This window comes from Girardinichthys multiradiatus, chromosome 20 (genome assembly GCF_021462225.1).
Source record: "Girardinichthys multiradiatus isolate DD_20200921_A chromosome 20, DD_fGirMul_XY1, whole genome shotgun sequence".
Taxonomy (NCBI): domain Eukaryota; kingdom Metazoa; phylum Chordata; class Actinopteri; order Cyprinodontiformes; family Goodeidae; genus Girardinichthys; species Girardinichthys multiradiatus.
Genome location: NC_061812.1, coordinates 53150845 through 53408680, shown reverse-complemented (window position 1 = coordinate 53408680; position 257836 = coordinate 53150845). Strand labels below are relative to the sequence as shown.

At 41.5% G+C, this 257836-nt stretch overlaps 11 protein-coding genes and 2 long non-coding RNA genes across 23 annotated transcripts; 3 read left to right on the top strand and 10 right to left on the bottom strand.

Annotated features, from left to right (window-relative positions):
* Nucleotides 1–6471: 6471 nt before the first annotated feature.
* On the bottom strand, nt 6472–9504 carry tp53rk (TP53 regulating kinase). The gene is made up of 2 exons (XM_047348063.1): nt 9252–9504; nt 6472–7445 (listed from the first exon to the last, which is right to left on the bottom strand). Exons 1-2 carry the CDS (start codon nt 9454–9456, stop codon nt 6958–6960), a joined length of 693 nt encoding a protein of 230 aa, XP_047204019.1. The 5' UTR covers nt 9457–9504; the 3' UTR covers nt 6472–6957.
* Nucleotides 9505–50456: 40952 nt separating this feature from the next.
* LOC124856540 (bactericidal permeability-increasing protein-like) lies at nt 50457–57715 on the top strand. 3 transcript variants are annotated; one of them, XM_047347076.1, is made up of 16 exons: nt 50457–50616; nt 52961–53071; nt 53160–53274; nt 53351–53482; nt 53558–53713; nt 53797–53860; nt 55166–55226; nt 55313–55404; nt 55506–55682; nt 55766–55825; nt 55909–56076; nt 56165–56232; nt 56320–56362; nt 56435–56498; nt 57399–57475; nt 57583–57715. In XM_047347076.1, the coding sequence occupies exons 2-16, from the start codon at nt 52966–52968 to the stop codon at nt 57622–57624; spliced, it is 1425 nt and encodes a 474-aa protein (XP_047203032.1). In that variant the 5' UTR covers nt 50457–50616; nt 52961–52965; the 3' UTR covers nt 57625–57715. The 3 variants fall into 3 exon arrangements, with proteins under 3 accessions (XP_047203032.1, XP_047203030.1, XP_047203031.1); XM_047347074.1 differs by lacking the exon at nt 50457–50616 and adding an exon at nt 51202–51355; XM_047347075.1 differs by lacking the exon at nt 50457–50616 and adding an exon at nt 51209–51355 and having other exon boundaries at nt 52964–53071.
* A 312-nt stretch (nt 57716–58027) lies between these two features.
* cdk5rap1 (CDK5 regulatory subunit associated protein 1) lies at nt 58028–80715 on the bottom strand. Of its 4 annotated transcripts, none has more exons than XM_047347071.1 (13): nt 79859–80715; nt 79669–79772; nt 78890–78924; nt 78679–78779; nt 78400–78610; nt 78182–78302; nt 75660–75890; nt 75467–75564; nt 75317–75372; nt 63706–63836; nt 63385–63621; nt 61599–61739; nt 58028–58292 (listed from the first exon to the last, which is right to left on the bottom strand). In XM_047347071.1, the coding sequence occupies exons 1-13, from the start codon at nt 80136–80138 to the stop codon at nt 58221–58223; spliced, it is 1818 nt and encodes a 605-aa protein (XP_047203027.1). In that variant the 5' UTR covers nt 80139–80715; the 3' UTR covers nt 58028–58220. The 4 variants fall into 4 exon arrangements, with proteins under 4 accessions (XP_047203027.1, XP_047203026.1, XP_047203029.1 ...); XM_047347070.1 differs by having other exon boundaries at nt 63385–63624; nt 79859–80712; XM_047347073.1 differs by having other exon boundaries at nt 63475–63621; nt 79859–80709.
* Nucleotides 80716–84980: 4265 nt separating this feature from the next.
* Nucleotides 84981–88860, bottom strand: ghrh (growth hormone releasing hormone). Of its 2 annotated transcripts, none has more exons than XM_047348437.1 (6): nt 88707–88860; nt 88369–88480; nt 85721–85825; nt 85425–85529; nt 85211–85336; nt 84981–85138 (listed from the first exon to the last, which is right to left on the bottom strand). In XM_047348437.1, the coding sequence occupies exons 2-6, from the start codon at nt 88452–88454 to the stop codon at nt 85126–85128; spliced, it is 435 nt and encodes a 144-aa protein (XP_047204393.1). In that variant the 5' UTR covers nt 88455–88480; nt 88707–88860; the 3' UTR covers nt 84981–85125. The 2 variants fall into 2 exon arrangements, with proteins under 2 accessions (XP_047204393.1, XP_047204394.1); XM_047348438.1 differs by having other exon boundaries at nt 88369–88475; nt 88707–88857.
* Nucleotides 88861–93030: 4170 nt separating this feature from the next.
* rpn2 (ribophorin II) lies at nt 93031–104293 on the bottom strand. Of its 2 annotated transcripts, XM_047348434.1 has the most exons (18): nt 104174–104293; nt 103631–103821; nt 103409–103504; nt 102047–102222; nt 101871–101946; nt 101662–101796; nt 101401–101577; nt 101188–101306; nt 100173–100278; nt 97987–98078; nt 97765–97879; nt 97451–97645; nt 97280–97366; nt 97074–97169; nt 96629–96704; nt 94669–94798; nt 94020–94117; nt 93031–93653 (listed from the first exon to the last, which is right to left on the bottom strand). In XM_047348434.1, exons 1-17 carry the CDS (start codon nt 104184–104186, stop codon nt 94066–94068), a joined length of 1932 nt encoding a protein of 643 aa, XP_047204390.1. In that variant the 5' UTR covers nt 104187–104293; the 3' UTR covers nt 93031–93653; nt 94020–94065. The 2 variants fall into 2 exon arrangements, with proteins under 2 accessions (XP_047204390.1, XP_047204391.1); XM_047348435.1 differs by lacking the exon at nt 94020–94117.
* A 3310-nt stretch (nt 104294–107603) lies between these two features.
* On the bottom strand, nt 107604–118013 carry mybl2b (v-myb avian myeloblastosis viral oncogene homolog-like 2b). Its single transcript, XM_047346546.1, has 15 exons — nt 117748–118013; nt 117287–117383; nt 117131–117202; nt 116945–117037; nt 114912–115132; nt 114685–114817; nt 114534–114593; nt 112531–112731; nt 112183–112455; nt 110829–110971; nt 110559–110658; nt 110366–110476; nt 108572–108688; nt 108354–108485; nt 107604–108276 (listed from the first exon to the last, which is right to left on the bottom strand). The coding sequence occupies exons 1-15, from the start codon at nt 117765–117767 to the stop codon at nt 108148–108150; spliced, it is 1902 nt and encodes a 633-aa protein (XP_047202502.1). The 5' UTR covers nt 117768–118013; the 3' UTR covers nt 107604–108147.
* A 4301-nt stretch (nt 118014–122314) lies between these two features.
* On the top strand, nt 122315–123320 carry si:ch73-303b9.1. The gene is made up of 2 exons (XM_047346378.1): nt 122315–122533; nt 122613–123320. The coding sequence occupies exons 1-2, from the start codon at nt 122509–122511 to the stop codon at nt 123089–123091; spliced, it is 504 nt and encodes a 167-aa protein (XP_047202334.1). The 5' UTR covers nt 122315–122508; the 3' UTR covers nt 123092–123320.
* Nucleotides 123321–123322: 2 nt separating this feature from the next.
* ift52 (intraflagellar transport 52 homolog (Chlamydomonas)) lies at nt 123323–134543 on the bottom strand. The gene is made up of 14 exons (XM_047346377.1): nt 134394–134543; nt 134059–134227; nt 131023–131110; nt 130795–130924; nt 130622–130697; nt 130466–130537; nt 130251–130377; nt 130065–130148; nt 128609–128677; nt 128366–128520; nt 128204–128291; nt 128000–128108; nt 123720–123865; nt 123323–123432 (listed from the first exon to the last, which is right to left on the bottom strand). Exons 2-14 carry the CDS (start codon nt 134178–134180, stop codon nt 123406–123408), a joined length of 1293 nt encoding a protein of 430 aa, XP_047202333.1. The 5' UTR covers nt 134181–134227; nt 134394–134543; the 3' UTR covers nt 123323–123405.
* A 2124-nt stretch (nt 134544–136667) lies between these two features.
* On the bottom strand, nt 136668–147849 carry acot8 (acyl-CoA thioesterase 8). Its single transcript, XM_047347314.1, has 6 exons — nt 147583–147849; nt 141197–141333; nt 140770–140995; nt 140435–140592; nt 140139–140330; nt 136668–137972 (listed from the first exon to the last, which is right to left on the bottom strand). The coding sequence occupies exons 1-6, from the start codon at nt 147759–147761 to the stop codon at nt 137854–137856; spliced, it is 1011 nt and encodes a 336-aa protein (XP_047203270.1). The 5' UTR covers nt 147762–147849; the 3' UTR covers nt 136668–137853.
* Nucleotides 143141–147560, bottom strand: LOC124856641. The gene is made up of 3 exons (XR_007035383.1): nt 146140–147560; nt 143919–144021; nt 143141–143819 (listed from the first exon to the last, which is right to left on the bottom strand). It is a non-coding gene; the product is annotated as an uncharacterized LOC124856641 (long non-coding RNA).
* A 6955-nt stretch (nt 147850–154804) lies between the features above and the next one.
* phactr3b (phosphatase and actin regulator 3b) lies at nt 154805–229328 on the top strand. Of its 4 annotated transcripts, XM_047347312.1 has the most exons (14): nt 184492–184540; nt 189382–189438; nt 189652–189810; nt 189917–189991; nt 190129–190269; nt 192339–192575; nt 192650–192857; nt 194176–194366; nt 199821–199974; nt 226319–226374; nt 227596–227657; nt 227771–227911; nt 228314–228390; nt 228783–229328. In XM_047347312.1, the coding sequence occupies exons 1-14, from the start codon at nt 184516–184518 to the stop codon at nt 228796–228798; spliced, it is 1599 nt and encodes a 532-aa protein (XP_047203268.1). In that variant the 5' UTR covers nt 184492–184515; the 3' UTR covers nt 228799–229328. The 4 variants fall into 4 exon arrangements, with proteins under 4 accessions (XP_047203266.1, XP_047203267.1, XP_047203269.1 ...); XM_047347310.1 differs by lacking the exons at nt 184492–184540; nt 189382–189438 and adding an exon at nt 154805–155351; XM_047347311.1 differs by lacking the exons at nt 184492–184540; nt 189382–189438 and adding an exon at nt 154807–155351 and having other exon boundaries at nt 189920–189991.
* A 2909-nt stretch (nt 229329–232237) lies between these two features.
* Nucleotides 232238–247875, bottom strand: LOC124857337. The gene is made up of 6 exons (XR_007035571.1): nt 247595–247875; nt 246723–246758; nt 233487–234513; nt 233112–233256; nt 232930–233022; nt 232238–232847 (listed from the first exon to the last, which is right to left on the bottom strand). It is a non-coding gene; the product is annotated as an uncharacterized LOC124857337 (long non-coding RNA).
* An 8009-nt stretch (nt 247876–255884) lies between these two features.
* On the bottom strand, nt 255885–256538 carry ppp1r3db (protein phosphatase 1, regulatory subunit 3Db). Its single transcript, XM_047347091.1, has one exon. The coding sequence runs from the start codon at nt 256536–256538 to the stop codon at nt 255885–255887; it is 654 nt and encodes a 217-aa protein (XP_047203047.1).
* Between the last annotated feature and the right edge of the window lie 1298 nt (nt 256539–257836).

Below are 257836 nucleotides of genomic sequence, written 5' to 3'. Positions count from 1 at the left end.
ATCAGGCATCTTGACAAGTAGAGAAATGCAAATAAACGTATCTGTGTTCCTTGCGGGAGTGAGATCCTAACTGTGTTTCCCTGTGTGCACAGATGTTAATGAGTGTGACAACAATCCCTGCAGCCAGGAGTGTGTCAACATATACGGCTCCTTTCAGTGCTACTGTCGTGAAGGCTATTACTTGAAAGAGGACCGACACACCTGTGAAGGTAACATTCCCTCAGGCATTGATGCATGGAGTCTAATAGAAATGAACAGAAAATTCTGCAGCTCCAGTGATGTAACCAAATGACTCAAAATCTTAAACTATATAAAATATATCAACACTGATGTCACCAAATGAAGAAAATAAATAGACAAAATGTATGTAACCCCACAAACCCCATTAATTGACTGGGATCTTAAGAATAATAGGCTTTATTGAACTGCTAAGACGACATCAAAGCATGGTTGAATTTTTTTTTTTTTATCAAATAAGAACAAAACTGAGACAATTTTGTTTGGGCAAGTTGTCTCCCACAATTACCTATATCCTTTTCTTGAGCCTCTTTCTCCCTATAAGAAATCTTTTGTGAGAAATCTTGGGATGACAGTTCTTTTTAATTTTGACAACCATATCAGTATAGCTTTTCCAGCCAGGACTTTTAGCCAAGACTTTAAGCCATACCACTCTCTTTTAGAGTTTTATTTACATTTTTCTTTCTGCTCACCTTATGTTAAAAACATTGCTCAAATTCTGATTAGGAAGGCCATTCATCCCAATCACAATTCTCCATGTAAAGCCATCATTGCCTGAATGGGGACTGAAGTCCCCCAGAGGCACAACAGAATCCTCAAATGGCACCCCTTCAGAAAACCATGACTCAAGGAAGTTTGGGTAATTTTCAGTCCATAAGCAGGGAAAACAGAGCTTTCATTTTTGCAAATTGAAGCTAAACAGATGCAACCCACGCAGTCAGCGAGGAGCCCAACCGGGAACCTTTGAGTATCCCCACAGCGGCTTGGCGTCTCTCCCTGGGCAACTCCAGGGCAGGAAGAAGTCCAGCTCTTCTTAGGGGTTGGGTTCCAGACCATGCTGTGTGTGTGGAAGTAGGACTATATCTAGTGCTCAAGCTCACACACCAGATCCAGCTGCATTCCTGCCAGTGAGGTGGGTGTTAAGAGTTAGAAAGCTGATAAATACAGACAAGTGTAAAATAAGACACAAGTGAACCAAGTAAGTTTGACTTGCCAGGGAGAGACAGTCCTCTGCAGCACAGTGACTTCCTTCTCACAAAGAGAAAATCCTTGCATCAGCCTTTTATTTACAACTCACATTCCAACAAGCAAAAAGCAGGAATTGGTTCAGCCAATTCTTACAGAGATTTCAACTTAGAAGAGTGGCCATTCCAATATATGGTTTAAGCTCATCATATCCAGGGAATGATCCACTCCAGACCGCATTTCTTAACTTTCCACAAACCCTTTTTCTACACTAAAACCACTCACAGGAATCATCTTCACGATAGTAGAACTTCAAACATAAACATGGTTTAAACTAAGCAATGATTACTTATACACATTTTTCCAACAGTGGGAATGTTTGTTTTAAAAGCCATATGACAACCTGTAACGACACTCGCCGTCAACGCAGCCCGCTTCTATGTCACCCAATGCCAATACTGCCCCCTACCAGTGGAGGCCCTACATAGAGGACACATCCTTAAGTCCAGAGAGGTAGTTAGGCTGAGACGGGCCCTGCTGCAGCTCAAGGGATGGGGAGTGGTTGGAAAACGGGCGGGGTAATACGTCCAAATCCACCCTCAAACTATTTTGATTGGATAGTCCTCATCCTTTCCTCCAAATGTCTGCTTTTACTCCTTAAGTGAATGCAATTTAAAGTTCGTTTTACCTTGGATATTCGCAGACAACCCCTGCATGTGTCAAGGGCCATAGCTTTTGTTCTTTTTCCTCTTGTTCCACTGGGTGCGGTGGCAGCCAGCCATTAGCACACCGCAGTTTCCTCATTTAAATAGGGCAGTCGGCACCTCTTTTGCACCTTTTATCTATTTCACGCACAATCTTTGAAAATCACACACAACATGCCCATTCAATGCAATTTTGTTTTATGTCCAAGCCATTTAGTGCCCTCTATTTGGGATCTTTGAAGATCAGGCCCCTGGTCTTTCAATGTAGCCTGAATTTATTTGAAACAAAGCCAACTCTTGTGTTTTCCACAGATATTGACGAGTGTTCTCAGAGTATCGGGGACCTTTGTGCCTTCCAGTGCATTAATGTTGTCGGCAGCTACCGATGTGCCTGTCCTCCTCATGGGTATGTTTCAGCAGCCAATGGACACACCTGTAGAGGTTAGATGTCACTGGAGTCTTACGTCTGTAAGACCTGCCTAATGATGCATGAAACTCTCAGATTTCTTAGCTGCATCAGTGTTTTTGTTTTTGGAAAGAGGAGGACTCAGGCAGTAATAGCACTGCCTCCATCGACAGAAACCACAGGCCTGTCACAAACACGTTTACTGCTCTACTTTGTAAAAGACATAACATGCATACATTTCCTGCAGTTTAACCAAATAACCCTGACTCTAAGCTTTCTTATCCTGCACAAGAGCCCTGACACACACACACACACACACACACACACACATATATATGGGATTTGAGTGCAACATCAGCGTTTTTGAGTCTGGACTTTAGAAACCTGCCCTTCCCATGGCTGCTCCACCAGAGACGCGTCTTCTTCACGGCCTGAAAGAGAGAGAGCCTGCCTGCCTGCCTGGTTGCTGCAAATCACAGTGTGAGTTTCCACCAGAACAAAACTCAGAAGAAGTCTAGCCCCAAACCCACTGAGATGGACAACAATCCATGCTGTTTGCCAGAACCAGAAGAGCGATACACTGGATTTATATTGAAAGCACATCTTATGCGGGCAGAAGAGAAACAGGCCGGAGCAAAGTTCTTTCTCCCTCCTGGAGAAGTTAAAGTGGACAAGGAAGGAGTGAATCTCCCACCAACACACCTGGGAAGGGCCTGGGTTTTTTTTTTTTTGGACTGATAGAGGACTGTGTGCCATGACAGTCTGACTCTGGAGCGATTTAGAAACTGATGGGGGTAACGTACAAACACACACACATTTGCATAAATCTTTTCCTATTTTCTGCAACGAAGAACGCTTATTAACCGCTGCTCATGTGACGCTTGCTTGACATTGAGAGATATAGCGGGTTAAAATATTATTTTAGGGTTAGAAAAGTATCTTCAAAAGGGTGATAACTTAACTCATTTGATACTTTCCAGTTAATTCTTTTAGAGAAACAAGTTCTCTTTCGTCGTGGAATATTCAGGGTCAATTATTATAGTTATTAAAAGTTATTAAAAGCAGAGGAAGTTACAACATCTTCAAAACTCAGCAGTAACCAAGTGTTTCTATGTTATTCTCAGGACAGATCTCATGAAGGAGTATTTTTAAAACCCACTGCATGCGTAAAAGCTGATGGGTTTCTCCTTCAGGTATTATTTTCTGTTGTCAGAGTTTGTATCCCATAAATCTAATGGGTAGAGACCTCATTAAAACAGGCTTAGTTCTACTGCAGATGGTCTTCATACAGTCTCTGACACAGTATTTACAGTTTGGTGCAGTTTTTGTCCACAAGTGCTAACTGACGCTTATGGAAAGTACAAATTCATTGTTTTTCACAGCAGCTGCTGAGAAGAGGTTATATTAGGTTTTCCTTCCCTCTTCTGATTCATGCAGCATGTTGATTTATACTGTACCTTATATCAGGTCCTGCTACTAAACTTTCAGGATTTCTTTCCCAACACCTACATTTTGTGCTCAGCAAATTTGGTGACCCCGCACCCTTCTGTTGTGAAGTTATGGGTTTCAACACATTCTGAGAGACGTTTCTGAAGACGCCCTTCAGACACCTGTAGCTGTTAGGTTTTATTTTCCATAACAGCTACAAAGCTGAACTCCAAATATAAAACAGACCCTTTCAGAGGCTTCCAAACGCCCTTTGTTTCATTTCTCTCACATCCTCCTATCTTGATATAAGCCCTCAAAATTTGGAAATTCCAACATTTGGTGCCCCCTTGTGTTGCACCGGAAGGTCACACAGCCACCATTCTTGGATGTCTGCACGCAGGTTACCAAGACCTTTCTAACGACACCTTGGTCAAGTCTCTACTACCACCTATAAGGAAGCCACTAATCTGCCCACACCCTGCTCCACTGTCCGTCTGGCTGAGAAGGCAAAATGACCCCTGAGGAGAAATAACATGAACATTTAATTTGAGTGTAATCCCACTTTGATCACAGCTCAGTCAGCAAATGCACCTTAAAGGACTGACACAGGTGGTTTTCACATCATCTTTCTGAAATCAATGTAAAACAGTGCAATATCAGTTGACCTAAAATTATGTTGGGCAAAAAGAATGAAAGGAATACACTTAAAACTGTTTAATATGTCATTTTAACTTATTTTAGTATTTTATAGTAATTTCATTATTTTCAAGTTGAAAAGTAAATTTGAGAAGATTTGGTCAAAACATACCAAATTTTAATGTGTTAAAATGTTTTTTTTGACCACTACCAAATGCCTGTATTTTATATTTTAGCACCACCTAGGTGCAGTACTGCATCTTCCATATTTTGCATTATTAAATTATCTGGAAGAAACTGAGTAGAATGAAATCTGAAAAACTTTTCTGGTTCTTTAGCGCTATCTACAGGTTTATTTCAATGAAGTGTGATATCGGTTGACCTAAAATTATGTTGGGCAAAAAGAATGACAGAAATACACTTAAAATAGTTAAATGTTTAATTTTAGCTTATTTTAGTATTTTATAGTAGTCTTGTAATTTTCAAGTTGGACTGTAAATTTGAGAAGATTTGGTCAAAAAATGCCAAATTGTTATGTTTTAAAATGTTTTTTTAATTCCCACCAAATGCCTGTATTTTATTTTGAAAGTACCACTAAATTGTTAATTTATTATGTTTTAGCACCACCTAGGTGTAGTACCACATCTTCCAAATTTTCCTTAATACTTATTTGGAAGAAACAATGAATGGTAGAATGTAAACTGGAATCCTTTTTTTGGTCCTATAGAGCTATCTACAGGTTTTATAAATGTTCCAAGTAACACTTGGAAGCTCGCCATCAAATCCCATGTAATCAACTGAATTCCGGTTTTGAAAAATGCATTGAAAATGGAATCGGGGTTTCGCCCATTCATCGTCTATGTGAATCCCATAATCCTCACCTTAACCCCCTAACCCTAACCCTGAAAAGGAAAAAAAGAAGCACGAAAGAGAAAGGGGGGCAAAAAAATGGGAGACAAGAATAGAATGGAGGAAAGAAAGAAGGATGAAGATAATACAAGATAACACTCTGCTTGCTTCTATACCTGCAGAAACATTCGTATTAACATCTTTTTTACCGAAAGGTGCACGGTACTTATGAATGCAAGATGTATTTAGTGGTAAATGCGGCTCGATATAACATTTGTGTATCACCTGAATCTAAACACCAGTGGGTCTGAGTGTGAGCGCTTGTGTATACAAAGTTTCTCCATAAAAATATGCAATAGTGAGTGTGAGCCACCAGGAGTGAGCTAGCACACACCAAAGCTCCCAGCCCCGGATACCGAGAACCACAAGTACACTGCCGGGCAGAGACACCAACCACCGGCAGGTAGTGTGGCAGGGAGGGAATAGGCCCCACATTTGATGGGGGGCCTAAACTGATCCAGGAGAGGGAAACATGCACCAGCCGGGTAACTGGGCAGGGCAGGCCAACTGCTCCAGGCCAAGCACATCCCACCAACCATCTTAAAATTAAAAGCTTCCGAAATGATCACCCTTTTTACATCATCACACCTCCCAGACAGATTGTTTACTGAGGCCTGCTAATACCCATGGTGCTAGAATCACATAGATGGTTTTTGAGTAAGAGCAAATTTAAACAGGTTTGACTTTTGCTTTGTATTTTGTTAATTCATTTTGTAAAGCACAAAATTCACAAAACCCCCCTTGGGGCTTAAGAGGTTAAGCTACTGTTTGAAATTTTGCCAAGATTTTCTGGTTTATTCATTGTGTGGATCAGCAGTGTTGTAGTGATTCATTTGAACCTTTTTCATGAGAACTCCAGTTCTTTGTTTTTAAATGGTCTTGGGCAGTCAGTTTTGGTCTAATACAATTTCAGTTTCCATTTAACCTTTTTTTTTTACCTTAGTATAAAGGTACAAAGCAATTTAAAGTCTGTGACTTATTTTTGTTTTGTTCGACTTGAAATTGTACTGTGCTTCCCTTGATCTTTTTCTGCATCTTCAAATCATTTAACTGTTGTCCAAAATTTTCACTTTCAGATTTCTTCCTCTCACGTGTTCTTGATTCAATTGTTGCAGATTTTTCTCTTTGCCGTTTCTTAAGCATAGTCTGGTGGGTTCATTCAGCAGGTAAGCATTCTCACAGTTGTTTCACAGGAACAGCAATTTATGTTTTATTTTTACTTTTGAATTTGAGACAACTTACAACTTGGTTATGCACCAGATTTTGGTCAAAACAGTTTGTCATTTAATACATTTCAGAATTAGGACCCCAATGTAGAAAGACCTCATTTCCTTCTGAAGAAAAGTAATCTCATAACATGATGCAGATACCACCATGCTTCACTGTAGATATCTTTTACCAATATTATTTTCTTCCAAACTGACCTAATGAGGTTTTGCTCCCCACTCCATCCCCAACCCTACTGGCCCCATCCATTTATTTTGAACAACTAATGGAGGGGACCAAACCTTTTGATAACATTTAAAACCCATGAGAAGATTCAATAAAAAAAACTGTTTATTTTAGTTTTGCTCAATATAGTTGTTGTGCTAAATACTAGCTTTATCCTTTCAACCCATTAACCAGTAATCTGAAACTCAAGATGAGTGTTTGTGCATACACTTTTCATGATCATCCCATCATGGACCTCTTCCTCCCTCTCAGCCGTACTTCATCAAGCTTTGTAATAACTGCTAGAGACATCTTAGATGTTGCAGTGTAACTCTTTAGCAGCTTCTCAAACAACACGTCTGTGTTGGGGTGAGTACCAAGAAAAGCCTTTTCCAGGACAAATAAATCAACTGCCTTATCCTCAGGCAAAGCTGAAATGTAACTCAGGCCAAAGTCGATGAAGACAAGCTCTTGTTCTATGTCCTCTGGACGATTCCTCAGCAGTATGTTGGACGTGGTCAGGTCACCGTGGATGACGTTCTCATCGTGCATTTTGGCTAAAATCTGGCCAATTTTCTCAGCTAGCTTATGCAGACCTTGGTCCACACTGGTGTTGACATGCTGAATAGAGTTGATGTGGTCACGCACAGTCATGGAACCAACAATTTCCTCCAAGAAGATGCAGTAGTACTTGTAATCCACAAAGTATACAACTGGTGCAGATATGCCTGTTGAGAAAAAAGGGTTAAGTGAACTTCAGTACATGACTGGAAAAAAATAAATAAATAAATAAAATCACCAAAAGTACATCAGTGCAAGGGTGACACATTAAAGGTGATGGTAATAGAAAATATTCTAAGAATTTGGACATACTATATTTGTGTTCCACTGCACCATAAAAGGAAAGCAATGCAGTTTAAAATACTTCAAAGTTATCCCACTGTGGAATTTCTCAAATGAAAATTTGATTTGGATAGTGTTGATGTTTTTTTTAAATAAAGCTATTTTAATATACAACAATACATTGTTTGGGCAACGCTGTATTACAAAAATATAGAATTTATACTAAACATTTTATTCTAAATGGAATTTAGAACGCTTTATTTAAAAATCTTTTTTGACCAGAACCACTTCTTATAAATTACTGATACTTGTTAGTTTAGGAGCATTTTTACCTTTACGTTCAATTAATGTCAGTGTCTCTTATTTCTTTTTTTGCTTCAGCAAGTTAGTTCAGTTAGTTAGTTGATAGCTTCTGTTATGCCCACAGTGTTTTGAATTTAGGTTTATTATGTTGTATAGTTACATATAGGTTTTCAAAAACATTTTAAAACATGTTGCAGTCAATGTTGTGCAACAGCCTCTTATTCTCATTAGCTGTTGGGAATAGAAGTTTGAAGAAGGGTAAGTAGTCGGAACACACTACAGACTTAAAAATTCAAGTATATTTGTTAGACTGAGACTGGGGGTCAGGTCAGTCGGTCGTGGCAGATGGCCGCTCACACTGATTCTGGTTCTGGTTCTACTGGAAGTTTCTTCCTGTTAAAAGGGAGTTTTTCCTCTCCACTGTCACTACATGCATGCTCAGTATGAGGGATTGCTGCAAAGTCAACACCAGTGACTGTCCACTGTCTCTACATGCTCATCCAGGAGGAGTGAATGCTGCAAGTCACTGACTGGATGCAATCTGCTGGGTTTCCTTAGATAGAAAAACTTTTTATCCAATTTGAATAAATAACTGAATCTAACTGAACTGTTCAATGATTACGATTAATTGGAATGTATGAACCTGACTTTGTGAAGAACCTTGAGACGACATGTGTTGTGAATTGGAGCTATAGAAATAAACTGAATTGAATTATGTAAAGGTTCTGAACAACTGTAATTGCTTACTTGGGTCATATATATCTTCATCAGCCTATAATAAAAAATATATACAGTTAATGTTTCTGTCTGTTTTCCTCCTCATACCATAATGCTTCTGATCACCATAAGCCAAGCTAAACATTTCTCAGCAAAGTAGTAATAGTTGGTACAAGTCTATAGAAAATGGGCTCATTTGTATAAAGTAATCTTTTCTATCACTTTATCTGCAGAAAAAGGGAAACAAGTTGAATACACCATAAATGAGTTAATCTTTTCCATCAATGCCTGCATTTCAAATATTGTTGGTGTGTGTGGTTTAGGTGGCCTAAATTGCCCTGTTTGCTAGTGAGACATGTATGCCACACCAAAAATGATGACAGATCCATTCTGGCCACCCGACTCAGAATACCCCAGCTCTCCCACTGCTTAAAGCATGCTGCGTTTCATTAGCCCAGTATAGTAACACAATTCAGAATTGATTGAATTAAATAGGTCACAAAACCTGAAAGCTACTGAAGTAAAATAAAATAAAAAATCAAACCGTCGTCTATGTTATCACACAGTATAAAAACCATCGCTGCATGTACATAACCACTGAGTGATAATCTGTTATCCAATATCTAACCTAAAACTAATTTCACCGCAGATATCGCAGACAGATGACCTACCTACTTTTCGGCAGCGCAGAATGGAGCGGACCTCATGAACTGTTCTGCGATAGTTCAACTTTTCGTGCAGCTCTGGATGTCTGTAGCATTTAGGAAACCTTTCTTTGATTACTGTTGGCTTTCCTAAAAACTTTGCACGATACAAACGGGCTTCTGCTCCTTGTTTCATTAACTCCGCTGTAGAGAGATACTGCAGGACCGCCATGCCTTCTTCTTTGTCCTTTTTTTCTTCTTTTGGAGTTTATTGGCGGTTTGCAAAAAACGTCAAGTTTGCATTACCGCCACCAACCGGTATGTATGTAGAGCCGTTTCAAAATTAAATACATAAATAAATACTGCTATTGATAAATTATTAATAAATATTCCAATAAATAAATAAATATACCCATGAAATAAAACAAAATAATTATGTTAAAATACATTTTTATCTTATTTTATTTAATTCATTTCAAGATTTATTTAATTTACTTAAAGATTTATTTATTTATTTCATAATGCAGTTTTATTTTGTGACACTCTTATTTTGTAGAGCTACTTTACGTATTTCAGTGAATTTTATTTTTTTTTAACCCTGTTTTTCATTTTAAGCTCTCTTTATTTCATGTTCTTATATTCAAATGAGGGGGCGGAGTTTTATCAGTGGGGCGGAGCTGGGACAGCAGGGCACAAGTGTGGCAGTGGCAGGCAGAATTAACTGCCATAGCATGCCGGAGCTGCGGGCCAGAAGGTGCCAGACCGCCAGTAATAGTTTTTACAGTGTCACAAAATAAAACTGCATTATGAAATGAATAAATAAATCTTTAAGTAAATTAAATAAATCTTGAAATTAATTAAATAAAATAAGATAAAAATGTCTTTTAACATAACTATTTTGTTTTATTTCATGGGGATATTTATTAATAATTTCTCAAAAGCAGTATCTATTTATTTATTTATTCAATTTTGAATGAAACGGCTCTCCATAGATATGAAGCGCAATTCATCATGGTTTAAATTCTCAAACGTCTGTATATAATCAAATTCTATTAATCAGTCTTGTTTTCTTAAAAATGAACAAAAATCTGTATATGTTTGCTCCCTAGGTTCCTTTGCAATACTTTATCAGAATTTTCTGAAATCCTTTCAAATTCTCTTCTCATAAATCTTCTTTCTTGCTCATACTTCTGGCATTCCTTTATCCACCCTACAGTGGGCACATTTTCTTCTGTTTTTAAAATGTGTCTAATTAAGTCCTTAAATACCAACTGAAATGCCCATGTCTCTATTCTAATCATGTCAGCTTGTATTTTCCTTACAGAAAAATGCAAAATTTCTACCCTCTTTCCATATGGCTCCATTTCTTTACCATTGTTTTTAAATATATCACTCGAGGCCGGCTTTACGCAGGGGCAAAAGGGGGTAATAAACAGTAAACAGCATTTTATTTAATATAGATAGACGTTTATGTAACTTTTCAAATGAAATAACCATGTTGTTTATTAATACAAAATAAACAACACTTTAAGACATTTGTGGGAAAGACACGCCTTTCCCACAAATGCAGAAATGGAAAGGAAATATCTTAATATCAAAGGAATTGGGCAGTAATTGACATGATATTAGGATTAAAGGTGCAATAAAAGCATATTTCAATGTTAAATTTTGCAAGTCCAAAGACACCCGGAAATGACGTAAAAGGGAAAGTATCCGGTCATTCATTGTGTGAGCGTCAATGATCAATGATTCAGGTAGAATCCAAGTTGCATTAAAAACAGCATTGTTAGAGTTGCCACATTAAAGATAGGAGAACTGACGGTACAGGCGGTCTTGACAGAGGAACATGACAACAATTCTTTGTCTCAGAACCGACAGCAGCACACTTGCTATGAAGCTACGTTATATAGTGATGTGACGCCATCCTTTTATTGAAACATGCTCAGATAATTACAGTTATAAGAGCACAGCCAATCAATAAAAAAACGTAACAAGCGTTAATATGGTGAAACAGTGCATTGTTGGTGGTGGCAGCAATACTGTGACAGCAGCCATTAGTCTGCACTACTTTCCTGTAGTTAAGAGGCTCAAAGCTGGCTGGATCAGAGCTGGAAAACTGAAGAGGGACAGATGCAAGTGGGTATCTCTGCAGATGAAGTGGCGGTATCTCAATCAGCGCATTTATCAACCCCCAATCCTGACTGGACGAGCGAAATCTAGCGCAGCACATGATTAGACAAGCATGTGACTATGGGCATAACTCAACCGCAGCATATGATTGGATGATAACAGGGAGCGATTTATAAATTGATGTTTGTCACCGGAGTTTATTTTGTCCTTATAATCTTTGATAGTACCCTTTTTTACATTGAGTCTGTTTGAATTAAAGGTCTCTCTAAGGACTTGTTCTATTTTTTCCTATTTTCAGTCATTTATTCCTTGCCATCTGACCTTTATTTATTTGTTTAGTTTTACAAAGTTGATCTTTTAATAATGAACAGTATTGATTTTTTAGAGATATTGTGAGGGCTAAAAGTACATATTGGGATACCCTGCTATTATTTTCTAAAAGAATATCCGTTTTGGGTATGAAAATAATGTGAAACTCACAAAATTAGTTTGAAACAAATAATAATGAAGACATAAAAATATATCATTTAAAAAATAATAATTGTAATGAAAGTAGCTTGGAGACAAAGGATGGTACCCATGATTTCATATTTTCTGGTTCAACCTTTTGAGAGGGAGCGGGGCTTCTGGTCGGGATCTGGGCTGGGGTTGAGGTTTGGGTCTCGGGGGTTGTCTGGTGCTGGGGCTGGCTTTTTGGCCCTTTCGGGATCGTTTGGATTGCCTTGGATCTCGGTCCTTGGCGTGCTGTGGTGGCCTTCCTCCAATGCTTCCTTCTGTGGCTCTTGCCCCTGGCCGGGTGCAGGGCTACGGTTGGCGGTCAGGTGGGTGGGGCAGTGGAGCATGTCTTGTGCCCGCACTGGGGCGGCTGACCTGTGCTTGGCCTGGAGTGGTTGGCCTGCCTGGCCCGATTACCCGGCTGCTGCATGTTTCCCTCTCACAGACTGATGGGCTGGGGCTGCTGACTGGTTGGGCGGGCTTGGCGGTGTGCTGCTTTGCTGGCTGTTGTGTCTGTGGGGGTATCAGGGCGGTGGGCTAGAGGGTGGCGTGGGGGACTGCAGCGTGTGGGGTGAGGGGGTTGTGTCCTCTTCTTGGATGTGGGGTCACCGGCATTTGGATCGGCTGCGCAGCAATGGTAGAGCTGAACTGGATAATGTTTCTACCTGGGCTAACGTTGCAGTGGCAGTGATGTGGTGTGTCTGTGTGGTTGCGGGGGCATGGTGGGGGATGCCCCCGCAACCACACAGACACACCACATCAGGGGGATGCGGCCCAGAGTGCTTGCCGCTGGCCAGGGACCTCCTGCTGGGTGAGTTTGTCCCGTCTTGGTGTGGAGTCGGGGGTTCCATTGTGAGCTCGGTGCTCGACGGTGTCTGCCCTGTTGAGCCTGTGGGCGGGGACTGGGGTGGCATTGCGCGGGGCCCTTGCCTTGCTGTTGAGGCGCACTGTGTGGAGGGGGCAGGATGCAGTGGGGGTGCTTGGAGCGGGGCTGTGTGTGGAGCTTACACTGTGTGGGTGTTGCTTCATCAGCTTTTTGGGGATGAAGCTCTCCTGTAGGAGTGTGCCCATGTGCTGTGGGGTGAGGGATTCATGGCATTTGGGTTCAGGGGCATGTGTTTGATATCTGTGTCCTGGTTGGGGGTGGCCCAGTGGTGAGATTAATGTCGGGGTTCATTGGGGGTGGGGGGTTCATGGGGTTTGGATCGGAATTCATTGAGGGTTGGGACTATTTTACTCTATGGTGGCTCTGGTTTGTGGCATTGTTTGGACCATGTAGACCCTTCTTTTGTACATGGACCCCTCTCCGGATGAAGATGAGGATGGTTGGGGACTGATTGGGGCAGGGGGTCGGGGTCCAGGCCGGGGTTGCTCAGGTTCAGGCATAAGCCCAGGAGCAGGTTCAGGTGCTGGGGTGTTCTGCCTGTCTCCACCCCTGGAGGGAAGGGGACCACCTCCTGGGTCCGGGGGCTGGTTGTCCCTGGGACATGCTGACCTGGGAGTATAAAGTATGTATGGGGAGTGTGAGTGAGTGTACGACGTCCATTGTTGTTTGTCTTTACGTTGGGTGCGTGGTTGTGAGTGTTTTTATGTGTACGCATGAAGGTGGGAATGTGTGATTGTGACTGTGTGTGCCTGTTTTTTGTTTCAAGTTGGGTTTTGGGCTGCTCCCTCTCCTGGATCAGTTTAGGCCCCCCATCAAATGTGGGGCCTATTCCCTCCCCGCCACACTACCTGCCGGTGGTTGGTGTTTCTGCCTGTCGGTGTACTTGTGGTTCTCGGTATCCGGGGCTGGGTGCTTTGGTGTGTGCTGGCTCACTCCTGGTGGCTGCTTGCCGGGGCCTGGACCCCTGGGCTCAGTCGGGCCTCTGCTCGGGGAGTGATATGTCCCGGGGTCTTGGGTCTCTGGGTCCATGGCTGGATCTGCTCGGGCATAGACGGCTGCCGGTGGGCCTGTGGGCTCGTCGCTGGAGCTCCCTGGGGCTTCTGCAATGTGGCTGCTGGGTGGTTCCCCTAGGGTTCTCCGCTGCTCCTCTCTGGGGGGTTTAGGGTAGTCCCGGCGGTGGTTCTCCTGGGGTTCCTGTGCTCTAGGGGTCCTTTGGATGTCTGTGGCTCGGATCTCCTCCGTATCTGTCCCGGGTCCAAGGGGTGGGTCTGTGGGTCCTCGAACTCACTATTGCATATTTTTATGGAGAAATCTTGTATACACAAGCGCGCTCACACTCAGACCCATAAGTGTTTAGATTCAGGTGTTAACAGATACACAAATGCTCTCTATTGAGCTGTATTTACCACTAAATACATCTTACTTTCATAAGTACCGTGCACCTTTCGGTAAAAAATATGTGAACGTTTCTGCAGGTGTAGATGCAAGCAAGGTGTTATCTTGTATTCTCTTCATCCTTCTTTCTTTCCTCCACTCTATTCTCCTTCTCTCCCCTTTTTCTTTTTGCCCCCCTTTCTCTGTTTCGTGCTTCTTTTTTTTCCCGTTTTATTTCCGACCGTAACAATTGAAATAATCCCAAAGCAGTTTCTAATAAAGTTTATTTTTATGAATATCAAGCAGAGCTTTAAAGCGTTAGCTGTAATGCTCCACTTGTGAAAGTAAATCTGTTGGGCTTTTTCTTGGCACTCAGACAACGATTTTGAGCGCTACTCTGCTGGACAGGACACGGTAAAAAAACATGTTTTTCACACGCATGCATTTACTTCATACTGTACTTAGCTTTATGTCAAGGTAAAGGAAGATTATCTTTCAGATACTTCTTCTAACAGTGATAATGACCATGCGGAACTGCCTTTTAAAATGCCAAAAATTAACATAGTGCTGTTTGCTCTACACTTTTTAATATATTATACTCAAAGTCTAGAAATGATCACATTTTGACTCACTGACAACCCACATCAAAGGCAGCAATAAGAGACAACATGAGGTTATAGATGTTCTTTATTTTACAACATCAAAAATCAACCTTTTGAAGACATTCTTGGCCCGGACATTTTTAAAAATCTTCATAGCATCTGTCATAAAAAAAAAACATCATAGTATCATTAGGATGTTACTTCATGTGATGCAGGAAATTACTGTGGGAACCCTGCATCCATAGCACAGAAGTGGCTGCAGAACCCTGGAGAAATGGTTTTGAATAAAAGCTTCTCAGATGTCCTCACTTTCCATTGCCCCAGAAACCTGCACCACAATCTTTGAACATTGTTCCACAACTCAAGTAGTTGGAAATGATGTACGGCTTCCGGTACTCAACCTGAAATTCTTAGGAGAATTTCTTCCAATCAATGACAATTTCAATTGAAAAAAGAAATTATTAAATCGCCATTAACTGTCAGATTACAGTGAGGACACTGCACAGAAATTTGCTTTGTAGTGTCAACCCTTGGATTTGAACAGTTCTTTACATTTTGTTCAGAATGTTGGCTTTGTGGTTGAGTGTGTGCTTCCAGTATGTGAGATGGGACTTCTGAGGAAGTAGATGTTGATGCGGCTGAGGGGCCTGATGTAGCTGGAGCAGACGTTGATGTAGCTGCTGATGGCAGGGATGAGGCATCTTGGCAATGGATATCCAAATGTTTCAAGATACCATTTTTATTTATGTATGTCTTTGTATATTATGTAGACTATATAGAACCAAAGACATAACAGTGATGTAAAAATCAAATCCAGTTGTTCTTACCTGCAGTTCAGTTCTATTAACAATAAAACACAAACTTCAGTTGTTGTGCAGTTGATCAATGTCTCAGTCAGAATTAAGTCACATATCATCCTGATTTGTCTTGTACAAAGATGAGTATTAGATTAATGGAAATCTAATGTAATTTTGATGCATAAACCCTACAAATTGAATCTAATAATTAATTCCCACCAAGTATGAAGTCACGATTAAGGTTCTTTATCAAAAATACATGCCTTACTTTGGGCATATTGTGAACTGTCAGCTAGCTTAATGGCACCAGGGTGTCATGATGTTAGTAATTTGTTTGACCCACATACAAACACACTCAGGAAACCAGAAAAGGTTAAAGGGTTTATTTTACAGGTTGAAATAATTGTGCATTGAAGATCCAGTGGAAGGTGATCAGGTTCCGCAGGTTCTCTGGAGAGAAATGCTGAGGTCAATTCAGAGTTTTCCTTTAGTTTAATGTCCTAGAAGATCCAACCGACTTGCTTACTTGAGATGTGGATTGTAAATACTTCGGAGGGGTTTACCATTGAGAAGGAAATGCCAAAATGCCAGAAGTCCAGTGTCAAGTACCCACAGTCAGTGATGGTCTGGGGTGCCGTGTCAGCTGCTGGTGTTGGTCCACTGTGTTTTATCAAGGGCAGGGTCAATGCAGCTAGCTATCAGGAGATTTTGGAGCACTTCATGCTTCCATCTGCTGAAAAGCTTTATGGAGATGAAGATTTCATTTTTCAGCACGACCTGGCACCTGCTCACAGTGCCAAAACCACTGGTAAATGGTTTACTGACCATGGTATCACTGTGCTCAATTGGCCTGCCAACTCTCCTGACCTGAACCCCATAGAGAATCTGTGGGATATTGTGAAGAGAACGTTGAGAGACTCAAGACCCAACACTCTGGATGAGCTAAAGGCCGCTATCGAAGCATCCTGGGCCTCCATAAGACCTCAGCAGTGCCACAGGCTGATTGCCTCCATGCCACGCCGCATTGAAGCAGTCATTTCTGCAAAAGGATTCCCGACCAAGTATTGAGTGCATAACTGTACATGATTATTTGAAGGTTGACGTTTTTTGTATTAAAAACACTTTTCGTTTATTGGTCGGATGAAATATGCTAATTTTGTGAGATAGGAATTTTGGGTTTTCATGAGCTGTATGCCAAAATCATCCGTATTAAGACAATAAAAGACCTGAAATATTTCAGTTAGTGTGCAATGAATCTAAAATATATGAATGTTAAATTTTCATCATGACATTATGGAAAATAATGAACTTTATCACAATATGCTAATATTTTGAGAAGGACCTGTACTCCTCAGCTGGCACACAGCATCAGCCGTGGTGAGAATCTGCAGTGGCTCCAGGACGACCTCTAGTGGCGAAACACAGCAATACTCCCAAGTCATAACACAGGAAAAACCTTCAATCTAATAAATCACCAATGATTATGCATGCAAAACTAATTCTTTAAAGAAGTTTAAACAATTTCATTAACCTTTTAGTAGTAAAACACAGACATCTAAATCTCATGCTTTATCCTTACTCAATTATTATACAAAAACATGTTTTTAGCGCAGTGTTGGGACCACAGCCATGGTTACATCGTGAAAGGCCAGTACAGACTTTGTTGAAACTTTTAAAATAAATCGCATTAACCTACGTCCGGCACAACCAGGAAACGGGGTAACTGTGGACTTCCTGTCACATCTTGCTACATCCTGTGTCTTCCACGCCGGTGACCATCGGGACAGGAGGGACACAGCATGCTAATGTCTCTTTGCAGGCAAACAGACATAACTCTTCAACTGGATCCAAGGGTGTCATACAATCATCGATCATATGCACAGAGTTAAGTACGAATGAATTACTGTCTGTGTATCCAATAGATTCATTCATGAACGGGGTGATTAAGTTACAAGCATTGCTTGACTTTCTCTCTGAGATCTACAGAAAGCAAACTGTTTCCAGAGAATTCCCTGCAGAGACCTTGTCTCTACGACGCCGAGTGGAGCAGTTTCCCGAAAGGAGGACAACGACACCGCATCACCATGGTTACGGCAGTTAACTTGCAGTGTGGTCAGCGGACAGAGCGAGCCGCCCAGCCACAGCTCCGGAGGTTAGCTGTAGCTAACCTTTTGTTCACAGAGTTTCTTCAAACTTCGTCGTTGCACGGACAACTTTCCCTCATCACGGTTCATGAGAGGTTAGGTTTGGGCAGAGAGATAGAAGTATTTAGAATGAAATAATCTAAATGTTTTTCATTTTATGAAGTTTGGTTTTGTTTGTGAAACTGCTATCTTAGTGCTAGCAGGCTATCTGCAGCACACGTGCTCAGATTTGTGTTCTGTGTTTGTGTGCTTTTTTTAATGTTAAGACAAACTTTATTTAAAGGGGTGGTTTTAACACTGAAGACTCATCATAACGCGCCGTCCACGCTCATGCATTTAAACCCTTTTATTAACCGTATTTTAAAGGTGTGTGTTTGATTCTGGTGCTAAGCTATCAGATTTTTTTGTTAGCTTTAACTGCTAACAGCTAAAAACACGTGCTTGCCTTCTAAAGAATATTTACCCAGAAAGGTTGTTAGTTTTCAATCCAGTAAATAATATTTCCCTAAAAACATTATTTTACTAAACTTGATAACTAAGTAAACACCATTAAGCCCCATTTCTCCAGAAAGATTTGGCTCTTTTCCAAAATATTTCCTTAAATATTTTACTATTTCCTTAATAATATTTCTTTAAATATTATTTCAATAAATAAAGGCAGCTAATGAGACACCATTGAGAATTGGTCATCCAGAAGGTTGGTTTTATTCAGCAGATCATTCTTTAAAACATTATTTTATTAAAATAATATTTTATCTGATCTTGCATTGTGAAGGGTTGTCTAAACGTTTGCTGATTATTTCTTAAGTTGGTTCCAAGACTAACTTCACTTCATTTCCAGATTCTTCAAGATAATCCTTGGTTCTCATACATAAACATTGCATGGTAATGTTGCATCACTCTTTTGGTCATAATTATCAATCATCTTTTAATCAACTTGTTTATATTGTACATAGTCCATTAGTCTTCATTATTCTTTAATTCTGCTTGGTAGTTTAGTTGAATTGTTTTAGCAAAGTAAAGAGTTTGTTGACTAAAATATGTTTGACTTTGAATTGACTTATTTTTGTTAATAAATTCTTGTATTTTAAGAAATTGTGTGAATTCATTCCATGTTTGTACAGAGTTTTGGTGTTCAATAATGTCAGAGCTTGGTCACCCTTTTCGATTTTGTCCTAATACCACCGCCTTACTGGTCTGGTATTTACAGGACAACCCTTAACAGACTGAAATATTATTTGATCAAATATTTAGGTATTAATATTAAATAATATATTCAGATTCATAGTCACAACAGCAGTAATCACTCCAAGCCTTTTGATTCTATTGTCTCTTAAACAATGTTAAAACTCAGGAAGGGAGGTGCTGAGTGTTTCCATGAAAGCAAAGGCGTGTACAAACCTGGGAGGTGGGCGGAGTCAGGCAGAACTAACCTCTGATTGACAGCCTATGGGCGGACCCACAGTTTCTTCATTCCAACCCATCTTAATGAACCTTAAACTACAAAACTGTTAACATGCACCTACCTCAGAAACAAGCTGCTTCTTAACTCTCCTGAAAACTCAAAGTTTTAATCAATCTAGGATTATTGTGTCATGTAACACATAAAAAAAAGTTAATTCCAACAAAGACAAAACATCAAAGACAGACAAATGGCCAAATATGAAGCTTCAAGAATTCAAAGAAATTTTTAACAATCTCTTTTCAAAATAAGTTTTCTCAGCCATATTTCTTAATGCTATAATTGCTCAACCTTTTGTTTTGTCATCAATGTTCCTCCTGTGGCCACGTCCAGGGAGGTTGGCTACAGTCCCATGGATCTTAAAATTCGGAATAATATGTGCAACTGTAGTCACAGGAACATGAAGCTGCTTGGAGATGGTCTTATAACCTTGACCTTTAACATGCTTGTATATAATTTTCGTTCTAATCTCCTGAGACAACTCTTTCCTTCGCTTCCTCTGATCCATGTTGAGTCTGGTACACACCATGTCACCAAACAGCACAGTGACTACCTGTAGCTCTATATATAATAGGCCCACTGACTGATTACAAGAATGTAGACACCTGTGATGCTAATTAATGGACACGCCTTGATTTAACATGTCCCTTTGGTCACATTATTTTTAAGGGTACCATCATTTTTGTCCAGGCCTGTTTCATGAGTTTATTTTTTAAAATAACTCTGTTGAAGCATGTTCCAAAACTAATGTCTGACTTTCATTTGTTCATTTTCATAGAATTTTTATTCATTATTACCTTTGTCAGATTCAAGTTGTTTCTGTGACCATTGTGGGTTTTTCTTTCATTAACCAAGGGGTACTAACAATTTTGTCCATGTGTATATAATGTAACAATCCAGATGTGTTAGGTTATGGATTTCATTTGTGTTTCCGGTTTTCAGAATTTTTCTTATGGTTTATAATGTTCTTTCCACTCTTGCTATATTTTGTTGTTATTTTTGCACCTGTTTCTGTCTGCTTGCATGCCTGTTTCCATCCATCTCATTTTGCTCTTTTCTAACGTGTAAGTTCTTGACTTTTACTTCATAAATCTTTTGCAACTCCCCAAGCTACTCCTTCCTGTGTACAGTTTGAGTCCAACCTTAGGTGCCTCAAGTACGAACCATGCGTAAGCACAAAAAACGTTGCGGCGCAATGTTTCATGCACAGCTTAGGATATACAGAAATGAGCAAAGGTTCCCTTAATTGTGGAGCAATTGTAGCCTTTGCACTGTTTCGTTGTCGGATGAGCTAACCCTTCCCTCCTACTTCCCTATGTCTAAAGGGATTGCTCAATCCAGCTCTCCATCCAACGGATCTGGACTTCCCTAAACCTGAAAGATCTTACTGAGCAGGTTTACTGAAAGTTCTGTTTAAGCTGGTGTCGGGAAATGACTCGCCTAGCCTCTGACAGCCTTCATCTAAAAGTCACGCCCTTCTTCAACTGGAGGTCCGAGCGACTGAGTAGCCTCTCGCAGTCATCCACACCTTCGACAGTCACTTTTGTTCACGGCTGCTCATTCCCTAATTTACAGCTGACTCTTGGTATATGGGCTAGGTTAATTTTAGTAGCTCAGCACGAGCCCCAATGGCGCTGTTTTAACAAACTTGACTAAGGCAACCTATAAAACCTCCTAAAATATCTTAGAACCAGGCAACAAGACTTTTTACCACCATTGAAAAACCAACAATACGGTGACTCAAATAATTGAATGTTCACGATTTAACTAGAATTTTATATGCTTTCTTTAATTAGTAACGCTTATGCAGGGGTCAGTAACAGCTTCAATTCGGCAACACAAAATAATTTCAATAATAGAGATGAATCAATCAACTCAACCTGTCTTTCCCTGATGCTGAAACTAGTGAGTTTGGAGAGGCTTTGAAGACGGAGACTCATCCATGAACCTGATGGAGATGTTTCTTCTGGTAACAACGAGTGATTTCTTGAAGGGAATACGACTTAATCTTCAGTTTTCTTCCTTTAAGTGGCAGGCACTGATGCTCCAGGCTTTGATGGTTAAACATGATCTTTGTTGTTATGTCTCAGAAGACAGTAGTTTCCAGAGGCTGAAGAGTTGAAGGAAACCCGGAGACATAAATGAAGTTGATTCAGGACTTCCAGAAGCCTGGAACTTGGAGCAATCAGCTGTTCACTGATCAAGTTCACTTCTGTTGTCTGGATAAAAAGACTTTAGATGAAATCAGATTCTTAATTTTGAGGCACAGTTCTTTCTGGGCCCACGGGTTGATCCTCTTTTTTAATGCAGTCGGTCAGCTGGGCTGTGTCTCTGTTCCTTTTCCATCCAAGCTTATTTTCTCCGTCTGATCTTGTTCGCTGGTCTTCTGCGAGGAAACAACCCCGTTTCTGCTCTCAGCATTGATAATAAACTGTGAGCAGTTACTAAATGTTGCATGGATTACATGGAAAGATCTCACCTTATTTTGACAACTGCTGGAAGACATCGCCAATAGAAGGATGCGGAGGGAGCGTGGTTTTAGAGATAGTACTGACCTACTGGCACATGATGATGCATGACTAATTATCCATTCCATGTTGCCTAGGGCAATCATCTTGGAGCTCTGCACGGCACTGGCACCAACTTTGCAGAGGGACACTGTTGGAGGAACAGTGCGTGGCTTGTGCCGTCTATCTGCGCTGCAGCTCCGCACTGCCCAGGTGGCACAAAACACACATGCTTGTTCTGGGTTCGTAACCAGCAAACAGTGCTCTTATACTGATGATTTTTGACCCTTTTGGCTTGCCATTAAAAAGAACTGCGGCCACCGTGAAAGCTCAAACATGGTTTTCTAGCTACTGTTCTCTCATCTGATAAACTTTTGTGTGTTAGTTTATAGATATATAAGAGACTAAAATACACCCTTCTATCAAACTTTTTGACAGGTGACCTTTGACCTTAAGGGGGGTCATGGCACCATGGGGGTGGGGAGGTCATGGGGTCAACAGGGGTGTGTCCGAGGGGCGTAACCGTGGATGCTGATTGGTTGTCGTCATTAGGGGCGATACCTTAAATGAACCAATAATAATACAGGGGTGTGTTTAAGGGTGTTATTAATAATCTGTATGTTTTTCAGGCGTTAATACATCTATAAAAAAAGACATGCATCCTTTTATATTTAAAAGGTATAATCAACTTAATATTAACCTGTCACATGAAATCCTAATAAATGAACTGTGTAACCTGACAGAATTGTAAGTTCATTTTGTTTTACAGCAGGACCTATTTGTTGAATATATGAGCCAGTCTAAATCAGTTCAAAATAGAAAAGACCTAAAAGTAAATAAAGATTGTGCTTCACTACATCGATGGAACGAGCAAACCTTCCACTTCTGCGTCAACAGACTGGAAAGCAGGAGAAAGAGGTAAGACAAATATGAGATTAACAGAAAAACTTTACGAACCCTCAGTATACTGTTTCCAAGTTATAAATTGACTCTAGCAATGATGTGTTTGTTTTGAATCATGAGAGACTCCATTTTAGGAAAAGAAATGATCATTTTAGTTACCTGTAGCTTTTCTAAAACATTTTCTTTTCATCTTAGAGTAAAATGTTATTCAGGGACTTACTGAAACAGTTATTCTGTAACTGAAGTCCCAGTCAACATCAGCCCTCGGCCTTCTGATTCATTTTCCTGACCAAGTGTGCGACACAGGGCAATAAAGTAATTAGAACTCTTTCAGTCCCCCTCCAAAAAGAGGACATACATAGGTTCATGAACAGGTGAGACCCCCCCAGGGCCTGATGTATATCAACGTTTGCTGGTTTCTCATTGCTAATACATGCTTCTAAAAGGAAATTCTAGTTTTTGATTTTGGTAAAGTCTACAGACACAGCGTCCCCATGTCAGACATCACTGACTTATGTCCACAAGAAACAGTGCAATGAATAGCTAATATGGTAATTGGACCTCTTTTTTGCATTTCAGGGTGCTGGCAATAAAAAACAGGTTTAGTTTCACAGTAGTCAGAGCAGAGACATCAGGGCTGTGTACATCATCAAGCATCAAGTCTGGTACAGCTAAGAAAGGTTTAAACTTGTTACATTGAAAATACCAGTACTGACAAGAAAAATATGTCGGTGCATATTTCAGGAAACGAAGAAATTGCTCCATCTGCTTCTAATGATTCACAGAACTACAATGACGCACGGAACCATCGAAATAAGGCCTCATCTTTAACGCTTCTGGCTGCATGTCAGATTCTGTTACAGAAACAGTTTGGTGACATCAAGGTGATTTTAAACTGAACTGATCACTTGTGTTTTTTTTTTTTTTGTAGGTTTGTTTGATTTTTCTTATGCTCATATAAATGGATAACCAAATCAGACTTGCCCTGGATGAAATAAGGAATGTTGTTGCTCAACTTAGTGAAATTCCCGTTAATGCAGATGTAGCAGAAAACATCGGGTTAAATGCATCTCCTGCTAACAGTGAAAATGTAAAAAATCAAAATCTGTACGGTGACTTTTTAAGCTCATTAGAACAGGTTGTTGAAGATTTAAATAGAGCACCGTCTCCACCCAGCATTCAGCAAAATGAATCAGCTGACTTACAAATTCCTTCAACGTCACACGCTGCTGATCATACTGGGCAGCATGGTGGTCATTTCAATCAGGAGATAGCGGTCAGTTCTGATCAAATAGGGCGAGATCCTCCAGCGGTTGTTGAACGTGAACATTTTAATAACCATGAAATAAGGAGACCTTTTACCATCCCGCCGCTCTGTCCAGGAAATGTTCCAGATTTAGCTGCATTCTATACAGACATCATGCGTATTCTCATTGAATTAGCCGACGCTGCGAGATCTTTAACCAGACGTAACGACGTTGTGCAGCTGGAATTAGTGGGTGAAAATCTCAATCGTCACATCACATTTACTGTTACAGATGATGGAAATATGATCCTGCCTGCTTTTGAGAACTTTCTAGATGATTTAGTACAATCGAATGCAGATGTACCTGTAGATAATAACATGGAATTTGTTCTTCAAGTTGTTAATGATCCTGCAGGAGGGGTGAAACGTAAGGCTACAGGAACGTTAGACTGTGAACTGATTAATAAGAAAATGCGTCACATGTATGTTGTAGATAATACCGGTAATCAGTTATGTTTTGCAATCAGCCTCGCACACGTCTCTGATCCTGAGCTCACGGATCACCGTGCTGTAGAACTGGGGAGGAGATGGCAGCATCAGGCAGGCCTCGACGAGCAAACAGCAGTTACTTTTAGTGATATTGGTAAATTTGAAACCATTCTGAAGAGAAAAATTGTAGTGTTTCACAGAACCACGGGCTCTACTGCTCTGTGTAAATTTGGGACCAGTTTCCCTGATCGTTCAAACCCTCTGTTTTTGCTGTTATTTCAAGGTCATTACTATGGGATAAAAAATCTCAAATTCTTTCCTTTTAGAAGCATGTATTAGCAATGAGAAACCAGCAAACGTTGATATACATCAGGCCCTGGGGGGGTCTCACCTGTTCATGAACCTATGTATGTCCTCTTTTTGGAGGGGGACTGAAAGAGTTCTAATTACTTTATTGCCCTGTGTCGCACACTTGGTCAGGAAAATGAATCAGAAGGCCGAGGGCTGATGTTGACTGGGACTTCAGTTACAGAATAACTGTTTCAGTAAGTCCCTGAATAACATTTTACTCTAAGATGAAAAGAAAATGTTTTAGAAAAGCTACAGGTAACTAAAATGATCATTTCTTTTCCTAAAATGGAGTCTCTCATGATTCAAAACAAACACATCATTGCTAGAGTCAATTTATAACTTGGAAACAGTATACTGAGGGTTCGTAAAGTTTTTCTGTTAATCTCATATTTGTCTTACCTCTTTCTCCTGCTTTCCAGTCTGTTGACGCAGAAGTGGAAGGTTTGCTCGTTCCATCGATGTAGTGAAGCACAATCTTTATTTACTTTTAGGTCTTTTCTATTTTGAACTGATTTAGACTGGCTCATATATTCAACAAATAGGTCCTGCTGTAAAACAAAATGAACTTACAATTCTGTCAGGTTACACAGTTCATTTATTAGGATTTCATGTGACAGGTTAATATTAAGTTGATTATATCTTTTAAATATAAAAGGATGCATGTCTTTTTTTATAGATGTATTAACGCCTGAAAAACATACAGATTATTAATAACACCCTTAAACACACCCCTGTATTATTATTGGTTCATTTAAGGTATCGCCCCTAATGACGACAACCAATCAGCATCCACGGTTACGCCCCTCGGACACACCCCTGTTGACCCCATGACCCCCATTAAGGTCAAAGGCCACCTGTCAAAACGTTTGATTTAAGGGTGTATTGTAGTCTCTTATGTATGCCCAAACAGAACACACACACACCTATAAAGTCTCACACATGGACATTTTTGGCATTGTATAGGCACATTCATCCATTATTAACAGGGAAAGCACTCCATGATCTATACTGTTTCTCATGCCGTCAAACAGGTGAATAGGACACTGAGGTCATTTCATATTCAGTGAATTTCTCCTTTTCTCTTATACTTACTGAGTTATCACGGTTATTTGGACACATGGTGGGTGTCTTCTGGGTATCTATATTACTTTACATATTCATATAGGCAGGGACTGGGTGGTCTATGCGGCAAGTGCGCCCAATTCCAGACAAATTATGATGTATGAAGGAAAGGTGTGCGGTAACATGTAAGCATAGTTTTGTTAATCTTAATTTTTTTGTGCACCGCAAGTTACAACATTTTTCCCGACTGCCAACTTTTATTATGAAAGCATGCGCACTCTTTTGTACATGAGACCCTTATCTGTCCTGGTTCCCATTAATGTGTTATTGTAAAGGGTTACTAAATTTATACTGTTACACAAGCTGCACACTGACTACTTTTCATTGTATCAAACTTTCATATATACAGTGTTTTCCCATAAAAAGATATAGTTATGAAAGTGTGAGGGTGGTATTCACTTTTATGAGATACTGTGCATGGATGTTTTTGTATATTTGTATAGAAAGTCTGTGCATATGTAAGAGATCATTATTATTTCTTCCGAAAATAAACGTATCTGTTCCGGTGACAGTGTATCCTCTTTGTGTGTAGATGCTTGCAAAATATGATTGTTGTCCCATAAGTGATCAGCTTGGAAGATCTTGGTGGCACTAGAATAGGACACGAGCTCATCCTAGAAAATTTGGAAATCCTCTGCGCCCTGGTTAGTCTCTGTAGTAGGTTGTTTTAATCTGACAAGTTCAGCTGATATAGCTGCAGTGAAGTTTTTGCCCTGTGTATAGAATTTGATTGATATTGGGGTATGTTTTTATCATGAGGGAAAGTGAATTATTTTACATATTAAAGGTTTGTATTAATAGAATTGACCGGAGGAAAGATGAGAAAATAGAATGTTTTTTTTTGTTTGTTTGTTTTTGTTTTTTTGCATTGTCTGAATCAGGCAAGTGAAATCAACTAATCAAAAAACATTTAAGAATATGAAAATAAAACTAGACCTGACTGACATATTTCAGAGAAAGTCAAGAGATAAAAGCTATCAGGTCATGTTCTACTTTTGAGACAGAGGAATTTGTTTGATAGGCTTATTTTCTAATCGACATTCGATCTACAGTCTTTATAGTTGGTTATGTTAATGTACCATTAAGTTGTTTGCCAACCGCTAGTAAGATAAACAATAGGCAGAGCTGGAATTTCCAACTGGCCCTCAACATCTCATGTCCTGCTGAACATGCACAGTGCACTTGTGATTGCGTCGTTAATGTCTGTTCGCTGAGGTGAGGACACAGCAGAAAGATTCACTGTGTTCCAAATGAGAAATTTCAGGTTTTGTTGAAGACATTTTGTTTCAAAACACATATGTTCCAATTAGGTTAAAGTTAAAAATGACTGTTTTTGACATATAGTAGCATTAGGCTTACTAAAATTAGCGCTTGCATTACAGTGCTGCTATTGTGATATAATGTAAATTTTTTGGGGGATGGCAAGTTGAGAAACAATAGTCTCTATGTTATATAAAGTCTTGTGTGGTCCAGCATTGATAGGTCGAGTTTGGCTCAACAGTTCACCAGGAAGGTGTTCAGGTGTTGTTGTTAGCTACACTAGCTATACCATGTTGTTCGAGATAGCTATATTATCACTATTGCTACTGTTAAGATTATGAGTTAAAACTGGTAAGTCAAGTCTGTGGTCAGGCTTCCACAGAAGCCGGACTTGAGGTTGACTCAAGCAGACATCCGCGCAAAGCAGAATGTTTTTGACCGCACGCGGTGTCACACAAGACACAGCGTGCCTCTTGTGAAGACATGTTTTGTCCTGCTCGGCAGGAATGTATTCACATTTAACTGTTCTAAATGTAACATATTGCAATATTTGTGGCACAGCTGATGTGTCCAGGCAATACCTTGCAGCGAGACACTGCTTCGAGCAACCATTCTCGAGTACGCAAAGTGTCACTGCCACTCTGCGCCGCACAGACCGGCGGTGGGTGCCCTGTTGTGGTTTCATAGCCTTTGATTTACCATCTTCTTTTGTTTTTCCAAAGTCAGTCAATCAGTCATTTTCTACCGCTTAATCCATAGTGGGTCGTGGGGGAGCTGGGGGTGTTTTTCCAAAGCTACAAGGCAAATCATCTATTCCTCCTCCTAATTCAAAGACGTCATAGCAGAAGGGAAATATAGAAAATTGTTAAGCTTGACTATGAGATGTCAAATGTACGAAGACAAACGTGAAAATGGGAAAATTTCTCACTTTTTGACAAGAAATGGCAGTATGTTTAAGTCAGTTTTGTTTGGTAGCAAAACATCTCATGAACTACTGAACAGATTTCTGTGACTCACATAAAGTAATTATTGGCTGTACATTTACAATTGTTATATATTGGGAGTCAACCTATGGCTGCTTAGCCAACACAAGCATGGCTCTACCTCAATAAATGTTAGAGATACTGACCTTACGTTTGATGTTATAGTAGAGGGAAAGAATGATTTCTTATAAGATGTCTCATCCAGCTGAAGTGGGATATTGATAGCCATCTGCCTTGACCACCTCTAATATTAGCCGTTTTTAAACACTGTGTATGTTAAGACAGAGAAATGGTGACAAAAAATAAATTCAGGGAATTGAAAAGATGTCAAACCTGTGAAGGACTGGCCAAAAAACACTAAACTATAAGCATCAGAGAGAAAATCCTTTCAGTTCAAGTTGTAAGTGCAGAGACTGATTCATGTGTGGACTTTAAGCTGACACCATGTTTATGGTGCCACTGGCCAGGTGATGTAATTGATTCACAGGATTTTCGAATCGATATTAAATTGAAAAAATATTTTGCAATGCAGCAAGAAGGTCCTGGGTTTGATTCCCAGTCGGGGGTCTTTCTGCATGGAGTTTGCATGTTCTCCCTGTGCATGCGTGGGTTCTCACCGGGTACTCCGGCTTCCTCCCACAGTCCAAAGACATGCCTGTTAGGTTAATTGGTAACTCTAAATTGCCCTTAGGTGTATGAATGAGTGTGTGCATGGTTGTATGTGTGTTGCCCTGCGATGGACTGGCGACCTGTCCAGGGTGTACCCCGCCTCTCGCCCATAGACTGCTGGAGAAAGGCACCAGCTCCCCCGTGACCCACTACGGAATAAGCGGTAGAAAATGACTGACTGACTGACTGACTATTTTGTAATGCATTGATAAATCAATATTTATCCCTCCTGTAACTGCAATACAAATATAGCAGAACGTGCAAAGTCAGTGTTCCTGTCCTTATGTTTTTATATTTTTAGAACAAAAAAATTGACAAAAAATTTGACAAATAACGTACTTTTTTTGCCCTTTCTCAGATTACACGACAACTTGCCAACCTCTGTGCTTTTGCTGATGAGTACATGAACAAATACAAACTGTAGAATATCTTACAAAACGTCTTGATAGTTATTTTTCTGTTTTTGTGATGTTTCTCAGTGCTGGAGCCTTCACTACTTCTTGGCTGCACACAGTAAGTTTTCTCTTAAACAGAAATTCATTTCAAGCACACTAGTAATACCATAGTGGTTTAATTTCCAAACTTTTAACAACACAGCTTATTGCAAAGTTTTAAAAACTATTTTGCTAAGGTTAATGTTGGAAGATTAGTTTTGTGAACTTTGTGGTTTGAATACTTTTTACATTTATCTTTGAAGTACTTTTATGAACTATTAACAGAATTGTCATCTTGTCTTAGAGTTGTATTTGGGGGGTTGCTATGCAGACTGAGCAGGAACATGTGTGTGCGGAGGAGTTCTGGGAAGCAGTCTGTTCGCACCCCAGCCAATCTCCGTGTCCTTGAATGCCAGATGTGGATGTGTGTGCTGTATCAGTATCTGGCCAGAACCAGTTTTATTCAGTAGGACTTGTATTTGTGAAAGTGTTTGTAGCCAGACCCACGATCCTGTAACATGAGTGTTTTTTTTTTCTTTCTTTAATAAAAGGCTGTGACACAGAGCAGCTCCTCTGAGAGAATGAACTGTCTTTCCCTGGCAGCCAAAAATAAGTTTGACTCACTTGTATCTTCATTGCATACCTTCTCTGAGTTTATCAGTGTGTCTAACTCTGACAATTAATTAAGTGGTTCATTAGATATTTTGCTAATGGACAGAGTTGACACAAACAGGTATTGCTGCCAAAAAAATTAATAAAGATCTCTGTCAGTTAGCTCTCGAAGTATGTTATTAATGACTCTCAGCAATTTGCAGATTTACAGCCATTGTTATTTTCCAAGGCTTCCCGTTGGCTGTGATGGCAACCATAAATTACACTTAATGCATGACTTAATCAGTTGTTACTGTACATCAGTTGTTACTGTACATCCAATGATTAGGTGTCACGGTCTGGGAGTTTCTGTGTGTTGCTGTTCTTTTACCCTGCTGCTTACTGTGTTTGGCCCCTAGATGGTGCTGGTGTCCACGGGTGAGAGGCGACAGGTGTATCTCATCTGCTAATGAACATCTGGGGATATTTAAGCAGGGAGCTGCTAGTACTCGAGTGTTAGCCCTCTGTGGTACACCTCAAGCCCACGTACTACGTTTATGCAACAGTGTTCTACAGATAAAGCCTTTGATTAATTTCTGGTATTCTCCATTCCAGGTCAACGGATCCCTCTGGATCTAATCGAGATACGCAGCTTCCAGACCACAGAGCTCATAACCTCCGGCTACAGAACGAGACCCAGTCAACATATCAAGAGTCTGAGGAAAGACAGAGATGCTGGCAGGCTAGGCAGTGTTTTTATTGTGGCTCCTCACAGCACCTTATTGCTGACTGCCCAAGTTGCCCATCTCGGCCAAAAGATAAAGTCCATCAGTAGAGGAGGGGGAACTGATGGACTCAAGGAATAACTCCCTGACCCCCAGATTTTGTCTTCCGGCGTCCCTGCTGTTAAACAATCAGACTCATAATTTGTCCACCCTGATTGACTCGGGAAGCGAACAAAATCTCATCGATCAAAGATTTGTGCATTTAGCTGAGATTGAAACAGTGCCTTCGCACTGCTTAGTCTCAGGTTTAGAAGGCCAGAAATTACATCGGATCACCCATCGCACCAAGTCCCTGGTTTTAGTGCTCTCGGGTAATCATAGGGAGGAGATTGAATTTTTTGTATTTCCCATTTCCTCCAATTCCTTGGTTCTAGGTTTCCCCTGGCTACAAAGACATAACCCACATTTAGACTGGTCGGAGTGTCGAATAGAGTCATGGTCAACTAACTGTTTATCGTCCTGTCTGAAGTCAGCCATAACCCAGGCCCCCTCTGAAGCAGAATCAGTGAATGATGATTTCCCAGATCTTTCACAGATACCAGCCGAGTAGCATGAGATACAACTCTTTGCCGCCCCATCGCCTTTACGATTGCGCCATAGATTTACTTCCTGGGGCACCCTTACCTTCTAGTAGACTTCATAACATCTCTAGACCAGAGCAGAAGTCCATGAAAAAGTACATCAATGAGTCACTGGCTGCAGGTATTATTCGCCTTCATCATCTCCATCAGGGGCAGGTTTTTTTTTGTGGAGGATGGGTCTCTTCGTCCTTGTATTGACTATAGAGGACTAAATCAAATAACCACAAAGAACAAGTATCCTCTCCCGCTCATCACCTCAGCATTCGAACCCGTTCACGGGGCAACCATTTTCCCCAAACTAGACCTTCGAAATGCTTATCACTTAGTTCGTATCCGCCAGGGGGATGAGTGGAAGACGGCTTTCAAGACACTTTGAGTACCTCGTGATGCCTTTTGGTCTCTGCAATGCTCCGGCAGTCTTCCAGTCATTAGTGAATGACGTCCTCAGAGATTTTCTGAATGTTTTTGTTTATTTGGATGACATTCTGGTTTATTCTAGTGACATTAAGGTACATCGACGACATGTTTGCATGGTTCTTCAAAGGCTTTTGGAGAACCGGCTGTTTGTTAAGGCGGAGAAATGTGAGTTTTGCAAGTCCTCAGTCACATTTTTGGGTTTTATTCTTGAGGGTGACCCAGAGAAGATCAGACCAGTCCTGGAGTGGCCGGTTCCTGACACCCGCAAACAGCTGCAGCGTTTCTTGGGATTCGCGAACTTTTATCGATGATTCATCAGGAATAACAGCCAGACCGCAGCTCCACTTATAGCTCTAATCTCCATCAAGATCCCTTTCGTCTGAACACCTGAGGCCAACCGGGCTTTCCTCGCCTTAAAGAATAAGTTCTTTCAAGCCCCCATTCTAGTTCACCCAGACTCCTCTAGACTGTTCATGTTGGAAGTTGATGCTTCCGATTCAGGAGTCGAAGCAGTACTCTCTCAAGAATCCCACACAGATGGGAAACTCCATCCCTGTGCATTCTATTATAGATGATTTAGCAGTACAGAACAAGACTATGATGTAGGGGACAGAGAACTGGTAGCAATTAAATTAGCGCTGGAGGAATGGTGACACTGGTTGGAGGGGGCTAAACACCCGATTCTTGTATGAACAGACCATAAGAACTTAGCCCACTTGCAATCAGCCAAGAGAGTAAACCCTCGTCAGGCTCGTTGGTCACTTTTTTTCTCATGCTTTGATCTTTCTATCTCCTATTCAGTTCAAAGAATACCAAGCCGGACGCCTTGTCTTGACAATTCTCCAATGACAACTCTGATAAGGAACCAGTACCCATAGCGCCCCCCAACTGGACAATTGGCTCTCTTACTTGGGAGGTTGAGGACCATGTAGTCCAGGCGCAACGAGACCAGCCTGATCCAGGAACTGGGCCCCCAAATAGAACCTATGTTCCCTCGGCTATCAGGTCACAACTTATCCGATGGTTTCATACCGCCAAGTTTTCAGCTCACCCAGGTGTGATTCGAACTATTGCACTGGTTTCCAGAAGGTTTTGGTGGCCGTCGTTACACGAAGACATTAGAGAGTTTGTTCTCTCATGCGCTGATTGCGCTAAAAACAAGACTAGTAACCAGCCGCCTTCCGGCCTTCTTCAACCTTTGAGCACTGGTTTACCAGTTTCTAACTGTATGTCCATTATACCAACCATTGTTGACCGATTTTCAAAAGCCTGTCACTTGATTCCCCTAAGGAAACTGTTGTTTGCTTTTCAGACAGCGCAGCTGTTAATCAAACATCTTTTTCACCTTCATGGCATTTCCCAGGACATTTTGTCCAATCAGGGTCCTCAGTTTGTCTCTCAAGTTTGGAAACAGTTTTGTGTAGCTCTCAGTGCCAAGGCCTCTTTGACTTCCGGATATCATCCTCAGACCAATGGACAAGCTGAGAGGATGAACCAACAGTTGGAATCCTCGCTTTGGTGTTTAACATCTACGAATCCATAGACTGGTGTAAACATCTCGGGTGGATAGCTAAATTATCGCAAAGCTGAAAGAGCGAGGATTTGCTCCTGCAAACAAAGAATGAGCATTGTTAGCATCGGTATCGAAAAAGCTGTATCGCAAGACTGATGGAGCGAGGACATGCTCCCGCGAACACAAAACAAGCAATGTTAGCATAAGTATTGAAAATGTTGTATCGCAAGAATGCAAAAGCGAGGACATGCTCCCACGAACATAGAACGAGCAATGTAAGCATCAGTATTGAAAAAGCTGTATTGCAAGACTAAAGAGCAATGATTTGCTCCCATGAACACAGAACCGGCACTGTTAGCATCAATTTTATTAAAATGCTGTATTGCAAGACTGAGGAAGCGAGGACATGCTCCCGCGAACACAGAACAAGCAATGTTAGCATAAGTATTGAAAATGTTGTATGGCAAGAATGCAAAAGTGAGGACATGCTCCCACAAACATAGAACGAGCAACGATAGCATCGGTATCGAAAAAGCTGTATTGCAAGACTGTTGGAGCGAGGACATGCTCCCGCGAACACAGAACAAGCAATGTTAGCATAAGTATTGAAAATGTTATATCGCAAGAATGCAAAAGCGAGGACATGCTCCCACGAACATAGAACGAGCAATGTAAGCATCAGTATTGAAAAAGCTGTATTGCAAGACTAAAGAGCAAGGATTTGCTCCCACGAACACAGAACCAGCACTGTTAGCATCAATTTTATTAAAATGCTGTATTGCAAGACTGATGAAGCGAGGACATGCTCCCGCGAACACAGAACAAGCAATGTTAGCATAAGTATTGAAAATGTTGTATCGCAAGAATGCAAAAGCGAGGACATGCTCCCACGAACATAGAACGAGCAATGTAAGCATCAGTATTGAAAAAGCTGTATTGCAAGACTAAAGAGCAATGATTTGCTCCCACGAACACAGAACCAGCACTGTTAGCATCAATTTTATTAAAATGCTGTATTGCAAGACTGATGAAGCGAGGACATGCTCCCGCGAACACAGAACAAGCAATGTTAGCATAAGTATTGAAAATGTTGTATCGCAAGAATGCAAAAGTGAGGACATGTTCCCACGAACACAGAACGAGCAACGTTAGCATCGGTATCGAAAAAGCTGTATTGCAAGACTGATGGAGCGAGGACATGCTCCCGCGAACACAGAACAAGCAATGTTAGCATAAGTATTGAAAATGTTGTATCGCAAGAATGCAAAAGCGAGGACATGCTCCCACGAACATAGAACGAGCAATGTAAGCATCAGTATTGAAAAAGCTGTATTGCAAGACTAAAGAGTAATGATTTGCTCCCACGAACACAGAACCAGCACTGTTAGCATCAATTTTATTAAAATGCTGTATTGCAAGACTGAGGAAGCGAGGACATGCTCCCACGAACACAGAACAAGCAATGTTAGCATAAGTATTGAAAATGTTGTATGGCAAGAATGCAAAAGTGAGGACATGCTCCCACGAACATAGAACGAGCAACGTTAGCATCGGTATCGAAAAAGCTGTATTGCAAGACTGATGGAGCGAGGACATGCTCCCGCGAACACAGAACAAGCAATGTTAGCATAAGTATTGAAAATGTTGTATCGCAAGAATGCAAAAGCGAGGACATGCTCCCACGAACATAGAACGAGCAATGTAAGCATCAGTATTGAAAAAGCTGTATTGCAAGACTAAAGAGCAATGATTTGCTCCCACGAACACAGAACCAGCACTGTTAGCATCAATTTTATTAAAATGCTGTATTGCAAGACTGATGAAGCGAGGACATGCTCCCGCGAACACAGAACAAGCAATGTTAGCATAAGTATTGAAAATGTTGTATCGCAAGAATGCAAAAGTGAGGACATGTTCCCACGAACACAGAACGAGCAACGTTAGCATCGGTATCGAAAAAGCTGTATTGCAAGACTGATGGAGCGAGGACATGCTCCCGCGAACACAGAACAAGCAATGTTAGCATAAGTATTGAAAATGTTGTATGGCAAGAATGCAAAAGTGAGGACATGCTCCCACAAACATAGAACGAGCAACGATAGCATCGGTATCGAAAAAGCTGTATTGCAAGACTGTTGGAGCGAGGACATGCTCCCGCGAACACAGAACAAGCAATGTTAGCATAAGTATTGAAAATGTTATATCGCAAGAATGCAAAAGCGAGGACATGCTCCCACGAACATAGAACGAGCAATGTAAGCATCAGTATTGAAAAAGCTGTATTGCAAGACTAAAGAGCAAGGATTTGCTCCCACGAACACAGAACCAGCACTGTTAGCATCAATTTTATTAAAATGCTGTATTGCAAGACTGATGAAGCGAGGACATGCTCCCGCGAACACAGAACAAGCAATGTTAGCATAAGTATTGAAAATGTTGTATCGCAAGAATGCAAAAGCGAGGACATGCTCCCACGAACATAGAACGAGCAATGTAAGCATCAGTATTGAAAAAGCTGTATTGCAAGACTAAAGAGCAATGATTTGCTCCCACGAACACAGAACCAGCACTGTTAGCATCAATTTTATTAAAATGCTGTATTGCAAGACTGATGAAGCGAGGACATGCTCCCGCGAACACAGAACAAGCAATGTTAGCATAAGTATTGAAAATGTTGTATCGCAAGAATGCAAAAGTGAGGACATGTTCCCACGAACACAGAACGAGCAACGTTAGCATCGGTATCGAAAAAGCTGTATTGCAAGACTGATGGAGCGAGGACATGCTCCCGCGAACACAGAACAAGCAATGTTAGCATAAGTATTGAAAATGTTGTATCGCAAGAATGCAAAAGCGAGGACATGCTCCCACGAACATAGAACGAGCAATGTAAGCATCAGTATTGAAAAAGCTGTATTGCAAGACTAAAGAGTAATGATTTGCTCCCACGAACACAGAACCAGCACTGTTAGCATCAATTTTATTAAAATGCTGTATTGCAAGACTGAGGAAGCGAGGACATGCTCCCACGAACACAGAACAAGCAATGTTAGCATAAGTATTGAAAATGTTGTATGGCAAGAATGCAAAAGTGAGGACATGCTCCCACGAACATAGAACGAGCAACGTTAGCATCGGTATCGAAAAAGCTGTATTGCAAGACTGATGGAGCGAGGACATGCTCCCGCGAACACAGAACAAGCAATGTTAGCATAAGTATTGAAAATGTTGTATCGCAAGAATGCAAAAGCGAGGACATGCTCCCACGAACATAGAACGAGCAATGTAAGCATCAGTATTGAAAAAGCTGTATTGCAAGACTAAAGAGCAATGATTTGCTCCCACGAACACAGAACCAGCACTGTTAGCATCAATTTTATTAAAATGCTGTATTGCAAGACTGATGAAGCGAGGACATGCTCCCGCGAACACAGAACAAGCAATGTTAGCATAAGTATTGAAAATGTTGTATCGCAAGAATGCAAAAGTGAGGACATGTTCCCACGAACACAGAACGAGCAACGTTAGCATCGGTATCGAAAAAGCTGTATTGCAAGACTGATGGAGCGAGGACATGCTCCCGCGAACACAGAACAAGCAATGTTAGCATAAGTATTGAAAATGTTGTATCGCAAGAATGCAAAAGTGAGGACATGTTCCCACGAACACAGAACAAGCAACATTAGCATCGGTATCGAAAAAGCTGTATTGCAAGACTGATGGAGCGAGGACATGCTCCCGCGAACACAGAACAAGCAATGTTAGCATAAGTATTGAAAATGTTGTATCGCAAGAATGCAAAAGCGAGGACATGCTCCCACAAACATAGAACGAGCAATGTAAGCATCAGTATTGAAAAAGCTGTATTGCAAGACTAAAGAGCAATGATTTGCTCCCAAGAACACAGAACCAGCACTGTTAGCATCGAGTTTGAAGAACCTATATCGCAAGACTGAAAGAGCGAGAATTTCTTCCTGCGAACACTGAACGAGCACTGTAAGCATCGGTATTGAAAAAGCTTTAACACAATGACTGAAAGAGCGAGGATTTGCTCCCGCGAACACAGAATGAGTACTGTTAGCATCAATATTTAAAAAGCTAAATTATTGCAAAGCTGAAAGAGCGAGGATTTGCTCCTGCAAACAAAGAATGAGCATTGTTAGCATCGATATCGAAAAACCTGTATCACGAGACTGAAAGTGCAAAGATTTGTCCCACGAACACAGAACGAGAAACGTTAGCATCGGTATCGAAAAAGCTGTATTGCAAGACTGATGGAGCGAGGACATGCTCCCGCGAACACAGAACAAGCAATGTTAGCATAAGTATTGAAAATGTTGTATAGCACAAATGCAAAAGCGAGGACATGCTCCCACGAACATAGAACGAGCAATGTTAGCATAAGTATTGAAAATGTTGTATCGCAAGAATGCAAAAGCGAGGACATGCTCCCACGAACATAGAACGAGCAATGTAAGCATCAATTTTATTAAAATGCTGTATTGCAAGACTGATGAAGCGAGGACATGCTCCCGCGAACACAGAACAAGCAATGTTAGCATAATTATTGAAAATGTTGTATCGCAAGAATGCAAAAGCGAGGACATGCTCCCACGAACATAGAACGAGCAATATAAGCATCAGTATTGAAAAAGCTGTATTGCAAGACTAAAGAGCAAGGATTTGCTCCCACGAACACAGAACGAGTACTGTTCAATTCATTTCAATTCAAAAATACTTTATTAATCCCAAAGGGAAATTGAATGTTGTTGTTGCTCATTGTGAAGGTTTCTTCAAAGAGTCGTTGTAGATACTGATGGCTGTGGGCAGGAAGGATCTCCAGTATCGCTCCGTCTTACAGCAGATCTGAAGAAGCCTCTGACTGAAGACACTGTTGTTGTAGGACAGTCTCATGAAGAGGATGCTCAGGGTTCTCCATAATGTTCTTCATTTTATGAAGAATCCGTCTTTCCACAATGATCTCCAGAGGTTCCAGAGGAGTCCCCAGAACAGAGCCAGCTTTCTTTATCAGCTTGTTGAGCTTTTTTAAGTCCCTGGCTCTGATGCTGCTACCCCAGCAGATGATGGCAGAAGAGATCACACTTTCCACAACAGACTTATAGAAGATATGCAGCATCTTGCTGCAAACACCAAAGGACCTAAGCTTCCTCAAGAAGTACAGTCTGCTCTGTCCCTTCTTGTAGATGGCTTCACAGTTGCATCTCCACTCTAGTCTGTTGTCCAGGTGAACACCGAGGTATTTATACTCCTCCACCACCTCCACTTCTTCTCTCATGATAGAAATAGTTTTTGACTTATTCCTGTTTATCTTAAAATCTACAATCATCTCCTTTGTTTTAGTCACGTTCAAAATGAGATGATTGTTTCCACACCATGCCACAAAGCGGTCCACCACCTTCCTGTACTCAGCTTCTTGTCCATCTCTGATCCACCCCACAACTGCAAAATCATCCGAGTATTTCTGCAGATGACAGGAGTCTGTCTTGTACTGGAAGTCTGAGGTGTACAGAGTGAAAAGGAATGGTGAGAGTACAGTCCCCTGTGGTGCTCCTGTGCTGCTGACTACCTGGTTAGACTCACAACCCTTCAGTCTTACAAACTGTGGTCTGTTTGTCAGGTAGTCTTTGATCCAGGAGATTGTTGAGGCCTCCACCTGAGTCTTCTGGAGTTTCTGACAAAGCAAATCAGGTTGGATTGTATTAAATGCACTGGAGAAATCAAAGAACATGATCCTCACAGTGCTGCTGTCTTTGTCCAGATTACAGTGGGTTTGTTGAAGCAGGTGTATGATGGCATCTTCAACTCCAACTCCACAGCGATAAGCAAACTGAAGGGGGTCCTGATGGTTTACTGTTTGCTTACTCAGGTGGGCCAACAGGAGTCTCTCTAGGACCTTCATGATGTGAGATGTCAGGGCAACAGGTCTATAGTCATTGAGGACTGATGGGTGAGTTTTCTTTGGTACCGGAACAAGACAGGAGGTCTTCCACAACACTGGAACCTTCTTCTGGGCCAGGCTAAGGTTGAAGAGGAGCTGCAGAGTCCCACAGAGCTGCTCTGCACAGCCCTTCAGGATTCTAGGGCTGACATGATCTGGACCTGCAGCCTTATTCCTATTCAGTCTCTCCAGTTGTCTCTTCACCTGACATCTTGAGACCCACAGGTGGAAGGGGGAAGCAAAGGAAGCATCAGCATCTTCTGACATGGTTGAAGGCAAACATGTAGAAGCAGAAGGGTCTAGGGCTGAGGTGGAAGATAAAACATTTGAGGTGTTACTGGACAGCTGTGGTTCCTGTGGGTCAAAGGAGGGTGAAATGTCTGTTTGGCTGTGAGCAGGAGAGGAGGATGTGAAGCTTGTTTCTGGACTGAACCTATTGAAGAATGTGTTCAGTTCATTGGCTCTGTCCAGACCTCCATCGGTCTGATCATCCTTCTGCTTGAAGCCTGTGATCTTCTTCATCCCTGACCATACATCTCTGATATTGTTTTGCTGGAGCTAGCTCTCCAGCTTCTTCTTGTACACCTCCTTGCTGTCTCTTATCTTGACTTTAAGTTGCTTCTGTAAACTCCTCAATAATTCCCTGCTCCCCCCTCTGAAAGCTCTTTTTTTCTTGTTAAGCAGGTCCTTCAGGTCACTGGTGATCCAAGGTTTGTTATTGGGGAAGCATTTCACGGTTCTGGTGGGGATGATGTTTGTTGGATGGGTGCGAGGACTTGTTATCACTCATGTAAAAACTTTGTGCCGCAAGGCACCTGCACTCTGCTTTGTATCATGCTCTGGTATGCAGCCCTCCTGTGTGTGGGATCCCCGTGAGAACCAGCCTCCTTTCAGCCTCACACACAAACACATACACCCTGTCTGAACTGTCTGTTGAACTGTGCATATAAATAAAGAGATAGGGTGTCAAAACTTTGTAGTCTGCACTACAAAGTGAGCTACCCTTGCAACTAAAACTGACTGTATCGTTCTTACCTCTGAGTTGACTGAATATTACCTAACATTTACTTGGTCCTTCGAGCCGGATTAATTATTATTAATTATTTCTCTTTGCTTTAACAGTGACTCTGGGATCCGTGGGGGAAGCCTGATGTCGAGTGAACTCTGCCGCACGGCCTCCCTTAGCCTGGATGGCTGAAAGTCCCAGTGTATAGATTTGCATCAGGCCGGTGGATTATCGTCTTGCTCGACGCCGGGTGACTCTCAGAGGATCCAGAGAGTCACCAAGAAGTCAACTCCAAGGTGAGACAGTTTTAAAATACAGTTCATAAGAAAAGTACTTAAAAGTCGTTGGTAGTGCGTCGCCGGTAAGGACGCTGCATTGGGAAGGTTTTATTCCACCGTGAAAGGAATAGCGATAAATTAAGGTAAGGCCCCACCAAGAAGGGCCCCAATAAAACGACTAAGGGTTATTCCCCTGCGAGGGAATAGAATAAGAGCAATAAAAGTAAAAAGAATGGAATAAATTGAGCTCATAAAATAACACCAAGTTAACTTAGAAAAAATTACAAGGTACCTGAAACTAACTGTGTGACTGTGTTGTGTGTGTATGGAGGACTAAGCATTTTAATAGAATCATAGTAGGATTCTGCTAGTCCTGTGTTTTATTTTGCCCAGATTAAAACTACGTACTGGTGACTTTGGAGATTAAGGTCGGATTTCATTCCGGAAAATTTACACCGCTGCGGATTAGTCGCAGTAGAAGGGCGTGTTAATGTCCTCTCCTTAAAGTCTCATGCCAGTGACCTTTTATCTGGGACATTCATAGTTTGAAGAAAAATAACAAAGAACGATGGGGAAGGGACAGAGCAAAAGCTCTGATTTAACAGAAATATGTACACGATGGCATAAAAAATACGGATTTTCAGGTAACTTAATTATCACTGAAATCCTAAAACTACACGGGGATCTTAAACTGGAGATTATGCATTCAAAAGTTACAAGAGACAATAAAAAACCTTGCCAGATTATAATTTCAAAGGGGACCTTTCAGTCCCTGTGTGCACACAGTTGATAAATAGATTAAAACAAAAAGATGAAATAAAAAAACAACAACCCCTCCTTGAACCGCCACCTTAATGTGGGGTTTGAGTGCTCAAATTATCCTAGAGGCTATGTTGTCTGGGGCCTAAATGCCCCTGGTAGGGTCTCCCAGGCTCTAGGTGATGGGTCAGACAAAGAGTGGTTCAAGAATCCCTCATGAGGACCAAAATATCGAGGCACGTGACGTCGCCCGGTACGGCGGAGCCGGGGTCCCACCCTGGAGCCAGGCCTGGGGTCGGGACTCGTCGGAGAGCGCCTGGTGGCCGGGTTGCTCCTCGTGGGACCCGGCCGGGCCAAGCCCGAACGAGAGACGCAAGGCCATCCCCCAATGGGCCCACCACCTGCAGGGGAAACCGTGAGGGACCGGTGCAAAGAGGATTGGGTGGCGGACGAAGTTGGAGACCTCAGCGGCCTGATCCCCGGATGCTTAGGCTGGCTCTAGGGACGTGGAATGTCACCTCGCTGGGGGGGGAAGGAGCCTGAGCTTGTGCGGGAGTTCGAGAGATATCGACTAGAAATAGTCAGGCTCGCCTCCACACACAGCGTGGGCCCTGGAACCCATCTCCTTGAGAGGGGTTGGACTCTCTTCTACTCTGGAGTGGCCCACGGGGAGAGGCGGCGGGCTGGTGTGGGTTTGCTTGTTGCCCCCCAGCTCAGCCGTCTCGTGTTGGGGTTTACCCCAGTGGATGAGAGGGTCGTATCCCTGCGCCTTCGGGTTGGGGAGAGGTCTCTGACTATCATTTCAGCCTACGGGCCGAGTGGTAGTGCAGAGTACCCGGCCTTCTTGGCGTCCCTGTCGGGGGTGCTGGATAGTGCCCCTCCCGGGGACTCCATTATTCTGGTGGGGGACTTCAACGCCCACGTGGGAAACGACAGTGACACCTGGAGAGGCGTGATCGGGAGTAATGGCCTCCCCAATCTGAATCTGAGTGGTGTTTTATTATTGAACTTCTGTGCTAGTCAAGGATTGTCCATAATGAACATCATGTTTAAACATAAGGGTATCCATCAGTGCTCTTGGCACCAGGAGACCCTAGGCAAGAGCTCGATGATTGACTTTGTTGTCGTATCATCAGACCTTCGGCCGCATGTTTTGGACACTCAGGTGAAGAGAGGGGCTGAGCTGTCCACTGAGCACCACCTGGTGGTGAGTTGGATCCGCTGGAGGAGGAGAAAGCCGGACAGACTTGGTAGGCCCAAGCGCATAGTGAGGGTCTGCTGGGAACGCCTGGCGGAGCCCTCGGCCAGGGATGTATTCAACTCCCACCTCCGGGAGAGCTTCGACCAGATCCCGGGGGATGTTGGAGACAGAGTCCGAGTGGACCATGTTCTCCGCATCTATTGTCGATGCTGCTGCCCGTAGCTGCGGCCGTAAGGTCTGCGGTGCCTGTCGCGGTGGCAATCCCAGAACCCGGTGGTGGACACCGGCAGTAAGGGATGCTGTTAAGCTGAAGATGGAGTCCTATCGGCTGTGGTTGGCTTGTGGGACTCCTGAGGCGGCTGACGGGTACCGTGAGGCCAAGCGTGCTGCGGCCCAGGCTGTGGCAGAGGCAAAAACTCGGGCCTGGGAGGAGTTCGGTGAGGCCATGGAGAAGGACTACCGGTTGGCCTCGAAGCGATTCTGTCAAACCGTCCGGTGCCTCAGGAGGGGGAAGCAGTGCTTCGCCAACACTTTTATAGTGGGGGCAGGAGACTGCTGACCTCGACTGAGGACATTATCGGGCGGTGGAAGGAGTACTTCGAGGATCTCCTCAATCCTGCCATCACGCATTCCGTGGTGGAAACAGAGGCTAGGGACTCGGGGTTGGACTCTTTCATCACCCAGGCTGAAGTCACCGAGGTGGTTAAAAAGCTCTGCGGTGGCAAGGCTTCGGGGGTGGATGAGATCCACCCCAAGTACCTCAAGTGTCTGGACGTTGTAGGGCTGTCATGGTTGACACGCCTCTTCAACATTGCGTGGCGGTTGGGGACAGTGCCTCTGGACTGGCAGACTGGGGTGGTGGTCCCCCTTTCATAAGAAGGGGGACCGGAGGGTGTGTTCCAACTACAGGGGGATCACACTCCTCAGCCCCCCTGGTAAGGCCTACGTCAGGGTATTGGAGAGGAGAGTCCGGCCGATAGTCGAACCTCGGCTTCAGGAGGAGCAGTGTGGTTTTCGTCCCGGCCGTGGAACACTGGACCAGCTCTATACCCTCTACAGGGTGCTCGAGGGTTCATGGGAGTTTGCCCAACCGGTTCACATGTGTTTTGTGGACCTGGAGAAAGCATTTGACTGTGTCCCTCATGATGCCCTGTGGGGGGTGCTCCAGGAGTATGGAATCAGGGGCCCTTTATTAGGGGCCATCCGGTCCCTGTACGAGCGGAGCAGGTGTTTGGTCCACATTGCCGGCACTATGTCGGACCTGTTCCCGGTGCATGTTGGACTCCGGCAGGGCTGCCCTTTGTCACCGGTCCTGTTCATAAATTTTATGGACAGGATTTCTAGACGCAGCCAAGAGCCGGAGGGGGTCTGGTTTGGGGACCAGTGGATTTCGTCTCTTCTTTTTGCAGATGACGTGGTCCTGCTGGCCCCCTCTAGCCAAGACCAACAGCATGCGTTGTGGTGGTTCGCAGCTTAGTGTGAAGCGGCTGGGATGAGGATCACCTCCTCCAAGTCCAAGGCCATGGTACTCGACCGGAAAAGGGTAGCTTGTCCTCTTCGGGTTGGAGGGGAGTTCTTGCCTCAAGTGGAGGAGTTTAAGTATCTCGGGGTCTTGTTCACGAGTGAGGGAAGAATGGAGCGGGAGATCGACAGACGGATCGGTGCGGCTGCCACAGTAATGGGGGCACTGTGCCGGTCCATTGTGGTGAAGGGAGAGCTGAGCCGAAAAGCGAAGCTCTCGATTTACTGGTTGGTCTACGTTCCTACCCTCACCTATGGCCATGAACTTTGGGTCATGACCGAAAGAACGAGATCCCGGATACGAGCAGCTGAAATGAGCTTCCTCCGTAGGGTGGCTGGGCACTCCCTTAGAGATAGTGTGAGGAGCTCAGCCATCCGGGAGGGGCTCGGAGTAGAGCCGCTGCTCCTCCACATCGAGAGGAGCCAGTTGAGGTGGCTCGGGCATCTATACCGGATGCCTCCTGGACGCCTTCCTCGGGAGGTGTTCCAGGCACGTCCCACCTGGAGGAGGCCCAGGGGACGGCCCAGGACACGCTGGAGGGACTATGTCTCTCGGCTGGCCTGGGAACGCCTTGGGCTCCCCCTGGAGGAGCTGGAGGAGGTGTCTGGGGAGAGGGACGTCTGGGCGTCTCTGTTGAGTAGAGGCTGGCATTTTCTTGGGAGTCCCACGGGTCACGGGATTCCCACAGGATTCCCGCGGGACGGGAGACAGCATCAGTAAAGATCACATGATTGGGACGGTACAGGATAAAAAATGAACTGGAGCAGACGGGAGCGGGAGCTAACCAATAGGAGGGAAATAAACTAGGATCAATTGTCTTTGGAAATGTAAAACTGAGACTTTGTTATAAACTTTAAGAAAAGAAAACTTGGATCGACGCCGCCATTGTGTAGTTTTTTTCCAAGAAGCCTAAACTATAATGCGAGTCAAACAAACTACACGACCCACAAGCCAACAGTGCTTCTGCTCGGTGTTTCCCACCTGCGTTCAGGATGGAGGGAGAAAACCCAGGTGGAGAACTGGATGTGGTAAAATTGGATTTGCAACGTAAAGTCAGAAATAAAGACTTATCTATTAAACTCATAGAGTTGACAGGAAAGTCGCAAATATGACCGAACTTCAGGAGAGTTGAATGTAGCGGTGTTAACACGCAGTCTGCTGCTTGTAAAACGTGTTTAGTCGTAATCAAGTTCACCAGAGATTAAAGGACACTTGTTAGACAGATTCTGGATTAAATCAGTCCTGCTTCTCTTCATTCATCAAACCAAAAGTACCATCATGTGTCAAGTCTCATCTGACCAACAAAATTGCTCCATGTGCTCTAAAGATTTAAGAGGTAAGGTACGGAAGCCCGTGAGGGGACATGGGGAAATTTATTACTTTTGCGTCTCCACGCAATACTTTTGCGTTCGGCATTTTGGAGCAACAGCACAGATGATAAACTGCTCATAAAACAAACACTGATATGTGATTGATATGGATTATTTTTCATATGCAGGTTAACACGTAGTAAACAATGTGATTAAATGCTTAGGATAAGAAGAACCGTTCAAATTACGATAAAAACAAAAACACTAATGGCGTACAAAATAAGTACACATCATGCAGCAGTAATAAGGAAATAAAGTGTCACAGATGTGGTTTCGTGCAGTTTTATTGTTCAGTAGTTTGTTTGACAGCTTGTGGATAAAAACTGTCTTTTAGTCTGATTTGAAGAGAATTTTATTTAAGGCTGATTTCAAAATAAAACTCAATAAATCTCAAAACGGGTGTAGTGTTTGTTTCATTTTTGCAGTTATCTGGTTTGGAAACTATCCCACAAAGTATTGCGAAATAACGCAAAGACTATTGCGTGGGAACGCAAAAGAGAAAACAATCCCCCCATGTCCCCTCGTGGACCTCGTAGAAAGGCTTCATCAAGGGAAGATATTAAATAAATATGTTGTGAAATAGAAAAAATTGAATGTACCATTAAATGTACAATTTATTTAACACATCATTAAATATTAAGTTTACCACTAATTACGTCATGTCGTCTTTAAAATTATACTTAATTATTCAGTGGCACATTTAATTGCATAATAGTCCATTTCATGATATAATGGTACATTTATTGTTTCTAATGATGTATTAAATAAATAAATGGTACCTTTAATTTAATGGCACATTTAATGTTACATTTCTTTCATGTTACATTTACTTCACTTATGGGACATTCACAACATTTATTTATTTAATGATGATTTTATTGTATTAAATTTGTCCAGTTTGACCCTCCATTCTTGATGCCTGTATAGGAGGTCATGTCAGAATTTGAATCAGGTGTTCTGGAGCAGACAAACATCTAAAACTTGCAGAGAAGGTGTCCCTGAGGACCAGGGCTGTGAACCATTGAGGTACAGTTTCTAAATTATGAAGGTAATACCTTTTTGGCCTTTTGTTCACCAAGTACAGTTCTCTTACTAGGTGCATTTTTCTTTCGTTTCAGCAACTTGAAACATAAAAGTAATGTCATTGTTCAAAGGAAACAGTCACTTAATAAATAAGTAAAATACAACTAGGTACATTTTGTTTATTCAACTAAGATAGACATGGTCTGTTTCCTTGTTGAATATTTTATTATTTCTTCATTATTATTCTTTTTACTTTAACTGGCCTTTACTACAGCTAAAAACAGGGACCTAACTGGTCCTTCAAAGAAAGAAATTACCAAAAGACTAAATGAAGAAAACTAAAATGGGAGTGGGAGTCAATTTACCACGAGTGGGACGGGACAGGATTTTTTTCGTTATGCTGGCCTGGGATTGGGATGGGACAAGACATTTTTCTGTGGGAGCGGAATGGGGCAGGAGAGAAAATCCACTCCCGTGTCACCCTCTAGTCTGCAGCCCCCGCGACCCGGTCCCGGATAAGCGGAAGACGACGACGACGACGATAAAAAAACAACAAGAGCAGCCTTTAACTGACAAAACCATAATACTGAGGCCTTAAGAAAAGCACAGAAAAACAAAAACAAAAACGTTCAGCTTAACTGATAACAAATAAAGGGGGGCGGACCGCCACCCATCCCAGTTTAGAATACCAAGGTAGCCCCAAATTATAAAGACTAAGAGATGGTTTTAGAGGACGTGGTAAAATAAGTTAAAATAGGAGGTGACAATGTGGACAACATGGAAACTGTCCAACTGGACAACCCAGTGAACAATGACTAGAGTTGTTAAAGAAGTAATCTGAGAGTAAAAGATTTTGTAGGCAAACATTAGTGAGAAACAGTTGCTTTAAAAATCATTCTATGGTGTTATACTACCAACAATATCATGATAAAATGCAAAAGATTCATTTTACAGGGAAATAATTCCATATTTGGCTCAGATTGTGTGCATTCTTGATTTTTCCTCTTTGAGAGAAGTTAAATTTCAGCTCTGTGAAACGACCTTGACAAAGAGATGCAGCTGCCTGAAAACAAAGATAAAACTTCTGCACAAAAGGCAGAAGTCTGTCTCTGCTGAAAGATAAAAATTGTAACTCTACCCTGCATGTGTCAAACTCAAGGTCCGCGGGCCAAAACCGGACCTCAGGAGTTTAGTGATTCTCTAGAAGTAGAGCCTTTTAATATGGTGATTGTGTGCTTGAATGTTATTTTGTCAATCAATAAGCAGTTTTGTTTACATTCTGCCACAATCTGCCTTTTGAAAATGTTTTGAATCTTGCTCTTTATGTAAAAAAAAAAAGAAGAATTGGCTAAAGTCTGCAGACACAAAATGAACCTGGATTGAAGCTCTAACTAAGTTTATTTAATCTGAGATCCTCTCCAAATGCAACAGTATATGTCAGTCTACATGAGATACTAACAACTTCACCTACTGGTATAATATAAAGATCTGATTGAATATGTGAAACAAACAATGATGAAAGTTTTTCAACAGGTGATGCTCATCCAGGAGGAAGACAGTGTTCCTAGGAAATGCAGCTCATTCATTAACAATCATTTTTTCTCCTATAGGTGGAAGTTTTGCTGACTAATCATAGGCTGGATCTATGAAACATTATGAGCACAGACCAAATGACCAAGGTTCTGACTGACTTATGAACCTCACTGACCTGACAATGATAACATGACACCCAACAGATCCTTTAAGGTGGACCCACTAAGACCACCTTATTGATTCTTGGTGAATAAAAAAGAATTGAAGCGTTTAAAACAGACCTAGTGGAAACAAAAGGGGTTATGAGGAAACAATGTGCATTTTAAGAATAATAGAAGTCAAATTATGTTCAAATTTTTGACAGAGAAATAAGTAAGTAGTGTGTGAATGTGAATGACTGATTTCATTGTAATGCAAAAAGAATAAATCAGAATCAAAAGTAACAGAGCTACTCCAACCTGCTGCCACCTTGAGCGGTGCAATTCTAGAATGAACGATTTCATTGTGGAAAGAAGGATTTTTCATAAAATGAAGAACATTATGGAGAACCCTGAGCATCCTCTTCATGAGACTGTCCTACAACAACAGTGTCTTCAGTCAGAGGCTTCTTCAGATCTGCTGTAAGACAGAGCGCTACAGGAGATCCTTCCTGCCCACAGCCATCAGCATCTACAACGGCTCTTTGAAGAAACCTTCATGATATGAGCTATAACAACATTTAATTTCCCTTTGGGATTAATAAAGTATTTTTGCCACACTTGTACCTTAATTATCCCGTTCATGAATGAATACCAGATACACAGACAGTGATTCATTCGTACTTAATGCATATGATCGATGATCGTATGACACTCTCGGATCCAGTTGAAGAGTTATGACTGTTTGCCAGCAAAGAGACATTAGCGCGCTGTCTCTCCTGCCAGCCTTGCAACGGAGTCCGGATGGAAGAGACAGGATGTAGCAAGAGCGGTGCTTTTATTTGGACAATGACGTCACAGGAAGTCTGCAGTTACCCCATTTCCTGGCTGTGCCAGAAGTAGGTTAATACAATTTATTTTGAAAGTTCCAGGAAAGTCTGTACTGGCCTTTCATGTTGTAACCATGGCTGTGGTCCCAACAGGGCCACAAGCAAAAGAGGGGTCTACTTGGTCTAAATGAGCCCGCCAACCAGAGCCGTCCCAGGATGAAACAATCCAAACCCCTAAATGAATTCCAATCTCAACACCATAAGCCCCCCACCTCCCATCAATCACAACATGAATTTCCCCACTGGGCCACTCCCACCAGGACACAGATATCGAACACATGCCTCTGAACCCAAACGCCAAGAATCCCCTCCCTACAGGGGCACACCCCTAACAGATGAGCTCCACCCCGGGCAAGCTGATGAAGACACATCCACACAGTGCAAGATCCACACACGGCCCTGATCCAAGCATCCCCGCTGCATCCTGCCCTCCAAAACACATTGACCCACAATGGCAAGGATAAGGGCCCGGCGCAACCCCAGCCCAGAAGCACAACAGACAGGCATTCAGGGCCGGCAGCACCCACCATACCCCTGCAACCACACGAACACCCCACCACAGCCCCAGCCCTGCCAGCCCATGAGAGAGAAACTTGCGCCATCCAGGTAATCAGGCCAGGCCGACCAAATGTCCCGGCCTGAGCTCAACCCACCAGCTGGTACAAGGCGTGCTCCACCGCTCCATCCACCCGGCGGGAGGCCAGAGCCACAGAAGGAAGCATCGGAAGAAGGCCACCACAGCCAAAGACCAGCCACCCCGCAAACCACACACCCCTACCCTGGAGGCACCCCTGCATGCTGGCCGCACAGACTCCTGCATGGCATACCCTGCCGCACCAAGCAGGCCAGCCAGCCCCTCCACCAATGCGAAGTCACATCCAAATCACTGCCGCACACTGTCAGGCCAAGACCCCCCCACCAGAACCCGGCACCCCCCCCAGCCGGCAGACTGGGCACCGAAGACAGAAACTGGGACCCAAAAAAATCCAAATGATCCCAAGAGAGCGAAAAAGACAGCCCCGGCACCGATCGACCCCCATACCTGACTCCCAACTCCAACCCAGACCCCACCCAGAAGGCCCGCCCCTTCTCCTGGCTTTCAGCACCAGACACCAAACGAGGGTATGGAAACACCCCAAGCCTACCTCCGCCTGCTCAAATGTGGTGTTGATGCGTGTTGTTGTAGAGTGCATTTAAAAAATAACTGGTGGGGAAGAGGGTTTGCCACATGTTTAATAACAATGTGTAGATTTGAATGTGGAAGGGCCAACTTTACTCACGTTCAAAACCAAAGCACAGTTTCATAATACATTAGTCTGAAGTCTCTAGTTCCTCCACTGTGATCCAGTTCAACATATCAAACTGATTCAGAACTACAGTGGGGAGAACAAGCATTTGATACACTGCCGATTTAGCAATTTTTCCACTTGCAAAACATGTAGAAGTCTTTAATTTTTATCATAGGTACCCTTCAACTGAGTGACGGAATCAACAACAAAAATCCAGAAAGTCACATTGTGTAATTTTTAAGTAATTAATTAGCATTTTATTGCATGATATAAATATTTGATCACCTAGCAACCATTAACAATTCCAGCTCTCACAGGCCTGTTAGTTCTTCTTTAAGATGCCCTCCTGTTCTCTCATTACCTGTATTAACTGCACCTGTTTCAACTCATTATCTGTATAAAGGAGGATGGATGGGGCCATGTATCGGGAGATCTTAGCCACCAACCTCCTTCCCTTAGTAAGGGCATTGACGATGGGTCTGGGTTAGGGTTAGGGTCTTCCAGCATGACAATGACTTGAAGCACACAGCCAGGGCTACTAAGGAGAAGCTCTGTAAGAAGTATCTCAAGGTCCTGGAGTGGCCTAGCCAGTGTCCTGGCCTGAACCCAATCGAACGTCTTTGGAGGGAACTGAAAGTCCGTATTGACCAGCGACAGTCCAGGAACCTTAAGGATCTGGAGAAGGTATGTATGGAGAAGTGGTCCAAAATATCCCTGCTGCAGCCTGTGCAAACCTCATTAAAAACTATAGGAAATGTCTGATATCTGTAATTGCAAACAAATGTTTCTGTACCATATATTAAGTTTTGTTTTCTGATGTATCAAATACTTATGTCATGCAATGAAATGCTAAGCAATTACTTAAAAACATCACACAATGTGATTTTCTGGATTTTGTTTTAGATTCAGTCACTCAGAGATGAAAAGTTCCTATGATAAAAATTAAAGACTTCTACATGCTTTGCAAGTGGGAAAACTTGCAAAATCAGCAGTGTATCAAAAACGGGTTTTCCCCACTGTAAATCGCTGGAAAAAGGAGGAACTTTGTATGGTTGTTAACGTTCTAGTTTACAGGAACTGCAACTGCAGATGGGGAACAGAAAACACAGTACTAAAAACAAGAGAGTGAAAGATATGCAAACATCTAAACGTTGCTCAATATTTAACCTTTGATGTCTAGATTTTAGACTTGCCCAAACATCGTTCAGATAAGGCCTTGAGCCAAAAATTGAGGAAAGAAAACCCGTGATTCTTCAAGCCTGTGGGTGAGTCCCTTCGGCAGGTTTAACTTCCTGGTTCAGGGAGTATATTAGAAGCCGTGTGCCTCTCATCCTCACTCACTGACTCGGTCTTGTAAACAGTCAGACTCACCGTGTCGGGGGGAAAGGAAGAATTGTTTGCGCCTGTTGATCCACAGCTTCAGGTAAGTCTCATTGTATATACAGTGTGCAAAGATTTTAATAATTAGTCTAAAAAATGGTGTTGTGTTCTTCTTATGCATTCTTGTAATATATGTACAGATTATAACGTAGCTCAACTTTAAGTTTAGGTTATCACTTTTTTTGTTTGTATATTAAAAAAGGAACTATTTGGTCAATTTTCATGCGGTTTAAAGAATCAGAACATTTTATTTATCCCGTTAGCGATCAAGCAGTAAGAAACACAATGGATTAAAAGGTTTTTAATTTTTAAGCTAGCAAATCACAACCACAGAACAATATTTAAACTGACAAATATAACTAAACAAAAACATGTTTTCAGTTAATTAAAATGTTATATTTTTGGTAGCTTTTCTAAAGTCAAGTCCCATTCCTTCAGCCAACTGATGGATTCCTATACTTACTGGTGTTGCCTCATAAAAGGTTTCATCATAAAAAGGTTCTTTACATCCCAAGAACAGAGACAGATATTGTAAGTGATTTACCATTTACTAAATTTGTGCACCCATAACAAATTTCTTTAGCAAATGTTCAAATTTTATTCAAATATTCTGTTGTAAAAGCAAATATAACAAAATAAATACTAACACTGAGTAATGGCTGGAGAAACCACATCTCTTTAGGGGCAAATTAGTCCCAGATTGAGAGAAAAATATTCACAATAAAACACACATTTAATATATCAGCAATGACACTCAGAGTAAAAGATTATTAGCCAGTATACATAAACTCAAACTTGTTTTATTGTGTTTGTGCCCCATCCATGTCAGTGACAAGTGTTTGCATTCATATCATGAAGATATATAACATATTTAATGTAAAAAGAAACAGGAAGTGTGTGAGTGTAAACCAGCGGTGTCCCAGATCTGTCCATGTTCCAACACATGTTAATGACCTCCTCAGCATACCACGTAATGACCCATTCATTTCTTCCTGGTAACCCTAACCCAGGGGTACTCTATAACAGGATGCCCAGTCTTTAGGTCTGATATTGGATCTCTCTGGTACATGAAGAGAACTGGGTCATTCGGTGTAGTTTTTGCATCTATCACATTATGCTGTGTTCTAATGCTGTCGGTTTGTAAAGTTTTTGTGCACTGATTTAAACATTCTTTTTTTGAAGTGAGCAAAGAATGAGGAGAAGATCTTAATTTTCAGCCTAATTTAATAAAGCTAACTTTTGGGCTGACTTTATGATGGTCATGTGGTTTTGTCCTGGGGAAAACAGGCAGCTCTGTCAGATATAAGAAAGCCAAACTTACTCAGAATACTGCATTGAAGCAGCTTGTCTATAAAACGTAGGAACTTTTCTAAAGAAGGCTGGCTTGATTTCTTTCATTTCTTTTCCTCACAAGGTATTACACTGACTGGCAAAATAATTTAACATTTTCCGATAATCTGAAAAGTGTGGCATTCACCCTCCTCACTCTGACTTACCACTAAGTACAATTCAATGCAACTGCTGTAAACTGCCTTCAAAAGTCCCTTAATTACTAAAAATTCTAACTAATAAAACTCATTGAAATTTGTGCAAGGCTCTGTAGATTTTCTATTTTTACAAAAACAGAAGTTTTCTTGCTTTTTGCCAGAAGTTATGATGGCTCTGTCCTGGTTGCTGGTTCTGCTGGCGATTACTTCCACTACCTTAAGCATCAACCCAGGAGTGACGGTCAGGCTGACCAATAAAGGCCTTCAATATGGTAACCTTTACAGCTGAAGCTTCATTATGTAATGAGATTTCTCCCTTGTTTCCTCATCATTACCATCAAATCTGCATATATTTGCCAGGAAAACAACTAGGCATCGCTGCCCTGCAGAAAGAACTTCAATCTGTCCATATTCCGGATTATTCTGGCTCAGAACATGTGTCTCCCATTGGCAAAGTCACATACAGTTTAACAAAGTAAGGCAATGCATTATTCAAAAAACACTCCAAACTCAGTTAAAAACTGAGGCCAACTGTTCTGAAACTGTTCCAGCATGCGGTTAGTGAACACAGGGCTGCCAAGCTCTGCAGTGAATCTGGTGCCAGGGACTGGGGTCAGGCTGACTATCGGAAACGCCTTCATGAATCTGCATGGAGACTGGAGGGTCAAGTACCTCAGAATAATGTGAGTGAGGATCTTCTCAAACTGAAATTAGGTCCTTCTTACAGCACTGATCCCTTTGTGCATCGCTCTTAACAGAAAGGACAGCGGCTCTTTTGATGTAAATGTCAATGGACTCACAATCAGCACAACCATCGCAGTGAAAAGTGACGAGATGGGGCGGCCTGTGGTCAGCAATACTAACTGTGTAGCCACTGTCGGCAGTGCCAAAGTCAAGTTCCACGGTGGAGCTAGGTAAAAGAAAAAAACCCATGAGGGTACGCGATTGGAATCACATGCTGCAGAATCCTAACATCTGTCATGGTTGTCTGTTTCAGCTGGCTCTACAATCTCTTCAGCAAGTTCATAAACAAGGCTCTATGTAACGCTCTGCAGGAACAGGTGAGGGCTAACCAGCCAAAAAGCTCACCATCCCTTTCTGAATTCCTTACCCTACTGCAGAAATATTCACACCTTTTGAACTCTTTCTGATTTAGTTTCATTGCAACCCCACATTTTGAAGTTTTCTTATTGGGATTTTATGTTACAGACCAGCACAAAGGATTGCAAATTTTGAAGTGGAATGAAAATGAACAATGGTGTTTAATGTAATCCCCATATGATCCAGCTTTTCTGTGAAGGCCTCACAAGTTTGTTCACATAGGTGAACAAACAGCATCGTGAAGACCAAGCAACAGCACAGAAAGGCCAGAAGGTTGAGAGGAAGTTTAAAACAGGGTTCATTTACAAAATAATATCCCAAGCATCGAAGATCACAGAGAGCACTGTTCAATCCATCATCCTAACTTGGAAGATACCAAGATGCTCATGTAAATGTGCAGGAGCTGCAGACACCCACAGCTGAGGCAAATTAATCTGTAGACTGGATCACTATTAATTAACTTTTAGTTGTGTGCACCATGAATGTTGCTTGGAGGAGTGACAGGAATAAAGCCATTGTCAACAGAAGGCCATACGTTTTCACAAGCCATGGAGAGGACATAGAACAAAACCTGTGGGAAGCTGAAAAAGATTGGAGACTGGGACAGAGGTTCACCTTCCAGCAGGACAGCAACCCTAAACATACCACAGAATTGTTTAGATAAAAGCATGTTTATGTTAGAATGCTCCAAAGTTCAGAGCTTAATGATATTGACGATGTGCAAAAACTAATGTGAACTCTCTCCATCCAATCAGCTTGTTCTCTTTTTTTATTTTTTACAAAAAAGAATGTGCAAAAATATCCACACTCCTTGCTGTAAATCAGTCTCAGTATGTGCAAAGCTGCAGGGTTAATGATTTTCCTTCCACTTCACAGTTATCCACTAATTTGTTTTAGTCTATCACATAAATCCCATTAAAATACACTGTATTTTGTGGTCGTAGTCAATGTTAAATGAACATTTAACAGACGATTTTTATCAGGCTACATATACAGAGTGAGGACCACCATAGTTTGACTCACTATGTTAGCAGTAAATCTTTATTTTCATCCTAAACTGATTTTCGAAGCAGATGTCCATCAATGCACTCACATTTCCATACTATTCACAAAAGGAGCGGCACATAATTCAGATGTGGCTTTCTGTAGTAATTGGCCATCATCTTGAAGATTTCTTAGAATAAAAAGTAATCAGTTTAGTTAGGACAGTTGTTTGGTTAAAAAAAAATAGAGTTCAGAATTACAGTTTTTCTTTATTATTGCAGATTTGTCCTCTGGTAGATAAAACAGTCGCCGGTTTAAACCCCAAGCTGAAAACACTCAACGGTAAAGCATCTCTTTTTGCACATTATGTAGATGTTTTTCTATTAAGCCAACAGAATGTCAGTGAACATCTGTTTCTCTTATTGCAGTGCTGGCCAAGGTGGACAAATATGCAGAGATTGAATATTCCATGGTGTCATCTCCAGCTGTTTCACAATCTTCCATTGATCTGAATTTAAAAGTAAAGAATTCTAAACCACTGGGCATTTTTCAAGCATTGATATATATATATAAAACATTATTAAAAAATTGAGATCACTTATGCCCCCTTTTCTGTTAAAGGGGGAGTTCTACAACATTGGCAAGCACCAGGAGCCTCCGTTCACCCCCGCTGCCTTTTCCCTGCCATCCGAGAACAACAACATGTTGTACACGGCCCTGTCCGCCTTTACTGCCAACTCTGCAGCTTTTGTCTACAACCAAGCTGGAGTTCTCAGCCTGTACATCATGGATGACATGGTGAATTGCTGCTAAGTCTTCATGACCCCCAAGTCGATTAGATCACACCTGTGTAACAACATTCCTTGTTCTGCTACAAACAGGTCCCCAAAAGCTCTCCCTTCCGACTCGACACGAAAACGTTCGGAGTCTTCATCCCACAGGTGAGAAGCATTCCATGAATTTATTGAGGAATGTAAACATCGCTGGCGGTTTGTGCATCATTGATCCTCTTCTGTGTTCTCAGATTGCAAAGCAGTACCCAGGTCTAATGATGAAGCTGCTGGTGAGGGCTGAGAAGAATCCCTCAATCACTTTTCAGCCTAAAAATGCAACCCTTCAGGCCACTGGCACAGTGACGGCTTATGCCATTCAACACAACGGCACGCTTTCCCCTCTCTTTGTCCTGAACTTGGTCTGTCACAGTGCTGCTAAAATGGAAAGTCACTGTCTTAGCCAGTAAGAAAAAAAGATCTTGAACATTTCTGACAATTTTTTGGTAGGAGAGCAGTGTGAGCGCCGACGTGTTTGTCAGAGGACTGAGCGTTGCTGGGCATCTCACTCTCAACGAGTAAGTTACTCAAAAATGCACTGAAATTCTCCTTCAGGCTCTCTGTAAGGATGTTCAATGAGTTCAAACTTTGTTCTACTTGTACAGAATGAAATTGTCCCTAGGAACCAGTTATGTGGGACCTTTTCAGGTAAGAACTCTATTCTCTTATGATTTACTGTAATGTCCCTTAACTCCACCTCACCATACTGCTGAATCACAGGTCGGCTCCGTTGACAGTGTGCTCCGAACAGTTCTCAAAATCGTAGTGATACCCATAGTTAATGGTAAGTTTATATAGTTTTCTTTTTGAATTTTCTCTCAGATCTTCTAAGTTTGATATCCCAAAAAAACTCTAAAACTTTAACTTACATTGTCATCAAATACAAAATATGGACCCCAGTGTAATTATTCAAGCTGTGTCAGTGTGATTGGACCGAACAGTTTTAGCAATGTCTAACAGGCATCCACATGTACATATGGCTGGACCAGCTCCCATAACACAGAACAGACAAGGTTACAAAGTGAAACGGTAATGCTAATCTGTATCAGCATGTGAAGGCTGCTGTGTTAGGAAAGGCTCGGACATTTATGTTTAGAAATCTTTAAAAGTAATCTTGATCAGTATGGCTTAGTATTAACTATGTAAGTTAAACAGCTAAAGCACACCAACTGAAATAACTTCCAAATAACTTTTAAAATGTGTATACTCAACTAAATCAATTACATTCTTACTAATTATTAGCATCATTTTGCTCTGGTTTATCCTGCATGTTAGAAAGAAAAAATAATTAAGAGCTGGTTTGTGATTAAGGTATAAAATGTTACTTAAAGTGTTCAGTCTATTCTTTTCCCTTCTTTCCATTGATGGCCTCAGGGTTAAAAGCTCAGCTTGCCAGGAAGTTTGATTTTACAGTTAGCGCTGTCGCTAAGCTAGTTATCTCTGGTCTCGATCAATAGGAAACCTTTCTTTCAACAAATCAACTGCTCATCGGAAAATTTCCATACATCACATAAACAGTACAAATCAGCCTGTAGGTTTTAAACTTGCAGGCTGTGGTTGTATTCGTATTCATGTTGATTTAAAGTGCTTAGATCTGTATTCAGTCTGACTAACCCTCATAATATTACCTCCGTCTCCTGCATGAAATATCTGTGACCAATTAACCCTACATTTTCCTTCACAGTTCAACTTGATAAAGGTTACCCACTTCCTGCGCTCGGAAAAATGAACCTTGTGAAACCCCAGATTCAAATCATGAAGGTTAGAGACAATATATTCAACAGTAGCAGAAATCAAAATTTTCATGACCACATTAAAAGACCTCTGATTTCTGATAAGCAACATTTGTCTGATGTGTTTATCTGCAGGACTACATGCTGATCGGGACAGATGTTGATTTCACAGGTTGAAGTGCGAAGACCCAAACGGAGCAAGGAAACATTAGTTTTTTTAAGCTTCAATACAGCATAATTCCTACAATAAATTGTCAATATCACCTCAGATATTGATCATTTTTGGGTTTTTCCTACATTTGGTTGATTTTTAAATATCAGCTGTTTTGATTTTTGTGTTTTGAGGCCCTTGTGTTACTGCTGTCCTCTAATAACAGAAGACTTTCAGCAGAGCAGAGATGAGTTCAGGAATAGCTTACTGCTTCCAAAGCAGATGGCAGCACTTTCAGCTGCTGACTTTGGCTACGTTCTATTTCAAAGTTTCTGGCTTAGTGAAGTGATTCTGTAAATGTGCTGATCTGAACAGTTCTCAGCAGCCGCCAAAATCGCATTACAACGCCACAAGAATCAATCAAATGCATCCAGGGAAAAAAATTTAATAAATCAGTGACAGTCAAGTGTTATAAACAAACTGGATTTTAGTAACATACATACATCTGGTCTGGACATTAAACACTTATGAAGCTGAACTTTTAAGAGTGATTTACAGCCGACAGTTTATCCAGGTTGTGTTTTCAAAACCACATAACAGAATGCAGCATCACATGTATCCATCACGGCTGTCTTCTCAAGGAGCTGTGAGTGAGGGCCCGGCCCCTCAGGCTCTGAGAGCTGGCTGACAGGATCTACACAGAAGACATCAGGGACTGAATGCGGCAGAAACCAAACTACTGGCCTGTTGATCATTAGGGTGTACAGATGTGATATGTACCAAAGATGTTGAAGGTGTTGCAAATTACTATGCATTTCAATAGGAAAAGGTAATTCAAGCATTGAAAGCAGGTGTTCCATTTATGGAGTTTTTACTGTGAAAACTAGTTAAATGAAGTCAAACTGTCTGACAGGAAACATTTAATTGGTGAGAATCATTCTATCTGATGTGATGGTCAAACTGGTTCTAATTAAGGTTTTCTATCATCTTAGCGTGTGAAATGGAAATGTTTTATGGGAGCACATTATTATTATATAGACGGATCAGGCATAACATTATGACTACTGATCTAATGTAATAGACTGCAAATTAACATTTTTGTTGTCAAAGTTTATGTTAAGATCAGGAAGCAAGGGGCAAACTTAAAAATTTGAGCATGTTTGACAAGTCCCCAAATGTGATGCCTACTCTTAGAGTATCTCTAATCTTGCAATTATTGGTATTGAAGTGGTCACCATCCCCCAAAAGTGGTCCAATGGAGGGAAAGGTGGTGAACAGGGACAGGGTCATGGGCAACTAAGGCTTATAGATGCAGGTTGGGAGAAAAGGCAAGCCAGTTTGGTCTGATCCAACAAACTGACATAGCTCATATTTCTGAAAAGGTTAAAGCTAGGTATAATAGAGGAATTTCAGAATACATGGTGCACATTGCTTCTAGAGCTGTATAGCTGCAAATCAATCAGGGTGAAAACTGAATTCCCTGAGGGCCGTGTCCTCCTTCAGCAGAGTACAAAATGCTCAAGGAATGGTTGATGAAGACCGAAATGGGTTTGACATGTTGGCTTGGCCTCTACATTCTGACAGCAGTCCAATCAAACGTCTGCGGATGTGATGGGTAAACAAGTCCAATCCATGGAGGCCCCACCTCATAACTTACAGGACATAAAGGATCTGCTGCTGACATCTTAGGGCCAGATACTACAGCTAACCTTCAGAGGTCTAGAGGAGTCTATGCCCCCGACAGGCCACAGTTATCTTGGTAGCAAAAGGACACCAAAACACTATTAAGTAGTTTATCAGAATTGTAGAGGCTGTTCGTGGATAGTGCCCTGCACAATGCTGGGGCTCAAACTTACTTCTCTTAGTTTCCCCTCTGTTTGAGATGTAAAGGCAAACTATTCAATCATGCTGTGTGTTCCTATGCTGATGCTCTATCACGTGTACAGTACATATATGTACTGTACTGGCGGATGGAAGCAGCACGTCTTTGTAGTGTCGTTGTAATTGTACAGGCTGTGGACTGACAGGTCACTTTTTGAATATCAGCAGAGACAATGCTCAGTCTGATTTTAGAAAGGAAAAATGAAGATTGTTTAGCATGAGTCGTAATTTCCATACATAAATATACATGCTATACAGCGGCAGACCCTCTGTGATCGAGTTGGCCATCACACCAAAATGACGTGGCGATGACAAAATGTCTCAGAGGCAGATGAGATTATTTAATATAATTTATAAGTTGCAAAACAAAAGTTAATTATCCAGCAACAACGTTAAATTCTCGACCAGTGCACAGGAAAAGTCTTGATTTTATTATTTTTCTTGCATTTTATTGTTTTCATCACCTAAAACCTTGTTCGCTTTGTGATTTGTTTCTACAAATATACTTGACTCAACACAAACAGCTGCAGTAAACTCACATATGGCTCCAGCTGACAATATTTTTATTGTGGAGCAGCTTGCTTTCGTGCTAGGCTAATTTGCATGTTTTCTCTCTGTTTCTCCTGCTTCAGAAACTTAACACTTTGCTTTGAACCTTGTAAAAGTTAATAGTGTTTCAGCTGCTCTCTGCGCAGCTCTGCCACGCAGCTGTGGATATCTGAGCACAGCACAGCGGAGCAGGTCACATGATACAAAGCCAATACGGTCTCGCTTTAATTGTGAATGTCATTTTAAAATGTGTAAAACACTGGAATTCTTTTAAAAAAAAGTTAGATTCATTGGACTAAATTAAATTATTGGTGCGGCCTCTTACAAATTCAAGCTGTGCACACAAAAAGCAGCTGTAATTTTTAAAAACTGACCAGGCAAAAATGGATTATATGCCTCACTAGTGGTCTGGCAGACATAAAATCCCACGATATCAACAACAGGTTGAGCTTACTCAAGGACCCCAATACCGATCATTTAAAAATGCCTTGAGCCCGATCCGATGCTCTGGAGCGGATTGAGATACTCCTGACAAAAAATTTAGGAATTTCTACATTTTGTAAAAGATTTTAATTTAGTGTCTGACATATTTACTTTGTTTACATCTGCATGGTTAGATTTATTTTCACACTTATGAGCAGATGGACAAACACAAAGAAAAATGTATCTTTGTCCCAAAAATTATGGAGGCATGGAATCTTACTAATAAAGCTGCAGTAGCGAGTTCTAAGAAAACCTAGACTTAGCCTGAAACTTTGAACAAGCACTCCTTACAGGTCCCTCCCCTTGCTCTCTGCTGTACTACAGCACCTCCCTCCACAGCAGAGCCTGCCGTGAACACGCAGCTTGCTTTTCGTCATCGGTTACCTGTCTTTGTTTTCTGAGCAGGTGCCACTTGAAAAATTGGCAATTTTCCTGTAGCGTTTGGTAGGTTCTCCACCATTAGCACAGCTGCAGCACATCAGCAATACTAAGCTTGAACGACGGTTCGCGCTGTGGGAGGTAGGGGTGTGAGCAGAGAGCATACGGGTATGATTGACACCGCTAAGATATTCCTCCTGGCTGTGATTGGTTGTTTCTGACTGGGAGTAGTGTATTTCTGCAAATGGTAGTGAGACCACTCGGAGGGCCCAGAGGAGCTTTATTTTTTTTCCCAAATCATCTGTCTAATATTTTATTGTCAGGACATCGTGACACTCTTAACAAATATATAAATAATAAATTTTTACAAAAGTGTCCTACTGCAGCTTTATGGTCATTTACAAACTACCATAAAAATGAGACAAGTTCAGTATTTATAACAGATTCTGCTTACAAGCGGAATATGTGGCACATTTGCAATATTATTGAACATCTAGTTGGATCCTGTTAGAGATCTAACCTGTTCATTTCATGGAGGCAGTAATCCACTGACCAGAGCCAAGAGCAGAACAAAGACATTTTTGTAAACTTATATTTGCTGAAATCATGTACAGAATAAGTTTGGCTATACTTTAAATCTAATTTATACTGTGTTGAGGTTCTGAACATGTTTCTTTCATGTATGAGGATGAAACCCAACCCATCCTACCTTCACCAGCACATAGTCTCCAGCACAGACCGGTACAGTGTTGGATGCAGAGGCCTGAACGGCAACATCTTCTTTGGGGAAAATCACTTTCATGTTCCCATCAGTTCTCCCACACAGATCATCTGCAGACCTTTTACTTTCCTTAATAACAATGGAGAGCAGAGTTAAGCGGCGTTGCCTGGTAACAGGTTAACCTAACCCGGTACGGATACACGACTTTTGCTGCTGCACACAATGAGGCATACTAGAAATTTAAATTTCCTCACGTCTAAAAGAAATAATCAAGTTCATATTTTTCTATCCCTGAATTCAGTACGACTAAAGAAGTATCCCACTACCATCTGTAGTCATAACTGGATGATGGCTTCAGGGGAGGACATAGGAAATAGAAACCACCCCCTCTTTTCATGTCAATCTTAATGTGATATGAACCCTGTGATATGACAGAGTGGTGTCCTGGACATATGGCATACACAGATTTACACACATACCTTTTTCAACCTTATATTGATTCTGTGATGCATGCAAATGTTTTTCTACAACCGCCATCCAAAGACCCTGTATATATGCAGCTCATAGTATGTATTATTATGAGAGCAAGATGGCCTTTTTAAGTTTTATACCACATGTAATGTTTCAGATTTTTGGCATGCTTCCACCACAAACTGAATATGTATTTTATTAGGATTTTATGTGATAGACCAACACAATGCAATACATAACTGTAGAATGAAAAGAAGAGGGCTGTCAACATTTGTACACAAATAAAAATATGAAAAGCGTGGCATAAATTTGTATTGAGTCTTCTTTATTCTGATATACCGAAATAAAATCCAGTGCAACCAATTACCTTCATAGTTTACCTAACTGGTAAACACATGTGTGTTATTTACTCAGTATAAACACAGCAGTTCAAGTGGTTTGTTAGAGAACAGATAGCATCATAACAACCAAGGAACACCGCAGAGCATTAATCAGTGAAGCGGCCATGGGTCTCATGGTAAGTCTGGAGGAGATGCAGAGATACACCGCTCAGGTCAGATAATCTGTTGACAATCATGCACTCCACAAATCCGACATTTATATAAGAGTGGTACGAAGAAAGCCACTGCTGAGAGAACATCAGAAGGAGTCCTATTTAAAGTTTGCCACAAACCATGAAGGATATGCAGCAAATATGTGGAATGAGGGGCTCTGGACAGAGGAGACAATTATTTAATTAGTGGCTAGCATGTAAAAAGTTATGTGTGGTGGAATACTATCATCCTGAACACACTATTCCCACAGCGAGACATGGTGCAGCAGCATCATGCTGGGGGGATGCTTTTCTTCAGCAAAAGCTGTTCAGAGTTGATGGGAAGATGGAGGGAGCTGAATAAAGGGCAATCCTGGAAGAAAATTCAACAGTTAAAAATCCCTGTTCACAGTTGCTCCACATCCAACCTGATTTAGCTTGAGTTGTTTTCTGAAGAAGAATCAGTCAGAATTCAGTCTCTGGGCAAGCGAATCTGTCAGGAATTATAATTAAAAATACCTGCAGCCATAATTCCAGTGATTGTAGAGAAAGCGGGTGGGTTTTACAAAGTAGAACATTTTGAAAACCAAGGTTTAATAGCAATCATTTTTTTTCACTTACCTATTATGCCCAACTTTGTGTTGGTCTATCACATAAACTCCATATAAAATACAATGGATAAAACAAGTTCAAACGGTATGAATACTTTTTACAAGGCTCTGTAAAAGGGTTGAGAATCAAAAAGAGATGATTAAAGAAGACTTCAACTACCGAACCCCGCCCTCCCTCAGGTATTTGAGAGGTCCCGGCTCCTTTTGACGCCGTCGAGCCCCGTGTGCCGATGATGTGTGCTGTACTCACTCCCTCCACCAGCACAAGCTGCATGCTGCCAATTGCAGCAGCGTTGACCCTCTCAGCTTCAGCTCTGAAAACACTGATGCACTCTTCCAGCCGCCGCTGCTTCACCTGTGGCGCCACGTCATCCTGTAGCCGATGGAAGGCGTGTGTCTTCTGAAAGCGATCAGGACAAAAAAGTAATTACTGAAGAGCAAATCAGCAATATACAACCCTCTAGTGGTGTAAAAAGCTCACCTTTCGCATGCTGTAGGCAAACAGGAAGCCCGCATTGTAACCCACCTCTCTGATTAGGGAAAGAGTTTGCTGGTGGTCGTCCTCCGTTTCACCACAGAAGCCTGAGATGAAGTCGCTGCTGAGACTCACGTCTGACACACAAGCATGATTTTTTACACAATAGCAAATCAGGTTACTGGCCTCAAAAACAGCTTGATGTTGCATTAACTTTTGAGAAGAGTACTTTAATGTGACCAGGGCTGTCACCAGGGCAGCTTTGGAACTTTCTGACCACTCTCTGGCCCATCTCATCCGAACCTACAGGCAGAAATTAAAAGCTTCCAAACTTGTGGTTCCGACTGTTAAAAAGTGGACTGATGAGTCAAAGCAGATGTTACATTGCACAGATTGGATTGTTTTTGAAACTTCAGCCACTGATTTAAACCAACTCACTGAAGTGGTGACATCAGACCAAGACCTTCTGCACATACAATAACAATAAACTTTGGTTCAATTCTCATCTGAGGCAGCTGCACAGGGAAAAGGAAGAGGCTCACAGCAGTGGGAACCGAGCCTTGTATAAGCAGGCCAGGAACAAACTGGCCAAGGAGATCAAAGCAGCAAAGAGAAGCTAAAGAAAAGCTTCTGATATGGAGATGTTTCTGCTGTTTCTAATGGTTTGAAAAACCTGACTGCCTATAGGAGACCTTCCCCCAACCCTGAACAGAATCTTCACCTGGCAAATCAGTTGAATGGTTCCGACTGCAGAATCATAATCAGCTCTATTGCCACGTTTGTACAGACAAACAAGAAATTTGACTCTGGTAGACTTTGCATTCGATAATAAAGAATATCTTTTTTTTTATGTATACACAGTACAGACCAAAGGTTCGGACACACCTTCTCATTCAAAGAGTTTTCTTTATTTTCATGACTATGAATATTGTAGCTTCACACTGAAGGCATCAAAACTATGAATTAACACATGTGGAATTATATACTGAACAAAAAAGTGTGAAACAACTGAAAATATGTCTTATATTCTAGGTTCTTCAAAGTAGCCACCTTTGATTACTGCTCCGCACACTCTTGGTATTCTGTTGATGAGCTTCAAGAGGTCGTCACCTGAAATGGTTTTCCAACAGTCCTGAAGGATTTCCCAGAGATGCTTAGCACTTGTTGGCCCTTTTGCCTTCACTCTGCGGTCCAGCTCACCCCAAACCATCTCCATTGGGTTCAGGTCCGGTGACTGTGGAATAGCATGCTGCTGCAAGATGCTGTGGTAGCCATGCTGGTTCAGTATGCCTTCAGTTTTGAATAAATCCACAACATTGTCACCAGCAAAGCACCCCCACACCATCACACCTCCTCCTCCATGCTTCACGGTGGGAACCAGGCATGTAGAGTCCATCCGTTCACCTCTTCTGCGCCGCACAAAGACACGGTGGTTGGAACCAAAGATCTCAAACTTGGACTCATCAGACCAAAGCACAGATTTCCACTGGTCTAATGTCCATTCCTTGTGTTCTTTAGCCCAAACAAGTCTCTTCTACTTGTTGCCTGTCCTCAGCAGTGGTTTCCTAGCAGCTATTTTACCATGAAGGCCTGATTCACACAGGCTCCTCTTAACAGTTGTTCAAGAGATGTGTCTGCTGCTAGAACTCTGTGTGGCATTGACCTGTTCTCTAATCTGAGCTGCTGTTAACCTGCGATTTCTGAGGCTGGTGACTCGGATGAACTTATCGTCCACAGCAGAGGTGACTCTTGGTCCTCCTTTCCTGGGGCGGTCCTCATGTGAGCCAGTTTCTTTGTAGCGCTTGATGGTTTTTGCGACTGCACTTGGGGACACTTTCAAAGTTTTCCCAATTGTTCGGACTGACTGACCTTCATTTCTTAAAGTAATGATGGCCACTCATTTTTCTTTACTTAGCTGCTTTTTTCTTGCCATAATACAAATTCTAACAGTCTATTCAGTAGGACTATCAGCTGTGTACTCTATCCACCTCCTGCACAACACAACTGATGGTCCGATCCCCATTTATAAGGCTTGAAATCCCACTTATTAAACCTGACAGGGCACACCTGTGAAGTGAAAACCATTTCAGGTGACTACCTCTTGAAGCTCATCAACAGAATGCCAAGAGTGTGCGGAGCAGTAATCAAAGCAAAAGGTGGCTACTTTGAAGAACCTAGAATATAAGACATATTTTCAGTTGTTTCACACTTTTTTGTTCAGTATATAATTCCACATGTGTTAATTCATAGTTTTGATGCCTTCAGTGTGAAGCTACAATATTCATAGTCATGAAAATAAAGAAAACTCTTTGAATGAGAAGGTGTGTCCAAACGTTTGGTCTGTACTATATATACACAATTGACTTTACAATGGAATATAATGTGTGATCAGCCCAAGTATGCATAGAGTTGTTCTGGAACTCTGACTGTCAAGTGTTCATCAGAGAAACAGCCTGGGAGAAGAAGAAAGGAAGGATGGCCTCAGGACCGGATATTGTCTCCCTATCATGTCTGAAAGCTTGCGCCGACCAACTGGCCCCCATCTTCACTAAGTTCTTCAATAAGTCACCGGAGCCAGTTCCCTCCTGCTTCAAACGATCCACCATCATTCCAACATCATCCCAGTACCCAAGAAATCCACCATCACAAGATTAAATGACTACAGGGCTGTCGCCCTGACGTCTGTAGTCATGAAATCCTTTGAGTGGCTGGTGTTGAAGCTCGGCCTTCAACACAGTCAACCCAGACATCCTCCACCAGAAGTTCACCCAGCTCAAAGTCTGGGTCTCCACCTGTCAGTGGATCACCAGCTTCTTGAAGCATTGGCAGCAGCAGGTGAGGCTGAGGAGGATCTTCTCCAGCACAAGAACTATCAGACCCCTGATCTCACACTATATTCTATTGTAAAGTCAATTGTGTATATTTTATATTTCCATTATTATATATCTATTTAAAAAAAATCCTTACTGAGAGCAAAGTGAACTGGAGTCAAATTCCTTGTTTGTACAAACAAGGCAATAAAGCTGATTCTGATTCTTATGTTACAGATGTCAGATTACGTTAGATATAGTTTGAACATGTAGTAAGAATATTCAGAATGTGAACGTCTGCAGGCTAACAGGAATGAGAGCTGATAACATTAACCAGATTTAACAGTGAAGTATGCTGGACAGAAGTGAAGCATATGGAGATGGAAGCTCTTTAGATGATGTTAGTAGTTTGTCCTGAACAACTTAAGACTCCTTTCAAATGGCATTTTGTGTCCAGTTGAGAGCTGGATGCCATCGTTTTAAGTTTGTAGAAGAGGGGGCGTTATTATCACTGTCTTGATTTCACTGCAGTATTGCTATGGTTCATCTTCTTTTATTCTCTATAAGTGCATAAACCCTGAAGTCTCTGCCTTCTCATTGGCTGAGCCAGCAGTAAACAGGCGCACTGATGTGTGCAGGATCGACATCCCGCAGCGAGCCGACTAACCAGAAGGTGTCAAAATAGATTATAAGACAACTTTAACTGCAATGCCAACACTTTCTGTTGCTACACCACAGAGATGCAGTTATCTAAAGCAAGGTACAGGTCAGGTCAAATGTTTCCATGCCATCATCATCCCAATATAACTCATCTTAATTTGGAACTTTTAATGATTTTGTTGAATCGTGCTTTCAAGTTTAAAGAGACAAGTTTTAAAAACACAAATGTTTCATTTGTTTTGAGTTTTCTCTTCAGGTGAAATTTTAGGATGAACCTAAAATGCTCTATAACTTTTACAGATGAACTTAATGTGACGTTCTCTAAACTTTGAATGCACACGTTCAACTGTTCAATGTTTAAGTTCATTTTGTACAACTAGCTGTTCTCTAACAAGGAGTTTAACAGCAAAATTCACAATAGGTGATTGATCCATGAATCGACCAATACATTTCCTGCTTCATTCAGAGTTGGTATTTAAACAGTCCTCATCATGTTGTTCACATTTTGACATCATGAGATCAAGACGACACCTAACAACTGATCAACAGAACCACACCATTGCGAGACTTCAAATAGGCTGTTCTCAGACAGAAATGGCTACTGAGCTTAGAGTGTCACACAGTGTTATCAGCAGGTTGCGACAGAGATACAGTGAGCCTGGAAGAGTCACAGAAATGCATAGAAGTAGACATCCTTTCGCCACATCAATCACTGATGACCGCTTTAGTTTGAACGTGTCACATCAGACCATTCAAAACTGTTTATATCAGCCTGGTCTAGACAACCTGCAAGGGCAACTGACCACACCACCAGGCAGAGGCATCATCATCTTGCATGGGCCAGGGATCATTTACTCTGGACAAAGGACCAATGGACCTCAGTGCTGTTCTCTGATAAGTCGATTCATGTTGAGCATAAATGATGGCTGCTCAAGAGGTTGAGGTTGGAATTCATTGGGCATTGGGACGGTTTTGTTCTGGTTGGCAGGCTCATTTGGACCAGGTGCAGCCCTCTTTTGTGCGTGGCACCCTCTCTGGATGGGGACGGGGGTCATTAGGGGTTGGAGAGGGGGGTCAGGGTCTAGGCCAGGTCGTTCGGGTTCGGGCGGTGCCGGCCTAGCCTGGGCTGGTGCTGGGGTGGTTTGCCTGTCTTCACCCCGAAATGAAGGTGACCACCTCCTGGGTACGGGGGCTGGTTGTCCCTATGGGGTATCAGTACCTGGACCTGGGATAATAGAGTATGTGTGGGTAGTGTGAGTGAGTGTACGACAGCCATTGTTGTGTGTCTTTGCGTTAGGTGTGGGGGTGTGACTATTTTTATGTGTACCCAAGAGGGTGGGAACGTGTGATTATGACTGTGTGCGCCTGTTTTTGTATCGGATTGGGTCTTGGGCTGCTCCCTCTTCTGAATCTCTTTAGGCTCCCCATCAAATTAGGGCCTATTTCCTCCCCGCCACACTACCTGCCGGTGGCTTGTGTCTCAGCCCTCTTATGTATTGGTGGTTTTAGGTGTGCGGGGCTGGGTGCTTTGGTGTGTGTCGGCTCACTCCCGGTGGCTCCTTTCCAGGGCCTGGGCCCCCTAGCTCTGTTGGGCCTCTTCTTGGGGGGTGATGTGATCCGAAGTCTCGGGTCTCTGGGTCCATGGCTGGATCTGCTATGGTGTGGACGGCTGCCGGCGGGGCCTGTGGGCTTGTTGTTGCAGCTCCCTGGGGCTTCTACGCTGTGGCTGCTGGGTGGTTCCCCCAAGGGATTTCCTCTGCTCTTCTCTGGGGGGCTTGCGGTAATCCCAGTGGTGGTCCTCCTGGGGCTCCCGTGCTCTGGGGGTCATTTGGATGTCTGGGGCTCGGATATCCTCCGTGTCTGTCTCGGATCCAGGGGGGCAGGTCTGTGCCTCCTCACACTCCCTATTGCATCTTTTTATGGAGAAACCTTGTATACACAAGCACACTCCCACTTAAACCCACGTGTTTAGATTTAGGTGTTAACAGATACACAAATGTTCTATATTGAGCCGTAGTTACAACTAAATACATCTTGCATTCATTAGTACCGTGCATTTTCGGTAACATTGCTGTTGTTATATATATTTCTGCAGGTGTAGAAGCAGTCTTTTCAGGTGTTATCTTGTATTCTCTTCGTCCTTCCATCTCTCCTCTATTCGTTCCTCTTTTTCTCCCTTTTTCCCCCACCTCTCTGTCTTTCTCGCATCGTTTTTTTCATTTCCGTTTCCATCTTCGTGTCCATTGCAACTGAAATAATCCCATTAAGTGTTTCTATAATATATATATATATATATATATATATATACAGTACAGACCAAAGGTTTGGACACACCTTCTCATTCAAAGAGTTTTCTTTATTTTCATGACTATGAATATTGTAGCTTCACACTGAAGGCATCAAAACTATGAATTAACACATGTGGAATTATATACTGAACAAAAAAGTGTGAAACAACTGAAAATATATCTTATATTCTAGGTTCTTCAAAGTAGCCACCTTTTGCTTTGATTACTGCTCACCCCAAACCATCTCGATTGGGTTCAGGTCCGATGACTGTGGAGGCCAGGTCATCTGGCGCAACACTCCATCACTCTCATCAGACCAAAGCACAGATTTCCACTGGTCTAATGTCCATTCCTTGTGTTCTTTAGCCCAAACAAGTCTCTTCTGCTTGTTGCCTGTCCTCAGCAGTGGTTTCCTAGCAGCTATTTTACCATGAAGGCCTGATTCACACAGGCTCCTCTTAACAGTTGTTCTAGAGATGTGTCTGCTACTAGAACTCTGTGTGGCATTGACCTGTTCTCTAATCTGAGCTGCTGTTAACCTGCGATTTCTGAGGCTGGTGACTCGGATGAACTTATCGTCTGCAGCAGAGGTGACTCTTGGTCTTTCTTTCCTGGGGCGGTCCTCATGTGATCCAGTTTCTTTGTAGCGCTTGATGGTTTTTGCGACTGCACTTGGGGACACTTTCAAAGTTTTCCCAATTGTTCGGACTGACTGACCTTCATTTCTTAAAGTAATGATGGCTACTCGTTTTTCTTTACTTAGCTGCTTTTTTCTTGCCATAATACAAATTCTAACAGTCTATTCAGTAGGACTATCAGCTGTGTACTCTATCCACCTCCTGCACAACACAACTGATGGTCCGATCCCCATTTATAAGGCTTGAAATCCCACTTATTAAACCTGACAGGGCACACCTGTGAAGTGAAAACCATTTCAGGTGACTACCTCTTGAAGCTCATCAACAGAATGCCAAGAGAGCAGTAATCAAAGCAAAAGGTGGCTACTTTGAAGAACCTAGAATATAAGACATATTTTCAGTTGTTTCACACTTTTTTGTTCAGTATATAATTCCACATGTGTTAATTCATAGTTTTGATGCCTTCAGTGTGAAGCTACAATATTCATAGTCATGAAAATAAAGAAAACTCTTTGAATGAGAAGGTGTGTCCAAACTTTTGGTCTGTACTATATATATATATATATATATATATATATATATATATATATATATATATATATATATATACACACAGTACCTTGCGAAAGTATTTGGCCCCCTTGACTTTTCTACCTCTTGCCACATTTCAGGCTTCAAACATAAAGATATAAAATTCAAATTTTTTGTGAAGAATCAACAAGTGGGACACAATCATAAAGTGGAATGAAATTTATTGGATGTGTCAAACTTTTTTAACAAATAAAAAACTGAAAAGTGTGGCCTGCAATATTATTCAGTCCCTTTAATTTCAGTGCAGCAAACTGACTCCAGAAGTTCAGTGAGAATCTCTGAATGATCCAATGTTGTCCCAAATGACTGATGATGATGAATAGAATCCACCTGTGTGTAATCAAGTCTCCGTATAAATGCACCTGCAAATCTACCAAGACCCAGCCGTCCCTCTAAACTTTCATTTCGAACAAGGAGAAGACTGATCAGAGATGCAGCCAAGAGGTCCATGATCACTCTGGATGAACTGCAGAGATCTACAGCTGAGGTGGGAGAGTCTGTCCATAGAACAACAATCAGTCGTACACTGCACAAATCTGGCCTTTATGGAAGAGTGGCAAGAAGAAAGCCATTTCTCAAAGATATCCATAAAAAGTCTCATTTAAAGTTTGCCACAAGCCACCTGGGAGACACACCAAACATGTGGAAGAAGGTGCTCTGGTCAGATGAAACCAAAATCAAACTGTTTGGCCACAATGCAAAACAATATGTTTGGTGTAAAAGCAACACAGCTCATCACCCTGAACTCACCATCCCCACTGTTAAACATGGTGGTGGCAGCATCATGGTTTGGGCCTGCTTTTCATCAGCAGGGACAGAGAAGATGGTAAAAATTGATGGGAAGATGGATGGGGCCAAATACAGGACCATTCTGGAAGAAAACCTGTTGGAGTCTGCAAGAGACCTGAGACTGGGACGGAGATTTATCTTCCAACAAGACAATGATCCAAAACATAAAGCCAAATCTACAATGGAATGGTTCACAAATAAACGTATCCAGGTGTTGGAATGGCCTAGTCAAAGTCCAGACCTGAATCCAATGGAGAATCTGTGGAAAGAGCTGAAGACTGCTGTTCATGAACGCTCTCCATCCAACCTCAGTGAGCTCCAGCTGTTTTGCAAGGAAGAATGGGCAAGAATTTCAGTCTCTTGATGTGAAAACTGATAGAAACAAACCCCAAGAGACTTGCAGCTGTAATTGCAGCAAAGGGTGGCGCTACAAAGTATTAACGCAAGGGGGCCGGTAAATGTTGTACACCCCACTTTTCAGTTTTTTATTTGTTAAAAGTTTGACACATCCAATACATTTCATTCCACTTCAAGATTGTGTCTCACTTGTTGTTGATTCTTCACAAAAAATTATAATTTTATATCTTTATGTTTGAAGCCTGAAATGTGGCAAGAGGTTGACCAGTTCAAGGGGGCCGAATACTTTCGCAAGGCACTGTATGTACAGGTCCTTCTCAAAATATTAGCATATTGTGATAAAGTTAATTATTTTCCATAATGTAATGATGAAAATGTAACATTCATATATTTTAGATTCATTGCACACTAACTGAAATATTTCAGGTCTTTTATTGTCTTAATACGGATGATTTTGGCATACAGCTCATGAAAACCCAAAATTCCTATCTCACAAAATTAGCATATCATTAAAAGGGTCTCTAAACGAGCTATGAACCTAATCATCTGAATCAATGAGTTAACTCTAAACACCTGCAAAAGATTCCTGAGGCCTTTAAAACTCCCAGCCTGGTTCATCACTCAAAACCCCAATCATGGGTAAGACTGCCGACCTGACTGCTGTCCAGAAGGCCACTATTGACACCCTCAAGCAAGAGGGTAAGACACAGAAAGAAATTTCTGAACAAATAGGCTGTTCCCAGAGTGCTGTATCAAGGCACCTCAGTGGGAAGTCTGTGGGAAGGAAAAAGTGTGGCAGAAAACGCTGCACAACGAGAAGAGGTGACCGGACCCTGAGGAAGATTGTGGAGAAGGGCCGATTCCAGACCTTGGGGGACCTGCGGAAGCAGTGGACTGAGTCTGGAGTAGAAACATCCAGAGCCACCGTGCACAGGCGTGTGCAGGAAATGGGCTACAGGTGCCGCATTCCCCAGGTCAAGCCACTTTTGAACCAGAAACAGCGGCAGAAGCGTCTGACCTGGGCTACAGAGAAGCAGCACTGGACTGTTGCTCAGTGGTCCAAAATACTTTTTTCGGATGAAAGCAAATTCTGCATGTCATTCGGAAATCAAGGTGCCAGAGACTGGAGGAAGACTGGGGAGAAGGAAATGCCAAAATGCCAGAAGTCCAGTGTCAAGTACCCACAGTCAGTGATGGTCTGGGGTGCCGTGTCAGCTGCTGGTGTTGGTCCACTGTGTTTTATCAAGGGCAGGGTCAATGCAGCTAGCTATCGGGAGATTTTGGAGCACTTCATGCTTCCATCTGCTGAAAAGCTTTATGGAGATGAAGATTTCATTTTTCAGCACGACCTGGCACCTGCTCACAGTGCCAAAACCACTGGTAAATGGTTTACTGACCATGGTATCACTGTGCTCAATTGGCCTGCCAACTCTCCTGACCTGAACCCCATAGAGAATCTGTGGGATATTGTGAAGAGAACGTTGAGAGACTCAAGACCCAACACTCTGGATGAGCTAAAGGCCGCTATCGAAGCATCCTGGGCCTCCATAAGACCTCAGCAGTGCCACAGGCTGATTGCCTCCATGCCACGCCGCATTGAAGCAGTCATTTCTGCAAAAGGATTCCCGACCAAGTATTGAGTGCATAACTGTACATGATTATTTGAAGGTTGACGTTTTTTGTATAAAAAACAGTCAGTCATTTTCTACCGCTTATTCCATAGTGGGTCGCGGGGGAGCTGGTGCCTATCTCCAGCAGTCTATGGGCGAGAGGCAGGGTTCACCCTGGACAGGTCGCCAGTCCATCGCAGGGCAACACACAAACAACCATGCACACTCATTCATACACCTAAGGTCAATTTAGAGTTACCAATTAACCTAACAGGCATGTCTTTGGACTGTGGGAGGAAGCCAGAGTACCCAGTGAGAACCCACGCATGCACGGGGAGAACATGCAAACTCCATGCAGAAAGACCCCAGGCTGAGAATCGAACCCAGGACCTTCTTGCTGCAAGGCAACAGTGCTACCAACTGCGCCACCGTGCAGCCCTGTATAAAAAACACTTTTCTTTTATTGGTCGGATGAAATATGCTAATTTTGTGAGATAGGAATTTTGGGTTTTCATGAGCTGTATGCCAAAATCATCCGTATTAAGACAATAAAAGACCTGAAATATTTCAGTTAGTGTGCAATGAATCTAAAATATATGAATGTTAAATTTTCATCATGACATTATGGAAAATAATGAACTTTATCACAATATGCTAATATTTTGAAAAGGACCTGTATATACATTATAGCGTTAGCCGTAATGCTCCACTTGTGGAAGTAAATCTCTCGGGCTTCTGCCTGGTACTCAGAAGAAGAAATGATGGCTGCCAACAATGTTGGAGATGTCAAGGAAAGCGGTATGGATCAGCCACTGTTGTCACCAGATAAGCCTTTGGTGGTGGTGGTGTTACAGTGTGGCCAGGTGTGTCTAGTCAATACAGAACTACACTAAACTTTTGTGAATGGTAAAATGACAAGCCCATAGTACCTGAATAACATAATTATTCTACTCACTGTGCCCTTGCATGAATAAAACTGACCTAATTTTATCTTCATGAATGACAAAGCTTACCCAGGTCCCATCATTAGGGAACAGCTGATGGAGACTGAGGTACCTCGAATGGCTTGGCCTGCACTTTCTCTGGACCCGAATCTCATAGAAAACCTATGAGATCAGCTGAGTTGCCGTCTAGAGGCTCATAACTCTATACCCCAGAACTTAATTGACCTGAGGTTCTGCAAGAAAAGCGGGTTGACATGCCTCAGCAGACAATAGTCGACTTGTGAACAGCATAGGACATTGTTGTCAAGCTGCAGCTGATGCTTAGTGGGACATGACACGTTTTTGAGACATGTTTTGTTGTGGTATACTCACCACTGTTGTTGGCTTTTGTTTCAATAAATTGGTTGAGATGATAAAAATAATCATTGCATACTTCTACTTAAATGCCATACTTTCATGATATAACATCACTGTAGCATGAACTCTATAGGTTTCTCACACATCTCACCCAAAAACCAAATATTCCTAACTTGTGAGTAGTGTATAAATACATCTTCACTAATTTGGTTATACTGTCATTTTTGACAAAATATGTCAACACAGCTAGCAAGGCGTAGAAAAACTACAACCACATTCAGGATAAGTGTATGTAAACTTCTGACTGGAACAACACAACACCTTAAACCACCCATTAATGGAGCAGAAGATGTTGCCAGAGTATTCTAACAGTTGTTTAACAACATCAATGAACACTAGAGGCAAAATTCATTATTGCAGACCCATGGAGCCATGCTGCTAGTATATGGTTCAGACTATTCCCGCCCACTTCTGGTCAAATAACACTATTGCCTTAAAAGAAACACATGATTTATTTAGTTTTATGTATTAACAGATGACAAATCAAAGTGGAAAATGATTCTAGTTGCTTACCTGGGATGATTCGCTTTATATTGTACACCAGATCAAGGTAGGCCTCTCTGGTGTAACTGAACAGGAAAAGGTTAAGATCAATTTAAAACAATAACAATCAATAAAACAAGCTCCGTCACTCATTTAGAAATGACAATAGTCATTTCCTACCCACGGCGCATGGCCTTTAGGACCTGATTGCTCCCGCTCTGTGCTGGAAGGTGGATCTGCTTACAGATGTTCTGTCGCTCTGCAATCAGGTGGAGAACCTGGAGGAACCCATCGAGGCAGGAAATCAGCCGGACACATTTATGTCCAATTCCACTGGTTGAAGTTAGACAGGAAGGTGACCTGTGTGGCTTACCTCATCAGGAAAATCCTTTGGATGAGGAGAAGTGAACCTGATCCTCATGTCGGGATCAACACGCGACACTTGGTCGAGCAGATCGGAGAAGCGCAGACCTCCCTGTTTAGTTTGGTAGATGGTATTGAAGCCGCGGCTGAGCTTTGTCAGCTCTGAGCTATAGAACTGTTCTTCTGAAATCTCCCTGTAGCTGTTCACATTCTGACCCAGCAACGTCACCTCTTTCACACCCTGACACACACACACACACACACACACACACACACACACACACACACACAAAAGCAAACAACACTATGAGTGCTGACCTTAAAGGTTTCATAGCTTAAATTTGTAGTTTGGGTAAGACCAACCAGAACCGGTTTTACCCTGGTCCATCTATTAACATATCCTAGATTATATCATAATAATATAATATCCTAGATACAACCGATGACTTTTATTTTCCTAATCAAGAAAACTAAATACCTATAGCCGTGTTTGCATCTATCCAGACCCTATCTCCATCAAAACTACCCAATAACTCCAAACATCTCTCCCTGACAGCGAGCTAACTTATTCCCTTCTTTAGCAGAGGACAGGGAAAAAAGGAGCTCTGGGAAGTACATCCCAGTGTTTTACAGCTTTATCCTCCATTTCTTTCACAGAGGTAACAGTCTATAACATATGTATAATCAACCCCAGCTTCCAGAAAATGCACACCATTAACAGATTTTTTTTTCACTAGTGGGCAGCTGCTTCTAGGACTACAGCCTCTGTATACTGGGCACCCGTTCTCTGCTACACCACACAATGCCCCACATTACCAGATTTTTTACAAATAAAGCTAGTGCGCCATATCTCAGAAGAGAATTGTGCACCCACACAGCACCTTCTATGGGGTAAGAACGCTGTCAAAAACAACGTGTATGTAAAGACGGAAATATGTGCATATTAGTCAATAGTTGTGCATAAGTAAAATCCAAAAGAGGTTTTGTATATTTTCTCTATAAGAATACAAAATAAAATGTTACAACTTCAAGAAATTACAAACACAAAGTTCAAGTTTACAGTTGTGGTTTATTCTTTATGAATACAATATGCTATAACAGTTTTTGAATACGATTTATTTTCTATGAGAATACGAATTTACAACGAGTTAGTGTCACGTGATCTCAGGTTCAGGATATAGTGGGTGGAGTTATACAATGATGTACAGTAGGTGGCGCTATGCACCTCTGAATTTGTTGCGAACCACCAGCAGAAGAAGAGAAGAAGAAGTAGCAGCACTAGCGCCAAATAAACGGACCAAGAGCATATATTAACGACATTAAGACATATATAAACTTTTTAACATTACCTGGTTTTGTACCGTAGTTTCTTGGTCCGTTCGTTTGGCGCTAGTGCTTCTTCTTCTTCTTCTCTTCTTCTGCTGGTGGTTCGCAACAAATTCAGAGGTGCATAGCGCCACCTACTGTACATCATTGTATAACTCCACCCACTATATTCTGAGCCTGAGATCACGTGACACTAACTCGTTGATGTAAATTCGTATTCTCATAGAAAATAAATTGTATTCATAAACTGTTATAGCATATTGTATTCATAAAGAATAAACCACAACTGTAAACTTGAACTTTGTGTTTGTAATTTCTTGAAGTTGTAACATTTTATTTTGTATTCTTACAGAGAAAATATACAAAACCTCTTTTGGATTTTACTTATGCACAACTATTGACTAATATGCACACATTTCCGTCTTTACATACACGTTGTTTTTGACAGCGTTCTTACCCCATAACCTTCTTCCTTAAATTGTTTGTACTGGGAATCTGGTAATAATACTAATTCCTGGAGGGTTGCAACGGTTGTAATTTTCCCTCAGACATAAATACTGTAAAATATTTCACAATTTACAGTTTATAGCCCCAAACTAAAATTTTAATCTGAGTGTTTGCTTCTTTCACCTTCACAAAATACTAAAGGTGAAGATCGGTGATAAATTTTAAATCTGGTATGACTTTGGAGTAATTTTACTAATGTACTTGAGTGTAACCACTGTAGAATAGTCTGAAATTCTGCATCAGTGACTGGGTTTAAATGTTATGATTACCAACATGCCATCTCTTCCTGTTGAACAATTTGAAGATTACAGAAAGCATAAACCATGACGGAGATTAAAATGGGCTGTCTCAAAGTGTTGGGAATATTCAGGCAATGCTTTAAAATAAGTCAATCAAAAGAAACAACCTTTAGGCATTAAAGTAGCAAAAATGTCATTGCTGTTGCAAGATTTATTCTGTGGGTCTTTGATTTAGTGAGTCTGTGGGGGTGCCTATGTCCATATATGTTGGGTATGTATGTGTGCACAGAGGTGGACACAGAAGTTGCGTGTGGGTAAAGTGTGGGGAAAGAGGCAACGGAGGAGAGGTGAAAGGCCCCACCGGGCCCGGGAGCAGCCCCTGCTGGTTGGTTTCTACATATTCAAAAGATCACTGAGAGTCTACCCCGGATGGTCTATGTGATTACGGGTTATTATTTACCTGGTCAGAGAGCATCTGAACTTCTTCCAGGATAGAGCTGATGGGTCGGCTCCTCTCTCTACCTCTGGTGAAGGGAACGATGCAGTAACTGCACATATTGTCACAGCCTCGCATGATGGAGCTGCCGGCATAAAAACAGGAAGAAAAAAGCATTAATTAGAACTGAGCAGGGTTATTAGCTCTGTCCAAAAGCCATGCTCACTGGAAAAACAACATACACAAAAGCACTGTGTCCCTGAGCAGCATGCTGAACGGGCATGATGTCTGCGTAGGTCTCCTCTAGAGACAGCAGCACGTTGCTCGCCTGTTGACCTCCATCAGCAACTGTTAAAAGTCGAGGAAGGTCCCGGTAAGCATCTGGGCCTGCAAGAACATCCACCAGCTTCTCCCGGTCCAAGAGCTCCATCTTCAGCCTCTCTGCCATGCAGCCTGGACACACACCTGTTAGAATATTGATGTAACCCCTCAGTGATGTCCAGATGTGTAAACTATGTTACCCAAAATGCCTATTTTCATTGGTGAGTTGGTCTTTAATCGTTTCTTCTTCATAGCTGTAAGTTGCTGGAGTCGGTTCCAAATTGTTTGTTCAGCCTTTTCTCTGTGGAGAAAGAATTGCATTGATTCTGTTAATCTGACCATTAAGTCATACATTTGTACAACGGAAAAGAAAAAATTCAGTATGGAGTACTTGCACTTGAATGATCTCACCTTATGGAGCAGGTCACCAAGAGGACAACATCTGCCTGGAAGAAGAAAAATAATGCTAACTAAACAGTGGGTGGGAAAGTGACTTGGAAAAGGGATAATATAACACTGCGTTCTATTCGGATATCTTAATCTCCACATTCTGAGTCAGAAAAATCTACTGGAATGAATCCGAAGACTGAATTAGGCTCTGTATGCAGTTCTCAATAAAGTCCATTGGATGATTAAGTTTAATTAGACACATAAAGCAAACAGTGGCTTAGCATTTTTGACACGCATGTCCAAAGTTTTTACTTTAAAAGCTTTCTTTGTTATGTGGAAGCTTTAAATTGCACACTGCCCTGTTTTTAATACACTATACCAGATCCATTGACTCCTACTGAACCCAAAAAGTGAAAGACTTCAGAAATATCACCATGAAATATTGAATAAAATCCCAGCAATCTTTAAATTACTTTGCTAATATTGTCTGGCACATCAAAATTAATGAACTGCTTGGATAGCCACTATACCATAAAACTGAATCACCAAAATCAGCTTGATAATTACTTTGTATTTGTTATTTCACCTACTGATGTTCCATTTATCTTTTTTATTTGTTTGTTTGTTTATTTTCTAACTCTATTACTTATTCTGCTTCCCCAAGATTATTGTAATTGCAGTCTAGATGTTCTTCAAACGTTGGCATCACTTTAGTTTAGGGTGTGTGTGTTTTTTTATTTATTTTAGATGTACATGACACCTTAGTTTACAGCACATGTTCACTAAAAGTAGATAAATACCTGTTTCAAATCAGCTGTGCGTTGATAGCCTTTCTTCTGAAGTATGGACCAGGCTATCTCTGTGTCCTTCACATTCATCTGACATCCATAGGTTTCAAAATACACTGAAATCAGGCAAATCACCATCACACAGAGTCCAAAAGCATTTCATCTAAAGCTGCAGGAAGCTGTGAGTCTCCTGCACACAGACCTTTCCTTGAGTCCGCCACCATCCACAGGTCTTCAGGAAGATAACCAGGTTCCTCGGTGTGTTCGCCATCTGCAGGCAGAGTCACTGAAACCCCTTTAATGAAATCCTGAAAACGCGGACCGGAGGCTATCTGGCTCCTGAAGCTGTCGGAGACAACCTTCCTCCTCTCTCCGGAACTGGCTGGGGTTCTGGCAGCATTAGAACAGGTTCTGGGTTTGCTGAGCCACCTGAGAAGAGCCCAGTGTTTGGAAAGGCAAAAGAAGGGCTTTAAAGTCCTCATGCTTATTTGACAGCAACGCTTCCTGTCGAATAAAGCTCTGTTCTTTTAGTTTAATCAGCGACATTTAGAGCTAATATCAACTGTTTTCATGTTTTAACTTCTCTTCCTTTGAAACAAAGTTACAAAAGTAAACGGGTTAGTAGCAAGCTCAGCAAATGTCATTTAGGCGCCGACGTAATGTGCAGCCGAAGATGGTTCCACGTTAAGAGGAGTCACTTCCTGGTCCGAATGCATGACGTCACAGAGCCGTTTCACTATAAAATGTCGCAGTTCATGACATCACTGTGGATGAGGAGTAAACGCTAGACTTTAAGGTACAAGCAGGATGTTGACCAGGATTTTTTATCAGCCTACATTCACCTGCAAGAACACAAGACAGCGGGCCATTGGTTAATGAGAGGAAATGTAACGGCTTTATGCGTATTTTTATATAATATATCGACTTTGTTACATTTCTATTCTAAGGAACAAATTCAGAATTATGACAAAAATCATTTTAATTTTCACTGTTTTGCCCTAATCCGTGGAAATGACGGAGGGATATCCGCTAGCATCCTGCGTGCTGAACGAACCTGTTGTACGTCTATATTTATAGTCCGTCACCAAATCTTTACACTGAACAAGGTTCCTAGCGACGTAAGATTTTTTTTTAACCTTATTGTATAAACAAATCTTATAAGTATATATACTTCTTATCGACAAGCAGTCAAAAATTATACAAACAAAGAAAGGAACCAAAGGGAATGCAGAATAAGATGAAAGCCATATAAGATAACAGGTAATTAACATTAGAATATGAAATATGCATAAGACAAGGTAAACCGAGTAACAGAAACTATTGCAAGAGGACTTCAATTCAATTCAATTCAATTCAATTCAATTCAATTCAATTCAGAAATACTTTATTAATCCCAAAGGGAAATTAAATGTTGTTATAGCTCATATTATGAAGGTTTCATCAAAGAGTCGTTGTAGATGCTGATGCTGTGGGCAGGAAGGATCTCCTGTAGCGCTCCGTCTTACAGCAGATCTGAAGAAGCCTCTGACTGAAGACACTCTGTTGTTGTAGGACAGTCTCATGAAGAGGATGCTCAGGGTTCTCCATAATGTTCTTCAATTTATGAAGAATCCGTCTTTCCACAATGATCTCCAGAGGCTCCAGAGGAGTCCCCAGAACAGAACCAGCCTTCTTTATCAGCTTGTTGAGCTTTTTTAAGTCCCTGGTTCTGATGCTGCTACCCCAGCAGATGATGGAGAAGAGATCAGACTCTCCACAACAGACTTATAGAAGATATGCAGCATCTTGCTGCAAACACCAAAGGACCTAAGCTTCCTCAAGAAGTACAGTCTGCTCTGTCCCTTAAACGTTATTAAGTGGATTTATGTCAAAGACAAAAAACAAAACAAAAAAACACAGGCGGGACATACTGTTACAGAGCAGAGCAGCATTATTTCTTGGTAATTTTCAAAAGAGTACATTTGTGTAAATAGTATTTGGCCATAATGATCAAGTTATTAATTGAAAAGTCTAAATTTGTGTCCAAAGTATAAATGCCGAATTTAATATTGTTGTAAGTTAAAGTTGAAACATTGAAATTGTTGGTCAGCAGCCAATTATGAAAATCCATCCAAAATTTGGAATTATAACTACAAGAGAAAAATAAATGTTGTAATGTTTCTATATCAGACTGAGAAAAAGTACAATCATTTGCCTCAATATAAAATTTTAGTCTCAAGTATTCTTTACATGGATAGATGTTATTTAATATCTTAAAATTAACTTCTTTCACTTTTGGAGATCAAGGGAATTTTAAATAGTTACATCTAATTTTCTTACAAACCTTAAAAGAAAATTATTTTAGTATATTACTTCTTTTCAAGGGGAAAGGGAAAGTATTTTGGATGATAAATGTTCTTAAGAATTTATTATTGCAATTTTTGGCAGTAAAAAAGTAGTCCTGGATAAATAGAGGGTAAAGCCGGGGTATTGAGGAAGTATAAAGCAATGATTCTTGTATTGTGTAATTCAGAGCTTGAGGGACATAAGATGGAATATAATGGAGTGCAATCTAATTTTATCAGAAAATCAAGTACTAAAGCCCGCAATTTGTACAATATGTATAAAGTTACTTTCATTAAAAAAGAGCTGGTGTTTTAAATGCATTACTGTTTCTGTCATTCTTGGTGTCATGTTCCGGTTTATATCTCCTGTGCTTTTTTCACAGTGTTTTCTTCTGTTAAGGTGTATTTGGACTGCGCGCCTCCCTTAGCTAAGAAAACCTTGAGGGTGCTGTGTAAATATCTTCATTCTTTTGTCAATTACACTTTTACAAACTAGGTTAAAATGACCCTGCAGCCAATATTCTGCAAGAACAGTGAAGTTTGTTCTTTTGCCCGAAGCTGCAAGAACAAACTTATTTCCTGCCTTAACATTCTATACTTTACAAGAACTCAGAAAGTCCCAGGTCTCTCCCATACAACATTCATATTTTTCTGTCACCACACATGAAAAAAGTTCTGCCTAAGATATGAGTCAAGAACAAGCTTCAAGAACTGCAAGAACTAAAAAAGGGCTATGATGTAATTTTATTCTTGTACACTGGGAGAGAGAACATAATTCTCTGTTCTAGGCGTTTATTTTACTACCACGTGAATGGGTCAAACATGAACAGATCCAGGCCTAGGTTCATTTTTATACAACAGGAATGGGTCATGGTTTTGACATGTCATACTGAGTTAGGTTTGTAACAAAAACAAGGTAAACTGACTAAAGTCAAGCATGAAAGCTACTAAGGAGTGGGCTATAAGGAATAACACATAATCTGGAATAAGTCATTTTTGTTTAAAAATGAATGATAGTTTAGTTTAATTCGACATTAAAGATGAGTAGATTAAATATGTATCTTTCTGTATTTATTTTAAGACCAGTTCTTTGGTCAAAGTGTGAAGTTGAACATTGCTAGCGCTAGCTTGCACTAATGGTCTAGCAGCTTAAAGGGCTAACGCTATCTAATAGCTGGTTCACTATTGAGAAGTCATAATAACAACCCGCTGACATTAACGTTATTGTAGAACATTATTTTTTCATGTGACAATTTCTTATTTCATTCTGTGGAAAACAAAAAGCAGTTGAGTGAAGTCTGATCAGGTTGTAGTTTTAAAATGGCAGTCTGTGAAGAATGATGAGGCTACTTTGTCTAGTTTCATCACCCAACAAACTAGGTGACCTTTTGGCTATGTTTCAATTCCATATCAAAAAAGATTTATATAATATGGTGAAACATCTTATTAAAAATATTTGTTTAATCAATAGCAGCAGAAAAGAATGGAGGGTTTGTGATATGTATACTTGGGACAGCAGTGAGATTTAAAAAAGTGAGCTTAAACATTATTTACTGTAATTTGAACAAGTCAAATTGTAGCTATGATTTGTTAGTATCTGCAACTGAGCAAACTCAGGCAGTGGATCTTTAGTTTTTTATGAAATTTCCTAAGGAAAGACTGGAGAGATGTGTATGTTTGTAGCGTTACAGCGCAGAATCTGGTTTAATGATTCTGAAAAATCTGGAGTAATTCTACTGCCTAATGTCTCAGTGGCCTTTATTCATCATGTTCAGCAACTGGTAATTCTTTCTGATTAACCAAAATCCTTCATGCTCTGCCTAAATCCTATCTTACAGCCTGACATCATTCAGAATATTATTGGGCTCCCAAGTTATTTCCTTACTAAAACCATTAAAACTAGAAAAAAAGTCCAAAAATATGTTTCTGCTTTAAATATGCTCGTTTCTTTATATGATTTTAGAAAGGTTGCAAATTATGTGAAAACATGTCCTTAGTCAAGTAAATATAGTTGATTTGTAATGACGGAATTGTTGCTGTTTCTGACATTATGTCTTATAAATTTTGATGTGTGAAATATTTGTTGTTCTCTTTCTCACTACATACATATATTGTTATATTAGTTATAAAGTAGTTCCAAAGAATACATTTTTTTTTTCAAAATTTCTCAATAAAACTCCGGGAAGCTTGCATTTTTATTCAGCCCCCTGAGTCAATATTTTGTAGGACCTCTATTTGATGCAATTACAGCTGCATTCTGGGTAGGCTTGAAACTTTAACCTATTCTTCTTTGCAAACTAGCTTAAAAGCTCAGGCTGAATGGAGAGTGAACATTGTTGTGTGCACAGCAATGTTCAAGCCTTGCCACAGATTCTCAGTTGGATTTAGGTCTAGATTGTGACCATAACATTCTAACACATCAATATGTTTTGATCACCCCACTAGAGCTCTGGCTGTATGTTCAGTCTCGAACCTTTTATACCATCTAACAGTATTCCTTGCCAGACTGTTTTGTATTTAGATCCATCTTCAGCTACAAAAAGCCTTAATAGAATAGAATAGAATAGAATAGAATAGAATAGACATATTCTTTATTGTCCCACTGTAGGAAACTTCAGTTGTACCAACAGCAAAAAGCTGTATTTATACTGATAATAAATTATACTGAGGTGGACTTCATTTATTTCTACAATAAACAATGTAAAATCCAGTCCATTTTATTTTGCACTTTTAGAGCAAAGGGAGCTGAATTCATATGTAAGGTCCATTTTTTAGGTTATTTGCAAGGATTTAGAAAACCACGTATCATTTTCCTTCCACTTCACAATTATAAACTACCTTGTGTTGGTTTTTCACATACAATTCCAGTACAGTACATTAAAGTTTGTGGTTGTATTGAAATAAATTAAGACGAGGTGTGAATAGTTTTGCGAGGCGCTGTAAGTCAAATCTCCTCATCAGACTGACGCCTTCCTCCCCAGGAATGACACAGAACATAAATTGTCTTCACAGTTTTTAATATTAATTATTAATGTCATTTTTATAACAACTAATAAAAGACAATATAACTAACTTTACTTGTATAGAGTATATTAGATCAAGCAAAAGAACAAAAGCAGTTAGGCTTCCACTCTTCAGTTGGTCCTCAACTCACAAGCCTGTAGAGAAGAATTACTTAGGTTAGTTTTAACAATAAAAACTTAGCTGATGTTATTTATTTATTTATTTACCTGGGCCTTATGACGCTCCCCTGTCCTCCTCTGTACCTCTGATCGCTCTGGATGGATGTAAGATCTTCTTTAAAGGTTCCTTGATAGATATCTGACTGTCGTTTCATGTAGCTCTCGTTTTCTTCTCTGCAAAAGACAGTAATGCCAACAATTAGATTCTGATAATGAATCTCTGCAGTGACTAACACATCTGAGCACAGTCATCCCTGCCTACCCAAACCGTTTGCCCATGATGGTCTGAAGGAACTTCCTGGCGGAGATCTGACCCAAGACCTTCCTGTAACTGTTGGTGAAGATGGCATCAGCGTGACGTTCAGAGCTAAAAATCAGAAAAGGGGACAGCTTACATCATTTTGGTTTAATGAACACAGTTTTCTTACTTTTAGTTTACTACTTATGGATGAGCCTTGTCAGTAACTTTGGTTTGATTTGTTCATATTTTGGGATTTTTCACACTGACACATTTCATAATCTTCACTGGAAATGGTCACCCATAATGAACATACATACCGCAGCTCTTCTCCATCCCTCGGATGAAGCCCATCTTCCTTCTGCTGCTCTGCTGGATTCTTCAGAGAAGACGTCATGAGGATGGACGTGTCCCTCTGGCCAAACCTGTTAAACATCATATTCATGTCACCATATTCTTCCCGAATGTCCGATACTGAATTCAAAACCTGCCCTTCCGCAACTTTAGCCACACATAGGAGTTATTACATTCAAATTTTTTCCGTGCCTGAGGTTGGCAAAATGCTCTTGTCCTTGTCAAATGACATGTTCTGCTGCCTGATCGCTGGACAACATGATTAGGATGCTGTGCCAGTGGAACAATGTAACTACAGTGACTAATTCAGACATCTTGACCCTTCTTTGCATAACAAGAGCAGAGGACAAAGACATGACAGGCAAAGTGAGTGGTGAGAAGTTCAAAACAACATTTGCATTAGGCATTGATGTTTTTTTTCTACCTGAAAACTATTGAATTTCTTTGCTTCCTTCACTGATTAAACAACTAAGAATTTAGATTATTTAGTATTAATGTTAATGTTAGTTACACCATAAAAATGATTTATTGATGGTTTGAAATACTGTCTATTTAAATCATTTAAATTTCAATCAAGTATATTGGATTGTAAACTTAATGTTCAGTAATATTAACAACATTGAATTGTTTTGGAATAAATCGTAAATAAACATTTTGATTAAAATGTAATCGAACACACTACTTCAGTCGGCTGTTATTCTCATCTGCCGTATGCAGCGTCCAGAAGAGAACTGAAACATGAAGTTCTTGACCTTGTGTTTGACAAAGTTTCTGCGTTGGAGCAAGAATTTAAGTTTGGCTCCAGCTTTAGCTAGTCTAGCTACAGTGCTAATGTTAAAGACAAACTCGCTAGCAAGTTGAGCTTCTTAACCCTGAGACAGATTAGTTATAGATTTACTGTTTTTATTTTTACTATTTTATTAATCCTCCTTTAAACTGCCTACCTTTACGTGGTGGAAGGGTTGGAGTACCCGATAATAATATGTTGTCTATGTTCTCTGGGGCTTTGTGTTCTGGGGTTTTCTTTGCAAACTGGCACCATGGGAGGGGTCACATCATGATGATGGTGGACCAAACAGAAAGGCAAACTTTGCCTGGATTGGGCACAACCTCCTGAAACTAGCGCCGGGGGCAGCTCACCGGCAAGCAACTGTTGGCCAAGTCTTGGCTCATGGGACTTAGCCAGGCTCAGCTCAAAGAAGCATCAGGAGGCCCCGTCCACGAGGTCTCACCACTTGCAAACTCAACGCAAGGTTGGGTTCAGTCCATGTCAGGTGGGAGACAAGACCTGAGCTTTCAGATTTCAGTTATCATAATTTGGCTTTTCAGAGTGTCACTTCAATGGCGAAAGGGAGCCTTAGCTGGGGTGTGAGATTGAATGATGCCAGTTAGATATAGCTGGACTCACCTCCACACACAACTTGTGCTCTGGAATCATACTGCTAGACATTTACAGATAGAGAGGCATCAGGCAGGGGTGGGGATACTTGCAACCTAGAGCTGAGCGTCTAACGGTTGGAGTTCTACTGATGAGAGCAGAGCCACCAACTTATCATCACCTGGTAGCGTCGAAAAATAATAATAATGAGGGTGAGCTGGAAACATCTGGTGGAGGAGCCTGTTGGGTAGATATTCAACTCATAACGGTGGATGTTGGGAACACAAAATCTGTAGAGTGTGTGTTGGACTCTGCAAGAGCTGCCCCCTCTCCACCAGTGCTGTTTGTTGGGTCCATAGACAGGATATCCAGCCATAGTCTTGAAGAGGAGGGTGTCTGGCTTGGGATCCTCAGGGTCTCATCTTTGCTTTTTGCAGAGGACTAAGCTAAGCTGTAGATTTACAGATCTGTCTACTTTAAACCCTCTCCCAGGTCATGACTAAACGAAAAGAAGTTCTGATTACAAGCAGCTCCCTCTGTAGGGTGGCTGGACTAAGCCTTGAAGCTACGGTGAGGAACGCAGTTGCACATCGAAGGGAGTCTTTCGAGGTGGTTTAAGTACCTATTTAGGATGCCTCTTGGGCATCTACCTTTGGAGGTTTTACAGGCGTGTCCTGGGGATGGAGAAAACAGGGCAGACCCTGAACTGGCTGGAGAGACTGTATATGTTTTCTGGCATAGTAGTATCTGTGGTATGCTCCAAAATAAGCTATATACTGTTGCTAGGAAGACAGATGTCTGGGTTGTCCATTCTGGACCTGTAGCCTGATCTTCAATAATGAATGCATATTTCAGTAACAATTTATGCCATCTTGATTTTTGTTTCCATTTAATTTAAGATTAAGAATTAGATGAGCAAACTAATCCTAGTAATTAGTTAGAGCTTAACTAATTTAGCTGAGAAGGTACATTTTGACAATTATTTGGAAATTACTGACTGAGAAATACTGATTAAAACCAACCCAAAACCTACCCAAATAAAAATGTAAACTGTTACACTATTATAATGGATGACATTTTAATAGTTCTTTATATCATTGTACTTTCTACCAACAAAAACATCTTATTCAAACTGTCAGAAGGGATTTTCAACACTTTCAAATTATCCCTAAATTAATCTATGACAACAGCACTGAAAAACACATGAAGAGGTGTTATGAATTTGCTGAAACATACCTGATGGATGGGTAGAGCGGGGAGCCTGACAAAGACATGACCAGGCAACAGAAGAGCAGCAGCAGCACAGCAGCTTTCTCCATCATCGTAGCTAGTCCTGGAGAACACTGGACTACCACAATAAATGACAGGAGGAGAAATTACATTAGAAAAAAAAAACGCTGAAATCACAGTTTCCCACCATCAACGTCATCGCCCAGCTGGAAAAAAGAAAAAACAAAGTTGAGGCATAGAGATGTGTGTGCTTTGATGTTAAATGGGAACACTCAATAGAACAGTTGTTTAGCATGTACTTACGCACATATTAGTGTACAGTGTGTACGTGTGTTGTGACTTACCTAGTTTTAAAGCAGATTCTGAGTGTCCCTGCTGAGCCACTACTTGGTGCCTTCCACTCTCATCGCCCGTCACCGTCAGGAAAAACAGGACAAAAGAAACACTGCTGTTTGTTCCCCCTTTGCATCCATGGTCAGTTTATACTGGACCTGGGGCTCGTAGTCACACCCACAGCTCACATCATCACTCTGCCTCTCTCCCTCATTGAGATCAGCTGTCAACATGAATTCTCTGGGTTTGATTTTTTTTTTTTTACCATGACCATAATTGAATAGCACTTTAGTGCCACAGGGTATTATGGTTTTACATAACCATGAATTAGTAAGGACTGAATTTATGGAAAAAAATGTATCGTCATATGAATTGTTAACAATGTGAAATAAACAATGTTTCATGTTTTTGTTAAGCAATTTAATTTCATTTTTATGTAGATTTTGTTCCTGCATTCTTGGGCTGCACCACAAAGTAAAAGTAAGCTGGAAGTGGACACCTTAACCACTTTACTGTATTTTCTATATTTGATTGGAAGACCAAAGAGAACAGCGTTATTTTGATCACATTTTTGTCCTGCAAATATATTGTAAGGTCTGAATAAAGTAGGGAGGCGTAACAGGCCACTCCTATACTTCTACCCTGTTCACAGAGCCTTGATTTATTAGCTAGCAGCTACATGTGACCCAGTCCAATCCCAAATATGGATCAGGGTTCTGATCCAGGGATTTTAAATGGTTGGTATCAAAGTCCCAGACTTAACTGAACTCCCAGTTCTGTCCCACTTGCTTATGTAATGTTTACATTGCCTGACGGGCCAAAGCCTTTTTTTGTATATGCACACCTTTCAAAACTGTATTATAGGCCAAACATATTATTTTGTTGATCTAATGAATCAGGCTTTTCACTTACACCATTTTTCACCCTCTACAATGATCTTCACTCTCTTTCTGTGTCCAGACATCTGTTCTCGTAGGAAAGCTGTGCAGAAAGCAGCTGACACATTAGTCATTCACTCTATTGACATTCAAAGCAAAGTCCCTAGTTTATGAAGTAGGAGAACACGTTTTTCTGTAACTTTTGTCTGCACAGAATTAACTTGTACCACGTTAAAAATGTCACCAGTAGGATTGTCAACCAGAAGGGACACATACTAATGTTATCAGTAGTCTTTAGCAAATCTCCCCTGCATTAAAACATTGCCTGATGGAGTCTGGTGTAAGTGTGGTCTTGAACTACATGTTTAGTGAGTTTTCAAGACCATACATGACATTGATTTTGATGAGGTATTAGACAGGGACTCTGTATCTGCAAATGTCTATTCCAAAATTCCTCAGATCAGTTTCTAGGACACAAAACAATATGTTGATCGGGACATCCCGACTGGCATCAGTCTATGCGGACTCCATCTATGGAATTTTTGAGTATTTCGATTGGGACATTTTACGGTTAGGGTTAGTTTTATAGCCTTGCTGCTAGTAAGAAATAGACTTTAATGTATTAATGCATAATAAAAAATAATCCAGTGTTTATTAGGTTTTTATAGTTATCTCAAGCTAACCTCAGGAGGTAAAAAAGTGATTAAAAAAATTATTTTACATAATAATTTGTCATTATTGTCAAAGTCAAAGTCCAGACTTTAAGCCAGGGTTGTCCAAAGAATGGCCCAGCACAGGCTGTTGATGAAGATGGACCAGTTTTGTACAGATTTTTTGTTTAAAAATTGAAACTGTTAGGTAAAACACACATTCATTCATTTTATTTTATACTATTACAAGACCGATCCTTTTTTAATGAGTGTCTCACACAAGAACCAGCCCCAACCTCAACTTCTCAGTGGCTTTTTGTGTGTCTCCCCACGTTGCTGCAACAAAAAGTCAATTTTGTTAATTTTCTTAATATTGTTGAATGATTGTTTTTTTGTCAAGCAGGTAAAAATGTACATTTATTTCAGTGTTTTTGGAGGATGATTACCCCCTAGCATTGTAAATTGAGGATTTCTGCCTATGTGCCAAAGACATTAGACACCACTGCCTTGAGCCGCTTGAAATGCTTTGAAGGGTTGTACCTGCAAACCTCAGTAAACTGAAGCAATGCTGTAAATACATCTTCTAAGTGTGTGAGAAAATGATAATGCCTTGCAGAAAAACATCCATTTCAGGTTGTTGATGCTGAATCATGGATTTTAATAAATAATAACATAGTGTACGTACTTCTTAACATGAGGATGTTAGCTCAATTGTCTTATGTCAGCTAAAGTCCAGCTACTATACAGCTACTGCTAACAGCCATTACTGCCTGATGATTTTGAACCCTATTGTTATGCTGCTCTATTAGAACTTACCATTATCCTGTAATAGTCAGTTGTGGCAACAATGGTAGCCGGTCCGCACCACAGAACCTCTAATAAAGAGTTGGATGTGGGTGAGCTAAGGTGTTAACACTGCAGGTATTTCTGTAAGCTTTGGCACCGATTCAACTAAACCAAACAGAACTAAATTTGCTTTTAATCTAAACACCTACAGATGTGTTGAAAACAAAAGAAAGCTAAATATCTTTACAATAGCATTTCTTTTCATAGATGCAAAGACATTAGGATCTACACTTGGAAACATCTTCTGTCAGTGCCTAGCCCACACCACTGCAGACCTCATTTGATCACCCTGAAACTGATCACTGGAAGGATAGTTCTTGGTTCTCATCCATGTGTTCTTGGTTTTAGTTTCCATGTTAAAGCACTAGGGATAGTTTTAGCGGAGCAGTCTGTGGTGTTCGTCTGAACAATGTCTGAAACAACCAACTTTACTCAGATTTTAACAGAAGAAAGCACAACTACCATGTCCAACATCTGCTGCCTTCCCCTGTAAACCTGGAGCTCTGGTTTGACACCTGCTTATCACAGAATGAATGAACTGACTGAACTCCACACTGCTGTTATTTTGGCATCCCTTTCAAGAAATGATTCATTTAGACAGAATCTAAATCTATCAGCTACTTTCATTCCTTTTATATAATTCCTCTCATGAAGATCTGCTAGAATACAATGCATTTCAGACTTACCCTTACCAAAACGTTATTGTTCCTTTCTTCTTTTTGGGGTATCTGAGATGCAGCAGAGTTCTGTTTAATTTGTTCCATTTAAACGCTGGTTTTTGTGAATTTTTTGTCTAGATCTTTTTGTCATTTTTATGCATCTGTTTCTGTTCATTTGACTGGCCTGGGGGCCAGGGTGAGAGGCTTGGCACAGCCTGGACAGATTAAGAAGTTCATTGCAGGGTCATCGCATGGAGACATACAAGACAACAACTCACCCTAACTCATGACTAAAAGCCAAAACTAGTTTTCACCTGCCGACAAGAGCATGGTCCACTCTGAGATTCTCACACCATAACATTAAACAAACATACAAAGGTAACATGTTATATATTTTGTTTTAGATTTTTGTGTAAAAGCCTTATATCATGGTTTTTACACAGACAAGTAACAGCTGTTCCTATAATTGCTAAAATAGAGAACTGAACACATTTTTTTTATTATAAATTCCCTTTAAATGTAGTACTAGTTACAGAATAATAAACCTTTTCGCCACTCTGTCTACGTAGAGTAACACAAGTATAACAAGCTATTAGTTGGTTTACTAGCCGGGCTATCTGCTCAGGTAGCAACCTTGCAGTCAGCTGCTTACCAGCTTCTAGCTTTAACAGGGGTGTTGAATGACTGCAACAACTGGTTCTATTTTTACACAGATTTGTTTTTCTTTTAAGTCAAGGAAAAGTGTAGGACCTTAGTTTAAGCCAACTGACCAGCAGTGCATAGCAGCTGTCCGGGGAATGGCATTGCTACCTTTCTCTATTTTCCATATGGTGAGGGAAACCGTCACTCTTGACACTTTCTCTGGCATCTGATTAAAATGGCTTAACATCACAGGAACGTTTTGCCAATAATTGCCTCCTCCCTAGTTAGGAATCTTTATTTTGTGAATTGGTGATGGTATTAGGACTTCATCCTACTAAAGATGGCAAAAAAACAGCAACATTGTAGGACATCCTGGTCAGAAACACTGATACCTCACCTCAACGTTCAAGATCAGAAGGGCTCTTCAGATTTCACAGGTTCTATGCTCAGACATTTTTCAACACATCTTTCTAGAATTTTTTTATTCTACATAAATGAAACAAATGTAGTGCAAGTTACCCATGTGTATGCCTACCTATATTTTTTTGAAATCATGTTTTTTCTGACAGAAAGGTAGCAGTTTAAGAGCAGTGCTAAGAGATCATTCCTAAACATTTAGTTTCTTTTCATATAAGAATAAAACAATTTAAAAAACGGGTATAAATTCACCACAGCTTCTTTATTTTCGCGTCTTCATTACAAAAACATTGGAAACTGCCCATATTGTATCATCAACAAATTTTCATGGGAGCATTTTCTGTAGAAAATAGAAGAGTACCGGAGGCAAACACATCAGCACGGTTCATTTTAATCCAGGTGTCAGTGCTACGTCCAATAGTTGAATATTTAATGAAGAAGAAGCAGCTCCTTTCTGAGGTGAAATGAGCACTGAGCACCAACAAAGAGGAATGTACAACAAAAAAACAAAAAAGACAAAACCCAAATTTCTTTAAGAAACCACCAATAAAAATTCCAGCTCACTGAAAAACGTTGCTGTGTTGAAGAAAAAGAAAAGATGAGAGGAAGGTGAAGTGCAATGATCAGTATCTTTCCAGCCTCTGCAGGAGAACCTGTTCGTGTTCGTCCAGTCTTTCAGAAACGATGTCGTGTCTCCACCCCTTCCATTTGGCAGCAGTCTTACTGCATGTTTAAACCATCAATTGGATTCTTGAACATCTGTGCCATTTTTTTCCACAGTCTGATTTTGTTGCAAACAAACAAAAATAAAGACCACCATCACTGTCTTCTTTTAAATTTTTTTTTGCCCTTATTTTTTCTCCATTCTGTGGGGAAAAAGGAGAAAACAGTTATTATTGGATGAATGAAGACCTTAATTATTCATCTTATAAGTGAAGCAGGTCATGCATCTGGCATCCTATAGATCCTCAAATGTAAAAGTGAAGATAATGCGATGCTTTGTAGAGCACTGAATGTATTAAACAGAGGTTGTGATACAACCAGAACCATGATCATAGACCACAATGGAAGGACTACTATGTTGCTGCTATGGTTGTAATGGTCATGATGGGATGAGTGAAAAGACAAACCGGGGAGGGCGGAGGTGTTAGAATGAGAGCACCACACAGCCATGCACACTGCCAGACATTATGGAAATGCAGTGTGGATGCAGTCTCAAAGGATGCCCTTACTTGAGCCTGGAAGCAGAACCGACTCTTATCTTACAAAAGTGGGGCTTTACCGAAGGCTCCTATACTTTGCCAACCTACTACTCTGCTCAGCAGCAATCCTGAAAGAGGAGTAAAGAGACAGCAAGGTGTGGATAGAAGGGTTAAAAAGACAGAGCAGCTTCAAGGAGGCAGAAGGAAAACGTCCTGACTGGGAAACAACGTTGGGGAGATCGTTCACTGCAACATTCCTGCTTGTTAAACAGGGTTCAATGGGCTGCTGTAAGACAGAGCAGTGAAAGTGACCAATTACAAGGTGACCTCTTCAGTCAGTGACACAGGCTACAAATTGCTCACTTCGGCCCATGAAGAGCTCTACATACTGATGGGGAAAAAATTGGCCACTCTGATCATCACTCTGTTGCTATGCTTCTCTCCTTCTATTCATGAGCTCTTCTTCTGTCAGAGACCTTTGGACTGAAATTATCCTTTGAAGCCCCATTAAGGAGCCACAGACAGAAGAAGGCTATTTTTCCTTCAGGTTTGCAGCTAAAAATTACAAATAGGCCCAAAAGCAGCAGAGCCCTCGTCACCGGAAAGGGGCACGGCTTCTCTCTCCGGGATGAAGGACTCTCTAGGAACTCGCTGTACCAGGCGCCATCAGGATACGTACCTCTTCACTGCTTTCTGGGCCAGCATGCGGTTCCCGGCAAGGAAAGTTACACCGCCGATGATTGCCAGGTACTTCAGAGTCTGAAACATGTTCAGGTTGGTCCAGTAGACGTACATAAGGCCGAGCAAGGCTGGAACGACACCACAGAGAAGGCTCAAGAATTCACTTTCACAAAATTCAAAGCCACATGATCCATTTTAGTTTATTTTTAGAGATGGCACAATCCAAGTAAAATAATGTACACCCTGTTCATCGCACTGCTTTCACAGGAATAAAAACAGCACACAGGAGCCATAAGTATTCATATTCCTTGAACACTAATATTTTGTCAACAATCCCTACAAATAAAAATCTGAAATGTGTGGCAAACATCTGTATTCAGCCCCCATTACTCTGACACCCCTAAATAAAACAGCATACAGTCAGCTGCCTTTAGAAGCCACCTGAGTAAATGAACTCCCCCCATTTTTTATTTTATCTCAGTATAAATCCAGCTGTTAAAAGGGTTTGTTAGAGAATATTAATGAACAAACAGCAGCATGAAGACCACGACACATGGCAGGAAGGTCAAGGAGGTGGTTGTGGACAGGCTTAAGGCGGGATTAGCATCTACAACATCTCACGGAGCACACTCATTCCCTCATTTCAAAATGGATAGAGTGAAAGCAGCTGCACACCGACTAAGACATGACCGTTCATCTGAACTGTCAGCTTAGGCAATGGTTGACACTTGGGTCGCAACGATTCCCTGAATGATTCAATCGAAAAATAATCCATCAGGCAAAATCTTTTTTTTTCATACCACTTCATGATGTTCCAACTGCCTAATTTCTCCCCCGACACAATCATTTGTTTTACAGGGGACAGTTATTTGAGTTGCACAACTTGTTTCTGTTGGCATTAACTGTGAAGGAGAGAGATGGGAGATAATGAGTGGGTGCCTGGAAGAAAAGACCAAAAACGTTAGAAGTTTAGATCTATCAGAAGAGAGAAGGAACCATCCTCTGCAGTAACCTGGGTTGGATTGGGTTAGCTTAGCGTGACGGCGCAACATCAACAGTGACTTTGCAGTCAGAGGTATCTGATGCTTCCACCCTGAAAACAGCAGTCTGCTGGGAACCCTGTGGAGCTACGATGAAAACAACATCGACATTGCTGTTCATCTACAGCAGAGAGCAGCGAAAAACAGGCCGAGTTCTCAACATTTCTTGAGCTAAACCCAACACCAGAACTAAGCCTGGTATAGTGAGACAGAGGGGAAGATGATGCAGAGACCCTGCGGTTCAGAGAGCACCGTGGAGCTTGTGAAGGAGCCGTTTCCACATTGACCATCTGGTTTCTGCACCAGAATCAGAGATATCCTGTCTCTATTGGCGTAGGGCTAACTGTTGTTTCACTGAGTTGCGATGCAAATGCATGGAGCGCAGTGCCACATTCAGTGTGGAAGCACCTGTAACAGCTTTACCTGCAGACATAATCAACGTATTCTTGGAGCCGCAGGCACATGAATCACCCTGGACAACCATGGACAAACCTGAGTCCAGATGTGAGGAGGGAAACCTTGTAAGGATGCGTTCCACAGATGCATCAGTTTGGCTCAGCACACAGCCCGACCCAACCAATCAGACCGAGTCTGAGACGATGCAAAGAAAAACTGGCAAGAATTTTAGTCTCCAGATGTGCAGAGCTGGTGGAGACACACTGTAAAAAACCTGCAGCTGGATTTATTTTTTACAAAATATACAAGCTGAAAAATAAATGCCACACTTTTCAGACTTTTGCATCGTTTTCTTTCAACTGTGAGCTGGTCTCACATAAACTCTCCTTAAAAATACATTTTGAGTTTGGAACATGTGAAAATGTGAAACAGTGTCTTCAGTCCTAGCATCATACATGATGCTAGGACTGAAGACACATGGAACAAGAGGGGAGAACCTGTAAAACAACCATCGGAGCTTACCTGCGTGTCCCACGTGGAACAGGATCGTGCTCGGAGAGAAGCTCAAGTTGGAGATGTTGGCTCCAAGCTTAAACCACTAGACAAGAGAGGAGAAACTAACAATGAGATCTTTTTTTACTCAGACAAAGGAGCTGGACAAATCATTTATCGCTAACAAAGGGCAACGATTAACAGCAACAAAACCTAATACTCAGCAGACAAAAAAACTAAATGGCAGTATTGTGTTTTCAGATTAAAACAAGCATCATATTTATACTGGACAATCCCATTGACCATGTTCCTACTGAAAATGGGATCATGTATACAAAAGTAACTAATGCTCCACGAGTGGCGCTGCGGATAACAATAGAAACTAGGTATGCTTCTACCTGGGTTTCAGAGCTATTTCTGGACTACAACAGACCAAAAGATAAAGGAACAAAATAGAGAACACTCAGAATATTACCAGAATGAGCAGAAGCAGGAGGGGAGAAAGGACGAGGGCGGTGAAGGTGTTGGAAACCACTGTTGGAGGCTTCTTTTCCGGCTCCCTGAACAAATGCTGCACAGAAACCAAAAGATTTTACAGCAGTGAGACTTAAAACTACTGACTGTTCAATCCTTTCTCATCATGATCCAGTAAACCGGGCATAAAGAGGGCCAGGGTATTACCTGAATCTCTGGTTTGGGTACATAAAGGGTCTTGGGCTGAGCAGCGGCTGGAGCTTCCTCATCGGCAAACTTCAGGACAACATCAGCCTGTTGAGAGATTACAAGCCAACATCAGCAACACTATATATGAGAAACTACAATTCCCAGTACAAAGCCTGGGTAGACACTGACCACATTCCACAAGATGGGGTTCTCCAGGGTAGCATCTCCAACGATGAGGTAGAGGGAATAGGTACCCGACATAGAATCGAACTCTGACTTCCGATCAGCCGTGTCCAACTCAAACTTGTAGAGATTCTTGCTGTCTGGTTCGGCAACGAACACGACCTCCTGGCCCGTTTTCTGATTGTGCAGCCGGACAAAGGTCTGATGGAGACAAACACGTCTAATGTTAACTTCCTGGCCAGCCAGCTGTGTAATTTAATGACTGCCTGGTCGCAACAGTAATTATAAGAGCAGAAACAGTTTGAAGTATGACTGCATACCTGGTGAGGGGTGAGCTCCTGGTCATTGTTAACGTCAACCAGCTGGAAGGACATGGCGAAGTTCTGGTGGCTGTCTGCTGTGAAGGAGCTCTTGGCTTTGGAGGGATACTGCACCCTGCATTATCAAACCAAGGCAAGAAAAAAAAGCATGAAGCAGTGAATAATATTCGGCCTCTTAGATCTGCAGAACATCAGCTCCAGATATCCAGCGTGTTCCCTGACCTGGTGGTCTTTGTGCCGATGCTCTGATCCTTATCCACCACAGAGAGGTCCATGTTGGTAATGGCAACCTCAGTGGAAACCTTCACTTTCAGCTGCAAGGTGACAGTTAAAATGAACATCTTAGCCAGTTATTAGCTCCTTTACAGCCTCCACCTGTTTCTGTATAAAGCTCCATCATCCCCACTGCATGATACTACCACCACCATGAAATAGTGGCAGAGTCCTGCAGCTCTGCCTCAACACACCTGAACCTCATATTCAGGTGATTAGTGGGACTGTGTAGAACGTGAATGCATGATGGACTGGATCTATACAGCGACGGACCACTCAAAGTGCTTTACACTGGAGAGGTTGTGTCGGACTACACTGGAATCAAACCAATAACTTTCACATTGCAAGAGGGCAACTCATCCCACTGGACCATAGTCACCCATTATGCTGCACTGGACTTGGAACAAACCCAGACGCTGCAGGACCCTGGCCCTCGACAACTGGAGTTTACGCCCCTGGATTACAGTGATGAGCACAGATCTTCTATGTGGTCCAAATCATTCCAAGTTTGATCCGTCTGACCACAGGCCCATATTCTGCATGATTGCTGGGTTCCCTACATGGCTTGTGACATCATAACTCTCTAAGGCCAGATTTGTGAAGTTCAACTAACATCCTGCTTCTCTGATTAATGCTATCCTTGCCTGGCCGTTTACTTAGACGGCCATTTCTCTGCGTCTGATATCAGGCTAAAAAGAGATCAATAATTATGATCGCTACAAACGGAATTAAACGTAAAAACATGCTAGGGGTGTGGAAACTTTCGCATCATAAAACTACCGCATGTAAGGACAAACTGAATCAGATCACTCTGTCTCCAGAGGTGCTTTGACTCATGCGTGTGTGTTCTCTCTCTTGATTGGATGTACAACTGCGCTCTGATCCAAGCAGACAGCAACACACGCAGCAGGACTCAAGCAGCTGCTGCTATTATTAGTCTTTATATGTGAAGTGTGTGTTTTTTTTACAGGTCAGAACGTGTGTGTGTTTGATCAGGAGATCATTTTTGATACGAGTCACACATCACGCCTTTACTGGCCAATAGAGATAACTTGTTTTCACTGAGTTCAGCCCTGTTGATTCTATAACTCATAAACTAGGTTTATATTGTAAAAGAAGTTTGATTTTAATTCAACAGGTAAATGTTACAAAAATGAACCAACAGACAATGAAGAGATTACACTATTATAATGTTAACTAAAAGAGAATCAGACACCCAGCAGTTTTGTTGAGGCCAGCAGGGACTTTGTGTGTTTTCCATTCTGCTTTTACCTGGAGAACAAAAACATGCATATATTTCTGTATTTGATCTGCTGATCTTCCTTCACTAACCTACTTGCTGGGGTTTCAGAAACGTTATGCGCTACTGTCCACTCACAGACTAGTACATTGGTATTTTAATGAATAATTAATGGCCGATGTATACCAGAGTATCTACAGTCTCCGCTTAAGCTTTTATTAAAGCTAGTGCTCCTTCAGTACGTCCAGAACCTTTTCCTGCAATGCCCCTTTAACCAGGAACAAACTACAGCTGGACCTGAAGCGGTGCAGCTTAAATGAACCAAGGAGGCCGCTCCGGTTCCGAATGTTTATTGCTATTGTCTTATTTTATGAACTGTAATAACTATAGGATGTTTCAACATGTTGTTTTGTACATATATTTAAAACTGGTCCCTCTTGGAAATGAGACCTTGTCTAAATGAGATCTACCTGCATAAATAAAGGCGAAATACAAACATGTTTCCCACAATTCACAGCAGCGTATCGTGGTCTCCTTATTTTCCTGTCGTACTGAAAGTGAGAAAAAAAGACTTGCGGGTGGAAAATAGTGGCCATCCTAAAATGCAAGATGGCGACTTCAGTGTACATTATGACAGCATGAGCATGTTTGCCAACACGGAAACATACAGACACCCTTGCAGACATTTTATGAGCATTACAACAGGAGCTAGGAGTAAATATGCATATATTTAGCACTAATACTAAATTCAAAGATGGATATTAATTATTGAGACTCGATACCAAACGTGATGCTATGCAAAGTTCCTCCATAATCAAACTGCTACTTTTCACCTAAACATGGCGAATACGACACAGGGACCAGGTGGTAGATGTACAGGTGAGGCTGACCTTACCTCCACATGATTGGCCACCAGTCGGGTGTCCCCGGTCACACCAATGGTGAACTGGTAATATCCACTAGCTGGCTGGCTGGACATGAAGTTCAGTTCAAAGATGCCACTAAAAACAGGAAAAGAGAACATGTGATCAGCTGAGGAAATGCTGCCCACACAATATGAAATTTAACTATTATTAAAAACATATCATTGCTATATTGTTAAATATTGCCATTAAATTGCAGATGCAATTAACCAACACTTTCCTCCCAACCCTTTCTTTTCCACTCAGATTTAAGCTCCTTTGGCAGCATTCTTCTAATATTAAGTCCAGCAGATAAATGAATGTTTAGGATCATGTTAATGGCTGGTAAACATCCCATTACTAGGAAATGACTGAAGACAGAGGCTCCTAAGAGGGGAGACTGGGTTGAGGTCATGTCCCATTATTTATGATGGAAAGGTTGACAGTTCTGTCCAAGTTAAGAGTTACTGGAAAACTGGGCGGATGTTTTAATAACCACTGAGATCAGATTTTGTTGAACAGTATCTGAATTTGTGAAGCCCTTAGTTAGTGCTATAAGCACTAACTAAGGGCTAACTAATACCTGCATATTTAGTGTAAATATGCAGGTATTTTTATTGTTCCGTTAAAAGGATGAAGTTTTGAGGCGTTTTAAGGAATGTAAATGATTTTAAGGTTGTATCAAATGTCCATCTTTTCTGCAGAATTCCTCCTTTTTCCTATAAGACTTGTTACAGAGGGTCATTTGTGGATGTATATTAAAATCAATAAAAAAGTTAAAAAAAAAAGGTCATAGTACAATTGAACCCTGTAAAGATGTTTGCTTCATGCATTCTCACAGAAAGTGCTGTTTTTTTTTTTTTATAGTCAATCCTTATTATCTTTAACTATCAAGCTTTGAGGCTGAGCGCTGATCCAGCTCCATGAGCCAGTGTCCTGTCCTGCTTTGGTTCAACATCCCTGGTAGCCTACGGTGAAGCCAGCATTTATCAGCCTGATCATACGTACTCATTATGAGTGAAAGGCGCTTGGTTGAGGACCACGCTCTTGGAGGCCACAGCAAACGCAGACTCCACCATCACATTGGCTGATGCCAGAGGCTGAGACATGACATCAGTGACGAGGAGCTGCGAATAACACCCAGAGGGATGACATCAGTGTGACGTTATAAACCACTGAGAGGGATGCAGTTGGCAGAGACACTGAGCACTCAGGCTGTACCTGCAGGGTGGGCTGGTTGTGGGACACTGTGGCCGGTCCCTGAGCGCTGACGATGACAGGGACGTGGAAGCGGTTGTTGGACAGAGCGGCGGCAGCACTCGCCACACTGAAGGCCTCGGACAGAGAGTCCCAGGATTTCTTGCTGAAGATGGAGTTCACCAGCTGGATGACCTGGTCCTGTGAGAACATGTTTTCATAGGTTTCAGAGAAAAGCAGGTTTGACTGAAGTTTTGATTCAATCCTGTCACACAGAAGTCCTACCTCCTTCAGGGGGGGCTCCATGTCTACATGATCTGAGAGGCCATAAGCTGCAGCTACAAACAGGGCAGTGGCCTCAAGTCCCTCTTCAAACTGGAGGTAGATGCCTCCCAGATCATCCAAACGGGCTGTCAGATCCTGAAAAAGAAACATTCTCAGCCCTGTTCCAGAGCAGCAACACAGCACCACCTAGTGGAGGCTATAAAACTCACCTCAATCTCCTCCAGGATTCCTCCCAATTCTGCCTGCTGGGAGAGGCGGGATGCAGTCTGCAGAGCTGAGATGATGCTGTCCAAATGCAGCAGACAGTTGGTGTATGTTATAGTGTTCAAAGCACAGGAGCTTCTACACAGAAAGCTTCTGCATTTCACATCAACACAACACTTACGCCATAACATTGTCCTCCTTGTTGATGCGTGCTGTGAGGGCACTGACAACTTCCTGTGAAGCTAGAGGAAGCTCCAAAGTGCTGAGAGCACCCACGGCTCGATGGATCTGAGACACGGAGGAGTCCTCACTGACTGCTGCCAGAAGGATGTCCCTGGTTTCATTGGATACTGGGATCTAAAAAACACAATTTGTTACATTAGGACCACATTTATTTTCACTGCATTAAATACAAGGTAGTGGGGGTAAAATCTATTTCCTATTAGAACAGGAAACACTTTCTATGCTGTTGTCATACCATCACCAGCAAAACATTTGAGATGGACCTTTGGAGAATTTTCAAAAACACGTCCAAAAATCTTTCATAAGACCTAAAAGCCCAATTTTAATGGATTGGAGGTCTGGCTGTTTGTAGCTGCCAACTTTAACTGTCATGGTGATGATTGGCCCAACTGAGCACAGCTTTTTAAAAGTCATTTTGTTTTACTTCCATGTTTGAGTGAGAAAATGCTGCTGGAGGAATCAACGTTTCACATTTTCCTTCAGCAAGTGTAGAACTTACATTTTATATTTTCTTTATTATTATGGGGGAAAAGCAACAGTCCAAATAGAAAAAAAAAAACATGTTTTATCAGCAGAAAACTGAAGAAATATAGATTTACACAGATTAAAAAACATACAATCAATTTAGACCCTCATTTTAACTTCAGGGTTATGCTAATTTTGTTCATTTAGTACGCCTTTCTCTTTCTATTTCATTGCTTTTTATTTTACTACTCAGTGTGTGCTGGTGAGAATGATTATGTGATGTTAAATAAAGAGAAATATGAAAACATAAGAGTTATATCAGTATCAGCAGCAATAATTTTTATTTAAAAAAAAAAAAAAAGGGTCCAAGCAATAAATATGAAATACTGAATGGTTGACAAATTAGATGGGTGACGGTTGCAGGTTTAGTTTGCAGATTCTGTGGAAGAGATCAATAAAACTAGGAATAAACAAGAGATGCAAATGAACAATTTCCAGCCGCTGCAGGTATGAACACCAGAGGGTTGGTACTCTGATAATGAATGGTTTACACGTGTTCATGAAACACTCCTGGTACTGGTCCTACTGGAAATTCATCAAAACATCCATAGCCATAATTTATGCCTGGCTTTTGTTTATTGGTTATTATTGTTATGTATAATTTCATCATATATTCCCCACCCCTGTACCAATCTGAAAGTTTTGGGGGTTTTTTTTCTCAAAAACTAAATCATGAATGAAGGGTTTTCAGAAGAAAGGATTCGCTCTTTAGCCAGGGAATTTTAATAATCCATCAAAAGTTGCTGTAAAAGTTGGAAAGACAACATGATCATACCTCACATCCTGAAATGGCCTGACTGGTTTCAGCTGCGAAGAACAGAGAATCTACGCTACTGGGATCAAGCTGGGATTTCAGGAACTGACAAACTTCCTGGAAAACACATTTAGAAGGAAATTAGCATCTAGGATTATAATCACATCATCTCCGCATTCAATGCTTAGATGGTAACTGGAATAATGGGTGTTTTTCTGCCCACGACGACAGTGAGTATCTTACTGCAGGATTCGGAACAACCGCTCCGAGCTTGGTGAGCCCAACCACAGAGTAGTATGCGGACTCTAGGTCGGTGTACGGTTGGTTCAGGAGGTTCTGCAGCCGGCCCACGTCAGACAAAGACAGGTGGTGAGACGGTGTGAGTGCTGGAGCTCCAGCAAGAGCCAGGCTGAGGAGGAGCAAACCGTATAGCTCTGCGGACACACATCCGAGGTTAGCAAACCCACCGGTTAGCCTGAACGTATGCTTCACTACAACCACCCCATAGGAACGAGAGCGACATATACAACAAACTGTCTTCTAGTTAATCATTCATTCATTTATTCATTTATTTAATCATTCGATGAGATAAGGCTCGCTCCGCAGCCGACTGAAGGGTTAGCTAAGTGGCAAAATGGTGTAACATCGACAGTGAGCTTCGCAGAGCGAGCAGCAAGCAGCGTTTTCGTCTAATTTTATAACAACATTTTTAAAAATAACTAAAATAATATCAAACAGACGAACACGTAACACAAAATGTAACATTTATGAGCTCAATATACTCACTGGACCGGATCATGTCTTGCAGTCTAATGCAGCGTCACCTAAACCTGCGATTGCTTCCGGTGTCTCAGAGAGAAAACTGCCAGGTTATGGATGACTTCCGGCTGTACGGGTTGCTTTCAAAATAAAAGCACGAGAGCATGCAGAGCAGTCTGAATTAACGTCCTGCAAAACTAGTCGCTGGGTATGACTATAAGCGACGGATCTCAGGACAGAATCAGACTAGTTTTTCTTTCTATGGCGCTGGTCATACCCTTTAAACTCATATTCTTTAAATCTCTGAGATATCTAAAGATCTATATATCTATAGAAATAGATCTATAGATATAAATATATATATATAGAGATAGATATGTATAGATAGATAGATATCACAACAGTATTAGGCGACTGTGGCGCTACCTCGCTCACGTTAGACTGTAACTCTCCTCCAATGAGCTCCGCGCTTCTCCATTCTCACTTTGGACGGATCAGCCAATCTCGCTTCGTCTCACAATGGACCGTCGAATCTACGTCCTATGAACATCAGCCAATCAAGGCGAAGCACGACGAGCCAATCCATGTACGAGTTCACAATGGAGGACAGCCAATCAAGGTGAACGGGCCTCTTTGATTAACAAAATAACTTTAAAGTATTTTTGTTTGAAATTAAGTCTCAAGGACGGTTGAATAAATAGAGTTCGTTGGTCCAGCGCCGTTAAAGACAAATTCCACATCGCTTCATTATTCTGTCATCTCTGCCCACAGCAAACAAACTACTTTACTGTAAGTACAAATATTTAATTGTTTTTGTTTTACGTTCGTGAAACGAAGTTGTTCTTTTGACCGTGAAATACATTGTATTTCAGTTCAATTTACTCACATAACTAGTCTATTAGATGTTCTCATTTTACATTGAGGCAGATTTATTTAAAAAACGACATATCCAACACATGTAAAATGTACAAAAATAATTGTCCTCTTCTTGTTATTTAATATATAATCCTAACTGACACTGTAGAAAATTGTCACTAACATTACTTTGTATATTTTTTTGTATTAAGTGAACTATAAGTTAAGTGTGCTGTTATTATTATTGTTATTATTAACTGTTATTTAGTAGTGACACAAAATGATGCTTTGCTTTGGATTTTTGAAAATTGCTGTCATATACATTTTTTGAGTTATTAGATATATTTACTTCTTTTGTTGAATGCAGTAAAATTGCGTTATTACATTTGATTCTTAAAAATCTGTTGATTTTATCTTCAGATGAGCTTCAAACCAAAGAGCCATAAAGCCCTGGGAGATGAGGAGTGGATGGCAAGGCTTAGGGGATTTTCCAGCGATGGGGTTTGGCCGTCAAATGCAGGGAATAGACCTGCCCCGAGGCAGAAGAAGTGGTATGCTCTCTATCAGAAGGTAAGGCATACCCACTGTTTTACTCACCTGTATGTGTAGTGAGGCATATGAAGGTGAGGTCTCATACGAATTCACTGAAGCCCAACTTGGTTGCTCGGAAACCACCGGGCCCCTCTCTGCCCTCTCTGAGGACCCCTAGCCTGGCACCTTCCTCTGTGAGAACCTCTGGCCCCTCTCCATCCTCTGTGAGGACCCCTAGCCTGGCTTCATTATCCACAACACCGACACACATCTGCCAGACAGTTTCACCTGTGAGTACAGCAATATGTATTAATAAAACCAGTTAAGTTTTTAGTCATCTTTAATGAAATATATGTATGCAGATTTCCACATCTTTTGTTGTTCTCTCCAGGAGGAGCCTGCAGCATGTGTGCAACAGTCAGATGCAGCTGGTGATGCAGGACCTGGCTGGTTGCCGAGTGAGATGAGGAAGACCATTCCTGTACAGGACCAGAGATGGATGGGAAATACCCTCTTTCATGCCAGCAAAGTGCGCCCAGATTTCAAGTTGTGGTATGAGCCTCCTCTACCACCAGGTTCCAACACCCGATCGTTTTTTTACCCACCGGCTTCTGGTGTGGATGCCCTATCATCAGTGGAAAGTTAGGGTGTTCTGCCAAGCTTGTGGGAAGCATCTTACGGGGGCTGGTGTTCCACCACATGCTCCTGCTCTGGCTCCCACTAAAGCACCCCGAAAACTGACCCGCAAGGTTTTGCACAATACATGCAAAAAATGTGGGCAGTTTAGAATTGCTGAGACAGGACACAGCCAGTATAGAGGACATATTTACTGTCCCTCCAATGAAAGCATGACAAAGGAGCTTTGGCTATAACACATTAAAAAGCAAAAATAAATGTGAATCTGTTTCCTCTTTGTCTTGTTTTAAATATGAAAGCTTTTACAAACAGTTTTATTGTGTAAAGTTACTCCTGTTTCCTGGTTCTCACTGTTTTAATTGTTGAATAATAAACATTTGATTCTATAAAAAATATTCAGTTTCTTGTCTTTAACACAGAAAGTACTTTAGGAAAGACATCTTTCCAGAAAATACTATACTTTAAACTACTAATTTGCAGCAAATAATGAATATAAAAGCTAGATATGATTAATGTTATTAAAGTACACTTGAATGTGTATAATGTGCTTTATTGAAATATGTCATTGAAAAAAATCAAATTAAGAACACTTTAGTTACTATGAACCTTAAAAAATGAAGGATTTTGACAAAGGAATGCTGTATTTTCAGTTAAGTTCAAAGCTAAACAGCTAAGTAGTTGCTAACATTTTTAAATAATGCATTTAACAATGATTTTAGTTTTTAAATAGACATGTTTACTTTTAACACTTTAATTGTTATAAATATTTTCTATAAACAACATGCTCACAGGTGGAATCGAACTCACTAAATCCCCCCCCCGGGGCAGACTATTGTTCCCCAGCTGTGGCGCAGTAGGAAGAGTAGTTGTCTTGCAATCAGAAGGTTGTGGGTTTGATTCCAGCTTTCTCCTGCTGTTTGTCAATGTGCCCCTGGGCAAGGCACTTCACCTCAAGTTGCCTACCGAATAGGTGTGCGATTGGGTGAATGTGGCTCTAGTGTAAAGTGCTTTGAGCGATCTGTATGACTGGAAAGGCGCTATATAAGTTCAGTCCATTTATTGTTTTGTTGAGGAATTTTTCTTTGGTTCTTTCACGTTTTAAATAGTGCTTAACTGTAAAATCAAAATTATTCTTAATATATTTAAGAAGGATTTGACACACTGTCATAAGTGATTAGTTAAATCCGACTGAGACAATGTGGCTAAATTAGAACAATCCTGCAAACTGCGGACCAAAGAACTGTCCAAAGTTTTATTCAACCTCTTAAAAGAAAACTACCTCTATAATTCATGATGATGATGCATTTCTATTCTGTAATCATGTAATGCAAAATGAAATAAAAAATATCAGCTTTGTTTAGCTTAGTCTCATATTGGAGCTACATCAACAAAATAGGTTTTCTTGGACCTAATCAGCAAACAAGAGGCAAAGATGTGCTGAGTACAATTTTTATTGCAACTCATGACAAAATGTCAGAAGAGTAAAATATTACACTAAATATATTTAGAGTGCCAAATAACAAGTCAGCCTTTCCAACAGTGCTCAATGAAGTTCTCTGCTTTATGACAGTAGCATAAAACTTACAAGGCTGAACTAATTTCTTTTCTTAATAATTGGGAATGGGTCAGCTTTATTCATGAGTTATTCATGTATCTTTGCAACATGTTGGTTTCTCCCCACATAGGGGAGGGGGTCTTAAAACTACATCATCCCTCAACCTACTACTGATCAACCAGTCTACATGTTCTCCATACAATGACTAGATATGGAGGAGCTACCTGAGTGTTTGTAGTTCACAACATTACAAAACTGTTACATTTCAGATACATTATGCAATGTAAAACCCTGACTTTTCACTGACAACAAGACTTTACCCTTGATTGGTTACCCTTTCTTTCATTGTTCTTTTCTAGTAAGTATGATCAACAATAATGACAAGTGAGGCTTTTTGCGGAGCAGTCATCTATAACGACGGATCTCAGGACAGAATCAGAGCCCGGCTGGGAGGGTGGCTCTTTAGAGAACGGAGGTAGCGTCTTGCTTTCTCCGTCATTATGAGCTGATCTTTAGTTTGCCCGCAAACGACCTTCTTCCATTCTTTTGACATCTGCAAATTATAAAAGCATGACATAAATATAAAACATGTAAAACATGAGTATTCCATTTGAAAACGAATGAACTCACAGGTGCAGGAGGCACTGCACTTGGAAATATGCTGGTGTCACTTGGTCCCAACAGGAAACCCTGGTCTAATATGTTTTCATGCCTCTTGCTGCAAAACGACGAGGAGTTGAGACAAACTGTAACAGGTTCTTCCTGCAACCAAGGAGAGATTGAAAACCTCAGAGTTTAACGGTGTTCTGTCTACAGGCTAACTATAACTCCATTCATTCCCACTTCACCTTGATGGTGCGTTTGGCTTCAGCTTTGCTGGATTTGCGTTTGGATGTTGGCATCACCTGGCAGTCCATGACGTCTAGAGCCAGCGACTTCCGTACTTTCTTCATAGGGGGGCGATGCTGATGTCAGACATAAAGAAAAGACCAGAGTATAAAAATCTGAGCAGGAATGTCAGCAGAGATGTGGAAGGAGGACAAAAAGTTTTAAGAACAGCACAGATCGGATCACGCTGCAAACTATTCTAAAGGGAGCAATCTTTACAGGGATGTAGCTCAAAGAGCATGGTCTAATCCATCCAAAAATGGAAATAGTATGGCACAACAGAAAATCTCCCATGACATGACCGCCCACATAAACGGACAGGCCAGGCAAGGAGAGCCAAGAGGACCATGGTAGCTCTGGAGGAGCTGTAGGGATCCAGCAGTACAAACAGCCTGAAAATACAGCCAGAGCTACAGTATCCATCAAAGCATATTCATGTGTTAGAATGGCCCGGTCAAAGTCCACACCTAAACCCAATTGAGAAAGACATGAAAACTGATGTCAACAGACTGAGTTTGAGCTACTTTGTAGGGAGAAAAATCAGGAAAACATTTCAGTGCCTAAGTTCTCAAAGCTGGCAGAGATGCTCCAAAAGACCTGCAGCTGTAATTACAACTAAAAGTAGTTCTACAAAGTATTGATACAGAGGACCTGAATTGAAACGCACTGTTCAGAACCTTTTGAGCCATTCCTACACTATCCTGGAGTCCCCATAGCACTCTGTAGTGCTGCACTGCACATGGTGTACTCATTTATTGGATTTTTAACTGTAAATATTTTAAAACTAGGGATCCTTTTCCTTCCATTTCACAATTATGCACTACTTTTCATTGGTCTATCCCTGAAAATCCCACTAGAATACAGAGGTATGTGGTTGTAAAGTGTCAAAATGCAAAATAGTCCAAGGGGTATAAATACCGTTGCAAAGCCCTGTCAAAGACCTACAATTGATTCAACACATTTACGTTTGCATAGTAAAGAGGCTGCCATGAATCCCTCAATAACCCATCAAAAGAGCTTTCAATGTGCAAACGATGCCACTCTTGGGTCATTCATCATTCGTTAAAGCAAAAGCCAGTACAATTAACATAAGAACATAAACGGTACCAACAGGAAACCTAGAGACCAAAGGGACAAGAAAACAGTTTGGGACCTTTTGTGAAGAAACACACAGAACATACTGGAATCATTGGAAGGCAAGCTGCCCAGCGGCCCACTTTGGAGAGCAGAACTGGCGCTGTGAGACGATGCCCATAAGTCTTACACATGATAAACACTGGTAGATGGTTGCTAAATCTTTTGAAAAATATCCAGTGAAGTGAAGAAGATTCTTCAGTATGTAGAGTAATCATAATTTATTACAAGGTGCAGATCATTCATTACCATCAAGAGCAGTAAGGGCCCAAAATACAGCTTACATGGTCTGTAGTGAGATTAACCAATAAGACATAAAACAGCTTGGTAGGTCCGGTAGATAAAGAAAGCAGATTAAATCTTGTTTTCTCAACTGGATCAAGGTTCCACTTCCCGAAGACAAAACTCAGGGCAGAAACTGACTGAAGCGGCACCTCAAGTCTGACACAGCAAAGAAACATCTAAAATCTCAGACAGGAAGATTTTCTCCAAATAACAAATAAAGAGTTTATCTCTCTAAAGACATCACTGCAGGTCCAAACCTTTATTTACGTCTGAGCCTTTCAATCCAATCTGACTTTACCAAACCTCACACAGAAAGGGTTCTGTCTGGTTGTTACCGTTGTTTTGCGCCTCTGATCAGGCGGCGTCGCCTGGACAACAACCAAGTTTATTCCCGCGTCTCTCAAGATGACATCGTTGATGTCGTCTTCAAGGTTTGGAGTCTGAGGCTGAGAAAGCAAAGCAGGAAATGATGGTAAAGTCAAAGGAACAAGTTAACAGCCACAACCTGGAAACTCAAAGCGAGCTCACCAGAGGCTGCAGCGGCCCGTACTTCTCCATGGCATTTTTAAACGGTGTTGGAGTCCGTGGGGTTGTGCAGAGATCGGACCTGTGGTTGGGCGTAACAAACCTGAAGGAAAGCAGAAGGTGGTCACGGACGGCTAAACTCTCACACTGATCTCTGGAAAAATACGAGACGCTTTATTGTGTTTATTCTTATTATTATAGATACAAATAGCTACAAATCTGGACTCAAACAGAACCAGCAGCCCGATCCATTCACCAGTTTGCCTTACTCACACTGAGTTCTCTTTCTGGGTGAGTGGGGTCTTGTCTCGCTGCAGCGGCGTGGTCACAATGACCTTCTGACTACACACTGGTGTGGACGTAAGGGAGGGGTTTTCCAGGTCGTGAGTGTCCTGCTTCGTCCACAGGTTCAGGAACTGAAACAACAAACAGTAAATTAGCAGCAGAGGTGTCAGAATGACCACTAGACGGGACAGTAACAGTAAAACCCATTCAGTTTGGAGCAGCACAGAGAAACCAGGTAGTGACCGGAACTGGACGGTATGGACACGGTATGTACCTAAGCGGTACCGGGTCACAGTAATAACTTAACTTTGGTGTGGAAGTTGTGATGGAGGGGAAAACACTCAAAGCTGGCTACTATTAGCATCACTGAAGTGCTTCTCAATCAAGTCAGAAGAAGCACAGAGATTTGCAAAGCGGTTTGAAAGGAAACTGGACTTTCTATGACATGTTTGGGGTTCATTCAGGCTGCAAGAGAGCGAGAGAGAGCACGACTTCAGCAGATTTGTCTTTTTAAACTTTCCACATGTCATGAAACAAGCTGGATTTGGAAATGCTGGTAGCCTTTCTAAAATCTAAGTTAGGAGTTAAAGTATGGACTTACTTATATCTAAAGAGAATACACACAGGATGCTGTTTTAGTAAAGCTAACTGCACTAAGTATCCCAATATAATACACCTGCTAAAGAGTTTTAAAATGGCAACCAGCAGCTGCTCTCTCACACAGTGTGTCGTCACCTCTGCTGCAAATATAAATGACTGCTTGTGGCAGAGATGCACGCATAAACTGTTTTGGGTGTTGTTCTTATAGTTTGCAGAAGAACTGGAAATGAATTCAAATCAGTACAGACTGGTTTAAGCTTTAAGCTTTACGTCCTGGACCTTTAGGACCGGCACATCTCAAGCCTTTGAGGCAGGTGTATTATTGCAATTAACCGAATGACTTGGTGCAAAATCAACCATTAACTGTAGCCACATGTTTGCTCAGGATGGGCTGCTCCAAAGTCAAACTCAATGCAACCGGCTGGACTTATTCATTATTTGGTTTGTTACCAAATGACACAATAAACTGAATATGACAGCACTGTATTACATTTAGGATTGAACTAAAATGAATGTCATTAAACATGAATCTACCTGTATTATTGGATTGATTCGGTTGTTTTTCTGTACATTAATTAGATGTGTCCGTCTCGTACTGTTAGTATTTGTTATGAAATGGTGCCATGTGAATAACCTACCTTTTAATTAGTAACTTTACTCTTACATAAACATTTTGATCAATGTGATTATCATGCTTTATCAGGAAATGTACCCGCCCTAAACAGCCACTACGTGGCCTTACTTGAGATGGAGAAAAGGGCAGGATTTTGACGGGCGTGCTCTTTGGTGTCATAGAGTGACCGCTATCTGGTGACAACGTGACGCGTCTCCGGGTGCGGCGCGTGAGTATGGCCGGTGGGCTGATCCCTCCGGGTGAGATGGGGATGAGTTCTCCCTTGCTGCCCTTGCTTAGCTCCTGCAGGGCGCTGCCCTCCAGGCGGAACTGGTGCCGTTCTGGGCTGGGGCTGTCCTCGGGCAGGTCAAAGGCCGCCAGGTTACACCAACCATCCAAGTCCTTGATGAAGAAGAGGAGGATTCATTATGCTCTGTACATCACACCCTTACACTGATTAGTACTTTAGATATTTACCCCATCCACCAGGTCAAGCACTTCCTTTAGCGTGGGGCCAGTAGGGGAAAGAAACCCGGAGCTGTCCACCACCCAGTTGGTACCGCTCGACTCCTCGCTGGTGTCCTCTTCAGTCTTGATGCTTGAACTGTCCTTCGGTGAGGAGACGGCTTTGGACGGCTCTGCTTCACTGGGAGATGCAGCGACCGGAGCTGGCGTTTCCTGCAGTTTGTGGAGAAATAATTGAACTCACCGACAGCTGTTGTTATGCAGTAGAGATATTAGTTATGCGGTAATATTTAAAACATGTACAGTGCTTCAAAAAAGTATTCAGATCCCTTGACCCTCAACACATCTTGTCCTGTTTCAACCACAAACTTAAGTTTTAGTTTATTGTATTTATTGTTATATTCTGTGATTTTTATATGGTAAACCAGCACACAGTTGTACATGTGAAGAGGAAGGGAAATTCATTTAGTGAGTCCTGTTTACTTTCACGTCCTTAAATAAAATCTATTCCTTCAGACCAACATTTTATTTAATTTCCTCTCTTCTGTAATTATTCATTTCCTTTATCATTATTTCATGCCCCCCCCAGCTTGTAATCCTTAACGAGTTCGTATTCTAATGTTTGCTTATATTGTGCTCTGTATTGTTTTGTACTTTGCAAATAAAAAAATATAAAAAAGATTTCCACATCCTCCGTTCCAACTCCGTTGTTATGTTAATTAATGAGAACGGTTCCCCAATCTCCGTGACTACTCCGAACGTCACCGTCGACGGACCCGCTCTCCGTCAAATTACGGAGCAACTCCAACTTTCTGTCCCATTCTGGTCCGTCTTGCTCCGGCCGGGTCCACCAGTGTACCTCAAGCGCATGCTTTCTTCATGTTGCATTTGAATGACTATAATGTACTTCATATAACTTTTACCTTAATGCGTAATGTTTCAGATACGTTTTGAACAGCATGACCTACCCTGCCTCCCGCCCCTCAGCAGCCCACCACCATGATTTAATAAAATCCTACTGGAAACCCTATTATGGTATTCCTTTAATGTATCCCAAGCAAAAGCGGCTCAAAAGAGCTTCCTTTCTAGGGTGGCTGGGCTCAGCCGTGGACGGGGAGAGGAGCTCTGTCATCGGAGTAGAGCCGCTGCTTCTCCACATTGAAAGAAGTCAGTTGAGGTGGTTCGGACTCACGAGGACAGACCCATGGGAGGAGAGCCCAGGGCGGACCCAGAATACACTGCAGGGACTATAACCTCCCTTCCCAGAAGGAGCAGAAGAATGTCTCTGGCGGAGGGATGTCTGGATTCCCTCTTGGAAATGTTGCCCTGCAATCCAACCTCAAATTAGAGGAAAAAACGTGGATGGGCAAGCGGAGAAATCGAGTTGAAGAGAACTTAGATTGAGCTGGATACGGGGCAATCGTAGGAGAAAACCTGTCAGAAGATACAAAAGCACAGTGACCGCCAGAACCAGAGCGGGATCGTTTAGATCAATACCTAAACCCAGTTTATAAATTGTGGCAAGAGTTGAAAACTAAAGTTTAGTGATGATCTCCATGCAATGTTACCCAGCTTGAGCTAGTTTGCAAAGACTGGGCAACAGTTTCAGTCTCTAGCTGTGCAAAGCTGGTAGACACATACGTCTGTGAATGCAACACAGGGAGGCTCTACAAATTAGAAAGTGGTTCTTCACTTATTTGATTTTTAGGCCAAATATCTTTGTCATGCGTTTTTTACTTTTAACAAGGTCCTGTTTTTGTCTATCTTTTTTATATTACTCCTTATTTAGATGTTCTTGTGAACCACTTGGTCAACCCTGGTTGTCTGAAATATGCTTTATAAATAAAGTGAATTTAATCGTAGGATCGTATGAATTATGCACGCTTTAAATAGACAGAATATAATGTAGTTTGTGGTTGTATGGTGACAAAATGTGAGGGGAATGGATATTATTGCATGCTCCTGTAAGTTCTGATGTGTTACTGATTAAATGTAATGATGTGATATATTCCTACTGAGAGGTGGGCTTTCTGGTCTGTTTCTTTGTTTGAAGCATCCTGAGAGCTGCTGGCGCCCTGAGTGACAGAGGGGAGGATTGTTGGATCAGAAACACACAATTCTGCTGCGTGCATCTTAAGAGCAGAGCATCTGGGCTGCATGAACTACCTGCACGTCTTTATTCAAGTGCGCCAACAGCTCTTCAAGCTCATTTGGTCTGAACACCTCTCGAGCGTAGAAGCCCATCTCCAGCTTGCGTTTGATGGTGGAATTCCAGTGATTCTTCACAGCGTTGTCTGTCCTGTGAGCAGATGTTAGAATATCACATCTTTAGGGACAGGGTAAGGCTTTTCCAAACAAATTAAAAAGACACATCCCCTTGAGAGTCTGGTGACCTTCCGGGTAGAAGCTTCGCGATCTCGGCCCAGCGGTTTCCCAGCAGGCAGTGAGACTTGTAGATGACGAGGTCCTCCTCAGCCGTCCATGATGACTTTTTCACGTTGGGATTGAGGTGGTTGTGCCAGCGCTCTCTGCACTGCTTACCCAGCCTGCCCTTCAGATGTTTGGCCACCATTGCCCACTGTTTGTTGCCGTACAGATTCACAAGCTCTATGACCTGGAGGGAGAGATGTTCCTAATGTTTTTGCAGATCAAAAATAAACACAGTGCCTTGCAAATGCTTTCAAAGCTATTCAACTATACCACATTTTGTCAAGTTACAACCAATAACTTCAATGGACACGGCTCATAAAAATAAAAGGGACCCATGATCAACACAACAACTCAAAGTCTAACTTCTGGCATAGCGACATGTCCAGTTAGAAGGAAATACTGATGTGAATCCATTTCCTGTACTGTTGTGCTAACAGCAAGACAGCCACTATTTAGGAATGTTTTTGCAGGTGTGAGAAACAGACTGAGTGTGACACGAGAGACCAACGTCCAGAAGAAGGACCTTTGCTCACACCCTGGCACTGTGCAGCCCAGCTGGCATGTGCAAAAGGACATCAAAGTTGGCGGTTTTGCCACCGGCGCCTTATTCTCTAAGATCAGAGCAAGGTTAGACTAAACATATGTGACTGAAGGAACAGAGTCTGGAGACAACATGGAGAACATATTGCTGGCTGCAAAATTTCCCACCATGACCATGCTTTGGTGGTGCTCAGTGATGATCTGGGGAGGCGCATCTTTGGAGGTGCTCACAGACCTCCATGTGCTTGCCAGAGGTACCCTGACAGCTATTCATGGGTCGATGGGTTCCTTCTGATGCAAGATGATAACCGTCCTCATGTGGCTGGAGTGTCTCTGCAATTTGTGGCTGATGAAAGCATTGATGCTATGGACAGGGACACTGCTACCCCAGACCTGAATCCTGCTGAGCACCTTTGGGACATCATGTGTTGCAGCATTCGCCCCCCAGAGTATCAAAAAGATGACTGATGCCCTAATAATAGGGCTTTCTAGATCCATTTTCAATATGATTCTAAATTCAGTCCTCAGTGATTTCATGAGTTTGGTTTCCATGGATTTTTTAAATTGATTTAATAAATTATCCTCAACGAATTACAGAATCAAATCAAAGATTTTAAAAGGGAATATTTTATTTATCAAGACTTTGGATTTAGGTGTTCTCTTTATTTTTTGAGCAGTGATACTCAAAGTAATGGAAAAATTGTGAAGTGGAGGGAAAATGATCTCCCATTTTTAACAAACACAAATAACATGAAGCATGCTGAATGGGCTTGTATTTTGATACCCCGAAATAACATCCGGTGCAACCAGTCGCCTTTAGAAGTCGTCTGAATAGTAAACAGTGTAAACAATGGCTGTGTTGAAAGAACAAGAAGTCCTTCCAATAGTTTACCACAAACCATGTAGTGGACCCAGCAAAAACAAAATACTCTGGTCAGATGAGTGGCAGAAAACCAACACTGCATACCACCCTGAACATACCATCCCACAGTGAAACACGGTGCTGGCAGTATTATGTTGGGAAATACTTTCTCTCTGCACGTACAGGGAAGCTCAGTGGAATTAAGAAGATGATGCAGCTAAATTAAGGATAATCCTGGAAGAAAACCTGTTAGAGGCTGCAGATCTAAATCTGATCTGATCTGACAAAAATGGTTTGTAAAAAAGAAAAAGAAATTAGTCTCCAGGTGTGAAAAGCTGGTTCAGACTTACACCAAAAGACTCAGCTGTATCTGCAAAGAACTATGGTTCCACAAACTATTCATTCTGTATGCCAAAAAACATGAATCTTTTCCTTCCACTGCTTTGTGTTGGTCAATCACATCATATTCTGATAAATAAATGAATGTTTTTGCTTGTAACAGAAGAAAACATGAAAATGTTATAGGTGTGTGAATACTGTCGCAAGGCACTGTAAATATTCTGGCTTTGGACCAGTAACCGAAGCAGTACCCACCTTCTCGTCCTCCTCTTTGGTCCAGGGACCTTTAACCAGTTCTGGATCCAGGACTTTAAACCAGCGGTGCTGACACTGCTGTTCTGTGTGATTCTAAAACAGGAAAAACACGCCAGAATGATGGCTTAGTGCTGAACTATGTTACAATGAAACAGCTAAACCCTAAACATCAGAAGAGTCACTCACTGGGATGAAGCTGGCTATGTGTTTCCAGTCGTTTGATCCCAGTTTCTGAACCAGTGCTTTCAGCTTGTCATCCTGCAAACATCAACAGGCCTGATTAGACTGGTTGTCCCAAATAGAGACACAATGCGCACAACTGGGACATGACCCAATAATCACCTCCCCTTGGGTCCACTTCACCTTCCCCTTCCCTCCATCCTTCTGCTCGGCCACATCAGAATCAGTATCCTGATGCATGGCTTCGTCTCCATCCTCACTGGAAACCAGATAAAAACACAGGTGACAGTTTAGGAAATATCCCGAGGAGAGCAGGCTTGGCTTTAGGTGCTGATTGGAGCCTATATGTTACATTTCCAGACACGACCGTGAGTTTTAATACACTCCTGAGATTAAAACTGGGATTTATCTAATCTAGCTGGATTTACAGAATATGCGGCTGGTGGAAACGAAAAAGGCCCTGCGTGTGTTCATGACTCCAGAAAAGGGCGGCAGTCATGAGTCACAGCTGAAAAATGAATGTTTGGGTTCACATAAGTTGATTTATCTACGCAGCATGATTATTTCTAAACAGAACCTCCTAGAAACGACCAATGAACGTCCAGCAGAGATCAGGCTCTTACCCGCGCGGCCAACAGGACATTTCCCTCTGTTTTCGGTCACCCAGTGATTCTCCAGGCCGCCGCTGCACGTCATGTGCATCAAATATAATAGAAAATATCCCGACGTTCACCGCTGCGTGATTATTTTAATGTAGCAGGAGGCTGGATGGTTGAGCTGAGCTCTGCTGTCTGGGTACAATCAGCTGGGACGAAACGCGCTTTGCAGTTTCTATCTCGCGCCCTTGTCCCCGAAACAAACACAGCTGTGACGTCACTGCGCACTGGGTGTGCGCAACGAGCCGAATGGGAAGTGGGAAATCATCCGTTCAGACCTTCAAAATAAAAGAACCACTTGTATCATTCTATTTGCTCTTTATCTTGTTTTCATGTTAAATTGAATCGTTCTTTAATGTTTATGTTCTGTTTGTGAAGCACTCAGTGATTTCTATCTGTGCTATTCGGTGCTGTATAACTAAACTTTATTTACGTGTATGATGCCTTCAAAACTCTGCCCTTTAGCATTGTTCTCCATCATTTGTCTCAGATGTGGTCTAATCTGTGGCTTTCAGACTCCAACTGGTGCAAACTAATACTTGGTAAATAGTAGCAAACAATTATTCTATTTTAAACAGTCCTTTGCAATATTAAGTTGGTGCAGTTTGTTATATTTCAATGATAATATATTTTCCCATGCTGTCGCTGTATGGCTCTGTAGCCAATTAGGCTCAATTACAACCACAAAACTAATTAAATGAATACCATTTAATACACAGGCCGATGACAGGGCAAAATCTTGAGTTTAGAGGTGAAAAATAAAAACAAATTAGATTTGTTCATAAAAATAAAAGCCTAACATCTCATGATGTAAGATTATATTTTATAATAGCTGTGAGGTATTAAATTGTGGTTTAAATGGGAGTCAATAGGACTTTTTTTCTTTTTTGACTTAGGAGGGTAATAAAATTTTAAATTCAGAATCAGAATCAGAATCAGAATCAGAAAAGCTTTATTGCCAAGTACGTTTTTGGACATACAAGGAATTAAATTCGATGCCAAAAAGAATTTAATAATGCATGGAAGTAAATATTATGACTAATACTTGACATATCCTATGTTGATGTAAAGCACCAAATCCCTCAGCCTCCCTCAACATTTGTTATATGAGAAGTAACTGACTTTTTTTTTTTTTTTTTTACAGTAAAACAAAGTATTCAAAATCCTGATAAATTACAATATTTGAAGTTTTTTCAGGACTAATGTTGATCAGTATAAATTTAACCCACAAAAGCAGAAAAAAATTCCAATCTGTATTATTTTCATAGTGACAAGTTGAGGTGGACAATTTAGCCCTCAATGACTCAAGAGATTTGAAACATTTTAATGGGATGCTACACAAAAAAAAAAGAAATGCATAATAGTGACATATTTATTAATCGTTCACATAATAATCCCCCACCCTCCAAACATTTGTTAAATGGAAAATGTTCTGTTGTTTTTCCAGAACAATGACATCAAGTAGTCAAACTGGCATTTAGAAGGCTAAAATATATGCAAAAATAAAAATAAAAAAAAAATAAATTATGTTCTGTAAAGTTTTTAGAGCAACCCGGGCTGTGGCAGAGGCAAAAACTCGGGCCTGGGAGGAGTTTGGTGAGGCCATGGAGAAGGACTACCGGTTGGCCTCGAAGTGATTCTGGCAAACCGTTCGGCGCCTCAGGAGGGGGAAGCAGTGCTTCGCCAACACTGTTTATAGTGGGGGTGGGGAGCTGCTGACCTCGACTGAGGACATTATTGGGCGGTGGAAGGAGTACTTCGAGGATCTCCTCAATCCTGCCATCATGCATTCCGTGGTGGAAACAGAGGCTGGGGACTCGGGGTTGGACTCTTTCATCACCCAGGCTGAAGTCAACGAGGTGGTTAAAAAGCTCCATGGTGGCAAGGGGATCACACTCCTCAGCCTCCCTGATAAGGCCTACGCCAGGGTATTGGAGAGGAGAGTCCGACCGATAGTCGAACCTCGGCTTCAGGAGGAGCAGTGTTGTTTTTGTCCCGGCCGTGGAACACTGGACCAGCTCTATACCCTCTACAGGGTACTCGAGGGTTCATGGGAGTTGCCCAACCGGTTCACATGTGTTTTGTGGACCTGGAGAAAGCATTCGACTGTGTTCCTCGTGATGCCCTGTGGGGGGTGCTCCAGGAGTATGGAATCGGGGGCCCTTTATTAGGGGCCATCCGATCTCTGTACGTGCAGAGCAGGAGTTTGGTCCGCATTGCCGGCACTAAGTCGGACCTGTTCCCAGTGCATGTTGGACTCCGGCAGGGCTGCCCTTTGTCACCGGTCCTGTTCATAACTTTTATGGGCAGGATTTCTAGACGCAGCCAAGGGCCGGAGGGGGTCTGGTTTGGGGACCAGTGGATTTCATCTCTTCTTTTTTTAGATGACGTGGTCCTGCTGGCCCCATCTAGACAAGACCTACAGCATGCGCTGTGGCGGTTCGCAGCCAAGTGTGAAGCGGCTGGGATGAAGATCAGCTCCTCCAAGTCCGAGGCCATGGTACTCGACCGGAAAAGGGTGGCTTGTCCTTTTCAGGTCGGAGGGGAGTTCCTGCCTCAAGTGGAGGAGTTTAAGTATCTCGGGGTTTTGTTCACGAGTGAGGGAAGAATGGAGCGGGAGATCGACAGACGGATCGGTGCAGCTGCCACAGTAATGGGGGCGCTGTGCCGGTCCGTTGTGGTGAAGAGAGAGCTGAGCCGAAAAGCAAAGCTCTCAATTTACCGGTCGGTCTACGTTCCTACCCTCACCTATGGCCATGAACTTTGGGTCATGACCGAAAGAACGAGATCCCGGATACAAGTTTTTAGAGCCATTTTTGGAAATTTTAATGATTTCAAACAGTAGCATAGCAATTGCATGGTAGCAATGGTAGTATACTGGGAGCTTGCTATCTCTTATTTATGAGACATTATTTTATAATCTTGAGATAGCAACAAGATAATTATAAGAAATTTCATAATAATTTTGCCACACTAACTATCCAATAGTTATTATGTTTTCTCATCATTATGAGATAAAAAATTTTTGTTTTTAAACAAAATGACAAACATGGTCTTCAATGCTATATGGTCAAAACATTTTTTTTGTGGCCCAAAATGTTTGGATTGCCCTAAAACTCCAAAAGTCAAATAGCTTTAGTTTAACTATATAATATTTACCAATCAGAACAATAACTTGTAGAAAATTAAATCTGGATCACTAGAACTGAAGGTTGTGATAAGGATATTGAGACTATGGATCATCTCTTCTGTCTCTGTTCTTCCAGTACTGTATCCTGCCATTTAATGTATGGTGGATGAAATCCAGGTTCCTCTTATTTTGAGGATCATTAGCAAAAATAAAAAAACGGACTTCTAAATAACCTTGCTACTTTAGGAATATTTTCTTATCTATAAATGTGAATGTATCAAAGCATTTATTTTGCACCCCTTCATGTATTATAAATAACTGAAGCTTCCGGAAATACATCAGCGGAGAAACTATTGAACATTGTTGATGTTGTATATGTAACATTGATTTATGTCTTATCCATGCTTAAATTAATTTAATCTGTCCATTTATTCAATTACTTTTCGTTCAATTTTCTGTTTACTCCTGCAGACTTATTCCTTTTCTGTTCAGCCTGCCTGTAGAAACCAAGTCAAACCGCAGAATGAAATCTCAGCAGAGCACCATGATGTGTGGAGCTACCAGTCCTGCAAAGATATCCATCTAATATGAATTTATTGATGGGACTTTGAACTCTTTAAATTGCCTCTAGTCCAGTTTTTTTAAGCTTCAACCATTTGAAATCTCTGTGCAGGGAAGTTTCTTCCTGTACTGCCTCCTGGGAGACATGGCAGTGACGCTTTTCACGGTAGCTGTGCTGTGTGTCACTTAGCATGCACTTCCTTCTTGCAAGGGACCTGTCCAATCAGAGACCTGGAAATTCCTTAATTAACTTTTCACTTAAAGAGTGGAATATCTGCTAGTTAAACATTGGCAACCAAATCAAACACTAGCTACGTTTACATGGACATAAGTAATCGAATAAATCGGATTAAAAATGTGTCATGTAAACTTGTCTATCGGAATATTCTGATCGGATTCGGCAGGATCGGAATGAAATTGTAATCCGCCTAGCTATGTTTACATGGACACAGTTTCACGATCAGATTGAAATGTATTCAGACTAAAAACTAATCGGATTTCATGGTTTATATGAGCACACAATCAATCCAATCATAATGCGTTTAAATGCACATGCGCACTAAGGTCAGCTTTCCTCATTCACTACAACTTGATTCTGTCAGGCGTTTACATGCACGTCCATCGGATTGTCAATCACTCCTCTCAGGTGGTATGGACGTCTACCAATGAAATACAATATGCATCTGTACAGCGATTCAATTATTTAAATAAAACATTAATAAATTGTTAAAGAGATAAACGTCAACCAATAAAATGTGATCATATAACAGCTCTACATTTCTCCTTCCTTCTAGAAGCATACACGTTTTAAAACAGACTAGGAGACTCGTTGAATACAGGAAGTTTATACAGTTTTAATCTTTTCCATTTTTAAAAACGATTTCAGAACCATTTCTACTTGTGCAAGGCTACATGTACTCCCCCTCCTGATCCAGACTGATGACTTGCTCAGACTCCAGCTGGTCCAATTAACCAGCAGCTACAACAGGTAAAACCCACCTGAAGCTCACTGACCCACTTACTGCCCTCAGAACAAAATGGAGACAGCATTTGTCTTCAAAGGTAAGGTGGATGTTTTTGAAAACAGCCTAATTTACATCTGATTAGGGCACATTTTTATTCCAAACATTTCCCTTTCTAGACGTGAAAAGCTTTGAGTGCTCCTCTCCGTCGGAGTTGGACAGAAAGTTCTTTGGGGAGCAGAGTTTGCTGTCTGCTTTGTCTCTGGAACAGCTGCCAACACCAAAGCTGTTCAGTAACACCGGAGGTGACGGCAAGCCTTCCATGCTGGCTTCCCTCTGCCTTTCACTGGATGCCTTTTCTCCTTGTGGGGGGTTTTCACCTCGTGGTTCCAACACACAGGCCGCAGACAACAGTAACCCCACCATCCCTCTGCAGGGGAAGTTCTCTACCCCTCAGGTGCTCGTCAGAAAGCCCCCAAATGCCACATGTTTCGACCAGTCGTATGGTGATCTCACTGCCTCACAAATCTCATGGGATGTCTCTCTGATCAAATCAGAGAGCAACAGCCCAAGGTTTTTAATGGACACCAGCACTCAGGAGCAGACATGGAACCCAAAACCCCAGCAGCATTCCCTTCCTGAAGTTTCCCTTGATTAGGGAACCAACTGAAACGCGCTGACTGTGGTCAAAACTTGGTGGAAGGAAAACCAGCTTTTCACAACTGATGGTGACTTGTAGTCTCCCTCTGGGGTAAACTATAGACATTTTAAATTTTTCTTTTCTTTTTTTTTTGTAAAGATAAATATTCTATTAAAATGCATTTATCTGTATTTGTTTCCATTACATAGAAAGCAATGCAAAATAAAGATTTGCTGAATATGCCGTCTGTTTAGTCTCCGTCACCATGTGGTTTTTATTGAAACCTTTACGAAGAAGTCTAACATGATTGCGGTTCCAATCAGTGGAGTGAATCATGTCTCGGGGTCGATGTCGTGTTCCTGCAAGAAGTAAAACATTTGTTTTAGTTGAGGCTTCCATCATTAGCAGTCATAGCTTATCAGGGGGGTCCAACTCTGGTCCTGGAAGGTATGGTACCCTGCAATTCCAAAATGCATCCCTGCTATGGAGTGTTTTTTTGTTTACCGGTAGTTTTTAAATCTCATTCTAAGGCTTCTACAGAAATTGGTGACCTGGCATGAGGAGATAATTCAGTAACCCTAACCCTGTTTGCAGAACACTCAGAATCAAGGGTCACCGCTCCTACCAGATTGTCAGAGCATCTCACCTGGTTAAGCTTCTTGAATTCTACCACCTGGAAGAAGATGTGTTCCAAGATGTGTTTGGCATCCCTCTGATCTTTATCCAATTTTGGAGTCGCACCCAAAATTTCACCACATTTGCGAACATAAAATTCAAGATCATCATCAGTGCCTGGTGTAAAAACATGAGAGCATATAACTTGTTAATTTCAAAGATTTGTTAACTGTTTTCCTTAAGGGGGGCTTGAGACAATTGTGGCTTTAAGTAACGCTTGATCCTTCAAGATATTGCAGGAAGCTGTATTCTAGTCCAGCTACATCTACCACTGCATGTTAAATCAAGTGTGTACAAATAGATGACCACAAGCTTTAAAACTTAGTTTCTGTTTTTAATGTGAAAAAAAGTAATCTGTAATATATGGTCCAGGCATATGCTGGGCACCTAAATGTGCAGTGTAAGACCGAATTAAACCGGGAGCAATGTCAGGTCAAAGAGACCATACATGGTGACTTAGTAATTATGCATAAAGCAGTTTAAACAATTAATGAAAGAAGAATTGAGAGAAAATAAAACTAAGATATGCCCAGTCTTTTATGAAAAATAGCTCAAGTCAGATTGGATGGGGAGCATTTTTAAACAGACATCCACATCCCCTGATGATCCCCAGCATGATGCTACTACCACAGTATGTCATGGCACTTAAATATTGTTTAGCATGTAAAGCTTAATTCTGATCTCATCTGACCCGAGCACCACCTTCAATGTGTTGGAACTAGATGGTTTGTGGCAAACTACAAATTTTACATCCTATGGCCTTTCAACAACTGATTGTTTTTTCTTCTGCGTATTCTGTAATGACCAAATTTGAAGATTTCATGACAAAGTTTTCCGGTAAACAAATTATCCCACATGAGCTGTGGATCTCCTCCAGAGTTAGCATGGGTTTCTTGACTGCTTCTCTGATTAATGCTTTCCTTTCACAGCCTGTCACTTTAGGTGTAAACCTACAGGTATATCTATAAAAATTGGAATATTGTGAAGAAGTTCAATATTTATTGTCAGTCAACTCACAAAGTGAAACTCATATAGATTCATCCTTTCAGGCTCTTTCAGCGCATGAAAGCAAAGAAAGCTGGATGACCTGATAACGTCTCCCCATCATGTCTGAAAGCCTGCGCAAATCAACTCGCTCTGATCTTCACAAGGATCTTCAACAAGTCACTGGAGAAATGTGAGGTCCCCTCCTGCCTCAAACGATCCACCATCATCCCGGTTCCTAAGAAACCCACCATCCTAGGATTAAATGACTACAGGCCTGTAGCCCTGACGTCTGTGGTCATGAAGTCCTTTGAGAGGCTGGTGTTGAAGCACCTGAAAGACATCACAGGCCCCCTGCTGGACCTCCTGCAATTTGCTTACTGAGCAAACAGGTCGGCAGATGATGCTGTTAACTTAGGTCTACACTTCATCCTGCAACACCTCGACCATCCAGGGACGTACGCCAGGATCCTGTTTTAGACTTCAGCTCGGCCTTCAACACCATCATACCAGACATCCTCCACCAGAAGCTCACACAGCTCAACGTCCCAGCCTCCACCTGTCAGTGGATCAACAGCTTCCTGATGGACCGACAGCAGCAGGTGAGACTGGGGAGCATCTTCTCCTGATCCAGATCAATAAGTACTGGTGCCCCCCAGGGGTGTGTTCTACCCCCACTCCTCTTCTCTCTGTAAACAAATGACTGCACCTCATCGGACTCGTCCGTGAAACTCCTTAAGTTTGCAGACGACACCACTGTCATTGGACTGATCCAGGACGGTGATGAGTCTGCATACAGACAGCAGGTGGATCGGCTGGTCCACTGGTGCGGTCAGAACCACCTTGAACTGAACCCACTCAAGACTGTGGAAATGGTGGTGGACTTTAGGAGAACACCACCCCCATACACCACCCTCACCATCCTCAACAACACTGTATCGGCTGTGGACCACTTCAGGTTCTTAGGAACCACCATCTCTGAGGACCTGAGATGGTCTTCACACATAGACGCTGTTTGAAAGAAGGCCCAGCAGAGACTGTACTTCCTGAGGCAACTCAAGAAGTTCAACCTTCCACAGGAGCTGCTGGTCATCTTCTACACTGCCATCATTCAGTCTGTCCTGTCTTCATCCATCTCAGTGTGGTTTGGATCATCCACAAAACAGGACAGGTCCAGACTGCAACGAATAATCAGGACTGCAGAGAGAATCATCAGAGCTGACCTTCCCTCCATCCAGGATTTATATAGGTCAAGGGTCAGGAAAAGAGCTGCTAAAATCTCTGCAGACCCCACACACCCTGCACATAAACTGTTCAGAGTTTTACCTTCAGGTGGCGCTACAGAGCACTGTTCACTAAAACCAGCTGCCACAGAGACAGTTTCTTCCCCCAGGCTGTTTCTCTGATGAACATTTAATAGAGTAGAGAACAACAGCATACAGATGTTGCAAATGTACCTTTTTATTATATATGTGTATATTGTAAATTGTAAATTTGTATATTCTGTAATGCAAAAACAAAACCAAAGAGCAAAGTGTACCGGAGTCAAATTCTTTGTTTGTATGCACAAACTTGGCAATAAAGCTGATTCTCATTCTGATTAATATTTCAAGCCTTTATTTGTTGTAATTTAGATGATTATAGCTTACAGTGAATAAAAACCCCAAATGTTGTGTCTCAGAAAATTAGAATATCACATAAGATCAATCAAATATATATTTAAAACAGAGATGTCAGGCTTCTGAAAGTTTGTCCATTTCTATGCCCCCAATACTTGGTCGGAGCTGCTTTTGCATGAATGACTTCATCAATGCGGCGTAGCATAGGAGCGATCATTCTTTGGCTGAGTTGTATTGGAACCCCAGGTTGCCTTGATAGTTGCCTTCAGGTCATTTGTCTTGTTTGGTCTGATGTCTCTTATCTTCCTCTTGACAACATCCCATAGATTTTCTATGAGGTTCAGGTGAGGGGAGTTTGCTGGCCAATCAAGAACAAGAACACCATGGTCACTGAACCAGCTTTTGGTACCTGTGGCACTGTGGGCAGGTGCCAAGTTCTGCTGGAAAATAAAATCAGCCTCTTCATAAAGCTTGTCAACAGAAAGAAGACTAAAGTGCTTTAGAACTTCCTGGTAGATTGACTGTGGACTTAAACATAGTGGACCAATACCAGCAGATGATATGGCCCCCAAACCACTACTGACTGTGGAAATTGCACACTGGATTTCAAGCAACGTGGATTCTGTGGCTCTCCACTCTTCCTCCAGACTCTGGAACCTTGATTTCCAAATGAAACTTAACTTTCATCTGTGAAGAGAACTTTGGACCACTGAGCAACAGTCCAGTCCTTTGCCCAGGTAAGATGCTTGTAGCCAATGTTAAGGGATCATCTGTGTATAATGGTTCTCGATGCACCGACTCCAGCCTCAGTCCACTCCTTGTTAAGCTCCTCCAAATTCTTGAATTATTTTGCTTCACAATCCTCTCAAGGCTGCAGTTATTCCTAATGCTGGTGCACCTTTTTCCACAACGCTTTTTCCTTCCACTTAACTTTCTATGGATATGTTTAAATGTAGCACTCGGTAAACAACCATCTCCTTTAGCAGTGACCTTCTGTGGCTTACCCTCTTTGTGTAGGGAGTAAATGACTATCTTCTGGACATCTGTCCAGTCAACTGTCTTCCCCATGATTGTGGAGCCTACTGACCCAGACTGAGAGAGTTTAGAGGCCAAGAATACCTTTGCTGGTGTTTTCATTATCTGTAAGCCATAATCGCCAAAGTTACATGAAATAAAAGCTTGAAATATTTCCCTCTATGTGTAATGGATCTGTATAATATATGTTTAACTTTCTGAAATGAATGACAAAATATATTGAACCTTTTCACAATATTCAAATTTTCTGAGATGTACCTTTATGTCTTGGTAGGTTTGTAGTTGTTCCAGTTTCCATTTTTTGATGATAGATTGAACAGTGTCTTATGAGATGTTCAAAATTTAAAATATTGTTTTATAACCTAATCCTGTTCATACATCTCCAGAACTTTCTCCCCGTCATGTCAGGTGTCTTCCATTGTCTACCCAAAATACATTGGAGTTATTGAAATTATGCCATAAAATATGGAAGTGTTGTAGGGGTGTAAATGCTTTTGCAAAGTATGGTGGGTCACTGTTTCACAATCTGGAATAGAAAGTGATTGGAATGCACATACATTTCTAGCTACCAACGTAATAGGAAAAAGAATATTGTGGAGTCTTATCTTCTTACATTTATTGGTCAGTTGGGCGAGGCGTACTTTCTCAGAGGAGAACGTTTCATCCAGATCAAACAGGTCGAGCATGGGAGGAGGCAATTCACTTAAGGCAGGCGGAAAGACCTTAAAGGGAAAAAAAAAACATCCATTATTGCAGTAAAATGTTGTCTCCGGACCAAACCGGTCCTATTCTGTGAATGTTAAACCCAGAGACTTACAGCCGGCTGAAGCTGAGGAAGTGGCGTCTCAAACTGTGGCGTGATGAGCTGAAGTGGCTCATGTTTTACATTGAGCTGCTTAAAAGCGCTGCAAAAAACTGGTTTTAGCTATGAGGGGGTAAAAAAACAATAGGGTTGTGATGGAATGCTCTGTTTCCATACCTTTGGACTTCTGGTAAACTGTCGGTGGACAGATTAAACAAAGACATATCAAAGAGGGAGGTGAAGTCCCGAGGGTTCTCATCTCCCTCCTGTAAACACACTCGGAGCTGTTCTGACAGGCAGCCCGTGTCTGGCAGCATCGTGTAATCCGCAATCTAGCCGACAAAGAAGATGTTAAGAAGAAGGAGCTGAGCTAACTCTGGTGTTTAGTGACCATCTTTTAGTAAGGTCCAATCTACGCACCTCTGGATCTTCTGCGTCAATCTGGTTCAGCTGAATGTTTTCAGACATGAACCACTGAAGCACAACATCCTGGAATGAAATGAAGAAAAAAAAAAAAGAGAGTCAACAAACGGCAAAGGATTTAATTGCTTTAAAAAAATAAACAACACTTTTATTCTGCCTGCTGCTAGAAAAATACAACATATTGCAGTTATCCAGCATGTTTTTCATGACTGGTAATATTTCCAAAAATCCAAACGTATCTTTTTTATAACTGACAGGTATGTGTAGCAACAAGTAGGGGAGGGGCAGTGCTGCATTACCCAATGTTTCAAACAGCCAAACAGCCTGTTTCATTAAAAGTTTGTAGATTTAAGAGCACTATTTGTGTTTGTGGGGCCGTGACTGCACTTATACAGGGGCTTGTAAAAGTATTCACACCCCTTGAACTTTTCCAAATATTGTCACATCACAACCGCAAACATAAATATATTTTATTGGAATTTTATGTGAAACACAAAGTGGTACACAATTGTGGAGTGAAATTTATACATGATTTCTTTTTCTGTTTTACAAATAAAAAACTGAACAGGGAGTTGTGCAAAGTATTCAGTGCCCCTTAGTCAATACTTGGTGGAACCACCTTTTGCTGCAATTATAGCTGCAAGTCTTTTAGGGTGTGTCTCCACCAGCTTTTCATGTCTAGTGACTGAAATTATTGCCAATTCTTCTTTGCACAACAGCTCAAGCTCAGATTAGATAGAGAGCGTTTGTGAACAGCAGTTTTCAGATCTTGCCACATATTCTCAATTAGGTTTAGGTCTGAACTTTGACTGGGCCATTCAAACACATTAATATGTTTTATTTTCAACCATGCCATTGTAGCCCTGGCTTTATGTTTAGGGTCGTTGTCCTGCTGGAAGGTGAACCTCCGCTCCAGTCTCAAGTCTTCTGCAGACTCCAACAGGTTTCCTTCCAGGATTGCCCTGTAATTGGCTCCATCCATCTTCCCATCAACCACGAATTGAGCTCCGCCCTGCTGTCCCAGCACCGCCCCACAGATAAAACTCCGCCCCCTCATTTGAATATAAGAACATGAAATAAAAAGAGCTTAAAATGAAAAACGGGGTTAAAAAGTAAAAGTCACTGAAATACATAAAGTAGCTTTACAAAATAAAAGTGTCACAAAATAAAACTGCATTATGAAATAAATAAATCTTTAAGTAAATTAAATAAATCTTGAAATGAATGAAATAAAACAAGATAAAAAAAATTATTTTAACATAATTATTTTTGTTTTATTTCATGGAATATTTATTAATAATTTATCAATAGCAGTATTTATTTATTTATTTTATTTGGAATGAAACGGCTCTCCATACATATTGCTTCTACCAATTAGAAAACATAGCTTTTTAAAACCTTAACGCGGGTAACCAGACACAAAGTTCTTATAACACTGTACATCTGGACTCACTGTGATTTTACTGTTCTCTTCCTTGTCGATGTACTGATCACTGAACATGTGGCAAGAACCCAACACAGCCAGCTTGCCAGACTCCTAGGTGAAAACAACGAAACATTCTGCATATTTTTACAGGTGGTCTTTATCATGAAGAGAAGAGAAAACATGTGAGTAAGTAAACAAATAAGGTCCACTGGCCTTTCCATGGTGGAAGGCCAGGACAGGCCTGTTGAGCGGGAAGCAGACGGAACCAGTTGAAAGCACGGCCACAGCAGGTTTGATCACACTCAGTGTGGCTCCGTAAGGGTACACGAATGTGAGAGCCCTGTTGAAACAGAGGCAACTCAGTTTCATCCAAGTGGGAAAGAGAACAGCAACCATAGAGAGCAGTGCTGTGAAAGCAAGCTATTTACTGGGAGTTGTTTCCAACTGTTTCATCTTCAATTACTCCTCTGACTACTTTTCCAGCAGCTCGACTGATCTCTCTGAACAAGAGGGAGAAGGAAGAGATTTAGACAAGCAGATTAAATGGTCCATTTCCACAAGGAGACCATAATCTCAGATCTGACCTGTTCAACACGCCGTTAGAAACAAGAGCCTCCTTGGGATGGAAGTATTTGTAGTACACATTCCTCACAACAGCGTCTGTGGCAGTGAAGGAGAAACAGAAACCATTCAGCAGAATGTTAACACCTCTAATGGGGATTATTTCACCGCCACTGCATCATGCTTCAGTATGCACCATTGTTGACCATTATTCCAAACTCCTCCAGAAGAAAATTGATGTTTGTGTCGTATTTCATTTCTCCTCCCTCTCCAAGCATGACCAGCATATTTCCTCCTCCATCCAGGTAGTGTTTCAGCACCTCCAGCTGTAAAAAAAGAGATAAGCAGGATCTAAAAGCAGGCAAAACAACCCCCCTTCCTGCACCTTAAAATCTTTTTTAATATTTCACTGCAGCTAAGTCACCTCTGAGGCTGTGAACTTCTCCCTTGGGCCAGCAGTTATCCACAGCTTGACACCTTTCAGCTTCTCTGTAGACAGTTCTTCCTTCATACTGAAAGAGACAAAATGTGCTTTATGAGTGAGGCCTCTACTAAACCACAACACAACTATGGAGCTCAATCAGTTTTATACTCCTAGTTTCCTTTTAACTTCAGAAATGAGCTTCTATGTAGGAGTGCTGTGGTTGTGTGTACTCCAAGTCTTAAATATATCAGGAGAGGATAGGTCTGCAGAGTATTCCACAAAGAGGACTTTGCTAAATTATTGTTAAATATTATGATAAAAATTGACACACAGCCTTGTTTCTCTTCCATCATCACAATGTTCCCACCACTTTCATTCATCCATCCATCCATCCACCCACCAGCTGGTGCCTATCTTCAGCAGCGTCCATCACAGGGCAACACAGACACACAGGACAAACAACCAAGCACACACCCATTCATATCTAAGGGGAATTTAGAGAGACCAGTTAACCTAACAGTCATGATTTTGGACCTTGAGGGAAAGCCGGAGTACCCGGTGAGAACCCACGCATGCACGGGGAGAACATGCAAACTCCATGCAGAAAGACCCCTAGCTGGGAGTCGAACCCAGGACCTTCTTGCTGCAAGGCAACAGTGCTACCAACTGGCTCCTTGTTTATAACCACATTCAGTTCAAAGTAATGCTTCTTACTTTCAGGTATATTCATAACCTGGCTCCTTATCTCTCAGAACACCTTCATGTCACCACACACTCCCATCTCAGGTCCCTCCTACTGTTCTTAGCACCATGTGGAGGAGAGCCTTCAGCCGCTCTGCTCCCCATCTTTGGAACCAACTCCCCAATGACCTCCGTAACATTCAATCACTTTCAACCTTCAAGTCCAGACACACCTTTTCAGAATTGAATTGCTTATTTCATTGAACTGTTTTAATTTTATTTCTATTGGATTGTCTAGTCTCCTTCTTTGTTTTGCTTATATTGCTTGTTTTTAATTGATTGTCTTTGTATGGTGTCCTTGAGTGTCTAGAAAAGTGCCCTCAAATTAAATGAATTACTATTATAATTACAGTGATATTGTGAAAAGATCAATTGTGCAGCTCTAATGTCAATAAACTCATTAAATGAGCTTGACATGACAGGGAACTTCTGATAAAATTGTGGTCTAACTTTAAAAGAATTAAAATATGATATTATTCCACCTACTTCACACTTTTCTTTGGAACTATTGTTACTACAGAATGATAATGGTTTGCAGTAAATCTGGAAGTCTTTTCCAGCAATAAGTTGATTAATTAGATGATTAGAAGTCATTTCAGCCAGACTCTTTCACAGCTTCACCTGCGCTTGTGATGCTAAATACTGAAACAAGGTTATATTATCATTTTCTGGCAGGATAAAAATGAAATGAATATTTACTTCTGAAACTGACACACATCTCAGCCATTATTTCATACACATGTAATCACGTTTTTTTTGGCCACTGCCAAAATCTTCGGCCCAGACAGCACACTGTAGATGTAGGTACTGTAGCAACGCAGATTTCATGCAAACACTAATTTGATGCTTTGTTTTGTTTGAAGCTAACATTTTTTTTCACACCAGCCCGTGTTTCTGATGCATCTGAATGAATAGAAATTAGTGTAGGAGCCATTTATGTTCTTGGGTTATAGTTTGATTTATTTTATTTGGTTTGTTTTGGGTGGTATTTTCACGCTGGTTTACACACTGACCTATATTTGGTTCTACCACTGGTGGCGGTGTGGGGTGAAAGTTATATAGGTGCAGAGGTGAGAAGGCAGAAGGTTTGGGAGAGGGAAGGTCCTACGGTTTTTACCGCTCTGTTGGCCACGCCTTGCTTTTAATGGTGATCTTGTGTTGTGTTAGAGCCCAGTGGATTAAGCAATCAAACCTCGCAAGCTGCTCAATAAATGGGAGCATTCCCCAACATATTTGACAGTATGGATATTGTTTGTTGGAACCTGGATCCACCCAGACCCAGAAACGACCAAAATAATGGAACTTGATGGTCGCTACAATTAGTTTCATACTTTAATTCAAAAAGTGACCCTCATTTATAGATTTAATTACACACACAGTGATATGATAGATTTCAAGTGCTAATATCTGTTGATTTAAAATGATTATGGCTCACAGTGAATGAAACCCCAAAGTTCAGTTTCTCAGAAAATCAGAACATGGGACCAGTGAAAGTATTTTTAAAACAGAGATGGAAAGTATTTCCATGTTCTGTACAGTAAATGCACTCCATTGATGTTGCTTCAACGTGCATCAATGTGGCGTGGGATGGAGTCGATCAGCCCATGGTTCTGCTGAGGCGTAAAGGAAGCCCTGGTTGCTTTAATAGTAGTGGTCCTCAGCTCCTCATCTCTCATCCTTGTTTTCTGATAGTAACACATAGTTTCTCTACACAGCGATAACATGTTCAATATATTGAACTGGTATTGGCAGTGTGGGCAGGCGTCAAGTCCTCTCAAGGCAGAAGTTATCCCTGTTGCTTGTGCATTATTTTCTGAAATACTTCTTCCTTTCACTCAACTTTCCATTACTATGCTTGGATGCAGCACTCTGTGAACACCGGGCTTCTTTAGCAGCAACCTTCTGCAGCTTCCGTTCATTGTGGAGGGTGTCAGTGATTGTCTGCTGGACAATTGTGAAGTCAGCAGTTTTCCCTATGATTGCATAGACCATAATATGGCTGTAACGTAACATTTCTGCAGTTCAAACCATTTTTATTGCTTTTATACAATATTCACATACAAACAGAAACTTAATCTGGAGTTTTCATCAGCTGTAAGCCACGATCATCAACAATTAAAAGAAATAAACTCTTGAAAAGGTACGACTGGGTTTAACAGATACCAGTTTTTACAATATCACGTTTTGAACTGAACTACTAAAATTAACTTACCTTTTTGATGATATTCTTATTTACTGAGATGCAGCCGTACTTATTATGCCTCAGTTAAACATCTGCTGAGCACAGCTTCTTACCTCTGGATCTTCCACTGCGCTCTCAGTCTCTTCTGCATGGACTTGTAGCCATTGTGGGTACCAAACAGCTCTCTTTTTGAAGCATTGAAGATTATGAAGCCCTGTTGTTCTTTCTCCATCATTTATATTATGCAGACTTAGACTTTGGCTTTCATGTGCTTCCGTACGCCTAAAAAATGATTTAAACTGAATGTTAGTTTAAAGTATCAAGCCTTCAGCGGACTACTACAACCATATGTAGCCTTGGAAGCTAGCCGTAATGTTAGCTTCGGTAACGGTATGACGTCTGCAGGTCAACTATCCGAATATCTGATTAAATACAAGACAAGACTCACTTTCAGTAGAAGGTTATGTTGGTACGTGGTGTTATTAAGCGTTAAATAAATATCCCAAAGCTCTCCTAGAAGCGATGCATCGTGGGAAAAAGTGGTAACCAAGGGCGCGAACTACATAGCAACCGAGTGACGTAGTAACGTGTCAAAACAAGAGCTTCCTTTAAGTTTTGACTAAACCTGAATTATATATTTTACAGTAAAAGCTGGATATGAATGCATATTTCCACTAAACTGGGTCAATAAATACAAAAAGAAATTCCATCGTTGTGAAATGGTCTTATTAAAACAAACTGTAGCCACAAAATTTAGTTTACAATACTTACCTTTTTATTTAAATTTCAAAACAGTGTTATACTAATGTAATGTAAACATGTAATTTAAAATCAGTTAGAGGAGGGAAAGGGCTCTGACCGAGGAAACTGGATCTCATATACTTGTCTGGAGGGACTCTGTGCTTTTCTTTTATTTCACACTCTCCACCTTTACCCAGATAAACACTTTTCCAATCCTTTCTGAATGTATGTTCCTTGTTCTCTGTGTGCATGTGTGGGTTCTCCTAAGGTTCTCTGGGTTCCTCTCACAGTCCAAACACATGACTATAAGGGTAATTGATCCCTCAAAATTGCCCTTAAGTATGAGTGTGTGTGCATGGTTGTGTGTCCCTGTAATAGACTGGCGTCCTTGCAGGGACAAGCGGGAATAGACAATAGATGTATAAAAAGACACCAGTTTTTACCCCACTGACATCTGACCTGACTAAACTTTTCCTGTCGATGCTCTGGATAATGCAGCTTTGGAATGGGGATGAGAAGTTTTGATTCAGGTCAAACTTCCTTGCTCTTTTTTTTCAAATCTGTTGTTCCTCTCTACTTCTGTCCTCTGATGGGTAAGGTGTGGTGTTGTGTCCTAAATGTTCTTCTATCCAGAATGATTTGGTTATATCGATGTTAAACAGGGTGAGGCGGTTGCTTTCACTCCAGCTCACCTGACCCCACGTCTGTATGCTTCTATCAGTGTTCAGCACTTGAGTTGGATCTGAATGTTTCAGGACGTACATCAATTTGATAGGGTTCAGACGAGGCCATGTAACTTGAGGCATCTCAGTTTGTCTTCCAATAACGGACAGCAAATAAAGATGCACCTTAACAGTGGCATTGGTCACCAAGCACCAAGTTTGGATATGAAAAGCTGAACAAGCTACAAAGTGTTGTTGACCTAAACTTTCTACTCGTTTCTTCAAAATAAATAGGTTACAGTTACAGCCAACCATTTAAAATACTGAGCTCACCTGCAAAACCATTTTCTCACTCTGAGCTGTATACTCAACAGTTGGCACCTCTGGGTGGGGGGCGGAGAAACTAGTTGCAAGAACCTCCAAACCAGAACAGAATGAAGTTGTGTTTTTGTACGCGAGAGGTGGAACAATTTTCTGTTTTCGTGGTCCCATCTTGAATATCTTGTTGCGTAGTACTGAACATGTGTTTGGTGTATCTCTTTGTTTTGTGCAGTAGTTATTCAGTGGATTGGACTGCTGGTGTTTTCCACTCATTCCCTCAGGAACATGACACAAATCATGGATTATCACCTTCATGTCCTGCTAGCTCCTCAATGAGGCAGTGATTAGTATCAGTCAGCTTATACTCTTCCTAGTCAGAGTTCTCAGCTGCTGCGAATATTTCTCTCAAACCAACATATTCTTGAAATGACTCCCAGCTGGCAAAAATGACCTTCCCTGCACCCGTCTTCTTGGCAACCACCTTTTCAAATACTGAATAAAGATGCCAGTCCTTCTGTACTGTAGATGTAGATGTTTCTGTATCTGTGGGAACTTTACGGAACCACTGGAAATAAAAGCAACTAAAACAGTAGGAATAAAACCTGGATAAAGATTAGGGAGCAGTTCTTGTCCATCGTCTCGGTCTGTGGTTTCCTTGCGAGTACAGTTTCATATTCTGCAGGTGGAATTAAGGTAAAAATTCAAAGACCATGACTGAGTTGATTCTGCAGATGCACTTTAAACCAGTTCTTCAGATTAGCAGTCATATGGCAAACCTGATGCTGTTTCATATGAAGAAAAATAGAAAATTCCCCTAATCTGAATGATGAATGCCATGTTCATTCTTCTTCATTCGTCTTAATGAAACAAAGATGGTACCCAACGTGTTTAGTCAGTCGATATGATCAGAGTAACCCTGATCATATAGAAAAGCCATGGCTGCTTCAGCCAAGGCTGAAAATATGAAAATCTCTCACAGACTAACAACGGCACGCAGGTTTTCAATTTAAAACCTTTTAATTCAACTAAAACAGTGCACCGTTCTTTTTTTTACATTTCTTATATTCAAGCTAAACACAAAGAAAACACATTAGTGCAATATTTACAACAGCTCTGACTTCTGTGATACCCGTCTTAAAAAAAGGATTCATTAAAACAAGTTACCATAGTTTGTTTAATGTTACCACAGGTCAGATGTGTTGCAGCAGTTGGCATCATAGAGACTCCAAGACAAATAAAAAGCCCCCTTCCGTGGCAACCTCTTCAATCTGTGCCAATATGTATCCAACAATCATTAATAAATAAAAAATATTCATACTGACATCTTAGCATTTCAAGCTGAAAGACAATCTTATAAATTTACACACGGTCATGGTAAAAAGAAAGTACACCCTACTGCAATTCCAGGGTTTTTCATACCCTCAGTGCTTCCATAGGACATAAAAGAGAAAGTTCACAGCGAGGTGCTACAATCCATAATCATCATCTGGACCCCCTGTTTGAAATCAGGAGATTTGTTTCCTGGTCTGGAGCATGCAGGTGTGTGTTAGCAGAATGCCAACATGGAAGCAATGAACAATTTTCGAGTATTTCGAGTATTGTTCGAGTCAAACATGAGACCATCGGTCCATCAGCTGAAGCTAGGCCGAAAAAGACAATGATCCCAAATAAACTAACAAATCTACCACAGAATGGCCCAGTCAAAGTCCAGAAGTGAACCTGAGGGAAATACTATAGTGGTGGAACCTTAAGTGATGCAAAAACAAATGTTTGCAAACCTCAAAGATCAGAAGCATGTTGTCAGGGAGAGTGAATGAAGGACTTCTAGGTATTCCTCCTCAGGAAAACCATGGAAAGTACTTTTCCGCCTGGACTCATCTTTGTTTAATAACTAATGACAACGTGGAATCTGGTGTGTATTTCTATGCACTTCAATTTAAATTTAAATCATTGAAGAAACTGCTTCAGACCAGATCCTTTTTATCTCCCGATATGAAAAACCCTAGAAGTAAAACAACTTGTACTTTTCCCACCATGAACGTATACAGCTCTTTAAAATGTGTGTTGTGCATGCCTGAGCTCAGTAAAACCAATCCTTCCATAAAATCAAGAGTTAATTCTGTTTTTCTTACAAACAATAGAAGGAATTCTAAGTATAGCTCAATAAAAACACATTAAAAGCAGCTATAGTTTGCTGTTCTCTGTGACTGGCTTCACTCTCAGGACCCCTTCCTGAGAACATGAGGCAGCCAGGACTCCATCTCTTCTCCACAGTCGGCCCTCAACCAGTCCCCTGCTGCTGCCTGTGGCGATCAACAATCACACACAAACAAACAAAACATTAGGCTTAAAGTGGAAATGGATTAAAGTTCTGGAAAAAGGGGTGGAGAATCCCCTTGTTTCCCTGCAGAAACATCTTTTAACTATTTCCTGCTCCATTCTGAACTTCTCACATGAATTACTTTGACCCTGGGCTTTTAAGGATAAAAATGCAAATCAGAAACATTTCATGTAGAGCACAAAACATAAAATATATGATTGAGAAGTGTTTGCTTTAAGGAGCAGTTAGAATGATTGGGGTGTAAAAATAGGGCAACATGCGGTGGCCAGCAGGTGGCAGTGCTGAAACTAATGCTCCTTCATGAATAACGGGCACAACTTGAACTTGATCCCACGAGGACTTAAATTGAATGAATATCAGACACCATCAACAATGTAACATCTTCATTAAAACGATCACAAATCTAAACAGATCTTTTGTTCAATTGGTCAACAGGTCAATTGTTTAACAAAGAGATGCGCTGACTGGAGTTAGATAGCCTATTTCCACTTTGACTCGCTCAAACCAAATGTGGTCAAAACTGGTTTCTGTTTAAGAACTTCCATGTCACAAGATATAAAAAAGGAACAACTTTTATTATTTGTTTTCCAAATCAGAAGCTGAGGTGATGTGACATTGCTGTCAGAAAGCAGACCCTGTAAGACCTTTACAAACATTTTAAAAGGGGACATATCATGCAAAATCCACTTTTTTAGCCTTTAAATATATTTGGTTGTGTGCTTGGAGTCCGTAGGAGTAAAGAAAAGATGAATTTAGTCTCTCCAGGTGGGGCGTAGGTATTATTATATGCTGTTTGGGTTATCTTTTTCAGTCCGTTCAGTTTTCTCCATCATCTGTTACGGTTTTCCAACTGTTACGTCACTATTTGCTGTGGAACAGCTAAATAAGGTCATGGACATCCTGTTGATCAGTGAATTTGTAGTCCAAGCTCAAGTATCCTGAGGCTGAAAGAGGATAAGTTTGGTTGTTGGGTGTATTAACCCACATAATTCATTACACCGCCCCCAACATCAGAACCTCTTCAAAGTGACTGGTTTAATTTTATTTTTCCTGGAAATCTGCCCACATCAGCAGAGAAATTCCTATTTCCCCCACTTCAAGGATGAGTTCCCGACCATTGTTCTGATAGCAGTAGCATTGTGCCTTCTGCTTCTGTTAGTGCTGCTTGTAGCTCTTTGAAGGCAGAACCGTACTGCGTGTTATCAATATTATTATTACATTAACAGTTTAGCAATGTTTTTGCTGTTTTTCTCTTGTTTCTGGGGCGCTATATCATCGTTAGCAAACAGCAAAAATGGGCGAACAGGTTGAACCCTCAGAACAGGGTTAGAAGAGGAGCCTGTGGAGCTACAATAACAAGGAGTTCAGACCCCAGCATTGCAGTTCCACTTTCTATAGACCGCAATTGAATGATTTCAGTGTGAAAAGGAAGGATTTAATAGCATGAGATGTTCCCTTTAAAACAAAGATTATTATGGCGCGATCAACATCAGTCTCTGTGTTCCTCCTTCTGATCATGTGACGTTTAATACTCTTGATTTCAGCGCTCTCACAGTCTGAAAGAACCACAGATATTTCTCAATATGTTGTAGAAAACAGCTTCATGGCTAACTTAGAGTTTCCTCGTCATAATAGCACCTAAGAGTGTTCTTGTCAGAGTGACAAGGTAGCGTTTAGGTATGGTGAAAGAGATCCCATTTCTCAGTTAGCAAATGGCCTGATGGTCACCAGTTCAGCTGATTCCTGTCAACAGTCGGTTTGCAGGTGCGTCTTCAGTTTAAGCCTGTAAGAGTAGTGGCAGCATCCACGTAAGGCGAGACAATCTGTTCACCATGGTTTAGGTAACTGAGAAGTACAATTCTATGCAAGCAAACGGAACAGCCATTCAATGCTTCATTAATGCCAACTTGAAGGTTCAGGTAATACAGCATCATGGTAGGTGCTGTCGACCTCACTCTCAGGTCCCTGTTCCTCGACCTAAAAAGTGTCTGACGTGTTCGCTAACTGAGCAGCACAAAGAATGTTGTCAACAGGGACCATGGTGTTTCCTTACAGCGTTCACTATTCACCATTTCAGGTATGGGAAAATAGACCACAGAGAGCGGTTGTGGCAGCCCAACATACTGACCTGCCCATGGGCTGTCGCACTCGTACAACATCCACTCATCGCTGCGGAAGGTGCTGTGGAACCACATGGCGTGGTCCAGGGAGGCAATGAAGCGAGCCTTGTATTTGGAGTACGGCAGCAGTACCGTGCCCAGGAGGGCATAATCGGACACATAGGCAGCGACGCAGCAGTGCAACTTCATGTTACCTTCACCTGCACAAGCACAAATTGTTCTGCATCAGCAAACTCTACATACATTGTGTAACAGTGTTTTTGCTATTATTGGTTGTTTTTAGATGTTTCCAGAGTCGATTTACCAATATATCCTCGCGCTCTCGCCCAGAACAGCCTCCTTGGTTCTCCTGAAGCAAATCTGTAAAAGTGTGCTGGGCTGACAGGCTTCATCTCAATGGGCACCTCATTAGCCAGAAGTTTGTTGAGGCCATGTTTTGCACTCTCTGTCAGGTCTGCTTGACTGTAAAACAAGCAGCCATTTGGATCCCATTCAGAACAGAGTAAAGAGCTTGTTTGTTGTGGAAGATCTTTAAATCCTGCCGGTCAGCATCATGCCGTTTTCACAAACATTGAGTGTTGCTCATAACAACTTGGCTTCAAGTTGGAGAGTTAGCATCTGCACAAAAAGCAGCCGTACCTGAGATAACGCTGGATAAGTTCCTCAACAGTGAGCAGGTCTTCAGGCTGAGGAACCACTGGCATAGGGACCTGGTGCTGCAGGGGGCTCGGCTGCAGCACCTGGAAGGAAGCCTGGCAGATCAGTATGGGTTGTCCATGCTGGATGGCTTTCACAGAGCGTACTGTGAAACTGCGGCCATCTCTAGTGCGGTCCACCTGGTATAGCACTGGTACCGTAGGGTCCCCTGAAAAAACACAAAAAAAAACAAACACAAAAGTAATTCACAAACAAAAAATGGTTTTTTATTGGAGTGGTTCTACTTTCAATAAACAGTACATGCTGAAACTTTATATACCTTAGGACGGAAACTAAACGAAACGTTCCAGATGCTTCTGCTGGTAAGAAAAGGTTCACAAACATGCAGCTCCAAGTCAGCTTGCCTTACCTGGTCGTACAAAGTAGCAATGGAGGGAGTGGGCGTACAGATTGTCACTGACAGATTTGGCAGCAGCCACAAGAGCCTGACCGATGATCTGACCTCCAAATAAGCGCTGAGCACTGGGCACCCAGTGGTGTGTTCCCCTGAAGAAGATGGAGATGGAACTGAAATGAAGCTGGTTGAAGCTCCTGATGTCAAACACTCCAGCTTGGAGATGACGCTTTAGATTTTAAACATACACTCATCCTTGAGTTTCATGGCTGACTTTTTTGATCTCTGGTTTTTAGCAGAGTAACATTTTAAAAACTATAATTTACAGCATTCAGCACATTGTTTTCTAGGCTTTCTGACATTAGCGGTCATACATTATTTATATAAAAACCAGAGGCTACATCATGCTGTGTTGAGAGAGAGAGAGGTCACTGGAAAACAGTTTCTCTCCAGAGTTCACATTTTCAACTCGACACAACATGTCAACAACAGCAACCATCTACACTAAATCTGCTTGGATGTAATATTTGGGACTCGATTATATTTCAAGCGCCACGCATTCATGTTCGATGTCGATTTTAGATAGAGTGGTGAGGGATGCTGTGATGAAGTAAAACAAACAAGCCAGAAAAATGTAAGTTAATCATAATCAATATTGCAATATTCAGCAATAGTTTTGCATTACATCTTATATTAACAATTAGCACAGTTTGCATTATGGTAAATAGGAGCTTCATCTTCATATTCCTTAAACAATAGAAGCCCCTACCTTAACTCTAGGACCTCTAACATTTTCAAACCCAGCATGTTTCAGAGCAGGTTGGAAAGCCTTGAAAGAATAAAACAGTTTGTTCAGCCTAGCTGCTGTCTGATTGGGTTCAGGTGTCTCTTTCAGGTGTTGCTTCCTCTGACTGCATTTTTATAAAGTTCACCGATAATGAAAACAAACTATTTCCTCTTCCTCGGGTAAAAAACAAAAATGGAGTGCTTCGGTATGGTGTGTTCAAAGATCAAATAAAAATGGAGTTTTTGATTTTCTCATCAAAATGGAAACTAGCCAGTTCTGGTCATGAGCCGATGTCGCAGTGCATCTCTAACTGGTATTTGATTGTTTTACATTATAATCATTAAAGGGAATTGTAGTCCAGACGACTGTATTATTACACAGGAAAAAGTAGTCTTTCAGAGCAATTACAGAGGCTCCAAAAACCACCATGAACTTTTAATCAAGGCCCTGTTTACACGACAACGATCCATTGAAAGATGGGATTTTTGCCCTCGTTTCTATTAACACATCTACAAGACAACGTTTGACTTACAATCTCCGTCCACACGGCAACAGTAGCTGTGAAAGGGGTGTAATTCCCCCGCCACGCCACTAGTTGGCGACATGTTTGAAACTCAACAACATACTCAAACACTGTCTGCGTACAAAACCAGGTACACAATGAGCACTTTGTTGGAGAGCCGCCAATAGATTCAAAAGAGTCACTCAGAGTCACTCCACGTCCCATCAGTTCATTTCCACTTGCGCTAAAAGATATGCTTCCGGATCGCCATGTAATGCGGAATGCCCTGCAGCAGGGCCGAGCTCAATTTGTGGCAGTGGCAGACAGAACTGGCAGGTCCAACGACCACATCCTGCCGCAGGGCGGCACGGGATTCCGCCAGGATGCCAGAAGGTGCCAGACCAGCCGTAAAATCTTGCTAATACGGTTGCCGCTGTTTTTGTGGAAGCTGATGCTGATTATCGGCAAATGGGTTGTCATTATTGTTATAGCCTGTTACCTTTACATAATAATTTCATTATTGATTATTATTCAATAAACAGCTTTAGACCCATAACATAAGGTGATTGTATTTATTGGAGATTTAAAATAAATAGCACTATGTGTGACGTGTTGAAAGGATGACGAAGATTTATTGCACAAACAGCCGGTTTATTATAGAGCGGCTATTCTGAATTGTCACTCACAGAAAATTATAAATAAATGCTTAAAAACACGCTGGATGTCCCAGGCCATAAGGCTGCCACAAGGATGCCACAGGGTGCCAGGGGCCACCAAGAGGGTCACTGTTGTACATTTACTTTGGCTATACTCTTTAGTGTCCACAAAGACTAATTAGTCTTCCTGAAACCTGGCAAAATTGTTTAGATTTTGTACATCAATCATTTCTGAGCTGAATTTTTCATACTCCTCCTTTTTTTCATAAACAAAAGTTTAAAGTTCAGTTGGAGAGCTGTCATTGTATTCATCCTCCAGTTCTTTATGGCCTCCAGGGTTTCCGTTTGTTCAGTGTTGTCCATGTCAAGTATTTTACTCTACCCTCAAATGTTGTTTTTAGCACCAATCAGCTGCAGTCTGGCTGTCAGTCAACATGTTGCTTCCCTGCGATAAAAGACGGTTTGTTGAGGGTATTCAGTATGTAAATGCTGTTAATATTGTTAGAGTATTGCAAATTAGCCTGAATTTTATACTAACATATCTGCTTTACATAATCAAAGCTCTATTGATCCCATATTATTGGATGAAGTTCGAGGACCATGTCATTACAAGAGAGTTGCACATTGGGCAATGCTAGTGACTCCTGAACGCTTGTCTGCCTTCCTTACAGAAGCAGGCCGCCGCAAATGTCTCTTAAAACAGATACAGAATTGTTAGAAAAGCAATGAATCCTCTACATGACAACAATAACATCCCATAAGAGACTTAAATAACTTTCAATAAAATCATACCTTGATTGTTGTCAGAAAAATAAAATGCTTCTCTCAGGTGCTTTCTGAAAAGGTGACCACTGTTTCCAAGTTTCTGTTTTTCACAACTGAGCAGCAGCACAGTCTAGAAAGGAATCAACATCAGAATAACTCTACTCACGTGTAAATGTGAACTAAATATGTCAATATGACTAAATGAAAATGTAAATACACAAACATTTGGCTTTCAGTTCTTAAAAACTGTAGCTACATTTATGTTCACAGACCAGTTAGTTTTTTATCAACTTTCTGGGGCGTAAAATCCACAAATCAAACCTCCGCTTTTACAGTGATAGCAACAACATACGCAGTTTTCAGTTAAGCTATCTAACTTATTTGTAGTTGTTATTGGCCAATAAATTCTTGACACAGCCCTATATATACAATGCTGAAAAAAATAAAAGGAACACTTAAACAACTCAATATAACTCCAAGTAAATCAAACTTCTGTGAAATCAAACTTTCCACTTAGGAAGCAACACTGATTGACAATCAATTTCACATCTTGTTGTTCAAATGAAAAAGACAACAGGGAGAAATCTTTGGTGATTAGCAAGACACTCAATAAAGGAGTGGTTCTGCAGGTGGGAACCACAGACCACTTCTCAGTACCGATGATTTCTGGCTGATGTTTTGGTCACTTTTGAATGTTGGTGGTGCTTTCACACTCGTGGTAGCATGAGACGGACTCTACAACCCACACAAGTGGCTCAGGTAGTGCAGCTCATCCAGGATGGCACATCAATGCGAGCTGTGGCAAGAAGGTTTGCTGTGTCTGTCAGCGTAGTGTCCAGAGCCTGGAGGCGCTACCAGGAGACAGGCCAGTACACCAGGAGACGTGGAGGAGGCCGTAGGAGGGCAACAACCCAGCAGCAGGACCGCTACCTCCGTCTTTGTGCAAGGAGGAACAGGAGGAGCACTGCCAGAGCCCTGAAAAATGACCTCCAGCAGGCCACAAATGTGCATGTGTCTGCACAAATGGTTAGAAACCGACTCCATGAGGATGGTATGAGGGCCCGACGTCCACAAATGGGGGTTGTGCTCACAGCCCAACACCGTGCAGGACGCTTGCCAGAAAACACCAGGATTGGTAAATTCACCACTGGTGCCCTGTGGTCTTCACAGATGAAAGCAGGTTCACACTGAGCACATGTGACAGACGTGACAGAGTCTGGAGACACCGTGGAGAGCGATCTGCTGCCTGCAACATCCTTCAGCATGACTGGTTTGGCAGTGGGTCAGTAATGGTGTGGGGTGGCATTTCTTTCCATGTGCTCACCAGAGGTAACCTGACTGCCATTAGGTACCGAGATGAGATCCTCAGACCCCTTGTGAGACCATATGCTGGTGCGGTTGGTCCTGGGTTCCTCCTAATGCAGGACAATGATAGACCTCATGTGGCTGGAGTGTGTCAGCAGTTCCTGCAAGATGAAGACATTGAAGTTATGGACTGGCCCGCCCGTTCCCCAGACCTGAATCTGATTGAGCACATCTGGAACATCATGTCTCGCTCCATCCACCAACGTCACGTTGCACCACAGACTGTCCAGGAGGTGGATGCTTTAGTCCAGGTCTGGGAGGAGATCCCTCAGGAGACCATCCACCGTCTCATCAGGAGCATGACCAGGTGTTGTAGGGAGGTCATACAGACACGTGGAGGTCACACACAATACTGAGCCTCATTTTGACTTGTTTTAAGGACATTACATCAAAGTTGGATCAGCCTCTAGTGAGTTTTTCCACTTTAATTTTGTGTGTGACTCCAAATCCAGGCCTCCATTGGTTAATAAATTTGATTTCCATTGATGATTTTTGTGTGATTTTGTTGTCAGAACATTTAACTTTGTACAGAACAAACTATTTAATGAGAATATTTCATTCATTCAGATCTAGGATGTGTTATTTGAGTGTTCCCTTCATTTTTTTGAGCAGTATATATTACATTTTGTGTCTATTACAACTATTTCTTACCTTCCTTGCGTAAACAAGCGTCATACCGCATAGTAAGCTTTTCACTGAAACTTTAAACAGGGTTCAGCATTCAAACACATATCTGGCAACCATTTCAAATTAATCCCACCAGCATATCCAGAAATAAAACCTTAACTCATTTGGCAAATAACTGCACTTTATTCTGTCAGTCAAAAAAACATATTTTATCTGTTTCTATGTTTTGCAGTTGCGCTCGTACACCCTAACTTACAGACACCCTACACACTGGCATGGGGGTCGTTGTCTAGGGTGCATCATGTGTTCTTGGTACATTATTAACTGCAGCAGGTTTTTGTAGCCTAGACCAAAAAATGACATACAGAAAATGATACTATCATAAGTTCGTATCTTACTGTTAATTAATCCTTTCATGAAATATGGGGTTATGTTGTATTTTACAAACTGATCTAAAACAAATCATTAAGCATGAACACAAACAGAAAAGAAGTAATTTAAGTGCCAAAGACAAACTAAGCAGAATGAAACAGAGCTATGGACTATTGAGCAAAAACGTATGTCTGTCAATATTTTTCTATTAAAAATAGAAGTGGCTTTGAATTTAGGTTTAAGACTGTTGAGTAAGAAACAACCAATAACTGCATCATTGTCTGCAGCTAACAACTGAGTAACAGGTTAGAGCTTCGAATAATACATGGAGAATGACCTACTTACAGGACGCACAGCTGTTGCAGGTCTTGTCACCAGTGGTATTTCAAGTTTATTGCTATAATATGTTTTCCACTTTTTTTGTAATTTGAGCTTTAATCTTTAAACAGGGGAGCAACATAAAAATATTTTTTCTCATTTTTTTCTCTCCAAGTGACGCTAATACTCCGTCATTTAGTGGTTTAAAGGTGCCAGACTAACAGCTCAACTCTGCAGCGAGAACTGACCATTGTTTGTCCTGTCTGTGGTCATTCAAGAAATTGTATACTGCAATATACTGTATACTGCAATATACTGTATACTGCAATATACTGTATACTGCAATATACTGTATACTGCAATATACTGTATACTGCACTGCAATATACTGTATACTGCAATATACTGTATACTGCAATATACTGTATACTGCAATATACTGTATACTGGTAAGATAACAACAAGCAGCACCACATGTACCCCTGAGGAATTTTCTAAAAACAAAGGTGGCTGTGTTGTTCACTTCATAGATTACATCCTAAGTGATCATCAGGAACAGGAAAAATGTGCTCAGATGATCCAAGCTGTTCCTTTGTATGTATCATTCTAAAATATGGTGAAATCTCCTCTTAAAGTGTGTTTAGGTGATCTTTGAACCATATTTGAAGCTTAGATGACAAGTTTTATCAAGCCTCCCATAAGAATAATAAATGTGCTTTAGTGATCTTAAACGATAACCTCTAAACATTTTCCAACCAGTTTATTTAAGTTTACAGGGTTTTTGATCAGGCAATGAAACATCCACCTAACGTTTAGCCCTCACTTTAACCAGATCTCGCCCATTTGAAACTGTCACACCGTCAGACAGATACAACCTGGGCGACGTGAAGATATTAAGTCTATGGTTTAACCCCTCCCTAAATTCACAGTTATAAGCTTAAAATAAACTAATATATGCCACCGAACTAGTTTCCGAATGTTGTAGAAGTGACCAACTGGAGCTCGTTACCTGTAGAGGTCAATGTCCAGCTGCTCCAGGTTTAAAACACTGGTAACCAGGACGCTTCTGAGGTCCTGGTTACCAGCAGCAGAACTTTCCGAGCTGTCATCCTCGGCGGAGGTCTGTGACTCTATGATGTCAGTTAACTGGTTAACAACACCACTCTCGCCTACTTTCCCTTCCGCCATGTTGCTTTGGCACTTTCTCTTATTTGCTTTAAAGTATCTGCTCGGGTGGTCAGATTTGCTCGGGGCCCTATGTCTGTTGATGACGTCACACAATCTGATTGGCTGAACGTTGGCACGACGACGTAAAACATTGTGGTTGGTCCGGACAACCTACTGACGTACCTTTTGGAGGGATTGCCGTTTGTACGAAACATGGACGACTTTTAAAAGAAATCTCCCATTACTTATCTAAAGGATCTTACAGCTTAAGCACCGCTTCTAAAAGTCCCGAGAGCAAAATCAGTGAAGTCTGGGGTTTGATGTTTAATGTTTGGACTTTGGGGTGGGAGGTCACTGTTTTTTATTAATATTTGTATCATTAGACAGATGTAAATATTGGAACTGATATTTGGTAAATATATTTGTTTATTTGACGTATTAAGGTATAATTCAATTCAGTTTATTTCTATAACGCCAATTCACAACACATGTCGTCTCAAGGTTCTTCACAAAGTCAGGTTCATACATTCCAATTAATCGTAACCATTGAACAGTTCAGTCAGATTCAGTTATTTATTCAAACTGGATAAAAAGTTTTTCTATCTAAGGAAACCCAGCAGATTGCATCCAGTCAGTGACTTGCAGCATTCACTCCTCCTGGATGAGCATGTAGAGACAGTGGACAGTCACTGGTGTTGACTTTGCAGCAATCCCTCATACTGAGCATGCATGTAGCGACAGTGGAGAGGAAAAACTCCCTTTTAACAGGAAGAAACCTCCAGCAGAACCAGAACCAGGCTCAGTGTGAGCGGCCATCTGCCACGACCGACTGGGGGTTTGAGAGAACAGAGCAGAGACACAAAGAGAACAAAGAAGCACTGATCCAGGAGTACTTTCTATGGGAAGGAAAAGTAAATGTTAATGGATGTAGCTCCTTTAGTCGTTTCATCTAGAAAGAAAGAACAGATAAACTCTGAGACAGTTTTCAAGGTTAGAGTCTGAAAGAGAGCACATATAATTAGTTACAGTAGAAGCTCAGTCAGTAGCTATGTCTAGGAGAGAGAAAGGGTTAAACACTAAAAGACAGGGCTATGTGGATCATCGGTAGAGGGTGAGCGAGCATTAAGTTGTTGCCAGCAGAAGCTCGGACAATTCCCCTCTCCAGAAAGGTGTCACAGGTAGACACAGAGTCAGGCCAGGTGTAGCTTCTAGGAAGAGAAAAGAGAACATAAAGTTAAAAGCTGAAATAACAGCAAATAATGCAAAATTGGAGAGTAGTGTGAGAATGTAGCAAAGAGGGTGAAAGTGGTCATTATGTCCTCCAGCAGCCTAAGCCTATAGCAGCATAACTACACAGATAGTTTCAGTTCAGATTATTTAGTTAAACGGCGCTTATTTACAACAATGTCGTCTCAAGGAACCTCACAAAGGGTCCCACTGATGGTCATTGTTATACTAAAAACCACAAGGATTGGGATACTTCTCTCTGTCAGACTGATTATAATCATTGGAAAAGAGAAGGGGTCACACAGGTAGCAGAAATGGAGGGTGTGTTTGCACCTCAACCATAACTGAGCCGGTTTAGGCTAAACCTGACTCCCCCTTACTCCAACCAACAGGGAGGGAGGAAGACGGAGGTAAAAAATAAGGAACATAGCTCAGGATAAACTAAGCCACTCTAACTATAAGCTTTATCAAAAAGGAAAGTTTTAAGCCTAGCCTTAAAAGTAGACAGGGTGTCTGCCTCACGGACTAAAACTGGGAGCTGGTTCCACAGGAGAGGAGCCTGATAACTAAAGGATCTGCCTCCCATTCTACTTCTAGAGACTCTAGGAACCACCAGTAAACCTGCAGTCTGAGAACAAAGTGCTCTGTTAGGAACATATGGACCAATCAGATCTCTGATGTATGATGGAGCTAGATCATTAAGGGCTTTATATGTGAGGAGGAGAATTTTAAATTCTATTCTGGATTTAACAGGGAGCCAATGAAGGGAAGCTAAAATAAGTGAAATATGATCTCTCTTTTTAATTTTCATCAGAACTTTTGCTGCAGCATTTTGAATCAGCTGAAGGCTTTTAACTGCATTTTGTGGACATCCTGATAGTAAAGAATTACAATAGTCCAGCCTTGAAGTAACAAATGCATGGACTAGTTTTTCAGCGTCACTCCTGGACAGGATATTTCTAATTTTGACAATGTTCCGGAGATGAAAGAAGGAAATCCTAGAAACCTGTTTAATATGGGATTTAAATGACATGTCCTAGTCAAAGTTAACACCAAGGTTTTTACTTTATTATCAGAGGTCAATTTAATGCCATCCAGGTTAAGTGATTGACTAAGCAGTTTCTTTTTTAAAGACTCCGGTCCAAAGACGACAACTTCTGTCTTGTCTGAATTTAGAAGCAAAAAATTTAACGTCATCCAAGTTTTTATATCTTCAAAACATGCTTGTAGTCTATCTAACTGGTTGGGTTCATCAGGATTTATGGATAAGTAAAGCTGAGTATCATCAGCGTAACAGTGAAAATTTATCCTATGCTGCCTGATAATTTGACCTATTGGAAGCATATATATAGTAAAGAGAATTGACCCAAGTACTGAACCCTGTGGTACTCCACAATTAACCCTGGAGTTTAAAGATGATTTATCATTTACATGAACAAACTGGAATCTGTGAGACAGATAAGATTTAAACCAGCTTGTGACGTCATCGGCAGGCGCAGAGCCCCGAGCAGGTTTGACCACCCGATCTACACCGGTGCCCACAAATTGTATTGCTCTTTGTCACCCCCCAGTGGTGGAACAAAACTTGCGGTCTCATAAGAACGAACTTTTCAGAATTTCTAGCAAATCTGCTCTTGAGATTTTATGCTTTACACTTGTATACTTATTTATTAAGCTAATGTAAATGAAATGCAATAATATCATAATTTAAAAATATAGTCTTTCAACTTTTTTAGCCAGATTACAAAGTATTTTAAGTTGTTTAAGATAGACCAACACAAAATGGTGCATAACTGTGAAGTAGTAGGAAGATGAGAAACTTTTTAAAAATATTTTAAAATCTGAAAAGTTCCTTGGATTTTTTTTCAGATGCTCTGAGTAAAAACTATGTAGAACAGCCCTTCACTGCAGTTTTTGTTTTTTGGGTAGGTCTCTACTAGCTTTGCTAGTCATTTCCCCCATTCTCCGTTGCAAAACAGCTCAAACTTAGTCAGATTGGTTGGGCAGTGTCTGGGAATATCCATTTTCATGTTGTGCCACAGCTTCTCTATTTGATTTAGGTCTGAACTTTGACTGGCTCATTCTAACACATTAATATATCTAAAACAAGCCCTTCACAGGCTTCACATTTCAAAATCCTTTATTTCTGTTAATTATTATGCTTCTCCGCTTACAGCTAATTAAAAGACAACATTTAGGATTATAATATTACATAAACACAATAAAAAACATTTTAATCCCAAAATGTGGGATTAATGAAATGTACAGGAGTTGGACAAAGAAACTGAAACACCTGGTTTTAGACCACAATCATTTATTAGTATGGTGTAGGGCCTCCTTTTGCAGCCAATACAGCGTCAATTCATCTTGGGAATGACATATACAAGTCCTGCACAGTGGTCAGAGGGATTTTAAGACATTCTTCTTGCAGGATAGTGGCCAGGTCACTACGTGATACTGGTGGAGGAAAACGTTTCCTGACTCGCTCCTCCAAAACACCCCAAAGTGGCTCAATAATATTTAGATCTGGTGACTGTGCAGGCCATGGGAGATGTTCAACTTCACTTTCATGTTCATCAAACCAATCTTTCACCAGTCTTGCTGTGTGTATTGGTGCATTGTCATCCTGATACACGGCACCGCCTTCAGGATACAATGTTTGAACCCTTGGATGCACATGGTCCTCAAGAATGGTTCGGTAGTCCTTGGCAGTGACGCGCCCATCTAGTACAAGTATTGGGCCAAGGGAATGCCATGATATGGCAGCCCAAACCATCACTGATCCACCCCCATGCTTCACTCTGGGCATGCAACAGTCTGGGTGGTACGCTTCTTTGGGGCTTCTCCACAGCGTAACTCTCCTGGATGTGGGGAAAACAGTGAAGGTGGACTCATCAGAGAACAATACATGTTTCACATTGTCCACGGCCCAAGATTTGCGCTCCATGTACCATTGAAACCAACGTTTGGCATTGGCATGAGTGACCAAAGGTTTGGCTATAGCAGCCCGGCCGTGTATATTGACCCTGTGGAGCTCCTGACGGACAGTTCTGGTGGAAACAGGAGAGTTGAGGTGCACATTTAATTCTGCCATGATTTGGGCAGCCGTGGTTTTATGTTTTTTGGATACAATCTGGGTTAGCACCCGAACATCCCTTTCAGACAGCTTCCTCTTGCGTCCACAGTTAATCCTGTTGGATGTGGTTCGTCCTTCTTGGTGGTATGCTGACATTACCCTGGATACCGTGGTTCTTGATACATCACAAAGACTTGCTGTCTTGGTCACAGATGCGCCAGCAAGACGTGCACCAACAATTTGTCCTCTTTTGAACTCTGGTATGTCACCCATAATGTTGTGTGCATTTCAATATTTTGAGCTAAACTGTGCTCTTACCCTGCTAATTGAACCTTCACACTCTGCTCTTACTGGTGCAATGTGCAATCAATGAACACTGGCTACCAGGCTGGTCCAATTTAGCCATGAAACCTCCCACACTAAAATGACAAGTGTTTCAGTTTCATTGTCCAACCCCTCTATGTTTAATGCCTGCTTAAATGTTGTTATTTTCAAATGGTGCTTTTAGCCTGAAAACGAGCCTCGTCAGAAAGCATAATCTAATTTATTGAATTTGACTGTGTTAGGCTGACATTTGTTGACCTTTTATGTACACTATTCAGAATAATTCTTTGTAATGGAGGTGTTAAAGTTGAAAACCCGAATTTGAAAGCATTTTGTTTTTTAGGGTAACATGCTTCTACATAAAGGTGGCATGATATTACGGAAGGCAAATAGTGCCAAAAAAACATAATTTCTTCCCATGGGTCATTAATGTTTTTCTGTACTAAAGTACATATTTTTTTCATACATGTTGACTGTATGCTGTTAAGTAATTTTACTTTGTGAGAAAAGTGACACGTACCGCATGCACAGACACAAACAGGTTACATTATGACAAAGTCAGGGTGGCTAGGACCATCAGCTTTACAAGAAATCATTCATAAATAAACAACTGATCAATTCTAAAAGTTTCTCATCAACTTGGTATCATTACCAGAAATGTCTTCATCCACGAGAATACATAGAATGACCCAAAATGTTATAATAGCTATGCCAGACCTGCATGTGGCGCTGTAACACTTCCATGGAATTAAATCAAAACCAAAGATGAAAGTTTGGAGCTCGTAAATAAGGCTGATGTAATGATGCGTTTGGGGGTTAATGACAGATGGGAGTTTCACTGTGACAGATGCAGAATGTCATGTGTGTGCGAAATACAGATTTTTATTCTAAAAACAACTTGAAAAACCTATATCCTTTTTTCCACTTTACAGTAACAGTAGCTTTCAAATATGTACTCACCACTGTTCAAATTTCTGTTTCTGTGACACAAAAAATGGGACTAAATTGTTTTAATTACAGTTCAACTAGAAAACAAACAAGTCAGTTAGAAGAAAACAAAACGAAAAGCAACACAACAATATGCTAAAACTTTTTAAAAGCACATTTTGATCTAGCAGAACATGAGGATATCTTCTGTCCACAGCCATCTACGGTGACCCCACAGATTTCCTATTGACTCTTAGAACAGACCAACTCTTACATTCTCGGCTGTTGCTGTAACTGCAGTCAGTCCTATTTTGTTGATTTGGGTGTATTCTTGATTATACAATGATGCTGAAAAGTAAAACCCATCATCTTCATCTTTCTAGCAGACACCTAAAGGTTTTGGGTGAAAACTGACTGGCTACACTGACAAACAAATTCGATACAAATGTGAGAAAGGTTCTACTAGGACAGCATAACCTTGTTTCTGGTAAACCAGATTCATTATAACTGATGTTAGGTAGTAAGACTGAATGCTGAAATAGAATTAAAATATTGTCTCAAGATGCAAAAAAAGTACATCGAATCTAATCATACAGATAGATGCCAAATCAAATACATACACTCCAATTTGATCCTAGTTGTCAAACAATGGAGTCAAGTTCAGTTTAACATACAAATAGAAAAGTTTTCTATCTAAGGAAACCCAGCAGACTGCATGGAGTCAGTGACTTCCAGCATTCACTGCTCCTGGATGAGCATGTAGCAACAGTAGTAGCTCCTTTAGTGGCTTCATTTAAGACAGAGGTTCTTAGGAGTTTAGGTTTTGTTTTTCTTCTGGGCTTATTTTTCAGCATCTGTTATTCTTAGGTCTTGCCTATGATCATTATTGTTAAATGGTGCTTCATTACATAATACCTTAGATTTAGTTTCTTACTTATATTTGTATTTCTGTTTATGGTGCTTTTTATTTTATGTTCAGTTAGATCTGGAAGAGTTTCCTTTGGTTAAATAGTTTCCTTTTATCTGTGTTCAGCTTCATTCATGTTTTACGTACCACTCACCTGCCACAGTCAGCTTGTAAACAGCTTCATTCAGTCCACCTGCCCCACACCAATCATTCTCCCTGCCTCACCTGTTTGTTGCACTATATAGTCTCCAGTTCTGGCTGCTCCTTGCTGGTTTATATTTTGTTCATTCCTGCTTCTTGCATTTCATGCCAAACTGTAAGTGTTCACTTTTTATGTTCTACTCACCGTGTTCCTTCTGCCTGCCTGTCTGTCTGCATTTGTGTCCACGCCAAGAGCTCTTCCCTGACAGATGGAACAACATCTGTATAAAAATGTACATAAAGACAAATATGATTATCTTCTTAGTTATCATTGCCTCCCTTGTTTTAGTAATGGTGACAGACAAGATGTGTAAATTTCCTTCCATTTACCTTTAATAGTTCAATGAATTCATTAAAAAGTTCAAATGTTGTCGCTTGATTTGAAGACATAAGATCACTGAGAAAAACACATTTATTGCTTCTTTGTCTCCATCTAACTCTTTCTTACACATCTTCTCTCAACTACCTTCATGTCCTAGTTCACTCCATTCATAAAAAACACACATATATTGCTTTGAGTTATTAAATATATTGTAAGGAACAGTCCACCCCCCATTTCTATCTCCTGAGTGTACAAAATAAATGATGAGAAAAGATTGGGGGGAAATCACGTGTTTTGGGCACCATCGACCTTCTCTGTGATGCTGCGCTCGTAATGGATTTCCCCTTCGCTGCTGCTGATCGGGGAGCAGGAGCTCATAAAATCCGCTCCTACCACTTGATGCCGCTGACCTTGGCCAGTTGGCGGTGATCACGCCTCCTTCGCGTCAAGCTTTCCGTTTTTTTTTTGTTTTTTTTTTACATTTTCTTTCTACCATGGCATCATCCTCATCGTCAACACTATCACCATCCGACGGGCTGGATGATGACTGCGTGGTGCAGCGCGGAAGATCTCAGAGTGACCCGAGCAGCATCACCGAGGTCCGCTCGGGAGAAGCCTGCAGCCCAGGTAAGAGGAGAGCTCTTGTTGGAGGTCTGTTTTCCGCCTATTTGATGCCGGTGAGCGGGAATCACATGTGCGTGCCTGAGGTTCACCTGATGCCCGCACGATCGTACCTTCTGTAATTCCGCAACATGCGTCGTCATGTGTGCATTTTGCGCTGTGCGGTGGGCTGCAGGGCCCTCCTGGACTCCCCTAATAAAAATGTCATCAGGGACTGTCTGTGCATTCTAACATGGTGTTTTAGATGCTTCCAGCACGGTATCATACAAATCTGTAAAGCCATATTTATATAGAAACAATGTTATTATCACATAAACCCACTGTCCTATCATCTCATTATGTCTTTTTGTATTTATGATGTCTTGGCTTTAAATGAAAACCAAACGTATAGTTTTCCCGTGACATATTACTTCTACTTAAGCTGACCAGAGTGTTGCTGCTGGTGTATTTGGATGTTTCCATGGTGATCCAAATGGCATAAGGCAGTGCCAGGCTTTCCAACTGTGAGACAACATGGTGCTCATCTGTCTGCTCCACTTTCTCTTGCCTTTCCAGCACAGCTCGGGATATGCAGCAGCAGCTACAAGTCATTCCAAGTGAAATGCCAGTTGTGGCCTTGAATTGGCCTTTAATGTTGAAGTGGGATTCCCATTTTTGCTCAGCGTCTTAGGGAAGATGTTTCTGTAGCCAAGGAGCAGTTTTGAAGTGAACAGGTTGAAGAACTATTGGTATGGATTGCTATGAGGTTGTCTTCCTGCAGCTAATGTTTTGCAGATTGACGGCAGAACAGGTGAAGGTGCACATGCATCGGCCGTTGTATACGTAGAAAAGTCTATCATATATTAAATCACATTGAATGAAGTGGGTATATTATAGCATGTATAGGGTTCTGCTCTGTAACCTATACAGTACTTTGTAAATGAACACTATACATTAACCTTGAAGCTTTACACATATTGTCACATTACAACCACAAACTATGATGTACTTTATTAGGGTGTTATTGCATAGACCAACACAAAGTAGCACATGATTGGGACTTGCCTGAAGGAAAATAAAACTTTATTTAGCTCTCTCTATTATGATACCCCTAAATAAAATCCCATGCAACCAATAGCCTTCAGAGGTCACCTAATTAGTAAATAGGGACTGCCTGTGTGTAACCTAATCTCAGTATGAATCCAGCTGTTCTATGAAGGCCTTATAGAGAACATTACAGAACAACAGCATCATGAAGACCTAGGAACACAGGAGACAGGCCAGGGAGAAAGTTTTGGAGTAGTTAAAAGCAGGGTTGGGTTATAATACATTAGCCCAAGCTTTGGAAGTCTTGCATTGCATTTTTCAATCCATCATCTGAAATGTTAGAGTATGGTACAACCGCAGACCTACCAAGACACAGAGAGAGAGCATTCATCTGAGAAGCAGCTAAGAGGGCCATGGTAATACAGGTCCTTCTCAAAATATTAGCATATTGTGATAAAGTTCTTTATTTTCCATAATGTCATGATGAAAATTTAACATTCATATGTTTTAGATTCATTGCACACCAACTGAAATATTTCAGGTCTTTTATTGTCTTAATACGGATGATTTTGGCATACAGCTCATGAAAACCCAAAATTCCTATCTCACAAAATTAGCATATTTCATCCGACCAATAAAAGAAAAGTGTTTTTAATACAAAAAACGTCAACCTTCAAATAATCATGTACAGTTATGCACTCAATACTTGGTCGGGAATCCTTTTGCAGAAATGACTGCTTCAATGCGGCGTGGCATGGAGGCAATCAGCCTGTGGCACTGCTGAGGTCTTATGGAGGCCCAGGATGCTTCGATAGCGGCCTTTAGCTCATCCAGAGTGTTGGGTCTTGAGTCTCTCAACGTTCTCTTCACAATATCCCACAGATTCTCTATGGGGTTCAGGTCAGGAGAGTTGGCAGGCCAATTGAACACAGTGATACCATGGTCAGTAAACCATTTACCAGTGGTTTTGGCACTGTGAGCAGGTGCCAGGTCGTGCTGAAAAATGAAATCTTCATCTCCATAAAGCTTTTCAGCAGATGGAAGCATGAAGTGCTCCAAAATCTCCTGACCTCTGTTTTGTCTGAATTTAGAAGCAGAAAATTTAAAGTCATCCAAGTTTTTATGTCTTCAAAACATGCTTGTAGTCTATCTAACTGGTTGGACTCATCAGGATTTATGGATAAGTAAAGCTGAGTATCATCAGCGTAACAGTGAAAATTTATCCCATGCTGCCTGATAATTTGACCTATTGGAAGCATATATATAGTAAAGAGAATTGGCCCAAGTACTGAGCCCTGTGGTACTCCACAATTAACCCTGGAGTTTAAAGATGATTTATCATTTACATGAACAAACTGGAATCTGTCAGACAGATAAGATTTAAACCAGCCTAGCGCTGTTCCCCTGATCCCTACAGCATATTCCAGCCTTTCTAAGAGAATATTATGATCGACTGGATCAAATGCAGCACTGAGATCTAACAGAACCAGAACAGACACAAGTCCATTATCTGAGGCCATAAGAATATCATTAGTGACTTTCATCAGAGCTGTTTCAGTGCTATGATGAGCTCTGAAGCCTGACTGAAACTCTTCAAACAGGTCATTGCTGTGTAAATGTTCACACATTTGATTAGCAACTATTTTCTCAAGAATTTTAGATAAGAATGGAAGATTGGATATAGGTCTGTAATTTTTCAAGTCATCTCAATCAAGCGAAGGTTTCTTAAGTAAAGGTTTAATTACAGCTACCTTAAAAGCTTGTGGTACATATCCATTTACTAAGGATAGATTAATCATATCTAAAATGGGGCTGGTAATCAGAGGGAACACTTCCTTAAATAATTTGCTACATAATTCCATATGTGTTCATTCAGTTTTGATGCCTTCATTGAGAATCTACGTACAATCATCAATAAAGAAAATCATTAAACGAGAAAGACGTCTAAAACGTTCAATCGGTAATGTAAATCCCATTAAACATTCGCGGCAAGACTTGAAAATTAAAGCTCACACACATAAGATTGATCAGATCCACATTTTTATTTGTGAGAAAATTCATAAAGTATTTATTGTTTACCTTCCACTTAACAACAGAACCTCAATCCCAGTAAAATATATTGAAGTTTGTGTTTTTAACACAACAAAATGTAAAAAGGGGTATGAATACATTTGCCAGTCATTGTATATGTGCGTTTACCGTGTGTTTGAGCATTACGCGGTCAGCCATCATTAGACCAGTAGGCTATAGGAACAATTTTCAAGTTCTTTTGCCAGGAGCTGTCTGATGCTGCTGTGTTTATGCCCTCTCCTCTTCAGTGCTTGTCATGTTCTCATGGTTGTTGTGGTTACGCAACTGTGCTCGTTCCTGTCTGTGAAACTTTGAGTCAACATCATTAGGGTGTACGATGGCCCTTGTGTAATCGTTTTAAACCTAATGTTCACCCAGCAGCCCACAGCTCCCATGTCAGCAGCTTCCATCCTCAGCGTGATGTTCTCCAGTGGAGCATCAGACAGACAGAATTCCTCCAATGCAGCGAGTCGTCCTGCTCCACCACCAGCTCTTCCAGCCCCTCACACGGGATGCGAACCCTTCCGTAGCTCTAGCACCCCTACTGTGAGTTTGATTTCGGCGATTGTAGAATTATGTCCATTAACAGGGATAAAATTGGGAGCAATAGATCTCTGATTATTATCAAGGCAGTCCATTGAGCAATTTCACCTTAAATCAGCTGCATTGCCTTGGCTGAAATTTTCATATGATCTATCACGTTGTGATACTTTGGAAGGAATTGTGTATTTATTCAGCAGCATGTGGGTGCAGTTGGAAAGGAGTATTCCTCGTCAGCAGAATGCATCCAACACAGAATCATGTACCCTTTTAGGTGCCACCTAAAGAAAACAGAGATCTAAATACTGTGATGTAACCTAAATATCTGGTAGAAATTCCAGCCTTACCAACAGACTGCTGTAAGCAAGCTGGCTAGGGATGAAACTTTATGTTCCGTAATTCAAATCAGATAACTTTATTGTCTTTTCATTGAATATCAAATAGCGTTTAACTAAAGGAGACCACGTTTCTGTGGGATATACTACAAATTATCATATTGCTCTTTTTTTGTGGCACAGATTTCTGAAGTTGCTGTAGATTTGTCAGCTGCACATCTTCCATTACACCACATCTCAAGGCCGCTCTATTGGATTGAGATCTGGTGGCCATTGAAATGCAGGGAATTTGTTGTAATATTCATGAAACCTAGTCTGAGATGATTAGTGCTTTGTGACAAGGTGCATAATCCTGCTTGTCATCATCAAAAAATGTGTACACCCTGGTCATGAAAGGATGGACATGGTCAGCAACAACATTGGCTGTGGCATTAGAATGATGTTCATCTTGCTATAAGGGAGCTAAAATATTACACCATCAGCAGTAGCCTGAACATTTAGTAACAAAGCTGTGTGGATATTCAATTCAATTCAATTCAGTTTATTTCTATAGCGCCAATTCACAACACATGTCGTCTCAAGGTTCTTCACAACAGTCAGGTTCATACATTCCAATTAATCGTAACCATTGAGCAGTTCAGTCAGATTCAGTTATTTATTCAAATTGGATAAAAAGTGTTTCTATCTAAGGAAACCCAGCAGATTGAAACCAGTCAGTGACTTGCAGCATTCACTCCTCCTGGATGAGCATGTAGAGACAGTGGACAGTCACTGGTGTTGACTTTGCAGCAATCCCTCATACTGAGCATGCATGTAGCGACAGTGGAGAGGAAAAACTCCCTTTTAACAGGAAGAAACCTCCAGCAGAACCAGAACCAGACTCAGTGTGAGCGACCATCTGCCACGACCGACTGGAGGTTTGAGAGAACAGAGCAGAGACACAAAGAGAACAAAGAAGCACTGATCCAGGAGTACTTTCTATGGGAAGGAAAAGTGAATGTTAATGGATGTAGCTCCTTTAGTCGTTTCATCTAGAAAGAAAGAACAGATAAACTCTGAGCCAGTTTTCAAGGTTAGAGTCTGAAAGAGAGCACATATAATTAGTTACAGTTAAGCTCAGTCAATTTCCATGTCTAGGAGAGAGAAAGGGTTAAACACTAAAAGACAGGGCCATGCGGATCATCTGTAGAAGGTGAGCGAGCATTAAGTTGTTGCCAGCAGAAGCTCGGACAATTCCCCTCTCCAGAAAGGTGTCACAGGTAGACACAGAGTCAGGCCAGGTGTAGCTTCTAGGAAGAGAAAAGAGAGAACAAAGTTAAAAGCTGAAATAACAGCAAATAATGCAAAATTGGCGAGTAGTGTGAGAATGTAGCAAAGAGGGTGAAAGTGGTCATTATGTCCTCCAGCAGCCTAAGCCTATAGCAGCATAACTACAGAGATAGCTCAGGATAAACTAAGCCACTCTAACTATAAGCTTTATCAAAAAGGAAAGTTTTAAGCCTAGCCTTAAAAGTAGACAGGGTGTCTGCCTCACGGACTAAAACTGGGAGCTGGTTCCACAGGAGAGGAGCCTGATAACTAAAGGATCTGCCTCCCATTCTACTTCTAGAGACTCTAGGAACCACCAGTAAACCTGCAGTCTGAGAACAAAGTGCTCTGTTAGGAACATATGGACCAATCAGATCTCTGATGTATGATGGAGCTAGATCATTAAGGGCTTTATATGTGAGGAGGAGAATTTTAAATTCTATTCTGGATTTAACAGGGAGCCAATGAAGGGAAGCTAAAATAAGTGAAATATGATCTCTCTTTTTAATTTTCATCAGAACTCTTGCTGCAGCATTTTGAATCAGCTGAAGGCTTTTAACTGCATTTTGTGGACATCCTGATAGTAAAGAATTACAATAGTCCAGCCTTGAAGTAACAAATGCATGGACTAGTTTTTCAGCGTCACTCCTGGACAGGATATTTCTAATTTTGACAATGTTCCGGAGATGAAAGAAGGAAATCCTAGAAACCTGTTTAATATGGGATTTAAATGACATGTCCTAGTCAAAGATTACATCAAGGTTTTTTACTTTATTACCGGAGGTCAATTTAATGCCATCCAGGTTAAGTGATTGACTAAGCAGTTTCTTTTTTAAAGACTCCGGTCCAAAGACGACAACTTCTGTCTTGTCTGAATTTAGAAGCAAAAAATTTAAAGTCATCCAAGTTTTTATATCTTCAAGACATGCTTGTAGTCTATCTAACTGGTTGGGTTCATCAGGATTTATGGATAAGTAAAGCTGAGTATCATCAGCGTAACAGTGAAAATTTATCCCATGCTGCCTGATAATTTGACCTATTGGAAGCATATATATAGTAAAGAGAATTGGCCCAAGTACTGAACCCTGTGGTACTCCACAATTAACCCTGGAGTTTAAAGATGATTTATCATTTACATGAACAAACTGGAATCTGTCAGACAGATAAGATTTAAACCAGCCTAGCACTGTTCCCCTGATCCCTACAGCATATTCCAGCCTTTCTAAGAGAATATTATGATCGACTGGATCAAATGCAGCACTGAGATCTAACAGAACCAGAACAGACACAAGTCCATTATCTGAGGCCATAAGAATATCATTAGTGACTTTCAGCAGAGCTGTTTCAGTGCTATGATGAGCTCTGAAACCTGACTGAAACTCTTCAAACAGGTCATTGCTGTATAAATGTTCACACATTTGATTAGCAACTATTTTCTCAAGAATTTTAGATAAGAATGGAAGATTGGATATAGGTCTGTAATTTATTAAGTCATCTCGATCAAGCGAAGGTTTCTTAAGCAAAGGTTTAATTACAGCTAACTTAAAAGCCTGTGGTTCTGATCCATTTACTAAAGATAGATTAATAATATCTAAAATGGGGCTGGTAATCAGAGGGAACACTTCCTTAATATATGTGCATTCATGTTGCCTTTGCCTAATTCTGACTTGATGATCTGAATGTTACAGATAAATTCAGATTCATTGGATCAGGCAACATTATTCAAATGTATTATTTTCCAATTACCTCTTTTTTTCACTTCTTAGCAGTGGTCCAACAGAGAGCTGTGGTCCAATGAATTTAATGCTATTTATTCTCTCTACTACGTGCTTACTGATACTGCAGGGTGTGGTCTCAGGTCGTGACCTCCAGAAGTCAAAGACCATCTCCTTCGTTTTGTCCACTTTGTGCACCAGGTTGCCTCTGCAGCGGAGCTCCTGCTGTTTGACTTTCTCTTTTTAACGGGGTAGTCTTGAAATTTTTTGCCATTGTCAGCATCTTGGCTGCAGTAGACATAGCCTAACTCCATTTGAACAAATAGGAAGAGGTTCTGACCTGAGTGTCACACTAATGGCTAGTCACAACGGTGATGGTTATGGGACAGATTTCCTTCAACCAAAACAACTCAATTTTCAAAGATTTTATACTGTTTAATCAGACACATTATGTAAATCACAGCCCACTAACAGCTGACCTATGCAAGGATTGCCTGACCTGAAGGGTTGAGGGGCAGCAGTTTGTAGTGATAAGTGATGGTTTATGCAGCCAGCCAGTCTGAGGGATTTAGGGCAAAAATACACCAGCATGGCTGTGGTATTTCCAGCACCCACTGTGGCTAATGGAAATACTCTTAGCAGAATCCTACCGACCCTTTAAGGAGTCTCTAACAAAGCAGCTACCTTGTTCAATTCATACAGATTATGTCACAGTGGCAGTCAGGAGCAGGCCAAACATTTCCATCACTTAGATGAACCAAGCTGTTCCTCTGTGACACTCTAAGTTAGTTTTGGACCAAATATGGGGAAATGATTAAATTCAAAGTCTGCTGGAATCCCGAGTGATTTATTTAACAAAAGTGGGTATATGTCTCATTGATTTGTCTTGTTTACCATAATGGTTTTATTTTAGCTGGAACTGGACCAAACAGTTATAATAATTAGTGCAATTAGTGCTGGTTATATGCCAGAAATCATGGTTGAAAAAAAGTGAAGCTCTTCGTGTTGCTTGCTGTTGCCTCCAGCCTCCAGGAGCTTCTTCACGCGCGAGCCTCTTGTCCTTACTAAAGTGAGTGCTGTTGTTCTTCTCTGACATTCTGCTCCAACATCAAAGACTCTTATCAGCCAAACGCTGCACGCTGCACCTCCGCACTCGCCTCTCTGCTGCAGCTTAGTCCCGTCTATCAGTTAAGTGAGAAAACGGGGGTGCTGATTATGAGATTGGGATCCCTTTTATTTGCTTGCCTTATGTTTTATTAATCAGGGAGCCTGTATATAGGAGAGTTTGTCTCCTTCTGAATTCAGAGCTGTGAGTGAACTGAGAGAACAGAAAACCCAACACCTGGCAGCTCACGCCTACATGCATGCTCAGCCCAGCGAGGAATATGTGAGAACTGTCTCCACAGACACATGAGTCACGGAGCGCACACTCCAGCCCATGAAAGGTGTTCATAGTCAGGAAAGAAGAAAAAATCAATCAATGTTGTACACAGCATGCACCGTTCTCTGCAGAGATGCCAGAGGAGCAGCATTTGGCAACAGTTAGGTGGAGTCCTGGCTCTGAATCTTACAGAACATGTATTCTATCTCTTCCTGCAGTCTCTTTCTAGTTGCTAATGTTTCCCACCCTTACACGGCCTTTGGCAAGACCCTAAAAGATTCCCTAAAAATTCATGTTGGGATATAAAGGAGGGTTTTACTTTGCAAACTCTCACCTTAAGCAAACTGGCCAGACTAAGACAAAAAAATCGATAGAACTCAAAAACATATAGTTCATCCTGTATAAATAAAAGTCACATGTAGATTTTTATTAGTTTTGCCACTTTGTTGTAAATTGTGTTCTCTGTTTATCTTTTCCTTTCATTGATGATTTCTTTGTGTCCCAGCTGAGCCCCTTTTATGTTGACTAGTCACCAAGCACTTCTTCTGCTCCACCTGACCCACATATCCTCCTGATCACTCACACCTGCATCCAATGTCATTCTCCACCTGTACCACAGTATTTATTCTTACCGGTTCTCATTGTTCCCAGCTGGATCCTCCACGATGCTGTGCTTCTGCCTGTGTTCCTGCGCTTGTTCTCCTTGCGCTCCCCTGCAAGATTGTTCCTTTTCTCATTTAATAAATCCCCATCATGTTTATCCAACACTCCCGTCTGAACCTAGGTCCTACTGCTCACCTTTTGACAAAATTGGTTTCCAAATTCTGTACAAGAGACTCAGAAACATCATATTAGGTGTAAGTCGACAGAAGGGAAATATGGTTAATGTGCTCGAAAGAATATTGGTCTTTTTTCTCAATTGTTTTAATTCACATTGGTTCTTCAGAGGGGTTTACTTGCATAAAACCTCTGAACTGTTTGTTGAGAACGCCTGTAGGTTTCTGGATAGTTTTTCTGGATTGAAAAAATGTATGGAAATGGTCATGAAGAGGACCATGGTGGGCTGAAATGGTCAAACTTTGAACTCCTGCCAGAAACTGCACACCTGCAACATTCACCCCAACTTCCAAGAGACTGAGTGGCAATGGGTCCTCTTGAACCAGCTGGCCTTAATGTGGCTGCACTTGCAACATTATACAAGGTATGTTTATAGATCCAACAGCAAGGTCCACTGTAGTGACTGAACAAGCGAACATTATAACACATCGCCTGGATCAGTTCTGCACAATTACAAAATTAGGTCCTCTGCTTTCCTTAAGTAACAGGATTTATATGCTCTGTATGACGTCTGTGCTGACATTTTAGATAAGTTAGGCGACGGCAGCAGAATATTGTGTTTATGAGTGCTGAACATGTGCAGAGAAAACATCTCAGTGGAATATGAACTGATTCTGACCTGTCTTAGTTCTGAAGATGGTCATTATCCTCTTCTCTGAATGTTTCAGCCTCTGCATCCCCGTCAACCATCATGGCTAGTGGACCCATGGCTCGTCAGTGATATTTAGGCTGTAACACATATAAGGTCGAATCCTTTGCCCATCTAACTGGAAGAAAATACTTCAAAATCTCCACTGGAATATGTTAAAAGTCACTTGTCCAGCATATACTAAAGCCAATAAATCACCTGGAGACTTGGTTTTTGTTTCAGTCCTTCTTGTTTACAATGATTCTGGTTGGTGACTGTCAGAACCTATGACCCCTAGTTTCATTGGGTTGCCTAGCTGTTTACTCTGTAGAAACATTAGGGTTGTTTTGCTTTTTAAAAACCCTGCATTTTGACTTTCATGTATTTTATTTCGATTTTACATGATGGCACAACACAGTTCACATAACTGTGAAGTGGACAGAAAATGATGTATGATTTAACTTTTTTATTTGTAAAAGCTGTGGTGTGCATATTTATTTCACCCAGTATCAAGACTTTATAGAACCCGTACTCATACTCGTACTCGTCGTCTTCCGCTTATCCGGGACCGGGTCACGGGGGCAGCAGACTCAGCAGAGACACCCAGACGTCCCTCTCCCCAGACACCTCCTCCAGCTCCTCCAGGGGGAGCCCAAGGCGTTCCCAGGCCAGCCGAGAGACATAGTCACTCCAGCGTGTCCTGGGCCGTCCCCTGGGCCTCCTCCCTGTGGGACGTGCCTGGAACACCTCCCGAGGAAGGCATCCGGTATAGATGCCCGAGCCACCTCAACTGGCTCCTCTCGATGTGGAGGAGCCCCTCCTGGATGGCCGAGCTCCTCACCCTATCTCTAAGGGAGTGCCCGGCCACCCTACGGAGGAAGCTCATTTCAGCCGCTTGTATCCGGGATCTCGTTCTTTCGGTCATGACCCAAAGTTCATGGCCATAGGTGAGGGTAGGAACGTAGACCGACCGGTAAATCGAGAGCTTTGCTTTTCGGCTCAGCTCTCTCTTCACCACAACGGACCGGCACAGTGCCCCCATTACTGTGGCAGCTGCACCGATCCGTCTGTCGATCTCCCGCTCCATTTTTCCCTCACTCGTGAACAAGACCCCGAGATACTTAAACTCCTCCACTTGAGGCAGGAACTCCCCTCCAACCTGAAGAGGACAAGCCACCCTTTTCCGGTCGAGTACCATGGCCTCGGACTTGGAGGAGCTGATCTTCATCCCAGCCGCTTCACACTCGGCTGCGAACTGCCCCAGTGCATGCTGTAGGTCTTGGCTAAAGGGGGCCAGCAGGACCACGTCATCTGCAAAAAGAAGAGACGAAATCCTCTGGTCCCCAAACCAGACCCCCTCCGGCCCTTGGCTGCACCTAGAAATCCTGTCCATAAAAGTTATGAACAGGACCGGTGACAAAGGGCAGCCCTGCCAGAGTCCATAGAACCACCTTTTGCTATTATAGCTGCAAGTCTTTGGGGTATGTCTCTACCTGCTTTAACAAACCTCAAACTCCTTCACTGAAAAGCTGTTTAGTCTGAGGTTAAATTACACACAGTTGGGCACTTTTTACTATTTAACTAACTTCTAAACGCAGTGGGTTGAGCTACGATTGTTTTAGGGTTCTCTGAGTAAAAAGGACCACCAATACATTTTTTTCCCAATGTGAAACTTAACGATTCTGACAAATAAGCATAAATAGAATGACGTTTCCCCCAAACTGGTTTAAATTGAAGGCTTAAAAAAAACAAACAATTAAAGTCCAGTTAAAAACCAACAATGGAATGAACCTCTTGTTTTAACTTGAAGACATCTGAATGAACTCAGACTGTAATACTTTTGAAGGGGACACAGTAAGAGGTTTGGAAATGCTCCAAAACAGGGTAAAAAAAAAAGTGTAAAAGAGAAACAGTCAGTCAGGCTGCCACCAGAGGGCTCTACTTGGCAGATGGGGCTAAATAAGTGAGGTGACTGTCATGGCTGACTTGGTACCGCAGCCACTGGATCTCTCACAAAGAATAGGGACAGATGTGCTGTAGAAGGTTGTTCTTCACTCTGAGTGAGGGTGCACAGTCACTGGAGTCAGGATTACTCAGCAGCCTGCTCCAATGTTTGCAAGGTGCTGCCTGAATACTGGGCAGGGGGTGTTTGAAACAGCATTGGAATCTTTGGAAATACAGTCAGATGTGGTTAAAATGAATAAATCAACAATTCATTTCCCTCACAACCCAGCTCCTCGTATGGTATTTTTAGAAATGCTGCAGGCCCCCTCATCTTTTTTCCATCTTGTTTTAGTTTCAAGAGGGGCTGCACTGATGAAGGGTTTATCATTCAGCTATGTGAAGTGAGACTACAAATGCTAACAGGACTACTTATATATATCCCTACGGGTCCTGCTTTGTGTAGATTTTACCCTTGAATCTTAGCCACTGAATCTTAGCCAAGTAATTTAAAATAATCAATGCTGCTAAGAGGCTTTATAAAAGTATATCTATATATTTTCTGCCAAGTCATCTCCCATGGTGTTATGCACTCTGCAGAGACATCCCAGGATCCCACTGACTACTGCACTCTGGGGGGCATCACAGAAAGCACGACAAAGCATGACATCACTCTGGACCAATCTAATGAAAGGACAAAAGCACCATTATGCCTGAGACAGTCATGTGATTCAGAGCAGTAGCAAAAACACCCAGAAATAAAGGTTTTATTTCTAAACTTAAAGCACAGCACATAGAACAATATCAAGAACGGTTCACAAAATGTCCTTCAGGCGAGTCCTGTGAAGGCAAGGTAAGGCAAGTTTATTTATATAGCACATTTCAGTAGCAAGACAATTCAAAGTGAGAAAGAAGATAAAAATGAATAATTAAAATGATAAGATAATATTAAAAAAGATAAAAAAATTTAAATGAATGATGAAATGATTGATAAGAAAATGAAAGGAAAGTTAAACATGGTAAAATGTTTAGATAGCACAGTCAAAGGCCACTCTAAACAAATAAGTTTTTAATATTGATTTAAAGCAACTTAGGGTTTCAGCCCTTTGTTTTGTTTCAAAGGTACATTGATTGTCTCTGAATGCATGAGATTGTTTGCAAAGTGGGGTTCTGTTAGGAGTATATGACAAATCAGTATCTTACCTGCCATGAATAACTTAGCCAGGTTGGTTAACTACATCCATTTTTTAAGTTGATTATCTACACATTGAAAGTGTAGTAACTGATTTACTCTCATGTTTTTGTTACTATGTTGAAGGGGTAGTCTGGATTTTTTTAGGTATGGTTCTGTGAAGGTATTATCAATAATAATTTCTTGTTTCTTTATCTGTTGTTGAACTATGTCATATAGAGTGGTGGAAGGCTAACAGCTAGCAAAATGGACAGCCCTCCAAAGTTCGTTTTAGCTGATTTTATTATTTTAAAACAACTCAAATTATTCACAGTACTCATGGAATACAATGTTATATAAGTGGTGTGAACTTTCAGAAATGCTGTTGTTGCTGTTTTCTCAGCCAAACAACATTTGTGTAAAAGTTTCCCTGGCTGAGAATGCTGGCTGATCAGCTGAGACAGCTGAGTCTGCTCTAAGTCTGCTAAGAGGGGAGCATTTTGTGCAACAACATGTTTGGAAATGATTCCCATGGAGTGACCATCAACTGATCAGTCCGATTGAAACAGCCGGGAGCCTCCACCAACATAACTTTAGAGTAGTATCACGGACGTTATTTGACTCCTAAAACGACAAACTTCCCAAAGATCTTTTGTGAAAGTGTTAATGTTTAATATCTTCTAGTATAGTTATGGGAAGAAATGTGTGCCATTAGAAACTGACGTTGAATTGCTCTGACTGAATCTGTATTTGTGTAATTTGAGATTAAATGCATTGGTTTGAAAAGGAATTTCACTAAACTGAAACTGAATTTTATGGTTTGAAACTGAATTCCTTTGTTTTTAAAATGTATTTCGTTGTATTAAAAATTCAGTTTGTTTACTTTCACGTTCAAGTCTGTTATTCAATTTCAGGTCCAAAATTCAGTTTTTTGTGTCGAATATTTAGGTCATTGAGGATAGCCACAGATTAGTCAAACGCAGATTCATCAATTTAAGTTTCACATCAGGTTAAACTTCCTTTACGGCATGTTGAGCTGCAGCAGTGCAGCTACATGAACTTGGCGGATGTTAATCACCAGGTCAAATGAGCTTCTATAAGAAGTCATGTAAACAAATGATGGTCAAACAGTAACACTTATGCTACCTGTAGCTGTTAGCTAAACATGCTAGATTAGCATAGTGTGCCGCTGGTGTTGCGTTTCCCGCCCTTACCTCAGTGTAACTTCTGTTTCCTAGCAACCGTGTCAGCGTGAAGCGCAGAGCTGTGAAGCCGAACACATGGAAACTGAAGGTTAATAACGCTGTCTCTACTGTAAATAACTACATAGTTTTTATTAACCCTTTTACATATTGCTGATGGCTTATAATGCTGTTTTGTTTTAAATGATATTGTTTTATGATCTTGTTCATTATTCAGCCATTTAAAATTTTGAAAATATTGTTTATGTTCATAGATATAAAAATCTAACAGTAGATAAAATACACTGATGATAAATACCATTTGTTTCATTTATTTGTAAAGTTTCAACAACATAAACACTAACATATTAACTTTAGGAACAAAGTTTAGATCAGTTTATTTGCAGAGCATAATAATAATAATAATTATAATAAATAAACCAAACATTAATATTAGATTTCATCTGACTGAATTCTATCTGTTTAACTTCCACCCATTGGGGAAACCCAGCGGGATTTTGAAAACAATGTGCCGGGAGTCAGTTGTTCTCTGGGGGTTCATCGCACCTCAACCACCCGGTCAGCTGACAGCTGGCGAGGCGAGCGGCTGCTGGGGCAGCGGAGGAACACATCGGTGCATTTGTATAATTAAGCGATATCTTGATAAACTGATAAGATATTTTAGGTTTACACAACTACATTCTCGTCTAAAAACATTGTAAAAGTTCAGTTGTTTCACAGAATGCGCAATATATCCAATTTTATTTACAACTTTTCTCTCTCCTCCAGCCTTTGCTACTTCCATTTGAACAATCTGCTTCGACCCGCAATGAATCATGAGATAGGGTGGGTCACGGAGGATACACCGGACCCGTCCTTCAAATCTGGGGATAAGAAGGACGCATTTGTTGGAACCTTGGAGATTGGACAGCATTCGTCGCCTCATCCAGGACGTTATCGGCCTACAAATGCGTCCTTTAAAGCATGCATTCCTGAATTTGGACCCAGCAATAGTGAATGACATCCGTGAATCATTAAATTTATGTTTGATTAATCTGTGGCTTCAAGAACCCGGATGTGTGACACAAAAAACTGAAGTTTGGAACTGAAGTTGAATTTCAGACCTGAAAGTGAAAGCAATCAAACCGAATTTTCAATACAAAGCAAAGCAATTTTCAAAGCAAACAAGTTCAGTTTTAAACCACTATATTCAGTTTCAGTTTAGTAAAATTCATCTTCAAACCAATGCATTTAATTTCAAATTACACAAATACAGACAGATTCAGTCTGAGCAATTCAAATTCAGTTTCTGGTGGCCACGTTTCTTCCCATATATAGTGCTTTGTCTCACACATGAACACAGCAAATTCATTTTGAGTTTGAGTTGTTTTAAATAGCTAAAACCTGCTAAACCCGGGTCTCCACCTGTTAGCTGTTAGCATTTTTCACAAACTCACTGCGACATCTTTCTACTGCAGGTAAAGGAACTATCACTAACAATACCTTCATAGAACCTTACTTAGAAAAATCTCAACTAACCACTTAACCATTTGGTTTGATATGATGCAAATCTATGGCTGCACAATATAGCGTGAATATATTGTCATTACGATATCAGTGTGTGCAATATTGGTTCATTCATTCTATTTATTTTTCTTGTTTAAATTAGTTACACTGTCTCTATTAATAAAGAAAGGATTGGTCATATAGAATGTTATGAAAAGTAAAATAATAAGTAAACTGTTAAAATTATTTTACTTTCAGAAAATAGGTGAAAAACTGAATACAGACAAGATATGAGCAAGAAGAGATGTGATTTAGATCCTACAGGAGCAGAGATAGAGAAACTGGATGAACCCATCCCCTCCGTACATACACATACAAACACTGTCTCCCCTCCCCCAACACTAACAACCCAGTCTGAGGCCTCCACTGCAACAATATCAATGTCTCAATATCAGACCTAGAAATGATGCTCAGATTTGCACAAATTGCCAATCATGAAGACAAAGGTAAAAATAGTCTGTGAAGCCGTGTTCTGAGAAATGAGCGGCAAGCCTTTGCTGCTTCCTCCCGTTACACACATCCAAAAGGTCTGGCAATAATTCATACATATTGTATTTGAGTAAAACTGTCTCAGTGTGTTCAAATGGATGTTGTTCTGCAAAGTGTACGCATTTCGTTCTTTGGGCTTTTGATGTACTGGTAGTGCAGTGGCATGTTTGTAAGTATCCCTGTATTTTCCTGGTCGATGAAGAAGTAGAAGCAGAGATCTACCCAGCAACTGCACGCTGGGGGAAACTCCTTGACTTAAGCCGTCAGCCATTTACACATTATGTATCTTTTTATGAATGTTTCATGTGCTGACCTAAATCCTACCAGAGCTGAGTAAAAGCAATATGTTGCACATGGAGCACACCAGAGAGCCCTGCTGATCCCTCTGACGACGTCTCGCCCACCGGGGGATTTAACTGGCTGGCCACTGCAAAAGCAGCTCACCGGGATACTCTGACGGGAGCTTTCAGACCACACAGAATACAGTTATTTTCAGACATTTGTTTTTACAAAATACACAGTGCATCCATCCCACTGCGATGGGGAACAGAAACAGCATAGCGTGGGCTCCATCGCACAAAGAAGTACTTTACTCCCTGCGGCAGATGTAATTAAAGCAAACGCTTAAGCCCAGAATGTGGATGGAGAGGCAGATCACTCCAAAAGGCATGGCTGTGTTAGGGAGGAAAACGAAGAGAAGGAGAGGGAGGAAAGGTAGGTGCAGCAGCTGCAAAAATCAGTCTGCTGAATCGGACTGCTGGTCTTGAACACAAGGAACATCTGACCTGGACATTCCAGTTTGAACCAGTTCTGATTATTTTTAAGGGACTAAAAAACAATGAAAAATAATATAATGTACAAGTTGCTTTACAAAGATAAAAGTTTTAAATCCAATGGAAAATTAAGGAAATAAATCATCTATGCCTGAAAGGATACGCCACTAACTTGGATCTGATTTTTGTCATCTGTCCTTCCATCCGTCCATATGTTTGACATCAAACTGCAATCCTCAAGGACCGGTGTCCTGCAACTTGTAAATGTGTCTCTGCTTCAACACACCTGAATCAAATAATCAAATCAAATGTTATTAACACGACTATGGAGAACTTGACTGAATACTGAGGTGATAATTTAGCCATTTTATTCAGGTGAGTTGAGGCAGAGACACGTCTAAAAGGTTCAGGACACTGGCCCTCGAGGACTGGAGTTTGACACCCCTGCCGTGGGGTATGAGTGTGTGAGTGCATGGTGCATTTGTCTTGATTTTTACTAAACTAAAAAATGCACCAAAGTACAGGCTGAGAGTTGATGCTTTTATGGACCGAAAATAGTTGAGTTGTCAGTTTTGATGCATTTAACAAATTGAAGAAAAATTGGAACTTTCAGTATTTGTTTTGCCAAAGCTTATAGAGAGAAAAATTATGAATTTCAATCTCTGGCACAGTGATGAATCTGCATGTTCACTTGATTTGTTTTATGAAATATTGTCACACCTAAACAGTAACATTCTAATTTGGCTGAAACACCTGACTGAGTCCTTGTTGAAACTGAACTGTCATTCTCTTTTCAGTCAGTTATAGTTGTTTACCACATTATCCATATCATAGTACAGTCCAGCATCATTGCTTTTGATTGCAATATGAGTCTGTTAAACCTTTAATCTCCAGGCAGACTTGTCATTTATCGGTCAGAGTGCCTTAGGATTAAGTGTAGATATTCATGTCATAACAGAAGGCTGATGATTGGGAGGAACATAAAGGAGTGGTTGTGGCATACTTAATAAACACAGTCTGAAAACCTCTTTTTCATATCTGATCCTTTTCTTTGCATCTGGCTGCACTTTACATTTTGAATGGTATTTTTGTTTAGTTTTTGACCAGTTGCTCCCATTGCACAGTGTTTCATATAAAGCATACTTGCATACCAAACCAAAAGAATACTGATCCCTCTTTTTTCCATTATAAGTACCATAATAATTCTGTTTTGTTGCTTTTGTCAGTTTTATCATAAATCCCAACCAGGATTGGGTGGTTGCTCTTTTATCAGCTTTCTCTGATAAAAGATGTCTAGGATGTCTTTGTTGTGTTTCTCAGAAGCTTCCTGACCCACATGGAGAATCACACTCAGAGACTTAGTAAAAGTTAAACAAGATGAAAAGGTGCAAGGGGAGACTTTTGTAGGATTGTCCGTGGTGTCTGGGAAAACAGGATTATAATTAGAGGAAGCAGGTTTGATGGGACAGAACTGTGATCTTTGCATGAAAGGAACTAATGGTTTACTGTTCGTTTTTGAAGAGGAGACTTTGAGGAGAGGTCAAGATCCCGGGGGTGATGTGTCAAGGTGAATTGTTTTCCTGAATGCAAGTTCCAAAGTAAGTTCCAGTTTGAGCAGAGCAACCTGTGAGTGTGGTGATTTGAGGAAGAGGGCGTTGGAGAGCAGGCAGGCAGATGAGAGCTGAAGGTGCAGGTGCTGCAGCGAAAGAGGTCAGGCTTCTGAGGGATCTGTCTTTGTGAAATAATATGGCGAGGTCTGCAAACAAAGAAACTTGACAAGCCGTAGGGCCACCAGAACCAAACAATCTGGGAGGGAGATCGGTAGCAGCCGATGTTAGTCATTTTTAAACAAAATCCGCTCAATAAGTAAAACTAGGCTGATATTAACAATAAATGTTTATTTTCATCTTGTTGCAATTTGAGTATGTGTGTGTACAGAAAAGGCTTTATGAAGGTCTGGAGGATACCAAGAGATGACTTGTGACCTTGTTCTTTTAATATCCTCTGTTACCTCTCTGGCTACCTACACCTTACCTTGACCAGTGAACAGAGGAGATCGTTGAGCTGCTTGAATACTTTAATAGACGTAACGCCTCTGCCATGATAGACTCGTGACACCATCATCTTTTTTTTAAATTGTGGCCTTTGATAAAAACCTCTGAAAAAACCGCCTAATCCTGTAAGATGCTGACTACTGTTAACTACTTCCCAGAACCTTATTAACGTCATGTGGTGTGAGTATTGAGCATGACCAAAGGGCAGACAGGAACTTGGGAGCCGCATGGTGAGTAGAATAATTTTACGATAAACAGCAAACTCACAGGTCACGGAGCATGAGCAGAGTACAAGGTGATCTAACTAAAGAATCCAGCAGTAAACGATGAAAACCAGGGGTTATATACAGGGGGAAGGGAGGAGAAAGGCATGGCAAGCCAGTGTGAGCGATCAGGAGAGAATGAGAAACAGCTGAGGAGAATGAAGGCAGGGAGCTGAGGGGGGAGAGGAATGAACAGGATCTGAACAGAAAAAAGCAGGGAAGAAATTTAACAGAATTACCTAAATGTACAAGAACACAAGAATGAACTGGGAATAAACAAAATATAAAATGAACTAATATAGCAACAACTATAGAACATAACGAACAGGGAAATGATGAAAACAAACCCTAATGAGATCCACAACCTAAAACCCAAGGATCATAAAAGATAAATAATATAAATACTCTTTTAAAAAGGTGATTGTACAACAGTTACATGTTATGAATGGACCTTAACCAAACTCTTCATATTTACTTGTCAGGTAGAAACAATGTTCATATTATATGACCTGTCCAATAACATAACTATTTATCAATACATAGTAAACTCCCAAAGCTCAATATTTTAGTTCTTATAGTGTTCGGCAGACAGGATATGCCAATCTAAATTCATCTCCTTGAGCTCTGGGGTGGAAATCAGTCATCACAAACCTCCTATTAAACCTGGGCAGCACTGAGTCCAACCTGAGAGTCCTGGCCTCCTTCCAAGCCTGAAACTTCCCCTGCAGAGGAATTCCAGGCATCATTATGTTTCCTGCTCACATGGACCACACAGTGGAGGTAGTTTCTTCCCCACTGCTATCTCCTTCATCTGTCACTGACATAACATCAGCTCCAAGGCCGAACAGGCTGCAACTCAACATACCTGATCAATGATTCAGCAAATATGAAGGGAAGGAGAACCGAAGCAGAGCCGGGCCGTAGATACATACAGTTTATGCTGTAAGTCAGTAAATGTTCGACAGGAGAAATATACTCTGTGTGACTCTATTCTGCTCTAGAAATCACTTTGATTCAAACGTTCATCTATAGAACCGAACACAGCTGTTGGATCATAGGCAAAGGTGGAATAATAAAATTTAAAATAGGCTAATCTTAATTTAACCAGAAATAAACTATATCACTTTTCTTTCTTGTTAATTTTAAATCAAAATGATTTCTTTAAAAAACCAACAAAGATGAGCTTTTGGTGTTGCATACTTTAAGACATAATATTCGCAGGGAGAATATGATCAAGTTAACTGCAACATCTCAACGCTGGATATCTTCAGCACCCAAACTTTTAAGTTTTGTAGTGAATATGACATGATAATGTAAAAAAAAAGATTGCTTTTATTTTATTTTTTACTTTATTCAAACTGTTTTTAATCTTCTATTTCATTCCTGGACATGAAAAATTTTAAATTTCTACTGTTTTAATTACATTAGTGTAAGAATTAGGATTATTGATTAATTAATATTTATCAAGAATTATAATTTGAAATCATAATTTGAAATAAAATAATTTCTTAACCAAAAATGATTTACTTACAAATCGAAATCAGAGATGTCCTCTGGTGTTGTAATTATGGCTCAAAGCCCTTGATAATTACAATAAAATTCTCCGTAATAATTGATAACTATTACTAGATGTCACTGTTTAATCAACCGCTTCACCGAAGGTGGGGGAACTTTGACCTTATTTTGACAGACAAAACGCTTTCTCTTTAACTACGTAAATATTTATTAAATCAACAGCCCTGATACAACCCGCTCCCCGGTTCAATAATCTTCACCTAATCAAGTATGCAAAAAGTCTACGCAAAATAGACAAAATAACTAACTAAACAAATAGGTGGGCCCACCACCTGCAGGGGGAACCGTGAGGGACCAGTGCAAAGAGGATTGGGTGGCGGACGAAGGTGGAGACCTCAGTGGTCCGATCCCCGGATGCTTAGGCTGGCTCTAGGGACGTGGAATGTCACCTCGCTGGGGGGGAAGGAGCCTGAGCTTGTGCGGGAGGTCGAGAGATATCGACTAGAAATAGTTGGGCTCGCCTCCAAGCACAGCGTGGGCTCTGGAACCCATCTCCTTGAGAGGGGTTGGACTCTCTTCTACTCTGGAGTGGCCCACGGGGAGAGGCGGCGGACTGGTGTGGGTTTGCTTGTTGCCCCCCAGCTCAGCCGTCTCGTGTTGGGGTTTACCCCAGTGGATGAGAGGGTCGCATCCCTGCTCCTTCGGGTTGGGGAGAGGTCTCTGACTGTCGTCTCGACCTACGGGCCGAGCGGTAGTGCGGAGTACCCGGCCTTCTTGGTGTCCCTGTCGAGGGTGCCGGATAGTGCCCCTCCCGGGGACTCCATTATTCTGCTGGGGGACTTCAACGGCCACGTGGGAAACGACAATGACACCTGGAGATCTGAATCCGAGTGGTGTTTTGTTATTGGACTTCTGTGCTAGTCACTGATTATCCATAATGAACACCATGTTCAAACATAAGGGTGTCCATCAGTGCACTAGACACCAGGACACCCTATTGTCGATGCTGCTGCCCGTAGCTGTGGCCGTGAGGTCTGCGGTCCCTGTCGCGGCGGCAATCCCAGAACCCGGTGGTGGACACCGGGAGTAAGGGATGCTGTCAAGCTGAAGAAGGAGGCCTATCCGCTGTGGTTGGCTTGTGGGACTCCTGAGGCGGCTGACAAGTACCGTGGGGCCAAGCGTGCTGGGGCCCAGGCTGTGGCAGAGGCAAAAACTCGGGCCTGGGAGGAGTTCGGTGAGGCCATGGAGAAGGACTACCGGTTGGCCTCGAAGCGATTCTGGCAAACCGTCCGGCGCCTCAGGAGGGGAAGCAGTGCTTCGCCAACACTGTTTATAGTGGGGAGCTGCTGACCTCAACTGGGGACATTATCGGGTGGTGGAAGGAGTACTTCGAGGATCTCCTCAATCCTGCCATCACGCATTCCCTGGTGGAAACAGAGATTGGGGACTCGGGGTTAGACTCCTTCATCAACCAGGCTGAAGTCACCAAGGTGGTTAAAAAGCTCCGCAGTGGCAAGGCTTCGGGGTTGGATGAGATCTGCCCTGAGTACCTCAAGTCTCTGGATGTTGTAGGGCTGTCATGGTTGACACGCCTCTTCAACATTGCGTGGCGGTCGGGGACAGTGCCTCTGGACTGGCAGACTGGGGTGGTGGTCCCCCTTCATAAGAAGGGGGACCGGAGGGTGTGTTCCAACTACAGGGGGATCACACTCCTCAGCCCCCCTGGTAAGGCCTACGCCAGGGTATTGGAGAGGAGAGTCCGGCCGATAGTCGAACCTCGGCTTCAGGAGGAGCAGTGTGGTTTTCATCCCGGCCGTGGAGCACTGGACCAGCTCTATACCCTCTACAGGGTGCTCCAGGGTTCATGGGAGTTTGCCCAACCGGTCCACATGTGTTTTGTGGACCTCGAGAAGGCATTCGACTGTGTCCCTCGTGATGCCCTGTGGGGGGTGCTCCAGGAGTATGGAATCGGGGGCCCTTTACTAGGGGCCATCCGGTCCCTGTACGAGCAGAGCAGGAGTTTGGTCCGCATTGCCGGCACTAAGTCGGACCTGTTCCCGGTGCATGTTGGACTCCGGCAGGGCTGTCCTTTGTCACCAGTCCTGTTCATAACTTTTATGGACAGGATTTCTAGGCACAGCCAAGGGCCGGAGGGGGTCTGGTTTGGGGACCAGTGGATTTCGTCTCTTCTTTTTGCAGATGACGTGGTCCTGCTGGCCCCCTCTAGCCAAGACCTACAGCATGCGCTGTGGCGGTTCGCAGCCGAGTGTGAAGCGGCCGGGATGAAGATCAGCTCCTCCAAGTCCGAGGCCATGGTACTCGACCGGAAAAGGGTGGCTTGTCCTCTTCAGGTTAGAGGGGAGTTCCTGCCTCAAGTGGAGGAGTTTAAGTATCTCGGGGTCTTGTTCACGAGTGAAGGAAGAATGGAGCGGGAGATTGACAGACGGATCGGTGCGGCTGCCACAGTAATGGGGGCGCTGTGCCGGTCCGTTGTGGTGAAGAGAGAGCTGAGCCAAAAAGCAAAGCTCTCAATTTACTGGTCGGTCTACGTTCCTACCCTCAGCTATGGCCATGAACTTTGGGTCATAACCGAAAGAACGAGATCCCGGATACAAGCGGCTGAAATGAGCTTCCTCCGTAGGGTGGCCGGGCACTCCTTTAGAGATAGGGTGAGGAGCTCGGCCATCCGGGAGGGACTCGGAGTAGAGCCGCTGCTCCTCCACATCGAGAGGAGCCAGTTGAGGTGGCTCGGGCATCTATACCGGATGCCTCCTGGACGCCTTCCTTGGGAGGTGTTCCAGGCATGTTCCACCAGGAGGAGGCCCAGGGGACGGCCCAGGACACGCTGGAGGGACTATGTCTCTCGGCTGTCCTGGGAATGCCTTGGGCTCCACCCGGAGGAGCTGGAAGAGGTGTCTGGGGAGAGGGACGTCTGGGCGTCTCTGCTGAGTCTACTGCCCCCGCAACCCGGTCCCGGATAAGCGGAAGACGACGAGTACGAGTACAAATAAAACAACATTAAGTGTGTATGAAGTCAAACCAACAGTTATGGCAAAACAATAGAAAATAGGGTACTGGGCGAAGCGTTGGGAGTGGCCTTCATCAGGCTGCAGTCATAAAACCACCAAAGTTGGAGCTTAGTGAAACACAAAGGGTCATTAAACTTTTAGGCGGCAACCAGTGGAAAAACACGAAGAGTGAAGACAAAGGAATAGTGAGTATTCCACCATGAGGTTCTAGCAGTCCAACTTTAAGTTCACCTGAGTCTGCGCTCAGGTGTTCAAACACAGTGAGACCCGCACAGCTTCAAAGCACGGCGGCTTCAGAGTCCAACAGCAATCAAAGTTTCAATAAGACATTTCATGCATATACAACTTAGAACACATTGGACTATAAGTGGCAATTCTAAATCGCTCTAAAATCCTACTCTATCCTGCCCAAGCTATTTCTAATAGAAATAAAACAAAACGGGATTACTTGGTGTTGTCTTCTCTGGAGCAGAGGGAGAGGGGGGAGTTTGTTACGCGCCCGTGACAAACTCAAAGACAGCTGGCCTTCCTCCTTTGGCAAAAGGGGAAAATATGACGGACCGTCAGCAGTCGACTGGAACAAAAACAAAGAGGAAAATTTAGTCTAATTGGAAAACCTCCGTGGGTTTTTCTTGGGTTACGTGTTAAATCCACGCCTTCGATCGATAAAGTAAAGTCTACTGGTCTTCTTATCTCAGAAAACTTAGCTCGTTGAGCTTCTCATGAGTTTGGCCGGTGAGGAAAATTAATGAAAACCCACATGTGGTTTCTTCTCCAGAATAATGCGCCTCCGTTGCGTGGTAACCGCGTCTCGGTTTCCAGTGGGACAAAAAAGCAATGGTAGGGCGTCTCCCGTGTCCTTATATATCCCACTGTGACATCAGAGCTGCGACGCCCCTTCCTATCAGCTGCAATTCCTGCTGGGAGTTGTGGTAGCAGACCATCCTGGGGTATATAGTAGCAGATGACACTGGGAGGTATGGTGGCGAACAAATGGTCCAACATTAGCAAAGTGGCACAGTTGTTAGCACTGTTGTCCCACAGCAAGGAGATCCTAGGTTTGAATCCTGGCCTGAGATCTTTCTGAATGCAGTTTGTATGCACTCCGACTCCCTCCCACAGTCCGAACCATACATGATTGCAGGTCCTAATTCTGTCTTTTAAACCTAAAGTCCTAGAGTTACTTATTTGTCCACACACCTCACCCCTGGCCTTCATTCCCAGCCACTCCATGCTGCTTGATCTATCTGGTTTGAATGGTTGATTCCTGGAGCTTGAGCTCATCCACATTCAACACGTTTTGCTCCTTGCAGCTTCACTGTCCAACCTGTAGACTCAAATATCTGTAGGTTGGATGTGTTTTTATGCCAGATTCCCATCCTGACACAGCTGTCCTGGGTCCAGCGCCAGGAGTACACTGGGTTGAGACCCTCCCCCGTGACGGTGTTGGTGATTTCAGAGTAAATATAAGATTATTTTGACTTTCCAGACATTATTTTAAACTGTCATTTACGGTTGCTTGATTTATTTTGTTTGTGGCTTGTTTCTGAAGCTTAGAAGCTCAGAGCTCTTCGCACTTGCACTTTGCAATCAATTCTAAAGAGCTTTGGTGCAATTTTTTTTTCCATAAACGGGGATTTCATAACTGCAGGTCTGAGCAGTTACACTGCTGATGCTGACCATGCTTCTCCACTTTCTGTCGTCTCCCATGTGACTGCATAACACTTACTGTAACACACACACAAACATACACAGCAAACCCAAAACTCTGGTACCACACATCACTTAGATTTATCGCAAGTTGGCCTTTAAAAAGGTTTTAACCAGCAATGAGCTTCTTTTTTTGATTTTTGCTGTAGAAAGCAGTTGGCATGACACAAGTATGTAGACAACAAAAAGACAAGGTTTAAAACACAAATGTGATTACCGTTCTGCCATCACATTTATACAGTGTGTCTTGGCACTATGGAGAATGGAATGGAAAGAAGGGAATCTAAAGGGGACCAATTATGCAAAATTTACTTAATCATCGTTTTTATACCTCCATTTAGGTCTCTAATGCTTCTACAAACAGTCCAAACAAAAAGAAACATTTTGCCATTTTTTTTGCATAAATTAATGTTCTTTTTTTTCTAGAAAAATAAAACATTTATGGTGCACGGTGTGTGTTTTCAAACGCCTTGTGGTTGTGACGTCAAAATTACACTGGCACCTAGCAACGTTACCTGAGTCCCGCCCCGACTAGCAACTGCAACGGAGCTCCACCCACTTGATTTTCAGAAGAGGATCATGTCTCGCTGGCTGGTTTTACCTATTTCTATTTGCTTTTTCTTGTACAATTACCTCCATCCATCCATCAATCAAGCTTAACAACTGGCACACCATTTTTTTAAAATAAAAAATATCACACATTTTGTCTTGCTGGAACAAGAAGTGTTTGCTAAGAAAATGTATATCTTTAGTTCATGTAAAAGCCTCCAAAATAACCTTAGTTCAACCATTAAACTGTGGTCTTTCCTAAACATTTCCTGTGTTTTTAGAATATGTAACTCTGCTGCTGCAGTAAATAACTGATCGTAGTTGTGTAGGCCTCTTTGGCCATATGTATTAGATGAAGTCCTATAAATGTTGAATATGTTTGCTGCGTACCCTACATCATTGTTTATAGTCTTTGCTTATGGCTTGTGTCCCTGAGGAGACATCCAGACACTGACTTTATTATGTCTAATGTAACACAGCCTTCCCTGCATGCTGGTATTGTGTGTGTGGCCAACTAAAAGATCGATCAGAAACCACAGAGGCTTTGTTTACACTCAGTACATTGCTGAGTGAATAATTAATGATCGGTCTTCGGCAAGCAATTATGCTACAAATTATGGAAATATGCGGAAAAAATGATGCAAATGATGCCCCATGGAAGCGGTTTAGTCTGGGTATACCTGGTTATTGTTAATATGAACACACTAACAGAACAGTTACATTGACAGCATATTCAGCTTTGATTGCCTCACCTCACTTCTATAGCCACAGACAAACGTCTTTAGTCTCCAATGATTTGTTTTTTCTTGAAAATTATGTAAACATAAAAATCTCCTAAATATTAACAGCTTTAATAGTGTTTGAAAATGCCAAAAATGTACAGAGCTTTTTTACTTTCTTCAAATTTAACAGTTAACATACATCTCCTCTGTAGTTGTCTTTAAACTGTATGACTTGGGTTAAACCTTCTGGATATCCTTCCTCAATCCTCTCACAGTAGTTTGGTGATAGAACATGTGTACCTGGGTCAGGTTTGTTGGCTGCAACAACTGAAGAAAACCTTGTCAGCTCTGCCCTCAAATCTTCCATGGGACTGATGCCAGGGCTTTGCAACAGCCAAATGAAAACCCTGTTTAGCCCATGCTTCAACTTCCTGGTAGATTTCTTGACATTGACGTGTCAATATTATCACATAGTGATTATACAACTGGGATAAGACATAGTTTATTTTATGAAGTGCACCAGTTCCTCGCGAAACATCCCCACAATATGATGCCTATTTTATCAGAATACTGGACATTTCTTCAAAAATCCATACATTGCTCACTGCTGTGGATTACACTTGAAAACTAACTTGGCTTTTTAAAGTTTTTACAGTAACGGCTTCTTCCTCTCTGAGTGGCTTTCAGCCCATGTCTGTTAACTCTGATCAGTACAGTGCGGGTTTCTCAGCCGAGGCTGAGTGTGTGCCAGTTTTCCGTCCCTCCTCCTCCAGTCCAGAGGGGCGGGGTCCAGTTTTCCGTCCCTCCTCCTCCAGTCCCGAGGGGCGGGGTCCAGTTTTCCGTCCCTCCTCCTCCCGTCCAGAAGGGCGGGGTCCAGTTTTCCGTCCCTCCTCCTCCCGTCCAGAGGGGCGGGGTTCAGTTTTCCGTCCCTCCTCCTCCCGTCCAGAGGGGCGGGGTCCAGTTTTCCGTCCCTCCTCCTCCAGTCCAGAGGGGCGGGGTCCAGTTTTCCGTCCCTCCTCCTTCAGTCCAGAGGGGCGGGGTCCAGTTTTCCGTCCCTCCTCCTCCCGTCCAGAGGGGCGGGGTCCAGTTTTCCGTCCCTCCTCCTCCCGTCCAGAGGGGCGGGGTCCAGTTTTCCGTCCCTCCTCCTCCCGTCCAGAGGGGCGGGGTCCAGTTTTCCGTCCCTCCTCCTCCCGTCCAGAGGGGCGGGGTCCAGTTTTCCGTCCCTCCTCCTCCCGTCCAGAGGGGCGGGGTCCAGTTTTCCGTCCCTCCTCCTCCCGTCCAGAGGGGCGGGGTTCAGTTTTCCGTCCCTCCTCCTCCCGTCCAGAGGGGCGGGGTCCAGTTTTCCGTCCCTCCTCCTCCAGTCCAGAGGGGCGGGTTCCAGTTTTCCGTCCCTCCTCCTCCCGTCCAGAGGGGCGGGGTCCAGTTTTCCGTCCCTCCTCCTCCCGTCCAGAGGGGCGGGGTTCAGTTTTCCGTCCCTCCTCCTCCCGTCCAGAGGGGCGGGGTTCAGTTTTCCGTCCCTCCTCCTCCCGTCCAGAGGGGCGGGGTCCAGTTTTCCGTCCCTCCTCCTCCAGTCCAGAGGGGCGGGGTCCACATCAACATGAGCAGCTAGTTGCAGATTTAACAGCAGGCTGGCTCCCCGCGGCTCCTGTCGGAATTAAGCCGATATTTCGGCAAACCTCTGACGTAGATTTGTTTTAATTTTCATAAATCTACAGGACTGAGGAGTATTTCGTGTCTGGTCAGTCCTTGGAGAACCTGTAAGGTGAGCTGGAGGAGCGATGGATATCTGAGTGCTACAATAAGTGAGTGTTGCTCGGAAACATTTAGTCTTTCATGGCGGTAGTTTTTTATTAGAGGGTTTGTTGATTTAAGTTGCCTCCTTTTACAAAAGTAACTATGTTAAATCTAAAGTTCATTGAGTCTTTAGGTAATATGTCAGAAACATCAGAACGTGTATGTATTTTTGTTACTAGGGTGAAGTGACATTTCCAGGTGCTCTGGTCGGATCCATCTGCAGTCTTTATCTGTTCAGTAGTAGTAGAGCATATTTGGTTGAAGCAGCGATACGCTCTACAACATTTGACTTTGGCAGTTCCTTCTGGCGCATAAAATACAATTTCCTGCACCACCAGCAATCCAACCTTCAATGAAAACCCCTACATCTCCCCCACGTGAATATTTCAGGACTCCTTGCTTCTCCCCGAGTTGCATTATGCATCGTTTACACGCCGGGCCGTGATTGGCTGCGGCTCCGTGGCTCTCCGTGTGGCAACAACCTTCCCATCCACCCAGCAACTCCGTGTTCCTCATGCCGTGGTGATTTCTCTGCCTCCAAGGGCCCTTTCTGCAGCATCCAGCGTGGTAGCTATGGCAACAGCAGCAGTGACCCTGGGTGAGCTTGTTACAGTTACCAGATGCTTGACCTGGATTCTTTGCCGCATCCCAGGCACACAGTCATGGTTTGGACAACTGACCTGCTTCTCACATTGATTAGTGATCAAGCAGCTGTAGCAGAGAACGCTGAGGTCATAATACGCCACATGTTTATGAAGTTATGACTGACCTTTCTGCTGCCTGTGGGCTTTGTGAGGTTATCTTCTGTGATGGATTACGTTCCTTAAAACTGTGAGGGAAGACGGCATTCTATCATTGTAACATGTAGGGTTTATTGCTTTTCTCCATTCGGTGTGCTACTAAAATCAACATCTTTCTTGCTTTGCCGTTCATGCTCTGCATGAGTGAACGTTTTCATGTGAAGTTGCTGACATCTCTGGCCTTACTGTTGCAGCACTTTTGGGTAAATAAACCTCCTACTAGCAGCCTTAAGTAGTAATTGGAGAACATGTTTGCCATATTTCAGTACCAGATACATTTATTGGCAACCAAGATGTGTAAAACCCTTTTAAATGAACTTTTCTTATACTAAAGTAGCATAATCTCACACAGAAAAAATGGGCACATTTGTTTTGTGGTGGAAAAAAAACATATTTACAAATAATTGCTTTTCACAAAATCTGCTGTCACGCAGAGTCTCTTTTGCCATTAGGGCAGCACTGAGTGTTCTCCTGTTGCATTTGACAAGGTTGGAGCATACAGAGAGTGAGATCTTTGGCCTTTCCTTTTTACAGCGTCCGTCTTGATCATCCAGAGGCCATGGTCCTCTCTCAGGCTCTCTTCTCTTTAGCTGAGCATGGAGGTTTCTGATTGGGTTCAGGTCTGGGGACTGCAATGGCTTTGGAAGAACTGTTTATTTTCTGTCTTGTAATAATTTTCTGTGTCGATTTGGTCATGTGTCTTGGATCAATTTCCTGTTAAAAGATCTAGTAAGAAACCCTTTCCAGTCTACTTGCAGATGCTACTAGATGTTTAGCTTCCCTGGGCCCTTTGGAGGAGAAGGCGGCCCACAGCATCACAGATCCTCAACTATACATTGGAGTGGGTAGGAGGTGCTCTTCCATGAATTTCATGTCAAAGCCTCTGCTGCTGAAATGCTTATTCTCATTAGGCCAGAGGAAAGTCCTTGCAGCGTTTAGCTAACTCCACTATGTCTGTAATGGAAAAACAGAAAAGGTGTTTTTTTCTGTCTTCACTCTCAAACAAACCGGTTGGTAATGGTTGTCATGGAGACATGGTGACCCGTCAGGTCACATTTCATATCATTTTCTTCCCGTTGTTTTTTTATGCATTTTTACGAAAGGTTCCCGTAAATCTGTCCACGTCTGAACCTACCAGCCCTGCCCCCAACTGAGCTCCTGACTCTTCAGCGTGCACCTACAGAATCCTTCACAATGATTCACAACGTATTCAGTTTCAGTTTTGCACCAAGAGTTTGAGCCTGGACTCTAAGTGAATATGAATCATGGTTGAAGGGGTGAAAAAACAGATGTTGTGGATTAAGGCGCTGCTGATAGAAAGGCAAGGTTCTCATGGAGCCGTTCGCTGGCTGCCCACGACTCAGCTGTAGGCTCCCTGAGCTGTCAGCTCGTTGTCAAAGCCAGACTGTGTAGGAGTGCCTATTTCAGTCCCTTCTCCGAGCCACCCTCTATCTCTGGCTGAAGAATAACAGAAGTCGGCTCAGTTAGCCTCTGTGGATTCTGCCTGTCTGTCTTTCCTTGGATGCTTCCTCTGTCGCTCATCCTGCCGACTTAAACATGTCAGGGCGCCCCACTGAGAAGGGAAGCAGCCAATTCAATTTGTTCTGTCTGTGGCCGGAGATCAAGCATCCTTAAAGCCGTTAGTCAATCAACATGAAGGGAATCTGCAGCTATTTGGGTTACTCAACAGAAATAAGTGACACATGTTCATCTTGCAGCTGCTTACATCTAAAATATCTGAAGGTGAAGAAAAATGGATCTGGCAATTACTTGATTTAAGTCGAACTTGTCAGGACATAAAAAATGACTTGGTCCGTAAAAGAGTGTTTAATAAAGTTAACCCAAACGTAATCTTCCTCTGGATTGACCTCTCTGGCATCACTGTGAAGAGATTTTGGTCCACTCTTTATTAGAATCCTGCTCCTTTTCTTTGAGGTTTACATGCTTGTATGGTGGCTTTATTAAGCTCCTGCAACAACACTTTTTTAATGAGCTTCACAATATCTGTTGTAGATTTGCTGCTGTGTTTGGTATCACTTTTATACGGAAGAGTTCATGGTTGACTCAGTTAGTTATGCACCAATCAGAAATGTTGCGCTTCATTTCTGAGCACTTGTTTTCATAAGGCTTTGAGTTGCCAGTACTGATTTTAATTTGACTTGGGTGGTCATTATATATTTATATTGGGAACAGGGGTAATGTCACACTGTGTGTGTGTGTCATAGAGTAGTCAAAATATGCATAAAATCAAAAAAGCCAAAATAATTGCGCCGTTTGCATTTTATATAAATGATTAGTACGGTTAGCGAGGCTAGCGAAAGGAGACGCCTCTGTGTGTATTGTAGGAATGTAGCTTTTTAACTTAGGTCTGAGATATTAAAAGGCTGCCAACATGTCCAAATCCAGCACATTCAATAAACTGGAGAGAGGTTAAAAGCCCAAAAGGATAAACAAAGAAACTCTGTTTGGTCTTCCTGCTATCTGCTAAAGTCTTGCTGTCTCTCTCAGATTGAGTCACAAGTTCTCAGTCCAATAGAGAAAGTTTAGGATGTGGCAGAACTGAAGGTTTGCACCATGCAGCTGTCAGATCTGCATTTTGTTGTTGTTCCCGTCATGTGGGCGTAGGTAAAATATCTGAATTTTACATTTCTGACTAGCTGGTCATAGGTCAAGGCCAGTCAAGGTGAATATCATGTGATTCCAGTCGCCAGACATTTCTCTTTGGTGGCTTCTCTAGACTCTATGACTTCAAGCTGTCCAAAATCTGAAGCCCTAAACCCTCAAGCTAGACCGTTGCTAAGAGTTGTTTGGTGTTCAAACATCTCCAATATGTTTTCATATGTCTGAAAGTCTTTTGAATGGAAGCCTTATTTGCGATTTTGCAGGCCTAGGCCTGGGTTTGTTTAAGGAAAGGAGCGTTTTTCTCCTGGCATCCCTTCTAAACGAGCCAAACTTCATCACTTTTCTAAGTGTCCAACATGAACTTTAACATTTAACTATGCTAACTAGGGCTAATGAGGAGGAGAAAATGTGAAGCTAAGACGAACAGGATTACAGTCCATAATTTCTCCCTGCTTGCCAATCAATCCAAATGAATCAGGAGCACTTATCTAACGGGCTTGTTTTAAATAGGACGGTGACACAGCATCACTCTCTAAGACATCTAACATTTTCACAGTATTTTCATCCAATCTTATTTGGGGAAAATGTAAGAAGGAAAAAAAATCTTGAGTTGATCATCTCACTTGCTAAACAATTATGAAATGGAGCATATAGCTACTCATTTATTAGCAATTTCTCTCAACATTTTATAGTCTGACCTCTGGATGAACTTGGTATGTCTGAGTCACTGCCCAGCAGAAATCACACATGTGCAAGAACACTGAATGGATGCCCAGGCCAGATGGATTTTACTAATATTTGTTGCACATGCAGAGATGGATTAAGATGGTTGCTGTGATCACAGCCAAAAAGGATTTGTCCCAAAATATTTAATTCAGATTCTTGACCTGGACTTTAGAATTTTGCATCAGAATTTTGAGTCAGATTTCTGATCCTGGGACCTGCCAATACTGATTTCAGACTATTTCGATTTTTCTATTTTTATGAGTAATAAGTAGATGTGAGATTGGGATTCAACATTTATTTTCTGGCCAACGTTAGGGGCCAAAAATAGCTTGTAGTAGAAACAGATTAAAGGTCACACTGTGTCTCAGGGACCAGTTGCTGTAAAACAGGTTTTACTAATATTTAAAGAAAAAAGGGCACACGCAAAGTGGGGCGCGGTGGTGGCACGGGAGTAAAACACGCAACCCACATTCAGAGGCATCAGCCCCCAACGCAGCCCTCGCGGGTTTGACTCCTGGCCCAGGCGACCTTTGCTGCATGTCTTCCCCCTCTCTCCACCACTTTCCTGTCAGCTTACTGTTGAAAAAAATAAGAATAATAAAGGCCACTAGTGCTGCAAAAAAAGAAACATAAAGTAATTATGGAAGGGACATTTGAAATTGTCTTGATTTTCCTATATTAGCGGTTAGTGCAGCTAACATTGATAAACAGCAGTCTCTGTATGTATCCCCTGTAGAGAATGTAGATCCTTACCTTATCTGTGAGATTTACTAAAGCTTGCCAGCATCTCCACATCCAGCCTGTTCAGTAACATGGATACTGAAAGCTCAAAAGGATGAAACAGAGCAACTTTGCTGCAGTATAGTTCCTGTTATCTGTTGATATTCTTGCTCTCTCTGCCTGAATGAAGTGCACATAGGTGTCAATGTGTTATAGAAAATAAAAGAAATATCTGTGCTTCCTCACTTCATTATAAACGCTTTAGTGATACCTTAAATACAGTTAACAATCCACACTTTTGTGCCTTTTAAAATGCATGTAAAACATACCAGTTAAATAAAGTGTGTTCATCTTATTAATTGTTATTGCCACCATGACAGATGGCTTTAATACATGCAAGGTTCAGTAAAATTTGCTCACTATCAAACTGACTCCTATGTATTTTACCACCACATACACGTCCCAGAATAATCGAGTCTGTGGGCAATGCAAGCTGCAGATGTCTGCACTGACCCTGAGAGAAGGCAGTTGTGCCAAAGCTGATTTTATTTATTCCCTGTGGCGTTTCTAGAGCATCCCATTGTGAGTGGGTCTCCGGTCCAGGAAGGTCTGTTGGCCCTGAAACCATGTGAGTCACACGTGAACAATGCGATTCTGTCTTGTCTCCAGAAATCAGGCTGGATAAGGCATTTACAGGCACTGACCCACATTTTCCTCTCTCACATGCTGGTGTAATGGCCATAGTACTCGAACAATTGTGCTAGGAGGTATTAAAGAAGTTGTTAAGTCTTCTGCTTGTTTGAGACATCCCTGATTGTTTCGTCTCTGTTTTGTGTGATAGATGTAATGGACCAGCAGAGAGCGCTACACTCTGGTTGCCTGGTCTCAGGAGTCCGCACACCTCCAATCAGACGCAACAGCAAGCTGGCGAGCCTTGGACGCATCTTCAAGCCATGGAAGTGGAGGAAAAAGAAAAGCGAGAAGCCAAAGCCCCCTGGAGGTGAGTGCTGGGACAGACTCGAGTTTCAGCTCGAGGACAGGAAGACAGGAGCCTGCATGTGCCAAACATTCTTTGGGCCTGCTTCATAAATGTTTGTGTTGTTCAGCAGCAGAGAAGAAGGCAGCTGTACGGCAGAAGAGAGATGAGCTCGTCAGGCGAAGCCCCAGGGAGATGGAAACAGGTGCAGAACCAGTGATTAACACCCCCACCCAGCATGCACACAAACGGTTCCAGGCTTATCACCGTCTATTTGTTCAGCCGCATGATGCCCAACTGCTACACAGACTCAACGCTGTCCTTTCCATGGGTTGTATGCAGAGTCGGATCTCGCTTGTGGTGGTAACGGAGAGGATCCAGATACCCCGACTCAGTCAGACGGTGAGGACAGAGACGAGGAGCACGTGGCGCCCCTGGCCAGTGCCACCGAGGACCTGGGAAGTGACCTGGAATCCTCAGCAGGTAGAATCCAGCACAGTGGTCACGGAAGACACGAGGCTCAGATCTGAAGCTTTTGTTTTAATTTAAGTTTAAACTGTGTGTTCAGTGTGCAGTGATGCTTTCCCTTCACACATAGCTCGTAGTTTTGAAAGCCATTCTTCAGCTCTTCTCAGAATCATGGAGAGCTCCACCATGTTATGATTTAGTGGTTAATAATGCTGCTCTAACACAATCTATCTGCTCATGTGAATACACTTTAAATATAGACCAACATCCACCCATGGTCCATACCCACTATACCCAGGGGGGGCTGGGCTGGTGCCTAGCTCCAGCGATCTTTGGGCAGAATGCAGGTTACACCCTGTACAAGTCAGACCAACATTCACAGTAACTTGTTCCTCAGTAGAGCTGCTCCGTGTCTTCTGGTTGTAACAAATGGAGAATGTTTGCCAATACATTCACCACAGCCTGTGTTGTCAGTCGTCCTAACTTGTTTCCACTGGCAGTAAGTGTTCAGAAACATCATATGAGGTTTGATGAGGTTTTTCATATTTGCACTTGAACAATAAATTCAACAGGGTTGATGTGGTTTGTTCCTCTTGTAAAACCATGTAGCTACGTTGATGTATCATTCTCATCGCAGCCATATCACTGCGTTCTTTCTTAGTCTATGGCCCAATTTGTTGAATCCAAACTAACTTGCAGTTTGTCTCTATTCTTTTCAACTTTACTATGTTTTTATTAAAAATGACAAACCAGTAACTGTTGCTATGTCCCCCCACAAGGCTGTTAGTTTTCCTGTAGCTACAGCCCAACCCAGCCCTGAACCAAACATCTCATAGGTGGGCCTTCTCTAACAGGCCCATGCCTGAAACCCAAAACCTACCCACACCAGCACCAGCACCAACACAGGCTTTAACCAAAGCAACTGGTCTTCATTTATGCTAGCAGCATGAATCCTTTCTCTCTCAGCTTGTATTCCTCAGGTAAAAAGTCAGTCAATAAAAATGGTTCAGAACCTGTCAGAAATCGCTCATCCAGCAAATGTTTTACTATAGCTAACAAATGACCCCAAAAATCAGCCCTTGCTGTTTTCACTTCATGTCTTCATCCTTTGTTTTACTGGAACTTAGGCGCCCACTTCTTTAATGCAGGCCCACACCATAACCCCCTCTTCACCAAACTTCACACCTGAAACAGTGCAGTCAGGTACGGATGGTTCTCCGGGTCAGCTGGATTGCTAGACAGAGAGGTATGGTTCATCAGTCCAGAGTCTTCACTGCTCTAGAGTCCAGTGCTTTACACCACTGTATCCAAAACTACTTGGTGATTAAATCTAAGATGAAGCTGGTTAGCTATGGAAACCCGTTTAATGAAGCCCTCCACTCCGCTGCACTGTTCTTGAGCTCACCTGATGGCCATGTGAGGTTCGGAGGTCTGTAGCTATTGACTCTGCAGAAAGGTGGTGACCCCTGAGCCCCCTGCACCTCAGTGTTTGCTGGCCCTTTGTAAGTTTACAGGGCCTACCACTTCGTTGCTGTCATTCCCAATCGGCCCTTTGTTATAATACCACTGACAGTTGATTGTGGAATATGTAGAAGTGAGGACAACTCATGACTAGACAATTGCATAAGTGGCATCTTATCGTGGTACCAAAATGGAATTCACTGAGCTCCTGAGAGTCATCTATTCTTTCACATGTTTGTAGAAGCAGTCTGCATGGTTCTGGCACTGGGCTTTATACACCTGTGACCATGGAAGGGACTGGAACACCTGCTGTGAAAACCTGCTGGCTTGTAACCAGAAATAACAGATAGTCGTTATGATACAGAAAGCATCTGTCTTTTTATATTTTTGTCTGAATATCATTTCACTCCTTGTGTATTGATGTGGTAAGCCAGGAATCTGAACCTTTAGATGTTTCTCTGCTTCAACACACCTGACTCAAATAATTAGCATTTTGTTCAGGGCACTGTAGAGCATGACTGTGATAATAAAATGGTACAACATGTCTTTTATTTTCCACTAGAGGGAGACAGAGACTTGAGAGAAACAGACCGAACCTTGTTCTTATGTTTGCTTCATTTCAGTTCAAGATGTGGCTGAAGATCTGAAGGCAGTTAGAGAAACCAATCAGAGTGAGGATGGAGACGGAGAAGATGAGAGCACATCAGTAAGCGACCCCATTGAGGAGCAGATGATGGAAACGGCTAAGGCCACCAAGGGGAAACAGGAAGTGGTGGCAGCCAAGCCTCAGAGACGAGCCAACACCCCTCCTCCACCAAGTCTTCCTGTCAAACTGCTCACCAGGCTGGGCAGCTTAGATGGTGAGTTAACCCTGACCATGAAGTGACCACAGACATGTAGTCTATCAAGAGTATCTGACTGCTTGCTTCTTCAGGTGCTCCTCCAGTACCAGTGAAAAAGTCTCCAGCCACTTTACCCAGGAACTTCACACTCCCTAAAGAACCTCATGGATCCCTGCTGAGAGGCAGGATCTCTACACCCACTGGATCTCCGCACCTCGGGGCCCTTCACCAAACACTGCCCCCCAGCTGCATAATTGAGGAACTGCATCGCGCCCTGGCCACCAAACATAGACAGGAGAGGTCAGTCTGCATGTGTAGCGTTTTCAACAGATGCATTTGTTTGCAAGGCATTTTATGTTGGTGTTGGAATTTAATCAGAGTTTGGCAAAGTTTTTCATTTTATCAATGAAAATTTTCAAAACACAGGGTCTTAAGTATTAATACACCCCTTGAACTTTTACAACCACATACCCCAGTGTAGTCATAACCTTAAAGCTGATGCAAAACAATGTTTTTCAATTTGTTTTACTAATAAAAGTCTGAAAAGTGTGTTCAGCCCCCGTGATTCAATGTTTTGTAGACCCAACATTCACAGTAATTACAGCTTCAGATCTTTTGGGGTATGTCTCTACCTGCTTTGCACATTTAGAGACAGAAATTTCTGCCCATTTTTCTTTGCAAAAGATTCTGGGTCAGGCTCAGGGTCAGTGACGAGCATCGGTAAACTCCAGTCTTGAAATGTTGGTTCTCCAACAGATTAACATGTAAAAAAAATTGACAACACCCCGGGACAGCCAGTGTGCTTTTTGAACATATTCAGACATATTTAATATCAGTTTTATCAAAACTGAAAAAATCGAATCATATAAATAACCATTTAAATTTCCCTGTACAATGTAATAAAAAAAAAATGTAACTTATAGTAAGGAATAAATTGGGACACTCACATTTATTCCTACTTATAAATTGCACCTGATGTGACACACAGGCCTATCACATCAGGTACACATGATGAGAACAGTATTACTCAGCATTTTTAAGGAGGTTTAAACTTCCCTGTTTAAGACCAAAAGGGCTTTCTCAGACCTTCAGACAGAAGATCTTAGCAGTTAAAGAATCAGCTGTTCGACTGTAAGGAAAATGCTCCACAGGTGCAGGATAACTGCCAGCATGCTGAGGTCTGACCATCCAAGAAAGTTAATCCTCAAAACAGACCGCAACATGCTGACAGAAGTCTCTAAAAACCCAAAGATTTCATCATAGGGACCAACAGCTAACCATGAATTATAGGTGTGTATGTGAGGGTGTTTGAGAAGAATTTGAGATCAGCTGTAAACAAAGAAAACTGGAGCTGAAGCAAAACTAGACCCTGCAATGTGGCTGTGAGAAGCAACTCACTGGAAGTGAGTTGCACAAACCTTTTCCTCCCATAAAAATGACACTTTTGTGTGGATCTTTGTTTATTGAGCAAAACAATTGTTTTGTGATTAAGTGCAATCAATCCCTTTCTTGTCCAGAGATAAAAAAATGAGACATCAGAATCTGGACATTTATTAATTAAGCATGTCATATTTCATCAAGTTGACAATGAAAGACCTGTCTTGTGACGTGATCCCAGTTTCCAGACGAAGGAAGCTCGCTGTTCTCCGAAACGCAGACTGGACGGCCGGCTGTCTCGGACATCCAGCACAGAGAAGGAGTCGCTTGGGGAGTCGGACAGCAAGAAGACATCTGATGAGAACAAGGAGAACTGTCGCCTGGATCAGTACATGAGCGACGAGGACAGCTGGAATGAGTCTGTGATCTCTGGTAGGTGTGCTTGCATCAGATTTGTGGCTTTACATCCAAACGCACCAACCTAACTAAATGTAGGCAACATGCCAGTGGATAATGAAGCAACATAATCTCTGCTGATGGCTGTTCCAGCCAGGGAATGACGGGGAGATTGGAAGCGAAGATGAACTGCAGTCTTGCTGGTGTAACTTCCAGCTGCCAAACAGCATCTGCTCTGGTGGCCTAATTCCTGGACATCTAACTGTGACTGGGTCAAAAACTGCTGGGCTGCAACTTTAGAACGGAAACAAACATACACAGCATTTGGTTGATGGGATCTAAATATCTAGTGGCTACAACGCCAATAATGCCAATCTGTGATGAATAATAATTAAAGTTATTATTGTTTTGGAACTTCAATATTTATGTTTCATATGTATGGTTTTGCCCTTGAAATTTAAAGGGTCTATAATTTGGACTGAAATATGCATTAACTAAAAAGTCAGGCAGGCTAATTTAGCTCCACATTGAATTTATTTAAGACTAAACACCACTTCTATATTTTTATTTGGATATTTATATTTGCAAGCTTGTTATCACAAGTAAAGAGTTGTTGAAATAGATTCAGAAATTATAAGTTAATATTCGCTCATCATGCCCATGAAGACCATACCAGTTTTTGGCTTTTCATGATTTAGATGAGCTATTCTTTTTCAGTTTTTACTGATTTAAAAAAAAAACATAAAAACAAATTTTAAAACTATAACTGGGTTAACAACAGTGAAGCACACTGCTGTTAACTGCATTTGCCTCCTTGGAAATTTCTTCAGTTTTTGCTTTTGCAAATAAATTTCAAAATCTGACAGAGATAACCTGAGTAAATACAAAAAGCACTTGATGATGATTTCATTGTTTACGTAAAAAAGGTTATCTAGACCAACATGACCCTATGTGAAAATATAATTTCTTTCTTGTTAAATCAACAAGTAATTGTAGCCACTTTAACAAATAATTTCAGTCATAAACCTACAAACTCCTGGCTGCCTCCTAGCTGCCTCTGAGCTAATGGTGGACAAGACAGATAGACAATAACAAAACAAACATTAAAAAAATGGATAGTGCGAGTATTTTGACAAATGAATAGCAGGAGTTATTGCCACAGTAATAATATCAAGTTTAAAAACAATAACAATCGAAGATTTAAAACACAAACACTGTTCAAAGGATTCCCGTTGTTGGTTTCTTAAGATAAAGTGGAAGGTTTTCAGTGAGACAAGCTCTGACACTTTCAGTTCATATCGAAGGAAATTCCAAGCATACGAGCCAGAGAAACAGAGACGTTTATTTCCTGTTTAAGTTCAAATGCAAGGAGAGAAATAAAAAATGTAGATAAGGCTCTCTTTGCTACAGAGTGCTGGCTTTGGGATTTTAAAGAGTTGGCAAGCTTGGGTATCTGCAGCAGTGAAGCAGTAAACATACTGAGTGATATAAATGGGTTTTACCAAGCACTTTACATCTGGTTACTGTGCTAAGACAAGACTGACCAGCAGCATGTTCATAAATTACATGAGTCTTGGCACAGCCACTGGTAATGTCAGGCAGTGATGGGTAGGCTAGGTAAAAATTTTACTCAAGGAAGAGTAAGACTACTTCAACAGTACTCAAGTAAAAGTAAAAAGTATGGTGCAGTAAAACTGCTCCTAAAAATATGTTTTTACTTAAAGTTATTTAAGTAAATGTAACTAGTTACTAGCCACCTCTGGTGCCTGATGTGTCTTTTTATCTGTCATCCACAGGCAAATAAAAATAACCTACTGGTGAGGACTCCTGCCCATTAAAATAGGCTGTCAAAACTGCCACTGTTTAGAATGACAAGTCATAGAACCAAAGGACCTGTGTCGTTCAACTACTTTACTTCTATTGGTGTGAGGTTTGTCAGAGCAGAGTCAGAAAGAGAGGAAAAGTGTGAGACTCATGACCGATGCATGAGAGTTGGCAACCCTGTAAGGTGATGCTATATTAAATAATAGAAACTGACCGATGGTCCCTGTTGTAATCCACTGCAGGTACAAACTGTCACAGAGAAAGGTCCAGGGGCAGACGGCTCCATTTGAGCACGAAGGGTTGGAAGGATGTGCACTTCCTTTAACCCTCTGTTTATTCATAAAGGAAGTAGCGGCTAACATGGCTAACCATTAAATAAGCCTTACATCTTACACTGTAAAAAAAATAAAAAACAGATCCTTGTGTACACTATAAAAAGTTTTTCAATGAATTGCTCCAAAGAAATATCGGTGCTAAAAATATGCAAGATAGAAACAAATGATTTGGTGTGATGTTCTAGATGACCCTGAACAACTGCTGGTGGCTACTTAGGGTTCTTTATATAGATACCATTACTATATGTGTTGTACAGTGACAGAACGGGGCTGCATTAGGCCAGGCTGAGCAGCCCCCAGAGCGCAGCGAGCTGCACCACTAGCAGTGCTAATTTTAATTTGGCCACAGCGCTCTGTGATGTCATCTGAGTCCCCTTTAAATCAGAGACAGAGTGGTAAATGTCCACAAAGACCAAGACAGAGAAGAAGCTAGTGATATCAGGCTCTCTGGAGGTTAGGACACAGGTTGAAAGACATTTTGTGACATAAACAAAGTAGCAGTGCTTATTAAGGAGGCATCTAACATTGTGGGAGGTTATGTGAGTTTATAAAGTGATAGTAATGAAACTGTTTGGTATCAGTTTTCTCTGACATCAGTTTTTACCACATTATGGTAAATAATAAAATTTGTGTCAACAAATGATACTCTTATTTACATATTTGCACAAGTGTATGTATAGTTTCTATGAATTCTTAAAAAATTAAACCAGCCAACTTAACATAGACAGGGTAAATAATTGCTAAATTATAATTTTACCCACTTTCACCTGTGACTCGGTTCAGTCCAACTCAACCTGTGTCCCTTCATCTCAACATGAACCTGTCCAGTGATACAACCATCAGGAGAAAAAGTAAATGATATTTTTAACTCACTCATTCAGTGTGAATCAATGGCAGAATTTGCACGCACAGGGCTGGACCTACTGGTGTAGCGTCCAGCAGCACACATGTGTCAGGCAGTCTGTGTCTGTTGCAACGAAGCTCGCATTCATAGATTAATATACCCAGTGAATGTTTTCTAGCTGAACCTTTCGTTTACTATTTAAATGGGCTTATTAAATCAGCACATATCTGAGATTTTTGCCCCTGATCCCAGTCTCAGTCACTAAAGAAGAGGCATTTTGGGTACTCAGTAGGAAAGAAGAAATGGTGACAGTGAAAGAGAAACTAGGAACAATTATTTAATCACAATCAGAATACCAGACTGACTCAGCACACCTAATGAAGACTCATGCAGTTTAATATTGTATTTTAAAATTTTACCCACTAGATGTCACTGGATCCAAACTGAACATTAGCTTTGAAATGGACTGCCAGATTTACAACCTATAATGATCATCACTTACTGCTTTGCATATGCATTTGTGTACAAACCATTATTAATTAAAACCTTGTTCATTCATTTGACTGACATACGGCTCTGGTCAGAGGTTCACAAACACTCATCATAGCTATGAATTTCACATTCCTTTTGGGTCTTTAACGTTGATTTTGCATCGCTATGTCCAGAGTAAAATGGTTAAGTAACTTTTTTTTTTTTAAACGCATTTCATAGAGCAGGTGCCCCATTTATACACAGAGGCCAATAAACCAGCTGTTTAGGGTCTGATCCATTACTTTGGGACCTTTGCTGTATGTCTTCCCCCAAATCCATTTCCTGTTTGGTTTTTCTGTGTAAAAACCAGTAATTCAACAAAAAAATCATAAATAAACTAAGTAAATAAAATAGATGTTATTGTGGATTTTCTCTAATCCACACAGTCAAAATTACTCATACAGGTTAAAACACCCCCCCGCCAGTAATCACCGAAATGTCCCTTGGCAAGTTGCACCTTGACCGCTCACCTTTTGCTTCTGACCTGATATTTGACCAGTCATCTCGGCAGGATGGAAATTGGTTGTTTTTTTGGCACAGCTCTGCCTTGGAGGCATCATTTTTCCAAAAGTGTTGATGTCAGTGCATTGGGGAAGCCATTCGGGAAGCTTTTAAAAATCAATCAGTCCAAATTTCACCCACCTGACCCAAACTACCACCTTAAGACTAAAGCACCTGGTTGTGATGTTCAGGAACAACCCAAAAAGGTACAAGGTCAAAGCCTGCCATGATCTAGGAGAGGCTGGGACACCAGTGCCACTGATATATATATGTGTTGTTTTGAAATAATGATTTCATTTGTTAGATGGAAAAAGCTATCTAAACCAGCGTAGCCCACTTTTAATAGGTAACTTCCCCCTAAACCTAATAACTGCCTGGCAACAACTGGCATCAAGCATTTGCAATAACTGGCAGTTGAAGAATTTGACCCATTATTCTACTTCAAAAACAGCAGATTAAATGGGTTTTCTTATCTACAAGCCAATATTGAAATTCCGCTGGGTTTTAGTGGGTTTTTAGTGTGCAACTTAAACTTGTCCACAGAAAGCATGACAAACCTGCTCAGGTTTAATCAGTCTGTCTAAAAACTGTCCAATAGCCCTTCAGTTTACTGCAGACTGTAAAAGGTGGGTCCACACGGGCAGCAGCTCATCCACCATCAGATAATGTCATCACTAAGAACTTTACTACATGTGCCTGGATGTTTCCTCTTAGAACTGAAATGTTACTTCAGGTTGGACTTTTCAAGGTGAAAATTATTTTTTTTGTTTTTGTTTTTACGGAAACATATAGTTATAGAGACCTTTTTAAATATAGTCTATTTTTCTTTGAACAATTTAAATGTTAGCTAGTTTACTTTGTAATGCATGGAGTTAGGAAAAATAATAAAGCAGATGGAATTTGGGATAAGAAACTAGGGATTTAATGTGGCATTTACACAAAAAACCATCCTGCTCTGTTCCATTCAATGACTGAGCATAGATGACAAGATGTCATCATGACAATATTTGAATAAATGCAAGAGTATGTTAGAAAGACCGAATATCAAACATAAGGGAACTAATGTTATTTGTACTGTAGGTCATAGTGTATAATGGCAGCATGGGGGAGAATGTTACTCAGTCCAGTTTCTACTGTCTAGAATCAACATTACATCCATCAGTCCTGAACCTTTTCTTTCACATTTGTTGGTAAAAGATGATTCCCTTTTACATGGGTGTTCATTATATCTGCACTGCTCTGATTTTGCAGAGCTGAAAATATGTTGTGCTGCATTTAAACACAGTTGGACATACTTTACTATGTTGAGTTTTTTATTCAAAGTTTCTAGCTGAGGTGGCAAGGTATTCCTTTAAGCTGGAGGTTTCCACCTAATGCCTTCCCTGTAAATCTGAACCATGATGGCAGCTTGAACACTACCAGCCCCTTACCCAAGCTCGTGCTCCACTTCAACAGGAACGCTCCCACGTAGGATGAGGAAAGAGCTACTAGCGGTGAAGCTTCGGAACAGGCCCAGTAAACAGGAGCTGGAGGACCGCAACATCTTCCCAGTCCGCAGCGACCAAGAGCGCCAGGAAATCCGCCAGCAGATAGAGATGAAGCTGGCCAAGTGAGTCGCTGTGTGTGGACCCAGATCAGCATACCATCAGCTTCCCCCGTCAGACCCTCAACCCTCTCATCACACGCTACCTCATGTATGTCTGTTCATTTCACATGACATCACTGTTTGTCTACATTTTACCTGCTTTTGTCTTCCACCTAATGTACTCCTAATACAGGTCCTTCTCAAAATATGAGCATATTGTGATAAAGTTAATTATTTTCCATAATGTAATGATGAAAATGTAACATTCATATATTTTAGATTCATTGCACACTAACTGAAATATTTCAGGTCTTTTATTGTCTTAATACGGATGATTTTGGCATACAGCTCATGAAAACCCAAAATTCCTATCTCACAAAATTAGCATATCATTAAAAGGGTCTCTAAACGAGCCATGAACCTAATCATCTGAATCAACGAGTTAACTCTAAACACCTGCAAAAGATTCCTGAGGCCTTTAAAACTCCCAGCCTGGTTCATCACTCAAAACCCCAATCATGGGTAAGACTGCCGACCTGACTGCTGTCCAGAAGGCCACTATTGACACCCTCAAGCAAGAGGGTAAGACACAGAAAGACATTTCTGAACGAATAGGCTGTTCCCAGAGTGCTGTATCAAGGCACCTCAGTGGGAAGTCTGTGGGAAGGAAAAAGTGTGGCAGAAAACGCTGCACAACGAGAAGAGGTGACCGGACCCTGAGGAAGATTGTGGAGAAGGGCCGATTCCAGACCTTGGGGGACCTGCGGAAGCAGTGGACTGAGTCTGGAGTAGAAACATCCAGAGCCACCGTGCACAGGCATGTGCAGGAAATGGGCTACAGGTGCCGCATTCCCCAGGTCAAGCCACTTTTGAACCAGAAACAGCGGCAGAAGCGCCTGACCTGGGCTACAGAGAAGCAGCACTGGACTGTTGCTCAGTGGTCCAAAGTACTTTTTTCGGATGAAAGCAAATTCTGCATGTCATTCGGAAATCAAGGTGCCAGAGTCTGGAGGAAGACTGGGGAGAAGGAAATGCCAAAATGCCAGAAGTCCAGTGTCAAGTACCCACAGTCAGTGATGGTCTGGGGTGCCGTGTCAGCTGCTGGTGTTGGTCCACTGTGTTTTATCAAGGGCAGGGTCAATGCAGCTAGCTATCAGGAGATTTTGGAGCACTTCATGCTTCCATCTGCTGAAAAGCTTTATGGAGATGAAGATTTCATTTTTCAGCACGACCTGGCACCTGCTCACAGTGCCAAAACCACTGGTAAATGGTTTACTGACCATGGTATCACTGTGCTCAATTGGCCTGCCAACTCTCCTGACCTGAACCCCATAGAGAATCTGTGGGATATTGTGAAGAGAACGTTGAGAGACTCAAGACCCAACACTCTGGATGAGCTAAAGGCCGCTATCGAAGCATCCTGGGCCTCCATAAGACCTCAGCAGTGCCACAGGCTGATTGCCTCCATGCCACGCCGCATTGAAGCAGTCATTTCTGCCAAAGGATTCCTGACCAAGTATTGAGTGCATAACTGTACATGATTATTTGAAGGTTGACGTTTTTTGTATTAAAAACACTTTTCTTTTATTGGTCGGATGAAATATGGTAATTTTGTGAGATAGGAATTTTGGGTTTTCATGAGCTGTATGCCACAATCATCCGTATTAAGACAATAAAAGACCTGAAATATTTCAGTTAGTGTGCAATGAATCTAAAATATATGAATGTTAAATTTTCATCATGACATTATGGAAAATAATAAACTTTATCACAATATGCTAATATTTTGAGAAGGACCTGTATACCCATAAAAAACACTCAGAGCTATGCATGTGGATAAGATTTGTTTTCTTAAATAAGCACAACTACCTTTTTATTAATCCTCAACAATAGGGCTTTATGACAATATAATATTGCAATTTAATTACATTAAGTCACAATTCTATTTAAAATTTACTTAAAGAAAAAACCATAACGAAGCATGTAGGCCATGTTTGTGCTGGAAAACCACAGCACCAGTAACCAAGGAAAAGGTTCTAGGCGAAATTATTCTCCCATTTATCTCATCACTAATTATAAATGTGTGAAAATGGATTTATGGAGACAATATGTAAACATTTTACACCAGTCTATTAAGTAAACCACAGTGCTGGATCACAGATGGAGCCTAAACCCAACCTAATTTTGCTGAATACGGTAGTTGGAAAACTCTGACTGTTAGTGTAGTTTTGAAAAAAACAAAACTAAATACTACCAATAATACAACAGCTTATATCAGCGTGAACTTGATGTTTGTGGAGAAATGTTGGCCCTACGCTTCTTATCTACACTGATTCCATTCAAACATGATTCTTTTCTTCTGTTTACCATATTATTGTGGATTTGCTGCTGTTTCTGAGCTCATTGTTATTTTGCTGAGCCGGTTTAAACCTAACTTCAGCTTTCAGCCAGATGGCCTCACATTTGGTTCTGACATTCTTCAGTTTACAGAGGATTTCAAGGCTGCTTTAGTGATAGCAAAGTCCATGGAGACTGTAGATGCAAAATGAGCCCCAGTCATCACCCATCCACCACTGTGCTTAAAGTTGTAAAGGTGTCTTTTATTCAGATTTAATTTTGCAAAGTAGCACAAAATGGCTGGAGAGACTTTTTATGGATTTTTTATGGAAACAATTAAAAGGTGAAAAATGTAAGAAAAAAAATTGTAATAATGTACTGAAGTAAAAGTACAGTTACTGTGGCAAAGTTTTACTCAAGTAAAAGTAAAACGTAATTCATCTAATCACATGCTCGTCTGGTATTAGGCCAAAAAGAGCTTAAAGTAGCAGATGTAGACGTAGGACTCCCCAGTGTTAGCTGGCTGCTAACAGCAGCGCTGAGCGTCATACTCTTCAAAAATAAGTCACGACTCTTAAAAAAATCTGCATCATTTAGCATCATCCTGTGCAAGATTTGTCTCCATCTTTTTCTGCATTTATTTACACTGTAATGAAGGTGACTTAAGAAAAAAACATACTTAAGTAAAAGCACAGATTAAAAAAAACTACTTATAAAAGTAAAAATACGCAAAACTTATATTTAATCTCAGCAAGGCGAGTAATTGCTTACGTTCTACTTCCACAGTCGATTACTGTTCAGCCGGTTTTCAACTGTATTATTAGGAACTTTATGATAATTGAGGCCTATTGAGCCAGTTGTCTGCATTGTCAATCATGCAAACTTGCTTTTTTCTATGAGAGTTTGAACATTGATAATTTCAGGAAGGTGATCTAAATCAGGTCTGCAGAGAGGATCATCAGGGCTGACCTTCGCTCCATCCTGGACTTGTACAGGAAAAGGGCATTTAACATCTCTGCAGACCCCAAACATCCTGGACACAAACTGTTTAGACTTTTACCTCCAGGTAAACCACCTGGCACTGAGGCGCTTTCTTTTCCCAGACTGTCTCTCTGATGAACACCTTACAGCCTGAGTAGTCAGCTACTCCACTGTGAACCATCATAAGCATGCACTATCACAGCCTGCCTGAAGCCCAGCTCAAATTCCTTATTTGTTCACTCAGTCTTGGTCAATAAAGCTGATTCTGGTTCTGAAAACAGTAGGCCAAGAATCTGATCAGATGTACTAGGTTTAGGTTGCTGATGTAATCTATTCCAGCTTCTTACAAGAATAGTTCAACCTCATCAGTTTTCATTCATGTAATACAGACACCATGTTTGGTCACCTTTGAGCTATGTGCAGTGCAGCTGACAGGTTTAATTTGACAAAGATTTAGTTGTTACTAATCTTAAGCACCTTTCTGTAAATGTTATCCATTCTACGACTAGCCTCTCTGTGTTCTCTCCTGCTGTGGGTTAATTCCTGGACTGAGGACGAGGTGGAACATCGTAATCGGATTTGTTGTTGTGTCGGGCAGTATGCTCTCATTTTTTGGAAAATAATGCAGAGGCTGGCTGTGCTGGATGCCTTCAGGGTCAGAGCAGAAGGTTTATAGTTGGAACATCAGGATTTATGGTTGAAATCAACTTCATAATAGTTATCAGTCTTACATAAAAGGCGAATAGGTGTGTGTGCTGAACAGTAAAAGAGTAAAAACATTGCCTTTGCAGCTCTTACCTTTGTCAAGGCTTTACGTGTTCTATAGTTGGTCTTTCTCTTTGTTAACACAAGCAGCTTTGAGCTGTGCTTCTTAACTCGATGCTCACTGAATCTGCTGAGTTTTAATTGGAGCTTGACATTCTCCAATGGTTGAAACAAAAGCTGCTTTTTTCAGAGAGACTAACTCTGTTGCCAGGTGAACATACAGAAGTAATCAGTGCGATCTGGGTTTTGTCTGGTAGTACCAGTACAAAGACGGATATTGTCTACAATAATTAAGCACGGGCCGGTTTGAGATTTTAATGTAATGATATCCTTGAGTTGGTGAAAACACCAAGGTTTTACTATATTTACACAAAAATCATAATCCAAATACCTATAAAATGATTGAATCAGTCTTAAAGATGAGAAGCAACATTTATTCCTACTGCTGCAAAAATAAAATACAATAAATGATTACAGATAAAAGTCAGATTTATTCTTGTTTTGATACTAAAACTTAAGCAAAAAAAGATCAGTGAGTGTTAAAGTGATTTTGGTGCAAAATATTCTTCCTTTTTTTTGCCGTTATGCTGTTTAATGAGCAGCACTGGGAGTCTAAGGAGCTGCTGTTAGCTAGTTAATCAGTCGGGTCCACTCAGACAGAGCCTGCAGTCAGCTACAGACAGACATGCTGTTTTAAACACTGCTACATTAATAGCAGGGATTTTCTGTCAAAGAGATCCAAGTTTTTCTCAGTGCTAGTGCTAGAGCCATGCTGGATGTGAAAAAACACTTGTTTTCCACCACCATCGAGCCAAGGCAGATCCTATACATCTTATTCATTTATTGCTTGATCCTCCCAGTTTGATTCAGTGTTTTTGTGAAGGATCGTAGTGCATGGAGACATTTTAACCACACAACAATATTCTCTATTCCAGTATCCCAGCAATCAGATGCTCTAATATCACCACCTTTGTTTATTATTATGGCTGTTTTAAACAACCAGTGGTGGTTGAGAGCGCTTCGTGATCTCTGATCCTTACCAGCAGCTGGAAAACGTGATTTAAACAGCTTTTAGAGCACGTTTTATTAGCACGACCTAGAGATATTAAAAGATTAACTCTGGTAAAGGACTGAGTTGAAAATGACTTTCATGGATTAAAGGTGAAATAATCAGCTATAAGCAGAGCATTGACCTACTTCAAAACCATGATGGTGATTTCAAGTACAAGAAGATAGGACACAATAAGCCTTGGTTATTCTGGTGCTAATCAAAAATGTTATTGTTGTTGGGCTGCAGGTATTTTATGTCTAAACTAAACTAAACTTCAGAGTTTAATAGGCAGTGCTTGTTGGGATCATTGTCAGCAGTTTCCAATAATCTTGACTCTAGCTCCTGACGAAAGCGCTTCTTTATTCTGGCCCAGCAGTCAACTGGTGCTAGGATAGCACAGGATCTCCATGCTAGAGCCATAGTTTGAGTGGTAGAAACACAGAACTGCTGCATGGTCAGCACTAGCATCAGTTAAGAACTGGAACCAGCGGAGCTAAAGTGTACTTGCCTTCTTTTATCCTGCTGGCTGGCAGTGCACAGCAGCAGTCGAGGAAGGGGCAGTGCTACATTAATATCAGCTGGAGCAAACCATGTGCACTTTAACACTTTCTCTGGATTTTAAACAGCAGGATTCGTTTGACAAAATATTTTTGCGGTTTGGAATATGTAACTTTTTAAAACCTTGGACTTAAAACCCTGATTCTGTATGCATCAAAACCCTTAATGAAGTGCTACAATTTAAAACTTCTTTCATGATGTTTAACACTGATGTTGTTAACAGTGAGGTTGTTCACCGACTGTGATGATTCTTGTTGCCAGGCACAGTTTGATTCTGTTCTGCTCATACACAAAGCTATTTACAGAAGCTGAATATGTAGAAGATCTGCTCCTAAACTAGCTCCACTGAACAAAAAGCATCTCTCTGTGCTGACGCAGCCGGCCCGCATCTAAATGAGTCTTTAAATTGCAGCTGGAAAAAACAATTTTCTGTTTTTAACTATTACTGTTGGCTTTGTGCTTAATTATGTGGAGAAAATGTGGTGCAGTGAGTGTGTGGTAATTGTTGGACAGCAGAGGACATATAGAAGACAGGATAACCTGGTGTCTGGCTAACATCACAAAAACAACAGGTTGAGGAAGAAATCATCCTCTCTAGTGAGGTGTGCCTTATAAATTGTCTAAATCAATGTTGAATTTTTGTGGTTGCTGGTTGTTACAATTAAGAATATAAACCATATGTTTGTGGAACGTCCCTGTAGATGCATGTATATATTAAACGGGGATCCTTCTGCTGTCTTTTATAATCAGCAGCATCATTTATTTCATTTAGGAACACCAGTCTGTGATTCTTCCAGTCTTAGAGACCTTGGAGTGCTCTGTTAAATAAAATATTACCAAAAAGTTAAACATATTTACTTGATGGGCAGGAACTGCTCCTGTATGTCTTTAATGCTGTCTGCTTTGTGAATGTAGAGCAGAAAAAGGCTAATAGCAGAAATAAAGCTATTGCACACATAGGGGAGATTCTACTGCTTCATGGGTTCCCTCCTGAATGTGAATGATCTAAATTGGTGACCTCTTGTTTTGTGTAACGTTCAGCTCAGCCAGATCTAACTGTCCTCTAAACTAAAACAGAAGCTTTCTTTCAATAATCGGTTCCAAAAAGGCTGTTGATAGCAGATAGAGATGTTCCACTGAGACTGCTGATTGAATGTTATCGAAGTCCACCACCACACACTAGTTTCAAAGGTTAAAGAAACAGCATTTCTTTCCACTTATCAGCCAAGTTAGAAGACATACGTTGGAAGCTGATGTCAGGACCGCCATCCATATGCATCACAGGAAGATCTTCAAACAGAAGAGGAGAAGAGCTGATTTTAGAAAGAGTGATCAACTTTTTCACACTGGTGATAAAAATGACTGAGTCTTGGTAAAACGTAACGCCTGATTGTTCCCTGTCCTGAGCACAGCACACAACTGTCCCACAGATGGATCTGGGATAAGTTCATAAATGAGTAAGGTCTAAGGAGTAAACCAGCAACAAGACTTTAAAAGCTTCAAATGCTGCATGTCTTCAGCGGCCTGCCGTCACATGTCCAACACTCAGTTGGAGAAGGGAGCGCCTTAGTGCTTTGTGGGTGTTTCTGCAGTTTAGTTAAGAATGATTGCAAAGGTGAAGCCGTCTCTGTCTTTTGGTGACCTCGAAAAGGTCAACCATGCCTTCATTTCATTGCGTTTGGACTGTCTTTATGTTGGCATTGGAGATTGGCCCACTGGACATGGTCCAAAATGCTGCAGCTCAACCTTTGCCTGGCACAGGAAGCAAGACCACATTTCTCTCATGCTGGCTTCTTTGTACTGGCTGCCTGTGTGTTTTAGAATTGATCTTAAAATCATATTGTTTGATTTTAAATCTTTAAATGAACTGGTGCCCAGTTACTTCACTGATCTTTTAATTATACATACTCTAGCTAGATCATCTTGTTGTTCCCAGATCCTGGCTGAAACTGTGGAATAGAATGCCCATGCATATTAGAACCTCTCCTATATCAGATATCTTTAAAACTCGTTTAAAAAGCCCCTTTTTATTCAGAGGCTTTTAAACTTGTCTGAAATGATGTCTTTTCTGTGTGTGATGTCATTTGTCTTTTGATATTCTACTAGTTGTCCAGCACTCTGGTCAGCTCGTAAATAACCGTGAGGGAGAATTACAATCCCAGTGCCAATGATTTGCAAATCCTGTTCAACATATATCAGAATCAGAATCAGAAAAGCTTTATTGCCAAGTACGTTTTTGGACATACAAGGAATTTGTTTTGGCGTAGTCGGTGCAATACAATACAAATGAAACAGTATAAATATATCTACAATATAATATAAATATATGTGCACAGTTTTAAGTGAGTGAGAGTAAATATAGAGCAGTATAAGATGCAAGAGCAATACAACAGTGCAGGTGATCATTGTGCAAATAAAGCAGGAGTCCAAGCTGAACGTTAATGTAACGCATAGAGTTACAGGTTACAGGTGTCCTGTCAGCAAAAAAGGGGGGTGTGGGGGAAAGGGAGAATGTCAGGGTGGTTTCTGGGCTTTGTTAACCAGGCTGGTGGCAGATGGGAAAAAACTGTTTTCAATGCAATTGAACACAATACAAAGACAAGATACTTGATATGTTCAAACTGATAAACTTTATTGTTTGTGTTTTTTTTTTATTTTTTATATTCTCTCATTTTGAATTTTATGCTGGCAACACATTCCAAAAAAGCTGCGACAGGGTCATTTAATTCAATTCAGTTATTTATACAGCGCCAATTCACAACAATGTTGTCTCAAGGCATTTTACAAAGTCAATTCAATCAAATTATACAGATTTCAAGTCAGGTACAAGTCAGGTCAATCTGGACTGCAGGCAGTCTAGTACCAGCACTCTTTCACTATGAAGCCACGCTGCTGTAAAATGGCAGAATGTGGCTTGGAGACCACAGCACACTTTTCCACTTTGTGTCAGTCAATCTTAGATGAGCTCAGGCTCATAGAAGCCGGCGGCGTTTCTGGGTGTTGATACATAACTTTCGCTTTACATGGTAACGTTTTAACTTGGACTTGTACATGTAGTGACAAAATGTGTTAACTGACAATAAGTTTCTAAAGTGTTCCTGAGCCCATGTGATAATATCCGTTACAGAATGTCGATTTTTAATACAGGGATCGAAGGTCATAGGCATTTTTCCAGATTCTCTGAATCTTATGATAATATTATGGACTGTAGGTGATGAAAACCCTAAATTCTTTACAATCGTACATTTAGAAACGTTGTTCATAAACTCTTAGACTATTTTTATGTGTTGTGAATTGGTGCAATATAAATAAAACTGAATTGAATTGAATTTTCTCTTGCAGTTGTTCACAAAGTGGTGAACCTCGCCCATCCTTGCTTGTGAACAACTGAGCCTTTTGTAATATAATAATAATAATATAATAATAATCATCTTTATTGGTCATTGCACATGCACATTTCAACAAAATTTGTCCTCTGCATTTAACCCATCCCTTACAGGGAGCAGTGGGGATGCTTTTATACCCAATCCTGACACTCATCTGATTCCAATTAACCTGTTCACCTGTTCATTTTTGAGCATTCCTCAACTTTCCCAGTCTTTTGTTGCCCCTTTTCCAGCTTTTTTGGGACATTTTTGCAAGAATCAAATTCAAAATACACTCACCAGCCACTTTATTAGGTACACCTTGCTAGTACCGTGTTGGACCCCCTTTCGCCTTCAGAACTGCCTTAATCCTTGGTGGCATAGATTCAACAAGGTACTGAAAACATTCCTCAGAGAGTTTGGTCCATATTGACATGATAGCATCACACAGATGCTGCAGATTTGTCAGCTGCATCCATGATGTGAATCTCCCGTTCCACCACATCCCAAAACTCCTCTATTGGATTGAGATCTGGTGACTGTGAAGGTCATTTGAGTCCAGTGAACTCATTGTCATGTTCAATTCGTGCTTTATGACATGGTGCGTTATCCTGCTGGACGTAACCATCAGAAGATGGGTACACTGTGGTCATAAAGGGATGGACATGGTCAGCAACAATACTCAGGTAGGCTGTGGTGTTGACATGATGCTCAATTAGTACTAAGGGGCCCAAAGTGTGCCAAGAAAATATCCCCCACACCATTACACCACCACCACCAGCCTGAACCATTGATACAAGGCAGGATGGATCCATGCTTTCATGTTGATGCCAAATTCTGACCCGACCATCAGAATGTCGCAGCAGAAATCAAGACTCATCAGACCAGGCAACGTTTTTCCAATCTTCTGTTGTCCAATTTTGGTGAGACTGTCTGAATTGTAGCCTAAGTGTCCTGTTCTTAGCTGACAGGAGTGGCACCTGGTGTGGTCTTCTGCTGCTGTAGCCCATCCACCTCAAGGTTCGACGTGTTGTTCAGAGATGCTCTTCTGCATGCCTTGGTTGTAACAAGTGGTTATTTGAGTTACTGTTGCCTTTATATCAGCTCAAACCAGTCTGGCCATTTTCCTCTGGCATCAACAAGGCATTTATGCCCACAGAACTGGATCAGTGGATATTTTCTCTTTTTTGGACCATTCTCTGTAAACCCTAGAGATGGTTTTTAAATCTAGGTGTACCTAATAAAGTGGCCGGTGAGTGTAAGTGCATATTTGCAAAATAAGACAATAAAATTGATCACTTTGGACATTAAACCATGTGCCTTTTTTCTCTGCACCTTCTCCCAAGACATTTTCCAGCTGCTTGTTAATCTGAATAGGAGCCTCTGTCTGATGTAAAGGATGTTATCCTGAGCCATCCATGTGAGCTCTCTATGAGCACATGGATGCATTCTAACAAGTAATTGTAAAAGATGTAATAAAGTTTGTTACTGATCACCACCAGTGTTGGAAAGAGGTCGGCCTCAGACGTGTAAGGTGCATTAGGTGACACTCAGCTCTCCAAACACAGCTTATGTAAACTGAGCTGCTGAGTCTTGTGTAATAAAAACAGGAAGAGATCAATTTTGTGTCATAAGGGGCAATGTGACAGGATGATGTGGGGATATGGACAGAGTGTACTCAGTGTTAGGTTGGGACAGAGGTCAAAGGGGACATGAACAGGCTGCTGCTCATGCACTGCTACATTTCTGCAGTGATTGGTTTTCTAGATGGAAAAAGTCACATAACTCCAAACATTAGGATTTTTAGGATGATGTTCTTTAATGATTTAGGGCCAGAATGCATTACATGGATAAATCCATAAAACAAACAAGGATACCCACCATTGTCCTGTTTTGATGGTATTTATGTAATTACTTTGTGAAGTAGATGGAAAAGGATATGTGGCTTAAAAATAATACATGAGTCCTAAAAGTATTGTGCATTTGTATTCAGCCCTGTTCACTCCGATACCCTTAAATTAAAGCCAGACAATTGTATCATTAATCAGAGATGCAGCCAATAGGTTGATGGGGTAAATGTTAGTCTTGAACTCCATAAATCTGGGCTTTATGGAAGAGTTGAAAAAGAAAGTCAATGTGGCGTAGGTTCACCTTTCAGCAGGATGACAACCCTAAACATACAACCAGAGCTTCAATGTAAAGGTTTAGAACAAAACGAATTCTTGCATTAGTCAAAGCCAAGACCTAAATCCAACTGAGAATCTGTGGCAAGACTTGAACATTTCTGTTCACAGATGCTCACCATCCAGTTTGACAGAAGCTGAGCTATTTTCAAGGAAGAAAAAAGCTTTCAGTCTCTAGACTTTTAAAAAGCCTGTATCATTTTCCTTTTACCTAACAAATATGCTCTACATTGTGTTGGTGTTTATGCATTACTGTGAACCTAAAATACACTGATAGAAAGCCAACAGCATGAAGAATATCAGTTCATGAGTCAAAGCTCATCTAAGAGATGCAGAGGCTGGTTGTGAAAGGTTGACTCATTTTCCTGCCTCCGCCGCCTTTAACGCCATTCTTCCAGTCTCAGCAGAAGCACTTCTTATACCTGCACAGCTTTTATCATTCAGTGAATAAACACTGAAGGTGAAGGATTGCTGTGATCCTGACATATTAAAAACACCACCAGGTTCCTCCTGGGTCTTAAAATTAGATAACAGCATCCTGACAGATAAATAATGATGATTTTTAAACAAAACTGAACCACGATTTACAGATCAAATTCATCCATAATATTTCCATAAAATGTAATGAGAAACTAACAGGTAGATTTTGCTCATTGGATGTAGATTTAACTCCTGCTATATGTACTATGAATCTGATCATAAGAGACAAACACACCTTGCTGAATGTCCTGCATTTCTTTAATCTTACGTTGTATGATGGAATTTATTGCTACTAAAGGTAGCTAACTTTAAGGCTGTTTCACTCAGTAACAAGGTCCACACTGAAGAGTGCTGATGTTGTCATGACTCACTCACTACAAGAGATGGTATTACAGGTTGGTAAAAGATCTGATTTGAAGTTTTTGGCTAGCTGTTAACCTCATGGAGGATCTGTCCGATTTCTTCAGGTAATTAGGTGTTTTAATTTTTCTGTTGCTCCACTGTACTGTCCACAATCCACAATTTAAATAATTAGATATTATTGTTATGTCATTTTGAAATCGACAGTGCAGAGGAGTCCAGATTTGCTCTAGACAGTTGGAGATGTAGTTGTCCCATGCAGACAGTGTAAATGTGGAACTCTTGCAAACAGGCGCTGGTCTCTCCGCTCGCAGTGTGATGGACTGCAGGCCTGAGGCATTAACATGAACCGAGTCACTGCTGAGCACAGCTAAGGTGTGTCATTGTTTGGGGTGACGGCACCGTCTGTTTGTGTCCCGCTGACCTCCATGGCCTGCCAGAGGACATGACGAGTCTCTCCTGGCGGCTCATAGAGCAGCAACAAAAGCTGCTCTCTAAACATCGACTGTCCCAGGTTGGTTGCGTTATCGCTCCGTGAATGGCACTGATTCTGTCACGTTGACAGAACAGAGCCCGGCTGTTTGTGGAGGTGGTTAGAACTAATCGTCCTGTTTGAGGTTTCTGAAGCTGCACAAACAGGTGTGCAGCTTCAGGAGCAGAACGATGTTAATCACAGCCAAAGAAGATCCACTGTTCTCACTTTGAATGGTACAACCCATGGATTATAAAATGGAGGGTCTATATAGATCAGACCGTGTGTCCTAATGCAACTTTGTATAAATAAAGGCTAAAAAAGTATTCATATAAATCAGAATCAGCTTTATTGCCAAGCTCGTACATACAAACAAGGAATTTGACTCCGGTACACTTTGCTCTTTGGTTTTGTTTTTGTATTACAGAATAAACAAATTTACAATGTACAATATACACATATATAATAAAAAGGTGCATTTGCAACATCTGTATGCTGTTGTTCTCTACTCTATTAAATGTTCATCAGAGAAACAGCCTGGAGGAAGAAACTGTCTCTATGGCGGCTGGTTTTAGTGAACAGTGCTCTGTAGCGCCACCTGAAGGTAAAACTCTGAACAGTTTATGTGCAGGGTGTGTGGGGTCCTCAGAGATTTTAGCAGCTCTTTTCCTGACCCTTGACCTATATAAATCCTGGATGGAGGGAAGGTCAGCCCTGATGATTCTCTCTACAGTCCTGATTATTCGTTGCAGTCTGGACCTGTCCTGTTTTGTGGATGATCCAAACCACACTGAGATGGATGAAGACAGGACAGACTGAATGATGGCAGTGTAGAAGATGACCAACAGCTCCTGTGGAAGGTTGAACTTCTTGAGTTGCCTCAGGAAGTACAGTCTCTGCTGGGCCTTCTTTCAAACAGTGTCTATGTGTGAAGACCATCTCAGGTCCTCAGAGATGGTGGTTCCTAAGAACCTGAAGTGGTCCACGGCTGATACAGTGTTGTTGAGGATGGTGAGGGGGGTGTATGGGGGTGGTGTTCTCTGAAAGTCCACCACCATTTCCACAGTCTTGAGTGGGTTCAGTTCAAGGTAGTTCTGACTGCACCAGTGTACCAGCTGATCCACCTGCTGTCTGTATGCAGACTCATCACCGTCCTGGATCAGTCCAATGACAGTGGTGTCATCTGCAAACTTAAGGAGTTTCACGGACGAGTCCGATGAGGTGCAGTCATTTGTGTACAGGGAGAAGAGGAGTGGGGATAGAACACACCCCTGGGGGGCACCAGTACTTATTGATCTGGATCAGGAGAAGATGCTCCCCAGTCTCACCTGCTGCTGTCGGTCCATCAGGAAGCTGTTGATCCACTGACAGGTGGAGGCTGGGACGTTGAGCTGTGTGAGCTTCTGGTGGAGGATGTCTGGTATGATGGTGTTGAAGGTGGAGCTGAAGTCTAAAACAGGATCCTGGCGTACGTCCCTGGATGGTCGAGGTGTTGCAGGATGAAGTGTAGACCTAAGTTAACAGCATCATCTGCCGACCTGTTTGCTCGGTAAGCAAATTGCAGGAGGTCCAGCAGGGGGCCTGTGATGTCTTTCAGGTGCTTCAACACCAGCCGCTCAAAGGACTTCATGACCACAGACGTCAGGGCTACAGGCCTGTAGTCATTTAATCCTACGATGGTGGGTTTCTTGGGAACCGGGATGATGGTGGATTGTTTGAGGCAGGAGGGGACCTCACATTTCTCCAGTGACTTGATGAAGATCCTTGTGAAGATCGGAGTGAGTTGATTTGCGCAGGCTTTCAGGCATAATGGGGAGACGTTATCAGGTCCTTCATAAATACGTTTTTCCCCAATTTCAGTAAGCTCTATTGAACAGGGAACTCTTCTGCTGCTATCGATATAAATACAAGTTTATCTAACTTTACTCAAATACATTTTGTTCCACATAAACATGTTTTGTTTGAGTGCCTCTATCAACAACATAAAGGAGCTTCAGATTTAATTCAGCAATTGGTCTGAGCAGTTGCTGAAATTTCCAGGGCCACACATGGCCTCATACAGAGTAGGGGTGGGAAACTTTAGGCCCTTCCTCATTCAATTTGATTCCAATTCAGAAGACAAAGATGCCATTAGATATAGATTATTTTATAGCAACAAGGTGTAAATCCTTTGGAGTAAAAGTTGCAATAAACTTTGCAATTTGCTCAAGTTTTCTTAGTTGACCTTGAAACCACTTTTCCTGATTTTCCTCCGGTTGATGGCGGAAGGTACGCGCACCTATTTTTTTTCTTCTGCTTCAGGGTGGAACCTTGTATATAGTTTTGCACAGCCTGCATATGGAGTGGAGCAGGTTCTCTTCATGCCTCTGTTATGTGTCCACCATGAGCCATCAACATTTACAAGCCTCTGAGTTCCTGTTTCTCCTCCAAAGGGCTGGGAACCTTGTTGGAGTGCATGTCATTATAAAACTAAGAAAAGGCTGTCACTTTGTCTTTTGGGTCAAATGCCCAAATAAACACAGAAATGATTGACCAGACAGAAGATCAGCCTTTAACCAGTTGTATTTATTTATATAGCCCCAATTCACAGAGAATGTCAAGCACTTTACAAAGCACAGAGGCTTAATTCATATAAATTTATATTAATTATTATTATTATTATTATTGATTCATATTCACATCAGGTGTTTCCACTTTATTCCCGTATTGCGCAAAAGTGTAGTATGATTCATTCAAGTAGTATGATTCATATAGTCCACTTTAGGAGAGTCTGTAGTATTTTCTATATAAGAATATAGTACAATACAGTTCAGCTGATTATTTAAGACAAGAAGCCCAACTGACTGCATCAGGTTTGACTTTGCAGTGTTCCCTGATCCTCAACATGGCTGCAGATGCTGTGTCTTTATGAATCTATATATTTACAGTTTGTTAATATTAAAGATGATGCACGCCTGATATTTTGCTCTTATTTATTACTGCTATAAAACCCAGCTGAGCACCAGGCGTGTTGCACCGATGCACGTTGCTTTACTCTGCAGCAGAATGCAGAGCAGTGGGCGAGCCCAGTACAGCAGAAGGGAACCCTCTCGTTCTAATTTTAGCTCTCCATTGTGCTGCAAGTGGTGCATTGGTACCCATAATCAATGGCCTGTCTACGTCACAGCTGAGCTCCCCCCCGCTGCAGACCTGCTCTTGCTGTGGGAGAGATTGCATTATCTCTTGCCTGCTCCCCTCTGACTGAACTGTCCCCTTACCGCCGGCAGGGCTCCTCTGGGGAGCAGTATTACTGCGTTGCTATATATCCCCATCTACTTTATGTTTGAGAACTCAGCTGAAGACATTGTTATATAAATGAGAGTTTGCTATGGCAGCAGAGATTTTCTGCAGCCCAACTGATTCTCTGTGAAGTGCCAAGAGGCCAGTGACCATCCATCTAATAAGCAATAAAGAAATCCCTGATTGTGCGGCTTAGAAGGGTTGCTTTTTTTCCCGCTTTGTTAACTTTTATTTGCCATTTAATGCTGTGGCTGCCAGTGCAGGAAAGAACCACACGAAGTCACTGGCAAGCAGAGGGCCAGAGTTGTAAAGAGTTTATTCACATTGGATTTGTAACACGTTGCATCATAGCTCCGGGTTACCAAATTACCACCAGTTCTTAACTCATCTACTTGCATGTCAGATCAGCACAGTTTTGCTACTTTTGTTTGGTTGTGAGGAATTATTTGCTCCCTAAGAGTTGATTGTGCTCCGTATGATCATGATGTCATCCTGTTGCAAATGTAAAAATGTTCTGTGTTGAATTCTTCCATCTAGAATGTTTGGAACAACTAAACTGTGACAACCATTCAGTTATCAATGACTTGAGATGAACTGATAAAAGATCGTTCGCCATGATACAGTCTCATATGTTTGTAAAACTGAACTGCTGGTTTTAGCTAGTTCTCTTGAAGGACTAGAATTAACCTTATGTAGAATATTTTTCCCAGCCTTCCAGCCTCAAGCATTCATTCATTATTTACTATATGAGCTGGAGTGATGTTCCACCATGTGTTTAAAGGAGCAGTTCCTGTAAAACCGAGTTTTACAGGAACTGCTCCTTCAAACATATTTTAATTTGAATTTTAAGGGTATATTCACGCCAGCCACATTTGGTCCACGTTAAACGGACCAGAGTTCGTTTTCCCCCCTACGCAGACTACATAAGGTGTGGTTTTTACCAAGTCCAAACAATCGGACTGAGACCTACATTTTGAGGCGGTCCTGGTCTGATTCCAAACAGACTCTTGTGCGCTATGCTTCTGGTGTGAATACACCTTAAAACAATGGCAAAACCATTAGGAGTTTGCATTTTGAAAGTCTTCTACTACTTATTTTTTCAGCACCACTTTGCCAAAGTCTGGGAGACCCAAACTGTCACGCTCAAATGAAATGGATTTGGCCAGGATGTTCAATTGTAAGCATGATTCATTCAACCCATTTTCAGTACTGAAGAAGCCTGTTGGGTGAGGGTTAGAAAAAAGCAATCAAATTACTGTTCACAAATGCCATAATCATAAAATACTGCTGAAAAACAATATAGGGAACCCTTAAACAACACAATATAACTCCAAGTAAATCAAACTTCTGTGAAATCAAACTGTCCACTTAGGAAGCAACACTGATTGACAATCAATTTCACATCTTGTTGTTCAAATGAAAAAGACAACAGGAGGAAATCTTTGGCGATTAGCAAGACACTCAATAAAGGAGTGGTTCTACAGATGGGGACCACAGACCACTTCTCAGTACCGATGCTTTATGACTGATGTTTTGGTCATTTTTGAATGTTGGTGGTGCTTTCACACTCGTGGTAGCATGAGACGGACTCTACAACCCACACAAGTGGCTCAGGTAGTGCAGCTCATCCAGGATGGCACATCAATGCCAGCTGTGGCCACAAGGTTTGCTGTGTCTGTCAGCGTAGTGTCCAGAACCTGGAGGCGCTACCAGGAGACAGGCCAGTACACCAGGAGACGTGGAGGAGGCCGTAGGAGGGCAACAACCCAGCAGCAGGACCGCTACCTCCACCTTTGTGCAAGGAGGAACAGGAGGAGCTTTTTGTATGATTTTGTTGTCAGCACTTTCCACTTTGTACAGAACAAAGTATTCAATGAGAATATTTCATTCATTCAGATCTAGGATGTGTTATTTGAGTGTTCCCTTTATTTTTTTGAGCAGTATATATACCATGATATATGGCAAGTGCAATGAATACACATTTTGCACACCAATAAGATATAAGGCCCATTGAATGGAGTATCGCTGCAGTAGATTTTCAGACCAGACTCAAATTTTAGTGACCAAATGAGAAAAAACGAATGAGAAAAAGGTAAATCTCTACAAACTGATAATGTCATTGCATGATTTTGTGCAGAGCTAATTATCAGATCCTGGATGACATAGGATTTACACCAAGGAACAGTACAAATAAATCTTTAAAACCTGACATTCTTGCTCATGAGTGTATGCAAACCTCTGACCAGAACTGTACCCTAATGAGACAATAGAGATCACAGATGAAGTAAAAAGGTGACAGTGACTATGTCAGGAAGCTAGCACTAATATCCTGTGAGGACCCAATAATTAGGTATTTGTGGCCGACAGACAGATTTCTGCTGACAACACAACTTGGCTGTGTGAAGCAGCTGTCCAAGGCTGCTATAAATAACTCAGGAACCCACTGCCCACATAACAGCTGACCACATGATGGCTGGCTATATGAGCATTCAGGAATCCAAGTGCTGGAAGTTTCACAAGAGCCGTCTCTTTGCTCTCACCTCAGAGGAGAAGCATATTGTGCTCAGACAGTACACAAAGATAAAGTGTTTCAACTTGAGCAATTTAAGATGTTTTGATCTTTTACTGTATCACTCCTTTCAGCTGTATTTAACTCTATAGCAGTTTCTAGGCAATCATGTCTATCACATGGCGGCTGGCTGCAGCGTGGATTTTCAGCTTCGTAATCTGTTTCACCACAAATGAAATATTAATTCCTGCTCTGCGCTGGTCTCCCCCCCCTCTTATGTATTCTTTTCTCTGGTTAAGGTAAGGTGGTTTGGAAAGTTATCGCTTCCACCAAATCCCAAATGCCCGAGTGCTCTGCGTTCATAACCGTAAGGACACAAAGTGTTACTGAAGGGAGTCTCTGGTGCTGTGCTATAATCTGTCTGTATGAGGCAAGAAAACATACTTCATTTTGCTTCATCAGTCTTTCTTCTTTCTAATAGATGTGCTGGTTTTCTTTTTGTCTTTTAGCTTGTGAAAGGGATTTGTTTCTCCAACTGCAACATATTTTTTGATGAAGACTACAAATAATATTATTGATGGCCCCCAGCGTGGTTGTTCAAAGTACAGATACACACTTGTGCTTACAGAAGCTGTATGCTGGTGAATGGTATTGATTAAGGAGTACAAAATTTGTCATGGTTTCATTCATTTTTACAAATAAAAAATCTGAAACATGTGGCATTTGTTTTAAGCCTGCTTTACTCTCATATGCCCAAATAAAATCCTTTGCAACCAATTGTCTTCAGAAACCATTTAATTAGTAACCAGAGCTGTTCAGGTGTTCTGTCACCACCTCAAATGTTTGTTAGAGAACATTGGAGAACAAATAGCAGCATGAAGACCAAGGAACAGCAGACAGACTAGGGAGAGGGCTGTGGAGATGTTCAAGGCAGGTTGAGGTTATAAAACAATGTCCTTGGGATCATGAATCCATCATCTGAAAATGAAACTCCATACCAAGACATGGTAACTGACAAGCCTTAATCAGATAAGCAGTTAAGAGGCCCGTGTTAACTCTGGATGGCCTGCAAAGATTCACAGCTCAGGTGGGAGAATCTGTTGACTGTTATAAAAGCAATTTGTTAACTATTACGTGGGCCCTCTACAAATCTGACCTTTTTGGAAGAGTGTTAAAAGAAAGTAATCATTGAAAGACAGGTATGAAACATTCCTATTGCACTTTGCCATGTAGGGGACACAGCAAACATGTGGAAGACTGCGCCGCTCAGATGAGACCAAAACTAAACTTTTTTATGTGTAATGGAAAACCAATACCGCGTATCAGCCGGTACACACTCCCAACACAGTGATACAGTACCTGGTGGCAGTATCATGCTGTGGGAAATGCATTTCTTTAGCATCGACAAGGAGGCTGGTCAGATTTGAAGATGGATAAACCTAAACCCAGGACAATCCTGGAAGAGAACATGTTAAAGGTTGCAAAAGATGGAGACACCTTTAAACGTCAAGCTAGAGCTGCATAGCGTAGTTTAGGTCAGAGCTTATTCATGTTAAAATGGCCTAGTCCAAGTTCAGAGCTAAATCCAACCTAGAAACTTTGGCAAGACTTTAAATGTAACTATGATCTCTATCCAATCCTACTAATTTTGAGTCTGTTGCAAAGATAAATGGATAAAAATGTTATAATTTACAAAGCTGGTAGAGACGTACTTGAAAAGACTTGCAGTTGTTAATTGCAGAGAAAGGTTGAACGAAGGGGAGGGGAGGGGTGTTTGATTGCAACTCCACTGAGGTTCGTGGTTTTGGTGGGACAAAAGATCAAAGGGAATAAACAGTTCAGAATGCCCAGGCTTTTAGATTTATAATCTACTGGCAATACTGGGAAGGTTAGACGTTGCAACAAAATCCTATGCCTCCATGTTGCCAACAAGTCCCATAGCCTTCCACGTATACGCAATATTCATTATATAATACAAGATTTGTAATCATGACGACTGTGGGGTCATGAGAGACCGTTTTCCGGTTCCAATGGTCCCGTTATGGTGAGCAGCATCACAGCCGGGCGTCATTCCAATTTCAGAGACGGAGTTGGCAGATACTGTGAAGCAGTTGGAGGGAGGCGAGCGCCGGGTGACACGGCCTGCACATATATGGCATGAAGTAAAATCCCCAAATTACATGTTGCCACCATCCCTGTCCTAAAAGTAGTAATCAGAATTGTCCAATGTCTTTTATTCTAGAGATCACACTGCAAGTACCCACTAATTGAAATGTCAGAAGTCTCTTAGCCTCACCGCCCACTTAGAACATTGTTTCTTTCCCTCTGCTTTCCAACCATTCCCAAATCAGGGTTAGACCCATGACATAAGTGCCAGGAATAAGTAGATACTGTATGTTGGAAGTAGTAACATCATAAAACATTTACAGTAAGGCAACAACCATTATTGGCCAGTTCATTTTCATTGGATTTTCACTACTATCAACAAAATTATTGTATTACTGCAGTAATATTCAAACAGGTCCAATTATAAGAAAGTTACCAGAACCTTTACAGATACCTTTGTAATACACCTGTTAAAACTTTCCGGATTTAATGCAGCCTTTCTCTGTTATTGCTAACATGATGCACCCAGCTATTTTTTTTTAGATTAAAGTAAAATGGCTGGATTTTTTTTATAAATTTTATCCATTTTAAGCCCTCATATCGTCCACATCAGACTGAGACTGAGACATTTTCTGGAAAAGCTCTATTAATTTGGTCCAAAAAGGCTCTTTTTCGATTTTACAACTTTGGTAAAAAATGTTTCCTAAATGAGGCTAAAGTTAAAGCTTGTCAGAGAGGGGCCTCTATCGTTTTAAAACGACTACAATCTCAAACAGTTTAAAGTTGTACCAATGCTGTTGCTGGTGCCTTTATCATCACATTTTTCATTGGGTGGTTATTGACCCAGAAGCTGAATATTATTTGCACAAAAAATTGAATTAGGAGGAGATAGGACACGAATGATCTTCCTGTGTAAAACATTTTCTGTTAAAAGAACAATCTGACAAGTAAAGTGGAGTAAATAGCAAAAATATCCTAATTTAAGGCAATGCTATTTTATAGATTTTTTCTTTTTTACGCTGTCTTACTTTTCTATTTGCTAACTACGCGGCCCAGAAACCCTTTGAATGTTCCGTTTCATGGCACACCATCTTCTATTTCCATTTCCTAAGTAAATGATCATTTGCTCCTGTGTAAATAACCACACATTGCAAATGCGAAGCTAGATTATCAACAGTGCATCCGCATAAACAGCTGTAAGTTGAGACTGGGGTTTTCATGTGAGAAATACACTTTGGTCAACTAGTTCTAAGTTTACATGAAATGAAGAAACTATGAGAGTTTTCTACTGCAAGTCAAATATCACCTGCATATAACCTTTGAACAGAACTTCACTTTAAAAACTGAGCTGCCCCTTTATGGCTGTGCCATATTGGATTAACGCAGCTAAACAGAACCACCTGAAGTGTTCTCTGTGTAATAAGTTATTGCTCAGAAACAGCAACCTATAGGCTGGCTAATATTGTATAGGCCTCCTGTAGTGTGAGAAGATGGACCATACTGTTTGAGGTTGCCACCTCCACACTGTGATCACAGTCGGGGGGTTAAAATCCATACATGATCTCTCAGTTCATCTGTAGACCTGCTGTGAAGGGCAAAGCCTTAGAGACAAGCAACTGGTTAGATAAGGAATTGATTCACTTGTTCATGTCAATGAGGGTTTGAAAAGGTTATACAGGTTGAGCCAAGAATTGAGACTGTTTTCATATCTTGACATTTAGAAGTAAAGCAGTGGGTGAGGGAGAAAGCCACACAGCATTGACCCACGGTCTCATATGAATGTCACCCAATAACAGTGAAGCACATCTGGGCCAACGCAACTCTTCAACCTTAGTAACAAGCTTCTAGTTGGCTATTGTAGAAGTTTTGTAATAAGAAATTAAATTTTTGGCACAACTCTCTCTAACTACCATCCTGTCCCTTGGGCCATCCTGGACTCGCTCAGATTCCACATCCCGCTGTGACACTGTCATCCCCAGACTCTGTCACTAAGAGAAAAGAGCGAGAGATTAGGGCATGTCTCGGTAAGCACTAACTAGCCGCCGCCTTGCCAGTGGCGTTTGACTCATTCCATTTTGATGGGCTGACACTCCCATCACCCCCACTCTCACAGACAGCTCATTGCTTTGACATGCTGGTGAGTTCCCCAACCAACCACAAATTTTACCTTCGACCAAACTGAGTGGGTGAGGACTCATGAAGCCCAGATCGCTGCAGGAAGCTGTGACTAAAGGCCATTCGTTGGCCCACTTAAAACCATGCTGACTCACACTTGCTTTTGTGGTATTTTGATTTTGTAAAATGCTTTTAAAGCGCAGCAGTAATACTTTCTAATGTAACGTACATCTGATCCAGCTTTTCTGGCTGCTGCTGATTTGATTCTGTCTGTGAACAGAGGCAAATCTTATTGACCTGAAATGTTTTCAGCAGAGGCCCACAGATCAGGCTGTAGCTCTGCTCCATTTAGAGCACTGACTCGCTTCAGTTTTGTGTATTGCCATGTCTGTGGTCTTGTTTTTTAAGCCACAAGTAATCCCAGTCACAGCTGAAGCTATCACACGGCAGGGCGATTATTTTAGACATGCACTCTAGATGCCTTCCACTCTGTCATCACTCACAAGGCTTCGGACCAAATGTTGAAAACCTTCCTTTTTGGACTTTTTGTAGCCTGAACTCACATTTGGGGAAGTGAACAATAATTACGCTTATGTTAGCAAACTATTTTCTTAAAGTAATATTGAAAATGGAATATGTACCCTGTAGAGGTTTTAACTTCGTCCATCCATCCATTTTCTTCTGCTTGTCACAGATCAGATATGTTTATACTGTTTAATTTGTATTGTCTTGCACCGACTATGCCAAAACAAATTCCTTGTATAACGTACTTGGCAATAAAGCTTTTCTGATTCTGATTCTGATCAGGTTGATTAGATTGAGCAACAAGCTAATTGTTGTAAAAAGTGTTGTAGCTGAATAAAAAGAAAATATGCTATCAACATTTCCTACAACAAGAAATCTGAAAATTGTGGGCTGCTTCTGTATTCAGCCTTCTAGAGTCATTGCTTTGTAGAACCAGCTGTTAATCTTTTTGAGTAGCTCACCACCAGTTTGGTACATCTAAAGAGTGGAATTTTCACCACTGTCTCTTTGCAAAACAGCTCAAGCTCAGTCCCAGTGGATGGAGAGCATCTGTGGACATCAATTTTCAAATTTTGCTACGTATTCCTAATTAGATGCATTTTGATTTAAACCCTTCTATTGCAGCTCTGGATGTATGTTTATGGTTGCTATACTACTTCAAGGTAGACCTCCACTCAAACTGTAAGTTCTTTTAAAGCCTCTTCTAGGACTTGTATTTAGATTATCCATCTTCCAATCAACTCTGACCAACTTCCCGTTTCTTGCTGAAGGAAAGCATCCCCACATCATGATGCTGCCACCACCATGTTTCATTGGTGTCTTCGGGATCTCATGTAGTGTTAGTTTCCTGCCAGACAGTGTTTAAAATGTGCTGCGTCCCCTGCATGGCTTGTTGGAAACTGTAGACAGGAACTATAATGGCCTCCTGTCAACAATGGTTTTCTTTTTTCATTTTCATAAAGACCAGACTTGTGGAATGCACTACCATATGCATTATGTGGTTATTCACATAAAATTCATAGAATCTAATTGAAGCTTGAGGTTGTAATGTGACTAAATGTGTAAAAGTTCTAGGGGTGTGAATATTTTGCGAGGCACTGTATCTGATGTTTCAATCAGTTATGATGGATATGAGGTTCATGATGAAACCAGAAGGAGGTGTCTCCTTCTGAATGAAGCTCCTTTGTTTTAAATCTCAAGAGTCTGGGAACTCTGATATTTGAGATGTAAGCATATGTAAAAAAGATGAGAAATGCTGAAACAGTGTGCAGACCACAGAACGCGACCGGTTTTGTTTACTGAGGACAGTACATTTAAATATTCATAGTCAGATCTGATTGGTGTCTGTTGAGTGGGCTCTCGTTTTGCATGTTGCACTCCTGGCTTCAGACCCATCAGCATTCAGGCCCGTAATGTGGCAATAAAAGCTGAAAACATCAGCAATCTGACGATGCTGCTGAATCAACTCAAACATTAGCACAAAAAAATTGTGTGCTGTGTTGTAGTCACTAAAACATATCACACATAGTTTATACTTAAACACACAAACTTTACCATATATGTTACCATATGTTACCATATTTCTATTTGTTAATACAGCCAAACTGGTAGTTCAGAGGGCAGCAAGTTCAATGATAGTCATTTTGCCAAGTTGTGAATACAGATAGATAAAAAACAGTCTGTCCACCTCAGTATAAAGTGAAAGATGAGTGATTATCCATCTCTGAGTGCCACCCTGTTTTTCAGTCTGCACCTTCAGCTCCTCTCATTGTCTCCGTTGGTGGTGGAAATCACTGCTCCATCTCAGCTAGGTTTATTACACTGTAATGTAACTTCTCTCTGCTGAATTAGGAAAGTGGATCCTAATAGGAGCTTCTTTTCCTTTTTGTAAAAAGAATCGTGGCCTATTATCTTTATTTACTCCTGCTATCTCACAGAGATTTGCCCAAGATCCTGTACTCTGTCCAGCAGTGCGTTAGTGCATCCAAACTTGGAGGCAGGGCCACTGTATCTGCTGTCTGTTTCAGACTGAATAGTAGGAAATTAGGTAACATAAATATCTGATTGCATCTTCAAAGTGATAACAATTCCAGGGGGGGCAAGATCTTCTGGCACAAGATCTTGTGATATTAAAACCCCACAAAATGTCTCTTCAGGGTTGGTTCTGTCATGTGGTATACTCCTCAGTTGCTGACATGGGACTTCGTCTAGTGAAGAGATCCAGCTATGGTCAAGCAAAGATGCATTTTTCCAGCAAGTTCTGACATCAACAAGGGCAGTGTTGCCTTTTATGCTGCCTCTACCGTTGGGCGAATCACAATCCAAAATACTGGACAGGAAACAGTCGGAGTCATTTCTGAAATGTTTATTTGCTTTTTAAACCTCAAAATAGGAGAATTCTCAATGCTCTCTTTTTCCAATTTTTTGCATTGAAACAAACATGAAAACTGACTAACCAGACCTAGACTGGATTAATCTAGAAGAATTGCAGATTTTCGTCAGCTAGCTGTGAATACCAGCTCAAGACAATCCAAGTTCCTCTTATGGGTCGTTCCACGGTGGTGGAATGACTTGTCGAATGGTAGCTGAACTTGGGTGTCCGTGTCTGTCTTCTTGAAGACTTTTCAGAGAGCATCTCGTAGCCTAGCACCAACCTGTACCCCCCTACCCTCTATACTGCATCCTTTTCACTGCCCCTCCCCCCCGTCCTGTCTGACAGAGCCTGACTTTTGGTCTTCCTCTTAACTAGCTTATTGTCAGCTCTAATATTAAGTGCATTGGTTAAAGCCTCATTTCTAAGTTGCTAAATGCATAAACATAACCACATAAAGTCAATCAAGAGCAGAGAATGTTACTTATAACTAAGCCCCTTAATTTAAATTTTTGTATTTTCTATGGTGTTCCTTCAGAAATGTTCCGTTTATTTAACTATAAACACACACACACACACGTGTGTGTCTGTGTGTGTGTGTGTGTTGGGGAATCTCCTCCTCCCTTCACATGACCACTGAGCATGTGGCGAAAAGCAGCGCAGCCTCCCAGTCAGTCGGGCTACTCAGCAGCTCCGCCGACGTACCGCTGCTGACTGCGTTGCATCCTTTGGGGAAAGACTTCTGTTACTTTCTCGGAACGGAAAGGTGCCGCCGGACCTTTTCTTCCCGATGTGGAGTTTAAAATGCAGCAGTAGAGAAAGAAGCTGCTGGAGTGCTGATAGCAGCAGAGGCTGAACGACTTTGAGGGTCTGAGGATGGTCCAGAACGTAATTCTGGTCTTCTTCCGCAGGAGACTGAGCCAGAGACCGGCCGTGGAGGAGCTGGAGAGCCGGAACATCTTAAAGCGTAAGTAGCCAGAACATGTCATCATTTCCATGAGGGACTGAGAGCTCTTACAAAAGAACAAGAGGCAATTTAGTATGCTTCCAATATGCTTCCAATACTTTTATAAATAGTTAAAAAGGTACCAAACCTTACTCTGTAGTACTGATCATTAGTATATTTTAAGTGTCTTGATAATCGAGTTATGGCTTTGTTTGGACTCTGTAAGCACGAGTGACCATTTCAATTTAACATTTAATCATTTATTCAAGAATATGATTTTTAAAATAATATATATTTTTGTTTTAAATAAATTGCTTTACAAAATATATTTTGGCGACATACAGATTGCTGTGGCAGCAACAATGAGGCACCATAAATCATTTTTTATAGGAAACAACTTAGTTGCAGTCCCGTTCTTTTAATCAAAATACTTTTATTAGAAATAATAATAAAAAAAAAAACACTTTACAGACCATAGGGACAGCTAAAGTCAAAAACAAAAGAAAGGAAGCAAATAATTTAAAAAAATTGCTTCCTTAGAAAATTATCCACACAAAACCTGTTACAGCTCTTATGTTCATTACATGATTTCTTTCAGTCAGTTAATCCTTCTAAGTGGATTTAACATTTGTATGGTATTTCTACACATTAGTAGAGGCTTAGATAACTATAATAGTTCTGACTGTATCGTATTATTTGATCTAAGTTCTGTAGTCTAACTTGTGGAGGAGGAACCTGTCAGCTTGTAATTCTGCAAACCATGCAAAGCATCCCTGCTGTCGTCACTGTACAGAAACATTATGAAACAACCATGTGTTCTGATTTTGTTCTGATTTGGGTCTCCTGGTATGATGAGGACCACCTGTGAACGCTCAGCAGCTGTCCTCGTCCTCCTCACAGCTACACGCTCTGAAAACAACTACGAGGATGCTCAACCTAAAGCACAAGGCACTCGCTGTGTTCATGATGCACAAGAGCAACAAAATCTGCCAACCTAATTCTAATAAAATAAAAAAACATTTGGTCCAGGGATCTAAAATATATAAATGCTATTGGTGACCTGACCTGTGCCTGTTTCGCTGTTGAACCTTGAAACGTCGCCTCTCATTTGAGAGTAATAAAGAGCTCTTGCCTTTGCTGGATGTTTAGGAAGTGTCCATATTTCTAGTCAAAGTTCTTCCATCATTTACTTTAGTTTGTCAATATAAATATGTGTATATTTAGTTATTTTTGTTTTAACAGAGAGAAATGACCAGATTGAGCAGGAGGAGAGGAGGGAAATAAAGCAGCGGCTAAACAGAAAGGTAGGCAGTAGTACTGATTAAAGCAAATATACAAAACCTTTGGATTTAAATAACTTTTAACAATCTCATCGATGCCTTGAGTGCTTTCACTGACTTTCATCTTTCTCCTCCAGCTCAACCAGAGGCCGACAGTGGACGAGCTACGGGACAGGAAGATCTTGATTCGTTTCAGCGACTACGTGGAAGTGGCCAAAGCTCAGGACTACGACCGACGGGCTGACAAGCCGTGGACCAGACTGTCAGCTGCTGATAAGGTAGACATCAAAACCCCCTGCTCTTTTTTACCACTTGTCACTTGTTTTTTCTACAAAAAGGCTCTGAAATGTAAGATTCTATTGGGAAATGGCAGCTCTGGCCATTTAGACTAACTATTAAAAATAAGGTTGATACATCAAATTCTGCAGAGGTGTAATTTAAAATGCATCATGAAAATGAGGAAATAAGTGAAAACAGAGAAATATGTGTAAAAGAATGTTTATAAATATGTAATAAAGCATCCTTTGTTCGTTACAGTGGGTAAAGCAACTCTGCTCTCTTTGGATCACCCTTCTGCTAATATAATCTACCCTAAAACAAATGCTTCATCATTTAAGCTTCTTAACCTGAGCGACTTTACACCTGAACTCACTCCTTGTGATGTTGCTTTTGTTCTACAGGCGGCGATCAGGAAGGAGCTGAACGAGTTCAAGAGCAATGAGATGGAAGTCCATTCCTCAAGCAAGCATCTGACAAGGTAAGCACAAGCATGCCCAACCACAACTTCTCTTTCTTTTGTCTGTGTTGTTGTTAGGTGTCTAACAGGGTCACTGTGATATTGTGCAACTGTTTCACATCGGTAAGAGTACTGGATGCAGAGCTGGGTCCAAATTTAGTTCCACCCAGTCCCCATGGGGTGAAAAGTTTAGCTGTTTTATACCAGCTCTCCACAATAATGAATGTCCTTGCTTGTTCAGCTTACGTTTTGCTGATGTCAACTGTAGCTGAATTAGCAGGGTTTGTGCTTACACAAGACCCCATTTTTGAGGAGCATTGTTCATCGAGCTAATAATAGTTTTACAGACTGATGAAGACCTTTTTTAGACCTTACTCACACTTTCCCTGGTTTTATTTCCTTTTGCTGTGCAGGTTCCATCGGCCTTAGCAAGGTTTCTTCTGTGAAGAGTTGCGTAAATCTGGTTCTGTCAGAGAAGACCTTGCACAGGGTCTTTGAGCAGGATTTGGCCGTCCTGATATTTGGGTTCAGCGAACCTTGGAGGCTATGCCTCTAGTAGGGGATCTGCTGGTAGGAGAGACCGCATACAGCAAGCTCCACCTCCGCTCAGGGGAACCCCTCGTTCACCGCCTGTTCACCCTGTCAGAGGAGCAGGAAGGACACTAAGGCGTGAATCTCCAGGAGACAAGCAGGGACTTCTTTTTTGTAAACAGATTATTTTCAAAGACTTTGTTTTTGATGCCACTGGGGGAGATGGTGCATGTGATGAAGTCAACCAGTCCCACTCCAGTAATATTAGTCACATCCCCGAGCTGTGTCTGAGTCTCAGTGATTCAACTGATCAGTTTCATATCAACTGTGTAAAATGTTCTTAAAAAGAAACCTTGTCAGTGTCCAAGACAGACATCCCTTTGTAAGCACTATTTATTGTCTGCACAATACAAGTTTTCTATTCATAACATTCCTTGTTTGTCTTGTGTGCAGCACGAGACGCAGTTTTTCACATCCTGTTTGAATACCACAGCAAAGCAAGAATACGTGCCAATAAAATAGGATGTCAGGGTTACTATGCAGTGCAATGCTGATTATCCATCCATCCATCCATCCATCCATCCATAATCCATAAAAATGTATCAAAATAATTAGAAAGAATGCATAGAAACCCTGTATTTGAAAGTGTTGTCCTTCTCACAGAAATCAGAATTAGGGGATTGATGATAGAATTTCCCTCATGACTGGGCCATAATGCCTTGAGATTAACCTCAGTCACTGCTAAACTGCTTTTGTAAGAAAATACTGAAAATGTAGCAAAGTTAATCTTGTTGCACCAGATTATCACCATTTATTATGCAAAATGCAGCCGGTGACCTGTTTTTTTTTCTATCAAACTATTTTCCTGCTAAGCGGGTTAGCTCGGCTAATTTCCCTCATGGGAACAAGTTCACCTAACTGAGTTTGTTCAACCAGGAGCCATTTAAATTTCTGTACTGCTGCATCACACTGCCTGTGGAATATTTAGAATGTCTGCGAAAGCTTCGTCTTTCCAGATGAGGCATCCCACCTCTCCCATATCTGATTATTCACACTCAACCACATTAAAGTTAGAGGTGATGATGGTGCAACAGACACTTGAAAAGGTCTGAGGCCTTCACAGAAGAGTTGCATTAATGGAGAGGTAACATTACACACACCAATTGGGTGATTTCTGAAGGCAGTTTATTTAACTGGATTATATTCAGGGGAAGTAGAGTGAAGAATGCTGAATTTTCAGGTTTTTATTAGAGAAAACAATTGAAATCCATGTAGGATTTTCCTTCCACTTGAAAGTTATGCGCTACCTGGTGTTGGTCTGTCAACTAAAACACTAACAACAGAAACAGATATTCTTCTGTTTTCTGTGATGTGAATAAATGTGAGAACATTTAAGGAGAATGAACATATCTACAAGACTCGGTAAATACTGGTGACTCGGTCTTGACTTCATTCTCATGGTTTTGGCATTATTGTGAGAACAGGTGGCTGGTCCATTTTAACCTCTACAGGATTCCAGGATCCCCTCACTGTTTAGAGTAATGAAACCAGCAGCTACTGGCTGAGAAATGCGTCGGCTGATGGTTAGACTGCATGGTCCAGATCCTGTGGAGGTGTGTGGGAGGAACAGGGGAAGCTCTCATTGGGAATGAGGGGGATATCCTTATTTCCGGGTGTCCCTAAGACATGATTGGGCCAAAGCTAACACACACGCTGAACATATGTTGTGCAGTTTCAAGCCAAGTGGAAGAGTGATGACCTCCTACACCTAAAAATAAGCGACGGATTGTGAATACATCTCTAGCATCTTGCGTCACTGCTACTCAAAGTAGGTTCCCCCAGAATGTATAGATACTGCGGTGACGCTGTTCTTTCATCCCAAAAATACACATGCCACAGCAGTGTTTTAATGACTTAACTTGTAATAGCTGAAACTGAAGATCCAGCTGAGGTTTTTGGCCTATGTTATGTAAGCTCCACCAAGCACCCCACCATAAATAAAGGCACATCAAGTTTGTTTGCACTGTATTCTAGAACAGCACAGTCATGACAACTAAAGCACATCTAAACTTTTGCTCATAAAAGCTTTAGACAAGATGTTTGTCAAATTAACAATGCCATTTACATGGTGAAGTGATGTTCCGCAGTGAGGATAACTTGTTCCTGCAGAACTTCTAAGCCTGCAGCCATTGCTCCTCTTGGAAGAGATAGCTTGTGGTGGTTGGCAGGTTATGGAGCTCCACTGAGAGCTCTGATCATGACGCACACAACCTATGAACCACGCAAGAATTTTAGTCCCCAAATTTAGTCATTTGGGGACTAATGTTGGTTTAAGTAAACCAACAAGTAAAAAACACAAAATTTCCAGGAACTAGATTAGGGAATAGTATCCCCCCCCCCCTCTAGTATCAATCAGTTTAACATATATACATGAAAATAGTCCAGTATCGTTGTGTGCAGGAATCAAAAGGTCAGTGGAAAAGCTAACAAGTTTTGCGTCCCTGAATTACTGCAAATGCTTGATGGCTGTCACTGCCATCAAGGGTGCAAAACCGGTTAAATTCAATTTAATACAATTCAGTTTTATTAATGTAGTGCCAATTCACAACACATTGTCTGAAGGCACTTACAAAGTAAATTCAATCAAATCATACAGATTTCAAAATGGGTTCATACATTCCAATTAATCGTAACCATTGAACAGTTCAGTCAGATTCAGTTATTTATTCAAATTGGATAAAAAGCTTTTCTATCTAAGGAAACCCAGCAGATTGCATCCAGTCAGTGACTTGCAGCATTCACTCCTCCTGGATGAGCATGTAGAGACAGTGGACAGTCACTGGTGTTGACTTTGCAGCAATCCCTCATACTGAGCATGCATGTAGCGACAGTGGAGAGGAAAAACTCCCTTTTAACAGGAAGAAACCTCCAGCAGAACCAGAACCAGGCTCAGTGTGAGCGGCCATCTGCCACGACCGACTGGGGGTTTGAGAGAACAGAGCAGAGACACAAAGAGAACAAAGAAGCACTGATCCAGGAGTACTTTCTATGGGAAGGAAAAGTAAAACATTAATGGTTGTAGCTCCTTTAGAGGCTTCATCTAGGAGAGAAAGATAGCTAAGCAGATGAACTCTGAGCCAGTTTTCAAGTCTAGAGTATGAAAGAGAGCAAATACAATTAATTACAGTAGAAGCTCAGTCAGTAGTTAAACACTGAAAGACAGGGCCAAGTGTATCATCGGTAGAAGGTGAGCAATATGTTGTTGGCAGCAGCAGCTCAGCCGATGTCCCCCTCCAGGAAGGTGCTACAGATAAACACTGAGCCAGGCCAGGTGTAGCTTCTAGGAAGAGAAAAAACTAAGACAACACACTTAGAACCTAACAGAAAAACAGGTTCTAATAAAGGAGTGACAAGTTAATTCACTTGAGTTAACCAGAGCCATTTAAAGTGCAAAATAATGATAATTTCTGAAAAAACAAACAAACAAAACCCAAATAAATAAATGCAATGTACAATAGCATCACAAAGTCACACTTAACAGTGTAACCTAAGAAAGTGCAGCATAAAAAAGAAAAATACAGAGTTCACTCAAAGTCTCAACCTTTAATGAAGTATGTGTGGATTTTAGGCATGGAGAATGACCATAAGGTCATGAACCTTTGAGGACATTCTTTTGTTCCCATCTTCCTGCTCAAGGAAGATCTTTTGAAAGACTTCGAAGGTGTACTTCAGTTTCTTAGGGTAGTTTAGTTCCAAAGCATAGATGAGGCCCATAAGGTAAGCACATGCAAGTGCCACATTGGGAACCCCAAAAAGTACCTCAGTTCCCTCAATGGCTATCCCAACTTGCCTCTGCCCTTCGCTCCCAGCTTTTCCGACCACAAAGATACTGAGGACCAATGTCGTAAGGCATCCTGGACAGCTGCAGCATCATCATCACCATATATCTGTGAAATACACCAAAGAGAAGCAAATCTTCGGCTTTAACAATTAAAGTGGTGCAGATTGGCAGAGGCATACGATATCTACCTGGTAGTCCTTGATTAAATCCTCAATCTTTTCTCCAAGGTAGAGAATAAGGCCTCTGATTACAGCTTTTCTTCAAGACTCAATGCTGTTGTCCTAGAGTAAATTAGATATGAAAGAATGTTATGTCCAAACATCATATAGCTACAATATAAACTCATTTGTAAACAGTTATAAGTACATACCTCATCTAACATTTCAAGTTTCTTCCCCACAGTGCCTCCCTTCCTCCAGTATAGGCTCAATAGTTTGGGTGAGAATTGATCCAACTTCCCCAAGGAATGTGGACAGCAACGGTTTCAGCGTGATTCTCAGAAATTCCTCCTCAATCTGAGAGAGACCAAGACAGAGAGAGAAAAAACATCACTAGACAAAGAAACACTCTAGAAACACAGGAAACCAAGATTGGTATTAAATTAACCAAAAACAGCAGTGAAGGCAGTACAAGGAATCCTGTCAAACTTAGAAATGAATGAAGTCAAAACTGAAAAAAAAAAAAGAATTTCAAAATCCATTAAACACTCAATCTGAAAACATTCAAGATATTAAAATATACATACATGGGAAGGCTCAAAGAGGGCAAGCCATCGCGGTTGATGTCAATCAATGGTAGTTTGTTGAGGATAACATCACTTCAACGTATCGAGAATGTTTTTGCCATCTTCTCACTGATTAACTTGTTGTTATCTCTCTTCTTGTGCTCATAAAGACGATCCACTCTCTCTTTTTCAAGGGTTGTGTCAGTTTCACCTTGAGGATGAGGTGGGAGGTAGTTTACCTCAGATTACTTTGCCTTTTTTAGATTTTTTGCTGGACTTTTATCTGCAGTTGATTTTCTCTTAAGACAGTTTACATTTAGTTCTGGTATCCAAGGTGTTTTACTTTTGCTCTGTAATTCCCAAGTTTGTACTTCAAGCTGTTGTGCCAACTATATAAACCATTGAAGGACACTGGGTCTCTCAAACATGGGTGCGTCATAACCAAGGCCTCTGCAACCTGCTCCCTTTGTGCCTGAGAAGGATAGGCAGTGTAGGTAAAGATGGTCTGTGCAAGTCCAGAATGTTGGACTTTACAGCTGGATTATTGAGAAGGGTTCCATCCTTCTTATAAGCTTCATTAGCAGCTTGTAGAATGAGCTCCGTGTCAAGCGAGAAGGTAGGTACCTCAAACTGAACAGGCCAAGATTCAGAACGAAGGGAAGAGGCACTTCCTGGAGAACGTAGAATAATGGTATCACTGGATGCGGCAGAACAAGAACCGGTATCCTCTGACGAATCAGCACAACTGCTACTAAAGCTATCTTGGACTTTGACATTCAGAGAATCCTGAAGGGTTAAAATTATCTCTGGTTCCACAAAAACCACTTTAATGGTGTCTTTGTCCTGTATTTCGCTAGTTTGAAAGGGGGTGAAAAACTGTCCATCAAAATCTTGGTCCTGGAACTGCAAACTAAAATCTTGCTCAATATCAAATGTTTCTTGAACAATAGTCTTTAATTCGTCCACAGTTTGGGGAATTGCAGATGGCAAGGAAAGTTTGCAAATGTTTTCTTTCAGTATGACACGAAGTCTAGCAGACATATTGAGTCTGTATAGGAGAGGAAAAGAGAAGAAATCAAGTTACTGTTACATATTACAAAAAAATAACAATTTCAAGATTTTTAATGTTAAACACAGCATAATGAATTAAGTATTGCAGAATTACTTCTGTTAAGTTTGATGCATTACCATGTCATTAACTATTAAATTTAACGAGATTGCCAAGAACTGAAACTTCACAAGAACCACATATAGGTCACTTTCAGGGAGACATTTAGATGTGGTGTTATTTCCTTTTTTTTTTAGATCTTGGGAATTTTTACAATTATCAGAAAAACTAACCTATGAATGTAAATTGATAAAAAATGAACAGCTGTAGACGTCAATATATACTGTACTTCCTTAACTACCTATTCTTGAATAGGAATGTGACCCTTCAATGTGACATATCGCTTTCCCTCGACAGTATATGCTGCAAGAGGGTAGGAGTCCGTTAAGTCTTGTAGCTGGAGAACTGTCTTGTGGATTCCAGTTCAAAAGAACGAAGATGCTCACTGTACCATGACCCTAGACACTTGACAGCAAAAAGAGGCTGGCCATGAACAATGAAGATCAGACTCAGTTCAACAAAATCTGGAAGCCCACCAGTGGATCCATAGGGCAAAATAATTCCCACTGAGTAACTGGTGCCATAGCAGGTCACAGTATTGGCCACCTCAATACATGTCTCCTCTGGAAACTTCCTTTGTACTGCTTCCTGTAGGTTTTCTTTTAGGACATCTACAGGAACTTTGGAAAGATTTGAGACACTCAGTGCAGGTTTCAACATGTCTGTGCAATGCAGGTGGTAAGCAAGCATTAACTGATGCTTAACAGAAAGAGACAGTAAAATGTTGCGAAAGCTGTTATGTGGAACGACTCTCTTGAAAAATTTATGTTTTGCCTCGAAGCGCATTGTCCACAGAGCTACAAGTGGTCCAAAAGCCTTGATTAGATGTGGATAATGCTCAAGGAAATGGTGCTTTGGTAGAAGTTTTGTTTGAGGGAAAACCTGCATATACCTATGCCTGTGTTCTGAAATCTTGATGTCAAGGTATCTAATTGTGTCATTAGTGTGACGTGGAGAAACTACCACTTCAACAATGTCTTTGAGATCCATCAGAAAATGCCATGCTGGTTCCCTTTCTGGCACTTTAAATCCAATGATGAAAGGAAGAAGACGCAATAAGTTCCAATATTCGTGAGCGTTGCCACCAACACTTTGTTTGCTGGAAATATTCAGTGGGACTGGCTGCCAGCTGTCAGTTTTGTCAGTCCACTTGAAGGGGAACTCTCTGATTCGGTCATTGAGTTGAGACAAAGTAAAGTACTTTTTCTTTATGAAAACATTGATGCACAAAGCTAGCTCAACAGGAACTATTCCATCAAATAGGTCATGGAGCAAGTCTGGTGGATACCCAGACAAAACATGAAAATATTTCAGTTTATTAATTAAGGCACACTGCCTTTTCACACCGAACCAGTAAGTGCCAGTGGGACTCTCCAATGCTGCTTGTACATGAAGGGAATGTTCCTGCTTTGTTCTTGCTTGGAAGGACCCAGTTCTGACTTCCTTATCCTGAAACTCTGACACTCCTCCTAAACAAAACCTATAGACATAAGATCCAGAAAAGCTTTCCAAGAAGCCGCCAACTGAATGGGCACCTAAATTGTCTGCTATTATGCTAACTATTGTACCTATGATTTTCTTTCCAAAACCAGGAACAAAGAGCCCCTCCTCTTCCAACTGAACAAGATCTTTTAATAGTGGCTGTAACACTGCCTCATAGCCATACTTTTTTTTTTACATCCACAGCCTTGCACAGCACAGCTAATTAAATTGACTTCAGTGTGGTGCGAAACTGTGTTGGGACATTTGTAAATACCCAGTAAACTGCTGTAATCTTGTGTTTTTTCCGGGATGTTCCAAGCGGGTTGCAAACCTCAGAATTATCAATATAGAGAAGGAGGGGCAGAGTTAGGTCTCCAGTGGACAAAAGTAAATTTTCTTTACAATAAGTTCCATCCTGAAACGACTCATACTGTCCCTTCTGAGTAGTGATTGACGTGTTGAAAGCTTTCTCCCGTATGTCTTTCAGGCCCAATAACTATGACAATAGCTGAAGAATAGAAACATACTGTAAAGTTCGACCTTCATTCTTTTCCAAAATGTATTCAACAAGCTCAATCACGTTGAATATCTTCTTAAAAATCTCTCGTCTTTTATAGGATGTGGAAAGAGGGCCATCAGCTCTCAAAGCTGTGCTAATGGGGCTTGATTCACTCAACCGTTTGACTAATTCTAAGACAACTTTATCTTGAAGCACACAGTCATGTTTCCTCAAACACGAGTTTACAGTATTTCTTATGCCAGGACCTGACACCGCAGTAGAGGCTGACATTTTTTCTGGAGTCCCACGGGTCACGGGATTCCCACGGGAAACCCGCGGGACGGGAGACAGCATCAGTAAAGATCACGTGATTGGGACGGTACAGGATAAAAAATGAACTGGAGCAGACGGGAGCGGGAGCTAACCAATAGGAAGGAAATAAACTAGGATCAATTGTCTTTGGAAATGTAAAACTGAGACTTTGTTATAAACTTTAAGAAAATAAAACTTGAATCGACGCCGCCATTGTGTAGTTTTTTTTCAAGAAGCCTATACTATAATGTGAGTCAAACGAACTACACGACCCACAAGCCAACAGTGCTTCTGCTCGATGTTTTCCACCTGCGTTCAGAATGGAGGGAGAAAATGCAGGTGGAGAACTGGACGTGGTAAAATTGGATTAGCAACGTAAAGTCAGAAGTAAAGACTTATCTATTAAACTCATAGAGCTGACAGGAAAGTCGCAAATATTACCGAACTTCAGGAGAGTTGAATGTAGCGGTGTTAACATGCAGTCTGCTGCTTGTAAAACGTGTTTAGTGATAATCAAGTTCACCAGTGATTAAGGGACACTTGTAAAGCAGATTCTGGATTAAATCAGTCCTGCATCTCTTCATTCATCAAACCAAAAGTACCATCATGTGTCAAGTCTCATCTGACCAACAAAATTGCTGCACTAAAGATTTAAGAGCCTTTGCCACAGTAGAGGGTTAGGGTTAGAAAGAGAAGGGAGATGGAGAATTTTTTTTTTTTTGCGTCCCCATGGAATACTTTTGCGTTTGGCATTTTGGAGCAGCAGCACAGATGACAAACTGCTCATAAAACAAACAGCACTGATATGGCATTAATATGGTTTATTTGTCATATGCAGGTTAACACGCAGTAAACAATGCGATGAAATGTTTAGGATAAGAAGAACTGTTCAAATCACGATAAAAACAAAAACACTAATGGCGTGCAAAAAAAAATAATAATTGTACACATCATGCAGCAGGCGACTGTGGCTCAGTAGGAAGAGTAGTCGTCTTGCAATCAGAAGGTTGTGGGTTTGATTCCAGATTCCTCCTGCCATATGTCGATGTGCCCCTGGGCAAGGCACTTAACCTCAAGTTGCCTACCAATCTGCGTATCGGTGTATGAATGTGTGAGCGTTAGTGAGTGCGATTGGGTGAATGTGGCGCTAGTGTAAACGCTTTGAGCGGTCTGTATGACTGGAAAAGCGCTATATAAGTTCAGTCCATTTAGGAGTAATAAGGAAATAAAGTGTCACTGATGTGGTTTTGTGCAGCATTATGGTCCAGAGTTCAGTAGTTTGTTTGACAGCTTGTGGATAAAAACTGTCTTTTAGTCTGATTGAAGATAATTTTATTTAAGGCCGATTTCAAAATAAAACTCAATAAATCTCAAAACGGGTGTAGTTTTGGTTCATTTTTGCAGCTATCTGGTTTGGAAACTATCCCACAAAGTATTGCGAAATAACGCAAAGACTATTGCGTGGGAACGCAAAAGAAAAAAATTCCCCATGTCCCCTCGCGGACTCCGTATAGAAAGGCTTCATTAAGGGAAGATATTAAATAAATATGTTGTGAAATAGAAAAAATTGAATGTACCATTAAATGTACAATTTATTTAATACATCATTAAATATTAAGTGTACCACTAATTACGTCATGTCGTCTTTAAAATTATACTTAATTATTCAGTGGCACATTTAATTGCATAATAGTCCATTTCATGATATAATGGTACATTTATTGTTTCTAATGATGTATTAAATAAATAAATGGTACCTTTAATTTAATGGGACATTTAATGTTACATTTCTTTCATGATACATTTATTTCACTTATGGGACATTCACAACATTTATTTATTTAATGATGATTTTATTGTATTAAATTTGTCCAGTTTGACCCTCCATTCTTGATGCCTGTATAGGAGGTCATGTCAGAATTTAAATCAGGTGTTCTGGAGCAGACAAACATCTAAAACTTGCAGGGAAGAGCTCCCTGAGGACCAGGGCTGTGAACCATTGAGGTACAGTTTCTAAATTATGAAGGTAATGCCTTTTTGTCCTTTTGTTCAACAAGTACATTTCTCTTACTAGGTGCATTTTTCTTTCGTTTCAACAACTTGAAACATAAAATTGATGTCATTGTTCAAAGGAAACGATCACTTAATAAATAAGTAAAATACAACTAGGTACATTTTGTTTATTCAACTAAGATAGACATGGTCTGTTTCCTTGTTGAATATTTTATTATTTCTTCATTATTATTCTTTTTACTTTAACTGGCCTTTACTACAGCTAAAAACAGGGACCTAACTGGTCCTTCAAACAAAGAAATTACCAAAAGACTAAATGAAGAAAACTAAAATGGGAGTGGCACAGGAGTGGGAGTCAATTTACCACGAGTGGGATGGGACAGGATTTTTTTTTTTATGCAGGCCCGGGATTGGGATGGGACAAGACATTTTTCTGTGGGAGCGGGAGAGAAAATCCACTCCCGTGTCACCCTCTACACCGCAGTGGATATGAACAGAAGCTCCGAGACTACTTCAGTAATGCACTTGCTTGGCACATAATAAATGCTCTCCAATTTTAATAAAAGGTGACCTAATTTAAATTAAACTTCTTCTTCTTTCAATTCTTCAGCTTCATAATCGCCTGAATATTCATATACCTCAGAACAATGTCCTTCAGCTATATCATCTGTAATGTTTGAGTGATTCGCATACTTTTGTATAATATGTGCCTGAAAATCACTTAAAGTATGTCCTGTGTGTTGTCGAGATCTGTGAGACGCAAAAGTCCCATAAATATTTGTGGAAAAATCACACTCTCTAAACACACATCTTAAGATGAACTCCAAGATGCTTAAAGTATTCATTTTCAGCAAAAAAACAGGAACCGCAAAGTTTACATTTTAACTTGATTACTTCTGTTAGTCTCTCGCCCATAGACTGCTGGAGATAGGCACCCACTATGGAATAAGCGGTAGAAAATGACTGACTGACTGACTGACTTCTGTTACTGATTTTTCAGTTGAATGCTTCCTTGATAGATGTGATTTAAGTGCATTCCAGGTTTTGAAAGAGCAGGGGCAATCAACATGTAAACGGGGAAGAAATTCGCTGTAGTTGTGCCTTAACCTGTAGTGCCTCAAAAGTTAATTTGCTTCATCGACAACAAAGGTACAGATCAAAGGTACAAGCGTAAATACAGTAAAATCGTTATTCACGCTGGCGGTAATGACACCCATTACGTCAATCAGAGGTTATTAAAGTTAGTGTTGCTTCGGTGTGTAAGTTTGCTAAAACAATGTCGGACTCCGTTATTTTCTCTGGCCCCTCCCCGATCTGACCAGTGACGACATGTTTAGCCGCATGCTGTCATTCAACCGCTGGCTGTCTAGGTGGTGTCCAGAAAACGATGTGGGTTACATTGATAACTGGTGAACATTTTGGGGAAAACCTGGTCTGATCCAGAGAGACGGCATCCATCCCACTTTGGATGGAGCAGCTCTTCTTTCTAGGAATCTGGTCGAATTTATTAGTTCTCCAAAACTCTGACAACCCAGGGTTCAGACCAGGAAGCAGGGTCATAGTTTAACACTCCTCTCTGCAGCTTCTGTACTGCTACCCACCCATTACCCTATTAAGACAGTGTCTCGCCCACGGCCACAATTGAATAGGTTAAAAAATTATCTAAAAGGAGGAAATCATGAAAATCTAATAAAAATAAACACAACTCAGACTAAAATAAAAATAAAACAATTAAATGTGGCTTACTGAACATAAGATCTCTCTCCTCAAAGACTTTGCTAGTTAGTGACCTGATTTGCGACAATCAGATTGATTTATTTTGCCTCACAGAAACCTGGCTGCAGTAAGAGGATTATGTTACTATAAATGAGTCAACTCCTACTAATTATTTAAATTTTCACATTCCTCAAAATACTGGGCGAGGAGGAGGAGTAGCAACCATCTTTCAGTTGGATTTATTGATTAGTCCCAGACCAATCAATAGCTACAATCCTTTGAATATTTAATCCTTAGTTTTCCTCATCCAAATTGCAAAGCACTAAAACCACTTCTGTTTGTTGTTTTGTACCGTCCACCAGGCCCTTACTCTCAATTTTTAGATCAGTTTTCAGACCTTTTATCTGATTTAGTGTTAAATACAGATAAGGTTTTTATAGTGGGGGATTTTGACATTCATGTTGACACTGAAAGTGATAGCCTAAATATAGCGTTTAATGCTATCTTAGACTCAATTGGCTTTGATCAAAACATTAACAAACCTACCCACCTTTGTCTTCATTCTCTGGACCTTGTGCTGACATATGGCATTGAGTGTAAAGACATAACAATATTTTCTCATAACCCTGTTCTGTCTGACCATTTCTTAATAACCTTTGAGTTTAATTTAACCGTGTACTCCACACCTGAAAGAAAATTTCATTATAGTAGATCATTATCAGGCGATGCTGTAACAACCTTTAAAGAATCTGATCCATTTTTAATTTCCTCATTATCACTGAAAAGCACAGTGGAGGGCAATAATTCTGTTTCTGCCCCTTCACAAATTGATTCTCTTGTTCATAATGTTTCTTCATCATTGCGTGATGCATTAGACAATGTAGCCCCCTTGAAAAAGAAGGTAATTATTCATAGGAGGCTAGCTCCTTGGTTTAATTCAGAGCTGTGTACTTTAAAGCACAATGTTAGAAAATTGGAGAGAAAATGGCGCTCTACACACCTAGAGGATTCCTACTTAATCTGGAAAAATAGCCTACTGTTGTATAAAAAGACACTTCACCAAGTTAGAACAGTTTATTTCTCATCATTAATAGAAGAGAACAAGAATAATCCTAGGTTTCTCTTTAGTACAGTTGCTAAACTTACACAGAGTCATAGCTCTGTTGAGCCATCCATTCCCTTAGCTCTTAGCAGTCATGACTTTATGGGATTCTTCTTAAATAAAATTGATTATATTAAAAAGAAAATCTTTGACATACTCCCGAAGATGATTACTTTATCCTCAGCAAGTGAGACAACATTGGAAATAACTGCAGAACCTGATTTGTGTTTGGACTGTTTTGATCCTGTGGAGCTTCCTGAGTTATCAGAAATATTAGCTTCATCTAAATCTTCAACTTGTATGTTAGACCCAATCCCAACCAAATTATTTAAGGAAGTGATCCCTCTGATTACCAGCCCCATTTTAGATATGATTAATCTATCTTTAGTAAATGGATCAGAACCACAGGCTTTTAAGTTAGCTGTAATTAAACCTTTACTTAAGAAACCTTCGCTTGATTGAGATGACTTGAAAAATTACAGACCTATATCCAATCTTCCATTCTTATCTAAAATTCTTGAGAAAATAGTTGCTAATCAAATGTGTGAACATTTATACAGCAATGACCTGTTTGAAGAGATTCAGTCAGGCTTCAGAGTTCATCATAGCACTGAAACAGCTCTGCTGAAAGTCACTAATGATATTCTTATGGCCTCAGATAATGGACTTGTGTCTGTTCTGGTTCTGTTAGATATCAGTGCTGCATTTGATCCAGTCGACCATAATATTCTCTTAAAAAGGCTGGAATATGCTGTAGGGATCAGGGGAACAGCGCTAGGCTGGTTTAAATCTTATTTGTCTGACAGATTCCAGTTTGTTCATGTAAATGATAAATCATCTTTAAACTCCAGGGTTAATTGTGGAGTACCACAGGGTTCAGTACTTGGGCCAATTCTCTTTACTATATATATGCTTCCAATAGGTCAAATTATCGGGCAGCATAGGATACATTTTCACTGTTACGCTGATGATACTCAGCTTTACTTATCCATAAATCCTGATGAACCCAACCAGTTAGATAGACTACAAGCATGTCTTGAAGATATAAAAACTTGGATGACGTTAAATGTTTTGCTTCTAAATTCAAACAAGACAGAAGTTGTCGTCTTTGGACTGGAGTCTTTAAAAAAGAAACTGCTTAGTCAATCACTTAACCTGGATGGCATTAAATTGACCTCTGATAATAAAGTAAAAAACCTTGGTGTTATTTTTGACTAGGACATGTCATTTAAATCCTATATTAAACAGGTTTCTAGGATTTCTTTCTTTCATCTCCGGAACATTCCCAAAATTAGAAATATCCTGTCCAGGAGTGACGCTGAAAAACTAGTCCATGCATTTGTTACTTCAAGGCTGGACTATTGTAATTCTTTACTATCAGGATGTCCACAAAATGCAGTTAAAAGCCTTCAGCTGATTCAAAATGCTGCATCAAGAGTTCTGATGAAAATTAAAAAGAGAGATCATATTTCTCCTATTTTAGCTTCCCTTCATTGGCTCCCTGTTAAATCCAGAATAGAATTTAAAATTCTCCTCCTCACATATAAAGCCCTTAATGATCTAGCTCCATCATACATCAGAGATCTGATTGGTCCATATGTTCCTAACAGAGCACTTTGTTCTCAGACTGCAGGTTTACTGGTGGTTCCTAGAGTCTCTAGAAGTAGAATGGGAGGCAGATCCTTTAGTTATCAGGCTCCTCTCCTGTGGAACCAGCTCCCAGTTTTAGTCCGTGAGGCAGACACCCTGTCTACTTTTAAGGCTAGGCTTAAAACTTTCCTTTTTGATAAAGCTTATAGTTAGAGTGGCTTAGTTTATCCTGAGATATCTTCCTTATTTTTTACCTCCGTCTTCCTCCCTCCCTGTTGGATGGAGTAAGGGGGAGTCAGGTTTAGCCTAAACCGGCTCAGTTAAGGTAGAGGTGCAAACACACCCTCCATTTCTGCTACCTGTATGACCCCTTCTCTTTTCCAATGGTTATAATCAGTCTGACAGAGAGAAGTATCCCAATCCTTGTGGTTTTTAGTGTAACAATGACCATCAGTGGGACCCTTTGTGAGGTTCCTTGAGACGACATTGTTGTAAATAAGCGCCGTTTCACTAAATAATCTGAACTGAAACTATCTGTGTAGTTATGCTGCTATAGGCTTAGGCTGCTGGAGGACATAATGACCACTTTCACCTTCTTTGCTACATTCTCACACTACTCGCCAATTTTGCATTATTTGCTGTTATTTCAGCTTTTGACTTTGCACGGTGGCACAGTTGGTAGCACTGTTGCCTTGCAGCAAGAAGGTCCTGGGTTCGATTCCCAGCCTGGGGTCTTTCTGCATGGAGTTTGCATGTTCTCCCCGTGCGTGCGTGGGTTCTCACCGGGTACTCCGGCTTCCTCCCACAGTCCAAAAACATGCCTGTTAGGTTAATTGGTCACTCTAAATTGCCCTTAGGTGTATGAATGAGTGTGTGTATGGTTGTATGTGTTGACCTGCGATGGACTGCCTTTCGCCCGTGGACTGCTGGAGGTGGTCGCCGGCTCCCCCGTGACCCACTGTGGAATGGGCGGTAGAAAATGACTGACTGACTGACTGACTTTGTTCTCTCTTTTCTCTTCCTAGAAGCTACACCTGGCCTGACTCTGTGTCTACCTGTGACACCTTTCTGGAGAGGGGCATCGTCCAAGCTTCTGCTGGCAACAACTTAATGCTCACCTTCTACAGATGATCCACATGGCCCTGTCTTTTAGTGTTTAACCCTTTCTCTCTCCTAGACATGGCGATTGACTGAGCTTTTACTGTAAATAATTATATGTGCTCTCTTTCAGACTCTAACCTTGAAAACATTTACTTTTCCTTCCCATAGAAAGTACTCCTGGGTCAGTGCTTCTCTGTTCTCTCAAACCCCCAGTCGGTCGTGGCAGATGGCCGCTCACACTGAGCCTGGTTCTGCTGAAGGTTTCTTCCTGTTAAAAGGGAGTTTTTCCTCTCCACTGTCTCTACATGCATGCTCAGTATGAGGGATTGCTGCAAAGTCAACACCAGTGACTGTCCACTGTCTCTACATGCTCATCCAGGAGGAGTGAATGCTGCAAGTCACTGACTGGATGCAATCTGCTGGGTTTCCTTAGATAGAAAAACTTTTTATCCAATTTGAATAAATAACTGAATCTGACTGAACTGTTCAATGATTACGATTAATTGGAATGTATGAACCTGACTGTTGTGAAGAACCTTGAGACGACATGTGTTGTGAATTGGCGCTATATAAATAAACTGAATTGAATTGAATCTTGCAAATCCATCCCATAAAGAAACTGATGCTTGATCAAACTGCATCTAGGAGTATCAACGTTTGTGGTACTTCTGGCAGACGTTCAGGTGGGACTTGGCAGACAGATAGTCCATATGTGTGGCAATGCAAATTGCAGTCAGGGGTTGGCTTCTGTTCAGCAGCATCAACTGTCCAACCTCAATAGTGAAAAAAATAAAAATAAATTCTCAAATGTATTTATATACATCTTTGACCATTTGTAAAATTAGTTAATGGCACGACAGGTAAAGGGATGACCATAGCCAATTTCTACTCTCAACATGCTATTTGCAGTGCTCTGTCAAAACTTGAATTGCAACACAAAAAAAAAAGAAGAAAAACTATTTCTAACTTTGAAAAGTAAATAAAAATGTGTTATTTCATTTGTGAAGTTCTTAGAGCTTGTGTTAGCACTAAGAGTAATTGCATCCATTAGGAAGGTTTGTTATCCATCAACACTGACTCTCTTTTCTGTTCTGTCAAAGATATCAAACAGGAATCAAACTGTCATTTGACACAATTAAAAATATATGTATAGATTATCTGCATTTCAAAACAAATAAACAATGTGATATTTTTGGTTTTTGAACAGATGTCTATTTACAACAAAAACAATCAATAATTGAATAATTTTCAGGCACAAACCGTACAAGATAACCAGTTCTAATTGATATTTCTAATGCCTTTTCAACTGCAGCAAAAATATTCATGTGAGGCATATTGTTCTGAAATATACGACTGATCATAAGAAGGGCCATAAGACATTTAAGTTCTGAGAAAAAAACATTTTTAACTAGGGTAATGGTAATCTAGTACAACAGATAGCTTCATGTTTATAGATATATTGACCATATTTAACTAGTCATCAGTCAGTCAGTCATTTTCTACCACTTATTCCATAGTGGGTCACGGGGAAGCTGGTGCCTATCTCCAGCAGTCTATGGGCGAAAGGCAGGGTACACCCTGGACAGGTCGCCATATTTAACTAATTTCTCTCAAATCATCAGGGGATAATAATGTCGGGGAAAGACTGTGGGTCGGACCAAAGCGCAGAACAGAGCTCGGTAGTCGCATCATAATTTATTCCACACTCCAGGTAGTATGGCAAAATGAAGCATGAAACAAAACATAGTCATGGTACACGTAGCTTAAACGAAGCATAGACATAGAAACGTAGCGTAGCATAAACGAAGCATAGACATAGAAACGTAGCGTAGCATAAACGAAGCATAGACATCACCGACATAGAAACAAGGAACCAGCGAGGAACTAAACAAACAGAACAACTAATATACACAGAGCACAGAGAGGGGAACAAAAGGCAGGTAATCAAAGAAACAGGGAACAGGTGAAACAAATACAAAGGCTGAGGAAGAGTGAAAGGACAGAAAACACAAACTAAGCAAGAGAATAAATCAGAGGAGGAAATAAAGAACTAGAATAACTATGAACTAAAGTAAACAGAGAAACTAGAGGGAAACATAGAAACAATAACTTAAGAAATAAACAAAGAGCCATAAGGAGAATCTAAATTACAAAATAAACCAACAAGTCCAAAATGTCACTCCATGACAGATAAGGCTGTGCTTTATGAGCTAAATGAATAAATCAAACTTTTGCCCACTTCCCCACTGTAATTATTTCAGTTTTTGAACATACCTTTATCCAGTGTACTTGTGAAGATCTCTGAATCACCTGGTAGAAATAAAACATATTAGTTATCATCTACAGGAAAAAAACAACAGCATATCAACAAATATTTGTTTCCTTTTTAAATAGCCTATTATTCACAACGTTTTCTAAACAAGATTTCTTTTTTGTAACTTTTAATGTATGGTGTTATACAAATTTAAACACAAAATGTTTAAGAATTTATCTCTACAATGACTAAATAAATACATATGATTCAGGATTTAACACTTTATTGCCATGTCAACTGGAACAACAAATAAGAGTAGAAACCAGCAGTGATGTAAAGACTTTTGAGTATTTTCATTAAGTGGAAGTTGTAAATTAACACTTAGCAACCTATTTCCATATTTAAATTTTCATTTTCATGAAACCTGATAAAAATGTGGGACTATAAGTTACCAGTTTGGTCGACATATCTGTCATAATAATGGCTAATAATGCTTATTAGTCAATATGTCAGGTTTTGGTTACTTAATGCCTCCCAGTGAGGTTAGAGGTCAAACAAGAATAGTGTTATAAGAGGACATTTGTTAAAAACCACAGATCCGCTTTTAAGCTACATGCAGTTTCAAAACGTGAAATTTGAGAAAACCTTCAAAATGCATCCTTCCATAAAAATGTTCGACAGCTTTGGACCCCAGCGGGCCGAAACCAGGCTAGCTACAAGTGGAGCAAAGACCAGATAGTAACAAAGCCCACCAACGGATGGACGCTGGGCACAGGGCACAGTAACGGGACGGTGTCCGGTCTGGACTTCTCAGTTTCGGTTTATTCTTTCGTTCTTGCTAGCTATATTTTTCAGTTCGAGTCAAATGACCTGAAAACCTTTTTCTACTCACCTTAATGACCTTTGCTCGCTCAAAATCACCTCTACTACAATTCACCGCTGGTCCGTTGGCGCTCGGGACCCTGATGACTTATGGGTAGTATTTGGTGTTTTAAAATACCGAATGAAACGCAGTAAAGATAACAAGATAAATTTTTGTTGTGTGGATGAACTTAAAAAGATTTGCTCTTTGTCACGGTTCTGTCACCGTTTAGTTGGAATTGGACCTCAGAATGCAGATGAGCAGGCAGCGTGATGGTAAGTGAAAAAAGGTTTTAATAACAAAAACTCACACTCAGCAAGAAGCAGGAACAAAACAAACGGGCAGGCAAGACATGCATGGCATGATCAAAAAAACAAAACTTGGTTTGAAAATAAGACATGAGCAATATTATTTTAATAACTAAAGGCATCTAATGAGACACCGTTGAGAATTCATCCAGAAGGTTGGTTTTATTCAGCAGATCATTATTTAAAACATTATTTTATCAAAATAATATTTTATCTGATCTTACATTGTGAATAGTTGTCTAAACGTTTGCTGATTATTTCCTAAGTTGGTTCCAAGACTAACTTAACTTCATTTCCAGATTCTTCAAGATAATCCTTGGTTCTCAAACATAAACATTGCATGGTAATGTTGCATCACTCTTTTGGTCATAATTATCAATCATCTTTAATCAACTTGTTTATATTGTACATAGTCCATTAGTCTTCATTATTCTTTAATTCTGCTTGGTAGTTTAGTTGGATTGTTTTAGCATAGTAAAGAGTTTGTTGATTGAAATATGTTTGACTTTGAGTTGACTTATTTTTATTAATAAATTCTTGTATTTTAAGAAATTGTGTGAATTTATTCCATATATGTGCAGAGTTTATGCTGTTTAATAATGTCAGAGCTCGTCTCACATCTTTCTATTTTGTCCTAATACCATCGCCTTAATGGGGCTGGTATTCACAGGACAACCCTTAACAGACCCAAATATTATTTGATAAAATATTAAATTATTAATATTAAATAATATTTTCAGATTCATAGTCACAACACAGCCATGCAGACCAATTTGTTTCAGTGTGTGGTGTATGGTCTGAGCACTGATAGGCTGACCCCCACCTTCAAACTCTGCAGCAATGCTGGCAGCACTCATGTCTATTTTCCTGTTAAACCACTGTATGGTCATGGCCAGCATGCTGCAGCTCAGTTTCAGGGTGTGGTCAGTCTTCTTATAGCCTCGGCCATCTTTATGTAGAGCAACAATTCTTTTTTTCAGATCCCCAAAGAGTTCTTTCTGTCATGAGGAGCCATCTTGAACTTCCAGTGACCAATATGAGAGACTGAGAGCAATACCACCAAATTTAACACACCTGCTCCCATTCACATCTGAGACCTCATAACACTAATGAGTCACAAGACACCCGGGAAGAAAAATGGCACAGTTCACACATTTTCACTTAGTACTCACTGTTGTGCCGTTCATTTAGACACTAATGGCTGTGTGTTGACCTCTTTTAAGTGTACAGCAAATTTACACTGTTATACAACCTGCACACTGACTACTTTACATTGTATCAGTGTCAGATCTTCCACGTTCTCCCATGAAAAGATAAATTAAAATATTTACAAAAATGTGAGGGATGTACTCACTTTTGTGAGGTACTGTATCTAACTATTTCTTGAAATTCTGCCTACATACCTGCTAAGCTATATCGACTGAAAGACTTTGGGATGTTACTCTCATTGACCACAGAACGTTTACCTTCTCACATTCTCAAGGGTCTGGAATGAACTGAGGAAGAGGTGGTTTCAATATCCTGCTCCTCCATCTGCCCGGAATCACTTGGAGAATATCTTTATTCTCCAGGAGCTGGTCTCTCTGAACACGTTTAAAGAACTTGGAAATAATGATATAGAAGCATTTCTGTCCTGCTGTTTTGGCCAGGGCCATTTTATAAGAGAGTTTTTAAACCTCAGAGAGTGCTTCCTGAACTAAATAAAGGTGAAAAGGAAGTAGTTAAGGGATCCTCGAGGCAGTGTAAAAAAATGTTAACTTGAACTAGAATATTTTTTTATATTGCTTTATTTTGTACCAGATGTTAATTCTGCCCAGATAATCTTAACATGGTCTGTTTGCTGTACAGGCAGGCAATGTTTTAGGATGGTAGAAATGTTTTTTTGAAACTGCTACTTTTCTTACTTCATGCAGCAGCTGGCTGTGCTACAGCACTAACAGCTACATGTCCAGATCTACTAGGGTCTTTGGTGTAAATAACAACAAATGTAAATAATCATGCAATAATCAACTCTCAGCTGGAACACCAATCTCTGTTTCATCAAAGTGAAGACATCAAGAGTGGCTGTTAAGATATTAATTGATCATATACACTTTCAACAGGACCTTCTTCCAAACAGCAGGGGTTTAAAAAAATACAACAGATTTTTCGTGAACTTCACTTTAACTTATCTCTGTTACAGCTTCTAACACCCAGTTTTAAAGCAATATAGAAAGATTGTACTTAATTATTAATGTACGTATCCTTGACAGGTTTATTTATCAGTTACAACAAATAAAAGCTGTGTTTACAAAAAGCGTGCATTTTAATTCAGGATATCCTAAAGTATTTCCTGCATAATATTACTCACAGTCGTTTGTTTAGGCTTAGGATATAATAATGTAATCCTATGGCATATGATGATGTTACTCATAACACAATTGTTTGACTTTGACCCAATATTACTTTAAGGAAGATGTTTTAATTCCTACATTTTTGGATGACTGCAGTTTAACACCCTGACAAATACCTGAGTTCAGATATGCCTAACATAAACATAAGCATAAAGTAAAGCATTGCTGCCATCTAGTGTTTACACCACCTTAGGATGGAAGAGCTTTTTTCTGAGTTGTGTAAATCATACAATAAAAGAAACTGTCTTTAAATAAACTAAGCTTTTCTTTCAATGTTTAAAATGAAAATGTTTGTCTCTTTAAGGGTTGTAAAATCACAGTGAAGTGTACTGAACCCTTTGCAAAATCCACTAAAGTCTTAAATAATGTCTTTAAATGTTTGGTTTAAAGTGCGTCACACAGGTGCAAAGACCGGTACAGATGAAACTGAGTTCTCTGATGAGGCAACATCCATGGCCTGCCAGAACCCATGCAGGAATCTGGGCTCTTACATCTCTGGAACTGTTGCAGTGAAAGGTTGGTGCAGTTTTTGATCCAAGGTCAAGCAGACATGTCTCCACATAATCCTCCTCATAAAACTAAACAAGTCTCAGAGGAATGGGGTCACAACCCTGTTTGCTACAGCAGAAAGGACAGTCGCAGGACAAGCTGCCTGCGGATGTTCAGGTCTGCTCGGTTTGTGTAACGTTAACACTGGATACAATTTGTGGTAAATGTTCTGTTACAGGGCATTGCAATAGGCAAGACATACTTTGACCGAGGAATCTGAAATCTGGAACACATCTGTAACCTTTCAGGACCTACAAAAAAGTCTCTTGGAGCATTGGTCCAAACCCAACAGGAAGTCGGCCATGTTGGATTGAAAATGCCATTTTGACCCCGGATTTGCCCTTTCTAGCCCGCATATTTGAGTGAACTCCTCCTACAGCTTTTGACTTAGAGACTTGAAAATCACTCAGTTTACTCTTAAGGCATTGAGGATCAAAAGTTATCAAAAGCTTTTTGATACATGAAAGCGTGTGGGCGTGGCCACGCATCAAAATATGACTTCTCGCCATTAAAGAGGAAATTGATATAGCTCCTACAAGGAAAGTCACAGACACATGAAACATTCTGAGATTGATCTGCCTCTAGGCCTCAACAATATTCACTGATCAGATGCTGACATCATCGAAGCCCCACCCCTTGAGAACTGGAAGTGTCATGTTTTCCTTTAGATAGTCAATTTTTGATGTTCTTCACCTAATCAATGTGAAACTGTCCCAAGTAACAGATAACATGATGGTGTAAGACAGTCACCAGGACTGACTGGCTTGGTTGGTGTGGCTGTGGCGGCGTGGCGAATTCTGATGTCACGCCATGGCCATACGCTTGCCTCTAAATTACACATGCATGGTCCGATTTATTCCAAACTGAATATGGTTAATCTTTGTCAGCCCCCAAGCAGCTCTGTTGGATTACATTGAAATTTGGATCAACAGCGTCCCCTAGGACACTTCATGGGCTATATCTCCCTCATACATCATCGGATCCACTTGAAATGTACAGGGGTCAGACAATGAAACTGAAACACCTGGTTGTAGACCACAATAATTTATTAGTATGGTGTAGGGCCTCCTTTTGCAGCCAATACAGCGTCAATTCATCTTGGGAATGACATATACAAGTCCTGCACAGTGGTCAGAGGGATTTTAAGCCATTCTTCTTGCAGGATAGTGGTCAGGTCACTACATGATACTGGTGGAGGAAAACGTTTCCTGACTCGCTCCTCCAAAACACCCCAAAGTGGCTCAATAATATTTAGATCTGGTGACTGTGCAGGCCATGGGAGATGTTCAACTTCACTTTCATGTTCATCAAACCAATCTTTCACCAGTCTTGCTGTGTGTATTGGTGTATTGTCATCCTGATACACGGCACCACCTTCAGGATACAATGTTTGAACCATTGGATGCACATGGTCCTCAAGAATGGTTCGGTAGTCCTTGGCAGTGACGCGCCCATCTAGCACAAATATTGGGCCAAGGGAATGCCATGATATGGCAGCCCAAACCATCACTGATCCACCCCCATGCTTCATTCTGGGCATGCAACAGTCTGGTGGTACGCTTCTTTGGGGCTTCTCCACACCGTAACTCTCCCGGATGTGGGGAAAACAGTACAATACATGTTTCACATTGTCTGCAGCCCAAGATTTGCGCTCCTTCCACCATTGAAACCGACGTTTGGCATTGGCATGAGTGACCAAAGGTGTGGCTATAGCAGCCCGGCCGTGTATATTGACCCCGTGGAGCTCCTGATGGACAGTTCTGGTGGAAACAGGACAGTTGAGGTGCACATTTAATTCTGCCATGATTTGGGAAGCCGTGGTTTTATGTTTTTTGGATACAATCCGGGTTAGCACCCGAACATCCCTTTTAGACAGATTCCTCTTGCGTCCGCAGTTAATCCTGTTGAATGTGGTTCATCCTTCTTGGTGGTATGCTGACATTACCCTGGATACCGTGGCTCTTGATACATACAAAAACAAAAACAGAGTTCAGGCGGACAACCAGGAGGTCGTCCCCAGCAGGCACAGAGTTCAGGCAGGCGACCAGGCCTACAGCAAAGACGTGGAGGCCGACAGAAGCGTAGAGACCGTGGCGGCTTGCGACGGGAAACTGCAGGTAGATCAGGAGGCCTACTGAGCAGAGTAGAGGACCTCCCAGAAACTGTGTGGAACTCCGGAGAAGTAGAGCCTGGCGAACCATCAGAGGCTGAAGCAGAGCCTGGCGAACCCTCAGCTCTGGGTTCAAAGGCCAGAATGAGGACAAAATGTTCCTTAAACCCCTCAAGAACAGGGTTCAGCGGTGCTTCCTCCTCGAACCCCTCGTCGCAGGGTTCAGAAGCCAGAACAAGGACCAGTTCCTCACTGAACCCCTGCAGACTAGGAACAAGAGCTGAGGCGTCGACGGGATCCTCAGTGACGTGAGCAGGAGCTGAGGCGTCGGCAGGACCCTCAGTGACGTGAGCAGGAGCTGAGGCGTCGGCAGGACCCTCAGTGATGTGAGCAGAGGCTGAGGCGTCGCCCAGACCCTTGGTGGCGTGAGCAGAGGCTGAGGCGTCAGCCGGACCCTTGGTGGCGTGAGCAGAGGCTGAGGCGTCGCCCAGACCATCAGTGACGTGAGCAGGACCTGAGGCAACGCCCAGACCATCAGTGACGTGAGCAGGACCTGAGGCGTCAGTCGGACCCTCAGTGGCGTGAGCAGGAGCTGAGGCGTCGCCCAGACCCTTGGTGGCGTGAGCAGAGGCTGAGTCGTTGGTCGGACCCTCAGTGGCGTGAGCAGAGGCTGAGGCGTCGCCCAGACCCTTGGTGGCGTGAGCAGAGGCTGAGGCGTCGGTCGGACCCTCAGTGGCGTGAGCAGAGGCTGAGGCGTCGCCCAGACCCTCAGAGGCGTGAGCAGAGGCTGAGGCGTCGACCAGACCCTTGGTGGCGTGAGCAGAGGCTGAGGCGTCGGTCGGACCCTCAGTGGCGTGAGCAGAGGCTGAGGCGTCGCCCAGACCCTTGGTGGCGTGAGCAGGAGCTGAGGCGTCGCCCAGACCATCAGTGACGTGAGCAGGACCTGAGGCGTCAGTCGGACCCTCAGTGGCGTGAGCAGGAGCTGAGGCGTCGCCCAGACCCTTGGTGGCGTGAGCAGAGGCTGAGGCGTCGGTCGGACCCTCAGTGGCGTGAGCAGAGGCTGAGGCGTCGACCAGACCCTTGGTGGCGTGAGCAGAGGCTGAGGCGTCGGTCGGACCCTCAGTGGCGTGAGCAGAGGCTGAGGCGTCGCCCAGACCCTCAGTGGCGTGAGCAGAGGCTGAGGCGTCGCCCAGACCCTTGGTGGCGTGAGCAGGAGCTGAGGTGTCGGCGAGACCCTCAGTGGCGTGAGCAGAGGCTGAGGCGTCACCCAGACCCTTGGTGGCGTGAGCAGAGGCTGAGGCGTCAGCCGGACCCTCAGTGACGTGAGCAGAGGCTGAGGCATCGCTGAGACCCTCAATGGCATGGGCAGAGGCGTCGCCGGGGCCCCCGATGACTTGAGCCGGGGAATCCCTCTTACGACGTCTTCTGCGCCGTGTGGAGGGGGTTGAGGCTGACTTAGGGTCAGGCGTCATCCCAGGCTGTGGTGTGTCTGGCCTGGAGTCAGGCTGCTCTGCAGCAGCGGTCCTGTGGCTTGGTGTAGATGAAGGAGGATGGCAGTAAAACAACCTTACTGCCGTTTCATAATCCATCTCTATCTGCCTTATCCTCTCCATCAGCTCAGGAGAGGAATACAGGTGACCAGTCGTCCTGAGGATTTTTATTTGGCGTGCAGTGAACCTCAAGCCCTGCTCCAGCACGGCAGGTGTTACCCCAGAACACCGGGCTGGAGCGAGCGCAGACGGCATGGGCGGAGGTGCAACGAGCCTGGGAGACAGTGCTGTGGCAGGTGAAGATGCGGGCTTACTTGCTGCAACCCTCACGCAGGCTGGCTGGAAAACTACCTCCTCGCCAGCCGGCCGGCTAGGAACCCCTGCACGTCGGCGTTTCTTGCGGTGGGTGGAGGACGTGGGCCTCACTGCCGGACCAGAGTGCACAACCAGGGGAGCAGGCGGAGAACGGCGACAAAGTAGACCTGTCCCCGGAACTGGAATCGCCAAACTGGATCCATCGTAAGCCGACTGCGGCACTGACAGCCCCGCAGACCGGCGCAATTACTTCTCCGCCTCCCAAGACAGGAAAGTAAGGAGGTCAATGGAGCTAGCCTGATGCTCCTCCGCGAGGTCCGTTGTTGGCAGAAACATTCTGTCACAGTTTACATGATATTGGACCCCAGAATGCAGACGAGCAGGCAGCGTGATGGTAAGTGAAGAAAAGGTTCACACTCAGCAGGAGGCAGGAACAAAACAAACGGGCAGGCAAGACAGGCATGGCATGATAAAAAAGACAAGACTTGGTTTGAAAATAAGACATGAGCATGAGAGATGTCTCCACGACGACTAACAGAACAGGTGTGAATATATGGCGTGAAAACCAGGTGGAGCAAGGAGACGGATTAACTTGAAGCAGGTGAACCGAATAAACTGAATTAACAGAACAAAACGTGACTGGAGCAAAACAGAGACTCTTGAAAACATGAAGCAAAAGCATAACCAGATCCGAAAACCAAACTCGACAAAACATGAACAAGACAACAAAACAAAAACATGACCAGGAAAATAAACAGAAACATGATTCAAAACTTGAACAGTGAAAAAACATAAGGAGAAAACCCAAAACCAAAAACCCCAAAACATGCCAACAAAGTACTCAAAAAGTAAATAAATATTCTCATCAATAATTTTTATGGCTCTACTGACACATAAGCATGGAAGATCTAGAATAAATTAATTATTTCTAACTTGTAAATATGTATTATTGATTTCCACTCAATACAAAATAAGTGCAGTAAAAGGTTTCTTACATGCTGATAATAGAACATTTGCTGTATAGGTCTGTTCTGGTCTGTGGGGAACATAAATAGTAACATTCCAACACTGAATTCAAAGGTAAGAGTTCATATGAAGGTTTTACATGTTCACCCACATCCATTAACAGGAGTTAAAGCTCCCTCATGTGGCCGCTCAGGTGAAATGCAGCATGTTGTCCTCACACTCCCTTGGCACAGTGACCTTGTAGCTGTGGCATGCAAGTTTGTAATTGTTGCCATTGTTGTTATCCCAGAAGTCACATCTGTTAACATTGTAGCAGATGGCAAATTTCAGGATGGCTCCTGGCCGCAGGATGAAGGGCGGGACAAGCAGACAAAACCTGAAGATATCCGTGCCAGGAGCGCCGCAGTCACCAGGGTGCCCACCTGATACCCAGAATACTGTTGTGTGTGTGTGTGTTCTCCAGTTGGTGAAAGAGTAGTGTACTCTGACCTCTTTCTCATTAGCTAAATTATGTACATGTATGGTACCTGTTATGCCCTGGTCTGAGCACATCACCTGCTCCAGAGAGGCCCCCTGGGAGGAGAGACAGTTCTGGAAGTTTGAGTTGGCCCCCATGTGTTCAGGGAAACAGGGTCTGAAGTAAGGCAGGTTCAGCTCAGGTGACTTTCCAAAAGCCAGTTCGGAGCTCATCAGCAGCCTGAACATCACATGTTGGGGTATCAGGGGGTCCTCCTGGACTCTAAAGACCTTCACCTCCTCTAAATCAAAGCCCAGTGCATCCACAAAGCGTACCTCAACCCTCCTAGGTTCTCTCTTCTTTTCCTTCTTCCCCAGTTGCATCATATTCAATTGGCTAATTGTACTTAGTTCTCATACCACTCTTCAACTCTCCCAGTAGTTTCAAAGACTAAGGCTCTCTCATCTCTTCACCGGATTCTTTTGTTCCCAGTTCATTTATGTCCCTTCATCTTTTCCTGCTTTCCAAAAAGTCATTATAATTCATTCAACCAAGGAGTTTGGTTCTGGAAAATGAGAAAATCTTTCCAGAGATGATAAAAGAATATGAAAGGCCTACCAATTAAAAACAATGAATTTATTGGATTGAATTCATGAAATATTTCTGTATAGAGATTGGATTGTTTGTTTGGTACAGTTCTCTAAGACAAGGTTTGTTGTGAATCCCGGCCTTCAACACCATCAACCCAGACATCCTCCACCAGATGTTCACCCAGCTCACAGTGCCGGCCTCCACCAGCCAGTGGATCACCAGCTTCCTGAATGACTTGCAGCAGCAGGTGAGGCTGGGGAGGATCTTCTCCCCCACAAGAACCATCAGCACTGGCGCCCCCAGGGGCGGATTCTCTTCCCAGTCCTCTTCTCTCTTTACCTAAAGGACTCCACCTCAGTCGAACCATCTGTAAAATCTGAAGTTTGCAGATGACGCCACTGTTATTGGTCTGATCCAGGACAATGATGAGTCTGCATACAGACAGGAAAGGGATCGACTGGTCCTCTGGTGAGGTCAGAACCACCTGGAGCTTAATCCGCTCAAGACAGTGAAGATGACAGCAGACTTCCAGAGAACATCTCACTCACTGCCTCCCCTCATCATCCTCAACGATGGTGTGTCTGCTGCAGATCACTTCAGGTTCCTAGCAATCACCCTTTCTCGGGACCTGATATGGTCCTCAAACATAGACACTGCTCGGAAGAAGGCCAAACAGAGACTCTACTCCCTGTGGCAACTCAAGTACAACCTTCCACAGGAGCTGCTGGTCATCTTCTACTCTGCCATTATTCAGTCTGTCGCATGTTCATCCATCTCAGTGTGGTTTGGCTCATCCACAAAACAGGACAGGTCCAAACTGCAACAGTTAGGTCTAAGTAGAGAACCTTCTTCCACATGTTTACTATGCCCACTATAAAGCTTGCTGCAAACAGCACACTTATAAAGGCTTTCTTTCAGGATTGGCTTTCTTCGTGCCACTCTTCCATGAAGGCCATATTTGTGCAGTGAACATCTGATAGTTGTCCTGTTTACAGATGTTCCTACCTAAGCTGTGGATCTCTGCAGCCTCTCCAGAGTTGCTGTGAGACTCTTGTCTTCTTCTCTTGATAAAGCTTCTGTTGCCCCACCTTTC

Bases quoted from the DNA above. Each gene is read 5' to 3' on its own strand.
- mybl2b (XM_047346546.1), bottom strand. From the start codon at position 117,767: ATGTCCTGTTGGCCGCGCGG. The intron at 117,384-117,747 runs GTAAGAGCCTGA...TCTGGTTTCCAG, and splicing joins ATGTCCTGTTGGCCGCGCGG to TGAGGATGGAGACGAAGCCA. The intron at 112,456-112,530 runs GTAAATATCTAA...TTCTTCATCAAG, and splicing joins TGCTTGACCTGGTGGATGGG to GACTTGGATGGTTGGTGTAA.
- ghrh (XM_047348437.1), bottom strand. From the start codon at position 88,454: ATGATGGAGAAAGCTGCTGTGCTGCTGCTGCTCTTCTGTTGCCTGGTC. The intron at 85,530-85,720 runs GTATGTATGTTC...TCTGATTTTTAG, and splicing joins AGGGATGGAGAAGAGCTGCG to CTCTGAACGTCACGCTGATG. The intron at 85,337-85,424 runs GTAGGCAGGGAT...TGTCTTTTGCAG, and splicing joins ATCATGGGCAAACGGTTTGG to AGAAGAAAACGAGAGCTACA.
- phactr3b (XM_047347310.1), top strand. From the start codon at position 155,219: ATGGCATCATCCTCATCGTCAACACTATCACCATCCGACGGGCTGGAT. The intron at 189,992-190,128 runs GTGCAGAACCAG...GGTTGTATGCAG, and splicing joins CCCCAGGGAGATGGAAACAG to AGTCGGATCTCGCTTGTGGT. The intron at 227,658-227,770 runs GTAGGCAGTAGT...TTTCTCCTCCAG, and splicing joins AGCAGCGGCTAAACAGAAAG to CTCAACCAGAGGCCGACAGT.
- ift52 (XM_047346377.1), bottom strand. From the start codon at position 134,180: ATGATGGAGAAAGAACAACAGGGCTTCATAATCTTCAATGCTTCAAAA. The intron at 128,678-130,064 runs GTGAGTCCAGAT...ATTTCATTCCAG, and splicing joins AAGAGAACAGTAAAATCACA to GATGTTGTGCTTCAGTGGTT. The intron at 123,866-127,999 runs GTAAGAAGATAA...TTTTTACACCAG, and splicing joins CGCCCAACTGACCAATAAAT to GCACTGATGATGATCTTGAA.
- tp53rk (XM_047348063.1), bottom strand. From the start codon at position 9,456: ATGGCGGTCCTGCAGTATCTCTCTACAGCGGAGTTAATGAAACAAGGA. The intron at 7,446-9,251 runs GTAGGTCATCTG...TTTTCTCAACAG, and splicing joins TCTGCGCTGCCGAAAAGTAG to GCATATCTGCACCAGTTGTA.
- ppp1r3db (XM_047347091.1), bottom strand. From the start codon at position 256,538: ATGATGCAACTGGGGAAGAAGGAAAAGAAGAGAGAACCTAGGAGGGTT.
- acot8 (XM_047347314.1), bottom strand. From the start codon at position 147,761: ATGGCGGAAGGGAAAGTAGGCGAGAGTGGTGTTGTTAACCAGTTAACT. The intron at 141,334-147,582 runs GTAACGAGCTCC...CATCTTCTTCAG, and splicing joins CTGGACATTGACCTCTACAG to GGGAACACACCACTGGGTGC. The intron at 140,593-140,769 runs GTACGGCTGCTT...CTTGTTTTACAG, and splicing joins CTTATCCAGCGTTATCTCAG to TCAAGCAGACCTGACAGAGA.
- cdk5rap1 (XM_047347070.1), bottom strand. From the start codon at position 80,138: ATGAGGACTTTAAAGCCCTTCTTTTGCCTTTCCAAACACTGGGCTCTT. The intron at 78,303-78,399 runs GTATGTTGTTTT...TTATGCCGGCAG, and splicing joins CAGGGACACAGTGCTTTTGT to CTCCATCATGCGAGGCTGTG. The intron at 75,373-75,466 runs GTAGGAAATGAC...TTTCCTGTTCAG, and splicing joins CTAAAGGCCATGCGCCGTGG to TTACACCAGAGAGGCCTACC.
- si:ch73-303b9.1 (XM_047346378.1), top strand. From the start codon at position 122,509: ATGGAGACAGCATTTGTCTTCAAAG. The intron at 122,534-122,612 runs GTAAGGTGGATG...TTCCCTTTCTAG, and splicing joins GACAGCATTTGTCTTCAAAG to ACGTGAAAAGCTTTGAGTGC.
- LOC124856540 (XM_047347076.1), top strand. From the start codon at position 52,966: ATGATGGCTCTGTCCTGGTTGCTGGTTCTGCTGGCGATTACTTCCACT. The intron at 53,483-53,557 runs GTGAGTGAGGAT...CGCTCTTAACAG, and splicing joins GTCAAGTACCTCAGAATAAT to AAAGGACAGCGGCTCTTTTG. The intron at 55,683-55,765 runs GTGAATTGCTGC...TGCTACAAACAG, and splicing joins TGTACATCATGGATGACATG to GTCCCCAAAAGCTCTCCCTT.
- rpn2 (XM_047348434.1), bottom strand. The intron at 103,505-103,630 runs GTAAGATACTCA...TGTGTTTTCCAG, and splicing joins CGGTTGTTCCGAATCCTGCA to GAAGTTTGTCAGTTCCTGAA. The intron at 94,118-94,668 runs GTACGTATCCTG...CTCCTCTTTCAG, and splicing joins GCCCAGAAAGCAGTGAAGAG to GATTGCTGCTGAGCAGAGTA.